The following is a 264,746-nucleotide window of genomic DNA, read 5'->3' as shown; positions in this document are numbered from 1 at the left end:
AACAGCAAGTACATCACTTCACAGGGTCACAGCAAAGGAACAGGGGAACAGCCGATGCGTTTCGCACTGGACTAGTGATTAATCATGGCTAATCAGCCATGATTAAGCACAAGTCCAGTGCGAAACGCGTCGGCTGTTCCCCTGTTCCTTTGCTGTGACCCTGTGAAGTGATGTACTTGCTGTTCGTTTGAATAAAAGACAACCTTTTTGGTCATTGGAGTGCGGCTATCCATTTCCTTTCTTCGTATCCAGTATTGCCTATTAGTGACGCCAATCTGTGCCCATCAGTGATGCCAGTCAGTATTGCCTTTCAGTGCAGCCCATCAGTGCCTAACCGTGCCACCTATGATTGTCCATAAGTGCTGCCTGTCATTGTCACCTATCAGTGCAATATATTAGTGCCTCCTCATCAGTGCCGTCTTATCAGTGCCCAAATTTGCCACCTCATCAATGCCCATCAGTGAAGCCTATCAATGCAGCCTCATCAGGACACATCAGTAAAGGAGAAAAATTACTTATTTCCCAAATTTTCTGACAGAAGCTTAGAAAAACGTTATTTTTTTATTTTTTTAGCAAAAAATAAAAACCCCAGCATTGATTAAATACCACCAAAAGAAAGCTCTATTTCTGTGAAAAAAAAAATATAAAAATTTCATTTGGCACAGCATTATTGCGTGATCGGACAATTGTCATTCAGTGTGAAAGCGCTGAAAATTGGCCTGGGCAGCAAGGGGATGAAAGTGCCCGGTATTGTAGCAGTTTAAGTAAAACTATTGGCAAAACTTTTTTTATTATTATCATTTTTGATAGAGAAAAGAAATTATTAATATTAATATACAGGATTTATATAGCGCCAGCAGTTTGCTTTACAGCATGAGGTCAGACAGTACAGCACAGGTGTCAAACACAAGGCCCGCAGGGTGAATCCGGCTCTCCAGGCCATTTCATGTGACCGTCGCACTTCTCCTGCAGCTGCAGGAGAGCTCCAGCCCTCCTCTGGTTTTCCTCCAGACCCTTACTTTCTGCTTTCAAGCAATGCATCCAGCTTCTTCCCAGCAGCAGCATAAGCCACCCCACTAACTTCTGATGGTGGGGCGGCTCTTGACATCTAATGTAAGGGGAGGGGAATGCGCTGGACATCTAATCTTACAGATACAACCGGCTCTTTTGAGAACAATCATAATGCTGATGCGGCCCACAATGAAAATGAATTTGACACCCCTGCAGTACAGTTACAACAAAAAATTGAGGGCCAGATTCAGGTAGAATTCCGGCGGCGTAACGTATTGCATTTACGTTACACCGCCGCAAGTTTTACGTGCAAGTGCTTGATTCACAAAGCACTTGCCTGTAAACTTGCGGCGTCGTAGCGTAAATCTGTCCGGCGCAAGCCCGCCTAATTCAAATGGGGCGTGTATTATTTAAATTAGGCGCGTTCCCGCGCCGAACGTACTGCGCATGCTCCGTTTTGAAATTTCCCTATGTGCTTTGCGCGAAATGACGTTGCACCGACGTAATTTTTTGAACGGCAACGTGCGTTACGTCCTTTCCTATTCACGGACGACTTACGCAAAAAAAAAAATTAAAATTCGACGCGGGAACGACGGCCATACTTTAACATGGCAAGTCTAACTTTAAGCCAAGAAATAGCAGCTGTAACTTTACGCCGGGAAAAGCAGACTAGCAACGACGTAAGAGAATGCGACGACCGCGCGTAACTTCGTGGATCGCCGTAAACAGCTAATTAGCATACCCGATGCGGAAAACGACGCAAACTCCACCCAGCGGGCGCCGAAGTATTACACCTACGATCCGAAGGCGTATAAAGCCGTACGCCTGTCGGATCGAAGCCAGAAGCCGTCGTATCTTGGTTTGAGAATTCAAACTAAAGATACGACGCGGCAAATTTGAAAGTACGCCGGAGTATCAGCAGATACTCCGGCGTACTTCTTCTGAGAATCTGGCCCTGAATACTTACCTTTCCGTAATTTTCCTTTCCTGGTGCCTGACCATGGCAGCATACATATGGTTGGTTACTCCGCCCCCAACCAACCCACAGGCCAATTATAACTCTTTAAAAGAGTGTCCGCTACCCCCCCCCATACACCATTCTTGAAACTAGACTCAAACATTTAAGGATTATGGCAAGGGAGGGCGTATGCTGACATGGTCAGGCACCAGGAAAGGAAAATTACGGAAAGGTAAGTATTAAATTTTCCACTTTCCTGGTGCTTTCCATGGCAGCATACATATGGTTAATGTGACGAGATCCTTTGCTCGCCCGGTTCTGCTCTCCCGACACTCCCCTGCTTCTATTGGATCAGCTTGCAGATTGCAACATCTGATGGTCCAGTCATCCAAGGTTCCGGGATCCGAATTACAGCTATGTGCCATTCGGACCCATTAAGAACAAACACCAGGCAGGCTGTATGTAAGTTCAAACAGGACTCTTTATTTTCAAGTACACAGCACACTTTTATACAGAATTTGGAACATCCCACTCCCAACAACCGCTTTTCTATTGGTCAATTGTAAAGTATATGCAGTCTTCACTCAGGTCCTCCTTGACCATGCAAATGAGGACTTGAAATAGTCAACAGGGATTGGTCCAATAGCTTGGATAGAAAGACTTGTGTATTGAGACAGAAGCCCCAGGGGGTAATCAATGTACACAATAACCCGGTCTACTTAATTACTACCTCTGAGAGGTTACATTCCTTTTAGACAATAGAATGCTAATTCAATACAGCTGACAGGCTTCTGACCTTTAGAACAATACAAAGTCCCTTAGCGTAAACACATACATCTTCAAACATACATAATAGATTCAATTAACCTTCAATCCCCAATTCTAGCCAGACGGACTGTCTCCGACACCCGCTCTTAACCTGCAGAACACAATAAAAGGTATTTCACAAGCTGGTTCCACTTAGCATTTCAAAAGCCGGTGTCCTTGCATTGAATGTCCCTCTCCTGTGTAACAGATGTCAAGTAGAAACACTTTAATATCTCAAGATCCATGACATTACTTCCCCTGGGAAACAGTCCAACAGCTGCAGTGGGACCCAAACGGGTCAACTCGAGGATGTTGGAAAAGTAGTCTTAAGGTTCCAGGACTGTCTGCTGGGATGACCCATCTGCCTTCCTGTTTTGAGGCCCTGGCCCATGATCGGACGGCAAGAGGCTCGCATTCAGTCCTCTCCAAAAGCCCCTGTCCCGGCTAGGCCTGTCACACATCTCCCCCTTTGGCAGGAGACTAACACTGGGAGAAACCCCAATTCCGGGACCCACCCAGTACCCCAGATAACTTGTCCCAAACAGAGCATTACTCACCCAGCCAATCTCTGCCTCTCTCAGAGAACACGCCTGCCGCTGGGGAGAGGCCTGGACTGGCCCTTCTCCCTGGAGTCCTTTCAGCCGCTGGAGAGAAGACAGGGTGGCTGGGCTCAGTTCATCATGCCGTTGGGAATCTGGGCCAACTGGCCACCATTCCTGGGGTATACCAGTGGAGACTGCAGTCCCATCCACTGATGCTAGGTAAAAATCCCCCGGTGCTTGCAAAGAAAAGCCGACATCCTCCTGTCTCAGTGCCGCACCATTTTCTGGGGTTGTGTCTGTGGAGATCGGAGTCCCATCCACTACCACAGGAACCCCCTCTTCTGTTAGTTGAGAGCAGAGGCCCGGGGCACTCTGCTCTGTTGCCAGCTCTTCCGCTGGGTTGCTGTGAGTGGGGACCACAGTCCCATCCACCGATATACGCTCAAGCTGTAGTTGTGTGCAGCAGCCAGTAGCATCCTGTCCTGCTGCCAGTGATTCAGCTGGGAGTACGAGCTTTACCACCTCAGCTTGTTGCTGGGGAGGGAGGCCAACCGCCCCGGCTCCCTGGAACTCCACAGTTGGTCCCGGTGCTGGGCAGAGATTGCTAGTACTCTGCCCTGTTGCCAGCATTTCTGATGGGGGTGCATAATCCATAACATCCTCTGAACAGTCCATACATTCTGTAATCTGTGGTTGGGGAGTGATCACCATCTTCTCACCCTGAGCCTCCGGAACTGCCACAGGGGTGGGGCAGAGGTCTTGATCCCTCTGTCCGGTGACCAGCGCTTCAGCTGGGGAAGATTCTTGTAACTCCACAAATACTGCCCTTGGTGCTGGGCAGAGCACAATGAAGTTTGGCCCTGATACCAGCTCTTCTGCTGGAGGCTCCCCAGGTTGTTCTTCCTCAGCAGAAAAGTCTATCAAATCCCCTGTCTCTACAACTGGTGCCTGGGGATAGAGGTTCACCATCTCCTGTCCATGAAACCCAGAAGATGCTATAGGTACTGAGCAGAGGTTAGCAGAGCTCAGCCCTGCAGTCAGCACTTCAGCTTTGGGAATGACAAGCTCCCGATTTTCCACTGCTGATTCATCAGCCAGGATTTCATCACTGTCAGCTGATATTTCCTCATAGTCCCAGGTAAAGGGAGCCCCACCCTGCTGCTGAGCGGAGTCTAGCAGCTGTTTGTAGGCGATTTCCAGCTCATGTTGCCGCTCTCGTTCTCTCTGTTGCCGCTCTCGTGCTCTCTGTTGCCACTCTCGTTCTCTCTGTTCCTGCAGCTGGAGGTCTCTAATGGTATTCTGTATGGCCGTCTCTGATGGGTTAGCACCATATAATGCCAACCGTTGTTGAACTCGCTGCTGGAACAAGTCTTCAACTGACCGGGGTCCTGCATCACCATCCCTCTGATCCATCTCGGCTAGCGCAATGATCAGGGTGGCCTTGTTCTTCCCACCGGTCCCTCCACGCCTCTCAAGCAAGTCTTTTAGCATGGTTCTCCTCCAGGCTGCATAGCTGGTCATTCATGGTGGTGGTTTGGAGTTGTCCCAGTAACTGGAGAGCAAATCCCACTGCTGCCAACCAATGTGACGAGATCCTTTGCTCGCCTGGTTCTGCTCTCCCGACACTCCCCTGCTTCTATTGGATCAGCTTGCAGATTGCAACGTCTGATGGTCCAGTCATCCAAGGTTCCGGGATCCGAATTACAGCTATGTGCCATTCGGACCCATTAAGAACAAACACCAGGCAGGCTGTATGTAAGTTCAAACAGGACTCTTTATTTTCAAGTACACAGCACACTTTTATACAGAATTTGGAACATCCCACTCCCAACAACCGCTTTCCTATTGGTCAATTGTAAAGTATATGCAGTCTTCACTCAGGTCCTCCTTGACCATGCAAATGAGGACTTGAAATAGTCAACAGGGATTGGTCCAATAGCTTGGATAGAAAGACTTGTGTATTGAGACAGAAGCCCCAGGGGGTAATCAATGTACACAATAACCCAGTCTACTTAATTACTACCTCTGAGAGGTTACATTCCTTTTAGACAATAGAATGCTAATTCAATACAGCTGACAGGCTTCTGACCTTTAGAACAATACAAAGTCCCTTAGCGTAAACACATACATCTTCAAACATACATAATAGATTCAATTAACCTTCAATCCCCAATTCTAGCCAGACGGACTGTCTCCGACACCCGCTCTTAACCTGCAGAACACAATAAAAGGTATTTCACAAGCTGGTTCCACTTAGCATTTCAAAAGCCGGTGTCCTTGCATTGAATGTCCCTCTCCTGTGTAACAGATGTCAAGTAGAAACACTTTAATATCTCAAGATCCATGACAGTTAATAACTCGCTTACAGGGAGGGTAGCTGCCCAAAATATTTTACTTTCGATTATAGATCAGACAGCTATGAAGCCCCTCTGCTTCCTTTTTTTTTTTTTTTTTATATATCTTGGGGAGCAATTTAACCGGCACTAAACCATAATAGGATATGAATGAGGTAAAAGACGACCATCTTGCCGCCTGACAGAGTTTCTGGGAAAAAAATCACGATACGGCTGCCCAGGAAAAAGCCATTCTCTCCGTAGAGTGAACGCTCATTGATTTTGGAACCGGAGGACCACTAGCTTGATATATCCACCAAATGAGATGAATGAACGAACTTGCCAAAGTTGTCCTTTGCGCTTATATTTTTTATATCGTTAGGAATCCAAGAGGAAGCCTGCTGATCTTACGAGAAGTGTTGTGTCAGACTACTGCAAGGTCTGAGTGACCATGCCATGTCCAGCTTCGGGGTTTGTCGAAACTTTCCCTAAAAGCTGGAAGCATCCATTTCTGGCCAAGGTATCTGTAGAGGGAATTCTTAGACACGAACTGGTGAAAATGATCAGAGGAGCCCCTTGCTTGGAAGAATGTAATACCGGAGACCTTCTCCTTTAGGGTCTGGGTTTCCGAGACTCTTCAGCCAGCGGTAACGGTGACTTAAAAAAAAGGAATGGTGTATGGGGAGGGCGGACACTCTTTTAAAGAGTTATAATTGGTCCTGTGGGTTGGTTGGGGGCGGAGTAACCAACCATATGTATGCTGCCATGGAAGGCACCAGGAAAATACAATTCAATACAGGAGAAATCAGAGGCCCGGATTCAGATAGAATTGTCTATCTATGGGCGGGCGTAACGTATCGCAGATACTGTACGCCGCCGTAAATTTGGGCGCAAGTTCCGTATTCAGAAACAACTTGCGCCCTTAGTTACGGCGGCGTAACGTATGTGTGTCGGTGTAAGCCCGCCTAATTCAAATGTGGATGACGTGGGCGTGTTTTATGTATATTAACTGTGACCCCACGTTTTTTTACGTGAAAAAATCCCAGTGCGCATGCTCTAAATTACGCCGCAAATCGTCAATGCTTTAGACGTGAACGTAACTTAGGTACAGCCCTATTCGCGAACGACTTACGCAAACAACGTCAAATTTTAAAAACTCAACGCGGGAACGACGTCCATACTTAAAGGGGTGGTTCCCCCTAAAAACGACTTTTTTTTATTACACTGCCCCCCCACATTACAATCCGATTAAGGCTATTATTATTTTTTTGATGCTGTACATGCCTTTGTACAGCATATTCACCCGTGCATCCGGGTTGCGAGTCCCGCGGGAGTGGGCGTTCCTAACAGGTCTGTGATTGACGTTTTGCCCCAAAACGAGCTCCCCCCCGTCACCTAAGCCGCGTCACGGTTGGCGAAAGGAGCCAAACGGCGAGTCGGCGCTATACTGCGCATGCGCATCGCCGTTCGGCTCCTTTCGCCAATCGTGACGCGGCTTACGCACCGGGGGGAGCTCGTTTTTGGGCAAAACGTCAATCACAGACCTGTTAGGAACGCCCACTCCCGCGGGACTCGCAACCCGGATGCACGGGTGAATATGCTGTACAAAGGTATGTACAGCATCAAAAAAATAATAATAGCCTTAATCGGATTGTAATGTGGGGGGGCAGTGTAATAAAAAAAAGTAGTTTTTAGGGGGAACCACCCCTTTAACATTAGCTACGCCTCATATAGCAGGGGTAACTTTACGCCGGAAAAAGCCTAACGTAAACAACGTAAAAAAATGCGCCGGCCGGACGTACGTTTCTGAATCGGCGTATCTAGCTCATTTGCATATTCCTCGCGTAAATATACGGAAGCGCCACCTAGCGGCCAGCGTAAATATGCAGCCTAAGATATGACGGTGTAAGACACTTACGCCAGTCGGATCTTAGGGAAATCTATGCGTAACTGATTCTCTGAATCAGTCGCATAGTTACGACCACGCACACTCAGAGATACGACGTTGTATCTGAAGATACGCCGTCGTATCTCCTTTCTGAATCCGGGCCAGAGTGTCCTGCTTACCAGAGCTTACAATCTAAGAGGGAGGGTAATAACCCCTGTCAATTTAAATTTTTTACACCTGTGTCCCCATTGGGGAGATTTCCCTTCACTTCCTGCCCCATAACCAAAACAGGAAGCAAGAAAAAATCCCTCCAAAGTGACTGAATCCCAGGATCACCAGAATTAGTACCCATTGGATAATTTCCCCTTTATTACTGTTTTGGGGGCAACCCAACATTTGGGATTTTCCTTTCACTTTTTATGATACTGGTAAACAGGATAAACTAAGTGAGTAAATCACCCTTACTAGTTTAGCTTGACAAAGGAGCATGCACTGTACACATCTCTACAGTGCACATGCTGCGAAATGCGAGCACGTCTGTGACGCCACCCCGCCCTGTGCTGCGTTCCTGCCCTCTCCTGTGGTCCCGAGCTGGGCTCCAACCCTTGGTGTGGATCACGCCCGAGCGCCAAAGATCCTTGCTGGTCAGGACACTGGCTCTACCTGGGCTAGTGAGACATGTTTGCTGCAGACAGCCTGGACGGTGATAGTGCGGTTCATTGGACCCCAGGGCCGGACTGGGAATAAAAACCAGCCCTGGAAAAAATGTCATACCAGCCCCATAGCATTATTATACCAGCCCAACATCATAACGTCATTATTTTTTGTTCATAGAAGGGAAAACCATGCATTTTAAAGCACATTTGAAGAACGTATTATATATAGATAAGACAGATATTAAAGCACATAGGGCTATATATATACCTTGCAGGGATCGGTCTGTTAGCTCCAGCTCGGTGGCTCTGGTTTTCCTATCGTCTCCTCTCCACAGTCCACACGTCTGACTTTTCCCATGACCCCCATCCCAGCGGTGCTCCCACTGTTGACTCCTCTCCAGACTCCCTCAGAGACTGCAGACATGATATAAGACCAGAGATGGTCAGAGGCTGCGGGCATAGTACAGGAGATGGTCAGAGGTTGCAGGCATGGTACAGGAGATGTCTGAGGCTACGGGCATGGTACAGCAGATGGTTAGAGACTGAGGACATACTAAAGCTAGTAAGATATGTAGACATGATACAAGAGATGGTCAGAGACTGCAGACATGGTACAAGAGATCAATGCAGCCTCACCAGTGCCTATCAAATGCAGTCTCACTGCCCATCAATGCAGCCTCACTGTGCCCAACATTGCAGACTCACTGTGCCCACCATTACAGCCTCACTGTACCCATCAATGCAGCCTCAAAGTGCCCACCATTACAGCCTCACTGTACCCATCAATGCAGCCTCAAAGTGCCCATTATTGCAGCCTTACCGTGCCCATCATTGCAGCTTTACTGAGCCCATCATTGCAGCCTGACGTGCTCATCATTGCAGCCTCACTGTGTCCATTATTGCAGCCTCACCATGCCCATCATTGCAGCCTCACCGTGCCCATCATTGCAGATTCACTGTGCCCATCATTGCAGCCTCACCGTGCCATCATTGTAGCCTTATCGTGCCCTCATTGCAGCCTTGCCCATAATTGCAGCCTTGCCATGCCCATAATTGCAGCCTTATCGTGCCAATAATTGCAGCCTTACAATGCCCATAATTGCAGCCTGACCATGCCCTCATGGCAGGCTGACCTTGCCCTCATTGCAGCCTGACCATACCCTCATTGCAGCCTGACCATACCCTTATTGCAGCCTGACCGTGCCCTCATTGCAGCCCGACCATGCCCATAATTGCAGCCTTGCCATGCCCATAATTGCAGCCTTATCCTGCCCAAAATTGCAGCCTTATCCTGCCCATAATTGCAGCCTGGTCGTGCCCTCATTGCAGCCTTATCGTGCCCATAATTGCAGCCTGACCGTGCCCATAATTGCAGCCTGACCGTGCCCTCATTGCAGCCTGACTGTGCCCAAAATTGCAGCCTGAACGTGCCCTCATTGCAGCCTGACCGTGCCCTCATTGCAGCCTGACCATGCCCATAATTTCAGCCTTGCCATGCCGATAATTGCAGCCTTATCGTGTCCATAATTGCAGCCTGACCGTTCCCTCATTGCAGCCTGACCATTCCCGCGTTGCAGCCTGACCGTGCCCTCATTGCAGCCTGACCATGCCCATGATTTCAGCCTGGCCATGCCCTCATTGCAGCCTTAGCTTGCCCTCATTGCAGCCTGACCATGCCCTCATTGCAGCCTGACCATGCCCTGCAGCCTTATCGTGTCCATAATTGCAGCCTTACAGTCAGTCCCTTCATCCTCCACATATCACACACACCGTGCCCTCATTGCAGCCTAACCATGCCCTGCAGCCTTATCCTGCCCATAATTGCAGCCTGGCCGTTCCCTCATTGCAGCCTGACCATGCCCATAATTGCAGCCTTATCATGCCCATAATTGCAGCCTGATCATGCCCTCATTGCAGCCTGACCGTGCCCTCATTGCAGCCTGACCGTGCCCTCATTGCAGCCTGACCATGCCCATAATTGCAGCCTGGCTATGCCCATAATTGCAGCCTGACCATGCCCTCATTGCAGCCTGACCATGCCCTGCAGCCTTATTGTGTCCATAATTGCAGCCTTACAATCAGTGCCTCCCTCCTCCACATATCACACACAGAGAGTGTGAAAAGTTTGGCCGTGCTCACGCTGTTACAAAAATCCTGCCCTCCTCCAAGATCAGCTTGTGTGATAGACAGAACACTGCATCTATCACACAAGCTGATCTAGTAGGAGGGCGGGACTTTTCTCACAGCGTGAGCTTGGCCAAACTTTTCACACTAAGCTGCTCCGAGACACAGCGAGAGATACTCGCTGTGTGTAATATGTGGAGGGAGGCTGGCTCTGCAGCCACAGCTTAGCCCAAAGCGGCCCCAGGGCAGGCAGCCTACCGGGAAATGTCCCGGTATCTCGGTAGGCCAGTCTGGCCCTGTTGGACCCTAATGTCCCTATATACGTGTAGCGCCTGTGTACTTTCAGTCCAGGTGCTATCTTAAATCTAGAGGGCGGTGAGAGAGTTACTTGGCTCTCATCCGGTTAATTTGTTTAAATTGGGCCTCTGCTATAGCTGGGCCGTACTGTCAGTTCATTCTGTGTTCCAAAGGTGCCTTTCCACCTTGGGGCGACAGGTGGCGGCAGTGGAGTTCAGTCAGGAGCGCCTCTTGCCAGCAGCCAATCAAGAGGGGTTTTCCCTCGCGGGGCATGCTGGGGGAGGGTACTTCTGAGGCGGACACTTTCGTCCGGGAGTTGTGTTCCGGGTGCGGCACCCACCTTTAGGGTGTGCGCACATCACGGGCCCCGGCAATATGGCCTACCAGGCCGGGGTGCACGTGCTATGCGGTGTCTTGTGTTCCGGGACCATGTTGGCTCGGAGCAACTGAAGCTGTGGCAGGACCCCAGTGATCTACTGGGTTCCCTGAACTTTGAAGAAGATCCCAAGCAAGTTGTGCTGTTCGGTGGGGAGTCAGTCTGAGGAGAGCCCAGAGGCAGGCAATCCAATAGGGCCTAGACAATCGACTGGGGATCAAGGTGACCGGACATTGGGAGTTTGTCTGTTGGCAACCTGTCAGTCGGTGACCAGTTGAGTAAAACTACCTGAGGGAGATTCAGGCATCAAGATTCACTGGGGAAGATTCATTCTATAATCCTACGTTTGGGAGGAGGGCCTGTGGCAGAAGGCCTTCTCTAACATTTATTTGCACCAGGTCTGTGGCAGAGACTTGTTCTTCTTCCCAGTGCTCCGAGTGATACCCTGGCTGCCAGGTCGGTGTGAGAGACCTGTCCAGGTACACTACACCCCCTCGGCTGAGGGGCAACGAAAGCAGAGTGTTATTTGAAGCAGGATTGCTTCTTTATTGTTCAAGCCTGAATCTGCAATTCTTCTCCTCACCCATCTTTTACTATCTACCTCAAGTTACTGTTTGCCGTGTTGGGCAGTAATAAAAGCTACCAGAAAAAACACCTGCTGATTGGACATTCCGTCATTGCTCTCATCATCATTACCCCTAGACGCTCACAAAGAGGTAATACACCATCCCTATTCTATCCAGCGGCTCCTGCGGGGGTAGCGCTACACGTGGGGGCTCGTCCGGGATCGGCTGTTGCCTCTACCAACGGAACTGTGAGTTTATTTCTGCCATTTGAGAGAAAGAAATTGTTGTGGTGTTGGACTGTGTAGCGAGGAAGGAGTTAACCTCAGGTAGCGAAAGTTCTTTAAGTGAGAGGAGTTACCCACCCCTGCATGTAACTTAGGGAGAAGTTTGGCGCCAAACCAGCAGAGTGATTGCCCGCCCACGAGAGAGAGACACGTGCAACATGTCTGTTCCCCCGTTGCCGTTCGAGAGATTGAGGCCTCCGATGTCCACCATTGGAGCCCAACCAAAGCCTGCTGCCGCCGGAGTACCCCTCACTGATATTGGGATCCGGATGCAGAACAAGGGGAAATTCGTCCTATTCTCGAGTGGAGGCGTGGAGGCCTTTGGACTGTCCTGCCCCCGCTGCTCGGAGCTGGCTGTTCGGGTCTTGCCCTTTGTCCAGTGCAAGAGATGTCGGGCCTACCTCTTCCAGATTGTGCCACCGACCGAGGCCCCTCGGGGGTATAAGGTGGACTGGGTTGCTGGAACTGTAACCGCTGAGGAAGAGGCCCCATGGCCGGAAGAACCCTCCTCACCTGTTGTGGTCGCCGATGCGGAGGTCATGACCATTTTGTCGGCGCTTACCCCGCTATCAGCCGTTTCTTCTACTATTTAGGCGGAGGCAAGCGAGGACTCGGAGGAGACGGAATGTGTGACCGATGTGACCAATGTGGCTAGTGTTCAAACGGATGCTGCACCGGAGGCTACTTCTATCAACGTGGTCTCCGTGTGGCTTACCTATGCAAAAAATGGCACCAGATGCTGTTGTATTGCCTTGACTCGGAGACCCCCACGTCCTGCCTAGGCTGGCCCATCTGCAGCGTGTCGTCATGCGGAGGGTGGCTGCTGATAATGGTTGGGAGTACCCTTATGTGCCTCCAGCCCTTCTTCTTCAAATTGACCAGGGGAGAGAGAAGTGGTACAGAGATGCTGTGTGGGAATACCTAAATGTCGCAGTCAAGGATCGTGAGACTGAGTATGCATTTCTGTGCGTCGGGGACCGTCTCGAAGGCTGTTTGAGAGAATGGAGCCCTGGTCGATATATATAGAGCGACCGTGTGGTTCTCAAGTGTCCTAGGAAAACGGATCAGGTGTTTTCAGTGACAAATTCTCAAGGAGACATAATTTCCTTGCCAGATCCACGCTTTTACAGATAGGCCCCATGCCTATATTTTCATGCCTGCTGCTGCTTTTAAAGAAGACACGGACAAGAACTATTACCCCTATCCAAGTTATGTTTTTGTCCCACCGGATCCACATTTTGGTGCTTGTGCAGAACTTCGGGTTGGGTTTTGACCAGTTAGTTAGGATAGGGTCTTCCCGGTTTCTTTACAGCACCAGGAAAAAGTTCAGAAGAGAAGATGCCATTTTTTACATCTCCCTTGTTCTGCTATGCGTTCTGAGATGAACGTGGGACTGCCTTGTAGTACCAGCGCGCTGTCCACCAGGAGTAGTGTTCTGCAAGTTTTTATTTTTACTACCGCAGAGACTGATTGTGTATATATTTGTTTTTTTTCTAGGTTTTACAACTTAGGAAAATGCCTAGTACTTACTGATGTCTCTTTGGGAGGAAGTAAAATTTCGCCCTCCGGCTGGAGGGTGCAGTTTCGATTCCAATCTCAGGGATTGTATATAAAAATAGTTAATATATGAGAATATGTTTTTTCCTTGTGTGTGTTTTTTCCATTTTGTCTTGCAGGTTGTTGACCTACTATCAACGCTGTCGGAGACTGGGGCAGATTAGATAGATAGGAATGTGTAATGCCATAATTCTTACTGTAATATTTGTACAAAATATTGTTTTTATATCTCAAAGTTTTTCTATATTTTCTATCTTTCTTTCTTTACTGTCATGCAGGTTCAGGCCAGGCATTCAGGCTTGAATGCCTTTGTTAGGACACTGGGGACAGTGTCTCTTTAAGTGGGGGGAGTGTGTAGCGCCTGTGTGCTTTCAGTCCAAGTGCTATCTTAAATCTAGAGGGGGATGAGAGAGTTACTTGGCTCTCATCCGGTTAATTTGTTTAAATTGGGCCTCTGCTATAGCTGGGCCGTACTGTCAGTTCATTCTGTGTTCCAAAGGTGCCTTTCCACCTCGGGGCGACAGGTGGCGGCAGTGGAGTTCAGTCAGGAGTGCCTCTTGCCAGCAGCCAATCAGGAGGGGTTTTCCCTCGCGGGGCATGCTGGGGGAAGGTACTTCTGAGGCGGACGCTTTCGGGCGGGAGTTGTGTTCCGGGTGCGGCACCCACCTTCAGGGTGTGCGCACATCACGGGCCCCGGCGATATGGCCTACCAGGCCGGGGCGCACATGCTACGCGGTGTCTTGGGTTCCGGGACCATGTTGGCCCGGAGCAACTAAAGCTGTGACGGGACGCCAGTGATCTACTGGGTTTCTTCGAACTTTGAAGAAGATCCCAAGCGAGTTGTGCTGTTCGGTGGGGAGTCAGTCTGAGGAGAGCCCAGAGGCAGGCAATCCAATAGGGCCTAGACAATCCACTGGGGATCAAGGTGACTGGACATTGGGAGTTTGTCTGTTGGCAACCTGTCAGTCGGTGACCAGTTGAGGAAAACTACCTGAGGGAGATTCAGGCATCAAGATTCACTGGGGAAGATTCATTCTATAATCCTACGTTCGGGAGGAGGGCCTGTGGCAGAGACTTGTTCTTCTTCCCAGTGCTCCGAGTGATACCCTGGCTGCCAGGTCGGTGTGAGAGACCTGTCCAGGTACACTACACCCCCTCGGCTGAGGGGCGACGAAAGCAGAGTGTTATTTGAAGCAGGATTGCTTCTTTATTGTTCAAGCCTGAATCTGCAATTCTTCTCCTCACCCATCTTTTACTATCTACCTCAAGTTACTGTTTGCCGTGTTGGGCAGTAATAAAAGCAATAATAAAACCTGCTGATTGGGCATTCCGTCATTGCTCCCATCATCATTACCCCTAGACGCTCACAAAGAGGTAACACGCCATCCCTATTCTATCCAGCGGCTTCTGCGGGGGTAGCGATACATACAGATACCTCAAATGTGAGTTTTAAAATGCACCTTTCCCATTAAATGCTACAGACCTTACTCAGAGGCACCTGTGTCTTTATGGCTCTTTTACATGTTTGGAGTTTTGCTTCAACTTCCCCTGGAAGGCTTGCCCTGACACAGTGAAAAATTTCTCACTATAGAGCTGGTTAGCTCAAAGACCTTCCTATGGACTTGTATTACATTTAAATATATCTCAGCGTGCGCCACCACCCCATGTATACTGATAGATAGCACAGACTGATGGGCACGGACTGATAACTGGCACTGATAGGTGGCACTGACAGGTGGCTGGCACTTATAGGCGAAAATTATGGGCATTGGGCACTGATAGGTGGCATTTATGCTCACTGATATGCAGGCACCTAAATGCAGCCAGTAAAAATGACATGAGAGGAAAGGCTGCCTACGGTAGATGTCAGCATAAAAGCAGCAGCGGACATCTTGTTACACCCAGCCCAAACTATATGGGCTGGATGTAACAAGATGTCCGCTTCTGGCTTACTGTGGCCGCTTGCAGGGTGTACCAAGATGGGCCTCAGGAAGGCACAGAGCGTCACTTGTGCGAGCATTTGTGCGAGTAAAAGTGCTTGCGCAAATGCTCAGTATCGGCCCCGATACCGATACTAGTATCGGTATCGGGACAAGCCTAGTTGTAACACATGTCAGGTTTATTTTTCCCATCTGTGTCCCATTAGGAAGATTTCCCTTCACTTTCTGTCCCATGGCCAAAACCGGAAGTGAAAGGAAATCTCTCCAAAGTGAGAGAATCCTGGTGTGTCACCAGAACTAGTGTCTCCTGGAAGATGTTCCTTCTATTTCTGTTCTGGTGACAACCCAAACATTTTCATTTTATTTTACGTTAACTTTCAATAAATAGGACAAAGCAATGAAAACCTAACAGGGACTCTAATCCTTCTCCACTTTATCAAAAACTATATGTTATATTTTCAAAGCTGCTGGCCCCTCCTGAACTCCTAGTCTGCACAGGAAATAGTTAAAGCAGACCCCCCCCCCATTCCCTAAATTTGACATCAGCATGCATCTCTGTATGCTGATCTGAAATTGCCTAACACTTTTTAAAGGAAAAGTTCACCCTTTGCAACATGTTACAGCCATATTAAGCACTGGCCCATAAGAGCATGAATGGCCACACAAATGCCCCCTGTGAAGACAACATCAGCATTACTGTTTTGGAATACCCACACCTAACCTGTTAAGCCCCATACACACTATCAGTTTTCCTGATGGTTTTCTCTTCAGGTTTACCAAAACCATCTAATATGAGGTCAAACCTCAAGCGTTTCAATTTGAATGCAATCAGGCCGGTCCTTGTACTACATGGTTTTGGTAAACCTGAAGAGAAAACCATCAGGAAAACTGATAGTGTGTATGGGGCTTTAGATTTCACAGCGTTATTTCCCTGCGTGAGATGAAGAGTATGACATAATGTGCCTCATTTCGTGAATGAGCTGTATGAAATTACATTATTTGTTAGTGACAAAACAAATAATGATCGCAAGATCTTTGGGAAGGATTTTGTTTCCCCCAACAGGTGCCTGTACAATGGTGTTGTATAGCGCACGTGCAAGATGAAGCTTGTGGCAGAATGTGTTTCAACTCGTGAATGCGCAATGTCACTGACATTTTTAAAATGGTGGCATAGAAACAGAGACCAAAGCAGCACACAGAGAAGACAAAAAAAAATCCATAAATATGAAGACAGGTCACAAGGATATACAGTGCCTTGAAAAAGTATTCATACCTCTTGAAATTTTCCACAATGTAAATGTATTTTATTTGGATTTTATGTGATAGACCAACACAAAGTGGCACATAATTGTGAAGTGGAAGGAAAATTATAAATGTTTTTCAATAAGTTTTTCAAATAAATATCTGAAAAGTGTGGGGTGCATTTGTATTCAGCCCCCCTGAGTCAATACTTTGTAGAGCCACCTTTTGCTGCTAGTCTTTTTGGGAATGTATCTACCAGCTTTGCACATCTAAAGAATTACATTTTTGCCCATTCTTCTTTGCAAAATAACTCAAGCTCTGTCAGATTGGATGGAGAGTGTCTGTGAACAGCAATTTTGGGGGCAGGGAGTGGTTAGTGTAGCAGTGGGTGTGACCACCTGTGCTTTAGTTCTTGGGCACCTCCCCTGCTTCCAGGGAGAATGTTCTGGAAGAGGGGCAGGGCCGGGAGCTGGAGTGGCAGGGAGTGCATGTGAGGAGCCCTGACCAATCCCCAACTGGAATTGGCAGGGGGCAGGCCTCCTTTATAAGCTCAGGTCCAGTCCACTGGAGGGGAGTTGTCGGCTGGGACCCAAACTTTTCAGTACAAAAATGTCTCTAAAACACTAAGGGAAAGGGCTAGAGGGCTGCAAATGGCAGGTAAGAGCATGGCAAGTACTCTGAAAAAAAATGTGGATAGGGAAATAACTTAAAATAACATAAAAAAAAAAAAAAAAATCTTGACCTAGGAGGACAAGGTCCATATGGAGTAGGAGGTTGAGGTGGCGGTGGATGTGGTGGTGTAGGTGGAAGCGGCGGTGGAGGAGGACGAGGTAGCCAACACAGCAGGCTTTGGTTTTTAATTGATTTATTTTTTAAATTAGGGTACACCCCAAAAGAGTGAGAACGATCTAGGGTTGCCACATCATCCCTTTAAACCTGAACACAGAGTAATTACACAGGTTCTGGGGCTAATTTAATGTCGATAAGGCACCAAGTGAGTTTAATTAGCAGCACCTTAATCAGCCAGAGAACCTGTGTAATTACAGTTTTTCTCCATTGTTTTGGCTCATTTCTTGAAACAGAAATGACATTCTCAAAACAACATGGACAAATCTCCAAACCACTTCGCAATTGTTCACAACTGAATGGCATTTCTCATTCATTTCATCAAATTGCAAATGTCTCAGTACATGTCTCACTGTCTCAGTACATTTTTCAAATGATTTAGTACAAGTAGCCTACATTTAGCACAATTTCCAATTGAATAGATCTTGTTGATCTAAACTGATTGTCATTTCTTCAGTCTTATGGTCGTTCTCTCCAAAACGTGTCAGCGTCATTTCATTGTTTAAGTCATCACATGCACAATAGTCTGTTCAATTGTCAAAATTATTCAGGAACATAATAACATGAATACCATATATGAATCTCTTGGAACATTTGATAAAATGATTACAGCAATTGACAGTCAGGTGCAACTAGAACTTGACTAACGAAGGAGGAGTTGGAGTTGGTCTCAGATGACCAATCAAACAGTATGTTTAGTTATTGTACCTGACAGGTGCTGTCCATAACTGTGAATGCTGCCAAACATGTATATATAGAGCTTGACCATGCAGGACCAGTACAATTTCTGAACATGGAGTCACCTGGCCAAGTAAATGAACAATGGCATATGGCAACTGTCTGCTCGAGGAAAAAGAAGAGGAGGAGGAGTAAGGGTGTGTGGTGGTGGAATAGGGGGAAGAGGGCGAGGAGCACGAAGACACCATGCTGTCCCTGATGAAATTTGGGCCACAATTATAGACCATGTCATGAAACCATGGCCTCACAATCAATGATGGAATCATATAATGTATAGGACAGGACACAAATATGTTTATTCATTTACATATTCATTTAGTGTGTGTGAAAGGCCTACAGTATAACAGTATCTTACCTCAGTGGGATGTTACGTATGATACTAACAATGACAAGAAAAATATTGTAGATGTAGCGCCTGTGTACTTCCAAGTACCGGTGCTATTACTGTAAAAGTTAAGGGATAATCAAAGTGCAGTTGACTCTGATTCTGATTGCAATTTTACAAAGGGTCTCTGTTTCAGCTGGGCTGTGCTGCGGGTCCATTCTGTGGTTGCTGGGGTGTCATACCACCCCGGGGCGACAGTGGAGTCCAGGCTGGGGTGCCTCTTGCCAGCAGCCAATCGGGAGGGAGTTTCTCTCGCGGGGCATGCTGGGGGAGGGTACTTCTGGAGCAGACGCCATTGAGGCGGGGTTCTTTTTCTGAGGTGGCACCCACCTTTAGGGTGACCACACATCACGGCCCCCGGGCGAGATGGCCTACCAGACAGGGGTGCGCGTGCCACGCAGTGTTCCTGGTTACGGGACCATGTTGGCCCTGAAAATTTAAAGCTGTGGTGGGGGCCCCAGTATTCGACTGGGTCCCCAATTCTTAGAAGAACATGTACCCCAGGTTTGGAACCACTGGAATACTGGCCAGTAGTATATTGAACTTGTGGAACATAGAACATTCCTATGTAGCTGTCTGTAACTCTAGTGTATGACTCTTCTGTATGACTGATTTGATGTTTTCTTTTACTCTATTGTAGAGAATAATGGCACTGGAAGGAAATGAGACCTCTCACATACCCGTGTATGTGGATGAGGCTGGCTTCAACCTGGCCAAGGGCCAAAGACGTGGCCATAATTTTATTGGCCACCGGGCCACGGTGGATGTCCCAGGACAGCGAGGGGGCAATATAACTATGTGTGCTGCCATTTCTGAGAATGGTGTGGCCACTCACATCCCCAGTCTTGGCCCATACAATACACAGAAGCTCCTCATCTTCTTGGACCACCTTCATTTGGATTTGATCCCTGAAAATGAGAGAGGTCTCATAGGGCCTCACCTACCACAAAATATAATTGTATGGGGCAATGTGAATTTTCACCATGGCCCGCTTATCAGGGCCTGGTTCACTGCTCATCCAAGGATGGATATGGTGTTCCTACCACCTTACTATCATTTCCTCAATACTATTGAGGAGTTTTTCTCCGCTTGGAGGTGGAGAGTGTATGAGCATTGGGCTCAAGATCAGAGGTCCCCACTCCATACAATGGACGCTGCCTGTGAGGATATTACAGAGATCAGTGTAGGGGATGGTTGCAACATGCACGCTGTTTCTTCCCTCGTTGCATCGCAAGGGAGAATATACGCTGTGATGTTGACGAAAATCTGTGGCCAGACAGACAGCAGCGTGTGGATGGGCAGGAGGGTGAGGATGGTGGACAGGAGAGGGAGGGTGAGGACAGTGCCCAGGAGAGGGAGGGTGAGGACGGTGCCCAGGAGAGGGAGGGTGAGGACGGTGGACAGGAGAGGGAGGGTGAGGACAGCGACCAGTGAAGAGATGTTACAGTAGTTGTAAAACTCCAGCTTTATTTACAGCATTGTAGGCTACATGTAATTTTCCTTGTTTCATGTTTGTGCATTTATATTTCCGTATATATTATGCTGTATACATTTTCTTTTTAATCTGAAGTATGGAAGTTACCGTATTTATCGCGGTAAAACGCGCTCCCGCGTATACCGCGCACCCCTAAAGTTGCCCCGAATCCTTTTTTTTACTTACAGTTTTGGTGTCTTGCGCGGCAGCCTCGTCGGGTCCGGCGTCCGTCTGTGGCTTCGGGTGTCCTCTTCGTCAGGTCCGGTGTCCTTCTGCGGCTTCGGGTGTCCTTTTCGTCGGGTCCGGCGTCCTTCTGCGGCGTCCTCGCGTCCTCCCCGCTCGTTTCCCACGCCAAGTTTGAATACTGCGCCGACATATACCGAGCGCAGTACACTCGTGTATCGTCGGGCAGGCTCGGCAACTCTCGCGCTGACGTCCTGTACACTCAGAACGTCAGCGCGAGAGGCGCCGAGACTGCCCAAAGATACACGAGTGTACTGCGCTCGGTATATGCCGGCGCAGTATTCAAACTCGTGGCGGGAAAGCGGGTATCGGCGTATACCGTGCACCCACGATTTTGCCCTGATTTTTAGGGCAAAATAGTGCGCGGTATACGCCGATAAATACGGTACTTTGTGTGTGAATGATAATGGTTACAATACTGTAAAGTAATTTTTCGTTGGCAGTATGAGTGCAATGTGTGATGTCAAACCTTGGAGGCGACCCTTACCCCAATTTTTTTTTTTTTTCAGTTTTATACACAATTGTATTCAGTTAGATATTTCAATGGTCCTCTGCCATAGAGACAAAACATCTAAACATTTTGACTTGCAGTGCTTACACAATGCCAAAGGGATGAAGCATTTTGGGGGCACTGACTATTTGAATGAGAAAGAAATTTAGTTTTGACACATGAGTGAACTGTTTTGGGAAAGATATGAACTTTTGAAGGTGAACCATGGTGTTGTGCCGAACCATCCAGGTTATTTTGGAAAAAGTACCAAGAGAGCTGAGAACGTCCGGTCTGTATCAAGAAATGAGCCAAAGCAATTGAGAAAAATATTTGCCATTTTGAGGGCACTGACTCTTTATATGGGAAAGGAATATGGTTTTGAAGCAAGAGTGAACAGTTTTGGGAGAGATATGAGCTTTTGCACCTGAGTTATAGTGTTGTGCTGAACTGTAAGACTGTTTTGCCAAATGATCTTAGAGTTTTGAGAATGTCATTTCTGTTTCAAGAAATGAGCCAAACCAATAGAGAAAAACTGTAATATGTTTTCGCTTTGAAAGGGATGAGGTGGCAACCCTAGAAAGATCAGAAAAAAAAAAATGGCTGGGTAAGGCCGGCCCGGTGTCAATTCTGCACAAGGTACGGACAAGTCCTGTGGGATCCTCATATTTCAAAAAATTTAGGATCTTGCCCTAAATGGGTGTTTTTTGAATAGAACAATAGAAGAACACTAGCTAAAGTGTTTATCTCACACCTACAGATATGCAGGAAACGCACTAAAAAAAAAAATTATTTGCCCAAAATATATTTTTTTTGAATAGCACAATAGAAAACAGTATGTAAAGTGTGTATCTCACACGTACAGATATGCAGGCAAGACTGCAAACACTGGAGGAAAAACTGTAAAATATATATTTTTGCCCAAAATGGGTGTTTTTTTAATAGAACAATAGAAGAACAGTAGCTAAAGTGTTTATCTCACACTTACAGATATGGAGGAAACACGGCAAACACTGGAGAAAACACTGCAAAATATGTTTTTTGCACCAAACTGGGTGTTTTTTGAATAGAACAATAGAAGAACAGTAGCTAAATAGCCGGATTCAGGTAGATTTAGGCGGACGTAGCGTATCTCAGATACACTACGCCGCCGTAAGTCAGAGCAGCAGGTCCCGTATTCACAAAGAAGTTGTGCTCTAACTTACGGCGGCGTAGTGTAACTGGGCCGGCGTAAGCCCGCCAAATTCAAATGTGTAAGATGTGGGCGTGTTGTATGTAAATTCATTGTGATCCCACGTAAATGACGTTTTTTACTAACGGCGCATGCGCCATCCATGGACGTATCCCAGTGCGCATGCTCCAAATTACGCCGCAAAGACTCATTGGTTTCGACGTGAACGTAACTTACGTCCAGCCCCATTCACGGACGACTTACGCAAACGACGTAAAACGTGAAAAATTTGACGCGGTCCCGACGTCCATACTTAACATTGGCTGCGCCATCTTTTTGGTGGTTTATCTTTACGCCTAAAAACGCCTTACGTAAAAGGCGTATCTTTACTGCGACGGCCGGGCGCACGTTCGTGAATAGGCGTATCTCGCTGATTTACATATTCTAGGCGAAAATCAGCGTACACGCCCCTAGCGGCCAGCGTAAATAGGCAGCTAAGATACAACGGCGTAGGAGGTCGTATCTTAACAACATTTAAGCGTATCTCAGTTTGAGCATACGCTTAATGTTACGACTGCGCGGACTTGAAGTTACGACGGCGTATCTACTGATACGCCGTCGTAACTGTACCTGAATCCGGCTAAAAGTGTTTATCTCACACTTACAGATATGGAGGAAACACGGCAAACACTGGAGGAAACACTGCAAAATATGTTTTTTGCACCAAACTGGATGTTTTTTGAATAGAACAACAGAAGAACAGTAGCTAAAGGGCCAGATTCAGAAAGATCAGCGGATCTTTCTGCTGGCGTAACGTATCTCATTTACGTTACGCCGGCGCAAGTTTTTCAGGCAAGTGCTTTATTCACAAAGCACTTGCCTGTAAAGTTGAGCCGGCGTAGCGTAAATCCCCCGGCGGAATTCAAATTCCGCGGGTAGGGGGCGTGTAACATTTAAATCAAGCGCGTCCCTGCGCCGAACGAACTGCGCATGCGCCGGCCGCGACTGAATCCCAGTGCGCATGCTCCAAATGACGTCGGCAAATCGTCATGCTTTCGACGTGAATGTAAATTACGTCCATCCATATTCGGGAACGACTTACGCAAACGACGTACAATTTCAAAACTCGGCGCGGGAACGAATGCCATACTTAACATTAGCTACGCCTCATATAGCAGGGGTAACTATACGCCTGAAAAAGCCGAACGCAAACGACGTAAAAAAAAAGCGCTGGGCGGTCATTCGTTTCTGAATCGGCGTAACTCCTCATTTGCATATTCCTTGCGTAAAACATACGGAAGCGCCACCTAGCGGCCAGCCTGGAATTGCAGCCTAAGATCCGACGGTGTAAGACACTTACACCTGGCGGATCTTAGAGAGATCTATGCGTAACTGATTCTATGAATCAGGCGCATAGATACGACGGCCGGACTCAGAGATACGACGGCGTATCAGGAGATACACCGTCGTATCTCTTTTCTGAATCCGGCCCAAAGTGTTTTCTCTCACACTTACAGATATGGAGGAAACACAGCAAACACTGGAGGAAACACTGCAAAATTTATTTGTTTGCCCTAAATGGATGTTTTTTGAATAGCACAATAGAAGAAAAGTATATACAGGGTGTATCTCACAGGAACATATGCAGTGCTGGTGCAATTTGCAGAGTATCTCACAGGAACAGATGCAGTGCAGCTGCAATTTGATTTGTGAACCAGGACTGACTCCTATATAATTCTTTCCCTATAAGACTGACTCCTATATAATATAAAGTGATTCCCTGGGTTCTAGCTGTTTGGGACCAAAACTGTGGTTGTTGTAGTAACACAACTTGGGGTCATGTATGACATCTGCTGCTGCTTCTGATTTCTGTGATTTAGAGGGACTCCTGATGTAGTTGATTTTGGTGTTGATCATGGTGGAATTTGCCTTTGATGTCCAAAGTCGTCATATATCTGCTTGATTGGGCAATTGTTGCCTTTCATGTTGTTTTTTTTTTTTTGTTATCCAAAATAAATAGAGATTTAATTTAAGTTTAATACTTGTCTATTGCGTTTTTATGGTGAATAGCCATCAAACATTTCCGAAATACAATGTGTAATTAACAAAGGACACAACCTCATTGAGGGGGGGTGAAACAAAAACATTGTTCTGATAACTTGAGAAAAACAAAAAAAATGTAATTTCTCCCCAAAAAATAATAAAAAAAATACATTGGTGTGATAACTTGACACAAAATAAAAAAGATTTTCTGAAAAAAAAAAAAAAATATGTGGAGTCCAAACAATTATTTAGGAGATCTGGCTTTGTCAAAAAACATAAATAAAAATGAGATCACAAGCAAAAAAGACAAGGGGGCAGATTCACGTAGATCTGCGGCGGCGTAACGTATTGCATTTACGTTACGCCGCCGCGAGTTTTACGGGCAAGTGCTTGATTCACAAAGCACTTGCCTGTAAAGTTGCGGCGGCGTAACGTAAATCCTCCGGCGCATCCCGCCTAATTCAAATGATCCGGGTAGGGGGCGTGGATCATTTAAATTAGGCGCGTTCCCGCGCCGAACGTGCTGCGCATGCGTCGTTCCTAAATTTTCCCGACGTGCATTGCGCTAAATGACGTCACAAGGACGTCATTGGTTTCGACGTGAACGTAAATGCGTCCAGCCCCATTCACGGACGAAATAAAATAGAAAAAGTGCAGCGCAAAACTCAAATATATAAATGATACTGGTATACTCAAACACCAATACCATAAGTGTGAATATGAATATGCAGAAAAAATGGAAAAAATATAAAAAAAATAAAATAAAAAAAAATATAAAAAATTAAATACAATTCAAACAAACAGTCCAAAAGTCCATAAGTGTCAGAAGATGAGTGAATTAAACGAAAATAAATCTCCACCACGTGACAATCCACCAAAATTTTGAAGTGATCCCTCCACCGTTGTAGATGGCTACTCTCACCTTCATATATGGACCACTGAGTTAACAGATGGTCAATAAAGCAAATCAAATAGGCAGGTCATGAACAGGAACCAGGCTGATGTATTAGATCCTCATAAGACAACCAAACCGCAAAGGACAGGTGCATGTAAAGAGATAATCACAGACTAAGTGCTTACTGTTGCAATGTGTAGATTTATTCTTTAAAAGAAGCAAAAGTCAGGCTACTCACATTTGGCCAGACAAAAAACGGCATGAAGTAACAATCTTTAGGAATGAACAGCAGATGAGCGACGTGATGTTTCAGGCGTCCATTCACGGACGAGTTACGCAAACGACGTAAAATTATCAAATTTCGACGCGGGAACGACGGCCATACTTAACATTGGATACGCCACCTAGGGGGCAGCTTTATCTTTACACTGCGTATCTCTTACAGAAACGGCGTAAATTTACTGCGACGGGCAAGCGTACGTTCGTGAATCAGCGTAACGACTCATTTGCATATTCTACGCCGACCGCAATGGAAGCGCCACCTAGCGGCCAGCGTAAATATTGCACCCTAAGATACGACGGCACAGGCCGTCGTATCTTAGGCATGTTTAAGTGTATCTCAGTTTGAGAATACACTTAAACATACGACGGGCTTAGATTCGGAGTTACATCGGCGTATCTGCTGATACGCCGGCGTAACTCTTTGAGAATCTGGCCCATTAAGTCAGTATGGGATAACTCTATCTAAATAGCATCAGCAAAACAACGGGCCAGATTCACAAAGAGATACGACGGTGTATTTCCTGATACGCCGTCGTATCTCTGAGTTCTGCCGGTCGTATCTATGCGACTGATTCAGAGAATCAGTTATGCATAGATATTTCTAAGATCCGACAGGTGTAACTGTGTTACACCGTCGGATCTTAGGCTGCAATTCCAGGCCGGCCGCTAGGTGGCGTTTCGGGTTTTTTACGCAATGAATATGCAAATGAGGAGTTACACCGATTCAGTAACGAACGACCGCCCGGCGTTTTTTTTTTTACGTCGTTTGCGTTCGGCTTTTTCCGGCGTATAGTTACCCCTGGGTCTATGAGGCGCAGCCATTGTTAAGTATGGCCGTCGTTCCCGCGCCGAGTTTTGAAATTTTTACGTCATTTGCGTAAGTCGTTTTTGAATACGGATGGACGTAATTTACGTTCACGACGAAAGCAATGACGTCCTTGCGACATCATTAGGAGCAATGCATGCTGGGAAAATTTGCCGACGGCGCATGCGCTGTTGGATCGGCGTGGGGACATAGTTACATAGTTAGTCAGGTTGAAAAAAGACACAAGTCCATCCAGTTCAACCACAAAAAAATAAACAAACAAAATAAAAAAACACAATACAATCCCATACACCCAACTCCATACCCACAGTTGATCCAGAGGAAGGCAAAAAACCCCAGCAGAGCATGATCCAATTTGCTACAGCAGGGGAAAAAATTCCCTCCTGATCCCCCGAGAGGCAATCGGATTTACCCTGGATCAACTTTACCTACAAATCTTAGTACTCAGTTATTTTATGTACATTTAGGAAAGAATCCAGGCCTTTCTTAAAGCAATCTACTGAGCCTGATTTAAATAGTACACTCCCCCTAGCCGCGGAATTCGAATTCCGCCGGGGGATTTACGATACGCCGTGGCAAGTTTTGAGGTAAGTGCTTTCTAAATTTAGGCACTCGCCTCAAAAACTTGCGCTAACCTATCTGAATCTGGCCCAACGTGTTTATTCTAGCAATAGAACAAAGAAAAAAATGCTCTGCAATAAACGAGACACTAAATTTTAAAATGTAGAATGTGCCATCTCAAAAACAAACGCGATAACCGATGGTCGTGCGTACTAACGGTCGGTTTTGACCTATCGGTCAGGCGTCCATCGGTTCAATTTTAAAGCAAGTTCTATTTTTTTGGACTGAAGGATAACTGACCGATGGGGCCCACACACGATCGGTTTGGACCGATGAAACGGTCCTTCAGTCCGTTTTCATCGGTTTTGACCGACCGTGTGTACAAGGCCTAACAAACTAGAAAAAGTGAGACTACAGTGTAAAAAAAAAAACAATGAAAGAGATAAACTTATGTGTGCATGAAAAGTGCAATATACCTGGACTGTCCGTATAGATGACGAAAATAGAAAAATAGAAAAATCAGATGATAAAAAATTGAGACAAAAGCCCCCGTGGTAGAGAGATGTCATACAATTATTATACGAGTGACCGCGTCTGTTAAAAAGGCAAATAAATACGGAAATATATGAGGATAAAGAAATGATAAAGTATATTTGCAGTTGAAAACAGAGCTGCAAAGAACGGGGAAAAAGCCAAAGCTCTTGCTTACCCTCTAACAGCAGTTGTCTGTCCGACCAGCTTTATTCAGTCACCATGGGATTGAAGTCCATCCCCATGGGACTGGCTATTTATATAAGGGCCAGCCCTCTGGATTGGGGTGACGCTCTCCACCATTGGGCCCCACCCCACCTCCCACACCCACAGGGCAGGCCAGCTGGCCCAGAGACAGAACCCCCCCCCCACAAAAACCCCACCCCTTCCCGAATCGCCACACTCCCACCCCAAACCAACGCCCCCCACACACACACCCACAGGGCACCGAGACGCCAATGCCGACAAAATGGCCGGCGCTGTGTGGCCTCGCCGGCGTTCCGAAAGGGCCATGTAGGTCCCAGGCGACACGCCGTCATCTACACCGTCGGATTGACGGCGTTACATAACCCGCGCATTGTAACAGCCACACGCGCAGTCACGTGAGGCGTCGGCGCCATGACGTCATCATGCGGTGCGCATGCGGCATTGCGGGTATGGTCTGAGAGGACTACGGGATGCCGCCGGCAGACAGAGGGCTCCCTCCAGTGGCTGAAAGAGAAATAGCCACCAAGGAGTATATGCGCTTAAACAGGACTAGCCAGAGCGTGTGCATTACCCCTGCCTGCCGTGAGGCCCAAAAGGTGGAACCTCGGCAACAGTACCACTCCTCCTACGCCCCAGATCCCCAGGTGCTAAAAGCTGGAATCGGATGGTATGGTCACGGGAAAGATCCAAGCATTGAGACCGACAGTGTGTCTACAAGGAGGGAAACACACCAAAAAAAGTGACAAATATATACAAATAGAAATAAACATATATAAAAAATTCTGAAAAGTACATTATACATATGATACAAAAATAGGTGCACATAAACAATAGTCAATGAAGGATAATCACTAAGATACATGAAACAACCCGAACAGTAAATCGGGATGTGTAGATAGATCAATAATCAATGAATAGGACAAAAAATTAGATAAAGAAAATAGAAATATCCAACACATTTGATAAATACACAAATGGACAAACTGAAAAATAATGGAACAAAGCTCAAACGTCCAAGGATAGACAAATAATACAAACTATGAGGAAAATGATACATCGTCTCATAGGACAGTTACAATTCCCTTGCATCTTTGAGTCAGTCTGTTTTCCCAAATGCAAACCCCTTTAGGAAAGGAGCAAATGAAATGGATTCATTAAGGCCTGCATAAACCATGGCCTAAAGTCTAAAAATCCACTTTTGCTCACATTGGAGGAGGGCTTTGTTCCAATCGCCGCCCCTGATTGGTACATGTACTCGATCAATGGCGACAAAAGAAATTCTGGGCATTTTATAGTTGTGTTTGTAAACAACATATCTACCTAGGGGTAGGTATAGATTACCAATTTGCATGTTATATTGGTGTTTGGCTGCACAGCGCCAAAACTCTTGTTTGGTTTTTCCAATGTAGAATGCGTTGCAGTCACATGACATCAGATAAACTACCCCACGGGTTTGGCAGTTGGCAAAATGGTGTGGTCTGAAAACTACACCATTGGGTACAGGGCCGGATTTGCTCTTCCTGCCGCCCCAAGGCCAGGTTCCGCAATGTACCCCTTCCCCACCAACCGAACCCCCCCCCCCTAAATCAACAGAGAATGACAACCGGATGGCAGGGGTGGCACGGTTAGTTCAAATATTGTTTTATTTATTTGTAGCTTGTCTTACTTTTTTTTCTTTTTGTATAATTTTCTTATTATTTTTCTTATTCTTTACTTTTTAATTACTTATTTTATTTTATTAATTTAATTATAATTTCTTATTTTTTTATATATTTTTTATTTTTTTAATAAATGTTTTTTTTCACTTAAAGGAGTTCTCTAAGCTAAAACTTTTAACCCCCGCTGTGCCCGGGCTGTAAAACTATACAAAATAAACTTTCACTTACCTGCCTACGATCCCCCGTTGTTCTCGATATCGCCGTCCCGTTCTCCGGTCCCGGTCTGTTCCACTTCCTGCGGGTCGGTGACTCACAGTGCGCTCAGCCTATCAGCGGCCGCGACGGGACATTGCTGCGGCCGCTGATAGGCTGAGCGCACTGTGAGTCACCGACCCGCAGGAAGTGAAACAGACCGGGACCGGAGAACGGGACGGCGATATCGGAACAACGGGGGATCGTAGGCAGGTAAGTGAAAGTTTATTTTGTATAGTTTTACAGCCCGGGCAAGGCGGGGGTTAAAAGTTTTAGCTTAGAGAACTCCTTTAACTTTATTGCTATCACACAGGAGAAAACAATTCCCTGTGTGATAGCAATTGGAGGTGACAGATTCTCTTTATTGACCCTGTCACCTCCAAAACAGGAGTCCTAGCACTGTGCTAGAACTCCTGTCACAGCTGAGATGGGAAGAGCACAGCTCACCCCTCTCACTGTGTACATCGGCAGCAGGGACAGGAGACAGACTCGGCGGCCCGGGGGAGGACGGAGTCCTGAAGACAGAGCCAGCAGAAAGAGGTATGTGGGGGGGGGAGGGGAGGACGGACGGCAGCACACATGTTACAAGTGATTTGGCGACATCACCACAATCACTTGTTTCTAGTCCTGCTAGAAAGCAACTTACCGCCCTTAACTGTATGTTCCGGCCGTCGGGGGACTCCATGCCGCTGCCGCCCCTCGGTGCCCTGCCGCCCCGGTGGCCTTGTGGGAAATCCGGGCCTGATTGGGTAATGGGAGCAAGACTGTTTCCCTATTGCTACACCTGAATTTGCTATTCTCCTTTCTTCCTTCAACTTTACTTTCCTCACCACAAGTTGATTTGTTTTTACCCGGCTGGGTAATAAAGAGCACAGCAAAGAGCACCTGTTGCGGACATTCCTTTACTTCTGCTATATGCACCATTCACCCCTAGGAATTCAGAAGAGCCACGAGGTAAATGTGCCACCCAAAACAACCAGCAGCTCCTCCAGGGGTAGTGCTACACTGATAACTGACTGCTGTGGACTCGCTGGAAAAACACATTTACCACTTGAGCTAAACACCCCCATGTCACAGGTGGAATGGCACACAGGTCCCCATCCTTTACAGAGATAAGGAAGATCAAAAGTTACGTTAAGTGCACATGTGGAGACCATGCAGGGTGCGCGGCAGGGCCCACTCCGCTATTGGAAATTGTAGTGGAAAATGTTGGACAGGGGGATGTGGACAGGGTTCGATGTGTCCCTCCTAAATGCAAGGTACTGGGAAGGTGTACATTGACACAGGGACACAAGAGTCAACTGGACAACAGTTACAGTGCAAGTGTACATGGTGAGAGTAAAGGTCTGCCCTAGGGTCAAGTATTCCCACATGGCAGCCTCAGCTTTGTCTCAGGGCATTTATTGGAAATGGCACAAAGTAAAGCTACCCCCTATGTAGTAAAAGTGACCCTGTACAAGGTACCTAGCTTAGCCCAGAAGAGCCAACCCCAGAGTAGGCCTCCTATGTGACCCACACTTGGCACCCAACGAGGAGGGGAACATAGAGGAAGTACCACCAGTCTACCTGCTTACAGGCCCCCAGCCCAGGGACAGTACAAGGGGTGGGCGGGAGGGAGGAATGCCCTGGGCGTTACTAAATACTGTAGGAAGGGGGGCGCAGGTGAAGTGCTGGCTGTGTGCTTCTAAAATCTGTCTGAACACACCAGCCGCTAATAGCTACACGCACACGCAACTGTGTGTCAAGTGCACTCCTGCACCCGGCACAAGCCTAGAACAGACCAGCCCTTCACTTCTTCGCTCCCCTGTCAGTGGAGATTCTCCTCTGATGCCGCGTACACACCATCACTTTATGTGATGAAAAAAAACAACGTTTTGAAAAACGTCAATTAAAATGACCGTGTGGGGGGGGGAACGTAGTTTTATGTCTTGTGAAAAACGACAAAAAAATATTGAAGCATGCTTCAATTTTTTGTGTCGTTTTTCAAAACGTCGTTTTTTGTGTCAATTAAAATGATAGTGTGTGGGCAAAACGACATTTAAAACAACGTTTTTAAACCCACGCATGCTCAGAAGCAAGTTATAAAGCTAGCTTCAATGGAAAAGAGTGCTGAACATAACCGCGCTTTGCTAGAGCATTTTGAAAAAACGATGGTGTGTAGGCAACGTCGTTTTTGAAAATGAAGGGCCAGATCCACAAAAACCTGGCGTAACTTAAAAAATCCCATTTAAGTTACACTGCCTTAAAGTTTCTACCTAAGTGCCTGATCCACAAAGCACTTATCTAGAAATTTAAGGCTGTGTAACTAAAATTCCGCCGGCGCAAGGCATTCCTATTCAAATGGGGCGAGTCCCATTTAAATGAGGCGCGCTCCCGCGCCGGCCGTACTGCGCATGCGCGAAGTTACGTTACGCCGAGTTTTGAGGATCGCGACGGCTTAAAAAAGTTGCGTCGGGGAAAAAAATAAATAAATTACAGCGTCGCTCGGCATGCATTCCTGAGAGGGAGAACTCCATGCCAATTTTCAAAGAAAAAAACGGCATGGGTTCCCCCCCAGGAGCATACCAGGCCCTTAGGTCTGGTATGGGTTGTAAGGGGACCCCCCCTACGCCGAAAAATCGACGTAGGGGGTCCCCCTACGATCCATACCAGACCCGTATCCAAAGCACGCTACCCCGGCCGGTCAGGAATGGGAGTGGGGACGAGCGAGCGCCCCCCCCCTCCTGAGCCGTGCCAGGCCGCATGCCCTCAACATGGGGGGGTTGGGTGCTCTGGGGCAGGGGGGCGCACTACGGGCCCCCCCACCCCAGAGCACCCTGTCCCCATGTTGATGAGGACAGGACCTCTTCCCGACAACCCTTGCCATTGGTTGTCGGGGTCTGCGGGCGGAGGCTTATCGGAATCTGGGAGTCCCCTTTAATAAGGGGGCCCCCAGATACCGGCCCCCCACCCTAAGTGAATGGATATGGGGTACATCGTACCCCTATCCATTCACCTGTAGGCAAAAAGTAAAAGTTAATAAACACACAACACAAGGCTTTTTTAAATATTTTATTATTCTGCTCCGGATGCCCCCCCCTGTCTTCGTTATTAGCTCAATTAGCAGGGGGGGCTTCTTCTTCCGCTCTCCGGGGGTCTTCTCCGCTCTCCGGGGGTCTTCTCCGCTCTCCGGGGGGGCTTCTCCGGACTCCGGGGGGCTTCTTCCATCTTCTCCCCTCTTCCGCTCTTGACTCGGCGAACCCCGGTTCTTCTGCAGATGTCCGGTGCCTTCTTCTTCAGCGCTGGCTGCCTGCTATGTTTGTGTGTTAGCTCAATTTCTAACAGGCAGCCGGCGCGGTCTTCTGTGGCGTCAGGGTCTTCTCTTCCTTTCTTCCGATGTTGCCTCGTCGCCTCTTGTCACTGCAATGATGGAAGCGCGCCTTGCATCCCATTTATATAGGCATCACCGTCCCATCATGCTCCGGCAGGTACCCACGTGGTGGGTGCACGTGGGTAGGCACCCACCACGTGGGTACCTACCGGAGCATGATGGGACGGTGATGCCTATATATAGGGCAATGCAGAACTGGGGTTCGCCGAGTCAAGAGCGGAAGAGGGGAGAAGATGGAAGAAGCCCCCCGGAGTCCGGAGAAGCCCCCCCGGAGAGCGGAGAAGACCCCCGGAGAGCGGAGAAGACCCCCGGAGAGCGGAAGAAGAAGCCCCCCCTGCTAATTGAGCTAATAACGAAGACAGGGGGGGCATCCGGAGCAGAATAATAAAATATTTTAAAAAGCCTTGTGTTGTGTGTTTATCAACTTTTACTTTTTGCCTACAGGTGAATGGATAGGGGTACGATGTACCCCATATCCATTCACTTAGGGTGGGGGGCCGGTATCTGGGGGCCCCCTTATTAAAGGGGACTCCCAGATTCCCATAAGCCTCCGCCCGCAGACCCCGACAACCAATGGCAAGGGTTGTCGGGAAGAGGTCCTGTCCTCATCAACATGGGGACAGGGTGCTCTGGGGTGGGGGGGCCCGTAGTGCGCCCCCCTGCCCCAGAGCACCCAACCCCCCCATGTTGAGGGCATGCGGCCTGGCACGGCTCAGGAGGGGGGGGGGCGCTCGCTCGTCCCCACTCCCATTCCTGACCGGCCGGGTAGCGTGCTTTGGATACGGGTCTGGTATGGATTGTAGGGGGACCCCCTACGTCGATTTTTCGGCGTAGGGGGGGTCCCCTTACAACCCATACCAGACCTAAGGGCCTGGTATGCTCCTGGGGGGGAACACATGCCGGTTTTGTTTTTACAAATTGCCGTGGAGTTCTCCCTCGGGAAAGCATACCAAATGCCGTCGCTGGAATGGGCTTTTACAAGGTGTGACTAGTTTACACTTTGTAGAACCAGCCCTAATTTTACACTTGCAAAATAACACTTACGGCGCAAAAAGGAAGCTGGAAAGCTTTGTGGATCGCCTTAAGTGCTAATTTGCATACTAGAAACGGCATTTCGACTCGAAATGCCCCCAGCGGCGGATGCGGTACTGCATCCTAAGATTCGGCAGTGTAATTCAATTACACATGCCGGATCTTCTGCCTAACTTTGGAAAAAGCCTTTTGAGGATCGTTTCCAAAGTTACACACAGACTGAACAGCAGTTAAGTCGGAGTATCTCTTTTGTGGATCTGGCCCGAAGTTTCAAAAACGTCGTTTTATTTCATGATTTAAAACGTCGTTTTTTTTCATCACATAAAGTGATGGTGTGTACGCGGCATGAGTCCTGACAGGTGCTTCATTTTCCCCGCCCGGCATCACACACTAAGGGGCAGGCTGAAGGCGGGTTTGGAGGACTCAGAGGGAGAGGAGCATAGAGAGCTGTGACCTAGAGATCCATGTCGGAAGGAGGAGAAAGTTAGCTAACGGGCCAGTCGAGTGAAGGGGAGGAGCTCCCCCCTTTGTGAGCAGATGTGCAGACAGTGTCCCCATGTCAGGAGAAGTGTTACTGCAGACACTGTGAGTCCAGACTGAGAGCACTGAGCAAGGTGGGGGAATCGACTGACACTGAGAGAAGGTGAGTGCCAGTGTCACCATCTCATCCCCCATCCATCCCTCTGCTCCTGATTCCCCCTCCCACCACCACTACTACCACTGATCCCACCCCCAACCACCATCGCCACTAATCCCACCACCATCACTATTGCCACTGAACCCACCCCCCACCACCACCATTACTGCCACTGATCACACCTCCCTCCCACCACAACCACTAATCCCACCACCACCACTACTGCCATTAATCCCACCCCCCCACCACCACCACTACTGCCACTGATTCCACCCCCCACCACCATCCCTCTGCCCCTGATCCCCTCTTCCCCCATCATCATCCCTCTTCCACTGATCCCATGCCCCCAATCCCATCCTCCACTACCATCCCTCTGTTCCTGATCGCACCCCCCACCACCATCCCTCTGCCCCTGATCCCATCCCTTTCCCACCCCCCCCCCCACCACTATCCCCCTGCCCCTGATCCCATCTTTTCTCTTCACCACTACTGCCACTGATCTCAATGGGGCACTCTGGAGGATGTAAGGGGGCACTCTAAAAGCATTAGGGGGCACTCTGGGAGGTACTGTTTTAGTACCTCCCAGAGTGCCTCCTTTTATCTTCCAAAGTGCTCCCTTACATCCTCCAAAATGCGTACGTCACTGCCTGTTTCAGGGGTTCAGGTGCATGCTCCCCCCGAATTAAACCTAATTTCATTTGTATTGCTTTAAATATTTTCTTGTTTTGAAATGACACTGACTCTTTATTTACACCGGGGGGGGGGGCGCAGTTTGCTATCTTCGCCCTGGGCACCGGATGACTTTGTCCCATCACTGCCCCAGCCCATAACACCTACTGTGGCCTAGTGCCTAGAGCCGCACCCCAAAAACAGACCTCTTCCTAGGGAAAGCCCCAGGGTAGAGAGAGAGATAGAGTCTAATCAGCTCCTCACAAATATTAAACCTCTTCCCAGCCATACTTCTGAGCTAGCCTCTCGGGGTTGGCTGGATTGGATACTTATTCATAACTCCTAAGGGTTAACCCTTCCCTACTATGTGCTGGAACATTCTTCCACCAATCCTTAGATCGACAACCAGCGAACAGACAAGACTATGGAATACTTTAGTCGATCATCTGCTGATCAGTGTATTCTGACAGCTCCAGGTCCCGCTGTCAAAATACAATGTCCATCAGGGAGATTTCTCCATCCACCTTGTTTGTGTGGATGGAGTTATCTGTTTATTTTTGTTTAGCCCACCTGCTGAAGGAAAAAAAATCATCTATGACTAGCTTAAACCTTCAGTACATAACATTGTGAATGGACAGGTTTTTATTGCAGAAGAGACGTACTATGTCCCTTCTGCAATAAAACAAGCCCTCCTGTCTGTTCGCAATTCTCTATTAAATGCACACTGAACTGCGCATGTACAGTTTAGTATACATTCTAGGCACTGTGGCTGTGTGCTGAGATGAATGACTCCTGTACACATCCACTGGAGTCACGTCATCCCTGGCAGCCAATCAAGAGGCTGAAAACCCAGCACCTATAAGAAGTCAGGGAGTAGATGTCAGCAGCTGGCAATGGATCCATTGGTTGCATTGTTTGAAAGGTGAGTATTCTGTAGACTTTAGTTCCACTTTCACATTGCATAGAAGGGAACAGTCAGGTAAAAAGCAAGTAAAGCAAGCAAGCAAAATATGCCATTAAAGCAGAGTTACGGACAAAAAATATTATTTTTTTACTTGATCCTAGCATTATTACTAATTAAATACAAAAACGTGTATACAATCTTCACTATGAATTTAGCAAAAATTGAAATTTCTTACTCAATATTTTCTCCCTCCTGTTGTGGCCGTTGCCATCATGATTGTGGGCATTTGAACCCCAATCGATAATAGCCTGAAATGCCAACCTGTGGTTTCCAAAGCAAGTCCTTTCTTGTATAAAGAGAGGCATGGACTCCAGAGAGATATATATGTAGCGCTACCCCCTCAGGAGCCGCTGGTTAGATTTGGGATCGGCATAATTATGTTACCTCTGTGATGTGTCTAGGGATGATGATGATGGTGCAGAGCAATAACGGAATGTCCAGATAGCAGGGTGACATTTTCTATGCTTTATTACTGGTCCAACATGACCAACAGTCAAACCGAGGTAGATAGAAGTAGGTTGGTGAAAAGGAGAACTTGCAGATTCAAGCCTTGTGGATAAACAGAAGCAGTCCTGCTTCCAATAGCAATTCTTACTTCGTCACCACTTCAGCCGAAGTGGGTAAAGTACCCCTGGACAGGTCCCTCTCACAGGCCTGGCAGCCAGAGCGTCACTTAGAACTTCTGGGAATGAACAAGTCTCTGCCACCGACTTGGCTCTAATAAATTTAGGATTAGTAATGAGACCTCTGCCTCAGGCCTAGTACTCGAGAACATTGGTGATAGAGCGAATCCTCCCAGTCGATAATTTGCCTGAATCTTTCTCAGGTAGACTTTGTATCTTTGGGGTCACCGACTGACAGTTTGCAGCATACAACCTGTCAGTGTCCGGTCACCCAGATCCCCAATGGTTCGTCTAAGCCCTATTGGATCACCTGCCTCCGGGTTCACCTCAGACCGACTCCCCATCGAACAGCACAACTCGCTTTGGGATCTTCTTGATAAGAGATGGAGGACCGAGTAAGTCACTGGGGCCCCTCTGCAGCATCAATTGCTCCAGGCCATGATGGCCCAGAGTCAGGAACTCCGCGTAGCACGTGCGCCCCGGCCTGGTAGGCCATATAGCCGGGGCGCGTGATGTGCGCACGCCCTGAAGGTGGGTGCCGCACCTGGAACCAGGAACGGGAGAGGACGAAGACCCCACAAAATGGCGTCTGCCACAGAAGTACCCTCCCCCAGCATGCCTCGCAAGGGAAACAATCCTCTGATTGGCTGCTGGAGAAAAGCGGCTCCGCCTGGACCCCTCTGGTGCCACCTGCTATCCAAAGATGGAAGGTATCTTTGGAACACAGAATGAACCCACAGGACAGCCCAGCCTGGCAGCAGCCCAATTTAACAGATCAATATGAATGAGAGCATGTAACTCTCTCATTCCCCAACTAAACTTGACATAGCACCTGTACTGAAAAGTACACAGGCGCTACACACTCCCCCCACTTGAAATGACACTGTTCCCAGTGTCCTAAGGCATTCAAGCCTGAATGCCAGCCTAAATCTGCTAAACAGTGATAGAAAAAGTATGAAAGAGAGAGAATAAAAATTACATAACTTTGAAGTACAAATTTTAGCTTCCTTGAATATTACAGTAAGAACTATGAAATTACACAATATTACAATAAGAACAATAATATACACTCCCCTAACTATCTAATCTGTCCCAGTCTCCGACAGTGTTGATAGTAGGCCAACAACCTGCAAAGGAAAAAAAAAAAACATACACACAAAATATACATTCCAATATACTATGTACAATCTCCAAGGTCAGAATTGAAACTTTACCCTCGGGCCCGAGTATGAAATTTCCCTTCCTCCCAGGGAGATATCAATAAGTGCTAGATATTTCTTTCTGAATTGCAAGAAATAAACATAATAAAAAAATATATATTTCACAATTAGTATCTGCAGTAGCACAGGGAGCTCGCAGAACACTACCCCTACTGGTCAGTGCACTGGTACTACACGGCAGTCCAAAGTTCAGTTCAAGAAGTACAGCAGAAAAAAGGAGATATGAAACAGGACATTTCCAGTGCTGAAATTTCTTCTGGTGCTGCAAAGAAGTAAACAATACCCTATTCTAAATAACTGAGATAAACCCAACCCAAAGTTCTACACATGCACCAAGATGTGGATCCGGGAGGGGAATAAACAAACAAAAACTTGAATAGGGGAAAAGGTCCTTGTCCATATCTTCTTTAAAAGCAGCAGGTTAAGTAGCATAGGCATGAGGCCTATCGATAGAAACGTGGGTCAGGCAGGCAAACTTTGTCCCCATGGGAGTTAATGGTAGTAATAGAGAACGCTTGGTCTACCCTCCCGGGACACTTGAGATCCACATGATCAGGGAAAATGTACCTGCCGGGACTCCAACCTTTCAGACAGTCTTCCATCTGGTTTCCTATGCACAAAAGGGCATACGGTGTCTCCCGATCATTGACGGGAACATTCAGATGTTCCCAAATAGCATCCCTGTACCATCTCTCCCTTAAATTTTCAATCTCAGTAAAGAGAGATGGAGGTACATAAGAGTATTCATACCCATATTCAGCAGCTACTCTCCGCATAAAAACACGCTGCAACCGGGCCAGTCTGGGCATCATACGTGGGTCTCCGAACCCAGATCTCACTATGGCATCAGGCGCCCGTTTAAGTGTGGGCACAGTAGCAGGGATGGGAGTGGTGAGGGCAGGAGCAGGAACAGACTCATCAACTCCCCAGGTCAGCTGCGGGATGCTCGGGTTCGATGCATCGGGCCCTTGCGGTACGCTCCGGCCGGAGCGTTTCTTCCGTCTTGTGCGGGAAGGCCGAAATCCTCCGTAACCCTGTGACTCTGGGAACTTGGGCTCAAACCAATGGTTGTCCCCGGCGAAGAGTCCAGTTCAGAGGAGTTGTACTCCTCTGCGGGCAAGTATTGACACACCTTGGATGGGTCCCTTGGCCAGTCCGGTAAACAGCGGGCAGTTGGATCTCGACCGCGGCCGCGGGAGATCTGTGTGGGACCCTCACCAGCAACAGCACGCCATACCGAGACCACATTGGCTGTGGTGGTCTCCGGGTACAGCCTCGGCTTGCGTGCTTGCCACATTGGTGACACGGTAACTTTTGTCCGTCTCGTACATGGTGCTTACCTCCAGAGAGCGGGATGGCGAGGTAGCGGAAAGGAGAGTCATGGTGGACGAGACGGTGACAATCTCTGGATCAATAGCCTCCGGCTCAACAATCTCCACCGACGGGGAGGGTTCCGGCCATGGGGTTTCCTCCTCGGCGGTAACAGTCCCGGAGATCCAGTTCCCCTGATACTCCCGAGGAGCTTCGGCAGGTGACTCGACAGTGAAGAGAAAGGCCGGGCATCTATGGCACCGGGCGAACGGCAAGATTCGTACAGCCAGCTCCGTACACCGAAGGCAGGACAGTCCAAGGGCCTCGGACCCTCCGCTAGAATAAAGATCAAATTTGCCTTCCGTGCACATCCGGATCCCTGTATTGGTGAGAGGTACTCCGGCTGCTGCGGCAAACATGGTGGAGACCTCCGGACCAGACATTGGGGACCTCAATTGCTGAAGAGCTGCGGGCGGCAGCAAGGGAGCGGACATCTCTCACATGGCACTCTCTCTCGTAGGCGGGCAGCAATTGCGGGTTTGGCGCGAATCCTCGCCCTACGTCTCACGCAGGGGTGGGTGGCTCCTCCCACTTGAAGAAACTTTCTTCTTACACGTGGCAGACACACGCGGCTTCACTGCACGTACACCCAAGTCACCTGAGGTTAACTCCTTCTTCACCGCACAATTCCTTGCTCTCACAATAAAGTTGAACTCACGGTTCCGTTGCCAGAGGTAACAGCCGAATCCCGGACGAGCCCCCACGTGTAGCGCTACCCCCTCAGGAGCCGCTGGTTAGATTTGGGATCGGCATAATTATGTTACCTCTGTGATGTGTCTAGGGATGATGATGATGGTGCAGAGCAATAACGGAATGTCCAGATAGCAGGGTGACATTTTCTATGCTTTATTACTGGTCCAACATGACCAACAGTCAAACCGAGGTAGATAGAAGTAGGTTGGTGAAAAGGAGAACTTGCAGATTCAGGCCTTGTGGATAAACAGAAGCAGTCCTGCTTCCAATAGCAATTCTTACTTTGTCGCCACTTCGTCCGAAGTGGGTAAAGTACCCCTGGACAGGTCCCTCTCACAGGCCTGGTAGCCAGAGCGTCACTAAGAACTTCTGGGAAGGAACAAGTGTCTGCCACCGACTTGGCTCTAATAAATTTAGGATTAGTAATGAGACCTCTGCCACAGGCCTAGTACTCGAGAACATTGGTGATAGATCGAATCCTCCCAGTCGATAATTTGCCTGAATCTCCCTCAGGTAGACTTCGTATCTTTGGGGTCACCGACTGACAGTTTGCAGCATACAACCTGTCAGTGTCTGTCCGGTCACCCAGATCCCCAATGGTTCGTCTAAGCCTTATTGGATCACCTGCCTCCGGGTTCACCTCAGACCGACTCCCCATCGAACAGCACTACTCGCTTGGGATCTTCTTAATAAGAGATGGAGGACCCAGTAAGTCACTTACTCTGCAGCATCTGCAGCATCAATTGCTCCGGGCCATGAGGGCCCAGAGTCAGGAACTCCGCCCGCGTAGCACGTGCGCCCCGGCCTGGTAGGCCATATCGCCGGAGCCCGTGATGTGCGCACACCCTGAAGGTGGGTGCCGCACCTGGAACCAGGAACGGAAGAGGACGAAGACCCCGCAAAATGGCGTCTGCCACAGAAATACCCTCTCCCAGCATGCCCCGCGAGGGAAACACTCCTCTAAATTGGCTGCTGGAGAAAAGCGGCTCCGCCTGGACCCCTCTGGTGCCACCTGCTATCCAAAGATGGGAAGGTATCTTTGGAATACAGAATAAACCCACAGGACAGCCCAGCCTGGCAGCAGCCCAATTTAACAGATCAATATGAATGAGAGCATGTAACTCTGTCATTCCCCAACTAAATTTGACTGAAAAGTACACAGGCGCTACACATATTATTATGCCCCTGTACAAATCAAAAGCAAAACCTCATCTGGAATATGCATTCTATGCTTAAAGGTAAAACAACCTTCTGGGTGCAGCTCTCCTCCAACAGTCTCCTCTAAATACTTGTGCAAAAAGAATTAATAAATATATTAAATAAATTGCGCTCTCTGTAAAGTGTGTGCTATACACTACAAACCATAACATCAGTGTGTGCAATAACAATCAAAAACACTTGATGTCATCAGTGAGTAACAATTGATATAAATCATCCAATGCAAATGATGAAATAAAGTGCAAGTGCATTCATATATATTGGCAATATATTATTAACCACTTCAGCCCCGTGAAGAATTTACCCCCTTTCTGAGCAGAGCACTTTTTGCGATACGGCACTGCATTGCTTTGACTGACAATTACACGATCATGTGATGTTGCACCCAAACAAAATTGACGTCCTTTTTTTCCCACAAATTTCTTTTGGTGGTATTTGATCACCTCTGCGGTTTTTATTTTTTGCGCTATAAACAAAAAAAAAGAGCGACAATTTTGAAAAAAAAGCTATATTTTTTACTTTTTTCTATAATAAATATCCCCAAAAAATAATTAAATACATTTTTTTCTCAGTTTAGGCCGATTCTTCTACATATTTTTGGTAAAAAAAAATCACAATAAGCATATATTGATTGGTTTGCACAAAAGTTATAGCGTCTACATAATAGGGGATAGATTTATGGCATTTTTATTAATATATTTTTTTTTTTACTAGTAATGGCGGCGATCTGCAATTTTTATCATGACTACGACATTATGGCGGACACATCAGACACTTTTGATGCTATGTTGGGACCAATGTCATTTATACAGCGATCAGTGCTAAAAAAAATGCACTGATTACTGTGTAAATGACACTGGCAGGGAAGGGGTTAACCACTAGGGGGCGAGGAAGGGGTTAAGTGTGTCCTACGAGCCTAGGAGTGATTCTATCTGTGGGGGGGGGGTGGGATACCAGTGACATGACATTGATCACTGCTCCCAATGACAGGGAGCAGTAGATCAGTGTCATGTCACAAGGCAGAACAGGGAAATGCCTTGTTTACACAGGCATCTCCCTGTTCTGCAGCTCTGTGACACGATCGTGGGACCGTGCCTTCCTGCCGACGTATATTTCCAGGAGGCAGCCGGCAAGCAGTTAATAATATATTGGCAATAACAATATATACAGTACAGACCAAAAGTTTGGACACACCTTCTCATTCAAAGAGTTTTCTTTATTTTCATGACTATGAAAATTGTAGATTCACACTGAAGGCATCAAAACTATTAATTAACACATGTGGAATTATACATAACAAAAAAGTGTGAAACAACTGAAAATATATTTCATATTCTAGGTTCTTCAAAGTAGCCACCTTTTGCAGCAGACACATCTCTAGAACTGTTAGAGGAGACTGTGTAAATCAGGCCTTCATGGTAGAATATCTGCTAGGAAACCACTGCTAAAGAAAGGCAACAAGCAGAAGAGACTTGTTTGGGGTAAAGAACACAAGGAATGGACATTAGACCAGTGGAAATCTGTGCTTTGGTCTGATGAGTCCAAACTTGAGATCTTTGGTTCCAACCCCCGTGTCTTTGTGCGACGCAGAAAAGGTGAATGGATGGACTCTACATGCCTGGTTCCCACCGTGAAGCATGGAGGAGGAGGTGTGATGGTGCTTTGCTGGTGACACTGTTGGGGATTTATTCAAAATTGAAGGCATACTGAACCAGCATGGTTACCACAGCATCTTGCAGCGGCATGCTATTCCATCCATCAGGACAATGACCCCAAACACACCTCCAGGCTGTGTAAGGGCTATTTGACCAAGAAGGAGAGTGATGGGGTGCTGCGCCAGGTGACTACTTCTTGAAGCTCATCAAGAGAATGCCAAGAGTGTGCCAAGCAGTAATCAAAGCAAAAGGTGGCTACTTTGAAGAACCTAGAATATGAAATATATTTTTGATGCCTTCAGTGTGAGTCTACAATGTTCATAGTCATGAAAATAAAGAAAACTCTTTGAATAAGAAGGTGTGTCCAAACTTTTGGTCTGTAATGTATGTATGCACTTGCACTTTATTTAATCGTTTGCATTGGATGATTTATATAAATTGTTACTCACTGATGACACCAAGTGTTTTTGATTGTTATTGCACACATTGATGTTATGGTTTGTAGTGTATAGCACACACTTTACAGAGAGCCTGTTTTTTTTTGCACATTCACAAGCTAATTTGCCTATAACGAGCAGCTCTCAGACCAAATATAATAGATCAACCATCTGCGCTGGTAAGGGTAACTCCATTTACCCCCCTTTTTTATCCATTTAAATACTTACCTGAGTCTCATCTTGATCCAGCGATGTGCATGAGAGCAGCAGCTCTTCCAGGTATATATATATTAGTGCTGTCAAGCGATTAAAATTTCTAATCGCGATTAATCGCATTAATGTCATAGTTAACTCACGATTAATCGCGCGATTAAGGAGGTTCACCCTTTAAAACATTTTTTTTTTTGTTTTCTTATTTATTTATTTATTTTTTATAATATTAAATTGTGTTTTTTTATTTTTTTACATTTTGATCTCTTTTATTGCTGTCACAAGGAATGTAAACATCCCTTGTGACAGCAATAGGTGGTGACAGGTACTCTTTATGGAGGGATCGGGGTCTAAAAGACCTCCGAGCCCTCCTTTGCACTTCAAAGTATTCAGATCGCCGAAAACGGCGATTCTGAATACTGTGTACTTTTTTAAATCCGGCGCCATTGGCAGCCGAGAAACCCGGAAGTGACGTCATGACGCCGCTTCCGTGGTTTCAATGCGGAGACTGAATCAAAGCCGTTTACGGCTTAGTGTCAGTCTCCGCCTGGACACAGAACGCGGCGGATGGAGGATCGGGTCTCCCGGTGGGACAGGAGGCCCGGTCAGAACGGCGAAAGGCGGCGGGAGGGGGGGGGGATGTCCCCTCCCGCTCCTCCGGCATAACAACCGAGCGGCTTTTAGCCGCATCGGTTGTTATGTTTGGATAGCCGATCACCCGCTCTAAACAACGGTACCGGGATGATGCCTGTGGCTGCAGGCATCATCCCGGTATAACCCCCGAACGCCGCCTCGTTAATCGCGCGATAAAAAAATTTACGGCGTTAACATGGGTTTGTGTTAACGCCGTTAATAACGCGTTTAACTGACAGCACTAATATATATATATATATATATATGAGAGAGAGAGAGATGATAATGGTTGTGTAAATCACAATTAGGCTAGCAATACTCACACTTCTCTCATTCATCCACCAGGCTGAATCAAAGACTCCTCCATCGATGCTAAACATTGTGGATTGAGAAATTTTCCCTGACAGCTACTGTAGTCAGACAGCTGGCACCTGCGCAGTCTGAACACCCGAACGGTTACAGCATCGACCTGGATGTAGACACGGTTTGGCCAGCAACTTTTCAATAAAAGTTGGCCAAGCCAGGTGGTGCCAATAGGGATGCCCATGGCTCTAATTTCATCCCATTTAGCATGAATCTGCCCAACATTCAAGATTTAGTCAAGCAACTTAATAAATTGCAGATTTTTGGATCAATTTTGACCTGCCCAAGGTTAAACTTTATTTATCTTCTTTATTTTTTGTTCAGTCAGTACACACAGATGTTTCCAAGTGTGCTGGACAGTTGAATCAAACAGCTGAGCTAGAGCCAGGGAGGTATTTCTAGGGAGTAATATTTCCAGAGACACTAGATTGCCAAGACTAGAATGTGGACAGTGAAACAAAAGGTCAGGAAGACTTTAGTGATGTGGCCATCTAAATAGTACAAACCTTAGGCCAGTCTGAAAAAGGGTAGCTTTCTCAGTTTGTTATGGTCTGTCCATCACCATGACCAGTGCCACTTACTTGTGGAAGTGCATATGCCTAAATTTTGGTGGGGGCATACGCAAGGTATGGAATGTCACACAAGCAATACTGGAGCAGCAGTTTGTAGCGGCTACACATTCTCCCCCCCCCTTTTTCTTTTGCAGGAAAATAAATAGACTACAAAAGTAATGTCTGTGTTGTTGCGATTTGTAACTCCGTCACCAAGAATGATCTGCAGCATCTGAAGCTAGCTTCAGAATAATTAGCTGGCATAACTCATCTTGTTATCCAGTGATCACCAGGTGGCAGGGCAGCTGTTCCGCACTGGACCCAGAAGATATTGGTGATCACTTTAACAGTGGTGACTCACCTTTCACAAGGATATGGTATAATGAATACTTCTGGTCCAAGCTGGACCAATGTAACTATAGGTGAAACGCGAAGAATATCGTGCAAAAGTTCATTTATTTCACTAATGCAACATAAAAGGTGAAACATATAGAGATAGCCGTGATTTGTCATAATTGTGACGATTATGGGTTACAGCTCATGAAAACCCCAAATCCACAATCTCAGAAAATTTGAATATTACATGCAATCAATAAAACAAGGATTATACATAGAACAATATTGGACCTTTGAAAACTATAAGTATGCATATGTACTCAGTTTGGGCCCGTTTTGCAGCAATTACTGCTTCAATGCGGCGTGGCATGAAAGCTATCAGCCTGTGGCAATGCTGAGGTGTTATGGAAGACCTCTTCTGCATTGTTCGGTCTCATGTCTCTCATCTTTCTCTTGGCAATGCCCCATCAATTCTCTATGGGGTTCAGGTCAGGCGAGTTTGCTGGCCAATCAAGCACAGTAATCCCCCAGTCATTGAACCAGGTTTTGGTGTATTTGGCAGTGTGGGTAGGTGCCAGGTCCTGCTGGAAAATGAAGTCAACATCCCCATAGAGCTTGTCTGCAGAAGGAAGCATGAAGTGCTCCAAAATCTCTTGGAAGACGGCTGCATTGACCCCGGACATAATGAAGCACAGTGGACCAACACCAGCAGATAACATGGCTTTCAAAATCAACACAGACTGGGGAAACTTCACACTGGACTTCAAGCATCTTGCAGTGTGTGCCTCTCCATTCTTCCTCCATACTCTGGGTCCTTGGTTTTCAAATGAGATGCAAAATTTGCTCTCATCAGAAAAGAGGACTTTGTACCACTGAGCAACAGACCAGGTCTGATTTTCTTTAGCCCAGGTAAGACGCTGCTGACGTTGTTTGTTGTTCAGGAGTGGCTTGACAAGAGGAATACGACATATCATGTCCAGGATCCGTCTGTGTGTGGTGGCTTTTGATGCACTGACTCCAGCCTCAGTCCACTGAAAGTCCCCAAAACTTTTGAATGGCCTTTTCCTGACAATCCTCTCCAGGCTGCGGTCATCCCTGCTGCTTGTGCACCTTTTTCTTCCACACTTTTCCCTTCCACATAAAACTTTCTATTAATGTGCTTTGATACAGCACTTTGGGAACATCCAACTTATTTTGCAATTACCTTTTGAGGCTTTCCCTCCTTATGGAGGGTGTTAATGATGGTTTTCTGTACAACTGTCGGGTCAGCAGTCTTTCGTACGATTCCTGCTGAACCAGACTGAGAGACCATTTAAATGCTCAGGAACCCTTTGCAGGTGTTATGGCTTAATTAGCCGATTAGAGTGGGACAGTTTAGGCCAGATTCTCAGAAGAAGTACGCCGGAGTATCTACTAATACTCCGGCGCACTTTCAAATTTGCCGCGTCGTATGTTTAGTTTGAATACTCAAACCAAGATACGATGGCTTTTGGCTTCGATCCGACAGGCGGACGGCTTCGTACGCCTTCGGATCGTAGGTGTAATACTTCGGCGCCCGCTGGGTGGAGTTTGCGGCGTTTTCCTGTGTCGGGTATGCCAATTAGCTTTTTCCGGCGATTCACAAAGGTACGTGCGGCCGTCGCATTCTCTTACGTCGTCGCTAGTCGGCTTTTCCTGGCGTATAGTTAAAGCTGCTATTCTAAGGCGTATAGATAGACGTGCCATGTTAAAGTATGGCCCTCGTTCCCGCGGCGAATTAAAAACATTTTTTTTTGCGCAAGTCGTCGGAGAATAGGAAAGGACGCAACTCACATCGACGTTCAAAAAATCACGTCGGTACGATGTAATTTCACACAAAGCACGGCGGGAAATTTCAAAACAGAGCATGCGCAGTACGTTCGGCGCGGGAACGTGTCTAATTTAAATGATCCACGCCCCATTTGAATTAGGCGGGCTTGCGCCGGAGGGATTTACGCTACGCCGCCGCAACTTTACAGGCAAGTGCTTTGTGAATCAAGCACTTGCCCGCAAAACTTGCGGCGGTGTAACGTAAATGCGATGCGTTACGCTGCCACTTTTGTACCTGAATCTGGCCCTTTGAGCCTAGAATATTGCACCTTTTTACAATATTTACATTTTCTGAGAATGTGGATTTGGGGTTTTCATGAGCTGTAAGCCATAATCACCATTCTGACAAATAACGGATTTGAACTATTTTGCTTTGCAAGTAATGAGTCTATCTCGTATTAGTTTCACCTTTTAAATTGCATTAGTGAAATTAATGAACTTTTGCACGATATTCTAAATTTGAGTTTCACCTGTATGCAAAAAAATAAATTAAAGCGCTATACCTGGCATTCAGCTTTAATAAACTTAGAAAATTGCCTAATGGAGTCAAATTGACCCTTCTAATCAACTGGATGGCTGCTCAAATGTTTGCACATTTTACAGTGCCATGTTGTATTTTTTATAGCCTGTTATATTCAGAAAATAAATAAAATAAAAAAATGGAGGCTGCGTCAACTGCTTTTCATGGAGATCAACAAAACCTTTATAACACAATATGTCCAAACTTTTGCAGATGTATACTTGCCATATTGGATTTGAAATATCCTTAAAATGCATTCTTGGTTCATGAGCAGATGGTGTATAAAGCTGGCCATGAATTAATGGTGTGAATAAAGCCAGCACCACAAACGTTACAATCTAACCAAGTAATCTAAATTTAGATTGATGAATTACAATGCAAGAACCAACATTGCATAGTAAATCTAAAAGAAGATTGCAATTAAACTGTGCAGTCTTTGCGAGTGGTTATATTTTGTCATGTCCTAGCCCCAAGTATAACACAAATAGACTGAGCATGTATTAAGAATTTTTGCAGTCATGAAACAAATGTGCATACTTCTGGCAATAGTACTGCATTTGCTTGGTTCCCTTAGGCCTGTGCTTACTGAGGTACCCTTTTACAGTAGGTTAATATAGCTGCTGCCAAGTGCAGTAATATTTTTACTGGGCAGTAAGTGGCTTGTTCATCTCCCAGTCTGTGTTGACTGCAGGGGCTAGTCCCATATGTCTCCAGAATGTGACATGAGACAATTGACTGCGTCAATGCAAGTCCTGGCTAGACATGCAACAAGTCAACTTCATAAGTAACTGAACAGTGCAATCTCTCAAGTGGCAAATATATTCAGAGTATGCATTCCCAGGAACAGTCATTGCACAGCTCTAATGTTGACTGTACTATGGAAGTTTTATAACCCATTTTAGTGTGGTCAGTCTGCTGGATTGCATACGGGTTCATTTAGGTGCCCAATAAAATTTCTTAGGAACGTTACTGCAGTTATTTGAATATTTCAGTCCATTAAAGAGGAGCTCCAGTCTCCCCCCCCCCCCCCCAAAAAAAAAATTTAACAGTCGTCAGCTACAAATACTGTATCTGCTGACTTAATATAAAAAAAGGGGTAGTCCAGGGATGCAGAGTTGTTGGCACCAATGCAGATTCTTCGGCTTCGGGTGCAGGCACCAGCATCTTCAGTAATGGAAACTAGCAGTGAAGCCTTCCTGCTTCTCATTCTCAACCAGTTTCCTACTGAAAGTCACGACGCACTTTGTGAAGGTCTGTCTCCCCAAGAAGGTTGCAGGGGGGGGGGGGGGGGGGTTGTGCTGGGATTAGTGACCGAACATATTCGTAGATCGCAGCCACGATCTGCCCAGGTACCCGCTTCCTGCTCCCCCCCCCAACCCCCCAAAAGGATGCAAACAAGCAGAACCTCACTTTTGGGTGCAGTTCTGCTTTAAATGCATCGCTTTGAATGTGAAAGCATTAATGTTGACTTAAAACCAGAGCATTGTATCCAAAATGTGCCATATTTAATAAAGAATTTATATTTTCACAATAACCACTATAACATTGTTACAAATAACACTTTTCCCAGTTTTTGTTTTATTTGTTGGGATTCCCATACTTCTGTAATAGCTTTTCAACACTTTGTGGTCTTGTAACAGAATAACATAGGAGACAAAAAACACTGAAGACATTTGTGACTAATCTAGTAATGTACATGGGACCTTAGCATATAAAAAAAAGAAATATTAAAAAAGGCACGGCACAATGAGGTTTAAGCTCATGTTTGTGAATGGTTTCTTTTAAAAAATAAAATATTTGGTCGCATTCATTGCTGTTTTCCCCTGGAATGTTAAGAGATAATAAAGAAGAAGTGAGAATGAAAGACTTTAAGGAATGATGTGCAGGATTTTTTCTTCACTTCCGATTATAAATTGTTGAGTTCAAGTAGCGTTTGGTCCATAACTTGATGCATTCCCATATTTTCTTCTTTGGCATTAGCCAAGTTGTCTGAAACGAAGACATAACAATTAAAAGATCTGCCCTATCAAAGGATTTGAATTTTTTGGAAAGTTAGGAAGAAAGCTATACTTTACTAATACATCTTTGGTGACTTTAGTAAGTGCCCTGTCTGAACATGCAGAACATAAGTGCTATACATGTAATTAAGTTAGAAAGTGCCAAAATGATGAGCTACCCTTAACAAAAGCAATAAAACAAAATGGTGTCTTGAGCTATACATGGCCCATGAACCCATAGCAGTGTGTACTACATGTGGTTTGCTTCATTTATCAAAAATAAATATACCGCAACTAAAAACCTTCACCTTTTATAGCGTTTGCCCAGTCATACATGCATAACACACACACACGTAAAGAAAGAAAGAATTTAAAAGGTGCAGAGACTTTTATTTCTTAGAGAGATTGAGAGCAGTGAGATAATTCAAAGAAAATAGTAGCCGACAGAACAAAAAAGCCACATCGCATAAAACCAAAGAGGGTCTACAATGATGTCATATCATTGAGAGCATGGTCAAGCTCCTCGCTGATAGCTTTGTACTTGAGCTTCTGGGCATATAACTCATCTACCAGACAGAAGAAGTAGCAGGAATGATTCGGAAGGACAGGAGAAGAACCAAATATAGAAGAAGACAGCGAGACAGCATGAAAAAGAACAAAAAAAAAAAAAAACAAACATTACTACAGAATTCTTTTTTACACACATCTCATAGAAAATAAGTTTTTTTATTTTATTTTTATTTGAGGATACTAAAATGCTTTGGTGTTTATATTAGATTATAGTGCAAATCAACCAAGTGCAATAACTCATAGCAACCAAGTAGTAATCAGCCTTCAATAGTTTTAGGTAGGCAAACTAATGAATTATGATAATCAGTACTCTAGTGGTTTTTGTTAGTAAACACAAATTTCATCACTTAAGTCAGTAATGGTTATTTTTAAGTAAGATCAAGGTAAAATTAATACTTTACATATACAATATAGTTTAAAAGGCAAACTCGATTCACCACCATGTGAAGGTTTGGTGAAAGTCATTTTCTGCTTTAGGTGTTTAGATGTTTGTCCATGATGAAAATGTTGAAATCAAAGAATACAAAAGACACACCAGCCCTCAAAAAAATCCACTCGCATTTTGCGAGTGGATTCTGAGGTCTGGCGTGGAAGGGCTGCCTGGGAGTTGGGGTGGGCGAGCAGTCAGCCTGTGTCAATTGGGAGAGGGAGAGGGAGGGGAAGGGGGGGGGGGGGGGGAGAGAGAGAGAGAGAGAGAGAGAGAGAGAGAGAGAGAGAGAGAGAGAGAGAGAGAGATTAGGTGTTCAGAGCACGGCCGGGGGAACAGTGATAACAGCTTTCATTTCAATAGCCGTGTTCCCTGCCGCTCGCTGTTAGATACAGCCCCGCCCCCTGGTCTTCGATTGACAGATCACCCGTCACTGGGATTGGACCAGTGATCTGTCTATCAAAGTTCCCCGGCCAGGGGGCAGGGCTGTATATGACGCTGCGCAGCGGGAACACGGCTATTGAAATGAAAGCTGGTATAACTGTGTTCCCCTGCTGCACTCTGATCACCTGGACGGCTCTCCTGTTCCTCTCCTCGGCTGCACAGGTAGGCTGCAAGGTGGACACAAGGCTCCATGGTGGGAGCTGGGCACACGGCTGCAAGGTGGACACAAGATTGCATTGGTGGGCACACGGCTGCATTGGTGGACACGGATACAGTTGTTCATATTTATTTTAAGAACTTAATTCTGCATAATACATTTGAGTGTCATTTTATGAGAGCGTGTTCAGGGGCGGAACTAGGGGTGGGCTGAATGGGACAACTGGTGGCGAGTAACCCTTGAGGCCTGGCTAGTATTTTAGGACTTGAAATTTTGAGCCCTGGACACACTATTACAAAAAGGTGGCAATTTCATCTCAGTATGAAGGATAATTTTTTTTAAATGGTAAAAGTAAGAAAAAGGACACTGTGTGAGAGATCGATGCCAGAAACAGAAAGATGAAGGAAGGGGTGTAATAAAGGCGAAACTAGTCAGTTAAAGATGACCAGTATTTCGATACCACCACTTAAATCGGAAGTAAACTCATCGATTTAATTGTTAAAAAAAAAAAAAAAAAAAAAAAAAAAAGTGACATTTCTGGCACGTGACGGGAATATAACGGTCACATTGGCTGGTGTCATAACTGATCACATTTTCAGCATTCATGGCAGGGGAAAAATTAAACAGAGGCCAAGGTGGCAGCTTCTGTGGCTAAAAAGGATAGGAGGGTTTATTTCAACTTTAAAGCAGACCAATGTGCTGTTGTCACAAGCTGCGAGCAGGCAGGCATTTTATTGCAGAAGAGACATGCACTGTGTATCCTCTACAATAAAAAGCCTTGCTTGCATGTAAACTGAGCTGTGCGTGTACATCACCAACACGGTCTCTGTGTGCTGGGATGACCAACTCCTAGCTTTGTGTGTCTAGGGTGCCAGGGGAAGAGAGGAAGGTTGTTGTAATTTTAAAATTTGCAATCATACATCTCAATTAATGCTCATAACCCAACTGAATTCCTCCACTAAATTCTGCTCGGGGTAAATAGACTTAAATTCCCAAATGGTTTCTTTGGGGCTTTCCACTAACGGATATTCAAAGTGAAATATATGGAATGAAATGGTTTAAATTTGGTCTTAATCTGACAATTTAAGTTACGCATACAACAAAATAGTTAGCCGCGTTTCATTCAGTGTGTTAAAATCACTAAATCATTTCAGAAAGTTCTACATGTCATTTTAAATAATGTTCAAACTTCCCCATCTCTAAGCTTCCGTACGGTTTCTTAAAGCGGAGTTCCGGCCACAATTTCACTTTTTAAATATAAATACCCCTGTAATACACAAGCTTAATGTATTCTAGTAAAGTTGGCCTGTAAACTAAGGTCCGTTTTGTTAGGTTGTTACAGCTTTTAGAGACTTTATTAAATAGAAATTGACTGGGGCCATCTTAAGTGTGGGCATCACGAAGCCAGACTGTATGACTTCCTGGATTTCAGCCTTGCAGATCACGCACATGCTCAGTGCTGCACAAGCAGTGTCAGATCAGGTTTCAGCACCTGTGCTGTCCAAGTCACATGATTCTTCGAGACTGGGGAGTGCACAGACTCCTGGAAAGTTACACCCACTACATTCCCAGGAGTCTGTGCGGTGTAGGTTAGGAAGCATTAAGCACCTAGGTGCAGGAAGTGGGAAGATTAACTATTCTGCCTAGCAACAACACTTTGAAGGCATCTAAAAAAAAAAAAAAATTTCGTAAAGGACTAATGACATTTTTTTTAAACTACTGATGTAATGTTATATTTATGGGTGGAACTCCACTTTAAAGAAGACAATCATTCTATTTGATAGGGGAAGCACAAAGAGCAACAGGGGAAGGGTCAACTTTTGTTTTATAGGAAAAGTTAAGATTTGCATACAACTCCAGCTGCTTAAAGTGGAAATTCACTCTCCCATACATCATTGAATATTTTTAATCCTTACGCTGCTAGCTTTAGCAAACAGACAAGAAAGTAACCATATTTACATTTGTAAGCTTTTTTTTTTCTCTTCGGTTACTTCCTTGTTTCTTGCCTAGGAAAAATGATACACATCCCAGGGGTCTTAAGGTGGTGGGGATAGGAGAAGGGGCCAAGCACACCCTCCTGCATGCATGTGTGAGCTAAGGGCAGATAGATTCCATGAAGTGCTACATTAAATAATTTGCCCTTACTCAAGATGGCCACAGCCAGAAGTGCTAGGGGGTGTATAAAGTGATTTCTAAACAAAATAAAAGCATGCAGACATGGATGGATTGGGGAGTTTGCTTTATACAATCAAAATTAAATAGGGTTTTTGGTTCTTCGATGTAGTGAAGATCTGCTTTAATGTAATTTCTTACACAGGCAGAAAATACACTATACAAAATGTGTATACACATGACACCATGATAGAGATCATTTTACAAATGATGCGGCACAAAGGACAATTAAAAAACAACACCGAGTATAGTAAAAATGGTTTACCTTCAAGATCATCAATAGTCTTTTCTAGTTTGGCAACTGTTCTTTCTGCAAACTCAGCCCGGGTTTCAGCCTGTGAAGGAGAAAGGATTAAAGTAAATTGAGTGCACAAGTACTCAGTGGTCTTATATTCTACAGAAGCCAAGTTATCCCTTCACTCCCCCACACTGTCAGAACAGCTCTCTGTAAATGTTGGCAACACCCTTTTTCCCCCGTCAGAAGTTCGGTCAAGCTTAGTACTGTTCTTTCACTCCCGGCACTGAAAATACACTTCTAATCGGAGACTGTGTAACAAGATTACTATGTACTGCATAAACAATCCATTCTTCCACTTCTTACCTCTTTTAGTTTGTCTGTTAAGATCTTTATTTCCTCTTCATATTTGTCTTCTTTTTCAGAATACTAGAAAGACAAAATACAAAAAAAAACACACGCCATTATAAGTCTATGCATGGGTTCATACTTCCTGGCAATGAAGCGATTGTACTTGAATGGGGAGAATGCAGAATGTATTTACTCATCAACACTTGTTCTTCACTCAGTATTTAAAAAGCAACTCTTTCTTGTGAGACTAGCTAGGAAAAAATAAATAAAAAAGGCGCTCAGGTCTAATTTTAGACAATTGCGCCCTTTCAACCTTGTAGCAAGTTTGGTAATGGCCCCTTTGTATTTCAGCATGCTTATGGCCATGTACACAGTCAAGTCTAAAAAGACATTCTTTGAGGAGTTTGGTGTCAAGAAACTGAAGTAGACGGCACAGAGCCCTAAACTTTACAATGAACTTGAATGCCACCGCTTTAGGAATGAGATGTCCAATAACCTTATACAAGCGTGATGGTCAGGCGTGCACAAACTTTTGGCCATACAGTATACTCTACCATGCAGTCTCATGAGCCACCTTCCTGAAACTCATACTGGAAATTGCAAACAAGAGTTTATTTCTTCTGATGAAAGTACATTAGTGGAATCCAAGTCAGGAGGAAAGATAACAGATTCTCGCCTCTGCAGAGGGATTCAGAAATATGTGTACATTGTAGTGTACAGTGTCTGCACTTATTCCAGTAACTGGAATAATAATTTTGCAAAGAGTAATAGAAAAATAAAAAAAAAAAAAAAAGTTTCTCTTTGCAGATACCCAGTTGATGGGGAAAAAAAAAAAATTGTTCACATCAAAAACGAAACATATTTAAAAATTATGCTTGCCAATCATTTGTAGTACAGGCAAGAAAAGATTTTTCTGGGTATTGGACAAATTATCTGCCATGCAATATCAGCATTACTCACCTTTTCAGATTGAGCTTCCAAAGATTTTAAGTTGTTCGTTACATTTTTCAGTTCTTCTTCTAGATCACCACACTTACTGAAATGAAAACATACAAATATGACGACTTTTATAAGTTAATATAGATAAGAAAATAGATTGATAGATACAATTAGATAGATAAGATGGAAGCACCACCAGCAGAGCTGAAACTGATTGCCAAAGATAAAAAAATGACAGCACTGGAATTAACTGAAATATACTTTCCACATCCAACAGGCACATGTACTTAAATAGAATTTATTAATAGTGTGTGTGTGGTGTGTGTGTAGGGGGGGGGTTTATACATTTATATTCTCTATATGATCTACAGTGTAAGTAAACCCCAACAAATGGGGCCCATTTCAATCCACTTTTCTCAGCAGGGGATACGTCCACCAATCACATGCAGAGCAGGGCGGGTGACAGGTTGGAGTCTCGTCTTGTCAGTTTATGCAGAGCAGACACAGCCTGCTCTGCTCTATAGGCAGTTGGGTGTAAACAAAGTGTCCTCTGATCTACCTAGACAGATGGGGATAGATTCCCTTTTTTTTTTTTAAGCAGGCCGGAACGGATTGGAGGTAGGTGGTGGGTGTACATGTACACAAGTCCATTTACATCCACCAATTCCTGGGAATACATGTACCACCCGATTGGGTCTGCCTGGAAAACGGACAGGCAGACCTGATCGGAACCGCCTGTGCGAAAGGAGCCTTAGTCTCCTACTATCTTACTACCACCACCATGTTTTATGGTGGGGATGGTTCAGGGTAATGTGCAGTGTTAGTTTTCGGCCACACACAGCATTTTGCCTTTAGGCCAAAATGTTAAACTTTGCTCTCATCTGACCAGAGCACCTTCTTCCACATGTTTGCTGTGACCCCACATGGATTCTCGCAAACAGGACTTCTGGCTTTCTTGCCACTTCTCCATAAAAGGTCAGAATTGTGGAGTGCATGACTAATAATTGTGTTGTGGACAGATTCCCCCACCTGAGCTGTGGATCTTTGAAACTCCTCCTGAGTTACCATGGGCCTCTTGGCTGCTTCTCTAATTAATGCTCTCCTTGCCTGGCCTGTCAGTTTAGGTTTGACGACCATGTCTTGGGTAGGTTTGCAGTTGTGCCATACTCTTCGGAAGATGGATTTTATGTTTATAACCCAACCCTGCTTTAAACTTCTCCACAACTTTATCCTTGACCTGTTTGGTGTGTTCCGTGGCCTTCATGATGCCATTTATTCACTATGGATCTCCAACAAACCTCTGAGGGATTCACAGAACAGCTGTATTTATACTGAGATTAAATAACACACTGGTGTATTCCATTTAACGAATTTGGTGACTTCTGAAGGCAATTGGTTCCACTAGATTTTAGTTAGGGGTATCAGAGTAAGGGGGTCTGAATACAAATGCATGCCACACTTTTTACATATATTTGTAAAAAATGGAAAACCAAATTTTCCACTTCATAAATATGTGCCACTGTGTTGGTCCATCACATAAAATAACCTGACAAAATGTAGAAAATTTAAAAAGGGGGTGTGAATACTTTTTCAAGGCACTGTAAACTTGAGTTTAGAAACTTTGTGTTTTTTGCGTGTAGGCGAGGTTAAACCTCCATCTTCTGAACGTGAAAGAATCATGTTCAGTATAGGAACGTTTTGACCGCTGGCCGTAAGAACAAAAAATTGCGGTAACATTTTTTGGGGGAATATTGTTGCAAAGCAGCACAGATGGCAGTAGTATGCATCACAGCAAGTTCATCCAATATACCAACAATATCCAAAGATTAGTGCAAAAAAACAAAAAAACAAACTTACAGTTCAGACACTTCGGCGCGCTCCTCTGCCCTCTCCAGCTCACCCTCAAGAATGACCAATTTACGAGCCACCTGCACAGAAAATTATAAGAAGCAGGTAAATGTTTGAATAACTAATACATTGTGTAGGCTTGCTTCTTGCAGATCATACATCAATAATGAATAAGGCAATGAAGAACAGGGTTACAACAAGGCACATATGCTGCTAATATTTATTTCATGATTTTGTCACATGACTGTTGTAGAGCACTGAAAACATAAGAATTATTTATGCGTTTTACATTATGCTGCCACTAAAGAGCAAGCAACAGCTGAAAAATAAGCAGAAAAGTGCATTGAGAAGTTACATTTCTCTGGAATTTGACACTGTAGATCAGCCATTTTTAACCAGGGACCCATTTTTAATCAGGCACCCTGCGGTGCTTTGACAAGATTCCTAAAAATTGCCCAAAAATTGTATACAAGCTGGCATGTGGATAAAGCCTGCCTTTTGTTGCACAAAGCCACAGGTTTTCATTGTTCACCATTATGACCTTCTAGCTGCCGTCCTCCTAACGACCAATGGCATCATCAGTTGATAAAGCAGATGCTAGTCGCCTACATAGCATCCTTGTTTGGCCTTCCCCTCTCCATCATTGGGGTCACATTAGCTGAGTAATGGAGAAAAACTGAGGGAGAAAAGAAACATTGGAATACTAGTGAACACCGTTTTCAAGTGCATTTGCTTTGGAAGAACAAATCACTTCTGTTGGGTGTCCTACGTGTGGATGTTGCTGCATTATGTAAAATTATTAGAATACTTTTTAAATTTTAGCATGGGGTGCGGTCCGTTTACGGACTTACAATGGTTCCCTATGGGATCACGGCCGTTAGCGGATGGAGCATCCGCCAACGTCCGTAATCACCCGCCTACGTCAGGATTCGGTTTTTCAGACAGAAGAAAACCCTATTTTTCTTCCGTCTGACGGATCGGATGAATACGGACATACGGTCCGTATTCATCCGATTTCCCATAGGGGAGAGTGGAGGAGAGACAGGGCAGTCTCTGCACTGTGTGCGGGAACCGCCCTGTCTGCCGACAGCTCAGCGGGGATTAACGGAGGAGCTGTCGGCAGACAGGGCGGTTCCCGCACACAGTGCAGAGACCGCCCTGTCTCTCCTCCGCTCTCCCCTATGGGGAATCGGATGAATACGGACCGTCTGTCCGTATTCATCCGATCCGTCAGACGGAAGAAAAATAGGGTTTTCTTCTGTCTGGAAAACCGAATCCTGACGGAGGCGGGTGATTACAGACGTTAGCGGATGCTCCATCCGCTAACAGCCGTGATCCCATAGGGAACCATTGTAAGTCCGTAAACAGACCGCACCCCATGCTAAAAATGTAAACACGGATCCGCTCCGTGTGAAAGAGCCCTTACTATGAAGCTTTGACATACTGGGCTGTCCACCAATCTTTGCACAGACTGCTTAGCAAAGATGCGGACTAGACTCAAAACTTGTATTACCTCAACCAGTTAAAAGAGAATGTTTGAACTATAACCCCACGAGGTGACAAAATCTGAACTTTGTTTTTCTTTTCAATTCCGATCGAGAAGGAAAGGCTTACACAACTGGTGGGGTTTTTATTCTGTTTGCATTCTCATTTTTCTCGTCGACTTGTCACTGGGACGATTTAAAAAATTCAAGAATCTTTAAGACATGACTTTTCATACGCCATATCCATGACAGATAAGGCAAAACCGTTGGGTGGTTAGTTTATTTTTTGTTTTTGGCCTTGATGCCTTTATTTTTGGAAGGAGTTTGGTCACAGCATAATTGTATGTGCGGTTTACCTGAAAATTTAGGTGTGCTCCTATTGGTTCTATTAGAACGTGCGTTTACTGAAAGTGCATCAAAGATTCAGCATGCAGTACTCTGATGCAAATGCAGTCTAATATAAATCAACTGGAGCCACCTAAAACAGCATAAACTGACTGCAGCCAAACTGCGAGGCACTGGTGTAAACCTTCATTTCATTTGGGGTATTTGAGCAGGAAAATACCCCAGTTAGTCATTTGAGGTCAAGGTAACTTTATAAATTAGGCCCCTTTAAGGCGTTTTGGCGCCAAAACTAGTACCTTTCAAGCCACCCCAGTGTGAAAGCCTGAGTGCTTTCACACTGGGGCATGTGCTTTCAGAACGGGAAAGAAAGTCCTGCAAGCAGCATCTTTAGGGCGGTGTATAGACTACTCCTCCACCGCCCCTGCCCATTGAAATAAATGGGCAGCGCTGCCAAAGCGCCTGCAAAGAGGTTCGGCAACGCCGCAACTCGGACGCCATTAACCCTTTCTTCGGCTGCTATCGGGGGTTAAAAGCACCACCGCCATCCGCCAAAAAGCACTGCTTTACTGCCAACGCCCCAATGAGAAAGGGGTCTTGAGAAGTGAAAAGCTTTTCCTGAGGAAGATATTATTCCTCAATACTCATTTCAATATTTTGTAGATGAAGCCAAACATCTATAGTTGTAAAGTAATGACAGTAAAGTGTAAAGCTATGGGCCAGATCTTTCAGAACTCTACTCCAAAATAGGAAAAATGTCAGCAAGTTTTAAACACCCTCCATACATATGTACTCTTGTTAAAAAAAGTTATCTAAAAGTTTGACTACGCTCACTTCTAGTTTAATCAATAAGGCAGGAAGTGAAAGGAAAGCTCTTCAGTGGAACACCAATGGGAAAAAAAACATAGTTTTTCATACCAGTTAATAAAAGGCGGTAGAAACCAATATACATACTTCCCTTAATATCACCTTCATGGCTTTTTGGAGTCTTCACCTACAGGCAGCCAAAATACCACCTGCACAGTCACTCCACGTAGACTATATTGGTCCAGTGACAGCCACCTGCTGTAATCGAATGATAGGCTATAGAGGAGACTTGGCAGGCACAGCCGTCTTAAGATTTTGGATTCCAGGAGGTGAAGATTGCAAGTGAGATCAAAGTGAAGTATATTAACTGGGGCAGTTTACTTTTCACCATGGGACCAAGACAAAGAATTCTCCTTTGCATAGAACAGCCTAAATCAGGGGTGGGCAATTATTTTTTCGATGGGGCCACATGAGAAACTAAAAATATTTTGGAGGGCCGGGCCAAAAGGCTAAACTCAATACTGCATAAAATCAATTGTATTTCTTTATAAAAAGCAGTAAATATCATTGTTGGAAAACTGGTACGAGTACTTGTTATAGACATGGCACAGGAGGGGGACAGAGGCTGGGGACATGGCACAGGAGGGGGACAGAGGCTGGGGACATGGCACAGGAGGGGGACAGAGGCTGGGGACAGAGGCTGGGGACATGGCACAGGAGGGGGACAGAGGCTGGGGACAGAGGCTGGGGAGGGGGACAGAGGCTGGGGACATGGCACAGGAGGGGGACAGAGGCTGGGGACAGAGGCTGGGGAGGGGGACAGAGGCTGGGGACAGAGGCTGGGGACAGAGGCTGGGGAGGGGGACAGAGGCTGGGGACAGAGGCTGGGGACAGAGGCTGGGGACATGGCACAGGAGGGGGACAGAGGCTGGGGACAGAGGCTGGGGACATGACACAGGAGGGGGACAGAGGCTGGGGACATGACACAGGAGGGGGACAGAGGCTGGGGACATGACACAGGAGGGGGACAGAGGCTGGGGACATGACACAGGAGGGGGACAGAGGCTGGGGACATGACACAGGAGGGGGACAGAGGCTGGGGACATGACACAGGAGGGGGACAGAGGCTGGGGACATGACACAGGAGGGGGACAGAGGCTGGGGACATGACACAGGAGGGGGACAGAGGCTGGGGACATGACACAGGAGGGGGACAGAGGCTGGGGACATGACACAGGAGGGGGACAGAGGCTGGGGACATTACACAGGAGGGGGACAGAGGCTGGGGACATGACACAGGAGGGGGACAGAGGCTGGGGACAGGCAGCCACTGTTTAATCAATAACAATTGATTAAACAGTGGCTGCATGTGATGGCACAGTGGCTGCGTGTGATGGCACAGTGGTTGCGTTTGATGGGCACAGTGGCGACAATTGATGGCACAGTGGCTGCGTGTGATGGGCACAGTGGCAACAATTGATGGCACAGTGGCTGCGTGTGATTGGCACAGTGGCTGCGTGTGATTGGCACAGTGGCTGTGTTTGGGAACAGTGGCTGCGTGTGATTGGCACAGTGGCGACAATTTATGGTGGCACAGTGGCTGCGTGTGTTGGCACAAGTGGCTGCGTGTGTTGGCACAAGTGGCTGCGTGTGTTGGCACAAGTGGCTGCGTGTGACCCCTCCCGGCCCTGCCTACTGTTATCACCGCGGCGGGGAACATTAGACAGCGTTAGTTTGAACAGCTGTTTTCCCCGCTGCGCATAGACACTCCCCCTTGGACGGATCTGTCCAATCGCGAGCAAGGGGGAGTGTCTATGTGACTCCCCCTTGCTCGCGATTGGACAGATCCGTCCAAGGGGGAGTGTCTATGCGCGGCGGGGTAAACAGCTGTTCAAACGAACGCTGTCTAATGTTCCCCGCCGCGGTGATTAACGTGGCAGCGGCGGCGGTTTCGGCGGCGGGGGTGGGCCGGATTAAAAGGTCCGCCGGGCCGTAGTTTGCCCAGGTCTGGCCTAAATGATATCCAAGGCTGGCCATACATTATACAATTCTCTTGTACAACTTTCCTTTAGATGTACCAAAACCATGTAATATAATATGAGGGCAAACCTAAAACACTTTCAATTTGCATGCAATCAGGCAGGCCCTTTGCCTACATAGTTGAAGGTAAATCTAAAAGGAAATCGAATAAGAAAATGATATAATGTATGGCCAGCTTAATACCAAAAACTTTACCAGTTTTGGATATATTAACAGAATAACTGAATCATCTGTCCAGTTGATATCTGCGTACCCATTAAACTTCACTTTCTGTCCTGCAGGTACAATTGTAATGGCGAGGCTAAAGCCACTTAATTAAAATTAATATTCTGCATCCAATAGATTTCCAGGATGTCGGATGTCTGCTCCCCTGATCATTGTGGTTTGATCTACTTAACAACAACAACCAGTGGTGGCTGGTGCTTCATTTTTTTGGGGTGGGGGTTGTGGCAAACATACCATAAATTTGCTATTGTCACACAACTGTTGACTCTGGTGCAGTGCCTCAGGCTCTAATCGTGTGCTTCCAAAAAATTAATTGAAATCCAGGCATCCAGCATGTAGATTAGGGGCCAGGTGCATGGATTAGTGGGGAAGGCGCCTCTGTGGACCATATGGATGGGCCACCACTGATCGCTATGGTGTCTTATAGTGAAAAAGGGGCTTGTGGAAGGAACAGAGTGCAGAGGGAGCCAGGCATCTAAATTGTCCCCAAGTGTGATTCTTCAGTGGCTATAGCTCTTTAATAGAACAACGATTAGAGGCACCACCCACTGGAGAGGCATTGCTCTTTTTTTAGTGTAGGATGCGGTTTAAAATTTAAAAAAAGTATGGCAATAGGGTCACTGGAAGAAATGCTTTGACAAGGTTATAGTTATAAACAAGAACTCCTGGAAAGTCCATCTCAGGGATTAACTATCATCCCTTTCACTCTGCTCTAAACAATTCCTGGTAGTATTAAGAAAAAAAAAAAAAAAGTGATGTGGACACTTCCTATTGGATGACCAGTGACAGACTCCTCTCAAGATCCAGAAGAGGAGTGACATAATTGCAAAGAGACAGAAGGCTAGAGATGGACCGTCTGCACTGCTGGTTTAGCTGCCCTCTGCACCTGGTCCCAGGATAGATTATTATTTTGCTGCGTGTGGAATGTATACTTAAATACAAGCTTGTTTGAGGCTGGACAATTCATAGCAATAAACAGGATGAAAACAAACTGTGCCCTGCTGTGTTGTGACTGTTCTGCCGATTTGAACAAATCACATAAAATGCAATCATTTAGTTTTTGCAGACCGTTTCTAAAGTAATAATCTTGCGTTTCTGCTCTTTCCAACCATTAGACTGTCTCACCTCCTCATATTTGCGATCTGCTTCCTCTGCAATATGTTTGGCTTCTTTGAGTTGCATTTCCTGAATTTCCATTTTTTCCTCATCCTTCATTGCTCGGTTCTCTATTACCTTCATACCTCTGAAATGGAGAAAGAACAAAAAATATTTATAAAATAATTTATACTTAAAAAGATGATCACAGCCATCCTCAACACCTTTGTCTGGGGCTCCTCCTGGCACAAATTGTCCTGGCAGGTCCTGAAGTGCCCGGCCGACGCCGTACTTCCTGACCTGCTCCTCTACTACATGGTGTCCCAGCTCTCGCACCTCTTCCACTACAACCACTCTGACAGGGACCGATACTCCGCCCTGGTTTGCTCGAGTGCCCCGGGCCCTCTGTGCCACCCCTTCCAGCTCCTGTTCCCCGGACCCCGTGGCCCGCCCCGGGCCGATGGAGGGCACATGCTGTTTCACCACTGCAAGATCTGGCAGCTCGCTATGCACATCGGCAAGGCACCCTCTCCCCACTCCCACACCCCCCCTCTGGGTCAACCCTCTCCTACCTGAACTTGCCTCTATCCCCGACCACGGCTTGTGGATCGACAAGGGCATTATCTACCTGTCGCAGGTTGTGGCTCGCGGATCGGTCAGGCCATTCCAAACACTCAGACAACTTTTTACTACTCAACCACATGTTTTTCCGTTTCCTTCAACTCTGACACGCAGCTTGGTAACACGATCCCATCCCTCGAGGTCCCCCTGACTGTTGACATTGAGTCGAGAACAGACCACAAGAGACTTATTTCCCAACTCTATACGTACCTCCTGCAGCCCACAGCAACCACCATTGCCTACCAGCTGAAAACCCGTTGGGAGCCCGATTTGGGCGCTGTGACTGACGGGGACTGGGAGGAAGCCCTTGCTAACTGCAAAAACTGTTTCCCCCAAACTCTCTGACCGCCTTACCCATAAGTTTATCCTCCACAGATCATACCCGACACCCTACCGCATCTCTAAATTCAGACGAGACCATGACCCTAAGTGCCCCAGCTGCGGCCACCCCAACGCCTCCTTCATCCATGCTCTGGACCGGCCTGACCATACAAGGGTTCTGGACCCAGGTGGTCCGGTTCCTCCATGACCGCATGGGCTCCCCCGTGTCCCTCTGCCCTCGTCAATGTGTGCTGGGGCTCCTCACTCCTTGAAAGCGAAAAGTATTTAAATATATTTCTGCAAGAAACATTATTACTTGCTAGAATGCAAGTCGCCAGGTTGTGGATGAGGGGGGGGGGGGGGGTCCCCCCACTCTTCAGCAATGGATTAGAGCCGTCAACACTACTCCCCTCTACAAAAAAGTAATGTAAACCCGCAGGGGCTGCCCGAAGAAGTACAATAAGAACTGGGACAGGTGGCTGGAGGACTCCTCCACGTGTACTGCGGTGGACTAGATGTGGTTCTGCTCAGTGAACACGCGCTCCTCTCATGAACTTCCCCCCCCCCCCTCCCCTCCCTCTCTATCCCTCTGTCGCTTTGGTGCCCCGCAGCCCATACCACGTAAACACTATCCCTCCTTATTTTCCCCCATTCTCTTTTTGCATGTCCTTGTGTATGTCAAATGGATTGATTTGTACTTGCAGTGCATGTTGCACTTATCACCCGTCTGTTCATTAATTCTCTATGCTCAATAAAAGCCGTTTTGATTTAAAAAAAATATATATTATATATATATATATATATATATATATATAATATGATCACAGGTCTAAATCTAAAACACATTATAAAAAGCAGTACAGGCAAGGCCAAACGTCAAGCAAGCAAATACATTTGCAGTTCGAGTGCCTCAAGGCAAAATAAAAAAATAAAATAAAAAAAATAAACACACTTCTCCCTGCAAGGTAATGTCATAATGTGATAGTATGCATCACATACTAGCACAGTATGAAAGACTTGCCTTGAAATTAAGCCCTCCAGCTGCACGCCGTCACCATTGACTGGGCTCCCATCTTCACCCGGTCCTCCTTCCGGGTTCGCAGGCTCTGGTCGCTTCAATGACCGAGCCATGATGACGTCACTCCTACACGTGCGCAAGTGTCTTGGCTGCAGTATGGACATCTGAAGCTTTGGCACATGTATGCGGTTCCTTCAGAGCGCATGACATCACCGGCTTCAGAGACCCTGAGCATCTCCTAAACGGTGCACGTTTAGAAGACATTCCTTGTGCCTATAGGCAAGCTTTATTATAAGCATACATGTAGGTACAAGTGTCCAATGGGAGTTTACTACCACTTTAAATACTCTGCAAGGACAGAAAAATACCTGCTGATCTGCTAGAAATGCATTTAGCTTCTAAAGACCTGTAGTGGGCTGACAAAACAGTTGTGTGGTCAGCTCTGCCCTTTGTTACAGAGATCTGGGTTAAGTAGTTTAGCAAAACAGACATATGCAACAGTTTTTTTTTTTTTGTAAACCCCCCCCCCCCCCCCAAAAAAAAAAAGAGGGTGATAGAGGTCAATAAAAACAAACAATGAACAAACATGGAAACTGAAAGCCGTCAAGTTGTTCTAAACAATAGGCTTTAGAATCAAGGCCACAAAATCTTGAAAAACAATTCAAGCATCCAAGTTTTAGAACGTAATTGGTGCATCTCTCAATGAACTACTAAAGCAGGGTATACAAACTGATAAGATTCCTACATCCGTACAATGTATGATGCAGAGATCTCTCCTGCTGTGCTATTGTATTCTGGGGGCAGGGCGGGGCAGGGACTCACCACCCCCCTGATATAATGGTTAAATTAAGATATAAAAATCCTAGCTCAAAAAAAGGTCACATTTTGATTAGTGAAAGCCATTCACTTTTTGTCAATGAGCGGGATTGATTCCACTTCATTACAATTGATTTCCTAGCATATTAAAAGAGAAGACATATAATTATGTTGTAAAACGCTGCATAACCTGTCTGCGATATAAAAATCCTGCATAATAATAAAAGAGGGCATATTATTTTCTTTGAACTCATTTAGGACTCCCAAAATTCATGCTGCGTGATTACAACACTTGGGAAATGGAAACAATTGAACAATGTGCTGTTACCTGTACTGCATAAAAAATATCTGATTGAGCATTCCCAAAATATTAGTGTTTTGTTTACCCATGCAAAACAACCTTTGTAGGGCATCACATACCTTATGTATATATTTAAAGTGAATTAACTTTCTTTACTCAATCCTTCAGTGGGTGGTGTTATGTAAAGAGAGGTTTTGACCACCTCATCCCATTCTCCAGAGGTCAAAGAGGGAATGCCTCCTCTTTTTCCTAAAGTTACGTATTAAAAGTGGTTGTAAAGTCTCAAGGTTTTTTTTTAGCCCACTATCAACTGAATCAGGGTCACAGGATTGCAGAACTAAGTGCACTTCTGTGACCTACAGAGCTTTGGTCATACTTCTCCAGGCATTTTTTTTTCCTATCTGGGACTGATGTGTGAACTTTGTCACCAGCCACCAGAAGAGTTAAAGCTTAAAGTGGTAGTAAAGGCTTAAAAGAGAAAGTACACCCCCCCCCCCCCGAAAAACAGGGAAAAAACAAACCCTGCAAGAGAAAGGCATAATGAGCTAGTATGCATACTAGCTCATTATGTGACACTTAGCTGAAATGGAAGCCCCCGAAGTGCTCCTCGTTCGCCGCCATGTCCCCTCGCAGATTCTTCCTGGTATCGGCGCTGCGATGACGTCACTCCTGCGCATGCACTCCGGCACTCACTGGTCTCGAAAGGTGAATGCACGATGAAGGTTTTGTTTAGACAAGGCACAAGCTAGTCTTCCTTTGGACTGAGGAAGACAAGCTTGTGCCCTGGATTACATGTACTACAGTCTTTGCTGCGCAACCAGGCCCAATTTTTTTATCTTGGATGTGTTCAGCGGCAACCATTAGAATATACAGTTGTGTTCATAAGTTTACATACCCCGACAGAATTTATGATTTCTTGGCAATTTTTCAGAGAATATGAATAATAACACAAACACTTTTCATTCACACATGGTTAGTGTTTGGCTAAAGCCATTTATTATCAATCAACTGTTTACTCTTTTTAAATCATAATAACAGAAACTACCCAAATGACCGTGATCAAAAGTTTACATACCCTAGTGATTTTGGCCTGATAAGATTGACATAAAAGGGTTTGAATGGCTATTAAAAAAGGTAACCATCCTCACCTGTGATCCGTTTGCTTGTAATTAGTGATATATATATATATATATATATATATATATATATATATATATATATATATATATATATATATATATATATATATATATATATATATATATATATATATATATATATATATATATATGTGAGCCCCTTGCAACTTTCATGCACTGCACTGAAGAATCATGGGGAAAGCAAAAGAATTGTCATGAAATCTGTGGGGAAAAAGGTAGTTGAACTGTATAAACCAGAACGGGATATAAAAAGATATCCAAGAAATTGAGAATGACAATCAGCCGTGTTCAAACGCTAATCAAGAAGTGGAGAAAGAGGGGTTCTGTTGAAACCAAACCACGGTCAGGTAGACCAACTAAAATTTCAGCCACAACTGCCAGGAAAATTGTTTGGGATGCAAAGACAAATCCACAAATAACTTCAGGTGAATTACAGGACGCTCTGAAAACATGTAGTGTGGCCGTTTAAAGATGCACAAGAAGGAGGCACTCGAATAAACATGGACTGCATGGTCAAGTTGCCAGAAAAAAGCAGTTACTATGCAATTGCCACAAAGTATCTCACTTACAATACACCAAACAGCACAGAGACAAGCCTCAAACCTTCTGGCACAAGTCAAGTCATTTGGAGTGATGAGACCAAAATTTTGCTTTTTGGCCACAACCATAAACACTACATTTGGAGAGGAGTCAACAAGACCTATGATGAAAGGTACACCATTCCTACTGTGAAACAGAGGTGGATTGCTGATGTTTTGGGTGATGTGTGAGCTACAAAAAGGCACAGAAAATTTGGTCTAAATTGATGGCAAGATGAACGCAGTTATCAAAAAATACATTTGCATTCATCAGCAAGGAAGCTGCACATTGGACGTACTCGGTCATTACAACATGACAACGATCTAAAACAGAAGGCCAAGTCAACCTGTCATTGGCTACAGCAGAATAAAGTGAAGGTTCTGGAGTGGCTATCTCAGTCTCCTGACCTCAATATCATTGAGCCACTCTGGGGAGATCTGAAACGTGCAGTTCATTGCAAGACAGCCCAAGAATTTACAGGAACTGGAGGCTTTTTGCCAAGACGAATGGGCAGCTTTACCATCGGAGAAGATAAAAGAGCCAGTCAGTGCTCAGACCATACGCTGCACACTGCATCAAATTGATCTGCATGGAAGCCTCTTCTAAAGACGATACACAAGAAAGCCTGCAAACACTTTGCTGAAGACAAGCAGACTAAGGACATGGATTACTGGAACCATGTCCTGTGGTCTGATGTGACCTCTGCACCCTCCACTCTCCTTCCATCCTCCCATCCACCCTGGGGTGGGGTAGGATAGGAAGAGATGGGGTGGGGTAGAATGGGATTTGGTGTGTGGAAGTCTTGCAGATCTCACTCATGACCAATAGAGCACACAGCAAATATCCATGCCCCCAACCCTTGTCTGTTGTAACTTGCACAGACCTGCTGCTGCACGATGACTGGTTCTTCCACCGGCTCTCTACTGCTAGAGATCATAACCTCCCCCACCTCCTGTTCACTGCACTGCCTCTTTCTGAGCTGTGATGAACGAGGGGACACTTGTACCTGCAAGAGCCTATACGATGTCACCTGGGCTAATCCTGTGCCCCTCACCCGCTACACTGCTGTCTTCACTCTGCAGAAACGTATCCTCTGACAGTCACCTTGCATGGCGCTCGGAGATGGAAAGGACACTTCACCAGGGGTGAACACATACCTGCTAATATTCCATGCTCAGCAGCGTCCCCTCAATCCTGGAAATGAATACAGTGACAGAGATAATGAGAGTGGGGAGGTGAGGCGATAGGGGCAGGTTCTGTGCCGGCTGGTATAAACACTCTCCCGAAAGCCTGCATAGAGGAAGAGTTTCCGGGTTTTGAGCGTGCTGAAAACCAGACACATAACTCAAAAACCGGACAAGGTGGCAATGGACGGAGGATGTTTACTCTTGTTGCCTGGGAGACAAAAGAGGTGACGACCTGTCGGCCGTTGCGCGGGCCAAATGCGGCCCTTGCGTTTGCCACCCCTGCTCTAGAATATGCATCGGAGCGATATACAATCACTATTTCTAGCTCAGGATACACATCTACACTACCCGTCTAAAAAAAAAAAAACCAAGGCTTGTAAACACCGTTTTTAGAACGCTCTTCAGCCGGTCACATGACTCGCGGCCACTGTCTGCCTCCGATATATGGCTTCTATAGGAGGGGCCGAGATCTCCTTCTGACATCAGCTGTGGAGATCACATGGCTGCTCAGCCTCTCCTTCAGTAGCCCTGGAACCTGGCTGAGAGTCATGTGGCCGGCCTGAGGATCATGCTAAATCGGAAATTTACAAGCCTTGTTTTTTTATAAGACAGATACAGTGTACTATGCCTGCCTATACTAGAGGGGCTATAGATCTATATCTAGGTATATAGTGGTTAAACACATATCTAAACACACAAATGAAAATGTATTTTATTACAGCTTACAAATTGTGGCTGCATTTTTTAGTTTTCAGACCAACTGTAGAGTCCTTATAATTTTCTGTGAAATGAACTCTCAATATTATTTTCTTTATAAACCCATCTTCTGTAAACCAAAAGTCTCTCTGTGTAATAAAGATAATGAGGAGGCCATATTTGTAGTCCAAATCAGGACGACAACCATGACTCCTCCAATGATACATTAGAGAGTGCCCACAGCCAATCACTTTAGAGTGTGTTTTTTGCAGAATTACAATGTAAAAAACAAATCAAATAAAACAAATAACAAAAATACTTACCTTAAAAGGGATAAAGTTCGCCTTTTGGAACAAGTTATATGTTCCACCCATATCTTGGTTGAAACATGTTCCAGCTTCTGCTGCCTCTTTCCCCAAATATCCACCGACTGCAGCCTGCATCTTCTCCCCACACCCGCTCTCACATTTTGAAGACAGAGCAGCCATGCAGGGCTTTGCCACCATGGCCGTGTCATTCACTCACAGTGTGCGGTGAATGGATGAACTACAATTACCATCATCCACTGCAGTAGACAGATTATAGTTCTGAATGAATTGTGAGGATGCTGATGAGCACTCTTAGTTCATTCACAAGCCTTGTAGCTTTCAAAACAGACAGCCCGTATGGAGGTACAAGCTGAAAGCTGCAGTGCTCAACTTTGACCAATACACACATAATCCATTGATTACTGGTGCAATGCTTTCCAGGCTCCTTCAGGAAAAATAAATGGAATTTTTTTTTTTGTTTGCAAATATGTGCATTTACAATTTTTTTCTAAAAACGTGTACGTATCCTTTATTTCGGCAGTGTTATGATGTGCTAGGTCTCAAGTTCTCTCTTCCCTTTTTGAAGAGGGGTCTTTCTTTGCCCACATTGCTGTTGTCCGGCAGCGGGGTCTTTTCAGTATCCAGAAAGCTACAGTGGCATGACGACATCACAGCATGAGAACCAGTCAAAATAGAGATAAACTGCATTACTGAATTACAAGTCTCCACTACTAGAGGAGGTTTTGGCAAAGGACAAGGGACAAAGGACAAGGATTGTGGAAGGCAATTAAAAAAAAAAACAGCCTTTTTTTGGAGAGAGTTGATATTTGCCCAGACATGGTCTTTAAGCTGAACCGCTTACAACAAACATGCTAGAATACGATCCAATGACATGGAAAAAAAAAAAAAAAAAAGTCTCATCTGTTGATCTCGCCAACAGTAATCAGTCAACTGTTGGCTTTAAATGCAAGCCTAGATTAGCAGTCTGCCTGCAAACAGCAAGGCCCCTTTCACATTGAGGCGTTTTTCATGTGGTATAGCGCTGCTATACCGCATGAAAAAACCTGCCCTGTAGTCTTCAATGTGAAAGCCTGAAGGCTTTCACACTGAAGCGGTGCGCTAGCAGGAGCGCTCCACAAGTCCTGCTAGCCACATCTTTACCGCGGTATAAGAGCGGTGTGTTCACCGCTCCTATACCGCGCCTTCCCATTGAAATCAATGGGAAAGCGCGGTAATACCGCCCGCAATGGCTATACCGTCACCGCAGCTGCACGCCTCAATGTGAAAGCAGCCTTAAAGTCACTTGTTTCTGCATTAGTTTTTAGTGTGTAAAACTGTATTGCAGAAAATGAAAGGTCTACAAATTTGTTCAGCTGTTAGGTGATGTTGATTTTTGTCATTTACATAGCACCAAAGCTTCAATAAGTAAACGGCCTTTGAAAAGTAGTCCCTGCAAAAAGAACACTACTGTCCTTACCACAGTCATCACACTCAAATGCAGTAAGGTGGAATTTTATAAACTTCCTAGAAAGTTTTGAACTACAGAAGATAATAATCAGAAAGAACTTGCAAGCTGCGCGCACAACAGTGTTTCATGGAGGATCTGGTCCCTGGACTTCAGCTCTACAAGGTCACAGTGCTTAATTTTCCTGGCTACCATTTAATTGCGATGATAGCATTTTATAAGCACTTTGGCATTGCTTGCTAGAAACAAGAATAGTATCTCTCACACACATGCACGCCCAGACTAGAAACATGTATTAAAATCAAATATTTTATAACTACCTCTCGCTCTCATCAGCTGCCTTTTCTGCTTCTTCCAGTTTCTGTAAAGCTGTAGCTAGACGTTCCTGAGCTCTGTCCAATTCTTCTTCTACAAGCTGGATTCGACGATTCAAGGCAGCTACTTCTCCTTCAGCCTGAAATACAGAAAAAAAGCATGAATATATACTTTCTACATTTTAATCACATACCTAAAATATATTATTCAATGTAGAAAATGAAAAAAAAAAAAAAAAGAAGGTTAAAATGCACCTTCATTAAGGGAAGGAAGGGGTGGTTCGTTGATCAATTTATTGTGACCATACGCCAAACTTCCAAGGGCAATTTCTGCAAATATAAGTTTATACAGAGAAAGTACAGAAGTAAAAGTTTGACACCCACAAGGAAAGCTGTGGGAGCATCCAAGACTGGAGAAGATTTTTTTACTCAGCATACATAGTACAAAAAAAAAAAAAAAATATCAGTAGCTGAGTGGGATGAGGCAGTTCCTCTTCATGCACACCTAGCAGCACCAAAAATGTTGCAATCCAGAGTTAATCACAGAAGATACTCAACCAAGACACTTGTCTGTGGGGGGCACACCCAGAACATGTGAATGAATGACACAGTTTCTATTTTACATGTACGACACAAGGGGTGTATTTGGGGGTAGTTTCCATGTAGCCTCTGTGTGGCAAAGTATACCCTGTGCAGGAACTTTGTTTGCATCAGCTTATAGATTATACTACATGTCTGGAGCATCTCCCCAGACAGCCCTCTTGATCCTCATTAATCTAGAACAGGCATGTCTGTCAACCAAGATCAGAAGCAAATTAGTTTGGGGGAGTCAAAGCAAAGTAGATTGAAGTAAAAAAAGAATAGAGGTGTTCTACGAGGCCACCAATTATCAACACCTGCCCCACTGGGTTTGCCTGGAGGGTATTTAGTTGGGGAGATTTAGACTGCTGGATGATGCAGTTGAAGGCACTGAAACCTCAACAAGCTGGGTGAATCCTATTTAAGTTTAGGGTCCTGAAAGGTTGGAATGGCCTCATTGTGTATAAGGTGCGCCAATGTTTTTACACCACATCATGCCCACCATTGAGGGTCAGGTATTGTTCAAAAGCACGGCAGGTTAGGACTGCCCCTTAATGATTTAAGGGGAGACCATTGATTAGGTTTGAGACGTTTGTGGTTTTCCATGCTCTAAGGGCAATTTTTGTAAGTGAAGGTATGGTGGAATTTCTCTCGATGCCTCTAAAGACAAAATTGCTAGTTTTTGGGATAGAACCCAAAAGAGTGGCATCCAACTGAACAGTCGTAATATTTCCCGGTTGCACAAACCGAGGAATACCCACCCCTATATTACCCACCTCTATATTACCATCACTGGAACTGAAGAGCAAGACCACATGTCTACATGGGCAGGTGTAAGGTTAACAGTGCTATTCTGGGTGGGCTCCCAGCCCAAAGTTGGAGATGCAATACAATAATCTTATAAAAGATCTTTTTATGGATCCACACCTGCCGTGGTATAAAGACATAAAAGATGGAGAAGCAAATACAATTTTGTCAAACAAATCCATTCCATAAATGCACGGGAGTCCGATCCATGACAAGCACACGGTTTTTAGCCGCTTCATGAATGGAGCAAGATTTAAAGCTAAAAAGTACATCACTATTCACATTTACTACTGGATAATTAAAATGCATGCCCCCCAGATGACATATAGCCTGAGTTCAAAGGAAACCGGATGAATATAGACTGGTTAACCACAATACATGGGAAGATCCAACAGTATTAACTATATCTAAGGTGGCTTAAGTGATGTTCCTGCATTCTTTAAATAGAAAAAGGAGTCATAAGCATGAAGTGACAATCGTTCCTCCAGCCAAAGTTGCTCTATAGTGTGAAGGGGTGCATGAGAACCACCAGGGTTTACCATGTATATAAGCTAGGAGAGGGGGCACCCTTGCCACAAACCTCTCTGTAATATAAAAGAGTAACAAAGAATGCCATAAGTACAAATTCCTAGTGTACAAAATATTGCAGCCAATTTATAAACTTTAGTTCAAATACAAATTTATATGAGGTGATGTACACAACATCCTTGCACTGCCCACAGGTGGGTCACACTCCAATTAGTTAAATGCCTTTTTAGCATCAAGGGAGCCAACATCCCTAGTCCCTGTGTTGGTGTGAAAGGTAGAGCAGCAGACAAGGTTTGAGCTTGATCCGTGTAAATTAGATGGTCAAGGTTTGACTAAAGTTGTTAGGCAAGAATTTTATTGCTAGTAACTTCGCCTCTATGTTTAGTAGTTAAATTGGTCAATATAAACCACAATTGTCTACTTCTTTACCCAGCTTGGGCACCAGCACAGTCACTGCCTCAGACAGACCCAGGGGGGGGGGGGGGGGGAAATTGTGAATCGAATAGCTGGAGCATAGATGTGCAGATCTACATGTTGGAAATACAATTCGGAAGGCAGGTTGTCTACACCTGGGATCTTATCCACCTGCCCAGCCAATATATACCCTTGAACCTCCTCCAGGTTTACATTAGCAATTAGTGGAGTCTGCTGTTGTGTAAGGAAGGACAGTTGTTGTGTAAGCGGACCTTCAAGTAGGTAGACAGGGTAATCTCTGTATAACAGTAATGCCCAGTAGACACCGCTATTTTTTTGGGGGTTCAACCCATTTGGTTGACACAATCCAATGTTAGTACAGCAATCTCCCCTGCTGTTCTATTGTGTTCCGACATTGGCTGAAAGCACCCTCGGGAGCTGGTCGACAGACCTTTTTCAGTCATGCCCCCTCAGACTAGGGTTGCCAACTCATCCCTTTAAAACAGAACACATATTACACAGGTTCTGTGGCTGATTAAGGAGGTAATTAAACTCACTTGGTGCCTTATTTGCATTAAATTAGCCTCAGAACCTGTGTAATTCATATGTGTTCTGTTTTAAAGGGATGAGGTGGCAACTCTACCTCAGACATGACAACATGATGCATGTTAATGCATTAAGATTCGTCTGATGGAAGAAAGAGGGCACAGGTCCTGAATTTTCACTTTTCACGGATGAAAGCAGGACCAGACATAAAACATAAAAGCAGGAATTGACGTTGTATTGTTGAAGTTAATTTAATTTCTGCTCCTCTGCTGTATTAAAAACAAAGAGCTGTGTTCCTGAGGTGTAATGAAGATTACACACAGTGTAGAAGATAAGTGTCAAAACATTTTAATGTATGAAACGAGAATGAAATAAGTGTGAGAAACTGGCTAAGTAGACGAGTCCAGCTGACGAAAAGATAAGTGCGATACGTCATGGGAACTCCACCTTTTTCCTTTATACATTGTGGTCTCAGTGTGTGAGGGATTTTCCTTATAAGGTAAAAGGCAGTATGGGAAGGCCGGGAACAGGAAAATGCCTGGCATGCCTGCAGAGACTAGTCCTAGAGCTAGTCTGCTCTATGCGATCCGTGCTAATAGCATGAAATGCTCATCTCTGGAAAGCATTACAGATTTTGTCTGGCTTCTAACTGATGATAGAACATTTCATTTCCAGCGGTCTTTAGAAGTTCACACTTTGACAACAAAGTACGTGAGAAGTAGCTCTCTAGAGAGGTAGCAGTTAACATGTCTCGGGGGGGGGGGATACTCCTGGAGCCAACATATGTGTTGTCTATATGAAAAAAAAAAAGGAACACATCTTCATTGGCTGTTAAATTTTACAAATGCTCAAAGACAAAAAGTATTCAAAATGCTTACCTCAATATATTTTATAGAATTACCTATGAAAACGCATTTAACCACTTGCTTACTGGGCACTTAAACCCCCTTCTTGCCCAGGCCAATTATTAGCTTTTATCAACTATAGATATTTAAATGACAATTGCGCGGTCAAGCTACACTGTACTCATAAAATGTTTCTTCCCCCCCCGACACAAATGGAGCTTTCTTTTTGTGGTATTTAAATTACCACTGGGGTTTTTTTTTTTTTGCTAAAAACAAGAAAAAAAAAAATAGAAAACAGGGTTTTCATAGTTGTTATAAAATCTTGCAAAACAGGTAGGTAATTTTTTCAACTTTGTTTATGTGCACTGATAGGCGGGATATGCACTAGTATGTGGCACTGGTGGGCATTGCTTAGCAGCAGTGGGTCTGGAGTGTGCGGGACCAATGTTCTGTTTACTCCAGATGGTAATCCGCTTTTTTTTTCTCTCCTCATGCAGTTAACGCAGTGTTTCTCAATTCCAGTCCCCCTTGGGGGGCAACAGGTCAGGTTTTCAGGATTTCCATTATTTTGCACAGGTGATTTGATCAGTTTCACTGCCTTAGTAATCACCACAGCCTTTTCATCTGAGGGAAATCCTGAAAACCTGACCTGTTGGGGGGGCCTGAGGACTGGAATTGAGAAACACTGAGTTAACGTGAGAAAAAAAAAAAAAAAAAAAAAAAAAAAAAAAAAAAAAAGGTAAAAAGCCAATTACCTGCTAGGTGTACATCACATGATCAGCCCCTTACTCCAATCTGTGATCAGCAGAGTCTAAATTGACTCGCTGATCACAGAGTGAGCTATGCACGCCCCCTGCAGGGGGCGCACAGGCAGCTTGTGCACGGTAGACGCCCTCCCAGCAATTTAGACCCAGTGCTGTAGCCATCTTTCAACTATAGTGCGGGCGGAAAGAGGTGAAAACTCTTTGGACATTGCATGATCTCTTCTAGCCATTTTATGATAGAAGCAGAACAGAGCCTTTGTTAGCGCATTTAAGGCAATAGTTCAATATTGCAAATTAAATTAATGGATTTTAGTCTCTAAAGGCGGCCATACATGGTTCAAACATCTTCCAGTTACCAGGAACCAGCCAAGATTCAAACCATTAATGGGCAGGCTGAATGTATCAAGTTGATCGATCAACTTGGGTACAACCAGCTTGCCGGATATAGCCGCTAGCAATAATTCAGTCCTCTCCCAGCGGGGACAGCTTCCCCGCCCGCACCAGAAGAAGACAATTGATAAGCATTGGGGATTCCTGTCAGCACTGTCTGTATTAGACCCCTTTTACACTGGGGCGGTGGGTCCGTTAGCGGTAAAGGTCATTTTTGGGCAGTTTGCCAAGGCCCCCCTGAAGAAACCTCAAGGCACCCCAGGGTGTCTGGCCACCCCAGTTTAAAAATGCTGGCTTAGATAACGTTGCATATGATAGGAGGATGTTTACATTAGGCATCATCCTACAGACAGCAGCTGGAGGAAGAGGGTGGTGGACCCAAGTGCACTATCAGGGGCCAGCTGCAAGAACCCAGAGGAGATAGCAGGCTCCTAACAGAAAGGAAGATGGCGGGAGATCATACTAGATTCCATGGGCACACAAGTATGTAATTTGAGCATAAGCAAGGGAAAAAGATTTAGAGGGGCTTAAAAGCAACCCCCCCCCCCCAAGGGGTTAAGATATTCTTTAAGGACTGGTGATAATTAGGTACAGTGTATATAGTATGGCTCCTAAGGATAAGACTTTAAAAATGTTATTTACCTTACATGTACTGGTAATATACAACATCCTGAAATACGGCCAATTAAATACATTTTCAGTAATGTTCCTTCAAAATGTTCTTGTCACGGTGGTAAAAAGCAAATTTTGAGTTGACCCTCACTAATGGATTACAAAACTGAATGAAAGTTTTTTTTTTTTTTTTTTTTTTTTTTTTTAAAGAATATATTCAAACCATATTTGGTTAAAAAAAATTCTCTTTTGAAGGTCATCGTTGGGTATATGTTCTTCCAGAACCAAAACACTCAGTATGTAACTTATGAGATTTGATATGGAAACCGTAATTTACTACCTGTATTTAGTGCAATAAATTTTAGGTTTTCAAGGTTGTACATTGACCTTTAAATAAATAAAATAAATCGAAGTGACAGGAGCCATTAAGGAAAGAAGGAATGGAAGTGCACATAAAGAGTGGGATCTGCCTCTGGACCAGTACTTTGCACTACAATTTCTCAATTGTTTATGGGGATATATAGGTATGAGGTCATTTAGTGACACTGTGACAAAGCGTGCATCAGCGCATTTGTCAATCCAGTAAAAGAGCTCAACAGCCAGCAAGACAATCTGTGGGAAGATCTGTACAGCTGACCTACAGCACATTTACAACAGGAAAAGGAGTGCCTGCAGGATACTATGGTTATATCCTAAGCCTTCAAATCAAAGCCTGTTGCTCATTTCCAGTCAAAGTGATTGTTCACAAAGAAGGCAGGGGTGGCATCAATACATGAGCAATACTCCCCTACAAACCACCCATGACAGTAAAGCAAATCATTTCCAATGGATAACTTGGTAGCACTACTCCAATGCAGCCTTCCACTTAACAAAAAAAAACTCTTAACCCCTTCCTATCAGTGTAACACACACACACACACACACACACACACACACACACACACACATCAGTGGGAAAACCTTAAAGTGGAACTAAACCCTCCTATCCTTTTCAGCCATGGAAGCTGCCATCTTAGCTTTTGCATGATCAGCGACTGCCATGGTGCTGCACATGTGATCAGTTAGGATTCCAGTTATTTGATGGCTTGACAGTTTGGTTGGGAGTACAAGCAAAATGTGTCAGTTAGTATTCCTGGCATGCCGGGAGCGTAATTTTTTTTTTTTAAAAACCTTTGAATTGATGGGTTTAGTTCCGCTTGAACACCAGCTATATACATATATGTTCCACTTTTCTGTGCTAGGAGTGGGCTCTCCGTTATGGCACCCAGTTTACAATTGAAATCTTATGGGATGCGACCACTAAGTCAAACACAGTGACCTCACTCCCATCGTTCAGAATCCTATAAAAGACAAACATCAACCAGTACCAATGGGTTATATGCAACAAAATTTTTTTTTTTTTTTTTAAAGCTTGGATAGAGATTGGGGAAAGTTTAGACCCAATCATCCAAGAGCTCGGGGACCATTGTCATGGAGACCAAAAGTGATGGGAAAGCCAAACATTTAGTTTTCATGAGAGACAAAATGAAGGGGAAATCATCAAATGATAGGAAGAATGGTTCCAGTTACAGTCGTTTAAGATAGGAATAACCTTCACTATGGGGAGATTTCCTCTCACGTAAAGCAGAGCTTCACCCTTAAAGGGAAGTATCATTTTTCTGTCTGCTCTCCCTCCCCCATTTTGGGCTCTTTTTTTTGGGAAGGAGGGGCGAGTGGCTTCTTTTGACAGGCACTTATTCCCACTTCTGCCTGGATTGTTTAGGTTAAATGAGTGGAAGTTTGGCCCCCCAACACTCTGCCCACAGCCTCTTGAGACACGTCACAGGTCCCAAGAGCCTGTGGGACCATTCAAAAGGCACCACACAAATCCAACATGTGCAACGGGGAGCCAGCTGTAAGGCCGCAAGGAGCCACAGCTGGCTTCCCACAGTTACTATAGTGGCGCTGGGGACCCGAAGACTGGTAAAGACTAGGCTCCAGTGAGAACAAAGTTGGATCCCCTGGACAGGCAAGTGTACTTGTATTAAAGATCAACAGCTACAATATGTGTAGCTGTTGAAATTTCATTTTTATGGGGGGGGACTGAAGAACCTCTTTAATGTTAATCTGCAAGATGGGGAGCAAAAAGGAGGGTCTTTCCAAACATAATACAAAGAGAGGAAACAAAATAGTCCGATAGGGGTTTTTAACACTTCCGTACTTCATCCAAAAGCTAAAAAATGGCTTCACATACACTTTAATAATGACTGTCTAGCTTGATGAACATAGCAATGCTACATTTAAATTATAACAGGAGGGGAAAACCCAACACAATAGGACGTATGTAAAAATAAAAGGATTAACACCTTTGAAGCCTTCCCGATACAAAAGGATGGGATTATGCATCTAGAACAGAGGGGTTATTCCTCATCCTGCATGTCTATGGTAATCGGATCGAGGTGCCCGGGGGTTCCTGTATGGATAAGGTTGGGCTATCTTCCTGACAATCATTAGGACTGGAGAAATCACTTAAACATCTTCAACATTACAGAACAAGTCCAGTTGAATGCAACGAACTACTACTAGACAGACATATAGGGGCTCATTTACTAAAACTGCATGGTAAAACTCTGCATACAAACCAATCAGCTTCCAGGTTTTGTTAAAGCTTAAATTTAGGACACTGATTGGCTACCATGCACAACTGCACCGGATTCTAAGTGCACCCGTTTTAGTAAATCTCCCTCAGAGTTTATTTACAATGCTGTAGAAATGTAGGCATAATGGATATTGGGGTCACAGCAAGGCCTCAATATGCTCCTAGTTATAGTGTGGCTGGACTATTACAACGTCTAAATCAGAGCTATACGAAAATGTGCCATCGCAGCTTTTCTGCAACTTAAATACCATCCAAGAAAAACCTCACTCATCAAATGAGCTAAACGCTGGCAAATGAACAATACCAGAAGCTTGGTTATAGCAGAGCCCACGCCCTGCATCCTTTCAGATAAAAAGCCAACTCATCAGCTAGAGAGGCCTGTACTGGACTGAAGTATATATAGTGTTAGGGAAATGCTCCTTCCTGCTTTCCAATTGAGCTTTTGTGGTTTAATATAGGATAGGATTTCTTTCAGATGGTTTTAAGAACTACAAACCAAGTTATTAGCACCGTCATTAAAGTAGGCAGCCTAATAAAGCAAAAAAAATTCCCCCCAAAATTCGCACAACTAATAACCACAAAAAAAAACTCATCTTTCTACCATCCCGAGTCACATAAAGCAGATGAACTCTTGGGAGAGTTATGTAATGTGATCCAATCAAACCTCATCATGGCATAGAGCCCAAAACTTGCAAAATTTCCAAGGAAATTAGTTCTCGGGAAGTTCAGGTGGAGAAAAGCACAGTCATAAATGTAATTATGCCTTTAGGTAGGTGACAGGATATCACAAAGCTGAAATTCTGAGGAGCGAGGTCATCATTCTCATTGTGAACCACAAATATTGTTCATTAGAATCAAATATCTTGTCAGATAAAACAATTCACAAAGCAGTATTTTAGCTGTATTTGGTGGTTTGGCCAGTCTGGCTTAAGATTTACAGTTAGGCTTCTGCAAGTATTAAAGAACCCTATTTGAAAAGTGAACTGTGGTGGAACACTTCAGTTGACAGGGGGCTGGGAGGTGAGGTCACCACCTCACTGCCTATTTAAACCCCAAAAATCCTGCATCACCTCACCACAAACAGTGTTTAGCGCACACACAGCTGCAGCGTGGCCCTATTTACGTGAATGGGGCCAAATGCGACAGTGGGTATAATTTTCTCTTTGTCTCTTGGCCATAGCATGAGTACAGCTCTAAACAGCTGCATATACTTTTAGGTGGGCAGTCAGGCAGCAGTAAAACTGGTCAACCACCTCTTTTTACTGACCTTCCCAGACACCTATGTTTACAAGGCCTTAATGAAAAAAAATAAGCCATACTAAGCTGGGTCTACTTTAAAAGTATGGATGCACCAATATAAAATCGGTCGACAAAAACTATTTGTCAAACAATAGGGTCGATGTTTTGCCGATAGGGAAAAAAAAAAAAAAATAAAAAAAAAAAAAATAAATTATATATTTATTTATTATGTTTTTATATAGAATTGTATTCAACTTTTTAATTATAAACACACACACACTAATATATATATATATATATATATATATATATATATATATATATATATATATATATATATATATATATATATATATATATATATTTATTACACACACATACAGAGTTTTACATGTACACCATAAAAAGGCAAAAAACAAAAAATTGAGGTTTATAATAAAATATGACATCTAAAACAGATCTGTAACTGCAGACAAAAATACTAGCAGTTAAACACCACACTTAGCTGATAAAAATGCAAACATAATAAAACATAAATACCGTAATTGCCGGTGTCTTGTCGAGCTGGTTCCTCCATCGATATGGTTCCTGCCTCGACTGCGCAGGCGTAGTAGGAGGCCACGGAAATCTCAGAGCCTCAACAGCTGATTGTCAGCTGAGACAAGCTCGCTCCCGCTGCCTGAAGCCTGCTTATACACTAGTACACACCGCTCTACACAGCAAGAGGTGGATGTGACATTGAGCAGTGCTTTTTTGATTGGTTATCCACGCCACTCTATACAGCAAGGGGCTGTATCACATCCACCCCTTGCTGTAAAGAGTGGCGAGGATACCCAATCAAAAAAAAACACTGGTCAATACCACATGCGCCCCTTGCTGTGTAGAGCGGCGTGTATAAATCGGCCATCGGGAGCGAGCGCGTCTACAGCTGATGAACAGCTGTTCACGCTCAGACGTTTCCATCGGGTCGGGAACCATATCGATGTTAGGAACCAGCTCGCCAGAACACTGGCGTATAATACGACTGTGCGTATAAGGCTGCATTCACACCTGAGCGTTTAAAAATACATTATTCCCTATGGAGATGGTTCACATCTCCACTGCAAAACGCCGAACGCCTGAAGCTCAAGTTCCGGACCCTTTTTTTGCGCGAATCGGGCGGTTTTGAGCGTTTCTATTTCCCATTGAAAGTAATGGAAACGCTCGATTCAAGCGACTAGCGCGACAACGAGCGTTTGCTACGGGCGTTTTGTCGCTTTGAATCAATAGAACATTTCACCCAGGCAGAAGATAAAAAAAAAAAAAAAAAAAAAAAAAAAAAATCTACCAACATAGCAACAAGTGATGAAAAGATGATCATTTTTCCTATTGGCTAAAATAAAAAACATTGAAGTACAAAAACGTCGGACGACGCTGTATGCAAACGCGCAAATGAGCATGAATATGCCGGAAAAAACGACCGAACGACCTACGCTCAGGTGTGAATGCAGTCTCAGACGACGCCCTACTAGTCTGTTTGGAAGCGGAGGGGTAGCCAGAACAACCGCTGACAGAAACAGGCTAAATACAGCCTGTGCTTTTTGTGCTTTTGGAACACACCATCTTCCCCAAAAGCACAAGTGATCACTAGCGATAGGTGGTCAGAGTTTAGGGGTGAGTGTACATCCATTTGGGGCACCTCTGAACACAGAGAATTAGAGCACCGATTATCTACGCACAAGCACTTTTCACAAAGTGGGACATTTATAATGATTGTTAGGTTTGATTCACCTATTTTTGTTTATGATGTTTGAATTTGCATCAGCCAAGCGTGGTGTTTAAAGGGGAGTTCCAGCCATTTTTATGTTTATTAAAAGTCAGCAGCAACAAAAAGTGTAGCTGCTGGCTTTTAATAAACAGGCACTTACCTGCTCCAGCGCTCCAGCGACGCGCCGGCCGGGGCTCCGCTCCTCTCCCCCCCTCCCCGGCCGGCGTCTTCATCTTCAGTGTGGGCACCCGGCCGTGACAGCTTTCGGCTTCACGGCCGGGCACCCACTGCGCATGCGCGAGCGGCGCGGCACTGCGCATGCGGCGCCGCGCCGTGTAATTGGCCAGGAGATCGCCTAGGACCTGTGACGTGTCCTAGGGGATCGCCTACAGCAGCCACTTCCTGAAGGCGATTAAGCTTAGTCGCCTACAGGAAGGAGGAAGTGGGACAGGAAGTCCCACTCGTGCTGAAGCCCCCACTCCCCCCCCAAAAAAAATTACATGCCAAATGTGGCATGTAAGGGGGAGAGGAGTGGGTTAAGAGGAAGTTCCAAATTTGGGTGGAACTCCTCTTTAACCACTTCATTTCACAGCGACGCTAGTCACCTCACATTCACACTGCTGCTGGCAATGGTTTGTTCGAGTCGTTTATTTTCTTTGGCAAAAAGTTTTTTTTTTGCTCAGCCAAAAATACTAGTCTATGTTATTTGTCAGGTTTGATGAATGGACAGCACAATGCCCTCAAGGAAGGAGGATCCTTCCTTTATGTCAGACAGGAAAATGGAAGGAAATAAATCATCGCAAGACTTCAAAACACAAGGGTATGGCCTTTTTACGTCACCCTCTGAATAGATGGTAAATGGGGGGGGGGGGGGGGGGGGGAGATGAGAAAGAGAAGCAATGTAGTTATTTATAACTTTCCGTAAGGGAACCTCTGAGAAATTTCATCTAGATATGACATGAGCCAGCATATTGGTTACCAAGACAAACACTGTATATTGTTGCAAACGGGAGCATTAATTCTAATGGAGGATTATTTCTAATCCCATCAGATGCAGTCACTGTTTGGATATTTTTAGGCAGCTGCTTGAATACAATAGCCAGCAGTGCAGATTCCCTCATCTTGCTATCAACTAATGAACCGTGTATAGTAAGGTGACCAGATTTTTAAAAGTAAATCCGGGGACATATTTTTTTTTTTACTAGTAAAGGCGGCAATCATCGACTCTCCGCCCGCCACCGCCCCCCCCACAGCCTGTCAACTCTTACTCTTCGGGCCCCGGCTACTACTGGGTGGGGAGTGGCGGAAGATCACTCCGCCAGGGAAGGCAAGGAGATAAACAAGCAGGCGGCTGGCCGAGACTTGAGCCAAGGCAGAAGAACATGCGAGCGGAGATGAATAGGCATGCACCCAAAACTGAAGAAATATTCACTCCATTCTGACCAGCACATGATCATCAGAAAGGGGCACAGATAATGGAAAAAAAATACACCCCCTAAGCTACTAGGCGCGGCGGAGCGGGGTAATTCCATTTTTTTTTTATTCTGCACTGACTGTCTTTGAAATTGCCTGGACCCTGTTCAAATCCAATCCGGGGACAAACTTCGTCTGGGGACAGTGTCCTCAATCAGGGGACTGTCCCCTGAAACCGGGGATGTCTGGTCACCCTAGTGTATAGCCAATGCAAACTGGCACCAACCATGATTCTTATCCAAAGGCGATCGCAGTGTACATGGTCCACAGCTGAGGAAACTATTTGCTTGCCGATTTTCCGAGAAATTGTTACTGCCGTCCAGGGTACCAGAAATGTCATGATAAAAAAAAAAAAAAAAACACACCACATACATGTGTTCAGGCTTCCCAGCACTCTTACCCGAGCCCCAGGCTGCATGCTCTGCTGTTTTTTTCCCCTCTGGATCAACTGTGGTTATAGAATTGGGTATATGGGATTGTACGATATTTTTATTATGGTTGAACTAGATCAGGGATATGCAATTAGCGGACCTCCAGATGTTGCAAAACTACAAGTCCCATCATGCTTCTACCTCTGGGTGTCATGCTTGTGGCTGCCAGAGTCTTGCTATGCCGCATGGGACTTGTAGTTCTGCAACAGCTGGAGGTCCGCTAATTGCATATCCCTGAACTAGATGGACTTGTGTCTTTTCTACCTGACCAACTATGTAACTCCTGACCGTTTCTCTGGATAATGCCGATTGGCCATGTTCTGATCACATGTACACTCCCAATATAAAAAAAAAAAAAAAAAACTAGCACCAAACTGAGCATGTGCAGAGTGACTCCAAAGGCTTTGTCTTATCAGGAGATGGATGGGGACAGTGGAAGGAGGAGGATCAGACAACAGAATAAACAGCCTTTTTACACAACCCCTAATGCCGCGTACACACGATCAGGCTTTTTCCCCCCCCCAAAAGCACATCGGTATTCAATCGGTGCAAAATAGAACATGTTCTATATTTAAACTCTGATGGAATTCATCGGAATTTCCAACGGAATTTCTCCGATGGGGCATACACACGGTCTGAATTTTCGATGGAAAAAAAGTCAGTCGGACTTTTTCCATTGGAAATTCTGATCGTGTACGGGGCTTTAGGTTCCACAGCGAGTATAACAAGCATGCTTTACTGCATATACAGACTGATTTTACTGTAGTGGATTTAGTAACATTTTAAAGCAGAAGAAAAACGCATTCCAATTTTCCAAAAACAGTTACATTCAAGGCATGCCGTGAATGAGAGCGATCACAGTTGCTTGTTCTCTCAACTGAACCATCAAGCCTTCAATGACTAGTGTCATAACTGATCACATGCGACTACCATGGCCACTACATAATCAAACAGACCAAGATGGCAGCTTCCATGGCTGGAAATTTAGGATGGTTTAGCTCGCTTCAGATGTGGGAAATGTGCTGGAGGGGGATCATGGATTGCATACCAACATAAATGTCATACCAAAACAGATGTTAAAGACGACCACAGGAGGACAGCTCTGCCCTATAAAACAAACTATACAATTTATGTCTGATGTCTACAATGACAGGCTTGGGCTGTGTGTACCACATTCTCTCATTCTGAATGAGCTCATGTGACGATTCAGTATTAGGAATGTACTGCTAAAACAGGTATAGTCTTTTGTTGTCTGCCAGGACGACACTGAAGTGTTAGGACATGTCAGCTTGTCACCGTAATTGCTTGGATGCTGTGTAAGCACTGGCGTCCTATTAATACAGGGATACCACCACAAGTGCTCAGAGACTAAACGATTTGTACTGCAACCAGTTTAACATGTCAAATCCAATGCTGGGTTATTATATAGGGCTCTCATTTCTTCTGTGTTCACCAGTACAGAAACTAAGGGAGATCTCTGCCAAAACAAAAAATATTAAAACGGGGTAGGCAAACTTCTGCCCTCTGGCTTTTGTGGAACTACAAGACCCATGAAGCACTGCAAGACTGACAGCCACAAGCACGACTTCAGCTGTGCAGAACTACAAGTCCCATCATGCATCTGGGAGTGCCAAAGATCGCCTACCCGTAACCCTTCCAATCCAGTTTGGCTGCTGTTCCACTAATGCACCCACATGTTACATAATAAATAAAATGTTGTGAAGGAAGATAGTAAGACCCCTTTCACACGGAGAAGTTTTTCAGGTGGTACAGCGCTAAAAATAGCACCTTAAAAACTCCTGCCCAGCCTTCTCAAAGTGCAGAGGCTCATTGCAAGGCGGTATTAACTCTTTATCGGCCGCTAGCGGGGGTTAATACCGCACCGCTAGCGGCCGAATCCCACGGCAATTCCAACGGTATAGTGGCGCTATACCGCCACCGCGCCTCCCGCTCCAGTGTGAAAGGGGCCTAAGTGGCAGTTGTAGTTTTTGTGTCAAAGCCTATGGATCTCATCTGGTGCCGCGATACTTGTGGACACTTCCGACACCTGTTTGCACTTACAGGAAGCTTGAGCAGGATCCAGGAGCCCTCAGGTCTTATATGGAGTTCACAAAGATCATGCAATGGAATGTACAAGTCCTATTAAGCCTCACCACTTTACATTGTGGGAGGTGGTATAGCCTCTCAAAAGGAGTTCAACGGGCTTCCAGATTTTGCCGGAGGCTCTTTGAAGCTTGCTGTGAATACATAGACACTGGAGGGCGTCTACCATCATGTCATCAGAATGTTAGACACATATGGAACTTTGTTGAATTCCTGCTGAAATTTGAGACACAGGTGGTATTGTCGGCATCATATGGGCACAACAAAATGTAATAAAAAAAATTTACTGAGCCGAGTGGAAATTAGCAGCTGAACAGTGACTGCAGCAACCGATTGGATTCAGCCACTGTTTGGGTATGCAGACAGCCATGGTCCAGCAGGGACAAGCCAAATGGGCATCAGTGTGGGGCTTATCCCACTTGGGAGAAATTGGTTATTTAAATTGACTTCTGTCGAGAGGACATGTTGGAAAATGTTCTGAAGATTGGCTGCTGCAGCCAATCAGTGTAGTCTGACAGCGGCAGTCGCCAATGTACATGAGGGAGGGGGAAGGCACATTTTGACACCACCAAGTTGACCAACATTTGGGCATAACAGTGGTCACTTGGAGGCTCCTGCAGGTATGCTCAGACACCTTCTCACCCCCAATAAATTAACCATTTTATTACTTGCTGTTCCCTTTAAAAACACCTATTATGGCAAAAAAAACAAAACGCACTCTTTTTTAAAATTGTGCCTCTTCGAAAAAACACATGGTACCATAAGTTTTGATAGGCGCAAACGCATTTTGCTAAATGCATAGGGGTACCATTAGGTTACTTTGACACTGGGTCGGGGGGCATTAGCAGTAAAGCGCCACCAATTTTAGAGGCGCTTTACCACTGTTATAGCAGCATTTTCGGCCACAAGCAGGATGCCTTTGACCCCCGCTAGTAGCCGGATAAAGGGTTAAAAGCACCACTGCTGAAGTGCTTTGCAGGCGCTTTTGGCAGCGGTGCCCAGCGATTTCAATGGCAGGGGCGGTGGAGGAGCAGTGTAAACACCAATCACGCACCGCCCAACAGATGCTGCTTGCAGGACTTTTTCAAATGTCCTGTAAGCGCACCACCCCAGTGTGAAAGCACTCGGGCTTTCACACCGAGGCTGCAGGGGAGGCGTTTTTCTGGCGCCATTTTTCGCCCTTGAAAAATGCCTCAGTGTGAAAGTAGCCTTAATGCTACCAACACATGTATGCAAAAAGCAGTGCGTTTGTGTGCAGTGTGAAAAAAAAAAAAGGTAATTTTTTACATTGACTGACAGAACAGGTCAGCCCGTTCACTTGAATGAGCTGCACGACACGCCTGCCTGCACCTTTTTTCGGACAGCGAGACTTGCGTTTTCATGCAAGAATGGTACCTGCATTTGTGGTGCCATTAAGAATCAATGGCACTGCAATGTCGCTGGTTTTTTTTTGCTCATTGCAGGAACACGAAGGGTGATATGGGGCCTAAAAGGTTGCATCTTCTGTTATTTAAGCAGATATCTCAGCCTTGAGAATTACTTGCAGCCTACACACAGACCCCTAAGCCAACGTGTAGGCTTTGTAAGAGACTCTAGGGTTTATATTCAGCAATTTTCTAGAGGAGACATGTCTCACCTTCCTTCAAGTATCACTTATGATTATCCATCCTGCATGGATTCTAGAACTAGGATGTACCGGTACATGGTTCTTGATTTCTGCCAAAGATTAGATTAGGCCGCACCTACCCTAACTTGCGCATGGATGCAAATCGCTGAATGCGACGTGTGCACTCAGGGACTTGCACCCATGTGCGAGTTTACCCAAGTACGGCGTATAGCTGTTTATTACTATGGGCAGCTGTGTCTTCCAGGCACGGAAATATGCCCACAATTTACACTGTAAAGGCCTTGCGCACATGGGCGCATGAGGCCTAAAGAAACCATTTCAAAGAAGAATTTAGTAGTGTGCAATTGGCGACCTTCATCGGAGGTCTGGCTTAAATTTTGATGGTTTTGGAATGGGAATCGAATATACAGTGAATTCGGATGCATTTGTTGAATGCATGTTCTGGGTTTGTGATGTGTTCAAGCCAAGCAGGTAAACATTTTGAAACAGAGCTCCTCCATGGCAACCCGTACATTTATGTTGGCTGAGGTTCTTCATTTTGACAGTAAAACAATGGGTGAGGGGTTAGCAGCAGAAGCCAGACAGAATTGATTTGAGGGCTGATAATAGTACTTGTAGGGACAGCAAGCTACCAGTTTCTCCAGCACCATTGTTCCCTCAGAAATGTTTTAGGCCAGGTCAGGAGTGATTGATCAGACATGTGCTCCACTTGCCTCAAGGATGGGCAGATCTGTTTGCTCATTGTTCCCAGAGACTAGAAGAGTAGATAAGGCAAGAGTACATAGTTTTCTAGCATAATCTGCTGCATTAAAGTGGCTCTAAAGCCTCAGGCTGGGTTCACACCTATATGCGAATTGGATGTGGTGTTTTACCACATCCGATTCGAATGACAGGAGATTGTGACCGGCTCTCTATGGAGCCGGTGTCTTGTCGAGCTGGTTCCTCCATCGGATAGGTTCCTGCCTCGACTGCGCAGGCGCGGCCAGGAGAGGGGCATGCGCAGTAGGAGGCCACGGAAATCTCCGAGCCTCAACAGCCGATTGTCAGCTTAGACGAACTCGCTCCCGATGCCTGCTTATACATGCCGCTCTACACAGCAAGGGGCGGATTTGATATTGAGCAGTGCTTTTACGATTGGTTATCCACGGCGCTCCATACAGCAAGGGGCGGATGTGAGACATCTATTTTATTCTGAAAACCATCATCCAAAAAAGGACAGCTCAATATCACATCCGCCCCTTGCTGTAAAGAGCAGCATGGATAACCAATCAAAAAAGCACTGCTCAACATCACATCCGCCCCTTGCTGTGTAGAGCGGTGTGTACTATACAGTGTATAATCAGGCATCGGGAGCGAGCGCGTCTGTAGCTGATGAACAGCTGCTCCCGCTCGGAGTTTTCCGTCAGCTCGGACTGCACCTGCGCACTCCGGAGGGAACCATATCGATAGGAGGAACCAGCTCGGCAGAACACCGGTTCACATATGTCCATTGCGGAGCGGCTTGCACAGGAACGCTGTGAGTCTTGGCTCCGTTTCAGGCAAAAATTCAGGGGTTTTTACCTTAAAGCCATACACAGAGCAAATTTCTTTCCTGCAACCATGGCCTGGAGCGCTGACGGGTGGACCCCAGAAAAGGAGAATCGGGGCTGCTCTGAGCAAAACCATTTCACAGAGTAGGGAAGTATATGCTTGTTAGACTAACAAAAAATACACTCGGCCCATACTCTCAAAAATAAAAAAATATAATCAAATACAGGCATACCCCGCGTTACGTACACTCGCGAGTACGGACAGACCTGCGAGTGCACTAATCCCACGCCATGCACCCGCACTAGACGGAACTGAAGCTCCGAGCATGTAGCCTGCCTGTTCCAGTGTGCTCTTCCTGTATCCTGGCCGCCTCCCCACCTCCAGTGACATCACATCCACTCCAATCCGGCTTTTTTTCCCCCTCCCTGCAATCTGTAGAGAGCTCTATGTTGTTTATCTACAGAGGGTTCTCCTCTGTCATTTACTCAGCCGATTGGTGGGTTCCACCCATAACTCATTGGCCGGGCCCTTCTGATTGGCTTGTGCTGTAACAAAATGACAGCACAGCTGGGAAATCCCAAATGACGTTCATGTACGCGATTTTGGGCAGTGCGGCCACCCTGCCGCAGTATAAGTGCAGTCCTGAAACGGTTATGGCTGTCCATACATTATACAATGTTCCTTTGAATTTACCAAACCCATATAATGAGGAAACACCAAACAGTTGTATGCAGTTAGACAGGCCCTTGCACTACATACAGTAGTTGAAGGTAAATCTAAAGGAAATTGAATAAGAAAATTGTATAACGTATGGGTAACAATCTTTCAATAGATGGAGGTCCGGTTTTGACCGGATCAGATGAAATTTTCAGAGTGTATGGCCATTTTAAAGCAGGGTTACGGGCATAATTTTTTTTTGCAAGCTAAAATTAATCACATTAAATAGTCCCTAAAACATTAATAGTTTCCCAATCGTTCCAGAGATCATTGCAAACACTTGCCTTATATCCTCCAGCTCATGTTGTGGCCGCAGCCATCATATGTGTGGGCATGTGAAGCCCAGTTCGTTTTCTTCCTGGTTTTCAGGGAGAGGTGCATGCTGGGATTTTTAGGCACAGTAATGCCCAGAGACTCCTGGGAAATGAGCGTCATCATTTCCCAGGAGGCAATGGGGTCTTAGGACAGGAAGTTGAACCACCTAGAGCCAGGAACTAGGCAGATTACAAAACATGCCTAGTAGCAGCCAGATAGAAGCGAGAAAAATAAAAAATTATGTTTTTTACATTAAAGGCAAGCTGTTCATTTTTAGGGGGGGAACTCTGCTTTAAAGGGGAGGTTCACCCTAAAAACGACTTTCTAGTATTACATTGGCCCCCCACATTACAATACAATTATGCCTATTATGTCTTTTTTTATGCTGTACATACCTTGGTACAGCCAATTCACCTGTGGCTTCCGGGTTGCGAGTCCCGCGGGAGCGGGCGTTCCTAACTTGCTGGTGATTGAAGTGATGACAAAAAACGAGCTCCCCCCGTCGCGTAAGCTGCGTCACGATTGGCGAAAGGAGCCGAACGGCGGGTCGGCGCTATACTGCGCACCGCCGTTCGGCTCCTTTCGGCAATCGTGATGCAGCTTACGCGACGGGGGGAGCTCGTTTTTGGTCATCACGTCAATCACCAGCATGTTAGGAACGCATACTCCCGCGGGACTCGCAACCCGGAAGCCACAGGTGAATTAGCTGTACCAAGGTATGTACAGCATAAAAAAAACATAATAGGCATAATTGTATTGTAATGTGGGGGGCCAGTGTAATACTAGAAAGTCGTTTTTAGGGTGAACCTCCGCATTAAATCTTCCATGGAGATACATGGCAAAACTGGGAAAGAGAAAGTGAATGTTTTCCTTTATTACTCTAGTATATAAAAAGAACAAAATGTCAAGTAAAGGAGGACAGTTGTTTCTTCCAGACGGTTGTGGACGCAGTTTGCTGGAAGCTCACAGGAGGGGGAGTGGTATTCTCACAATGTGGAAATGGTTTGGGAACACATTTCATACATCCTGTTTCCAAGTTAATAAGCAACTCATTGGGAGCGCTCAGTGCAAAGTTTGGTAGGAAATGAGTGGACATATACAATGTCATTTGTAACAAAGTATACAGCCATTAAGAGACCCTGTGTAGTAACAAGCATCAAAGGGTACTTAGACATAACCGTGATTAGCACACCCAGGAGTCATTTTACGTTAATGCAAAATACACCATTCATACAGGAATAGATCCCAAGTATTATTCTGCAATAGGTACGAGGTGTACACAACACTAAACACAGTGACCAGAGGGGGCTGTACACATTCTATAGCCGCCAGGATTTGCTTTGTGGCCAAAATGATTCCTCCGATGCGTTGCAAGCAGCGCGGTGATGGAAGGCTCCAGTCACACTTGTGCGACTCCAAAGTCGTGCAATTTCCATTGCAACTTTGGATGGGTGCGACTTTGACTGATGCACAACTATTGCATTAATAACATTAAGGTGCGACTTTTGCAGTCTTCGGCACTCAAGTCGCATCAAGGTAGTGCTGGAACCTTTTTTAAGTCGCTGTGTCTCCAAGTTGCATACATTTGAAATACATGGGCTGCGACTGTATGCAAAGTCACATGACGTGTCGTGTAAATAGGGCCTTACAGGAGGTAAAACAAACGGTGATCTCACCTATCAGCCGCCAGTGAAAAAATAAAAGATCAACTGCGGTCCTCTCTTCAGAGGAAAATGCAAATGTAAAATGAGTCCTACGAGCAAAGCGCAGTAACCCAAGGCAACTGACCAACCTTCAGTTTAATGGACACTGCGCTTTATTGGATACGCCAGTATATGGGGTTGTTAGGCCAGTCATAGACAGAGCAATTTTATTTCCTGCATCACAGGTTGCAGGAAAAATAAAAGATTTCCTTCGACTTTGGATTGGGGCCCAGAGGAGAGGTAGAGCCGGTTCACACTGGGGCGACTTGCATTGACTTCTATACAGAAGTCATTTTGCAAGTCGCCTCTGAAGTTGTCTTCAGGACGCCTGGCTGAGTCGCCCCCAAAGTCGTGCCGCCCCAGTGTGAACCGGCTCGTAGATTTAGACGTACATCTAACTTTACATTAAGGGGTAGATTCACGTAGAATGGCTTATTTTTATGCGGGCGTAGCGGAGATACGCCGCCGTAACTTAGTAAAGCAGGTTCTGTATTCGCCAAGAACCTGCGCCCTAAGTTACGGCAGCGTAGCGTAAATCTGCCGGCGTAAGCGTGCCTAATTCAAATTGTGAAGAGGTGGGCGTGTTTTATGTAAATAAAACATGACCCCATGTAAATGAAGTTTTTGACATGCGCCGTCCGTGAAAGTAACCCAGTGCGCATGCTCCAAATTAACCCACAAAAAGCCAATGCTTTTGACGTGAACGTAAATTACACACAGCCCCATTCACGGACGACTTACGCAAACGACGTAAAAATTTCAAAATGCGACGCGGGAACGACGTCCATACTTAACATAGGATACGCCTCATATAGCAGGGGTAACCTTACGCCGGAAAAAGCCCAACGTAAACAACTTAAAAAAATGCGCCGGGTGGAAGTACGTTTCTGAATCGGCGTATCTACCTAATTTGCATATTCCTCGCGTAAATCGACGGAAGCGCCACCTAGAGGCCAGCGTAAATATGCAGCCTAAGATACGACGGCGTAAGAGACCTACGCCGTTCGGATCTTAGTCAAATCTATGCGTAACTGATTCTAAGAATCAGGCGCATAGATACGACGCCGCACACTCAGAGATACGCCCTAAATCTGGCCCTAAAAGTGTTTAGTTGTGTAGATATTTGTGAGGACCAATCAGATTTTATGCTCGTATCCTCATTAGGATGGTCATGCACACTTTGATAAATGAGCAATTTCTTTTCCCCATCGCTCTCTCCCGATACGAATACTCAACAACCCATTCAATCAATATGGCACACGGGGAGGTGAACTTCGATCAATGGTTGGAAGACACAATGGCAGCTGTTTCCACCATGCAATCCCATAATCTGATCAATTAATAATACGATTGAATTCATGAACAAAGATCCTCAGTGCTGCCGATAGAAGCAATATGAGCAAGAATTCCTTCGTCCAGGACAATGGACACAATGTGTTGGAATCCAAAACTAAGTGGATCAGATGGGAAGTTATGCCCATTTCATAGTCTACCATTTTGATCAAATCACATGTCAATCAGATAGATTGGGCTGTGTATGACCACCATTCTGGAGATAACCCATCTAATTGTTCTGGAGACCAACCTCATCAGAATTGGAAGGGAGGGGGAAAAAAAAAAACAATAACAGCTTTGTCACTGGAACAGGAACAGAGGACCAATCTTCAGATGGGGACACTTCCAAGTGAGGCGCGTTTTCCCCTCTCACTTCCTGTTAAGATCTGCAGGTCAGGAAGTAAAAGGAAATCTCCCCAGCGGGACACAGATAGATTTCTTGCTAACAGGGCTTTCTACCTATTCTGCTTTTCAAAATAAAAAGGTTTTAGCTGCATAAGTAAAAGGCATTTAATACAATTTCAATGGAGTGAAGAGGGGTTAGAACCATTGTGAAGTTTATTTTTTATTGCTGTACGTGTCCTGATCACCAGTAATAAAAGTGACAGGAAATTCAAAATGAAAATCACTACCTGAACAAGACAAGGGGAATATTTAATTTTTCAACAAAAAAATTGGGAACCTCTGTTCTCATGAAAACTATAAAAAAGGACCAGTCACAGCTGAGCGCCTGAAGCTTCCAAAAAAAAAAAAGAAGAACTTCTTTGCAGCTCCATAAATGGGGCCAAAACCGGACAATTCTGTGCCTATACTACAAGTCACACGTATAAATGCCTTTACATTGCCTTGCTATGCTTATATCAAGTGTCAATGGAGGCCAATAGGGGAAAGGTAGCACTTCCTGTTGAGTCTACAAGACAGGAAGTGAAGGGAGATTTGCCTAATGAGACACAGATGGGAACAAAGAAAGATCTGACAGCAGTTGCCGTTTTTAAAAAATAGTTTTACATTCTACTTTGTACAGCCCCCTTTTCCCCCTGAACATTTTTATTATGAAAAGTGGAAATGGAGTTTAGAATACAGAAGAAAACAAACATTCAGTAAATAACAGAGAATAATCTGGTACTCCAATGATACTGTGACAGTCAGGGTCGCCATACATGTTACAATCTGACTACACAATCACATTTACCAAAACTATGTAATATGACAATCTACCTAAACTGTCCAACCAGATAGACCCTTATGTTACCGTTGTTGGTAGATCTAAGGCTTACCATCTGACTGTAGATTTACCAAAACGATGTAATATGGGGCCTACCTAAACTATCCAATCAGACAGGCCCTTTTACTACAGAGTTGTTGGTAGATCGAAAGGTCACCATACACATACAATCTTTGCACAATCTACTTTGTATTTACCAAAACGATGTAATATAAAGGACCTACCTTTACCATACAATCATCGGACAGGCCCCTGTACTACATAGTTGTTGGTAGAGCCAAGACCCACCATATACATTATAATCTTTGTACAATCATCCCCAAGACTCATTTCACACTGCAGCGCTTTTCAGGCATTTTAGCACTAAAAATAGCGCCTCTCATGCCACCTCAGTGTGAAATCCCGAGTGCCTTCATATTGGGGCGGAGTGCTTGTGGGATGGGAAATAGTCCTGCAAGCAGCATCTTTGGGGCGGTTTATACTCCGCCCCTGCCCATCTAAATGAATGGGCAGCGCCGCCACATGGGCGCTTTTAACCCTTTCTTCAGTCGATAGCGGGGGTTTAAAAGCACAGCTAAAGCGCCGCTTTACCGCTAGGCGCTTTCAGTGTGAAAGTCGCCTAATTCTATTAAATCTCTGTACTATAGGAGCCTACCCAAACTTTCCACTCACTCAATCTATACCCAATCAGGCCAGCCCTTGTACTACAGTTTTCGGTAGATCCAAAGCCCAGCATATACATTATAATCTCCTTACAAGCGACCTCACACCTGGGCATTTGCGGGCACAATTGCTGCGATTCAGCCCACAGTCTCAAAACGATGTGCAAAAAAAATGACAAATCGCACACTTGTTCAGGTACTATTGATTTTCAATGGCATATGAATCCGGGTGTGATTCTGCCATGATAAATTCTGCTAAGTGTTGTGCAATTTGTCTTTTTTCCACAGCGTTTTTGGGGTGCGGGCAGAATCGCAACGTGAATGGGAGACTTAGACCTACCAAAACTATGTAATATAATAAAAAAGGACCTACCCAACCTATCTGGATCCAATCAGGCCCCTGTACTACATAAATTGTTAGTAGACCCCTAATATATATATATATATATATATATATATATATATATATATATATATATATATATATATATATATATATATATATAAAAATCTTATTTTTTATACATATAATCAACCTTTAGAGCTACCAAATGTATGTAATATAAGGGCCTACCCAATCAGGCAGTCCCTTGTACTACATAACTGTTGGTAGATCTAAAAATGAATGGCACATGAATATAAGTTGTGCAATTTGTCATTTTTTCAGGATCGCAGGCAGAATGCGATATAAAAACGTACCCAATCAATCAGTATCCAATCAGGCAGGCCCTTCTACTACATAGCTGTTAGTAGACCTAAGGCTCATCCTATACAGGAGAATCTCTATAAACAATCAAAGTTTCGATCTACCAAAATGTATGTAATATAAGGACCTATCCAATCAGGCAGGTCCTTCTACTACATAGTTGTTGGTAGATGTAAGGCTCATACATGATATAATCTCTATGTATGGAATAGAAGGAGCTACTGTAAGCATGCAATGTGTAGCCAGGTCATTGTAGTACATGTAAAGGAGGAGATTGATAAAAAGGAGCTAACCCAGGCAGACAGTGTCCAGGATGAGATTGGAGAGAGGAGTGAGGCTGAGTACAGAGAGGAGAGGAGTGGAGGGAGGAGAAGCAGCGCTCGCTAGTAGTAGTAGTAATACGGTAGTAGTAATAGGACAGAATGGAGAGGAGACAAAGGCCGTATAGTGTGGAGTAGCTGCGCCTCACTTTCCCCCGCATGTCCCGTTCTGTGTCCAGATCCCTCTGGCAAGTCTGCGCTCTGTCTTCAGCATCGTCGGCCTGTTGCTGCAGAGCCTGGATCTTCCTCTTCACCGCTTCCAGGGAGTTGAGTCCTGCCATTGTGGAGAGTGGAGCGCGCGCTGGTCGGGATTAGGATGGTGTAACGGATGGATGGGTGGAGCAGGCAGGCAGTGAGGGAGAGAGCTGTGAGGAGCGGCGTGCAGGACCAGGCAATGTTACATGAATGGAGGCTCCTTCCTGCACTACAAGTCTACTCAATGACTTCTACGATGGAATGCTTGGGTGAAGTCATGGCACGAGTGGGCGTGTCTTGGGCGGGACCGGGCGGTGACGTAGGGCGCGCAAGGGGCGGCTCCCCCGGTAAAAATCTGCAGGATTTTTCGACTTATTTGGGAAGAAATTGAGTTTTCCTGCCCCTTCTCAGTGACTAAGCAGTACGCGGGCCTCTCCTGGAACGGTCACACTGCTCCCTGGGCTGGTCTCTCTTCCGGTGACACAACAGACCTGAGGAGGATGCAAGGCTAGGGATACTTCAACGTGATGGTAGCCAATCACATTCTAGCTTCAGCTTGTTCAATTAAGCGTTCACAATAAAACCTGGAAGCTGATTGGTTACTATGCAGAGCTGCAGCAGATTTTACACTTTCCAGTTTTAGTAAATAACCCTCTTTGTGTCTGCTCTAATACTGGGGAATCGTCTCATCCTAAATACACAATTCCTGTGCCTTCTCACATGTGAAAAAATGGATCCCCCGCAACAATAGATCCCCCACAACAATAGACACACCAGCAACAATAGATACGCCAGCAACAATAGATCCCCCACAACAATAGATACGCCAGCAACAATAGATCCCCCACAACAATAGACACGCCAACAACAATAGATACGCCAGCAACAATAGATCCCCCACAACAATAGACACGCCAGCAACAATAGATCCCCCACAACAATAGACACGCCAGCAACAATAGATCCCCCACAACAATAGATACGCCAGCAACAATAGATCCCCCAGAACAATAGACACACCAGCAACAATAGATACGGCAGCAACAATAGATCCCCCACAACAATAGACACGCCAACAACAATAGATACGGCAGCAACAATAGATCCCCCCACAACAATAGATACGCCAGCAACAATAGATCCCCCAGAACAATAGACACACCAGCAACAATAGATCCCCCACAACAATAGATACGCCAGCAACAATAGATCCCCCACAACAATAGATACGGCAGCAACAATAGATCCCCCACAACAATAGACACGCCAACAACAATAGATACGGCAGCAACAATAGATCCCCCCACAACAATAGATACGCCAGCAACAATAGATCCCCCACAACAATAGACACGCCAGCAACAATAGATCCCCCACAACAATAGATACGCCAGCAACAATAGATCCCCCCACAACAATAGATACGCCAGGAACAATAGATTCCCCCCAGAACAATAGACACGCCAGCAACAATAGATACCCTGCAAAACAATAGATCCCCTGCGACAATAGTTCCCACCACAACAATAGACACGCCAGGAACAAAAGTTACGACAGCAACAATAGATCCCCCACAACAATAGATCCCCCCACAACAATAGATCCCACCACAACAATAGATCCCACCACAACAATAGATCCCCCCACAACAATAGATCCCCCACAACAATAGATCCTCCCACAACAATAGATCCCACCACAACAATAGATCCCACCACAACAATAGATCCCCCACAACAATAGATCCTCCACAACAATAGACACACCAGCAACAATAGATCCCACCACAACAATAGACACACCAGCAACAATAGATCCCACCACAACAATAGACACACCAGCAACAATAGATCCCCTGCAACAATAGACACACCAGCGACAATATATCCCCCACTAACAACAGTGGACCCATCAAGAACAAAATACCTCCCTCCATGTAACAATATACCCCACAAGTAAAAAATAAAATCTCCCACCAGTAACAATAGACCCCCAAGAACAAAATACCCCCTTAAAGTGGAGGTTCCCCCTAAAAAAAATCTCTAACAATACATTAAGAAGACTGATTACACTGCGGTATGCTGTTTTTTTTTTTTTTTCGTACATACCTCGTTATCGCCGTTTCATCCCTCGGCTTTCGGGTATGATTCTTGCGGGTCTGGGCGTTCCTAGTTGATTGACGTGCTCCGACCGGCGCATACTGCGCGTCACGACTTTCCGAAAGAAGCCGAACGTCGCTGCGCAGGCGCCGTATAGAGTCGGCGATAACGAGGTATGTACAAAAAAAAAACAGCATACCCGCAGTGTAATCAGTCTTCTCAATGTATTGTTAGAATTTTTCTTTAGGGTGAACCTCCACTTTAAGTAACAATATACCCACATGTAAACGAAAATCCCCCTCCAGTGACAATAGACCCCCAAGAACAAAATACCCCCCAAGAAACAATAGTCCCTACAAGTAAAATAAAATCCCCCACCAGTGACAATAGACCCCCAAGAACAAAATAACTCCCAAGCAACAGTGGATCTCCTTCCAGCAACAATACAATCACCTCAGCAACAACAGACTGCCACAGAAACAATAGATTCCCCCTACCAGAAACAACAGACCCCCTCCGGCAACAATAGACCCTACAAGAAAAAAATACCTCCCCAGCAACAATATACCCCCTAAGAAAAAAATAAGCTCCCCTAGCAACTATAGATCCCCCCCCCACAACATTATACCCCCCAAGAAATTCCCCACCAGTAACAATAGAGCCCCCCCCCCCCCCCAAACAAAATATCCCCAGCAACAATCAATCCACCCCAGTAGACAGCAAAACCAGATCCCTACAACAGTAGATCCCCCCAGCAACATAGGAAATAGAGGCCCAGACCGAGCCCTATGACCAAAGATAACAGCACCATAGGTGCACCAGGAGTGCTGCAATGAGAAGAGGGAGAAAAATGGGGACAAGCTGATGGTGTGCTGACAGCTTAGCAACCCCAGAGCAGGGGCGGACTGACAACTCATGGGGCCCCCGGGCAATAGAAGAGTATGGGGCCCCTCTGGCTTACAGATGGCCACCACGCCAGGAGGTAGTGCAGAGGCGGGCAGCTAAAATCTTGGGATATTCACATTAAAAGCATGTCATTTTCGGACATATCAGGGACAGATCTAAAAAAAACACAGATTTTTACATACTGTCCCTGGTTTTACTGAGCCTGGCAACCCGGATGGGGCCCCCTAGTGGCATGGGGCCCTCGGGCAGTGCCCGAGTGACTCAATGGTCAGTCCGCCCCTGCCCCAGAGATTAGCGCAGCACATGTAACCGCACTGCTGTGCAGTGATATGAAGAAATAATAATGCGAATGTCATAATCATTTCAAATAAAGTTAGAAAATGTAAAAAAAAAAAAACCACAGCATTTTACTGTGAACATAGCCTGTCTACAGTGACCTGGGTTTTTCTGCAGTGGATAGACGCAGATCACTACTAGGATAATTGCTTTCTTGTGGCCCTGTTCATACCATAGCATTGCTGCCATGTGCAGGGTTTTGTAGCGCGCAAAACTGCAGCATTACACTGGATGACACCACATATTAACCACTTGCCAACCAGCGCACGCACTTTTATGGCAAGGACAGGCAAATGGGCGTACAGGTACATCCCTTTAAATTTGCCGACCTGTGGACGCGCGCTCGCCCCTGGCGCGAGCTCCGCGACTGTCCCCGTCGGACCCATGGACTCGATGTTCTCCGGTGTCTCGCGATCGTGTTACGGAGCAGCAGAACGGGGGGATGCCTATGTAAACAAGGCATCTCCCTGTTCTGCCTAGTGACAGGACATCTGCTCCCTCTCATCGGGAGCAGCGATCACTGTCATGTCACAGTAAGCCCCGCGCCGACACAGTTAGAATCACTCCCTAGGACACACTTAACCTTCCTCGCCCCCTAGTGGTTAACCCCTTCCCTGACAGTCACATGTATACAGTAATCTGTGCATTTGTATAGCACTGATCACTGTATAAATGTGAATGGTCCCAAAATAGCATCAAAAGTGTTCGATGTGTCCATCATAATGTCGCAGTCGCGATAAAAATCGCTGATCGCCGCCATTGCTAGTAAAAAATATATATAAATTAATAAAAATGCCATAAAACTATCCCATATTTTGTAGGCGCTATAACTTTTGCGCAAACCAATCAATAAACGCTTATTGCGATTTTTTTACCAAAAATATGCAGAAGAATACGTATCGGCCTAAACTGAGGGGGGGAAAAAATGTTTTTTTATATATATTTTTGGGGGATATTTATTATAACAAAAAGTAAAAAATATTGCATTTTTTTTCAAAATTGTCGCTCTATTTTTGTTTATAGCGCAAAAAATAAAAACCGCAGAAGTGATCAAATACCACCAAAAGAAAGCTCTATTTGTGGGAAAAAAGGACGTCAATTAGTCACGTCGCACGACCGCGCAATTGTCAGTTAAAGCGACGCAGTGCCGAATCGCAAAAAGTGGCCCGGTCATTTGGCAGCCAAATCCTCCGGGGCTGAAGTGGTTAATGCAGAGAAGTGCAACATACCACACTTCTGTGCAGTAACATGAATGAAGTGTCACTAGGTGACACACAAATAGAGTAAAGAAAAAAAAGAGAAGTAAGCAGTACAAGGTGCTAAAACGCACATCACACTGCTCCCTACTGTAGCTGACTACATTGTATCGTGCAGGCTAGTGTGCACCTACCCTTAGCCTGCTGAGCTGAGTTTTTTGCAGGCAATTTGGAAGCGTTTTTTTTTTGCGCACATTTCTGGCGTGTTTTGCAAGCTTTTATGTATGTGTATGCAACTCAAGCATAGGGTTACCAGCTGTCCGAGATTCACCCGGACAATCCGGGTTTTGAGTCATGTGTCCGGGTTTCAGTCCACCTAAAACCCGGACATATTATTCAGACAGGAATGTGGCTCCAAACAGGGCTTGACAGGAGGGTGAGTGGGCACTATGTGCACCACATTACTATTCTCTTTGTAGTGCCCGAAGGTGTCCCAGGTCTGTTATAATCAGGGCTGTCTTTATGGCAGGGCAAAAAGGGAAGCTGCCCTGGGCTCTGTCATTGTTGTGGGGCCCAAAGCAGCTGCCTCATACTTGCCATCTATACCAATTTAAATTCCCTTGTCCCTTGAAGTTTTAGTCCTTTGCTGTGTCCTGATATCTCAGTGTGAAGTGCTGCTACTAAAGCTGCCCAGCTCTGCCTTTTTTTTTAGTTTACAGATCACTCACGCTGTGTTTACATGTAAAAAACTGCCATTCCCATGTAAATAACGGGAGCATTCATATGTAAATAGCTGAGGCCGGCGGCATTCATATGTAAATAAAGGCGGCATTCATATCTATATCATTCCCCTTTGTAGTGAAGAGGTGATGTGCTATAACCTCTAGCAACCGATCAGTGAGCAGTATTCCTATACAGTATTCTCTAGAAGAGAAGAAATCGTGTGCTGTAACCTCTAGCAACAAATCAGTGAGCTGTAATGTGTGCTGTAACCTCTAGCAACAAATCAGTGAGCTGAAATGTGTGCTGTAACCTCTAGCAACAAATCAGTGAGCTGAAATGTGTGCTGTAACCTCTAGCAACAAATCAGTGAGCTCAAATGTGTGCTGTAACCTCTAGCAACAAATCAGTGAGCTGTAATGTGTGCTGTAACCTATAGCAACCAGTCAGTAAGACCCCTTTCACACTGGGGCGGTTTGCAGGCGTTATTGTGCTAAAAATAGCGCCTGCAAACTGACCCTAAACAGCGGATGCTGTTTCTCCAGTGTGAAAGCCCGTGGGAGCGGGTGCGCTAGCAGGCCGCTATAAAAGTCCTGCTAGCCGCATCCTTGGAGCGGTGAGAGGAGCGGTGTGTTTACCGCTCCTCCACCGCTCCTTCCCATTGAAAGCAATGGGAAACCGCGGCTATACCGCCGGCAATGCACCTCTGCAGAGGCACATTGGCGGCGGTATTAACCTTTTTTCGGCCACTAGCGCTGGTTAAAACTGCACCACTATCGGCCGAATACCGCCGCAATTCCGATGGTATAGCGCCGCTGAAAGGGGCCTAAGTGTTAATGATATGCTGTAACCTCTGGCAACCAATCGCAATCGCTGCCTGTTCTGATACAGTAAACCTGATTTTAAGTCTAGCTGATATTTATTGTATGTCTCAGAGGAGGTGGAGAACAAAATTGCATGGGGGGTCCCAAGAACATTTTTGCCCAGGGTCCAATCAACATTAAAGACGGCCCTGGTTACAATCCTATAGTGTGTATCAAGAAAAAGTGGCAACCCTACGTCAAGCGTTTGGATCTGATTGGATGTAGTCACTGTTCAGCCAACGATTTTCCACCCAGCTTCTTCATTTTTTTTTTTTTCTCCTTCAAATATGTGTCAGTAACAAAAAGATGTGCACAGGATACATTGTTATAACGTGTGATGAGAAGCAAGCAATACAATATTTTACTGGCGTGTTTTTCGATAATCCCTAGATAGCAAGCTCAAAGCCTCAGCGTAAATCCTACAAGACAGACCACATAGCTCTAGAGACACAGCGAGCAGAACAATGGTGTGTGTTTAACACATCTCTCACTGTCATTTCAGCATTCCAACACACTTTTGTAAATGCCTATAGTCTATGAGAGTTCTTTGTTACACGCGAGCAGGCGCTGTCAGCTTTTTGTAGCATGTAATTGGTAACAATGGATTTGCAGATGGGGGTCGGCTTTTTAAGCAAAAAAAAAAAAACAGTCTCTATTTTTCTATACTAACTTTGAATAAGCTGTTAAAGTGACACAAAACGATATCCCCATTCGCCAGTGTGGCGAGCGTTTTTCTTAAAAGCGGAGGTCCGGTTAGAAAAAAAAAAATATTAAAAGTCAGCAGCTACTAACACTGTAGCTGCTGACTTTTAATAAGGAGATACCCTATCCAGGGTTCCCTCGATGACGGCAGCCGAAGCCGAGCAATCGCTCGGGTCTCGGCTGTCCCGCCGCCATCCTCGGTGAGGGAATCAGGAAGCGAAGCCTTGCGGGTTCACCGAGCGATTCCCTACTGCGCATGCGCGAGCGGCACGTCACAACGTGAATGGATGATGTCTCCTGGCACACACACAAGGTCCCAGAAGACACCGCTCCACCATTCCACAGGAGGCAGCCGAGGAACAGAAGAAAGAAGATGGACCGCGGATCAGGAAGTGGCAGATTAGGACGATCTGCCTAGCAACAGGCACTTCAGGTATGTATAACAAACTTTTTTTATTTTTTTTGCAGCATTTAGAAAAAAATATATTTCTTGGTGAAGCTCCGCTTTAAAGCGGAGTTCCACCCAAAAGTGGAACTTCAGCTTAATCCACTCCTCGCCCCCTTACATGCCACATTTGGCATGTAATTTTTTTTGGGGGGGAGTGGGGGCTTCAGGAGGATTGGGACATCCTGTCCCACTTCCTCCTTCCACCGAGGGGTGCTAAGGCTATACGTCATATCGCCTTTTGGCAGCCCCTTCCTGTAGGCGATCGCCTGGGACACGTGACAGGTCCCAGGCGATCACCTGCCCAATCAGATGGCGCAGCGCCGCTCGCACATGCGCAGTGGGTGCCCGGCCGTGAAGCCGAAAGGAGAGGGGGGGAGAGGAGCGGAGCCCTGGCCGGCGCGTCGCTGGAACGTGGAGCAGGTGAGTGCATGTTTATTTAAAGCCAGCAGCTACACTTTTTGTAGCTGCTGACTTTTAATAAACATTAAAAATGCCTGGAACTCCCCTTTAAGTTGAGTCAGTTGCGGTTTGAGCGCACGGCAGCCCACTTTTATTAAAAGAAAAAGAAAGTCGTAACACAAAGTCGCCCACACAGGGGTTTCAGTTTCACACAGCAGAACTAGTAACAGAATATACCGAGCCACCTGGCTCTCCCTTCAGCAGTACCCCTGCTCTTTACACTGGTCACCCAGACTATGGGTTCCTCAGGCTCATTTAGCCTTTACTCACAGCACCTCGCTCTACCTGGCCTCTGGATAAGGTCTCCCAGGACCCCAGGCTTTCCCACTGGAGACTTACAGATCCCCCCTCCTGGACTCGTTCTACAAAATCTAAACTAGTCGACTCCGTTCTCTAGGTCCTCTACAACATGGAGTTGTGTCTTCCTAGTACAGTGATGGCGAACCTTGGCACCCCCAATGTTTTGGAACTACATTTCCCATGATGCTCATGCACTCTGCAGTGTAGTTGAGCATCATGGGAAATGTAGTTCTAAAACATCTGTGGTGCCAAGGTTCGCCATCACAGCCCTAGTAGGTCACTCCTGGCCGGCCCACACCTCTATCCTTATGCACTGGCTGTGTTTCTGAACGGTACCAACTGCCCTGAGTTCTCACCAGACCTGGTTTATAACAAGTGTGTGCAACTAGATGCACAACAAAAACCTGTAGAACTCCAGGAAAACCTGGACACAGGATTGAAGGCTCTCTCCCATCCAAGACTCTTTGGAACCTTCAATCTCCAAGCCCCGATCCAGAATGAAAGAGTACCAAATAACACCCGTGCTTAGGGCAAAAAACAACAAAGCAGCTAGCACAATTTGCACGCAAACAATTAATAACAATTCAGGTAAATAAGTGCAGCACTAAGCATAACATATAATCAAAATATATAAATAAATAAATTTTTTTTATACCAAAGTGAATCTAAAATGTGCAAACATTCAAGAGATCTCATACGAGTCCATTAACAATCCTCTTAGGGAGGGCGTGGCCGGGATGTAGAGAGGAACGGACGTGCTAAGCTTGTGCTCCTGCCATCCGTGCACAGTATCCGTCCCCATCCTCGCTTCCAAGAGCCATCCTGCTCAGCAAAATTCTCCCTCCTGTCTGGGGGGCTCCCCCGGTCCTCCCGATGCCCGGCAAGCGCAACTCGGCTAAGAAGGTGACGAGTTATTCGTCCCGTTTTCCGCCGCTGACCACACGCGCGGCGGCCATCTTGGAGCCTTCCTCATCTTCTCCGGCCTCGGTAGCGGTGCAGACAGAGTCCTGGATGGCGGATCTTGAGGCCCTGGACCTGGAGGAGTCACAGATGGAGGTGAGGAGTCCCCCGGGGCAGCTGGAAGGCCGATCCACCGCCGCGATCCTGGCGGCCATCGCAGACAGCAAATCCTCTGTAGAGGGTAAGATAGACACGCTGGCTATAGAGTGTGGGCTCATAAGGCAGGACATGGATAAATTCAGGGGCCGCCTGTCTGAGGCAGAGCAACGATTGTCAGTAATGGAGGACACAGTGGCTTCCACCTCTCATTCTGTTGGGGAACTGCAACAGCAGGTCAGAGTCTTGATGGCCCGTTCTGAAGATGCCGAGAACCGCCTGCGCCGCAATAATGTGCGGGTGGTTGGGCTCCCTGAGGGCGCAGAGGGCGCCAACCCGGTGGAGTTTGCAGAATCCTTCTTTAAAGACCTTCTGGACCTGCGGAACCTGTCACCTGTATATGTGGTGGAACGCGCCCACAGGGTACCTGCCGGTAGGAGGCCTGCGGGCGCATGGCCGCGTGCCTTCCTTGTCCGCCTGCTTAACTTCAGGGACCGGGACACGATCCTGGCCGAAGCCCGTAAACACCCTGACCTGAAACATGAAAATGCTGTGATTCACCTGTATCCTGACTTCTCACAAGAGCTGCAGAAGAAGCGGCGCTCCTTCACAGACGTCCGTCGTCGCTTGAGAGAGAAGGGCCTGGTATACAGCATGCTCTACCCTAGCCGTCTGAAGGTGATTCACAGGGGCTCAGCAAAATTTTTTGATTCTCCGATGGAAGCGGTGGATTGGCTGGATTCACTGGCCTGAGGAGGTATTGAGGTGGCGATGTGATCGACCAGGGAGGAGAAGTCACTTACCTGTCTACGATGTCCTTGCTGGGAGCAGTGGTTCCATGTTGCAGTGTTTGAATGATATGCTCCGGTTACACTTTGTTGTGGAACTCCATAGCTGAAAGCTGGTTGAAATGCTACGAGCGGTCAATCATCCGTTCCGGACAGGAGCAGCAGGTACGGTTAAGCACGGATTGAAAATCCCGCGTGATTCCCTGAAACCCCCCACAACTTTTTTTTTTTTCTCTCTTTTTTGAAGTGGATGGACTTTTGAGACGTTCCACGGCTGTTCTATACGTTTTGGGTACAAAGTTTCTCCGGCGGTAAAACCGTTTTTTAGTTTGGTTCGCCTGGAGCAAACAGGGCGTTGGGGCTTGTGTGATGTTTTTTTCACTGTATTTTTGCCAGATGTTTTTAATTTTTCTTACTGGCATGTTTTGTTTCCCCCCCCCTCTTTTTTTTACCTCTCCCCCCCCCCCCTTCCTTTTTTTACCCTTGGGACATTGACTTTTTGCCTTCACCTTTCCTCTGCTTTGGGGCTTCGCCCCATGTGCGTGTTACAGTGTGTGATACCCTTCATGACATGTATATTGAACCATTGAAATATGTTACCCTGTGGCTCTCTGTGTCCAGACTCCCCCCCCCTGACTGGCTGGATTCGTGTGCCCCTCCTGTCCTTCAAATATTTTTCTTTTCCAGACCCAATGAATGATATCAAACTAGTATCGTGGAATGTCCGCGGTTTAAACTCTAAATTCAAACGCTCTTTAGTCTTACAGTACCTCAAATCCCTGAACCCCCATATTGTCCTCCTGCAGGAAACCCACCTGGTGGGTAGTAAAACCCTTTCCCTGAACAGGAGCTGGATACAGAGGGCAGTGCACTCCACCTACTCCTCATACGCCAGAGGTGTGGTCATCTTGCTGCATAAGAAATTGCAATGTAATATAGAGCATGTGGTGACGGACCCTCAAGGGAGGTATGCTATTGTAGTCCTCACAGTAGACTCTCAGCTGTTGGCTATAGCAAATGTTTACATCCCCCCCCCCTTTCACAAGGAGGTGTTGTACCTGATTTTAGAGAAGATTGCCACCTTTGGTCCACTAAAATTGCTAGTGGCTGGGGATTTTAATAATGTGATCGATTATGAGCTGGACACTTCTAACCCGAACCGGGTGCGGAATCTGGATCTCGGGCACTGGGCAGATGTGGCGGCTTTGGAGGAGGTGTGGCGGTGGAAACATCCTGGTGAGAGAGGTTACTCCTATCTTTCCCACGTCAGCTCATCCTCCTCCCGTATTGATCTGGCCTTTGCGAATCCGACCCTCCTGCCGCTGGTGACCGATGTTGGTTACCTGGCCGGGGGTCTCTCGGATCACACCCCCTTGCAGGTGACGCTGTGCCGCCCTGGGGGGGGTAGCCGGAGGATCTGGAGACTACACCCGGGGTGGGTTGATGAACCATCGGTTGAGCCGCTGGTTGCCGGCCATATTGCTGAGTACTGGGAGGTCAATGACGGCTCTACGGGTGGGCACATGGTATGGGATGCATTTAAAGCGTCCACCCGGGGTGTGTACATTGCTGCTATCAAGGCTGCTAGGACTGAGAAGAATTCAGAGTCGAAGGCGCTCCAGGTCCATGAGGTTCGGTGTGCGAAGGCTCATGCTGAGGCGCCCTCTGCCTCCACACTTGCGGAGTTGCAGATGGCCAGAAGGGCCTTCTTGGTTCATCAGCAATCTCTTACGCAATGCATGTTTAAATGTAAGGCGGAAGACTTATTTGAGAAGGGGGACAAGAACGGAAAATTGCTGGCATACTTAGCGGCAGATGCTAGGCCTCATGTGGCAATTCCTTGCATACACACGGCAGGAGGAGCCTTGGTGGGGGACAGGGAGGGGATAATGCAGGCTTTTGTGTCCTACTACTCTGACCTCTATGCGGCTATCCCACAGTATGACAATCAGGTTCTGACGGACCTGCTGGACTCCTTTCCGATCCCGGTGTTGCCTGGGGAGGCGGTGGAGCTCCTGGAGGCTCCTTTTTCTCCTAAGGAGCTGACTGTGGCTATTGCTTCCTTCCCAAATGGAAAGGCACCGGGTCCTGATGGGATTCCGGCGGAGTGGTACAAGACTTACTCTGATGTGGTCTCGCACAGGTTGCTGACCCTCTACAGGGAATGTTTGGAGGTGGGAAGTTTGCCCCCCTCGTGGTACGAGGCCCAGGTGGTTGTGCTTCCCAAACCAGGGAAGGACCCCCTCCATTGTTCCTCATATAGGCCAATTGCTCTACTGAATATGGACCTAAAAATTTTGACCAAGATGTTAGCTAATAGGTTGATGCCCTGCTTAGAACACTTAATTTCACCTGACCAGACAGGGTTCATGCCCAAGAAGGCTACAGATATTAACTTACGCAGAGTGTACGCCCACACACAGATTGACGGGGACATATCTCACGGGGGGGCCATGGTGTTTTTCGATCTTGAGAAGGCGTTTGACTCCATTGATTGGGGCTACATGACCCAGGTACTGGAGCGTATGGGCTTCGGCCCTGTGTTCCTTAAATGGATATCATTGCTATATAGTAGTCCGGTGGCGGCAATTCGTTTAAATGGTGAGGTGTCGTGCACCTTCCCGGTATTCAGAGGCACCAGACAGGGGTGTCCCTTGTCACCGGGCTTATTTGCCCTGGTGATGGAACCCCTGGCAATTGCACTACGATCCTCGCCTCAAATTGAGGGAATCAAGGTGGGCACCTTGACTGAGTCACTAGCGCTTTACGCAGATGACCTGGTTTTGTTTCTGGGGGATACCGGTCCTTCCTTACATGCCGCACTTTCATTGATGAGCAGGTTCTCTGTGGTCTCGGGCCTCAAGGTCAACTGGACCAAGTCAAAAATCCTCCCACTCCGGTCCCATGTGTCGTCTAGACAAGCTGATCCTTCTAATCCCCTACAGTGGGTAACTCAGATTAGGTACCTGGGGTTACAAATTACGAACTCTGTGTCAGACTTTGTTAACCTCAATGTGTCCCCATTATTGAGCACTGTCTCCAGGAAGTTGAACTCCTGGAAGAATCTCCCCCTGTCCCTCATTGGTAGGGTCAATCTTATTAAAATGAAGATTCTCCCTCTCCTGCTTTATACACTTAGGAACACTCCAGTGTGGATCCCAAAGTCCATTTTTAGGGCCATAGATGGTATGATCTCCTCCTTCTTGTGGCAGGGTAATCTCCCTCGTCTCAAGTTGGCCATCCTGAAACAACCCTGGGGGGAGGGGGGTTTGGCGGTACCCGACTTCCATAGGTACTTCCTGGCAGGCCAGCTGACGGTTGCACACCGTTGGCTGACTTCTGCTCCGGACGATGCTGCGGTGTCATTGGAGGCGGCTTGTGTGGGTTCCTATGAGGCGCTCTCCTACTTAGTTTATAGAGGCCCGAGGGCCCCTTACCCCTTGACGCACTCCATGAGGTCAGTGATCAGAGCATGGTCTGTGGCACAAGAACTGAGGCCTTCTGATCGCCTCACCCTCTCCCCCAAAACGCCTCTATGGAGAAACCCTAATTTGTCACACTTTCTGGACTACCCGGACCCGGTGGTGTGGGCGGCCTATGGGATAAAGACCTTAAGTCACATTGTGGGGAACGGTATACTTCTGACGTTTGATGAACTAAAGGCGCGCTATGACCTTCCCAATACCCATTTCTTTAGGTTCCTGCAGTTGCGCCATGCATTCCTGGCTCAATTTGGTGGGGTCCCTTTGACTTTAGAGATCGGGGATTTGGAATCGCTGGCCCGTAGCGAATCACTTCCTAAGACGGTATCTAGCATCTATCAGGAGCTCTTTCAGGACACTACCAAGCTGCTGTCGCCCTGCAGGAGTGCTTGGGTGTCTGTGGCCCCGGGACTGGACAGGGACGACTGGGACGATGTCTGGGGGGCGGCATTTCAGGCCCTGGTCTCCACTAGGGACAGGCTTATACACTACAAGTTCTTGCATAGGATATACCTGACCCCGGCCAGACTGGCTAGAATGTTCGGAGGTCAGGGCTCTGCCTGCTGGCGGTGCTCCATGCCCTCTGCCGGTTTTATGCATGTCTTCTGGGATTGCCCCCAGATCAGGGCATACTGGCAGGAGGTGGTAGATTGCATTAGGTCGGTCACCTCTATCTCGATCCCCATGACTGTGGAGGTGTGTTTGCTGCAACTAGTTGAACCCCTGGCCACGACCAGGGCTATAAGGACTCTTCTCATTCTGCTGCTTTTTTATGCCAAAAAAAGAATCATCCTTTCATGGAAGAGCTCCTCAGCCCCAACGGTGACAGCCTGGAAGGTGTTAGTCAACAAAGCCATCCCATTCTATAAGGCAACTTACTTGAATAGAGGGGCTTTGACCAAGTTTGATAAGGTATGGGGGGGCTGGATGGCCTCTGTGGATACAGTGTCAGATTAAGCTGGATGGGTAGGAGGCATGCGGGGTCTGACGGCTGAGGGGGTCAGGGAAATTGTGAGTAGGGGCGCAGGATATGTCTCATGATGACTGTTCACTTTGAAGAGGGTACTTGTTACTATGCTATTATGGAGAGGTTCGGTCCTCCATGATGGAGTGCGAGCATCCGTCTCTTAGCTCGGTACTGGGGTCAAGGGTCGGCAAGAAGGCGTTATTTATACTGTGTAAGGGGGAACGGTCAAGCTTGGACTTCATTGCATTATAATCCATCTCATTACATTTGACCGGTGTTGAATATGTCTAATGCAAGCATTTGTCCCCCCCCCCTTTTTTTTTTTTTTTTATTATTCTTTCTTCCCTCTTCTTCCCCCCCCCCCCCCCCCCCCCCCCCCCTTTTCTTTTGGTTGGGTTTTGGTTTGTACACCGGTCTATGTGTCATGACCGGTAACTGTTGGTCGCGTTTGTGGCCTGTTATTGTGTATGTGTCTTGAAAAATTCAATAAAAATAATTTTACAAAAAACAATCCTCTTAGGCTGCATTCACACCTCCGCGACAAGCAACGCCGCGTACGCGGCGTATTTTGCCGCGAATAGTGTATCTTTTTTTTTTTTCAAATCCTTTCCATTGCTGTCAATGGCCGAACGCCGGATTTTTTTTTCAGGCGACAGGCGTACGGCGTCTATGAGATGTGAACCATCTCCATAGACAGCAATGGGAATTCTCCCCTCTAGCGGCACAAGCGTCCGGCGTCGGGCGTTTTGTCGCCTAGATGTGAATGGGCTCTTAGGGTGGCGAATGGGTGACAAACCATAATCAGCCTGAAGGGGTGCTCCAAGAGTATAGCCCCATACACACTATCAGTTTTCCTGACGGTTTTCTCTTCAGGTTTACCAAAACCATCTAATATAAGGTCAAACCTCAAGAGTTTCAATTTGTATGCAATCAGGCAGGCCCTTGCACTACATGGTTTTGGTAAACCTGAAGAGAAAACTGACAGGAAAACTCATAGTGTGTATGGGGCTTTAGACGTAAACCAGAGAGGTCCTCCACCAACAGTTATCAGACACAGTCTCTTACCAAATAGCTTTGACACCCAAAAAAACAGCCAGATGCCTAATGGTAATGGCTGGTCTTTCAGGGGATCCACCAGTGCACATCATTTGCATCAATCTACCAACCACCAGGATCATTTCACCCAAATGGTAAAAAACCCTCTCATTGGTTGCCCGAACTGGCTGTGTCACTCCAACCTCTACAGACAACACGGCTGGTGCAAGGATTTTTGACACCCTGGGCAAAACCAAATTTTGCCGCCCCGATGGCTCCACCCCTGAATCCACCCCCTTTGCCCTGCCCATGGGACAGCAGGCGGCACTATAGAGAAAGCATCGGCTCTGTTTCCTCTAGCTCTGGCTCCAATGCTGTGCTGTGCCTCTAATTACACTACCGGTCGGACGGAGCAGCTGCCTGAGACTGAGCTAGTTACATGCTGCAGCCAGAGCATGGGAAACCAGCGGCCGAGCGCCCCTGGGCAGCAGTGCGCCCTAGGCGGCTGCCTAGTTTGCCTAGTGGTAGCACCGGCCCTGACAGACCCACTGGTTTCTGCCATGTGTAGTGAATAAAAAGCATATCTAAACCACTGTGGGACTCTTGTCTGAGGCGCAAACTCACAAACTACCTGAGCAGCAGGTATAATGTGGCAAGATCCATGCTCCCTGGAAGGTAAGAGTGGAGGAAGCTGTAGCATTCCAGCTAGCGGGACTACTAAACCCAGACAAAACTTAGAACTTTCTCTGCTCACAAAACACATGCTGGAGCTTCTCAGATTGCAAATCTGAGAATCTGTGTAATTTTTCCAACTATTACCTAAACTCACTGTCACAACATCGACTACATAATAGTCTGATAATCTATTTCTCATCAAATGGTTTCCTATTGTGTGTTTCTGCCTCCTGGTAACTTCCTCTGTGGTTTCATGAACTTCTCATTTCCCCCCCTTACTTCCAATCGTTTGGAATGAGTAGTGCATGCTAGTTGCAGTCATGTGCACTGATCTATGCACAATACTCATCCCATAATCCATCTTGGGAGTGAGCAATAGAGGGTGGTTAGGTTCCTACATACAGTGGGAGAATGGAGAACAAATGTAGCCACCCTCTATAGCTGGCCAAACACATATTTTTTTTTTTATTAGCCAGGCTTTGAAAAAAACTAACAACGAAGATTTGAGGTGGATGGGTGAACTCTCCTCCGCTATCAGAATATACTGACCAGAGCTGCAGCCGATTGACTGCTGTGCTGATCGAAGCAAAAAGCCTGTGTGAGAGCAATCGGTTCTTAGATCGACTGCTCTCAAACAGAAATGGCCATAGATCAGTAGTGTATTTAGGTTTTGTGCTGCCCTAGGCCTGACTAAACTTCTGCACCTCCTAATTTAAATATGACCCACCCCTTCCTGTCAAGCCACACCCTGTTTTTTTTAAAGACCCACCCTGAAATTTTCGGGGGGGGGGGGGGGACACTTGTTCTGAGGGCCCTGGGGGTGGGCAATGGATTCCCTCAATTTGCATAGTTTTTCTCTCACTTCCTGTTTGGCTATGGGGCAGGAAGTGAAGGGAAATCTCCGCAATTGGGCAGGGATGGTAAAAAATAAACTGACAGGGCCTATAACCCTCCCTTACTCTATTCAAAAATGAAAAAAACAAGTGTTGATTATAGTTCTACTTTCAGCACAAATTTCTGATAATTTTATTGAGAGGACTAAGAAAGTATAACCATGCCAATGGTGCAACAGAAACATAGCACAATGAGGAAGGTTTGTGATCCAGGATGATAGGACAGTCAAAATTAGACGTGCCCCCCACACACACACAGTTGCGGAATGCCGGGCGGAAGCAGACCTGCCGCTTTATGGGGGCGCTAGACTAATTTGCCTAACAGTGTAGTCACTGTAGTGCAAGCCCGGAAGGGACACTTTTTGTGCTGCCCCCCTCCAAAGTGCTGCCCTAGGCCTTGTTGGCCTAGGCCAGGATACAGTGTTGCCATATATGGAATGAAATTCGGCTGGCCCCTGCTGAACCAGACTAATTTCGATCCATCTGTGGCCAGTCTAAAGCAGAACTTTACTCCAATAACGCCTTCTGAATGCCTGGCAGCTGCTGCTCTAATGCCCTCTGAAAGCGATCTGCCACGGTTAGAGGGATGGGAGAGACTGCAGCCAGTGTAAACAAGCCCTTAAAACCTAGGAAAGATAGAATGTATCACAGTGATGTGAGGAGCTGATGATAGGAAGTAGTGGAAGTGACAGCATAGTGAAGAGCAGTTGGAGGCTACAGGCTAGTAAGACATAAGAGAAATACATTGTATCAAGCCTCGTACACACGACCGAGGAACTCGACGGGCGAAACACATCGTTTTCCTCGTCGAGTTACTTGTTAGGCTGTCGAGGAACTCAACAAGGCAAGTTTCTCCATTCCTGTTGAGGAAAAAGAAGACATGCTCTCTTTTTGGCTCGACGGGATCCTTGACAGTTTCCTTGTCGAAAAATGTACACTCGACCGGTTTCCTCAGCAAAAAAAAAAAAACAGCAAGTTTCTTGCTGGTTTTTGCCGAGAAACTTGGTTGTGTGTACAGTAATTTATACCTTACAATTTAGATAGTGCGAAGGCCTCACAGTGATGTATGGGACAAAAGAATTAATGTTGTGCAAGGCTGTGAAAGTGACATAAGAATTCCATTGGGCAGAGGACCAGAAAAGGTGTGCAGGGTTGAGTAACTTGTAGTGATGACTGGGACAAGTGGTGGGAAATTGACTTTGAAGAATGATGTGGATCACTGTAATGGGGCTGAGAGAGTCGAGCAGTATGGGACAAGGAGAGAGGATAGAATGATCAGAGGAGGGGGCAGTGGGACTGGAAAGATTGTGCAATGTTTAGTAAATCACATACCAGGGCTGAGGAGATGAAATGTTGTGTAATAGGAGAGAGAGAGTGAATAAGGCTGAGTGTGACTATGTGGGTGAGGAGGCACAGGGTTGTGGAGATGCAGTTACAATGGCAGAACCAGAGGCTGAGCCTGGTGACTTGGCAGGTAAACTCTAAAGCCAGAGTCTCCAGGGCAGACCCGAAAACGTCCCAGCTATGCCAGTATGCCTTTTACTGCTAGAATGTGGACCTTCATTCTCACTTCATTTCATTCTCATGTAGAAAATTATAGAAGGATCTAATCTATATTATCAGTTTGTCCCCCAACAATGCTCATTCAGGGTTGTTGTGTCTTGCTCCATAGACATTGGATCATTGCTAGATTTCACACAAAAAATCCTGGAGTGTGACATTGTCATTTCATGTCTATGAGCAATTTCTTCATCAAGGCAGACCATCGATTGCCAGATATCGTTTTAAAAACAATGGGCAGTGAGTTACCGGCCTGTCTTTGTTTGCTTTGGCAATATGCAGAAGCTAGTTAGATAAGATCTTCTCGTAGAGTTGGCCAAGCATACAATAAGACACAGCAAAAAGAAAACAAGCACCATATCGTATAGATGTTTTTTCATCATGAAAGGACTTAATTACCTTTTGTTGAATCTAATTTAAAAACCCACATTTTTCATATTGGTTTAATGCAGCTTTCCTCTGTTCGGAGGAGCCGAAGGAGATGACGTCACAAACCGAGGAGAAGAAGGCCGATTTCGTGGGACCACATAGCAACATCTATTTCCAGGTGAGTAAAAAAAAAATATCCAAATGTTTTTTTTTACAGCATTATATGCACATTTAAGCCCTATATTTGCAGTGTTGACCCTTCTTTTTCAAGACCTCTGCAATTCGTCCTGGCATGCTGTCAATCAACTTCTGGGCCACATCCTGACTGATGGTAGCCCATTCTTCCATAATCAACGCTTGGAATTTGGCAAAATTTGTGGGGGATTTTTTGTTCACCCGCCTCTTGAGGATTGACCACAAGTTCTCAATGGAATTAGGTCTGGCGAGTTTCCTGGCCCATCCAGTTCAACTAACAGGAAAAAAAACACACAGACACAAATAGAAAACCTTCATATACACTATCCTATACCGTATTTATCGGCGTATACCGCACACTATTTTGCCCTGAAAATGCGCCGATACCCGCTTTCCCGCCATGTCCTGAGCGTACAGGACGTCAGCGCGACAGTTGCCGAGCCTGCCCGACGTTACACGAGTTACTCGGTATATGCCGGCGCAGTATTCAAAACTCGTGGCGGGAAACGAGCGGGGAGGACGCGAGGACGCCGAAGAGGACACCCGACCCGCCAAAGAGGACACCCGACCCGCCGAAGACGGACGCCCGACCCGCCGAAGAGGACACCCGAAGCCGCAGAAGGACGCCAGACCCGACGAGGCCGCCGATGAACACCGGGCAAGACACCAAAACTGTAAGTACAAAAAACAAAAAAGAACATTTTCCACAGGAATTCGGGCCACTTTGGGGGTGCGCGGTATACGCGGGAGCGCGTTATACCGCGATAAATACGGTACCCACAGTTGATGGTCCAATTTGCTTCAGTGGGGAAAAAAAATCCTTCCTGATCCCCCAGGAGGCAATCAGATATTCCCTGGATCAACTTTACCTATAAATACATCAATGTATTTGGTTTTTTTTCGTTTGCGTAAGGTGTTTTCAGGCCTAAAGATATTCCACCAAAAAGATGGCGCAGCCAATGTTAAGTATGGACGTTGGAACCGCGTCAAATTTTTAAATTTTTACATAGTTTGCGTAAGTCGTCCGTGAATGGGGCTGGGCGTAATTTACGTTCACGTCGAAACCAATAAGTCTTTGCGGCGTAATTTGGAGCATGCGCACTGGGATATGTCCATGGACGGCGCATGCGCCGTTCGTTCAAAACGTCTATCACGGCGGGTCACGATTCATTAGCATAAAACACGCCCACCTCTTCACAATTTGAATTAGGCGCGCTTAGGCTGGCACATTTACGCTACGCCGCCGTAACTTAGGACGCAAGTGCTTTGTGAATACAGCACTTGCCTCTCTAACTTACGGCGGCGTAGCGTATATGAGATACGCTACGCCTGCCTAACGTTAGGCACATGTATCTGAATCCAGCTAATAGTCACTGGCCCAGATTCAAGAAGCACTTGCGCCCGCGCAACCATAAGTTGCGCGGCGCAAGTGCTTACTTGCTCCGGTGTAACGAGTGCTCCTGATTCAGGAACGTCGTTACACCGAATGCAGCCTAGGATGTGACAAACATAAGCCTCCTTATGCCTTCACATCCCAGGCTGCATTCTTGCGTTGGCCGCTAGGGGGCGCGGTCTTTGTGATCGGCGTGTAGTATGCAAATTGCATACTACCACCGATTCACAAAAGTTGCGCGGGCCCTTCTCACGCAAGGTACGGAGTTTCCGTACGGCGCCTTTAGCATAAGGTTGCTCCTGCTATAGCAGGCGCAGCCAATGCTAAAATATAGCTGCGCCTCCCGCTCGCGACGTTCAAATTTAACGTCGTTTACGTAAGTGAACCGTGAATGGCGCTGGACGCCATTCCTGTTCACTTACAAGCAAATGACGTCCTTGCGACGTCATTTGCCGCAATGCACGTCGGGAAAGTTTCCCGACGGAGCATGCGCTGTTCGCTCGGCGCGGGAGCGCGCCTAATTTAAATGATTCCCGCCCCCGGCGGGATCATTTACATTAGGCAGCCTTGCGCCCGGCTGCTTAGCATATTGCCCGCGCAATTTACGGAGCAACTGCTCCGTGAATCGCGGGCAAAGCGCAATATTTGCGTGGGCGCAGAGAAAAAAATTTGCTCTTTGCCCATGCAAATATTGCGCGATTCTACTTGAATCTGGGCCACTGGGTTAAGAAGTGAGGGGAAATCTCCCCTTACACACAACCAGTTTTCCCAGCAGGAAAACTGCCATGACATCTTTTGGCTGAGAAAACAGGCCATATGTATGCTCCATGGCAGTTTTCCAGACAGGAAAACCCTTAGGAATAGTGGCAGGAAAAATTAGAACATGCTCTCTTTTTTCCTGCCGCTATTCCCGGCGGTCTTTTTCCTGGCAGTTTCCCTATGGGAAACACTGCGGTGGAGCATACACATGGCCGGGATTCCGGACCAAAGCTCTCACTGCAGTTTTCCCGACGGGAAACCCGGTCGTGTGTACGGGGCATGACAGTGACCTAGACAGCAATAAAAATCAAGTAAAGCTCCCGTTCTTTCCCACTCTTCCCAAAACTAAATGAAGGTGTTGGCAAGTTACACTTTGCTATAGTTGCAACCCATATTTGATAGAGCCACTGCCTGGTCCACAATGAGGATTGCATCCTTAGTGTAGAGATGATTGATGCAGCAAATCTGAGACATAGATTGCATCTTGAATATATTCTTACTGCACAGCATCTGACATCTCAGGAGACATCAGGCACAGAGACATCTGTACAACAAAGCCTGAGGAGGAATGAGGGAGATTGCTGACATCAAATGATGTCAAGCTGTGTAAGTACTGGTGTCAGTCTCTTGCAACCCCCAGTGGTGCAGATCTCAGACTGGGAGAGGGAGAAGCAGTTCACAGAGCTAATCAGTTGTGCCGCAGTGCTTATGTTCTAATAAAGGGGCATGCCAATAGAAGGAGAGAGCAGAGTAACAGTAACATGTGCTCATCAGTTTGCTGCCTCTCTTTTCACTGTTAAATTACAGGTTGGGGGAGGGATAAGACCTGTATATGCTACTTAACTGTAGATGAAATAAATCTATTCTCCTGCTATGCCATACAGCATGCGCTATAGCCAGAACGGTGTTAAGCAGCCCATAGATGACTTGGTTTTTGTTCCGTCCACAACGGGTGGAAATAAAGAAAACTGCTTGATCAACAGTCGGTGTTGATTGGGGAAGCCCCCCCAGCTGAGCTATTATGCTCTGCCAGGGGATGGGGGTTGGCATGAGGAGGCTTACCAGGCTGGCAGAACACAATGATTACTGCTAATGACTAGAACTGCCGGCAGTAATCAAATGTAAAAAATCTGACAGGCTGGTTGTGCCCAGGTAAATTGATGGATCGACTTGGGTACAATCATCCTACCCATGCAAGAATGAATCTCAGCCGGTTCTTGTTGAACGAGCTGAATTTCGATCCATATATGACTGGCTTTAATCTCAGGATTGGATGGGCAGCAGATAAAACAAGTCCCATATACAGTATGTATTTCATCCATATATTTAGCTATCTGAAGATAGTTGTATATGTTTGTTTTGCTTGTCTTGTACAGCAGACGCCAAGTTAGACATGAGCGTACCCTCCCTGACCTTTAAGGCTCCATACACACTGCGCTTAAAAAAACGTCTGTTCTCTTTGGAGTAAAAAACTTTCATTATTTGTACAAAGTTTAGACGAGTGTAGGAGAGTTTTACGTTTTTTCTGCCAGTACGCTCCAATCAGAAACGCAAATGAGAAGGATTTTTTTTCCTGCCTCTAAATGCTAAGCTCAAAATATGCCTGTAAATGTCATAATGTATAGGATAACATTGAGTTGCTTCTACAGGCAGAACATGGAGCCTAAATGGTATTAATTAAAATTCATTTTTATTAAAGGCTTATCAATGACAAGCATGTTCCGTACATTGGTAAGTGAAACACTTTTGGAATTTGATCATGTAATTCATGCCTGCTGTTGTTACTCACAGAGCCTTCTACAGGATGTTGCAGAATACTCATATCTCATATCTGACAAGTTACTTTTCTTGATTAACAAGCAATATACATATGTATGTGGGTAACAGTATCTACCAATAATTAACAATCCATGATTAATCATCAAATTAGGGAGGGAGACTATTAAGTGAAGAAAGAATTTGACAAGAATGTTGTTGAGAGATACAAAAACACCCAAATGGGTACAAATGACAGGAAATGGGAAACAGTGGACTACTGGTCGCATTAAGGATAACACCTAACTTTCGGAAATTATATAGGGGGACACCTTTCAACACACATGTCTCTGCCACTGCTCTAGTTACAGACGATAAAGATCTAATATGCAAATAAAAAAAAGTTTTTTTTTTTTTTTTTAACTGTATATACTCGAGTATAAGCCGACCCAAGTATAAGCCGAGGACCTAATTATACCACAATAAAACTGGAAAAATGTATTGGCTCGAGTATAAGCCGAGGGTGAGAATGCAGCAGCTACTGTAAGCGGAAAAGAGGGTCAACAATGCCCATTTGCAGCTTCACTGTGCCCATTTGCACCCTGACCTCACTGTGCCCATTTGCAGCCTGACCTCACTGTGCTCATTTGCAGCCTGACCTCACTGTGCCAATTTGCAGCCTGACCTCACTGTGCCCATTTGCAGCCTGACCTCACTGTACCCATTTGCAGCCTAACCTCACTGTGCCCATTTGCAGCCTGACCTCACTGTGCCCATTGCAGCTCTTCAACTCGACCATCCTCTCACCTACATTCTCTCTACTGTAACAGGCAGGTCCCGTTACCTTTGCAGCCTGACCTCACCTTGCCCATTAAAGAATCCGATCTGTGTACCCGAGTCTGTGACATAGACAGCGGCTGCGCAGTTTTAAAAACTCGCGCCCCTCCTTGTGCTGTCACTCGGTTTCCCAGCAAACACTGTGTTCAGTGTTCCGCCTATCACGATCGCCCTCTCGTCCTCTCGTCTATCACGAACGAGAGGGCGATCGTGATAGGCGGAACACTGAATGCAGGCGGCACACTTGGTTTCCCAGCAAACACTGCGTTCAGTGTTCCGCCTATCACGATCGCCCTCTCGTTCGTGATAGACGAGAGGGCGATCGTGATAGGTGGAACACTGAACACAGTGTTTGCTGGGAAACCGAGTTTTCCGCCTATCACGGAACAGCACAAGGAGGAGCGTGAGTTTTTAAAACTGCACGGCCGCCGTCTGAATATGTCACGGACTCAGGTAAACAGATCCGATTCTGCAATGAGCACGGTGAGGTCAGGCGGCAAAGGACTTAGGTACTGACTCGAGTATAAGCTGAGGCGGTAATTTTCAGCCCAAAAAAAGGGGCTGAAAAACTCGGCTTATACTCGAGTATATACAGTAAGTCTTTTTTTCCTCTATATTGACTTACAAAATAACAAATGCAGTAATATGGAGGTTGGATAAAAAGTTTACAGCAGCTTAACACTTTGGCCGTAAAATAGTACATTTTGTATAGAAGTGTTCACATCAGACCAAAAAGAGGGACAACAGAGGCTGTACGAGGGACGGAGGAATTTGATCTCAAAAGATGGAAAGTCCCTCCAAATGAGTGACAGTTGGAAGCTATATATCTAAGGGTTTTCTCAACTTCTCATGTGAACAAACTTGATGATAAACTTTTTGGGGTATAGAATTGGGTATATGGGATTGTATGATATTTTTTATTTTACTTTTCAATATTTTTATTGAAAATAAGCAATGTTGTACAAGGCACAAATGACAGAGTAAAGTAACAACCGAGCTCTTGTCAGATTATAGTATTCATACAAATAAACATGAATATAAAGCCTATAGATAAAAAAAGGGGACTCAACACAAAATGCAATTAGCGGAAAAGTTTTTTAACATAACCATATGACATAAGAATAGTCAAGGAAAAAAAAAACACAATGTCCCCTTTTTACCGTATCCTTTCCCTCTTCAGATTTTAACGTATTCATTGAATGGCAAAAGAAACTTGAAATAAAAAATAAAATAAGATATTTTTTATTTTATTTATTTTTATGGTTGAACTAGATAGTCTTTTTTCAACTTGACCAACTATGAAGCTATGTAAATATGACAAGAGCATAGTGGAAATCAACAGAAGAACAGGAACAGAAATCTGACCACAATACAGACACGTGGGAGAGCAGGTACAGAGCCATTAGAATATTACACTGTTGCTGATATAAAAAGGCTGTAGGATCTAGAGATGATGAAGGAAGACCTCTGCGTAGGACTAACCCAAGTATGTGACCTATTGGACTGCCAAGCTGGAAATCATAGACAGAGAGAGTGTCAGGATGCCGCAGATGGACAGAAGTAACCAGAAACAACAGGATGCACAGGCTAAGAGCCGTGAACAGAGGTCACACCCAATACAGTACAACAAACAGGATCAGAAGTTAAAACCAATAGTTGAGATCAAAAGTCAACAGAATGAAACAAACACAGAGGCAGACAAAGGTTGAAGTAGAAGAGCTAGCAAAAAATGAATTCAGACAGATACACCAGCACTGGCTTGTGAGGATGTAACCCCAATATAGCTACAAAAAGTGAATAAGCCGAAAGCTGTCACTGCCGGGTGCCCACACTAAGAATGAAGACGCCTTTAAAGTGTAAGTAAACCCTCCTATGGTTTTCAGCCAAGGAAGCTGCCATCTTTGCCTCTGTTTAATCTACAACTGCCATGACGCTGCACATGTGATCAGTTATGACACCAGCTATTGGATGGTTTGACAGTTTGGTTGAGAGCACAACCAATGGGAGTGTTACATTTCCAGGCACGTGCCGGAAATGAAACTTTTTTGAAACTGGTAAATGGATGGGTTTACTTCCGCTTTAATCCTTGTAGCACTTGGGTTTCAACCCACACTCCAAATACATGCTAGTAGGTTAAATGGCTCAACTGAGTGGTGCCCAAGATGGCACTTTGAGTTCCCGAGGAAAAAAGCACTGTAAAAATCCAAAAAGAAAAAAAAGATGAAGGAACATTTTTCTAACTAGCATTTGCAGAACAAAGTTTAGGAATGACAGCTTCCACATTCTCCTAGAATATAATACTACAAGGTTGAACTAGAGTGGAGATTTTCCCCATTTGCCTGGCTAAAAATACGCTATGATCAATCACTGAATCATACATATAAGACAATGGATATCATCCAAAAATGTGAATTGGATGTATAAATGTAATAACAGTTTTTGCCTTTTTTAGGGATTATTAGCTATTAAAAAAGGCCTGGAGCAAATAACAAAACCAGGTGACATTCTTGTGAAATGTGTCGTCTGCAGTGCTGGAGTCTGAAAAAAAAATCTTTTGCTCCTGGCAGTTCACTTACATCACAACTTCCTGCCTCTGACTGCATGCTTTTGTAGTTACTAACAATTTTTCCCTATCTCCACAAGAACAGTTAGTGAAGTGCTGTCTCACGCTCTGGCCAACGCTTCCTGTTTACACATTCTGTAATTTATTACAAAAAATATAGATTTAGATTTAAAATTTCTAATATACGTGATCCAGCTGTTGAATTAAATAGATCTCAACATAGCTCATATGGAAACTCACAAATATTACCAATTTCGATTCTGCTTTGTTGTAGGGCTACAGCTACTGGCAGCACTTGAGTCAAAAAATTTCATTTGGAAAACTCTAAAGCCTCGTACACGAGGATATTTGATGAAGCTGACTTTCATCAGTCTTGCCTACACACCATCAGTCAAAAATCCGACCATGCCAAAACGCGGTGGCGTACACCACTACGACGTGCTGAGAAAAATGAAGTTCAGTGCTTCCGAGCATTTGTCGACTTGATTCTGAGCATGCGTGGATTTTTGACCGATGGACTTCCACACAGACGATCGTTTTTTTCTATCGGTTTTTTATCCATAGGAAAAATTTAAAACATCTTTTTGTTTTTTTTACAACACCTATGGGGCCCACACACGATCGGTTTGTCCGATATAAACAGTCCATCGGTCTGTTTTCATCAGACAAACCGATCGTGTGTACAGGGCTTTACAATTTTATTCAGACCTGCTGTTTCAATAGAATCCTAGAAGTGTTAAACAGGTTTCATTACAATGGGGTCGATTCAGGTAGGGCTGCGCACTCTTACGGAGGCGCAGCGTACCGTTTTAACGCTACGCCTCCGTAAATTACTTGCGCTACGCTTCATTCACGAAGCAGTAGCTCCGTAATTTGCGCGTGCGCTCCGTAAAACTGGCCGGCGTAAGCGCGCGTAATTTAAATGATCCCGTAGGAGGCGTGGATCATTTAAATTAGGCGCGTTCCCGCGCCGAACGTAGTGCGCATGCTCCGTCGGGAAACTTTCCCGACGTGCATTGCGGTAAATGACGTCGCAAGGACGTCATTTGCTTCAACGTGAACGTAAATGGCGTCCAGTGCCATTCACGATTCACTTACGCAAACGACGTAATTTTCAAAAATCGCGACGCGGGAACGACGGGTATACTTAGCATTGGCTGCTCCTGCTAATAGCATGAGCAGCCTTACGCAGAACCCGACGAACGCAAACGACGTAAAATGCGAACGCCGGGTGCGCGTACGGTTGTGAATCGGCGTGAGTATGCAATTTGCATACTCTACGCTGACCACTACGGGAACGCCACCTAGCGGCCAGCGTAAGAATGCAGCCTACGATACGACGGCATAAGAGCCTTATGCCAGTCATATCTTAGGCTACAGTCGGCGTATCGAGCTTTCTGAATACAGAAAAGTCGATACGCCGGCGCAAATTAGCAATTACACTACGTATCTATGGATACGCAGGCGTAATTGCTACCGGAATCTACCCCAATATGTACAATTTTTCCCGAACGGAAATAACATTCACAGTTAGCATTTTGTTCCTTCAAGAACATTTTTTCATCCTGCTCCTTAAATTTTCTCTCACTATAGTTAAAAACAAATTTGTTGGTTTTCGATTTGACCCCTCTACCATTAGAAAATGTTTCAGTTAAGGAAAATTTTTGACTGAAATTCTACTGGTGTACGGCTACAGCTTTAGAACAAATCAGAAAAACTGCATTGAAATCAGTGTTTGTTTTCTGTTTAGCCAACACATACTGTGACCTAGGGCAACAGGGTAGCAAGGGATAGCACAAAGCCACCCGCACATGTCATTGTTAAGGTTGTGCATTCATATGAATATCCAAAGGTGCAAATCTCCTGCCCTGCCTGCTAGTCAGAGACATAACTAGAACCTTCAGGGCCCCATTGCAAAAAAACATGAAGGCCCACCTGACCCCCAGCTGGGGCCCTTCCCTCTGAGACTGGGGTCATTCCCACTGATTTTAGGGCACTTTACTCCTGTCACAAGGCCCTTTATTATGGTCTGACAGTGGGACCCTTTCACATGTTTTGGCGCAGGCCCCCTTCCTGCCATCTTGGGTCACCCAAGGCCCCTCTAGGAATGCCAAGGTGACTTTGCGACTCAGGAAGTTCCGCCACTGGTGCCAGTAGGACTGTTAATGGTGGCAGTCAGGCATTCTATGCATTAAGGTAAAAAATCTGAGTGCAGCTCCTCCCTTCATTCTTCCCTTCACTTACCCCTGCCCCTTCTTGATCCAGCGATGTGCATGAGAGCAGCGGTTATCCCAGGTCTCTCTCTCCACACCGGCTCACACGGCAGCAGGAGCCATTGGATTCTGCTGCTGTCAAGCATAGCCAGTGAGCCAATGAGGAGAGAGCAGGGGTGGGGCTGAGAGACAATGTCTATTTGCAGGAGTGCAGCTCGAGAGCTATCCTGCTTGAGTGCCCCTATAGCAAGGCTTGCTATTGGCGGCACTCGGCAGGGGGTAGGAGCCAGGAGCCCCAGCAAGGGACCCAAAAAGAAGAGGATTGGGGCTGCTATGTGCAAAACCATTGCACAGAGCATGTATGTATAACATGCTTGTTATAATTTTTTTATTTTATTATTACAACCTTTAGAATCACTATAAAGCCCTGTACACTTATAATGAAAATCAGCCAGTTTAGCAGGAACCGGCCATTGTTCAGCATTTGTGTGTACCCAGGGGTCAAGTCCTGGTGAAAAAAGTGTGGGAATTCCCACCCAAGATCCACTCCCCCATCAAAAAAATATAAAAAATGATATGCTCATATGCATAATTACTAAACCGCATGTTCTTTCTAAATCCCTCAATAACTCGTGGCAGACCTCCGCAATGTCTCCTGGGAACAATGACAAAAGCTCCCAGGAGACATTGCGGTATAGAAAAAGTGACGGAATACCCGCACACTACCTGATGAATCCATATACAGGAAGCGGCCAGTCACATAAAGGATTACTAAGGTGCGCCTGCCCCTGACAGTGACTCGAGCTGGGCTTCACCGCTTAGTGAAGGATTGGCTCGGGTGGCTCGGCTGCTCTTGGCTGCTCTAGTCCTGCAAAGGGAACTGAGTTCCTGCTGTGAAAAAAGTGCAGGAACTCCGTTCCCACGCGTTCCCGCAGGACTTGAGCCCTGTGTGTACCACTGTCTGTTCAACAGAAGCTGGTCTAAGGACCAGCTTCTGTCGAGCAGTAATGCTGGAAAACCAGCATTTGGCCAGTGCTTGCAGCCAATGTCTGCAAGTGCTGATCAGTGTATTCTGCCCCCCCCCCCCTTTCATAACACAAAAGCTTGTGTGTTGATGCAGGGACCTGTCAGTGTTTTTTCCTTCTGGTTGAACGAACAAAAACTCCCCATGTATACCTAGCCTTAAGCCCCATACACGGGCAGAATGTTGGGAGACATTTGCCAGGTAAAAAATGAATGCCCGACATTCTGCCCGTATGTATGTCGATCTGGTGGACGTGCATGCTGGAAAACCCAGCATTGGATCGAATACCAACCAGCCCTCTCAGCCAATGGGAGAGAGCGCTGATTGGAGTTTTCTGGCGGGGAGGCCTGTGGGGTTGAACAAAAAATGTGAATAACGTGTACCCAGCTTTAGGCTAGCTAGTTTACTGGAGTGGGAGGAGGGCAGTACAAGATAGTTTTCCCTGGGGGGCAAGAATTATCAGTCTGGCCCTGATCAAAAGAACTACTAAACTTATGCTGAGATAACCAAGTACAGTTCATGAGACAGAGTGAGTCACACTCCCACACCTTCCCATGTCTGTCTGTTTCTTACCTCTTTCAGCAATCCAATGAAAAGGGCCAGTGAGGTAGAACAGGGGCTGCTTCATTGAAAATCTTTGTCAATCAGCTGTTTCCTTAAAAATCAGCTTTGTGAATGATGGAGTGCTCAAAAACATATATTCACATAAAGCAAGTTTCCAAGACTAGGGCTGTGTCTAAAAAGAGCAGTTTGAACTTAATACTTTGGCAACATCAAAGCTGACTTGACTGATGCAGAGAACAGCTCATCATTTCTAACTGGCCTACAAGTAGAGGGTTTTCTCAAGTTAATCCTGGAATAACATTGGATTTGTTGAACTCTGTATTTTTTTTATTGATATAGATTTCTTTTGCTTAGCCTGCAGGCTGAATATAAAAAAAATCTATAGGTGTATAGCCAGCTTAAAAGTGACAGCCCCCTGAATTCTTCATGCCTAAGGGCATTTGCAACTACATAGTACATAGTTAGTCAGGTTGAAAAAAGACACAAGTCCATCCAGTTTAACCACAAAAAATAAACAAACAAAATAAAAAACACAGTACAATCCCATACACCCAACTCCATACCCACAGTTGATCCAGAGGAAGGCAAAAAACCGCAGCAGAGCATGATCCAATTTGCTACAGCAGGGGAAAAAATTCCTTCCTGATCCCCCGAGAGGCAATCGGATTTACCCTGGATCAACTTTACCTACAAAACTTAGTACTCAGTTATTTTATGTACATTTAGGAAAGTATCCAGGCCTTTCTTAAAGCAATCTACTGAGCTGGCCAGAACCACCTCTGGAGGGAGTCTGTTCCACATTTTCACAGCTCTTACTGTGAAAAAACCTTTCTGTATTTGGAGGTGAAATCTCTTTTCCTCTAGACGTAAAAAGTGCCCCCTTGTCCTCAGTGTTGACCGTAAAGTGAATAACTCAACACCAAGTTCACTGTATGGACCTCTTATATATTTGTACATGTTGATCATATCCCCCCTAATTCTCCTCTTCTCAAGAGTGAATAAATTCAGTTCTTCTAATCTTTCCTCATAGCTGAGCTCCTCCATGCCTCTTATCAGTTTGGTTGCCCTTCTCTGCACTTTCTACACCAAATCTTGTTCCAATACCTATGAACGTGGCCTTTGCAAGCTGATCTTTTTCTGTCTCCTCAGAAGGAAATGTTAAGCCCCGTACACACGATCGGAATTTCCGATGGAAAAAGTCAGATGGACTCTTTCCATCGGAAATTCTGACCGTGTGTGTGCCCCATCAGAGTAATTCCCTCGAAAATTCCGATGAATTCCATTGGAGTTTAGATAGAGAACATGTTCTATTTTACTCCGATGGAATTCCGTCGGAGTTCCGATTTGAGTTTGGCCGGGCAAAAGCCTGATCGTGTGTACGGGGCATAAGGCTTCTACCTCTTTTTTGTTTGCACACATTTAAATCTCCTCTTGCTCAGGTAAGATAGGCTACCAGTTCCCGGATTTGGTTCTGGGGTACTTTTAGAGTTTATTAACGGTTTTAAATTTTTTCTTGTGGGGAATTTTTAACAGGATTACCATTCCTAGGTTGAATTAGTATGACTAGAAACATGCTCGATTTGATGCATATAGCTCTAACTACTGTTATTTTGAAGTTCGGAGTCTTAAGTTGCCCATGGACATTAGATGACTCTTCCCCGATTTGACTTCTTTACCATTTTCTTTTTAGCCCAGGCAAGTGTGCTTAGCTTAAGCATATGCCCTCACCATTTGCCGGGAGTAAATTGGAAATTCAGCAGCACATCACTGGCATTATCCAGTGCTAAATTATAAATTGGCTTAGTACGTACACTCAGTGGCTTAGTAAATGTGTCTGTTCCCACTTGTAAGCACGTTGGGACACTTTCCTGTAATTATCCTGTTCTGCTTCTCCAGTTACAACTTACAATGACCTCTGCTATCCCCTGTTCATTTCCTTTTCCTTATGACTTGGTTAGTCCTTTGGTATCTGCTCTGCTCTGCTGGTAATGGTTGTGGTTTGGCTTGGATCCTAGTTCCTAATCGTTGTCTGCTACTTGTCCTGACCTTCTACCTGGTTCCTGTCAAACAAGGGTAGGAAATTTCAGCTTTCCAGCTGTGGTATAATTACAAATCCAATCATCACCCTGGGAGTGATGCCTTTGGCTTTGTAATGCCTTGTGGGTCTTGTAGTTTCACAACAGCTGTAGTGCCGAGGTTGCCTATCCTTACTTAAAAAATAAACAACAGGAAAAGCCCAATACTTTTTACTTGAAATAAAAGAAAAAAACTGGCAGTATTTTCTTCACATCAGCAAATGCAAACTAGATACATCAGATTTCGAATGGGGAACGATTTAAATTGGCAAATTTTAATTTGCTTATTTTTTGATACTTTCTTTCTCAAATAAGTTTTTATTGTAATGTGAAAACCTCTAGGGTTGGGATTATGTGGGCAACGAAAAAATATATATTCAAAAAATTATAAAAAATATATTTTAATACATATGCGTAGAAAAAGTACAAAAATTACATGAAATACCAAATTGTATGAAAATATGAGAATGGATACACAGTCATAGGCACTATGAAGTGAGTTTTATTGCATTTGTATGAACATGTACAATATTGGATATAATTTCATTGTATATTTTTCAATTAATGTTTTCCTTATTCAGACATTAAAGACACTTTACATCCCTGATGTAGATCAAACTTTGAAAGTTTTTTCGGAAACGCGTCGGATCAGTCCATCTTTCATAATTCACCTTTTTGGGGTGAATCTCATGTTGTAACATGGCATAGTGTCAATCTGTTAATTTTATATGTCCTTAATGTAAAATGTTTTGTTTTTTCATACAATTTTGTATTTCATGTAATTTTTGTACTTTTTCTACGCATATGTATTAAAATATATTTTTTATAATTTTTTTGAATATATATTTTTTTCGTTGCCCACATAATCCCAACCCCAGAGGTTTTCACATTACAAATTTCTAAGGGATGATGGCAACCACATGGTCAATTGTATAGGCTGGTTTATTCAGAAGTTTTTATTGTAACACAAACAAAGAAAAACATTACAGTTTACAAAAATAAAATAAAGTAATATACACAAGCAATCACCTTCATATAATACAGAGAAAATTGAGTACTGTCTGTGATACTTTTTTTAATTGCACTAACATACAATTTTTCAGGACAAGCTTTCGGGGTATGTCCTCTTCTTCAAGGTCCAAGCAGTATCTTGAAGACCTTGAAGAAGGGGACATACCCCGAAAGCTTGTCCTGAAAAATTGTATCACGGACAGTACTCAATTTTCTCTGACACAATTGCACTAATACGGCTACAATCACGTCATATAATACACAAAGACATAGCAACAGCTGTCATAAGTTCCGAAACCCATAATGTACAGTGGCTCAATCAGCACAAACCTCACTCAGTGTGTCATGGTATGGGATACCAGATACCGTCAGCCCCCAGCATCTTACACAAACATTGCACACAGGAGGTCTGCCCCCTACACCAAAGTAAATGCAGCATTTGCCCCCCCCCCTCCCACCCCCACCCCCATCTCACCAGCAGCCTGTCCAACACCAGGTCTATAGGAAAGAGACTATTTTTTGATACAGTTACTTTTCTGTTTTCACGGGAAAGCCTCTAATATAAAATACAATGTTTTAATTTTGTCATGTTAAATTGATGGCTAAATACAGTAAAAGTCACTGGAGATTACGGATAACAGTGAATAGCACAGACACTGCAAACTTTTGTACGGAACTTCTTCATTTAAAGAGTATTCACTCTCTGCTATTTAGAAGCTGGACAATGCAGATTCCACCAAGTCAAGCCCTTACTGTGTTTTCCTGCCTACTTATGATGTTCCCTGTGAGCTAACAAATCCCCCCCCCCCCTCCATTTCCCTTTGGAACAAATACACAAATCCTACAGTCCATAGTTCCTAGTCATCTTGGGAAAGAGCAAGAGATCGGGACTATGTTCCCACGGACCATTCTAAAATGTGGAGGAGGCTCAAAGCAAAGAAGGGTACTTTTTATGAGTTAACTACATACTCCAAAATAATTATTTTTTTTAAAGCCAGAGTTTAGTGTCACAATCTCAAATGGTTGAAAAATTATGCAAAAGATCATCTATATATTAATGTGCATGCCTAAGATACCAAGAGGGTAAAAATAGCCATAGCAATTGCAACTGCAATGGGTCCCAGAAGCCCAGGGGCCTGGAATTGTCTAACTATATAGAGATTTATGTAGTTAGCAGTACCATTTTACAAATACGTTTGTATGAAATGAATGTATGTACAGTATAGTTTGGGAAACACTATATGGCATGCCGGGATTGCTAACTGTCCCATTGGTTGTGCTCTCAACCAAACAGTCAAACCATCCAATGGCTGGTGTCATAACTGATCACATGTGCAGCACCATGGCAGTTGAAGATTAAATATAGGCCAAGATGGCAGCTTCCTTGGCTGAAAATGATAGGTGGGTTTACTTACACTTTAATTTACTCTAAACCTTCTGTAAACAGCTCGCCCTAATACATACCTGGGCCAGATCTCGATCCAGCGATATGCATGAGAGCAGAGGCTCTCTCAGCTCTCTATCTCCTCACTGGCTCAGACACAGCAGCAGGAGTCATTGGTTCTCTCTGTTGTTAATCACAGCCAGTGAGGAGAGAGTGGGGGCGGAGCCAAGCTGTGCTGTGTATCTGATGGACACACAGCAGCAGCTCTGGACCCAGCCTGCATGAGTGCCCCCAAAGCAAAGAGCTATTTGAGGGCACTCGGTAGGAGGGGAGCCAGGAGTGCCAGCAGGGGAACCAAGAAGAGGAGAATTGGAGCTGCTCTGTGCAAAACCACTACACAGAGCTTTATTGGTTTTCCTAAAGCCCCCGATGACATATACAACCCTGAACAAAATGTGTGATTTTTGTAAATGATACATGCAAAAGATTTGGACTTGTAATAAGCTATTACTTGGATTAAAGTATCAGTCCACCTATAATTTAGTTTAAAGTGTCCTTATTGTAAAAAAAAAAAAAAACAGCATCACATAGGCACACTTGAATATACAGTAAATTTGTTTAGAAAATCCATGTTTTCAATCTCTTAAATTAGGTACAGGATATTTTTTCCCTAGCAGCACTTCTGTTTTTGCAGTGGCTCCCATTAATAGCGCTGTCTTAATGGAGCCACTACTGCATGCACGCTTTCCCCCTCAATAACTATACAGATGCGTCCTGCAGCTTGACATGCGCAGGCGACACAAAGAGGGTGGAGATGAATGAGACCTGTGATCCACCCACCTCCCTGCCAGCCTGCCAAGACTGACAGTATAGAAAAGTGATTGATATATATATCAGAAGAAGAAATGTAAATATGGCCAATAAAGTTTTTATAAATAAAACGTTGTCAAGCTTTATTTTGTTTTTTATTCGATAGTAAAGCCTGCCTGGTGATTTTTAGCTACAGGTAAGCCTATAATAAGACTTACCTGTAGGTAAAATGAATTTCTCCTAAACATGAACCGTTTAGGAGATTTTCACCCTGGATGTAGCCGGTTACGTCACCGGCACATGCGCTACCTTGCCAGACCTTCAGAGCTTTGTGCCGGAACCAAGGGCTCCTGCGCGCATGCGCGTGAGTGACGTCATCACAGCTCCGGCCAATCACATAGCCGGAGCGCACAAACCTGGAAGAAAGACAGAGGGAAGATGTCAGTCCTGTCAGCGGTGACAGCTTGTGGCTGGAAGGCTTTGTTCCAAGGTACCGTATTTATCGGGGTATCGGCGTATAGCGCGCACCCCTAATGTTGACCCTAAATTCTTGTAAAAAAAAAAAATATTTCATTTTACTACTTACAGTTTTGGTGTCTTGCCCAGCGTCCATCGGCGGCCTCGTCTGGTCCGGCATCCATCTGCGGCCTCGGTAGTGTCCTCCCGGCTTCTCCCGCGCTGTCTCCGTGTCGAATCCCCGCTCCCCGCGCTCAGTTTGAACGCCTCCGCCGACATATACCGAGCGCAGTACACTCGGGTATATTCGGCCACGCTCGGCTTCTCACGCATAAACGTCACATAGCGTGACTACGAGCGAACCCTAGCTTTGCCAAATGTACCCGAGTGTACTGCGCTCCGTATATGTCGGCACAGGCATTCAAACTAAGCGCGGGAAGCGGGTATCGGGCACCCACGATTTTCCCTTATTTTAAGGGGAAAAAAGTGCACGTATACGCCGATAAATACAGTAAGTATTTCATCACGTGGATGGATCATCCATCATCGTCTCTTACCACCAACATTCCCAGCTGCATCACAGAACCTCAGTCACCCAGTCAAGCTTCTATCCCATATACTGATAAATGGTGATAAATCTAAAAAATTCTTCCATCCACGCTAAACCATGCAAATATATGAATCTCTTAATTCGGCTATTGTATTCTGACAGCTGTCGTCTCTGGATTTCAAATACCTGAACAGCGCCTGCATCTAATCGGATGCAGGTTCTGTTTGGCCAACAATATTCCGCCCAGCTCCTTTAATTTTTTATTTTAAAGGATGTCAGGAGGACATTTGTTTATTTTTATGAGCTTACAATAACAATATAATAGAATGATTAGTGTGATAACGTGCATTATTTATTATGTCAACCTCATGTTGCATATTTTCACACGCAGTTCACCCATTGGAAGTATTACACATTATAGAAACTTATTTTTGCTAATTCCAGCTTCAGCTGGAGTCATTAACTGCTACTGAGAAAGGTCTCTTCCTAATAGTTTCAAGATTGCCAGACTTCTTGTTTCCACACTGAAAGACAAAACTGCTTGTTTGCATAACTGGCATTCTTTACATTCTCCGGCTTCTACAGGGATGCAGCAGTTCACATACACCCTGCCGCGCACACTGCTGCTGATATTTAAGCTGGGATGCCATATGCAAGCAATCAGGAACAGTAAGCTCTGCCTCTGGCCATACAAAATGGTTCAGAAAACATTAGCATGGGACCATTACTGTACACGAAAGCCCTGATATTTAACAGTTCACGTTTCCTCCCAACGTTGATCATGTAGGTGGCCCAGGATCAAGACATGTTTGTATGTTTTTCTTCTGGAAAATTACCTTACTGGTGAATAAAGTTAGAATCACCACCCAGGAACTAGGACTTTTTGCTTTGTTGTATGCTGTGGTATAAGTTATGGTGCAGGGCTATGGTGCTGTTCTCCCTTGCCTCCATCGATGCAGTTCTGCAATGCCCTTAAAGGGGTTGTAAACCTTCGTGTTTTTTCACCTTAATGCATCCTATGCATTAACCGGTTGCCGACCGCCGCATGTACATGTACGTCCACAGAATGGCATGTACAGGCATTTCCGCGGGTCCGATCGGGACCCCCCCCCCCGGTACACGCGGCAGTCGGTAACCCGCAGGGAGCGATCCGGGACGAGGGCGCGGCTATTCGTTTCTAGCCGCTCCTCGTGATCGCTCCCTGGAGCTGAAGAACGGGGAGAGCCGTATGTAAACACGGCTTCCCCGTGCTTCACTGTGGCGGCTGCATCGATCGAGTGATCCCTTTTATAGGGAGACTCGATCGATGACGTCAGTCCTACAGCCACACCCCCCTACAGTTGTAAACACACACTAGGTGAACCCTAACTCCTTCAGCGCCCCCTGTGGTTAACTCCCAAACTGCAACTGTCATTTTCACAAAAAAAAACAATGCAATTTAAATGCATTTTTTGCTGTGAAAATGACAATGGTCCCAAACATGTGTCAAAATTGTCCGAAGTGTCCGCCATAATGTCGCAGTCACGAAAAAAATCGCTGATCGCCGCCATTAGTAGTAAAACATTTTTTTTTATAAAAATGCAATAAAACTATCCCCTATTTTGTAAATGCTATAAATTTTGGGCAAACCAATCGATAAACGCTTATTGCGATTTTTTTTACCAAAAATAGGTAGAAGAATATGTCTCGGCCTAAACTGAGGGAAAAAAATATTTTTATATATGTTTTTGGGGGATATTTATTATAGCAAAAAGTAAAAAATATTGAATTTTTTTCAAAATTGTCGCTCTATTTTTGTTTATAGCGCAAAAAATAAAAACCGCAGAGGTGATCAAATACCACCAAAAGAAAGCTCTATTTGTGGGAAAAAAGGACGCCAATTTTGTTTGGGAGCCACGTCGCACGACCGTGCAATTGTCTGTTAAAGCGACGCAGTGCCGAATCGCAAAACCTGGCCTGGGCATTTAGCTGCAAAATGGTCCGGGGCTTAAGTGGTTAAGGTGAACAAACACCTTGCAGTGTCCGGCCCCCAGCCCCCCGTTTTACTTACCTGAGCCCCGAATTTCCGTGGGCGTGATCTCGCCGTCGCTCTCTCCACGGGTTCTCGGCTCTTCATTGGATAGATTGATGGCAGTGCAGCCATTAGCTCCCGCTGCTGTCAATCAAATCCAATGATGTGGGCACCGGGAGGGTCGGCACGCCGAATGCTGGACATGGGAGCGCGCCTGCAAGGTAACCCCCTTGGTAGAGCGCTTGCCAGAGGGGGTTATCTGATGTGGGGAAGAGCCGAGAGAGCCACTGTGGGACAGAAGAGGATGTTCAGGGCCACTCTGTGCAAAACGAGCTGCACAGTTGAGGCAAGTATGACATGTTTTGTTTTTGTGATTTTTATCGAACCTATAGTATCACTTTAATCTAAGGTCTCTTCAGTGACAGCTTTCAACTCTTATATTTATTGGTTATGCATAGAAAGTTTAAAAATGAATTGTTATTTTTATATTTAGGACTCATTCACATGGGCTCAGAGGCCTGTACAACATGAATGAGGCATTTGTTTGTAGGCAGGTGTAGTCTACTTTCTCCATTGACAGTGACGCTCTTCGGCAGCAGCACTGTTGGAGAGCAAGTCAAGAGGAACAGAGTTTCTCTATGGCTTCCTGGGTCACTGGGGAAGCATCCAATTGGATGTTGCCACCCCATGTGACTCTGGCAGCCATCTTGGGTTAGTCAGAGCTTTATTAAGGTTCTGTATCCCAGGTTTGGTCTGCATTTTGGTAAAATAGGGACAGGTAACCTGTCTGTTAGGGATAATACTAGCGGTAAAGGAAAGGTTCCTTTCAAGGTGGAAAAGCATAGGGACGCATCTTCTTTGGACTTCATCCTATTTGGGCAAAAGACAGCAAGGTCGCATTCTGCTCTCCTAACAGACGCTTTCAGTCCAGCTGATACCTGCTTGCTTCACATTACTGGAAACCATGGGAAGCCTTCCCACTAGGTTTGTTGTGAACTGTTGCTGTACTATTTTAATACAAGTTCTTCATTGCACATGACGGTGTAAATTATTATTGCCTCATCACTATGCACCCCAACGCTGTATCCTGGCCTAGGCCAACAAAGCCCAGGCCTAGGGCAGCACTTTGCAGGGGGGCAGCACAGAAAGAGTCTGCGCCGGCTTGTGCTACACTGTTGGTGTAACGCAAGCTGCTTCTAATTTTGACTGTCCTATCAGTCTGGACCACAAACCATCCTCACTGTGCTGTATGTTTTCTGTTGCACCATTGGCATGGTTATATCTTCCTAGTCCTCTCCATAAAATTATCAGAAATTTGTGCTTAACGTAGAACTATAGGCAACACTTTTTTTCTTCATTTTGGATAGAGTAAGGGAGGGTTATAGCCCCAGTCAGTTTATTTTTTAACATCCCTGTCCCATTGCAGAGATTTTCCTACACTTCTTGCCCCATAGCCAAAAAGGAAGTGAGAGGAAATCTATACAAATTTCAGGGTGGGTCTTAAACAGAAAGGGGTATGTCCTTGAAAGGAAGGGGTGGGTCATATTTAAATTAGGGTGTACACAAGGTTAGTCGGGCCTAGGGCAGCACAAAACCTAAATACACTACTGATGCACCCCACCTACAGGTTTATGCATGTAAGACAGCCTGGAACTGCATGCAGGCAGCCAGTGTTAATAAATAGACATGCATCGGCTGTATGGAATCCATCGCACAGATGATTTTGACAGGTATGCAGGGGCCAATGAACAGCCCCAAGGGCACAATGTATGCAGTCAGGGCTACGCACCCGTCCTTGCACACCTGTCTAAATTGGTTGAGCGCTGGAGACGCTCCATATCCATCTATACAGCCGCTGCATATCCAATCATTAACACAGACTGCCTGCAGGCAGCTTCAAGAGGCTCCACACACATGCACATATACCTTATTTATGCTGTATGGGCCTCTGTTGCATGTGTAAACATGGCCTACCCTAAAAATTGGGTAAAATGTTTTCCTACAAGAAACCCATCATTATACTTGAGCAACTATAATATAATTGACTTGCTCGGTTCATTCACCTATTTTGCATACTACAATGTTTTCACGAATCTAAACCCGAGAACAAAAATGTTATATATTGTAGCTTACCAGTCCATAGATGCAGTGGCTGTTAAAGTTTGTTTATTTCAAGCTTAATCTCATTTATTGTTACTGAGTAATTCCACCAGTAACACACCTCCTGTCTTATTGTTACAGGGCCTACTTATCATACTGTATCTAAGAAGGAGCAGGGTTTTCAAGCTAGGCCAGAACAACAGAGCACCTAGCCCTTTCTTCTTCTTCAGAACATAGGGTGGGGTAATTAATAGTCTACAGAGATAGTTGGACACATTTTGGGATAATGGACAGCCATGCACATCATAATTTTTAACAGAGCTTTTTACTCAGAAATTAGGTGGGGGAACTCAACCACAACCTCTCAACCCTACATTTTAAGACCCCTTTCACACGGACAGATAGAATGGTGCTTTTAGCTGGAAGCACACAATGCTTTCCTATGACACCCTTCACACACTACGGTTACCTGCGGTTTTGTGCGAATAGAAAAAATAGAATTGAATCGGCACATAACCGCACATAACCGCAGTGCACTGTGTCAGCTGCGTTTGGTATGAATCTTGAGGGGGGACTCCACGGCAAATTTCAAATAAAAAACCGGCATGGGTTTGCCCTCCTAGAGCATACCAGGCCCTTGGGTCTGCTATGGATTTTAAGGGGAACCCCCTACGCCGAAAAAACGGCGCGGGGGTCCCCCCAAAATCCATACCAGACCCGTATCCGAGCACGCAGCCCGGCCGGTCAGGAAAGGGGGTGGGGACGAGCGAGCGCCCCCCCCACCCCAAAGCACCCTGTCCCCATGTTGATGAGGGCAGGGCCTATTCCCGACAACCCTGGCCGTTGGTTGTCGAGCGGGGGGCCCTGGGCTTCTGCCGCCTTCTGCCTTCCTTTTCTCTTCTTCGATGTTGATGGTGGTGGTGACGATATAAGGGGGCGGATATCACCCGGTGACCCACCCCCTTATATCGTCACCACCCGGAGCATGATGGGACTGTGACGTCATAAGAAGCCTATATAAATCGGTGCGCACACGGCATTACAGCGGGAGGAAGCGACGTGTCAACATCGAAGAAGAGAAGAGAAGGCAGAAGGCAACAGAAGCCCGGGGCCCCCCGCTCGTAAAAGAGCTAAAGAACAGAGCGTGGGCCCCCGGCGGAAGAGAACCAGACGGTGGTGAAGATGTACCCCATACTCATTCACCTCGGGAGGTTCCGGGATCTGGGGGCCCCCTTATTAAAGGGGGCTCCCGGATTCCGATAAGCTCCCCGCCCGCAGACCCCGACAACAAACGGCCAGGGTTGTCGGGAAGAGGCCCTGTCCTCATCAACATGGGGACAGGGTGCTTTGGGGTGGGGGGGCCGCAGGGTGCCCCCCTGCCCCAAAGCACCTACCTCCTCATGTTGAGGGCATGTGGCCTGGTACAGTTAAGGAGGGGGCGCTTGCTTGTCCCCACCCCCTTTCCTGACCGGCTGGGCTGCGTGCTCGGATACGGGTCTGGTATGGATTTTGGAGGGACCCACACACCGTTTTTTCAGGGGTTCCCCTTAAAATCCATAGCAGACCCATGGGCCTGGTATGCTCTTGGAGGGGGAACCCATGCCGTTTTTTTATTTGAAAAAAGTCGGAAAAAATAGAGCATGTTCGAAATTTTTAATGGACATTTTTTAGATTGTGAAAAATGTTCTGGAGCCCACACACGATCGTTTTTAATGACATAAAAAAAAACGTCATTTTTTTAGAACCCGAAAAACGGTCGTGTGTACGCGGCATAAGAAGTTTACATTGACCCAGAAAACTTTGTAATTGCAGAAACTGCTTTAGGTAAGTACTGAATTTAGAATGTGCCTGTTGAATTCTTTAATTTGTGGTCAAGTAAAGAAAGAAAACAAAAACATACAATCAGTTTCTGCCCTTCAAGTAACTCATGTGTAAATCAAGAAAGTAACATTTAACACCCAAATTACAAAAATTAAGATTTTTCTTCCTAGAACTGCATGTCATTCTCATGATAGATTTTCCAAGATACTTCTGTTTGTTACAGGCAGGAAACCACCACATCTTTGGCCAAAGGAAATCAATATATTACTATCAACATCAAAGAAGGTTCCATGATAAATCTGGCTGCCTGCCAAAATGTTTTTACATTCTTGTCAGTTTTTTTCAGCTAAGGAGGAAAAATGTCCATTTTGACAGGCTAAAGTTTTTCCAAGATCGCCATAAATTGTTGGCGATGTCTGTACTTCACTGCATTTCAAAAAGTGTGTATTACAAATAAGCATCAGCAAAGAACATATTCATTTAAAAAAAGTGTGAATTACATTAATTACCGGTACATCTTGAAATAAACAGTAATGAGTTTAATGGACAAGCGCTGGCTGTCAGAATACCCAAACAGTGCCTGCAGTTGATGAGCTACAGGCGCTCTTTGGCCAACAATTTTTCCTCCGGCTCCTTCAACAAAGGTCAATTGAGCATTCGACTTTTGTGCAGCCAGTAGGGCCACACACTATTAGAATTGTGCCTAAATCCTCTGAATTGGCAGACATTTTAATTGTGTATGGCCAGCTTTAGTCTATCATTAAAGCAGCTGTCAGACTCCTCCACCTTACCGACTGCTCATTGTCTATTACAGTGGAACCTTGGATTACGAGCATAATCCGTTCCAGGAGAATGCTTGTAATCCAAAGCACTTGCATATCAAAGCGAGTTTCCCCATAGAAGTCAATGGAAACGATAATAATTTGTTCCGCATTGACTTCTATCGCATGCAATACCGCATGTGGCCAGAGGTGGGGGGCGCCGGAGAGACTCGGAAATACTCAGATACAGCTCAGCTGAACTCCGAAACCCTTGAAAAGGCTTGAAAAAACTCAGGAACTGAGTATTTCTGGAGTATTTCCAAGTGTGTCTGAACGGATCTAAACCGCCGCCCCCGCACCTCTGTCCAAATGCGGTACTGCACACCGCAGAGGCTTGAATTTTGCTCGTTTTGCGAGACAACACTCACAAACCGAGTCAGGATTTAAAAAAAAAAGTTGCTCGTCTTTCAAAACGCCTGTTAACTGCATTACTCGTAAACCAAGGTTCCACTGTACTCCCCTCTGCCATTCCCTCTGCTCTCCTCCACTGACTTCCATTCACTAATGCAATTCAAAATGCTAACAACAACATAAAAAGCCACGCACATCTCTGCCCCGAACTATATAACCAACCTCATCTTGAAAAAAAAATCTTAAGACCCCCTCTTCTTTAACTCCCTTGTCACCTCCTCCTATGCTCAACTCTGGGACTTCTCCAGAGCCTCTCCCATCTTGTAAAACTCCGTACCCCAATCTGTCTGGCTACCTCCTTCCCTGTCCTCCTTTAGGTGATCCCTAAAAACTCAACTCTTCAGGGAATCCTATCCCACTTATACCTAATAAACAATTTAACTTTCTCCATCAGCTCATGCTTTGCAGTTATCACCTTTTTAATATTTGCCCCTCACTTTTTAGATCGTAAACTCACACAAGTAGGATCCTCTGAACCCTTTTTTATTGAATTGTAATGTATCTTCCAGATTGTAAACTCTAACGAGCAGGGCCCTCTGATCCCTCCTGTATTGAATTGTATTGTAACTGTGCTGTCTGCCCCCATGTTGTAAAGCGCTGCCCAAACTGTTGGAGCTATATAAATCCTGAATAATAATAATAATAACTTTACTGACTGCCTTTATTTTTTAATAATTCCTGAGCAAAGTGTGGTAACCTATATAAATTCTGTATATCAACTGTAGATTTTTTTAGCAAACGTTGTCCAGCGGTGAACATCAAATATATAAACTGTCCTAAATATTTTCTGTTATGGGTTCTTCTGGTTTCTTGCGTGGCTAAGGTGCCTTTTCATATTACCCAAATAATAAAAGCAATTATTTCTGTTGTGAAAACTTAGCTTGGCAGGCAGTGTATGTTAAAGTTAACTTTTTTGTCTATCTCACTATTGTCATATGATTTTCGTTTAAAGAGATATTGTTACCTGCCCATTATGCACAAGATGACTGTATCTGCTGGTAGCTTACCCTCTAAGCAAGGCGTATACTCATCCATCCATGCTCCTTTGCCTCCTTCCATTTTGTTGGAGCCCTTGCACAATTGCTGTAACAGACGAAACTCTGGGTGACCTCCTCCATGTGACAGTCCCCATGCCATAGGCCCCGTACACACGAGGAGACAAGTCCGATGAAATCTGTCCGCGGACCGTTTTCATCGGACATGTCCCCTGGGATATTTTGGTCTGATGTGTGTACACACCATCAGACCAAAATCCCCGCGGACAGAGAACGCGGTGATGTGGCAGTGACGGTGACGCAGCGACGTGCGCAAACCAGGAAGTTCAATGCTTCCACGCATGCGTCAAATCAATTCGACGTATGCGCGGGATTTCGGTCCGCTGGTTAGACGTAATAACCAGCGGACATGTCCGATTAGACGTACTAATAACCGACGGACATGCTTAGAAACTTTTGTCCGCTGGAAACCTGTCCACTAGGCCGTACACACGGTCGGACATGTCCGCGGAAACTGGTCTGCGGACCAGTTTCAGCGGACATGTCTCCTCGTGTGTACGGGGCCTTAATGGCCCATTTCCAGGCCTTAACACTGTAATGTGTGTTTGTGGGGGGGGGGGGGGGGGCAAGGACAAGGCACAGGCATCGCATCTGGGGAATGAGCCCGCATTAGTGCACCCATAGGAAGTGGCTTCCCATGGGGGCACTTGCCAGAGAGGAGGAGCCAGAAGTGCTGGTGATGGACCTGAAAATTCCATTGCACAGAGCAGGTAAGTATAAACCTGTTTATTTTTATTTTTTTAATCCTTTACTATCTCTATAAACTTCTTCCTAAACCAGAGCTTACTCAGCCTGGATAGGTGAGTATCCCTTGCTCAGCTTTCATCAGATATGCTCACTCTGCCCTAGTAGTACACAGGCGCTAGCCTTGGCATTGACAAATACTGTCAGGTTCTGGTTATTTTAAGCCCTTTCCATGTGTTTTTACTGTTTGTAAAGGACAGGATTTCCTGAAGATGCTCAAAGACTAATGCATTGGTGGAGTAGGCCTAGTGTAACTGGATAAAAAAGTTACAGTGCTCTTGCTGTATATACATAAATAACATGACGTCATCCCCAAGCTTTGCTTAGACTTAAAAAGTACCTTCCATTGCTCTCATCCTCATCAAAACCTCCAAAAAATGTTTTTATACTGCTGTGATCTGCCCTGTTAGAAAGGTGGCCATGCCCTTTCTCTATGGTCCCGCTATATGTAGGAATGTAGCCACTGTCTCTTGCTTATTCTAGGGACTATAGACTATGGGGTAGATCCACATACAAATACATCGGCGCAGCGTATGTGAGATACGCTACGCCGCTGTAACTTACTTTTTGCTGGTTCGAATCCCCAAAGAATTTACGCGGTAAGTTACGGCGGCGTAGTGTATCTCAAGCGGCGTAATGGCGCGGAATTCAAATCGGCGATTAGGGGGCATGTTTCATTTAAATGAAGCGCGTCCCCGCGCCGAATGAACTGCGCATGCTCCATTTCTAAATTTCCCGCCGTGCATTGCGCGAAATGGCGTCGCAAGGACGTCATTTTTTAAACTTAGACGTGACTTACGTCCATCCCGATTCACGGACGACTTACGCAAAAAAAAAAGAAAAAATTCAAATTTCGGCACGGGAACGACTGCCATACTTAACATGGCAAATCTAACTATACGCCGCAAAAAAGCAGCTTTAACTATACGCTGGAAAAAGCCGACTAGAGACGACGTAAGAGAATGCGACGGCCGCGCGTATGTTCGTGGATCGTCGGAAATAGCTCATTTGCATACCCGACGCGGAAAACTACGTGAACGCCACCCAGCGGACGCCGAAGTATTGCATCTTAGATCCGAAGGCGTACGAAGATGTACACCTGTCGGATCTAACCCAGAAGCCGTCGTATCTTGTTTTGAGGATTCAAAACAACGATACGACGCGGGAAATTTGAAAGTACGCCGGCGTATCAGTAGATACACCGGCGTACTCGCTCTGTGGATCTACCCCTATGGGATTTGTAGAGTACATAGAGCAGTGTATATGACAATTAACACGTACCGCTGGTTCCAACCAAATTAGGGTTTTAGGAGCTCATAGAGGAAAAAACTCCTGCCCTGCAGTCTCAGTGTGAATGCCCGAGTGCTTTCATACTGAGGCAATGCGCTGGCGGGACCGCTCCAAAAGTCCTGCTAGCAGCATCTTTGGAGCGGAGAGAGGAGCAGTGTTTTTACCGTTCCTCCACCATTCCTTCCCATTGAAAACAATAGGACACCGCGGCTATACCGCCAGCAATGCGCCTCTGCAGAGGCGCATTGCGGGGGTATTAACCCTTTTTTTCGGCCGCTATCAGGGGTTAAAAGCGCACAGCTAGCGGCCAAATACCACAGCAATTCCACGGCAATTACGACGGTCTAGCGCCGCTAGACTGCCACCGCACCTCCCACCCCAGTGGGAAAGGGCTAGGCTAAGTTCACACTGGCATTAAAAGCACATGTTTGAGAGAAGTTAAAAATGCCCCTCAAACACCTATGATCCAATGGACAGCACATAGTGCTATCCACATTATCAAAACATGAAGCGTTAGCGTCGCTTCAAAATTGAAGCCTCATGCAGCGTCAGCCAGCGTTTGAAGCCTTTCAACGCCTCCCATTCAAGTATATGGTAATGCTCCACAAATGCTCTGGCAGGCAGTTGCTGTGTGGTTGCGGGGCGTTAAGATTTTTTTTATTTCCTGTAATGGAATAGGCATTTGTGGAGCGGTTTTAACACGCCTTAACGCTCATCAAACGCTTCAAAACTGCCAATGGGGTGTTTAAGGAGCATTTTTAACTCGCTGTTATTGCTTATAAAACACCAGTCTAACACTACCTTAACGGGAGCGTCTAACGCCCATACTAACGCTATAAGAGCGTTTGTTAAGCGTTAGAAATTTAGTCAAGTGCGAACACGCCCTAATGTCACTTTGAGGCGATGAAGCGCATGCAATCTGTGTTAGGCCTTTTTTTAGATCAGGCTAGGTTCACTTTGTTGACTTTTATATTAGCATATCAACAAACTATTTGCGAAAGTGATGTATCCAGCTTCCAGAAGATTTACGGCTAGACTAATAATGATTCATATGCAAAGCTGTGTTAGTAGACTGAGATGACATGATAAGTAGTTGGCAAAGAGATTGCTGTGAAGTTATGATTTTACCTGGTGTGAGCACACTGCTGCCCCCTCCCCCCCTCCTCCTGAACATTCCATTCCTCTGACATGAGCCAGTACATACATCATGTCTGCCTGTGCTATTGTTCCCCTAGTCCACATAGAAGAAACTTAAAAGACCATGTACAATCTTCACGATACAGAGATTTTTGTAAAGCATAAGCCATTTTAATACATGACATACCTGACTACTTCATAAAAGCAGCTCAGAAAGGGGGTGAGACAGCAGATTGGCTGATTGTCCAACCCAGTCTGGTCTTTTTTTCTTATCACAAGTACAACTTTGTAAAAAAATAAAAAAATAAGCACACTAATTTTCCAGTTTCTTTTGCATTTGGCTGAAATCATTGAAGAGTTCAAAAAATAATTACATGTAAATTATATATTGACAGGTCAAAAAGAATGCAATAAAGTGCTTTCTCACGAGTCTAGCCCTGTGGAACTATTGGGTACATCTATCTGTACCCAATAGGAAATTCTGACCTATGGACTCTTGCTCGACTTCACATGCTGGTTTCTGTGATATTCCTGTAAGCTCTACTTGTCAGACCTCCTTCCATAATCAAAAGTGGAATTTCTCAAAGTTTATATCGATAGCACCCTTCAACTAGAGAGGGTGATCTTTTGTGCGTGCAAGCTATCTGCAGAACACTCCATAGACAAAACACTCCACTACAGCATACTTCAGCAGGAACTGTCTGGAGTGGCCAGATCTGGTGGCTGTCATCTGATGTCTGTAAATATCTTAAGAACCATGTTTGTGTCTTTGCCCTGACATTCAAACTGAAGTATAAATTTAAAAGTAAACATAACTTAGCTCCTCTTTCTATATTTAATTTGTCAAAAGATAAAAACTGCATACATTAATGTTTCCACCTGAAAACCACCTTACTTGACGTGTTTGTAAGGGAGGTTGACTGATGGTCCATCATGTCCCCCCATATTTCCCTCTCTCGTTGGGCGCCAAGCAAGAGTCACAAGAAAGGTTCCCTCTTGGGGTGCGTTCTTGGACTATGCTAGGTATTGAATGGGGCCACTAACCCTTGCGTAGGGTAATACTGCACCCAAGGGTGTGCTCACCGAAGCCTGGGGAAGTCAAACATGAAGGCGGTCAGATAACTCCATCATGAGCCACATGTGTGCAGTACCCGAGACATTGAGTTCCTCCCTAGCTTCCTCCTTCAATGGCCTACACACTTGCTCTGATGTACTGTATATGTTGCCGCTGTCCACTCCTCCAGTCAGTGTACCTCTGTTACCTCATTCCCAGTAACAGAATGGGATCTTGCGACGCACATAGTGCAGACCTCGTGTTTGCCCTCACTTAACTCTTATCCTTCCATACCAAGTGACCAGGCATAGATCTCCAGAACACTAGTCCACCAATGGAGAGGGATAGCTATGGATGGAGCCCAAGTACCAGCACCCTTTGCTACCAGAGAACCTGTCACCTATCATGTACCACGCCAATGACTGTTTGCTGTTTCTCCTCGTAGTTACTCATGAACCTTTTAAGGGGTGTTGTTGCATACATCCCAAATTATGGCCAAAGGCCCAAGTTCCTTAGTAGTATGCATAGATCTCACATGCACCCCTTTGGAATAATTTCAGACCAGGCTCAGAGCAAATTAATTAATGTTTACTGTAAATTTGGCGACATGTATAGCATGTAACAACATTCTGTTCCTAAATAAACCTAACTGTGGCTGCCCCAGGTCACCTGCACAGGTAAAGTCTCTTAGAGGAAAGTTCAGTCTTGACGGTGCTCTAACAGAAGTCAGTTTTACAAGGTTCTCCTGGCAGTTTGGCCTTCCAGGCAAACCATTGGTCCCAGAAAGTTTTTAGTGTGGATTCCCCATGTGCTTCCCCAGTGTTTACAAAGCTCCTAAGAAACCCCCGGGAATCTCTGGGATCTGGACCCGTTCCTTTTTATAGAACATGTGAGGGAGGCTCGACCCCAGCGAAAAAGCCTGCAAATGTACTGGGGAAAGCGGCAAAAACATTAACCTCTTCCTCCTGACCTGGGCAGCCAGGTACTAACTAGTACTAACCTATGAGCCAGCCAGCAACAGTGAAACGCATCAAGAAGACATTAATGTATGCAGTATGCAGAGTGCGGCTTATATTTACTTTTGACTGAGAATAGAGATGGGCTGTGATAGCCAGCACCTAGGTTGTCCGTGTGAATTGAAAGGAGCAAGTCTGGAGCGAGTAAGTTCCTGTAGTATAAATTTGTTAGATTGTTTGGTAGAAAGTGTGGGTAATGCCTTGTACACACAGTCGGACTTTTGACCTTGTGGAAATAAAAATGTGCGCTGGTCTGAAAAATATGAAACAAAAAGCCGCTGCATAAAATGTGGCTAAAATTCTAAGGTGTACGTTTAATAAACCGTGATAAGCGGAGATCATGATGATCACGGCTGATCACTGCTTATCACAGAGCATTGCCGGTTTAATAAACTGTGATAAGGAGCAGAGAACACATTCTCCACTTCACATCACATCACATGGATGTTTTGTCACAAACGGCCAGTTTAATAAACCGTGATATGAAGATTTCACAGCTCTTCACCTGAAATATCTCCCTTCCAGTTTCACCAGCTCAGAGGTGGAGAATCTGGGAGAGAAGCTGGTGTGATAAGAGGAAGAAGGCTTATTTCTTCCTAATTTCAACACCAGTGGGTTAAAAATGAATATTAACAACAATATACACGTGTGTGTGTGTGTGTGTGTGTATATATATATATATATATATATATATATATATATATACACATACAGTATCTATATAACACGTGTGTGTGTATATGTATATATATATATATATATACACACACACATATATATACCGTATTTATCGGCGTATACCGCACACTTTTTTGCCCTTAAAATCAGGGCAAAATCGTGGGTGCGCGATATACGCCGATACTTGCTTCCCGCACTGTGTTTGAACTTTGCCGCCGATCCCTGCTTCCCGCGCTGTGTTTGAACGCCACCGTGGACATATACCGAGCGCAGTACACTCAGGTACAGTCGGCCAGGCTCGGCTCCCTTCTAGGTTATGCAAGAGGAGCCGAGCGTGCTCGAGTGTACTGCGCTCGGTATATGTCGGTGGCGGCGGCGTTCAAACACAGCGCGGGAAGCAGGGATCGGCTCAGAGACAGCGCAGGAGCAGCGGGGAGGACACCACGAAGGCCGCAGACGGACGCCGGACCGGACAAGGCCGCCGATGGATGCCAGGCAAGACACCAAAACTGTAAGTAATAAAAAATAAATAAAATTCAGGAATTTCACGTCCAGAGTAGGGGTGCGCGCTATACGCGGGTGCGCACAATAGGCTGATAAATACGGTATATATGTATGTATATATGTGTATATGTATGTATGTATACAGGTATATATATATATATATATATATATATATATATATATATATATATATATATATATATATATATATATACACACATACATACAGTATTTATATATATATATATATATATATATATATTATATATATATATATATATATATATATATATATATATATTTATATATATTATATATATATATATGTTATCACATGTCTGAAAACATTAATTACATGTTCTTTTAAACTTTAGTTTCACTTTTTGAATTCGGCTGCACCATAATCTCACAATATCTCACGAGATTACAGGCAGTCCACCCACTTTTACACAGATCTCGGGTGTTTTCAGAGAAAAAAAGGCACCTCTGTTCACCATCTGAGAACTGAAGAGGAGATAATTCTCCTCATGAGAACTGCCGTGAACTGCTGTGAACTGAACGGAGAAAAAACTTCACAGTTTATTAAACGGACACCTAAATGTGACTGTGATAAAGATGTAGAGCTACGTGTTCTAATGAATGGTGAAGCTTCCAAAGTAATCAATCCACCAGGACCCTATGGGGCTCGGTACACCACTCCACTTATTGCCCTCTCATTTTATTTGTTCATATTGTGATCACTTTTATGCCCAGTTATTCAAATAAAACCTGCAACTGATCTGCACTATCGGAGCCCCCTCTTTTGCTTTCTTCCTTTTCTCCATGTCCTGGTGGATCGATTACTTTGGAAGCTTCGCCTCACTGTGCTATCTACAGTCCTGAAGGGGACTGATAGATTGGAAGTCTCTCTTTAGTTGTTGAGGATTGCATCGACATCCAGCATATCCCAAGTTCTTCTCCAGTTTGGGATATCTCCTACACGGGTCGTCTACGGCTACACCTTGGGTCCATGGTCTTCATCCATGGTTTCCAGCAGTGAGAGTCTTCAGACAAGATGTTGAGATTTGCCATTTGGATTTCCAACGCTCTAATGATCTGCTGTCGCTGACAGGTAGATCCATCAGCTCTGGTAAGAGTATTCCACCTCTCTGTATTTCTTTGCAAGAAGGGTTATGTGATGGTCTACTTGGTTCCACGTCCAGCTTCACCATTTATTTTTAGTGCTTTCTGAATGGACATTCACTAGCCTATATCACTTTTTTATGAACTTTAATTTTATTATCATTGTTTGTTCATTTGTTTGGGACTCATTTCATTTTTGTAGGGTTCCTCTGAACACTTATGCCTCGTACACACGGGCAAACATGTACGATGAAAACGGTCCGCCGGACCATTTTCAGCGGACATGCCCGCCCGGAGATTTCTGTATGATGGCTGTACACACCATCATACAGAAATCCGCGCGTACACGATACGCGGTGACGAGGCTGCGCCCATTCGACGCATGCGAGGGATGGCGGCCGCTCGGACATGTACGGTAAGTCTGTACAGACGACCGAACATGTCCGACGGACAGGATTCCAGCGAGCTGTTTCTAAGCAAGTTTAGAAACATTTGCCCGCTCGAAAACGGTCTGGCGGGCAAATGTACGCTGGAATCCTGTCCGATCGGCCGTACACACGACCGAACATGTCTGCTGAAACTGGTCCGCGGACCAGTTTCAGCAGACATGTTCGGTCGTGTGTACGGGGCCTTAGCGCTACATCTTTATCAGAAGACTTTTGACCTTGCAAAAGTCCGCCTTGAGTCCGTCGGAAAGAAAGAGAACAGGTTCTCTATCTTAGGTCCGTTGAACATCCAACAAAAAAAGTGCAATGGAGGCTACACACGGCCGGACTTTCCGAGAAAAAAAAGCCCGTCTGACTTTTTTTCTCGGAAACTAGTATACTTCTGCTATTGTGCTGTCAAGTGAGGGTCTGCTCAATTTAAAGTGACCCTGTTACTAAAATAAAAAGATAAAAAAAAAAAAAAAAAACTGTAGCTCAATATTTACCTCTCCTGCTGCGTGTGCTACCAATTGCCCCTGTATTATAGAGAAAATGTCCCTTAAAGAACATTTTGAATCTGAGGCCTCGTACACACGGCCGAGGAACTCGACGTGCCAAACACATCGAGTTCCTCTGCGAGTTCAGCCCTGAAGCCGCCGAGGAGCTCGGCGGGCCGAGAGCCCCCATAGAACAACGAGAAAATAGAGAACATGTTCTCTATTTTCTCGACGAGTTCCTCGGCGGCTCCATCGGGCCGAAAGTGTACACACGACAGAGTTTCTCGGCAGAATCCGGCTCTGACCGAGTTTCTCGCCAAATTCTGCCGAGAAACTCTGTCGTGTGTACGAGGCCTGACACTTCTGGGAGTAGTGGACTCCTGGTTCCTTCTGCCAGCCAGTGGGATCTACCACAGTGCATGGTGGGGAAACAGGAGTGCGGTGCTCCCAAAAGTGTCAGATTCAGAAGATTCTTCCATCAGTGGCTCTTATACAAAATGAGAGTGATTGGCAGTTGTATAACACACCTTCAGATTAATATTAAACATCTGCTTTGCAGAGGCTGCTTTTTTAAACCCTTCACGACCCACCAACATCATCCTTCATGCAGAAGGCCATCAAATTCTGTCAATTTCAGGTACAGCAGGCTTCAGAGATTGCTTTGATCTTTCGCAGACCAATGCATAGTTCAGCTTAAGACGCTGTCTGATTGATCTGTGATCACTCTACATGGTGACAGATCATGTGATCACCATAAATAACGAATTATGGTGATCAAAGGAAAATTTGTACCTGGCAAAAAAACTTTTCAACTGCTACATTTTAGCAGCTTGTCTTTGCTCACAGCAGTTTCAGCTGTGGGGAGAGAGGAAGAGCTCTGTGACAGGTGTAAAAAAAAAGTGTGTAAAGTGTGAAAAAAAGTTTTCATTTTGTATAATAAAGCATCTGTAAATGCAACTCTTGAATTCAGCGCACAGTAATCGAAAATGCCTTAAATCTTGAATAATAAAATACCTTGAACACACTTGCTTGTTAACCATACAATGTTGACCTACACATAATTAGTCACTGTTTTTAATACAAATGTGAGAAAATAATTCAGTGAATACATTTAGAATAATATTACATTTACAAAAAAATGACACATGCATTTTGTCCATTTCTCTGGGTATTTTAAATATATATTATTAGCCGGATTCAGGTAGAGCGGCGTATATTTGAGCGGGCGTAGCGCATCTCATATGCGCTACGCCGACGTAAAATAGAGAGGCAAGAACAGTATTCACAAAGCACTTGCTCCCTAAGTTACGGCGGCGTAGCGTAAATGGGCCGGCGTAAGCCCGCCTAATTCAAAGTAGGCAGGTAGTGGGCGTGATGTATTGAAATGAAGCGTGACCCCATGTAAATGAAGGGCCGAACGAACGGCGCATGTGCGCGCATGCTCAGAATCACGTCGCATATACTCCCTAAGATACGACGGCTCAATGCCTTCGACGTGAACGTAACCTATGCCAAGCCCCATCCATGTACGACTTACGTAAACGACGTAAAATCCGACGGCTGTTCTGACGTCTATACCCTAACATGACCTACACCTGCTTTAGGTGGAATAACTTTACGCCGGACGTACGCCTTACGTAAACGGCGTAGATTACAGCGACGGGCGCAAGTACGTTCGTGAATCGCCGTATCTCGGTCATTTGCATATTCGACGCGTAAATCAATGGAAGCGCCCCTTGCGGCCAGCGTAGATATGCGCCCAAGATACGACGGCGTAGGAGACTTACGTCGGTCGTATGAAGCCCAAATTCAGGCGTATCTGGTTTGCTGAATAAGGCGCATAGATACGACGGCGCATCCGTGGACTTACGCGGCGTATCAGAAGATACGTCGGCATAAGTCCTTTCTGAATCCGGGCCATTGTATTGTTTTGCGGAAGGTTTGGGGGCGCTACCCCATTGATTTCAATGGGCAGGGGTGCTATAAGAGTGGAATTTTTACCACTCCTACTGCGCCTCAAAGAACGCTCCAGTGTGAAAGACCCTTAGGCTTTCACACTGGATAGAAAGGAGTGGCTCTTTTAGGGCGCATTGCAGGCGCTATTTTTAGTGCAATATCGCCTGCAAAGCACCTCAGTGTGAAGCCGCCGAGGATCTCGGCGAGCCAAGTTTCCCCATTGACTAACGAGGAAATAGAGAACATGTTCTCTATTTGGCTCCACGAGTTCCTCGTCGGTTTCCTCGGCCAAAAGTGTACACACGACCGGTTTCCTCGGCAGAATACGGCTCCCATTGAGTTTCTGGCTGAATTCTGCCCAGAAACTCGGTCATGTGTACAGGGCCTTAGTCTAAACGAGCCCTAGGACAGGCATGTGACACTGGTGTTTTTTTGGTCTGCATGCGGCCATCTCACTCCATCTTCGCAGTTCTCAGCCTATTTAATTATTTATACTGAATGAGGTGGCAGCTGTTCTCCAGTTGATAAAGGCTCCACTTCCTTGCATAACTTTGCAGCTTTGTCTTTCAGGCAATGTTTTCTGAGCGGTTTCTCTGACATAAAATGATGTACACTGCAATAGTTACTGTAAAGCCTCATACACACCACTATTTTTTTTTTCGTTCAACCCAGTGTGTTGAACGAAAAAACAAACGAATGGCTTAGGTCGGAGCCGCTGTACTAACAATATGATGTTAGTACAACTATCTCATCTGTTAAGCTATTTTGTTATGAACCCCCCCCCCCCCCTGTCAGAACACTCTGATCAGCAGACCTTTTTCGGTCATAAGCCTTTGACAGAAGCGTGCTGGCTTCTGTCAGACCGGCTGCCATACACAAGGGCCGAATGTCGGACGGTTTCTATTGAACTGCCCGATGCCGGCCGACTATATCCCGTCTGTACTAGGCTTAAGTTTACTTAACAAAGTCCTACAAACAATTTTCTGGAAGTATGTAGGTATAGACCTCAGTAGCCCTCTTGAAGTATTATTCCATACCAGTTAGCCAACTGCATTGTTAGCTTTTGATATACTTTGTCTAAAAAACTGCTAAACCTTCAAACATGCAGCATGCAATGTTTCTCTGCTTGGAGATCAGTTGATCAGTAGCCTCCATAGCGGCCTTTCTCAACTTCTTTTTTAATACAGAGGAATAATTTACATTTCTCAAGGAACCTCTATTAAGAGATTATTACATCTCTAGTTCATTGCAAATTTTCATGGTCAGCAAGTTGTAAATATAATAATACATACAGTAATAAAGAATGTGGTGTATCTAGCATATTTTGACACTGCCCTGCTCTATAAGGAAAAATAGTTTCAGTGACAATTATGAAATGAAATAATTAAAGTGGTTGCAAACCCCTCCTTACAACTTGCACCTACAGGTAAACCTAAATTAAGGCTTACCTGTAGGTGCAAAAAATATCTCCTTAACCTACAAGGAGATATTTGCAGAAAACACTGCATCAATGTCTAGGGCGCATGCGCGTCGTAGACAATGGCACAGGTGCACTGAGCGTGCCGCTTTTCTGAATGGAATAATGCCGGGACCGCGCGCATGCGTGGGGATCTGCCGGTCCTGCGCGTATTGCGTGGGAGTGACGTCATTGCCACTCCGGCCAGTCACAGCGCCGGAGCGGCGATACACGGAAGACGATCGGAGGGGACATGGGGGCGGCGGCGGTGGGGAACGAGGAGCACTTCGATCTCAGGTAAGTGCCACATAATGAGCTAGTATGCTAGTATGCTATGGCCTTTTTATTATTATTATTGGGCCAAATCCTCAAAAGGGATACGCAGGCGGAACTGCTGTTCAGCCTGCGTATCCCTGTGCCTTTCTTTGGAACTGATCCTCAGAAGCAGTTTTCCAAAGATAGGCAGAAGATCCGACATCTGTAAGAGACTTACACTGTCGGATCTTAGGATGCAGTACCGCATCCGCCGCTGGGGGCATTTCGTGTCGAAATGCCGCTTTGCGTATGCAAATGAGGACTTACGGAGATCCACAAAGCTTTTCAGCTTTGTGTTTTCTGCGTAAGTTTACGTTTGCATACGTAAAATTAGTTCTGCTTTTACAAAGTGTAAACTAGTAACACCTTGTAAAAACAGACCTTTTTTTCGATCGCCGCGATTTTTTTTAAATTTTGTTTTTTTTTTTCCGGCGCGTAACTTTTTTTTTACCCGACGCAACTTTATTGTCCCGTCGCAATCCACAAAGCCCGGCGTAACGTAATTTCGCACGCTGCCCGTCGGGAAAATGACGTCACGAGCATGCGCAGTACGGCCGGCGCGGGAGCGCGCCTCATTTAAATTGTCATCGCCCCCTGCAGAAGAGGACTGCCTTGCGCCGGAGACATTTAAGTTACACGGCCTGAAATTTCTAGGTAAGTGCTTTGTGGATCGGGCACTTAGGTAGAAATTTTAAGTCAGTGTAACTTAAATGGGAAAAATTAAGTTAGGCAGGATTTTTGAGGATTTGGCCCATTGTTTTTTACTAGTAATGTCGGTGATCAGGGATTTTTATCGGCACTGCGACATTATGGCAGACATATCGGACACTTTTGACAATTTTTTTCACATTTTTGTGACCATCTGCCTTTATACAGCGATCAGTGCTATAAAAATGCACTGATAACTGTGTAAATGTCACAGTTAACCTAGGGGGCGATCAAGGGATTAACTGTGTTCCGTAATGTGTGTTCTAACTGTATGGGGAGTGGCCTCACTATAGGAGATGGCAGATCGTGGTTCCTAGCTTGTAGGAACTCACGATCTGCATCTCCTCTCATCTCAGAACAGGGATGTGTGTTTACACACACACATCCCTGTTCTGCCTCCCGTGCCCGCAATCGCTCGTGGCTGCCGGTTACGAGCATCGGCACCCCCGCTGTGCAGCAGACGTGTGTGTCTAAAGACAGGTATTTGCACCCACTTCCGGCCCGGCATTCACGGGCAAAAGACGGGCATTCCGTCACATCCCGTCACCCCCCCCCCCCCCGTTGTGTGCTGGGAACACTTGGCTCCCAGCACACAGCGGGAGCCAATCGGCGTGCGCGGGAACCGGGCAGTGAAGCCGCAGTGCTTCACTTCCTGGTTCCCTCAGCGTGGATGGCGGGGGGAGCAGCAGAGAGACGAGCGATCGCTCATCCTCTGCTGCGATCGGCGCTGGACTCCAGGACAGGTAAGTGTCCTAATATTAAAAGTCAGCAGCTGCAGTATTTGTAACTGCTGGCTTTTAATGTTTTTTTCCCAATGCACATCCGCTTTAACATCTATATTATAATATGTTTTTTACAGTAATTATGTGTACTGTGGGCCAGATTCTCGTACATCCGCGTAAAATTGTGCGGGCGTAACGTATCTGATTTACGTTACGCCTCTGCAACTTACACGGGCAAGTGCTGTATTCTCAAAGCACTTGCTCCGTAAGTTGCGGCGGCGTAGCGTAAATCGGCCGGCGTAAGCCCGCCTAATTCAAATTTGGATCAGGGGGGCGTGTTTTATGTAAATTTACTGTGACCCGACGTGATTGACGTTTTTCCCGAACGGCGCATGCGCCGTCCGTGGAATTTTCCAGTGTGCATTGCTCCAAAGTACGCCGCAAGGACGTCATTGGTTTCGACGTGAACGTAAATGATGTCCAGCCCCATTCACGGACGACTTACGCAAACGACGTAACTTTTTCAAATTTTGACGCGGGAACGACGGCCATACTTAACATTGTTACGCCACACTTACGCCACCATATAGCAGGGGCAACTATACGCCGGGAAAAGCCTAACGTAAACGGCGTAACTTTACTGCGTCGGCCGGGCGTACGTTCGGGAATTTGCGTATTTACCTAATTTGCATACTCGACGCGGAATTCGACGGAAGCGCCACCTAGCGGCCAGCGTAAATATGCATTTACGATACGACGGTGTAACACAGTTACGCCTGTCGGATCCAAGCAAAATCTAGGTGTAACTGATTCTAAGAATCAGGCGCAACTTAGAGATACGACGGCGTATCTGGAGATACGCCGTCGTATCTCGTTTAAGAATCTGGCCCTGTGTCTTTCAAACAACTGGGAGATGAAACTCCAATGAAAAAGAGATGAATATAAAAACACAGCAAATGGAAGCCTGGAATGCCGTGAGCTAACTTTTAATACAAGATAAGAATATGTAATATTACATTCGCAAACTCCATATGTCACATTGCCAATATAAATATAAATTTATAGTTGCAAGTATATGCAATTTCTTATATTGTTCTTAAATTGTTCCCATATGTCTGAGGTCACATCACAGAGACGAACAGATGAATGTACACTACTTTATTTCTTGCGTATTAAAATACTTGTACACGGGATAGTAAAACATTTTTGTAAGAAAGAAAACGAAAAAAAGCTTGTATTAGCTGCTTTGAATGTAACAGTTTTAAGGCATTAGGCACACTTTTACTACTTTGTCCTATAACTATGCAGTTCATGCCCTCTAGTGGACATTTGGAGAACTTCAGCTCTGGATGGCAGTATGAATGGGCAGAACAGGAATCGTTTTTCAAGAAACCAGTACAAAATAGCATAATGGCAATCATTTTATCTTTTTTTACTGCATAACAGCTAAGACTTTTTTTGTGTTTGTGCCTTCAGATCATTTTGGATGAAATCTGTATACCAACAATCACATTATCGCACAAACGCTTCAAAAGCGATATTTTTTGTATGATTTTCTGTTTGTGTGTATGGGTCTTAAGCCTGGAAGAGACTACAGTGGAATTTCTGATTGCGAGTAACGCGGTTAACGAGCATTTCACAATTCGAGCAATATTTTTTTTTAAATCCTGACTCGGTATGCGAGTGTTGTCTCACAAAACAAGCAGGATTCAAGCCTCTGCGGTGAGCAGTACCGCATTTGGCCAGAGATGCGGGGGCGCCGGAGCCGAATACTCGGAAATACTCCGCTCCAGAGTGTTTCCGAGGGCAGCCGAACGATCTCTGAGTCTCTCTGGTGCCCGCCCCACCTCTGGCCATATGAGGTATTGCACGCCATAGAAGTCAATGTGGAACGAATTATTTTCGTTTCCATTGACTTCCATGGGGAAACTCGCTTTGATATGCGAGTGCTTTGGATTACAAGCATTCTTCTGGAACGGATTATGCTCGTAATCCAAGGTTCCACTGTACAGAATACTCTGAGTGTGACTGGGAACGTAACAAGTTGGTCTTTTACTATGTATAACAGCCACTTATCAGTTTGCTTGCAATACATTTTTGTACAGAGTAAGTCAATATTTTTCTTTCCATCTCACTTATTGGTTTTCTTTGAGGCTTTAGTCATTTTTATAGTGTTTTTTTTTGTAGATAATATTAAGAGTTCAATTATATATAGAATATTGTGTTTCTTTTTTTTATAGATTTCTTTTTATTAAAAAGCCATACCAAATTTTATGAAAGGGATGTATTTTTTAAAGCAAGATGTCCATGTTTTTGCTCCCTGAAATTGCCCCAAGGACTTGTGGTCTTTACACCTTCCAGCAGGGGGCACTACATGTTCTCTTATGTGTTCTCTATCTATGAGAGTGTATACACACCTAACCTAAGAAGAGGTGACATCTTTCTGGTAACACAAAATTGTTACTATTATGATTTGCACTTACATCAGTGGCCTTTTTCTCGGCTTGTTCCAATTTCTCCTGGGCATCTTTCAGTGCTTCAGAGTATTTATCCAGTTCATCTTCTGTTCCCTTGAGCTTCTTCTGCAGTGCCACCAGCTCATCCTCCACCTGGCATCAATAGCAACAGTTACAGTATTAGAAAGCTTGCCACAAGGTGTTCCCAATATAATTGTACTTTTTATTTAATAATATGAATCCTGTACATCAGTGCTTCTCAACCCTGTCCTCAAATACCCCCAACAGGCCATGTTTTCAGGTTTTCCTTTGTCTTAGACAGGTGCTTTAAATCAGAGTCAATGGTTTGGTATGTTGGACAGCTATTTTATCTAAGGGCTCTTTCACACGGAGCGGACCGTTTCTGGGTCCGCTCCGTGTGTCTCCGTCGGCTCAGCGGGGATCCCCGCTGAGCTGTCGGCGGATAGGGCGGTCCCCACACACAGTGCAGGGACCGCCCTGTCTCAGCTCCGCTCTGCCCTATGGGGAACCGGATGCAGACGGACCGTCTGTCCGTCTGCATCCATTCCGTTCCGCCGGACGGAAGAAAAATAGAATTTTCTTCCGTCCGAAAACCGGATCCCGACGGACGCGTGCGCTAGCGGATGCTCCATCCGCTAACGGACGCGATCCCATAGTGATGTATTACAAGTCCGTTAACGTACTTGTAATAACGGACAGGCGGAGCGGACGTCTGAAAGGGGCCTAAGAGAAATTTCCAAAACATGGCCTGTTGGGGGTTGAGAACCAATGCTGTACATATCCAGTGTATTGTCACTCAACCAACACCGAGGCAATGGTGATGAAGTTTCTACTGGGGGATCCAGGGGTAGTTTCCTGGTGCTGGACCCCCCATGATTATCTGCAAATGTAGAAACCATGGGGCAGATTCACAGAGCAAGTACGCCGGCGTATCTACTGATACGCAGGCGTACTTTCAAATTACCCGCGTTGTATCTTTAGTTTGAATCCTCAAACCAAGATACGACGGCATCTGTGTTCGATCCGACAGGCGTACGGCTTCATACGCCTTCGGATCGCAGATGCAATACTTCGGCGTCCGCTGGGTGGAGTTCGCGTCGTTTTCTGCGTCGGGTATGCAAATGAGCTTTTTCCGACAATCCACAAACTTACGCGCGGTCGTCGCATTCTCTTACGTCGTCTCTAGTCGGCTTTTTCCGGCGTATAGTTAAAGCTGCTATTTTGTGGCGTATAGATAGACTTGCCATGTTAAAGTATGGCCGTCGTTTCCGCGTCGAAATTTGAATTATAATTTTTTTGCATAAGTCGTCCGTGAATAGGGATGGAGGTAAGTCACGTCTAAGTTTAAAAAAATGACGTCGTTGCGACGTCATTTAGCGCAATGCACGGCGGGAAATTTAGGAACGACGCATGCGCATTTCATTCGGCGCGGGGACACGCTTCATTTAAATGAAACCCGCCCCCAACCCGCCCAATTTCAAATACGCCACCAGAAATACACTATGTCGCCGTAACTTATGGCGCAAATTCTTCCTGTATTCGAATTTAAGGCAGGTAAGATACGGCGGCGTAGCGTATCTCTGATATGCTGCGCCTGTCCAATTGTATGTGAATCTGCCCCCATGTGACCAATGCCTCACCATGTGACAAGATGGACCGACCTTATTAAAAACATTCACCTTTTTAAAAACTTTAATTACAGCATTTGGGGGTGAATAAATGTTATTTGTGGCTATACACTGATTTTTGGAAAACGCTGCAGTTAATGTCTTTTATATTGTTGAAATCCCAAATATAGTTTATATATAATTTTACTGTACGCTTAATTTGGTACGCAATGCTCAATACCTGTACTTACACGATATTACCAAAAGTATTGGGAAACCTGCCTTTACATGCACATGAGCTTTAATGGTTTAATATTGAGTTGGCCCACTCTTTACAGCTATAACAGATTCAACTCTTCTGGGAAGGCTGTCCACAAGGTTTAGGAGTGTGTCTATGGGAATGTCTGACCAGTCTTCCAGAAGCGCATTTGTGAGGTCAGGCACTGATGTTGGAAAAAAAAGCCTGGCTCTCAGTCTCAGCTCTAAGGTGTTCTGTTGTGTTGATGTCAGGACTCTGTGCAGGCCAGTTAAGTTCCTCCACCCCAAACTCGCTCATCCATCTCTTTATGGACCTTGCTTTGTGCACTGGTCCAAATCATTTGGTCAAGGGGGGATTAGGGTTTGGGGATGTTTTTCAGAGGTTGGGCTTGGCCCCTTAGTTCCAGTGAAGGGAACTCTTAAGGCGACAGAATACCAAGACATTTTGGACAATTTCATGCTCCCAACTTTGTGGGAACAGTTTGTGGGTGCCCCCCTTCCTGTTCCAACATGACTGTGCACCAGTGCACAAAGCAAGGTCCATAAAGACATGGATGAACGAGTTTGGGGTGGAGGAACTTGACTGGCCCGCACAGAGTGCTGACCTTAACCCAATAGAACACCATTGGAATGAATTCATGCGGAGACTGTGAGCCAGGCCTTCTCGTCCACAACCTCACAAATGCGTTTCTGGAAGAATGGTCAAACATTCCCATAGACACACTCCTAAACCTTGTGAACAGCCTTCCCAGAAGAGTTGAAGCTGTTATATCTGCAAAGGGTGGGCCAACTCAGTATTGGACCCTACGGACTAAGACTGGGAGGCCATTAAAGTTCATGTGGGTGTAAAGGCAGGAGACCCAATACTCGAAAGCCTCGTACACACGATCGGATTTCCATCGGACAAAGCGTAGGACATTTGTCGGAAGGGTGTTGGCCATGAACTTGTCTTGCATACAAACGGCAAAGAATTGTCAGCCAACAAACACAAAACTATGTGTTTTTTTCAGCTCTTTAGCGCCACCCTTTGGGCAACTTCTGCTAATGTTGTGTTATGGTGAGCATTGCTTCTGAGCATGCTTGTTTGCACTTTGGATTTTTTTTTACGATCGTGTGTATGAGGCTTTATAACGGCAAATCGTGTTTTTTAACACACGCAAACATCAAACCTTTTAATTTAACTGAATCAATTTGAACGTGGTGGATGCAGACCAGTGATGACAATCCTCATTGCGGTGTGAATGTCAAGCTGGCTGGCCATACATCATACAATTTTCTTATACAGCTTTCATTTAGATTTACCAAAACCATATAATATGGGGGTCAAACCTAAACACTTTCAAATTGTATGCAGTCAGGCAGGCCCTACATAGTTGACGGTAAATCTAAAGGAAATTGAACAATACAAATTGTATAATGTGTACCCAGCTTTACAAATGTTTCTGCTTCTGCTGACTTGTAAAAAATTAGCTGGATGTCATTTTCCGGTCTTCCAAATAAAGCTTTTTGTAAACAATTAAAAAAAAAATTAGCTGGATGTCATTTTCCTGTCTTCCAAATAAAGCTTTTTGTAAACAATAAAAAAAAAATTAGCTGGATGTCATTTTCCTGTCTTCCAAATAAAGCTTTTTGTAAACAAACAAACAAAAAAATAGCTGGATGACTTAACATCTAACATGACCTCTACACTAAACACTATACATTAGTAAAATAAAATAATAATAATAATAATAATAATAATAATAATATAACTGTTCATTTGTTTGACATCTGTAGTGCCTCATTGTTTGTCATATAAATAGCAGCTCCAAAGATGTGGGGCTTAAATCCATAATATAGGGTACAAGAGATCATTCTTTCGCTATATTCAGTCCCGTAATGTATAGTCTAAACATATTTCTACACTTAAATGGAATTACTCTTTAGACTGAACAACTGCTAAATCCAGTTCACCCCAATGCATACACAATTACTAATCCATTATATATTAAAAGCGGGAGTGATCTCACTTTTTAATGTCACTAAATCTATCTAAGGCTCGGGCACAATGCTATTCCGATTCTGCTTTGTGCTCAGTTAATTCCTTCTATTGTTCTCATGATTATGTGAGGTAAAAATTAGCTGGATGACTTAACTTGCTGGACGCTCTTGCACATAGAGAGTTAGCTAACCATTCAGCACAGCTGTAGTGTGATCCCCAGCAATGAGGGAGATTCTTTACTGGGGAGAACTATGCCTGCTATCCATACTTCAACATCAACATGTGTCACTGAATTAAAAACCTGGCTCCTTTGAAATATAATTATTTATGACCCTAGGGCAGTCTTAGTATGGCCATACATGTTCAATTTTCCTGTACAATTTCCCTTAAGATCAGTGTTTCTCAACTCCAGTCCTCAAGGCGCCCCAAAAGGTCATGTTTTCAGGATTTCCCTCAGATGAAACAGCTGTAGTAATTACAAGGCAGTGAAACTGATCAAATCACCTGTGCAAAATAATGGTAAACCTGAAAACATGACCTGTTGGGGCGCCTTGAGGACTGGAGTTGAGAAACCCTGCTTTAGATTTACCTTAAATTATGTAGTGCAAGAACCTGCCTAACTGGATACAATTAAAAGTTGTTTAGGTTTGACCTCATATTATATGGTTTTTGGTAAATCTGAGGCCTCGTACACACGACCAGACATGTCCAATGAAAACGGTCCGCGGACCGTTTTCATCGGACATGTCTGCTGGGGGATTTTGGTCTGATGTGTGTACACACCATCAGACCAAATTCCCCGCGGACAGAATACGCGGTGACGTGGCGGGGACGATGATGCGGCGACGTGCGCGACCCAGGAAGTTCAATGCTTCCACGCATGCGTCGAATCACTTCGACGCATGCAAGGGTTTTGGGCCCAGCGGACATGTCCGATGAGTCGTACTAACCATCGGACATGTCCGACGGACAGGCTTCCAGCGGACATGTTTCTTAGCATGCTAAGAAACATTTGTCCGCTGGAAACCTGTCCGCTAGCCCAGGAATCCGGTCCGCTAGGCCGTACACACGGTCGGACATGTCCGCGGAAACTGGTCCGCGGACCAGTTTCAGCAGACATGTTCGGTCGTGTGTACGAGGCCTAAGACCCCTTTCACATTGTGGCCACATTGGCGCTAAAGCACTGCTTGTTTTAGTAGCGCTTTAGCGCTGTTTAAAGTGGTTGTAAACCCCTTTTTTACAACTTGATGCTACAGGTAAGGCTTAACTGTAGCTACCCAGGATATCTCCTAAACCTGCACGGTTTAGGAGATATCCCCGTCCCCTGCATGTGCCAAAGTCATTGGTACATGCGCACTGGGGCAAACTGAAGAAACGGCACCTATGTGCCGTTGCTTCAGTCTGCGTGCCATTACCGGCGTCTCCCACGCGCATGCGCCGGAGCCGCGATACCCGGAAGTAACTTCGGGATGACATGTCGGCGGCTGGAGGGGGAGATGTGGACGCTGCGAGGGCTTCAATCTGAGGTAAGTTATACATAATGAGCTAGTATGCTATGCTCATTATGCCTTTGTCTTGCAAGTTTTTTGTTTTTGTTTTACAAAGGTTTACTTCCTCTTTAAGCATCACTTTTAAGCCGCTAGCGGGGCACTTTTAACCCCAAAGAAGGGGTAAAAAACTCCCGCGTTGCAGCACTTCCGGAGCGCTGGCCATTCATTCCAATTGGCAGGGCGTTTTGGGAGTGCTAAATACAGCGCTTCCAACCCACCCCAAAGATGCTGCTTGCAGGACGTTTCAGAAACGTCCCGCAAGCACACCGCCCCAGTGTGGAAAGTCACACTTGAATGAATCGAAGGTGGTTTTTAGGAGCTTAGCAGAGGCTATTTACAGTGCTAAAGGGCCTGGAAACCGCCCCAGTATGAAAGGGGTCTAAGGGAAGTTTGTACATGAGAATTAAACATGTATGGCCAGCCTTATTGGTTTATTTGTGACAGTTGTTTAAAAAAAATTGACTACACGGTATTCATGTGAAACTAGTCTGTGTGATCTTAATTGCCGGGGCAGGGAGCTATTCATAGGAAGAAACTTTTCTTACCCCAAATAATTCTGTAATGCTGCCACGAGTCTTGCAGATTCATGTTTAGTGTCGATTTTAATGCTAGTTCTACTTTAGGGAGAACTTGTGGGGCAAACAGTACTTGGTGGTACTACTTACACTAGGCATATGCAATTGCTTGTTCTCATACTTAGATAAGCTCTACCTGCCAGAAGCTCCATGGCTTTCTAAATGACTCTCCTGACAAGCCTCGTACAACTTTCTGTGCTACTAAACCCAAAAACAAAAATGTAATTTTTTGCAGCATAGCAATTCTTAGAAGAGGTGTCTGCATCAGTTTTCTTTTTTAGGCTTTTTACTTTAGTTTCACTTATTGATCCTGTCAGTAATGCCCCGTACACACGACCAAATTTTCCATCGGAAAAACCTTGGATGGTTTTTCCAACAGAATTCCGCTCAAGCTTGGCTTGAATACACACGGTCACAAAAAAGTTCTCTGAACTTTCGTCCGTCAATTACGCGGTGACGTACTACGACGAGCAGAGAAAATGAAGTTCAATGCTTTCGAGCATGCGTCGAATAGTTTCCGAGCATGTGTCGGAATTGCTACAGACGATCGGATTTTCTGATAGGATTTTTTTTCCGTCGGAAAATTGGAGAACCAGCTCTCAATCTTTTGCTGGTGGAAATTCCGACAGCACAAGTCCGATGGAGCATACACACGGTCGGAATTTCCGTTCAAAAGCTTACATCGGACTTTTGCTGGCAGAATTTCTGATCGTGTGTAAGGGGCATAAGTCTCTTATTTTTGAACTTCCTTTAACAGACCAGGCTCTCCAACAACAGTTGTTGTTAGAGGGTTGAGAGAAACTATTTAACAGTGAAGGGGGCCTTTATCCTCCCCAGATTGATAATGCTGCTGACCAAGGGTGTCTTGGTTGCTCCTCTATCCAGATTGTAGCTACCTTAAGACCCACTTTCACACTAGTGGCGCTTTAGCACTGTTTAAGCGGCGCTTTTCGCCCGCTAGCGGGGCGCTTTTAACCCCTGCTAGCAGCCAGAGAAGGGGTTAAAGGCACCTGTGTTGCAGCGCTTCCAGTGCTTTTCAGACGCTTCGGAAGCACTGCCCATTCATTGGGTTTTGGGAGTGCTCCCAAACAGTCCCAAAGATGCTGCTTGCAGGACTTTTTCTAATGTCCCGCAAGCGCACTGCCCCAGTGGGAAAGCACTCAGGCTTTCACATTCGGACGGAATGGGAGGCAGTTTTCGGGTGCTTTACATGTGCAATTTCTAGCGCTAAAACTCCTGCCTCAGAGTGAAAGGGGTCTAATGCCGCATACACACGATCATTTTTCAGCATGAAAAAAAACGTCGTTTTTAAAAAACGTCATTTAAAATGATCGTGTGTGGGCTGCACATCGTTTTTCAGTTTCTGAAAAACTAAAAAAATTTTTTTCGAACATGCTGCATTTTTTAACGTCGTTTTAAAAAATGTCGTTTTTCGGGTTGTAAGAAATGATCGTGTGTGGGCTAAAACAACGTAAAAAAAAACCTGCGCATGCTCAGAAGCAAGATATGAGACGGGAGCGCTCGTTCTGGTAAAACTACCATTCGTAATGGAGTAAGCACATTCATCACGCTGTAACAGACAAAAAAGCGTAAATCGTCTTTAACTAACACGGAATCAGTTAAAGCAGCCCAAAGGCGAATGGAAATTCCCCTTTAAAGTGCCGTCGTACATGTTGTATGTCACCGCGCTTTGATAGATCATTTTTTTAAAACGATGGTGTGTAGGCAACGTCATTTTAATGATGAAGTTGGGAAAACGTCGTTTTTTAGACATGCTGAAAAACGACGTTTTCTTTCATGCTGAAAAATTATCGTGTGTACGCGGCATCAGAACCTGTGATAATGGCAGGATAACCCTGGGTTTGAAGATTCCAGAAAAAAGTAAATCAAAAGAGATAAGCAATCACTTAAGCTGGCCATAGATGGATTGAAATTCACCTCATTCATCAGGGACAAGACACATTTTGATCCACCTATGGCCTTTCCTGTTCATGAGAACTCAATCTAACGATTGATATCTTATCAATGGGCTTGTTGGAAAATTCTGCTTCAATCAGCACATCCAGTCAATGGGCTGCAGTGCTGATCAGTGTATTCTGACCGAGGGGGAATCCCACGACCAGAATAAAATAACACAGAATGTTTCTGCATTCACCTCGAATGTGTGGATGGGGGAATTGGTTAAAAAACTGACCCATGTATGGCCAGCTTTAGAAACGTCTACTTATAGAATAGGAACTAATTTAGAAGGTACAACCCCCTCATCACTTCCCTTTAATAAGTCAATTAAGTATTGTAAGGGTCCTTTCACATTCCGATCAGGTCCACCTGTTGGTTTCTCAGGCAGACTTAAACAGAAGCTCCATGCAGCCCTATAGACAGGAGAATGTACAGTAAATGGACTTGTGTCTGTTTACACCCGCCTGCCTCCAAGTCTGTCCAGGTCCAGAAACAAAAAATTGAAAAAAGGATTGCATCCTTTTTCACTTTTGTGGACCTATGTGACGGATCGGCGGTAGCCTGATGTAAATGGACAGCGGAGTCCGTTTACATCCAGCTGCCCATAGAGCTGTCTCAGGTTCCCCATGTCAGCCTGAGATAGATTGAATGGGCACTGATAAAAATTTACTGGGCATACGTTCTGTTCAGGTCCAATTCAGCATGGGATCTGCTCACAGATGCGAATGGAGCCCAAACTTGTGTTGAATAAATTGTTAAGCATTGAGAAAATTACAATGTTTTGTAATTTCTGTAGTAACACAAAGCACTAAAAAGAAAATATAATCAGGGCTAGAACAGAAAAGAATGCATTATATTTCCCCTTTTTCTGATTTAGTTTTATTACAAAAGATTAATAACTCTGTTTTCAATCTAAATAAAGGTTTTTAAAGCCTAAGCCTGGCACAGACATTTTGGGCCAGATTCACATAGAGATACGACGGTGTATCTCCTGATACACCGTCGTATCTCTGACTTAGGCCGGTCGTATCTATGCGACTGATTCATAGAATCAGTTACGCATAGATATGCCTAATGCCGCGTACACACCATCACTTTATGTGATGAAAAAAAACAACATTTTTAAAAACATCAATTTAAATGACTGTGTGTGGGGGAAAACGTTGCTTTATGTCTTGTGAAAAACGACAAAAAAAAATTGAAGCATGCTTCAATTTTTTGTGTCGTTTTTCAAAACGTCATTTTTTGTTTCACAGAAATTGACCGTGTGTAGCAAAAAACGACGTTTAAAACGACGGTTTTTAACCCGCGCATGCCCAGAAGCTAGTTATGAAGCGAGCTTCAATGGAAAAAAGTGGTGAACGTAACCTCGCTTTGCTAGAGCATTGTGAAAAAACGATGGTGTGTAGGCAACTTCGTTTTTGAAAATTGAAGTTTCAAAAACGTCGTTTTTTACTTCACAGAAAATGTCGTTTTTTTTCATCACATAAAGTTGGTGTGTACACGGCATAAGATCCGACAGGTGTAACTGTGTTACACCGTCGGATCTTAACTGCAATTTTAAAATGGCCGCTGGGGGCGTTCTCGCTGATTTACGCTGAGAAATATGTAAATCAGCGAGATACGCCAATTCACGAACGTACGCGGGCCTAACGCAGTGTTGTTACGACGTTTACGTAATCGTTTTCCCGGCATATACTTACCCCTGCTTCTATGAGGCGCAGCCAATGTTAAGTATGGCCGTCGTTCCCGCGTCGACTTTTGTTTTTTTACGTCGTTTGCGTACGCCGATTCTCAAACGCGCTGGACGCAAGTTACGCTCACGCCGAAACCAATGACGTCCTAGCGACGTCATTGAGAGCAATGCACGCCGGGAAAAATTCGCGGACGGCGCATGCGCATTTAAATCGTCGCGGGGACGCGCCTGATTTAAATAGTACACTCCCCCTAGCCGTGGAATTTGAATTCCGCCGGGGGATTTACAGTCCGCCGCCGCAAGTTTGGAGGTAAGTGTTTTGTGAATTACCCACTTGCCTCTCAAACTTGCGGCGGCGGATCTTAAATCACATAGGTCACACGGATCTAAAGATTCGCTGATCTATGTGAATCTAGCCCATAGTGGCTAAAAGATATCATGGGTTGTCTATCATCCTCATATTCAGAAACGGGCACATCTGTGCAGCAGTAAAATCAATCCACCACATCCCTTGTTTTATTATGGAATTCCTTCAGTTGGTTGGATCACATTGCAAAGATTTGAGCACTTGGCCTAGAATCAACATTTAGCTCTTGCCTGAGCTTTCATACCAAATAAGGAAGGGAATTTGCTATTTCACTGTCAAATAGGCATAAACTAAATAATGTAATCTACAATCAGACAAAAAAAAAGTAAGCAGGATCACTTGCTATGCATGGGTAGACCCAGGAAATTTCGGAAAAATAACTAATGGGCAGAAAAGGGTTAAAATGAAATTCCAACGCGCTGCTACTTTACTTTTTATGTGCAGCAAAGTCCAGACATTCATTCGGCATGAAGAAGTGTCTTGTTACACACTTTCTAAGCAGCATATATGTATATATAAAATCTACATATGTAGGATCTTTTCTTTAAAGTCCAAAGAAAAAGGTTGCCTTTCTGTAATATTACTGTCACGGCACACTTTCTTCCCAGCAGCACTTGAGGGGAGCGCTAATAATCCTCTAATTCAGGATGGAATGTCAGGAATATTACAGGAAAAATGCTAAAGGTATTTGTAATGTTTTCTTTAAAAAAAAAAATCGACCTCCAAAGCATAGACAAAGTGCCTCTAAAAGTGTTTTGTTGTAAAGCCTTTACGTGAATTCCGCATATGTTATTTGCTGTATAATGACTATATTTATTAGGCATGATTTTATAATCACTGGTCACCTAATTATTGATAATATGATAAAAACCTATTTCTCTTTCATTTACGGCGCCCATGTTATCGGCTGTTTTCTCAAACCTTCGTGAAATGGGTTACCTGGTAAAATCTTTGCACCTTGCATTCTCTGCATACACTACAACCCTCAACAAGAGCCATTTCAGAAGGTACAATAGGTTTTGCTGGGCATTTGGACATTTTACAATGCACCTAGTCCCAGACCATGAACTTGATATCAGGAGATTGTAATAAGAAAAAGTTGGACAATTAGAAGCAATTAGGTCATTTTACAGGGTGAGAATGTAATATTTTTTTTTTTTAAAGTTGTTACTATACAGAATCAGTATTAAAAAAAAAAAAACGTAAAATAAGGTACAAATGCTTATAATACCTTATAATAAGGTACAAATGCTTATAATACCTTATAATAAGGTACAAATGCTTATAATACCTTATAATAAGGTACAAATGCTTATAATACCTTATAATAAGGTACACATGCTTATAATACCTTATAATAAGGTACACATGCTTATAATACCTTATAATAAGGTACACATGCTTATAATAAGGTACACATGCTTATAATACCTTATAATAAGGTACAAATGCTTATAATACCTTATAATAAGGTACAAATGCTTATAATACCTTATAATAAGGTACACATGCTTATAATACCTTATAATAAGGTACACATGCTTATAATACCTTATAATAAGGTACACATGCTTATAATAAGGTACACATGCTTATAATACCTTATAATAAGGTACAAATGCTTATAATACCTTATAATAGGGGTGCAACGGATCAAAAAACTCACGGATCGGATCGATCCTCGGATCAGGAGTCACGGATCGGATCATTTTCGGATCAGCAAAAAAAAAAAAAAGGGTCCGTTTTTTCATTGGTCCAAAAAAAAAAATATATTATTTTATTATATATATATATATATATATATATATATATATAAATATATATATATATAATAAAATAATATATTTTTTTTTTTGGACCAATTAAAAAAAGGAACCTTTTTTTTTTTTTTTTTTTGCTGATCCGAAAAAAAGAGCACAATAGCAATTCACAGGGGTGGATTAAAGAGGAAGCAGGTGAGGCTGTTTGGGACTTAAAGTACAATCTTGATGTTTTTACAGCTATATATATATATATATATATATATATATATATATATATATATATATATATATATATATATATATATATATATATTTTTTTTTTTGCTGTAAAAACATCAAGATTGTACTTTAAGTCCCAAACAGCCTCACCTGCTTCCTCTTTAATCCACCCCTGTGAATTGCTATTGTGCTCTTTTTTTCCCCCTTCCCCCCCCCTCCTCTCACACCAGTGCTTCACTGCTAACATTCCCATTCAGCTTGCTAGAGCCCAGTGCACAGCGTGACACGCCTCCCCGGGGAGGCGTGTCACGCTGGGCTCTGGCAAGCAGACTGGCCGCCGCTCCGGAGCTAGGCCGAAGCCGGGGACTTTCCTAGGCCTAGGCTCCGGAGCGCTCCGCGGATCGCGGGGTGTGCCGATCCGAACGGGGTGGCCCGTTCGGATCACGGATCGGTGACGATCCGTTACACCCCTACCTTATAATAAGGTACAAATGCTTATAATACCTTATAATAAGGTACACATGCTTATAATACCTTATAATAAGGTACACATGCTTATAATACCTTATAATAAGGTACAAATGCTTATAATACCTTATAATAAGGTACAAATGCTTATAATACCTTATAATAAGGTAACATTCTAATAAAAAATGTCTTTCCACATTTATACTAAACACCTTGCTTGGTGGTTGACTATGGTCAGCTTTTTTTCAGCGCCATACTTTAGATATGTGATCAGGTCAGATCAATTAATAGAGTTTGGTAAGCTGGTAGAGAACAACAAAATGTTCAGGTCTGTGGCATTAAGGGGGTGAAGAAAAAAAAACAAAACATAAACATGAGCCCCCATGTAAGCCCTGCTCAATTCTCTACACCTGACTCCGCTCAACATGCAAAATCTCATTCTAATTGTCCATGTTAACATTGGTAAGCTCAGTGACCCTAAGGCTTCATTTCCATGGACGTTTTTGGACGTTTGGACTTTTCTGAGCGTTTTTTCAGCTTAAAAACAGCTCTCCATTTTAGTCTATGGCCTCATGCCCACCATGACGTTTTTGAGCTGTAGATGGCTGAGCCGTTTTTAAGCTGCAAAAAAAAAAACAGGACCAGTGCGTTCTGAAGCTCCAGTGTTAGAGCTGTAAAAACGCTCAAAAACGCACAAAAACGTGCACAAACGCTACCGCTAAGCCTTAAACTTTATAATCTTATACAAACAAGTCAATTGATGATTGACTTGTACATTTTGATAGGCTTACAAGATTTTTAAAGTATTACAACAGCTGTTGATAAACATATCTGCTGTCAGTGGTTATCTATTACCTGTTTGCACTTGTCCTCAGCTGCCTTTTTATCTGCTTCAGCTTGCTCTGCTCTGTCTATGGCATTCTCCTTATCCAGCTTCAGCATCTGCATCTTCTTCTTAATTGCTTCCATCCTGGTTGGCTAGTTAGCAAGGCTGGCCTCAGTACTGAAACAAGGAGGACCTGATGCAGGAGAAGGTTCTCTCAACTGAGCAGAGCACAACTGAAGGAGAATACTCGACAGGCAGCTTTAAACTTACAAAGAATATCATTGGATGCTTTAGTCCCCTGAGACAGCACAAGACTTTCACTTGCATCCTTTCCAAGCAGAGACTTGGACTTGGTTCAACTACCAAATCCACAGCCCTAACCCAATCACCTTATTTGGGATTGATTTTGCTATAAAGGAGAGAAGAAAAGATTTGGTTTCCATTTTTAACTTTCTGACAACACCGACAACGCTGACAAATGAACACATGCCACAGATAAGACTTTTATTTGTACAGTGTAATCAGCTGCCCTTTTTAAAGAGAAGTGATGCCATGCCACCAAGTGGCATGAACAAAAGCTAATTGTACAAACTATACTGTTGTGTTTAATGTTTAACTTTTTTTCACATTTTATAGGAATTCTTCAGGTGGGTACATACACGTATTTATGTCTAGATTTTTTTACATTATACTTATTTTTTTAATCTTTAGCACAAATTTTGGAAAGTAACACTTTTTCAATACTATAAGACAAAATAGGTATTTTCAAGAAAATAGAAGACAGGTTATTATAATGTACAATTTATTAAAACACATTTCTATTTTAATCGTTTTTATTGCATTTTCCAAAACAGAATAAAATGAGCACCAATTTTGGTAAAACACATTTCAAACCTACCTTAAAATAAACACATACAGAAGAGATAAAAGGCATCTGAATAATCATACTTTATAACATATTTATGTACTTTAGGGATGTGATAAAATGATCTAAGTACTGCTTTTCAAAATATTGTTTCGAAATCTTTTCCTGTACACTATGGTGACCAGATTTTTAAAATGAAATCCGGGGACATATTTTTTCTTTACTAGTAATGGCAACAATCAGCGACTCTCTGCCCATCGCCACCCGCCTCACAGCCTCTCAAGTCTTAGGTCTCGTACACACGACGGGACATGTCCGATGAAAACGGTCAGCAAACCGTTTTCATCGGACATGTCCGCTCGGAGATTTTGGTCTGATGGTTGTACACACCATCAAACCAAAATCCGCGCGGACAGAATACGCGGTGACGTGACGACGACGTGAAGGCGACGTGACAGCGACGATGACGCGGCGACGTGCGCGAACCCGGAAGTTAAATGCTTCCACGCATGCGTCGAATCACTTCGACGTCATGCGTGGGTTCTCGGGCCAGCGGACATGTCTGATCGGTCATACTGACCATCGGACATGTCCGGCGGACATCGTTCCAGCGGACAAGTTTCTTAGCATGCTAAGAAATTTTTGTCCGCCGGAAAACGGTCGGCTAGACAAATGTCCGCTGGAAACATGTGAGCGGAAACTGGTCCGCGGACCAGTTTCAGCGAACATGTTCGGTCGTGTGTACGAGGCCTTACTCTCTGGGCCCCGGCTACTACTGGATGGGGAGCGGAGGAAAATCACTCCGCCAGGGAAGGCAAGGAGTTAGGCAGGCGGCTGACTAGGATTTGAGCCAAGGCAGAAGAACATGCAAGCGAAGCTGAATGCTCATGCAGCTGAAAACTGAAGAAATATTCCCTCCGCTCTGACCAGCACATTATCATCAGAAAGGGGCACAGATAATGGGAAAAATACAACCCACCTATGCTAGTAGGCACGGCGGAGCGGGGGTGTGTAATTCTAATTTTTTTATTTTAATTCTGCACTAATTGTCTTTGAAATTGCCCCTGCCCCCTATTAAATCCAATCTGGGGACAAAATCACGGACAGACTTGATCCGGGGACTGTGCCCTTAACCTCTTGACCACTGGGCACTTAAACCCCCTTCCTAACCAGACCAATTTTCAGCTTTCGGTGCTCTCACAATTTGAATGACAATAACTCAGTCATGCAACATTGTACCCATTTGAATTTTTTGTCCTTTTTTTCACACAAATAGAGCTTTCTTTTGGTGGTATTTGATCACCTATGGGTTTTTTATTTTTTGCGCTATAAAAGAAAAACGACAGAAAATTCTGTAAAAAAAAAAAAAAAAAACTTGTTTCTGTCATATTCGCAGGTTATTTCTCACACACAGCATATGCTTACCACGAATTACACCCCAAAACACATTCTGCTATTCCTCCCGAGTATGGCGATACCCCATGTGTGCGACTTTTACACGGCGTGGCCACATAGAGAGGCCCAACATGCAGGGAGCGCCATCAGGCGTTCTGGAACACCCAGACCAATTCTTACAATTACATAGAACCCCAAAACATTATATATGCGGAGTATTGGGGTATTGCGGAGTATTGGGGTATTGCGGAGTATCGCGCAGGGTATTGGGGTATTGCGGAGTATTGGGGTATTGCGGAGTATTGGGGTATTGCGGAGTATCGCGCAGGGTATTGGGGTATTGCAGAGTATTGGGGTATTGGAGAGTATTGCGGAGTATTGGGGTATTGCTGAGTATTGGGGTATTGCGGAGTATTGGGGTATTGCGGAGTATTGGGGTATTGCGGAGTATCGCGCAGGGTATTGGGGTATTGCAGAGTATTGGGGTATTGCAGAGTATTGCGCAGGGTATTGGGGTATTGCAGAGTATCGAGGTATTGCCAGAGTATGGGGTAGTATTGCCAGAGTATGGGGTAGTGTTGCCAGAGTATGGGGTAGTGTTGCCAGAGTATGGGGTAGTATTGCCAGAGTATGGGGTAGTATTGCCAGAGTATGGGGTAGTATTGCCAGAGTATGGGGTAGTGTTGCCAGAGTATGGGGTAGTGTTGCCAGAGTATGGGGTAGTGTTGCCAGAGTATGGGGTAGTGTTGCCAGAGTATGGGGTAGTATTGCCAGAGTATGGGGTAGTATTGCCAGAGTATGGGGTAGTATTGCCAGAGTATGGGGTATTTGCAGAGTATTGCGCAGGGATAGCTGAGCTGGGATGGATCTGTGACTGCAGTTGTCCAGCCACAGCACTGCTGACACCCCGCGCTCCCCCCCCCTCTCCTCTCGCACTGTACCGAACGGTACAGAGAGGGGAGGGAGGAACCGGCGTCATCAAATGACGCCGGTTTGTTTACAAGTGATCGCTCCGTCATTTGACGGAGCGATCACGTGGTAAACGGCCGCTATCAGCGGCAATTTACCGTGATCCGTGATGCGCCGGGTCTTCTAGACCCGGCGAGCACGGACACTTCCGCGAGCGCGCCCCAGGGGACGCGCAAACGCGGAAGTGCACGAGGACGTCCCAGGGACGTCCTGTCACAGTAACTCGACCGCGCTGTAGCAGTATTTTTGCTATAGCGCGGTCGGCAAGAGGTTAATCAGGGGACTGTCCCCTGAAACTGGGGATGTCTGGTCTCCCTACTGTACACTCATAAGCAGTAGAGTATAGCCCTGTACACACGGCCGGGATTCTCGTCAGGAAAAAAACATTGTTTTTCCTGACAAGATTCCTGGCAAGATTTTCTTGCCGGCCGAGTGTACAGACGTACGATTCAAAAGAACCGCCGTTCTTTTGAATGACACAAACGCGGTGACGACATCAACCAAGACGAGCATGCGCTCGTCACATTCGATGCCATCGCCGCCATCTTGCTTCACCTTACCTATGCCTTGGGAGCTACCGCGCATGCGTCAAAGTCATTTCGAGCATGTGCGAGTTTCCACGGTGGCAGGTAAGTATACAGACGCTCGGGTTTCTCAGCAGGAAAACACTGCCGAGAATCACGATGAGAAAATAGAGAGCAGGTTCTCTATTTTTCTCGTCTAGATTCTGGGCAGTTTTCTCAAAGAGAAATCTCAAAGCCTCGTACACACACACGGTTTACTTGGCAAGAAAGCTCTGCCAGCAGTTTTCTTGCCGAAAAAAAACGTGCGTGTGTACGAGGCTTCAGTCACAAAACCTATGCTCAAGCTTATTCAGAATAATAGAAAAACAATAGTCTCACCATAACATAACATAACATAATTACACTGCAAAAGAAAAAAAACTAACATAACCAGACTGTCAGCAGTTACACGTATAACTGCAGACAGGTAAATATGCAGAACATTTTTTTTTTTTACTTTATAGACAATTATTTTAGGCATGAATAAGAGCTATACTTTTTGTTTAGGCCATTTCCAGACAGTTATGTCACTGACCTTCTACCTAGTTCTATATTCTGAGGCATTTTACACAAAACATAAAACTAACAAGCAATACAGAGATATACAAAATAAAACTGTAATAACTGTTTTAAAGGGCACCCTTGATCTTTAAGAAAATACCATTGTGGGATGTGGGGACTGATTGTTTAGTTGAATCTACCCCTAGAAGATACAATCCCCATTATACATAACTATAAGTTACAACTATACAAAACCATGAAATTGCGTGGGACTTTGAATGTACGTTCTAGGGTACCGTATATTAAACACCAACTCATAAAGTATAAAAAATATTTAAAGTTTTATTACATATCAAAATAGTTAACACATATATGTTAAAAACATATTCACACATGCAATGGCCATATAGGTCTGTTTTAAGGTTTTAGGATGTAAGTAATAAAACTTTAAGAATTTTTTTATACTTTATGAGTTGGTGTTTAACCTCCCTGGCGGTATGATTCTTTCAGAAAAAACATGCTGAAAGCGGTACCATTATTTGCAAGGAAATTTGGCGTTTTATATTGTAGGTCTGTCATTTTTAGAAATAACTCACTTAAATCTGACCAAACAAGATTCTAATAGGCATCCTGGGTATGACATTTTTTTAAAAACAAAATTATAAATTATAATATAATAAATAATTATAAATAATTATAACAAATAATAATATAATTATAATAAAAATTATTCAATAATGTAATCAAATCAAAATCACTGAAATTTGCTCAGTTGCAGAATTGTTGCTGTCATTATTTTTTTTTTTTTATGACGAATTTCCCCACAAATCGCTATCGCACAATTCTGCAAGTGATTATAATTTATTATCGCTGTTTTTTAGCTGATCTAAAACTATTTTTGACATAAAGGGACACTTTTGGTTGCTATGGACAATCTACAGTTTGCAGGGAGAAAGAAACGTTTTTATTATATAAAATGACATGCAGGACACAGGACAGACCACTAGGGACAAGGGGGGTGTGTTTTTTTTACATACAGTACTGTAATCTGTAAGATTACAGTATACTGTATGTATAGTGTTTGTTTACTTTTTTGAATTTGGCGCCGTTCTCCGTCCCCGTGCGTCGTAACGTCGCAGGGAACGGAGATCGGCGTCACACGGAGGCACTGTGTAAATCGAGCGAGGTCCTGCTCGCTCACACAGCGCGGTGGCATCGCTGGATCCAGGGACAAGGTAAGTAAAACTCCCTGTACATCCAGCGAGGCGAGCCCGAGTCTGACTCGGGGTTACCGATCCTAGCCCAAAAATCTCACCCCGAGTCAGACTCGGGAACACCGCCCAGGAGGTTAATATACCCTAGAACGTACATTGAAAGCCCCACGCAATTTTATGTTTTTTGTACAGTTGTACAGTTTAAGTAGATGTATTAAGTATTTATATTTCACCTTTTTTTCTTTTCTAACCCTTCATTCACACTTGAATGTTTTTCTCCTCATTGCCCTACATCTGACTCTATTGCTGCGTACACGCGATCGGACATTCCGACAACAAAACCGTGGATTCTTTTCCGACGGAATGTTGGCTTAAAGTGGATGTAAACCCCAAAATTTTTACAGGTTATTTACATATCTAGCTTGGACATGTTTATCATATGTTATGTTATGTTTATCATAATATGAGGTGATCCACAGTATAAAAAGTGAGAAATCCACCCCTCCCCCATATAACACATCCTGGTAATATACAATGAACTGTGGATCACCTCATATTATGATAAACATAACATATGATAAACATGTCCAAGCTAGATATGTAAATAACGTGTCATTCAAAGCAAGGAGAGAGGAAAAGACTTTGGCCCAGATTCTCATACATTAGCGCTGCTCCTGGGCAGCGTAATGTATGAGCTCTACGTTTCACCACCGCAGGTCTACAGGTTTAAATCCTGATTCTCAGAACACTTACCTGTAAACTTGCGGCGGTGTATCGTTAGATTGCTCGGCGCAAGCCCGCCCAATTCAAATGGGGCGGGCACCATTTAAATTAGGCGCGCTCCCGCGCCGAGCGTACTGCGCATGCTCCGTCGGGTAAATTACACGACGTGCATTGCGCTAAATGACGTCGCCCCGACGTCATTTGCCTAGATGTATACGTAAATGGCATCCAGCGCCATTCACGGACGTCTTACGCAAACGACGTAATTTTGATTCAATTCGACGCGGGAACGACTGCCATAGTTAACATTGGTTGCCCCTGCTAATTAGCAGGGGCAACCTTACGCGTCGGGTACGCTACGCAAACGACGTTAATTCACTGCGTCGACCTCGCGTCTGTTCGGGAATCGCCATACTTACCTCATTTTCATAGACGACGGGGAAAAGCGACGATGCGACACCTAGCGGCGGGAAAAAAAATTACTTTTAAGATCTGACAGTGTAACAGCCTTACGCTTGTCAGATCTAATGGGTACCTATGCGCAACTGATTCTAAGAATCAGTCGCATAGATACCCGGGGCCAGATGAGGAGTTACGACAGCGCTAATGGTGTTGCGCCGTCGTAACGCCTTCGAGAATCTGGGCCTTTGTATTTAGGAAGTCTGTTAATTTTCACTGAACAATAAGAGAGGATTGCTCAGAGCTGGATTAACTCTGTGTGGCAAGACTGGGCACAGATGATAGGAAATCTTATGCCGTGTACACACCATCACTTTATGTGATGAAAAAAAACGACGTTTTGAAAAACGTCAATTAAAATGACCGTGTGTGGGGGAAAACTTTGTTTTATGTCTTGTGAAAAATTACAAAAAAAATTGAAGCATGCTTAAATTTTTGGTGTCGTTTTTCAAAACGTCGTTTTTTGTGTCAATTAAAATGATAGTGTGTGGGCAGAACGACGTTTAAAACAAGGTTTTTAAACCTGCGCATGCTCAGAAGCAAGTTATGAAGCTAGCTTCAATGGAAAAGAGTGCTGAACGTAACCGCGCTTTGCTAGAGCATTTTGAAAAAACGATGGTGTTTAGGCAACGTAGTTTTTGAAAATGAAGTTTCAAAAACGTCGTTTTATTTCATGAATTAAAACGTTGTTTTTTTTCATCACATAAAGTGATGGTGTGTACGCGGCATTCTACTCTACATTGTGACATCCACTTTAAACTTTTCTTGTATACAAACGGTCACACAAATGTTGTTGAAAATTCCGAACGTCAAAAACGCAGTGACCTACATCCCTACGACAAGCCGAGAAAAATGAAGTTCAATGATTCCGAGCATGCGTCGGGTTGATTCCGACAGAAAATGTCCAAAGGAGCATACACACGGTCGGATTTTTCGTCAACAAGCTCACATCGAACATTTGTTGTGGGAAATAAGGCTATGCTCAACAGGCAAAATCCCATTCTTTCTAATTGTTCCTGTTCACACTTGTGCGTTCAGTCACCCTATGCCCGAAGCTCAAAAAACTACATGAGCTTTTTCTGAACTTATCCAGGCATTTTTGGCCTTATAGACTTCAATTGGGAAACCTAAAAAAATCTATATCATGCCTGTAAAATGCCTGGAAAAAAAATCTTAAAATCACCAGGAATACGTTCTGCCAAGGTTTGAATGCAGGCTAAAGGCCTAGGCATTCATCAATCTACTGTAATGAAATTTACTTTAAACTCACTAACTTAAAAAATGCAAGTTAAAAAAAACGTAAAAAAGTATTTTTAATTCTTACTTGCAGTGTCCCCCCCCCCCCCAAACCATTGTTTTATTTGGTTGCAATGTGCCTTTGAACTTACTAGTAAATTTGACTTCTTCAGAAAAAGTTAGTCTATTAACACAACCCCTCCCTCTTGCTATGTCATAGCCCTATTCTCTTCTGAGTGTCTCATTTCTGTCTGTGCTGATCCAGTTCCTGCACCCCTCTGATCACCTCCCTATATAACAGTGGTTCTCAACCTGGGGGGCGGGACCCCCTCAGGGGTCAAATGATGATTTGCCAGGGGTCACCAAATCCTGGGCTGTCCCTGAAGCCCGCACCTTTTTTGCAGCCACCCAGCAGGGCTGTTCCTGGAGCCCACAGCCGCCCACTCAGCCTCTTTGCAGCCACCCATTCAGTTCACAACATGGCTGGGGGGGGCAGAGACTTTAGGTCAGCAGACTGGTGAGGAATGTGAAGTGCGAGACATAGTGAGTAACACTACCTGTGATTATAGTTCCCATTAAAAGTCCCCACTACAGTTCTCAGATCAGCAGATGACCTTGATCAAGAGCACCTATGTTGGCTGATCAGAACTCTCCCACCAGCACTGCCACTCATCCCAACTCTCCCACCAGCACTGCCACTCATCCCAACTCTCCCACCCCCACTGCCACTCATTCCAACTCTCCACCCCCAAGGAGTAAGGGAAGGAATAACAATAGAGATTACGTGGAAAGGAAAGGAAAAGAGGGGGAACAACAAATAAAAAGGGAGAGAAAGATTAAGAGAAAGAGCAAGAAAGACGGCTAGATTGAGGGATGGGGAAGAAAAAAGAAGAAGAAATTAGGATAGAGAGATAAAAGGGGAAAGAAAGGAGAACAAAGAGTGGTACATACTAAAATGTACCATAATGGGTTTTAATACTTCACAAATGTAAGGGTTAGGGGCGCAAATTACTTGTTTTGCCTTGGGTGCTGACAACCCATGCTACGAAAATGTTTACTGTTAGGGGTCCCCACAACTTGGGAAATTTTATCAAGGGGTCACGGCACTAGAAGGATTGAGAACCACTGCTATATAACCTTTTATGTAACTGCCTGGAGAGGAACGAAGGCAAATACCAGAGAATGTTGATGGACAATTCTGAGTCTGTCGAGGCTGTTGACATCTCATACGCCCAGCTTCAGTCTCAGGTTTTTATAATCTCTACATGAGGCACGCTTTTGCAGGTAAATAACATGCATAGAATACAGTAGATACATACTGTATATAATAATTTTTAAATTAATGGCCTGGTGACAGGGTCTCTTTAAGACGGTAAGAAACATTATCAAATTTAATAAAATGCTTCTAGGACAAGGTTATGTGAAGACACGAAGAACTGTGAAATTGAGAACTTTGGTAGAAACACGTAAGTCTATGTTTGGAAGGAAAAAAGGCGTGGACACCAACACTATCCCAAATATAAAGCATGGTAGATGGGACATCAACGTTTGGGGCTACCTTGCTGCTTGCTATCAAATATGGAATAATGAATTTAAAATTATATCAAGAAATTAGTGGTCAACTTTGGTTTATGTCTCCTTTGCATCTGCAAAATATCCATAGATATAAAGGACACAATTTGGAAGCAAACATTACTAAATGTCATGACCTTAATGCAAACTGTTGGGGAAATTTCACCTCACTTCCTGTCCATATAAAAGCAATACAAACAATGAGGGGAACAGTTGTCACTGGCACAGGATAGGGGTTCTAACCCTTCTATATTTCAGTCTGTGTCCCCCTAGCAATTCCCATAACTTAAAGTTCTGAAGTCTAAGGCCCGGATTCTCAAATGAGTTACGCCGGCGTATCTCCAGATACGCCGGCGTAACTCTGAGTCCGAGCCGTCATATCTATGCGCCTGATTCTTAGAATCAGTTATGCATAGATTTGTATTAGATCCGACCGGCGTAAGTCTCTTACGCCGTCGTATCTTAACTGCATATTTACGCTGGCCACCAGGGGCGTGTACGCTGATTTACGCCTAGAAATATGTAAATCAGCTAGATACGCAAATTCACGAACGTACGCCCGGCCGACGCAGTACAGATACGCTGTTTACGTTAGGCTTTTCCCGGCGTAAAGTTACCCCTGCTATATGAGGCGTACCAATGTTAAGTATGGACGTCGTTCCCGCTTCGAATTTAGAAAATTTTACGTTGTTTGCGTAAGTCGTTAGCGAATAGGGCTGTGTGTCATTTACGTTCATGTCGAAAGCATTGGTTTCTTGCGGGTTAATTTGGAGCATGCACACTGGGATACTTTCACGGACGGCGCATGCGCCGTTCGTAAAAAGCGTCATTTACGTGGGGTCACAAAAAATTTACATAACACACGCCCACATCTACCACATTTGAATTAGGCGGGCTTACGCCGGCCTATTTACGCTACGCCGCCGCAACTTTCGTTTAAGAATACGGCACTTGCCTGTAAAAGTTGTGGAGGCGTAACGTAAATAAGATACGTTACGCCCACACAAAGATACACGATTCTACGTGAATCCGGGCCTAAATATTTTTACCATAATGCATTCTCTGCGTTAAGGTAAAAAACACCCCACCACATGTTCTACCCCTCCATCTCTAAACACTTACCTGGCTCCATATCACTGCTATGTGGAAACTCCTATGTGGAAGGAGCAGAAGTGTGTCTTACCGGTACTGTGCGTGTCTTTTGAATTGCACAGCCTGACTTGGGACCCAACAGGAGCACCCAGCTTGCTACAGGAGGCACCCAAAAGAGGGAAGAGCTGACAGTGCCGGCAGGGACTGTCCAAAGAGAAGGTAAGGAACTTTTCTGTGCAATATCTTTGCACAATGCAGGTGAACATAACCTCTTTTTAATTAAAAAATATTTTGGCTGGAGCTGGGCTTTAAATTTGGCGCACATTACATGTGTGTATGCAAATGGAATCGTTGTGCAATTAAAGGGTTTCCTGGTGCCATCCTCATTTAGCACACAGGCCCTCTTGCTTCTTCATTAAATCAGGTCCCTCCGAGACCCAATTATAGACAGGGGTAGGTGGGAAAGGCTATCTCACTGCCTGGTATTGAGTGCTTGGCATTCTTTACCAACACCCAATCCCCTGGTCACAGTGGCAATTCTTCCAAGATGGGTTCAGAAGCCATGCCTTTGTGCTTGTCCAACACCAAATGCTTGGCTTTCTCCAGTCACTTCCAGTGTTCCTGTACCCATGAACTAGGCGTTCTGGGTGTGAGGTGATCCAGTATTCCCAACAGGAGGTCCACATGCATCTGGCCGTGCCACACGAATATTAGGAAGAAGGTTGTGGGAACTTGTAGACCTTGTTGTTGTAGGGCCATACTACGGCCCCACGTGTTGGTGCCACCAATGTTCTAGGGTTCCCAACATTTCCAGCAGGGTGTGACTAAATCGTTCACAGGCAACATTATCTTGAGGGTGGTAAGGGGTAGTTTGAGATTTACGGATGTTTCTCAGAAGACAGAGTTCAGTCATGATTACAGACTCAAATTCTGACTTCGGACAGCCATATGGTTGGACAATGTGCTCCCAGAAAAGTCTGCCAGTGGTGACAGCTGTTTGGTCCTTGGTAGGTACCACCACCACAAATTTGGTAAAGTGATTGATGAAGACCAACACATATTGATAGCCAGAGGGCACACTGGATATAATCAAGAGGTCATGTTTTCCATTTAAAAAGACTCAGAGGTGATATTTGTCATGGGAGTGGTCTTTTCAGAGGGAGCTTTACACTCTTTACAAGCCTTGTGCAGGCAGTCGGACAGAAAAGGGCAGAAGAAGTACTTCCGTACCAGTGCTTTAGTCTGATTAGCCCTGAAATTAAAAATCCCATCCAAACAACCCCAGCAACTTCTACATCTTCCCGATTAGAATCCAATGTCCTCCCCTGGGTGTGCCACCAGGAACATTGGTGTTGAGCTTCCCTGGCTGATAGTGGACTTTCAGTTTGAACTGGGCTAGGTGTGGGGGGGGCCTACTTCTGTTCCAAGGCCCCCAATATAGCGGTTTACAAGTATGCAAGGAGGATATTGTCTGTGAAAACTTCAGTGTGGGCCCCTGTGAGATACTCTGTGAACTTCTTGGTGATGGCCCAGACTAAGATGAGTAACTCGCGCTTGGACAAGTTGTAGTTGTGAGGATTATTTTAGGAGGGTCGTAGGCTCTGTCTGGCGTAGGCGATCACTCTTTCAAAGTCGCCGGTAAAGTTCCCGGTAAAGTTGCCGGCAAAGTTCCCGGTAAAGTTCCCAGTAAAGTTTTGTAGTCTGCGTAGGCCAGCAGGGGAGCTGAGGTCAGTCTCTGCTTTACTGTCTCGAAGCCGATTGCTGGAATTCGTGCCATTGGGCCTGTATAAAAGGTGATGATCCACTTTTTGTGTCCAAACAACAGCTGGGTAAGGGGGCCAACTATCTAGGCAAATTGCTGGATGTAACACTGGTAGTACCCCTCAGACCTAAAAAGGAGTGCAGCTCTGTAACAGTTCTTGGAGGGTGCCAGTCCAGGACAGCTTGCACCTTGGCTGGGTCCGGCGAGACACCTCTGGCCTCGACAATGTGCCCCAAGTACTGTATCTTTTATCTCATCATGTGGCCCTTGCTGGGTTTAAGTTTTAGTCCCTATTGTGCCAACCGAGAGAACACCCGGTCCAGATGTTTCACATGTTCTTTGAATGTCTTGGAAAAGATGATGATGTAATCGAGATAAACGAATACAATCTCAAAATTAAAGTCCCCAAGACATCTTATCATTAAGGATTGCTCCCGACTTGATCATGCACTAGGACTTGCCAGTAACCACTGGCCAGGTCTAGGGTGGAGAAGAACTTGGCTTGTCCAGTCTCCATCAGAGATTCCTCGACCTGAGGAAGTGGGTAGGTGTCCTGGTGGTGCGTGCATTCAGCTTATGGTAGTCCACTCAAAACTATAATTATCCATCCTTTTTTCGCACCAGGACAACCAGAGCGGCCCATGGACTGCGGCAATCCTTGATCATCCCACTCTAAAGCATATTGCGGTGTAACGCCTTAACCTCTTGGCACAATGCTGGGGGAATGTGACTGTACCACTCCCGGGTGGGTGGTTCATCCCCTGTGAGTATGGGGTTGTCGATGACATTGGTGAACCAGTAATCCTTTGGACTGATGGCAAACACCAGCACATTTTTTTTCCAGCAGCTTATGAAGCAGTCTCTGTTGGGGTAGCAAAAAGTCTTTGAAGGGAATGTCCAGCTGCTCTAGTAGAGATCTGTGCTGAGTTTTGTCCCAGGAGGCCATAGCTGTCTACAGAGGGTCCCAGATAGCTTTTACCTCTGGTTGGGCCTCAGAGATAGTGATCAGGCACCGCAGTAGAGATCAGCCAGGATGGGGTGTCTGGGCAGCAGTATTGGCGTTGTTCTCAGGTTGACAATATGCACCAGTACTCTTCCTCATTGGACCTTGGATAGGGTTCGGCCTACCAGCCACTCTCCTCTCGTCACTGGATCCTTGCAGCGTTCGACCATAATTATGGCTCCCTGTAATTTTATGTGGACACCAACAGGGAGCAACCAGACCACTTGTAAGGGTGCCAGAAGTCACTTTAAGTGATTGAATAGTACTGACTGACATATTCAAGGCTTCGGATATCTTTTTATATGCTTTTTCATCTTTTTAAAGTTTCATTACCTTTGGACTGTTCTTTTCTACCTCCTCATGGCTCAGTGTCTAGCCTGCTTAGTGCATCCATGTGAGAGCTAACAAACTCATTGACTATTTATAGACAGACACTAATTGTGATTTAAAAAAACGCAAATGTGGGAAATTAACCTTTAATTGCCATTTTAACCTGTATGTGCCACCTTCTGTGTTTGTACTAAGGCCAAACATTCCAGGGTATGTAAACTTTTTATCAGGGCCATTTGGGTGATTTCTGTTATCATTATGATTTCAAAAAAATCCAAAAAACTATGTGAAAATAAATGGCTTCATGTGATTGCTATCCTTAAATAAAAGACAGTTTTTTGGCATGATCGGTCATATTTTCAATATTAATGCCAAAATTTTTAAATTTCACAACTGTATTTGGGTTTGGGCAATAAGCGAAGTAAGTCCAGGTCCTTCAAGTCATTTATGCCCAGCACAACAGGCACTGCTGGGTTGATTGGGCCATGGGTCCTCACTACCCCTACCCGCTCCACCACCTGATTTTCGATTTGAATCTTCGCCCAGGTGATGCTTTTGACCAAAATGGGCAGATTATTGGCCGCTCTGAGGGATAGCCAGCAGGGGTTTAACTGTTCTCGTGCACCAAATTTCTGTACGTAGTTGAAGTCATACATCATAATCGTGACCCAGTGTCAATCAGGCATGGGAATTTTGCCCATTAGCTAAGGCAGCTATAACAGGGCTCGATGCAATCATGTCTGTTGCTGGGACTTGGGGTTGTTGGTCCTGGGGGTTTTCCCTCTGACCCGGGAGTCAGTAGTTCAAAGATGGCCATGAGGGGTTTTGGAATCCTGATTGTCCACAGTTCTTAGATATGTGTTCATAGCGGCCTCACCGCCAGCATTTTGGTTTCTCTTCTGGATTCCTGTGCAGTGGGTTATCAGCCCAATGTAGTTGGAGTGAGTCCTTTTCTGAGGTGGCTACCTCCTGTTTAAAAACGGCCACTACCTGAGCTAGCTTTGTCAGCGTGGTTTGCATGGCTAACAAGGGTGAAGGTGCCAGGGCTTCCTCTTTAACCACTTAAGACCCGGACCTTTAGGCAGCTAAAGGACCCGGCCAGTTTTTGCGATTCGGCACTGCGTCGCTTTAACTGACAATTGCGCGATCGTGCGATGTGGCTCCCAAACAAACAAAATTGGCATCCTTTTTTTCCCACAAATAGAGCTTTCTTTTGGTGGTATTTGTTCACCTCTGCGGTTTTTATTTTTTGCGCTATAAACAAAAATAGAGCGACAATTTTGAAAAAAATGCAATATTTTTTTACTTTTTGCTATAATAAATATCCCCCAAAAATATATAAAAAAAATGTTTTTCTCAGGTTAGGCCGATAAGTATTCTTCTACCCATTTGTGGTAAAAAAAATCACAATAAGCGTTTATCGGTTGCTTTGCGCAAAATTTATAGCATTTACAAAATAGGGGATAGTTTTATTGCATTTTTATTAATTTTTTTTTTTTTTACTACAAATTTTTTTCATGACTGCGACATTATGGCGGACACTTCGGACAATTTTGACACATTTTTGGGACCATTGTCATTTTCACAGCAAAAAATGCATTAAAAATGCATTGTTTACTGTGAAAATGACAATTGCAGTTGGGGAGTTAACCACAAGGGGGCGCTGAAGGGGTTATGTGTGACCTCATGTCTGTTTCTAACTGTAGGGGGGTGTGGCTGTAGGTGTGACGTCATCGATTGTGTTTCCCTATAAAAGGGATCACACGATCGATCACGGCGCACAGTGAAGAACGGGGAAGCTGTATTTACACACAGCTCTTCCCGTTCTTCAGCTCCGGGGACCGATCGCGGGACTCCAGCGGCGATCGGGTCCGCGGGTCCCTCGGTCACGGTCACGGAGCTTCGGACCGGGTCGCGGGCGCGCGCCCGCAACCCACGGCTGGGCACTTTAATCTCTTTTAAAATGAAAACCGGTTCCATGTCCCATCTTTGAACGTCTGGAGGAAAAGGTGTCTATTTAACTATCTGTGACGCACGATATGTATGCAGGCATTATTCTGCATAAGTGAATTTGACCATCTTTTTCAGTAAAGAGGTCCACCATTTCTGGTAAGCGCATTACCACTAATGAGCACGTTTGGGTGTCAATCGTTGTTATGGTGAAGGAGCACTCAGAGGCACTTATTGAATGAGAAGATTTATTTTTTTGGAATCATCTTGAAACACACACAGTGGCATCCAATTAGTATTGATAATACACCCACTCCTTTGTTGTGTCACCCACGGCTAAGAGTCATCACTATTCTTTTGGACTTTTTACTGTATGTAGTTTCAGTTTCTGCCTGCATAGCGACTGTGCACTTGTAAACTATCTACATTATCAATTGTATTTATTTTTCATCAAATTGTATTTTATTATAATTATTTCCACTGGTATTAACCCAATCATGAATTGTTTATATTCACCTGTTTGAGAAGAACCATTTTATGTTATACCCACCACTTACACTGTTCAGTGACATATTTTCTCCATAGCGCCCCCTATCACTCTATCATTCACTTAAAGAGGATGGGCTTGTGCCCAGTCGTGCCATTCTACCGACGTAAATGTGCAGGAGGCGGTCCTTAAGTGGTTAAAATATGCAGGTTGTAATTACTTGGGGACTGCTACCATTGCATCTTTTTCCTCCTGTTTCCGAGCAGCCACGTCCACCACTACATTGTGGAAGGAGATGGCGGTTTGCACCTTAACTATGCTTTGCAACTCCCTCTCTCTCCCTCAGGCTTGTTATTAACCACTTGACCACTGGGCACGTAAACCCACTTAATAACCAGACCAATTTTCAGCTTTCGGTGTTCTCACAATTTGAATGACAATTACTCAGTCATACAACATTGTACCCAAATTAAATTTTCGTCCTTTTTTTCACACAAATAGAGCTTTCTTTTGGTGGTATTTAATCACCGTTGGGTTTTTTATTTTTTGCGCTATAAGAGAAAAAAGTCTGAAAATTCTGTAAAAAAAAAGAATTTTTCTTTGTTTCTGTTATAAAATTTAGTAAATTTTGTATTTTTTCTTCATTCTTTTGCATAAATGTGGAAGATGAAGTTACGCCGAGTAAATAGATACCCAACATGTCACCCTTCAAAATTGCACACGCTCGTGGAATGGCGCCAAACTTCGCTACCTAAGAATCCCCATAGGCAACGTTGCAGGGTATTGTGGGGTATTGCGGAGTATTGTGGGGTATTGCGGAGTATTGTGGGGTATTGCGGGGTATTGTGGGGTATTTTGGGGTATTGCAGCAGAGTATTTTGGGGTGTTGCAGCAGAGTATTTTGGGGTATTGCAGAGTATTGCTGGGGCATTGCAGAGTATTGCTGGGGCATTGCAGAGCATTGCTGGGGCATTGCAGAGTATTGCTGGGGCATTGCAGAGTATTGACGGGGCATTGCAGAGTATTGCCGGGGCATTGCAGTGTATTGCCGAGTATTGCTGGGGCATTGCAGAGTATTGCTGGGGCATTGCAGAGTATTGCTTGGGCATTGCAGAGTATTGCTTGGGCATTGCAGAGTATTGCTTGGGCATTGCAGAGTATTGCTGGGGCATTGCAGAGTATTGCTTGGGCATTGCAGAGTATTGCTGGGGCATTGCAGAGTATTGCTGGGGCATTGCAGAGTATTGCTGGGGCATTGCAGAGTATTGCACAGGGAGGGATGGATGGCTGGCTGGATCTGTGACTGCATGTGTCACAGATCCAGCCCGCAGCAGCTGCTGCTGCATGCGCTCTCTCCCCTCTCCTCTCTCACACTGTACCGTTCGGTACAGAGAGGAGAGGGAGGAACCGGCGTCATCACATGACGCCGGTTTGTTTACTAGTGATCGCTCCGTCATTGGACGGAGCGATCACGTGGTAAACCGCTGCTATCAGCGCCGATTTACCGTGATCCGTGATCAGCCGGGTCCGGAGGACCCGGCGGTCACGGAGATTCACGTGTGCGCGCCCCACAGGGGGCGCGCGGGAGCGCGATTCTGGGAGGACGTACATTGACGCCCTCCCAGAGTTAAGCAACCGCCTTGTAGACGTATTTCGTCTATAGGGTGGTTGCTAACTGGTTAACTGATCTCTTAATATGTGCTCTGCATCAGTGATGTCAGCACAGCCACGAACGTCCCTCTTCTCCCCAAACAGACCCTTCCTGTGTGATCTGATCTGTTCCAGGGAGCTCGCTTGCCCCCTGGCAGCACCATCACTGCATGGCGTGCATCATCCTCTAGGGCATTATTAGCCAGCTTTGCTTTCACTTTACCAAAGGAATGTTAGAGCCATTGAACTTTTGTATTAGAGCTAAAGACAATTCTAGTGAAGCCATGCTGGAGTCGATCCTCCATCCACACCCGCTGAAAGAGACATATCCTGCCAACTGCTGAGAAGTGTAGGTAGGGTGCAGAGCAGTGCAGCGAAATAATACACATTCAGTCCTGGTGCAATGCAAGAACTTGTATTGAAAGAATGCAGAGACAGCTTACAAATAATCCAGTGGCCAAAAAGCTGCCCAACTGGAACACTGAGGCCTCGTACACATGACCAGTTTCCTTGGCAGAATCCATCAAGAAACTTGGTGCGAGAGTTTTTTTGCAGAGGAAACTGGTCGTGTGTACATTTTTCATCGAGGAAACTGTCGAGGAACTCGATGAGCAAAAAAGAGAGAGTTCTCTTTTTCCTCGACGGGAGTCAAATTGGCTCGTCGAGTTCCTCGTCGGACTGGTTTCCGACGAGAAACTCGAGCGTGTGTATGCTAAGGAACCCGCGCTTGCTCATAATAAAGTATGAGGCGTGAGTAAAAGTAATGTAATGGAGAGAACACATTTTTAAAGCTGTAACAGACTGAAAAGTGCAAATAGTCTCTTACCAAACTTTTACTTAACACACAAACACATGAAATTAGCAAAAGCAGCCCCAAGAGTTGTGCAAGTGGAATCGAACTTCCCCTGCCGTTTTATTTGTTGTAGTCACCGTGTTTGAGAACGAGGAGATTTTGTCTTGACCATGTGTACGCAAAGCAAGCTTGTCGAGTTCCTCGACAAGCCTAACAAGGAACTCGATGAGGAAAATTATGTGTTTCGCCCGACGAGTTCCTCGATCGTGTGTACGAGGCCTCACAGTTACAACAACGTGCAGATAGCACAGTGTCGCCAACTGTCAGTATCTGTAGAGGAGAAGAATGTGGCCTGGTTGTGCCCAACAAGGAGATGTCCAGTGAAGTTTTCTCTACTCGTCAGAAACCTTTCCATGCCACTAGTGCTGTCCCTAACAGGCTGGGTACCTATCCCTACTCTACCAACTCTCAAATGAGCACCAGGCCTGGAAGCCAGGGACCTAAATAGGCTCTGCCTGAACCAAGATGGCTGACGTGGGGTCGCAGAATCCAATTGGATGCTTCCCCAGTGACCCAGGAAAACATAGAAGAGCTATGTTCCTCTTGACCTCCTCTCCAACTGCACTGCTGCTGCGGAGAGCATCACCTGCAGTGGAGAAAGTAGACTACACCTGCCTACATGCAGTGCATTCCTGTGTGATTCACATGTGATCCAGGTGCAGTGCAATTTCAGCCCCAAAAGTAGTCCATGCGCTACTTTAAAAAAACAAACAAAAAACAGATTGTATAAAACTTGTGTGCAATGCGGGCAGGCAAACACACCCTGCCTGAAATCTGCATTTGTGGTATCATTAAGTTAACATTGACACCCAATGCACATCACATCCGTAGTACATTTTGAATTTGGGGTGGGAAACACATGGAATGCCGGTGTCTCACACTGCTTTCTCGTGTGAACTGCCCTTAATGTCTCAATCAAGTTCGCGTACACACGATCATTTTTCGGCATGAAAAAAAAACGTTGTTTTTCAGCATGTCCAAAAAACGAAGTTTTTCCAACTTCATCATTAAAAACGACGTTGCCCACACACCATCGTTTAAAAAAAATGATGAACAAAGCGCGGTGACGTACAACACGTACGACGGCAATCTAAAGGGGAAGTTCTATTCGCCTTTGGGCTGCTTTAGCTGATTCCGTGTTAGTAAAAGACGATTCGCGCTTTTCTGTTTGTTACAGCGTGATGAATGTGCTTACTCCATTACAAATGCTAGTTTTACCAGAACGAGCGCTCCCGTCTCATAACTTGCTTCTGAGCATGCGCGGGTTTAAAACGTCATTTTTTCCCACACACGATCATTTTTTACAACCCGAAAAACGACATTTTTAAAAACGACGTTAAAAAATGCAGCATGTTCAAATTTTTTTTTGTTGTTTTTCAGAAGCCGAAAAACAATGTGAAGCCCACACACGATAATTTTAAATGACGTTTTTAAAAACGTCGTTTTTTTTCATGCCGAAAAATGATTGTGTGTACGCGGCATTAACACTACCCTTTTCCCAGACCAACAAAACTGCTGTCCAAAGGTGTCCTTTGCTTTTTCTGTTGCTCCTCCATCCCAAGTAAGGACAGGGTGGGTGTTACTGGCCAGATGACCAGGTGAAAATAAAGTAAAAAAAAAAGATAAAACAAATGCAAACACCTCAATTAAAGATTGGCAAACTACAATATATACATTTTTGTTTTCTTTAATACCACTTTAAGGACTCCAGTAAGATTAGCAAGGATGTTACAGTGCTTAAGCAGATGCCTTCTCAGTAGCTAGGCATGCAGCCTTTTGATGGCTTCACCATATGTGTTGGTGTCCCCTTACATGAACACAGGATTCAAAAAATTTAAGGATTAAGCTGTTGTGACTGAAGACTTAAAATCAGACTCAGACTTCAGGCCGACTTTCATTTATATAATCATTTTAATTCAATGTATAATGCCCCGTACACACCATCACTTTATGTGATGAAAAAAAACGACACTTTCTGTGAAGTAAAAAATGACGTTTTTGAAACTTCAATTTTCAAAGACGAAGTTGCCTACACACCATCGTTTTTCTCACAATGTTCTTGCAAAGTGAGGTTACGTTCCACCACGTTTTACCATTGAAGTAAGCTTCTGGGCATGCGTGGATGAAAAAACGTCTTACAAAACGACGTTTTTTGCTACACACGGTCAATTTCTGTGAAGTAAAAAGTGCACTTTTGAAAAACGACACATAAAATTGAAGCTTGCTTCAATTTTTTTTGGTCGTTTTTTACAAGACATAAAACGACGTTTTCCCCCACACACAGTCAATTAAAGTGACGTTTTTAAAAACGTCATTTTTTTTCATCACATAAAGTGATGGTGTGTACGCGGCATAAGACTTTTACTGCTGCTGGCTCATTTCTACTTATTAGACCGCTTCCATTTGATAGACTGATTTGTGGACTCCAATAGAATACTGTATCTCTCTGTTTTTACTTTGAGATGTTCAGTGTGATTTCCTAAAGTAGAGGGTGAAGTTTTAGGTAACCCAATCACCAAAATATCATATATTGGAAGACTTTTTATTTTTAAATCTGCAGCCTTAGCTAAAATAATACAATCCTCCTGCCATCAAATTCCTTTATGCCCAACTTAAAGGGGCAAAGGGGCCCTTATTCACATAAGTTGTATGGAGGGCGGCATCTAAATCAACTTTTTTTATTTTTTGCATTTAAAGCTGAACTCTGGCTGTCATCTTAATTGATAGTTGAATTGGTGCAGCTTGACGCTACTACATACTACAGCGATTACCATCATCTTCTTGTCCTGTGCAAACCAGGTGTTCCACTAGATACTGGCCAAACGTGGTCACTCACTCAGCACCACCCCTATTCACAGAATGCCTTGGATTCATTTTTTTCAATGAATACGGCAAACTTTGATTGGAAAAAATGATAATCGGGACACTAATGCCTAATTTCTCCACCTTGTCCAATCAGAGAGCACCTTGTATTCATTGAAATATACAAGGCATACCTTGAATGCAAGCAGTGTTGGATGAGCACCACCCTGGGGTTAATATGCAGTATGGCAGACACAAGACCCAGAAAATCGCAGCAATCAGTGTAGTAGTTCCGACTACTACAGTGATTGTCAGCTTCCACAGCAGTCTATCATTTATGAAATATACATACTTACATTGGTCCAAGCTGGACCAATGTAACCATGCAATTAAGATCATACCTGTATACTGCTGCTGTATCCTGCTCTCACCTCAGGCGATAATGAAAAAATAGACATGGCCATGCAATTCTTTCTGGCAAGTGGCATTCAGTTCTGAGCAAAGACAGCATAAATGAACTTACATTTTTTGGTGTTGGGAATAATAACCCTCAGCATTGATATTGGTATTAATAATAATAACCTGGTCCCTCTTTCACTGGTATCAGTGACAGCAATTTTAGACTCCCCTTCGTCATTAGTGTCAGTGATAGTGACAGCAATATTAAACCTCTCATTCCTTGGTGTTAGTGGCAGCAATAATAAAGTCCTCCTTTGGTGTTAGTGTCAGTGACAGCAATAATAAACCTCTTCTTAACTAATGGCAGTGTTAGTAAAAATACCTCCCCTTTATTGGTGTTAATGACAGTGGCAGCAGTAATAAACCACCCCTCCACTGATGTCAGTGGAAGCAATAACAACCCTCTTCACTGGTGACTGTGGATTACATTTTACCCCCTACACAGCGGCAGCTGGTGGGTCAGCCGATCAGCGGGCACAGCGGGGACACAGTGCAGAGCGGGACACCTCCTCTCCAGAAAGTGCAGAGTGCCATTCTGAAATAGCTCCGCTCAGATTGAGCGTTCCATGGAGCTGCTGACATCACTTTCGGTTTATCACTGGCACAAGGAAACCGGAAGTGACGTTGTAACTACGAGAACATGGCGTAGTGATACAATGGGCGGAAGTTGTCTGGCGCAATGGATTGCACCACAAGGCAGATCAAAACCCTGCAAATGAAGCATCTTTGTCTGCAATCTTGTGATTGCATAGACGTGGCGCTTCCAATATTACACTGTACCAGGCACCCGAACACAGTGCACTTAAAGTAAATTTTTTTCATTTTTCTTTTTTAAACTGCTTTTTTTAATCCAAAAAAACAGCGTGGGGGTGGGGATGAGCGAGCGCCCCTCACCCTCCTGAACTGTACCTGTCATGAAGATCCTGCCAGAAACAGGCACCTCAGACTCTCCAGTTCCCATTCGCGGCTGCAACCACGAGTGCGTGTGCGCGCACGCACCTCTGTTGGCGTCAGGCGGGCTATTTGAGCCGGCCTGTCACATACAGTCCCCGCTGTCTGCTCTACAGCGTTTGTGTACCTGAAACCTGATCTGTGACTTAAACCTGTGAAAGACCCCGGCTTACTTGTGACTATTCCAGCCCCCCACCTGCACCTGATCCTTGGCCTGGTCCGACTATTCTTCTGCCTGCACCTCTGTACCTTGCCGACCACCTGATAACTGACCCGACCTGTCTGACCATCCTGTCTGTTCCTGGTTCCAGTCCAGTCTGCTCCAGTCTGCTGAACGGTTCCTGTCTGTTCTTGGTTCCAGTCCAGCCTGCTTCAGTCTGCTCCAGTCTGCTGAACGATTCCTGTCTGTCCTGGTTCCAGTCCAAGCTGTTCCAGTCTGCTGAACTGAGCTTGTTTGTTCCTGGTTCCGGTCCAGTGATCCAGTTCCTGTCTGCCTAACCTGTCAGCTGCTTCACCTCCTGTTTCCCAGTTCCTGAGGAGTTCCTGAACGTCCGGATTACCTCTACCTCTGTTGATCCTGCCAGGCACTCGTACCACTCCTCACTCCTGCGCCTCCTGTTCCTTTACCAGGGGCCGAGAGTAGGAGCCGTAAGGGAGGCCTCCCTCTGCTATATCATGCTCACCACTGTCAGGTATGTGACAGTACCAGGCCGCATGCCCTCAATATGGGGGAGTGGATGGGTGCTTTGGGGTAGAGGGGCACTGGGCCCCCACCCCAAAGCACCTTGTCCCATGTCGATGAGGACAAGGGCCCTTTTCCCGACAACCCTGGCCGTTGGTTGTCGGGGTTTGCAGACAGGGGGCTTATCGGAATCTGGGAGCCCCTTTATTAAGGGGGCCCCCAGATCAAGGGCCCCCCACCCTATGTGAATGAGTAGCGGTACATAGTACCCCTACCCATTCACCTGGAATAAAAAGTAACAAAAATAAAACACACTACACAGGGTTTTAAAGTAATTTATTTGGCAGCTCCGGGGGTTTCTTCTAACTTCGGGGGTCTCTTCCACCTTCTTCTCCGCGCTCTCCAGTTCTCCTCCCGCTGTCGGGGCGTCTTCTGACAGGTTCTTCTGCTCTTTTGCCCGCTCTTTTGCTAGCTCTTGCCCGGTCTTCTCCGTTGTCTTCTTCCCTCTGCTCTTCTTCCGATGTTGACACAATGCTCTCTCCTGCTGTAATGCCGTGTGCGCTGTGCGCCGTGCACCCTGTTATTGATCCATCTAAGCCATCTGATCCAAGTTCAAAGGCCATGATGTCCATCATTGTTGAATGGTCACTACGTTGGTAAAAATGTACATTAGTTCACTGGGTTCATTAACTGCAAACGAGTTGGGTTAATCTTAATCCCATGTTTGACCCAAACCTGAATCTCATCCCTAATCATTACTTCCATACAGTGTACGATGTTCTGTAACTCTTATCAGATAACCAGAACATACTGTGGTCCAGATTCTCGTAGATTGTATCACAGACAGTAGTACTTAATTGTTTCAGGTGCTTTATAAATGAATATAATAAATACCATACATAGCATATACAGCACCACTAACAATAATAGTTATGCCTGTACAACATTCAAGTAACCATTCTATGCTGTTAATTCCAAACAGTTAATCTAACTTTTCAGCACCTGTTTCTATCAGCAGTACTGCTTGACATTTGTTGCGTGCATGTTCAGCATATCCTTTCATCAGATAATCACAAGGAAATCCACATATACCAATCACACTATAGTACTGCAGAATAGCATGCAATAATCTGCTATTTAGATCTTACATTTTATGTCAATTATAAGTGTGTTAATAATAATTTACTGTTCTTGCCAAGCCTTGCCACAATCCTCTCAAAAGTGGGGTTTCCGATCAAAACTGATTTTCTTAGGGAATTGATAAGGAATTTGTTTGTGTCTGAGTTCCCAGCTCTAGCTCACATTTTATATAAAATGTATTTTAAATTGTTGAGAATATAGAAAGAATAGTCTTACTTCATTTGCTGGAGCGTGAACATTGAGATTCCATGGTGGTAGGGTACAGAGCAAGGAACTGTCCCAAGGACTTATCAGACATTTTTATATCTTACTTCTGTGGTCCAAGAGAGACATATAAAGATGTGAAGTGTTCCACCTGGCATAGTCCTGCTCTTGGTGAGAAACCATTTTGAGAAGACTTTCCACTGTGAATTGTACTTTATTAAAGGTAATAATCTTATGCCGCGTACACACAATCGGAATTTCCGATGGAAAAAGTCTGACTGACTTTTTCCATCGGATATTCCGATCGTGTGTAGCCCCATCAGAGTTTTTTCATCGGAAATTCCGATGAATTCCATTGGAGTTTAGATATAGAACATGTTCTATTTTTCTCTGATGGAAATCCATCGGAATTCCGATGTGATTTGGCCGGGCAAAAGCCTGATCGTGTGTATGCGGCATTACGAATACTATTGTTACTCATTTTCGTAGCATCAAACATTCTAAAATATAATAATAATATGCCCGATTGTATCATCAATCATTCTTTTGTGTTCTTTGTAGAATACAGTGGTTTCTTAATGTAGTAAATGGTAGTTCAGGGAAAATGGAATACAATACAGTGTTTATAAGTAATTATGTGAACTGTACTTTCCAAATGTTTCAGAGTTCATATTTCAGTGAGTTGGAGGGAGCAGATTACAGTTAGCTAGATTTTCTTTTTTTAATACAGGCATATGTAAATGTACCCAGTACAACTGCCCCCAGGGGACATTTTGCCACCCAACAATGATCCATTCTGTCATAGTAACAGCTCTTAATATAGCTTGTCTAATATCTGCCAGCTCAGAACACTTGAATCCACTTATGCAAAGAATCCTGATGATGGCTACAATTGGTGCACCGGACAGACTTTAAAACAGAAGGGTAGGACTGTAATGGATGTAACAATGACCCCATACATGTGCATGGCCACATTGTTTGCATCTGAATCATTCACACACACTGGAGAGTTCTTAGATCATGTGAGGCTTTTTCTTTTCTTTTATTTCTTTTTATTGTTGTGAAGGAGACAACGTACACTGGTCATTATTCTACCATATCCTCTATCCCAGCCATTCGATATCTGAGAATATAAAAATTGGCTGGAGACAAGGCAGTTGTCTACAGCTCATAATTAAAATACCTAATCTCCATGCTTCACATGCTTTACCATTTACTGTGTATTTACTGTACATATACTTTAATTCTGAGGTGCAAATGCTAATAACAAATTTTCCCTATTTGGTCACTTTGGGTATGTTAAGGCCTACGTTTTGTAAAAAAAATAATAATAATCAGGTGATGTTAGTATTAGTGTGATGTGTCGTTTGTGCTGCTGTCTCCTGGTTTAGTGGAAATCTTCCTTCTCTAACGCCCCCCACCCCTGCCATGTTTCTCCAGTGCACTCTATGATTGGAGTAGGTAGGCTTTTCAATCATCCACCTGTCCTCCATTCATAGATCGTGTTTCATTCAAAGAAGCTATAGTACAACTTCTATAAATAGAGAAGGTGTCGGAAAAAGGCGGGGCATAGTTGGACACACTTGATGAGTGTTTATCACAGCTCTCTCAACTCTATTAATTGGAGGATGAGCACAAGGACACATCATGTTGATAGTAAGTTATGTCCTTTGTGCTGATTTTTTTTTTTTTTTTTACTAAACGTAACTTTATACAGTGCCTTGAATAAGTATTCGTACCCCTTGAAATTTTCCACATTTTGTCATGTTACAACAAAAAATGTCGATGTATTTTATTGTGATTTTATGTTATAGACGAACACAAAGTGACACAAAATTGTGAAGTGGAAGGAAAATTATAAATGGTTTTCATTTTTTTTACAAATAAATATATAAAAAGAGTGGCATGCATTTGTATTTAGCCCTCTTTACTCTGATACCCCTAACTAAAATCTATTGGAACCAATTGCCTTCAGAAGTCTCCTAATTAGTAATTGTGAGTAATTTCATCTCAGTATAAATACAGCTGTTCTGTGACACCCTCAAAGTTTTTTTTAGGAGAACCTTAGTGAACAAATAGCATTATGAAGGCCAATGAACACACCAGACAGATCAGGGAAAAAGTTTAAAGCAGGGTTAGGTTAAAAAAAAATATCCCATACTTGTAACATCTCACGGAGCAACGTTCAATCCATCATCCGAAAAGGGAAAGAGTATGGCACAACTGCAAACCTACCAAGACATGGCGGTCCACCCAAACAGGCTGGGCAAGGAGAGCATTATTCAGAGAAGCAACCAAAAGGCCCATGGTAACTCTGGAGGAGCTGCAGAGATCCACAGCTCAGGTGGGAGAATCTGAGGACAATTATTAGTCATGCACTCCACAAATCCGGCCTTTATGGAAGAGAGGAAAGAAGAAAGCCATTGTTGAAGCAAAGCCATAAGAAGTCCCATTTGCAGTTTGTGAGAAGAAATGTGGGGGACACCGCAAACATGTGGAAGAAGGTGCTCTTGTCAGATGAGACAAAAAATGTACTTTTTGGCCTAAAAGCAAAACGCTTTGTGTGGCGGAAAATAACACTACACATCACCCTGAACACACCATCCTCACTGTGTAACATGGTGGTGGCAGCATCATTTTGTGTAGATGCTTTTCTTTAGCAGGGACAGGGAAGCTGGTAAGAGTTGAATGAATGAATGACTTGTATAGCGCAACGCATGCGAACTGAATCGCCTCTGGGCGCTTTTTCCAGCCAGTATCTGCTTGGCTGGTGCGGTCAGTTGATGGGAAGGAGCCAAATACAGGGCAATCTTAGAAGAAAACCTGTTAAGCCTCGTACCCACGCACGGTTTTCTCTGCAAAAAACAGCAAGAAAACTGCTGGCAGAGCTTTCTTGCTGAGTAAACCGAGCGTGTGTACGAGGCTTTCAGGTTTCTCGTCAAGAAAACTGCCTAAAATCTCGACGAGAAAAATAGAGAACCTGCTCTCTATTTTCTCGTCGTGATTCTCGGCAGGAGAAGCCGAGAAACCCGAGCGTGTGTATACTTACCTAAACCCGCGCATGCTCGAAATGACTTTGACGCATGCGCGGTAGCTTCCTAGGCATAGGTAGGGTGTAGCAAGATGGCGGCGACGGCATCGAATGTGACGAGCGCATTGCTCGTCATAGTCGATGACGTCACCGCGTTCGTTCCATTTAAAAGAACGGCGGTTCTTTTGAATGGAGTGTCTGTACCCTCGGCCGGCAAGAGATTCTTGCCAAGAATCTCGTCAGGAAAAATGACGTTTTTTTCCATGACGAGATTCTGGGCCGTGTGTACAGGGCTTAAGAGTCTGCAAAAGAGACGGGGTGGAGGTTCACCTTCAGCAGGACAACGACCCTAAACATACAGCCAGAGCTATAATGGAATGGTTTAGATCAAAGCATATTTGTGTTAGAATGGCCCTTAATCCTATTAAGAATCTATGGCAAGACTTGAAAATTTCTGTTCACAGGTGCTTTCTGTTCCAGTCTGACAGAGCTTGAGCTATTTTGCAAAGAAGAATAGGCAAACATGTCATGTGCAAAGCTGGTAGAGACATACCCAAAAAGACTTCCAGCTGTAATTGCAGCAAAAGGTGGTTCTACAAAGTACTGACTGGGGGGGCTGAATACAAATACACACAACACTTTTCAGATATTTATTTGTAAAAAAAAATTAAAAACATTTATAATTTGTTTCCCTTTTTACAATTATGTGCCACTTTGTGTTGGTCTATCACATAAAATCCCAATAAAATACATTTACCTTTTTGGTTTTAACATGACAAAATGTGGAAAATTTCAAAGGGTATTAATACCTTTTCGAAGGCACTGTATATACAATTTAAAATGTTTTGATACATTTGTTTCAAAGTGCAACAAAACTAAAGCTTGAAACCTTGTGGCCATTTCAATGGAAAGGCACATTAATCATTTATGCTAGCAAATGTACAATAATACAATACAAACCCCTTATATTATTTTAGCCAGTTTGGTCTTTGCTCTTAATTTGTTTCACAAATACACTAATGCCGCGTACACACGATCGGTTAGTCTGATGGACCGTTTTCATCAGACTAACCGATCGTGTGTAGGCCCCATTGGTTTTTTAACCCTCGGTTAAAAAAATAGGAACTTGTTTTAAAATTATCTGATGGTTAACTAACCGATAGGAAAAAAAACGATCGTCTGTGGGCACGTCCATCGGTTAAAAATCCACGCATGCTTAGACTAAATTAGGGGACGGGAGCGCTCGTTCTGGTAAAACTGGCGTTCGTTATGGAGATAGCACATTCATCACACTGTAACAGACAGAAAAGCGCGAATCGTCTTTTACTAACACAAAATCAGCTAAAGCAGCCCCAAGGGTGGCGCCATTGGATTTGAACTTCCCCTTTATAGTGCCGTCGTACGTGGTTTACATGACCGCGTTCTGACACGATCCGTTTTTTAAACAATGGTGTGTAGGCACGACTGATCATCAGTCAGCTTCATCGGATATCTGATGGAAAAATCCATCAGACCGTTTTCATCGGATGGACCGATCGTGTGTACAGGGCATAAGGCTATTTGTTTACAAGTAAAGCATAGTTATCAATACACCTTAAACGAAGATGAGGAAAAGTTACATTTTTTGTTAAACATTCTGGCTATTGCAGTCACAATGCTTAGTGTTACAACAGGAGAAATTTCAATTTTATTTTAAACCTTGATTAACCCCGCATTCTATTGCTGGTATATTCTAAATTTTTCCAAATAACAGTATTACCCCAGTAGTTTAATCGTAATTGATTTTCTCCTCCCAATTTCACATTCATGACTGGGAAAAAATAAATATCAATTACCCACGGTTTTGTTATATTTAGTAAGGGCGAACATTTTTTGCACCCTAAGGCCCCGTACACACAATAGAATCCATCCGCTGAAAAATCCCAGCAAATGGGTTTCAGCAGATAGATCCTATGGTGTGTACACTCCAGCGGATCTGTTTCCGCGGATAAATCTCCCCTGGGATGGATTCCAGCAGATCGGATATTTGCTGACATGCAGAACAAATCCATCTGCTGGAATCCATCCCAACGAATGGATCCGCTGGTCTGTACAGACTCACCAAATCCATCCGTCCGAAGGGATCCCCCGCATGCGTCGTAATGATTCGACGCATGCGTGGAATTCCTTATATGACAGCGTCGCGCACGTCGCCGCATCATAATCGCGGCGACGGCGCGACACGTCATCGCCAGAGGATTTCGGCGCGGATTTCAATGCGATGGTGAGTACACTCCATCGCATTAAAATCTGCTGAAATCCTCGAGAGGATTTATCCGCGGAAACGGTCCGCTGGACCGTATCCGCGGATAAATCCTCCCGTGTGTATGGGGCCTCAGGGGTGCACATATCTCATTCAGTAAGCGGCTCTCCAGTGCACAGAAAAAACATATGCCTTGTGGCCATTTTAATGGAAAGGCACATTCATCATTTATGTTAGCAAATGTACAATAATCAGTGTATTAATTATCAGTGCAGACCCACCAGGGATGCCCACCTGTGCCCACCAGGGATGCCCACCTGTGCCCACCAGGGATGGCAACCCATGCCCAACAGGTATGTCAACCCGTGCCCATTAGAGATGCCAATAAGTGCCCGTCAGTAATGCCTAACAGTACCTCCTCATCAGTTCTGCCTAAAAGTGCCATCTATCAATGCCCATCAGTGTTGCCTATCAGTGCCACCTATGAGTGCCGATCAGTGCTGTCTATCAATGCCCATTAGTGCTGCAAATCAGTGCCCATTAGTATCGCCTATCAGTGCCTCATCATCAATGCTCATCAGTGCTGCCTAATCAGTGCCCATTAGTGCTGCCTTATCAGTGCAGCCTCATCAGTGCCCATCATTGAATGAGAAAACGTACTTATTTACAACATTTTATAACAGAAACAAAGAAAAGCTATTTTTTTTCAAAATGTTTGGTCTTTTGTTATTTGTTTAGCAAAAAATAAAAAACCCAGTGGTAATACCATTGCCCTGCCTTTCTACCATTTCTATCTATGATAGAAGAGGAGACCTGTAGCACACCCTCACTAATAATTTCCCATTTGTTTTTTATCCTTGAAGCTCCAGCCACCAGGATTCCACCTCCTCCCTTGCCCCGTTAGTAATGTCATCCCTCATATTCACTATCAAATCACTCTTGACATACATATTTAAGTGTAGAAAGTAGATATTTACTTTGGCCCAGATTCAAGAAGCAATTGCGCCTGTGTAACCATAGGTTACACGGCACAATTGCTTACTTGCTCCGGCGTAGCGAATGCTCCTGATTCAGGAACATCGCTACGCCGACTGCAGCCTAAAATCTGCGTGGCATAAGGCTCTTATGCCACTCAGATTTTAGGCTGCATTCTAACGATGACCGCTAGGGGGCGCTCCCATTGTGATCTGTGTATAGTATGCAAATTGCATACTAACACCGATTCACAACGTTGCGCGAGCCCTGCGTACGCAAATTACGTAGTTTGCGTATGTCGGGTTTCGCGCAACGTTACACATCCTAATAGCAGGCGCAGCCAATGCTATAGGATACCCACGTTCCCGCGTCGCGAGATTTAAAATCTACGTCGTTTGCGTAAGTGATTCGTGAATGGCGCTGGACGCCATTCACGTTCACTCTGAAGCAAATTACGTCCTTGCGACGTCATTTGTCGCAATGCACGTCGGGAAAGTTTCCCGACGGAGCATTCGCTCTACGCTCGGCACGGGAGCGCGCCTAATTTAAATGATTCCCGCCCCCGGCGGGATCATTTACATTGCGCGCGCTTACGCCGGGCAATTTTTTTCCTTTGTTTTCTTTGTCTGAATTTCTCACTTGCTGTTCCTCCTCAGTAAGCTGTTCGTTAAGCTGTTCTAAATGAATTTCCACCGCTCGGATGATGGTGGAAAGCTTACTGAGGAGAAACAGGAAGTGAGAAATTCAAACAAAGAAAAAAAACATTTAGAAGGGAAATCAAAGGAAAAGTTAAGTGAACCAGCAATGCACTAGCTTAAAGGAACCAATTTGGAAAATAAAAGATGAACCTTTACAACCCCTTTAAGTCTCCTTTCACACTTGTGCGACTTGTCCTGCGACTTGGGACTGCAAAAGACATGACAAGTTGTACCCCATGATTTCCAATGAGTACCATTAATATCTGTGCGACTTCAAGTCGCAGCGACCTTAACCAGTTGCCAAGCAGGCCATAGCCGAATGATGGCTACATCGCGGTCAGATAACTCTGGGAGGGCATACAATGATGTCCTCCCAGAATCAGCATGTCACTGAACAGGGTAAAGGGCCAATGACAGTGGTCCTTTACCACATGATCGCCCTGTCCAATGATGGAGCGATCAGTTGTCAACAGACCAGAGCTTGTCTAGTTCAGCTCCTCCCCTCTACTTGCGCCGATCAGTACAGTGTGCGAGGAGAAAAAGGAGTCGGGGGCAGCAGCGCTGTTCTCTGCCCTCATCCTTGCTCCATCAATTTCCAGCCATGCTCATAGCATAGTAGTAGTAGGTGAGGTTGAAAAAAGACACAAGTCCATCAACTCCAACCTATGTGTGTGATCATAGGTCAAGTATTACATTGTACTATATATCCCTGCATGTTGTGGTAGTTCAAGTGCTTATCTAATAGTTTTTTTAAACTATCGATGCCCCCCACTGAAACCACTGCCTGTGTAAGGGCATTCCACATCCTTGCAGCTCTTACAGTAAAGAACCCTCTACACAGTTTAAGGTTAAACCTCTTTTCTTCTAATTTTAGTTAGTGGCCACGTGTCTTATCAAACTCCCTTCAGCAAAAAAGTTTTATCCCTATTGTGGGGTCACCAGTAGGGATGAGCCGAACACCCCCCCGTTCGGTTCGCACCAGAACCTTCGAACGGACCGAACGTTTAGAACCCCATTGACGTCTATGGGACTCGAACGTTCGAATTCAAAAGTGCTAATTTTAAAGCCTAATATGCACCTGCTGGGTGTCTATAGTAATCCTGTGAAAACGTCTTTGAGAAACCGGGTCTTTCCCCAGGGAACATGTATCAATGGAAAAAAAGTTTAAAAAACTGTTGTTTTTTTTTCTGGACGTTTTCACAGGCATACTATAGACACCCAGCAGGTACAATATTTAAAGGAATTTTTCATTTTTTTATTTTTTTATTTAAGCATCATTAAAATCACTGCTCCAGGAGCAGTGATTTTAAAGATGCTTAAATTAAAAAAAAATATAGCTGGGTGTCTATAGTATTCCTGTGATAACGTCTTTAAATAGCACAATCACCTGCCTGCCAGAAAATTAGTAAGAACTGATCTAGCTAAACTATACAGTGTATAAATATATGTACAACACCTGGGATGTATATATATATCCTCTACACACTGTAACATTAACTGACTAGCCTGCCTGCCTGCTCTATCTACCTGCAAAAAATGACACTCTCTCTGTCTCTCTCTGTTCTCTCTTAACTGCCGCAACACACTACACAAGTCCGCCCTGCAGGCGGCCTTTTATAGTGTGGGGCATGTACTAAACCCCCTAAACCATAATTGGCCAAAGCCACCATGGCTTTGGCCAATTATGGCTCTCCGTTTTTTGCGCGCTGTGATTGGCCAAGCATGCGGGTCATAGTGCCTGCTTGGCCAATCATCAGCCAGCGATGCCGCAGTGAATTAAAACATAACTCGAATTTGGCGCAAACGACCCGTTTTGTTCGTATTTCGACGAACGATCGAACATACGATGTTCGAGTCGAACATGAGTTCGACTCGAATACGAAGCTCATCCCTAGTCACCAGTATTTGTAAATTTAAATAAGGGGAAACGAATGCGCAAACCAAGTGTTAACGTAAATATATAAAAGCAGCTGCCACAACCATAAAAGTGTTTACACACCAGGAATAAATAAAGATGACGGGTGTTGAGGCGCTTGCTAAAATTAAGTGCACATATGCGCCGTCGTATCTATGCGCCTGACTATGAAAGCAAGATACACCTGAAAATAGTCTTTATCCAGCCGACGTAAGTGTTCTACGCCGTCGTATCGTGGGCGCATATTTACACTGGCCGCAAGGGGCGCTCCCATTGATTTACGAATTCGAATATGTAAATAAGTGAGATACGCCGATTCACGAACGTACTTGCGCCCGGCGCATCAATATACGCGGTTTACGTAAGTCGTGCGTCCGGCATAAAGTTAAGCCTCATAAAGCAGGTGTAAGTCAGCAGCATCAATGCAAATGGCTGCACCAGGGAACACAGCTGTCGTTTTTTACGTTGTTTACGTAGTACGTGAATAGGTCTAGTCGTAGGCAGTGATTCAACGTAACTTAGGCATTTGTTTCGAAGTGATTCTGACATGCGCACTGGGAAGCGACCATGGGACGGCGTCGTTCATTATTTGTATCTTGATGGCGCTTGGCCCATCATTTACATGGGGTCACGCCTCATTAGCATGGCTCACGCCCACTGCCACTTACGAAGAGTTACGCCGAGGGAACCCAGCGTAGATTAGGGAGCAAGTGCTTTGTGAATACTGTGCTCGCCGCTCTGCGCTACGTCGGCATAGCGTATATTCGATACGCTACGCCGGCATAACTATGCGCCAAGGTATGTGAATCTGGGCCAAAGTACTTTCTTCATGTAAAACAAAAGTGTAAAAGAAAAGTGCATACAAATACACACAATCTTAATGGTGATAGGTCAGCTGACCAAAAAGTTAATAAATGGTGAATAACTGGTGAAAAATAATTCCAATATAAAAATTCATATATTAAAAATGTGCATGCAAAATATTAGTGCAATGTGAGTCTCTGTGCACAATCAACAAAGAAAAGTCCAATAAATGTGTAAAACGAATCAAACATCCACGATAATGATGAAATATCAAGTGCTTCAATCCACAATCCACAGCAATTTCCCAAGTGCAGAGTACTCCAGGTGCCCCGGTTTCCCCAGCCTATCACCTCAGCTGGCTTATATTAAAAGCCTCATAAGATCTCCAATGGCAATAGCTCCTAATGGCACTTTAATCTTTATTATGGATGAGCGGCTCCTAGCTGACTTCCAAGCTTGCCTCTCTAGCTCCACATCAGCAGCAAAACGGCTTAAACCATGGGTGAATGGCTCTAAAATTGAAACAGAGGGGACTCCATAGTGTATTACTGTCAATAAATGTAATAAAGTAAAATAAATACACTTACATAAAAACAGCAGTAACAAGCGTGTGTACAAAGATGACGTCACCAATGGCTCTCCTCCCTTACGTGTTACATGGCCGTGCATGCCACTTAGTCATAGGGTCTACCCTGGGGGCCCCACTTCCCACCCCTGACCATTCAGAGTATTCCCCATTTATCACCACCCTCTGAACTCACCCTATGGTCCATGCCAATGGACCTCATTTTGTACAGTAAACGTATATGGGGAACTGTGTCAAATGCTTTTGCAAAGTCCAGATACACCACGTCTACAAACCTTTCTTATCTAGATGGCAGCTCACCTCTGCATAGAAGGCTAATAGATTGGTTTGACAAGAACGATTCTTCATTAGGGATGAGCTTTGAGTTTGAGTCGAACTCGTGTTCGACTCGAACATTGCCTGTTCACCTGTTCGGCGAACAGCGAACAATTTGGGGTGTTTGCAGCAAATTCGAAAAGCCGCGGAACACCCTGTTAAAGTCTATGGGAGAAATCTAAAGTGCTAATTTTAAAGGCTAATATGCATGTTATTGTCCTAAAAAGTGTCTGGAAACCTGGGCCCTGCCCCAGGGGACATGTATCAATGCAAAAAAAAGTTTTCCAAACGTCCGTTTTTTTGGGAGCAGTGATTTTAATAATGCTTAAAGTGAAACAATAAAAGTGAAATATTCATTTAAATTCTGTACCTTGGGGGGGGGGGGGGGTGTATAGTATGCCTGTGAAGCAGCGCATGTTTCCCGTGCTTAGAACTGTCTCTGCACAAAAAGTTATTTCTGAAGGAACAAAAGTTATTTAAAATCACTCACGGCTATAATAAATTGTCCGCTCCCGGCAATTCAGAGAAAAGTCATTCATAAAAAAAAAAAAAAAAAGCGTGGGGGTCCCCCCAAATTCAATTACCAGGCCCTTCAGGTCTGGTATGGATTTTAAGGGGAACTCCACCCCAAATTTAAAAAAAAATGGTGTGGAATTCCCCCAAAAATCCACATCAGACCCCTTATCCGAGCACATAACCTGGCCGGCTGCAGGAAAAAAGGGGGGTACGAGAGAGTGCCCCCCTTCTCCTGAACCGTACCAGGACACATGCCCTCAACATTGAGAGGATGCTTTGGGGGTCTGTGTGGAAAGGAAAATTACGGTAAGTATTTGGTAATACATTTTCCATTTTCCTGACAGACTCCATGGCAGACTACGTGTGGGAAATAACTAGCCAATCTACACGGGAGGTTATGCTGAACAAAAAATGTTTTAATCTCTCCGGTCAACTGACAGGATTCTTAGGCCAAAATTAACAGAAGAAAGGGAAGCAGGCTCTATGCAATAATGAGACATGAAAGTGTTGATCGAAGACCACGAGGCTGCCTTGCATATCACATCAGGAGCCACATGTCGAGCCGCTGCCCATGAGGTCGCCATGCCTCTGGTGGAATGAGCCGTCACCGCCTCTGGAGGAGCCAAGCCCTTTGCCCTGTAAGCTTGTTGAATAGCTTGAACAATCCAGGCTGCTATTGTTCTTGAAGAAGCACGTTTTCCTCTGTTGCTGCCAGAGTGTAATAAGAACGGATGATTGGAACATCTGAAAGATGAAGTGACTCTTAAGTATTCTCTCAGAGTTTCACCCACATCCAAAGGATGTACTTCTGTGGATTCTGGAGACTTGAAAGTAGGAAGCACTATCTCCTGGTTTTCGTGAAACACGGAAGTAACTTTTGGCTTGGACCCAAGCATGGGAATAAGGACCACCCGGTCCGGAAAGAAAGTCAGAAAAGGTTCCTGACATCCCAAAAAGCTCAACTCCGATACCCTTTTAGCTGAGGTGATGGCCACCAAAAAGCCCAGTTTTAGTGATAAGTCCTTCAATGAAAGATCTTTGTTATTTAGAATTGACAATGCATTAAGGACGAGTGGAAGATCCCATTTGGGGAATCTAGGTTTCCTCTGAGGCTTGATTATCGATGCTCCACGGAAGAATTGTCGTATCAGTGGGTGAGTTGCCCATGCTGTTCCTGAAAAGGCTGACAGAGCCGATACTTGCACTCTAAGGGAACTAACCGATAGAGGAAGCTCCAGGCCAGACTTGAGAAAACTGAGGATGTCTTGGACTCCAGGGTTTCTGCAAGATCTTCCTGTTGACGTAGAAAAGTTAAAAAACTTGGCCCATATTCTACTGTAAACTCTGTTGGTACTAGGCTTTCTGGAACTCATGAGAGTAGAAATAACTGTCGAAGCACAACCGAGAGACTCTAGCCTCTCCCTCTCAAGAACCAGACCATCAGTCTCAGTATCGCTGGACAGGGGTGCATGGTCGCCCCCTGAGAAAGAAGATCCGGTCTGAGAGGGAGAGGCAACGTGTCCCGGAAGCTCATCTGGATCAGGAGGGGAAACCACGGCCTGCTCGGCCAGTAGGGTGCTATTGTCACCACTTCGATTTTCTCCAATTGAAGCCTCTGAAGGAATTTTAGAATGATTGGAGGTGGAGGGAAGGCATACGCCCTGTTGAAGTTCCACTGACTCGTTAAAGCATCTACTCCGAAGGCTTGACTGCAACGGACTCGAGTGTAGTATTTGTTGAGTTTGTGGTTGAAGGGAGATGCAAACAGATCCACCTTGAGATCGATTCCCAACGATAGGATCCACTTGAAGGTCTGTGCATGCAGTGACCATTCGTTGTTGTCTAGATTGTTGCGAGACAAGAAATCCGCTTGAGTGTTCTGCTGTCCTGGAATGAAGACTGCTGACAGATTGAGCAGGTTCCTTTGAGCCCAGGTCAAGATGGGCTCGACCTCTTGGAGAAGAGCGGAACTCCGAGTGCCCCCTTGTCTCTTCACATATGCCACAGCCGTGGTGTTGTCCATCTTGAGTAAAACTGATTTCCCTTTCAGGAGATGAGAAAAAGATTGAAGGGCACACCATGCCGCACGAAGCTCCAGAACATTTGACCCTGGAATGTGGAGCCGAGCATCCCATTTGCCTTGTGCCAGTTCTTGACCACAATGGGCCCCCCAGCCCGCATTGCTGGCATCGGAAGTAACAGGCACCCATTGGATGGGAACAAGAGAGTGGCATGTCAACAGGTTTTTGCGTTGGAGCCACCAAAGGAGACTGTTCTTCATCAACTGAGTGATCCGAATCCACTGACTCATGTCTTCCGACCTTCATTGCTGAAGGAAGCCCGCTTGGAAGGGACGAAGCCTCCACATTGCCCATTTTACCATAGGGGCTGTGGCCACCATTGTGCCGATTATCTTTAGGCACTGCAAAGCTCTCAGGTGTGGAGAATCTAGGGCTAGGGAGATCTTTTCCCGAATGACCGGGATCTTTTCCTCTGGAAGAGAGATTGGGGCTGATTTACCAAGCCTTTACTCCATGACTCATGGAGTAAAAGCAGGAGTAGCAGCCGTTTGGCCATTTACTAAAGAAATACGCTGCTAGTGCAGTGTATTTCCCTAGTTACTAATGTGCTCCGTGCGCCCAGGAGAGGGTGCATTGTGCACCAGTACAGACCTGGCGCACGGCACATTGAACTGTAAATTGCGGGGGTTTGGGCGGGAGTTTATTAGGGGGGGAGGTGGGGGGATGCAGGGGAAGTGAAGTGACATGTGTTTTGAAGTGTTTGGCGGGCCGAATTGAAAGGGAAAGTGTTTTTTGAAAATCCCCGTACGCTTGCACAGTGCGCCTGAACCTCGGGAGGTTCATTTGCATACTGGGCATGCGCAGAGAGAAAAGTCAGGGATTCCCGTGCGCCTTGTCAGTACGCCGTGAAAATCTTGGTAAATACCAAGCGGCGTACCCGTGAATGCGCTGCGTGACGCGGCGCACGGGAATCTCCGAGCTGTTTTCAGCCCTGAAGGGGAACTCCGCGCCAAATTTCAAACTTGAAATCGGCGCGGGTCCCCCTTCAGGGCTACATTAGGCTCTTAGGCTTGGTCCGGAACGTGAGGGGTTAAACCCGCGCCGATTCGGCGCGGGGGTCCCCCCAGATCCAAACCAAGCCCTCATCCCAAGCATGCAGTCTGGCCCGGACAGGAATGGGGGCGGGGACGAGCGAGCGCCCCCCCCCCCCCTCCTGAGCCGTACCAGACCGCATGCCCTCAACATGGGGGAGTGTGTGCTGTGGGGGAGGGGGGCACTGCCCCCCCACCCCACAGCACTCTTGCCCCCATGTCGATAGGGACAAGAGCCTCTTCCCGACAACCCTTGCCATTGGTTGTCGGGGTATGCGGGCGGGGCTAATCGGAATCTGCGAGCTCCCTTTAATAAGGGGGCCCCCAGATGCCGGCCCCCCACCCTATGTGAATGAGTATGGGGTACATCGTACCTCTACCCATTCACCTGGGGGAAAATGTAAAGTAAAAAAAACACACCACACAGAATAAAATATTTTATTAATCTGCTCCGGAGCCCCCCCTTTCTTCTTTAGCTCTCTTACAAGGGGGGGTTTCTTCTCTCCCGATCTTCCGCCGGGACCCTGGGCTTCGGTGATTTCTGCCGGGGGAGGGCGCCATCCCTCGGTCCTCTCCGGAGCCTTCCGCCGGATGCCCCCACCCCATTTAAGCTCTTTTTCATTAGGGAGGGGCATCCGGACTTCGGGGTCTTCTGCCGGGGGATGGCGCCTATCCCCCGGTCTTTCCGGTGCCTTCCGCCAGGGTTCCGGTCTTCCTGGTCTTCTGCCGGGGGTGCGCCAACTCCCCGGTCTTTTCTCTTCTGTCTTCTCTGCTCCCTCTTCTGCCTGGCTCCCCCGCGGAGCCAGGGCTTTCTTCCGTCTTCTTTCTTCTCTCTTCCTTCTTCTGCCTGTCTCCTCCGGGAGCACAGGGCTTGTCTCCGCTGTCTTCTTCCTTCTCTTCCATTGGATGTTGACACGACGAGGTTCCGCGCTGACATGCCGTGTCAGCGGCGGGCATGGACTTATATAGGGTAATGCCACCATGTGACCTCAACCCATGTGACATCACATTCCCTGGGCATGATGGGAATGTGATGTCACATGGGTTGAGGTCACATGGTGGCATTGCCCTATATAAGTCCATGCCCACTGCTCAGACGGCATTCCAGCGCCGGACCTCGTCGTGTCAACATCGAATGGAAGAGAAGGGAGAAGACAGCGGAGACAAGCCCTGTGCTCCGCGGAGGAGACAGGCAGAAGCGGAAGGCATCGCAGAAGCCCGCGGGTGTCGCCCCCCGGCGGAAGACACCGTACAAGCCCGGGACCCTCCCCCAAAGGCAGGAGCCTCACTGGTGAAGGGGGTCCCGGTGAATTACGTCGCTGAAGACGGGGGTGGGGTGCCAGTGCACCCCCCCCCCGCAGAAACCGTTGTGGAAGCCCGGGGACCCTCCCCCAAAGGCAGGAGCCTCACTGGTGAAGGGGGTCCCGGTGAATTACGTAGCTGAAGACGGGGGTGGGGTGCCAGTGCACCCCCCCCGCAGAAACCGTGGTGGAAGCCCGGGACCCTCCCCCAAAGGCAGGAGCCTCACTGGTGAAGGGGGTCCCGGTGAATTACGTCGCTGAAGACGGGGGTGGGGTGCCAGTGCACCCCCCCCCGCAGAAACCGTCGTGGAAGCCCGGGACCCTCCCCCAAAGGCAGGAGCCTCACTGGTGAAGGGGGTCCCGGTGAATTACGTCGCTGAAGACGGGGGTGGGGTGCCAGTGCACCCCCCCCCCGCAGAAACCGTCGTGGAAGCCCGGGACCCTCCCCCAAAGGCAGGAGCCTCACTGGTGAAGGGGGTCCCGGTGAATTACGTCGCTGAAGACGGGGGTGGGGTGCCAGTGCACCCCCCCCCCCCGCAGAAACCGTCGTGGAAGCCCGGGACCCTCCCCCAAAGGCAGGAGCCTCACTGGTGAAGGGGGTCCCGGTGAATTACGTCGCTGAAGACGGGGGTGGGGTGCCAGTGCACCCCCCCCCGCAGAAACCGTCGTGGAAGCCCGGGACCCTCCCCCAAAGGCAGGAGCCTCACTGGTGAAGGGGGTTCCGGCAGAAGATGGCGAAGCCCGGGGCCTAATGGGGTGGTGGTGGGGGGCCCCGGCAGAAGACCCCCGGCTGACTAATAAATTAATTTTTAAATGTGTGTGGTGTATTATTTTTTTCCATTTTTTTCCCCAGGTGAATGGGTAGGGGTACAATGTACCCCATACTCATTCACATAGGGTGGGGGGCCGGAATCTGGGGACCCCTTTATTAAAGGGGTCTCTCAGATTCTGATAAGCCCTCCGCCCGCATACCCCGACAACCAACGGCCAGGGTTGTCGGGAAGAGGCTCTTGTCCCTATCGACATGGGGACAAGAGTGCTTTGGGGTGGGGGGGCAGTGCCCCCTCCCCCACAGCACACACTCCCCCATGTTGAGGGCATGTGGTCTGGTATGGCTCAGGAGGGAGGGGGGCGCTCGCTCGTCCCCACCCCCATTCCTGTCTGACCAGACTGCGTGCCTGGGATAAGGGCTTGATTTGGATCTTGGGGGGGACCCCACGCTATTTTTTTTTGCGCGGGTTTAACCCCTCATGTTCCAGACCAAGCCTAAGAGCCTGGTATGCACCTGGAGGGAACCCACCTTATTTTTTTTTTGGGGGTCTGGAGTTCCCCTTCATGAACAGCGATCTGTCATTTACACATGTCAGTCCCACCCCCCCTACAGTTAGAACACACCCAGGGAACATATTTAACCCCTCCCTCGCACCTAGTGTTAACCCCTTCCCTGCCAGTGGCATTTTTAGAGTAAGCAATGCATTTTTACAGCACTGATCGCTAGAAAAATTCCAATGGTTCCAAAAAAGTGTTCGATGTGTCGCCATAATGTCGCAGTACCGATAAAAATCGCTGATCGCCGCAATAACTAGTTAAAACAAAAAAAATATATATTTTGTAAACGCTATAACTTTTGCCAAAACCAAACACTAAACGCTATTTGCGATTTTTTGGAACCAAAAAGATGTAGAATACGTATCAGCCTAAACTGAGGTTTTTTTTATTTTTTAGAATATATATTTTTGGGGATATTTATTATAGCAAAAAGTAAAAATAATTTTTACATATGTGGGCGGGACTTACGCAAGTCCCGCCCACATATATAAACATCGTTCAAACCACACATGTGAGGTATTGACGCGTGCGTTAGAGCGAGAGCAATACTTTTACCACTAGACCTTCTTTGTAACTATAAACTGGTAACCTGGAAAAAAAAGAAAAAGGTCGCCTATGGGGATATTCACGGAATTCATTTTGGCCCCATTGCAGGAGTGTTTCCAATAGTAAAGCGTGACATGTAAGGTATCTATTTACTCAGTGTAACATCATCTTTCACATTATCCCCAAAAATTGGGCTCACTTTTGTGTTTTGTTAATTTTTAACCACTTGAGCCCGGACCATATTTCTGGTCAATGACCGGGCAAGTTTTTGTGATTCGGCACGGCGTCGCTTTAACTGACAATTGCGCAGTCGTGCGACGTGGCTCCCAAACAAAATTGGCAACCTTTTTTTTCCCACAAATAGATTATTAAATGTGCGTGTTTACTTCTGTCTTTAACACCTCCCCTTCAGGCTGGAAAGCATCAGATCAGGGGAAACAAAAAAAAAAAAAGCTCTCATTCCATTGCAGCTTGGTTCCTACATGTGTGATGAACTGAGCATGCTCAAACACTTAGAAAAAAAATATCCTTTCTTTTTAAAAGGTGAAAAACACTCCTTGGATGCTCATAGAGCGTGGTTTGGGTTAATTGCAGGTGTGCCTAATTACAAGCTCACCCAAACTAGAGACTGCAATTTGTTCATGTGATTTCAATTGCTTCATTACTAGCACTGTTATAAAAAGCTTGGATCGATCAGTCCTGAGCTGCCCTCAGAAGGGGCAGGCTGGCAGAAATGCTGTTGCTAAACACAAATGTGGTTTGTTGCATGGGTTTTGTTTTATTTTGCCAATGGTTTTGGTTTATTTTTAAATGATGTTCACTTTGATGTATTTGTCTATGTGGCCTTATTTTATGAAAAATGTGTGAAGCTATGGTTATTTTGAATTTTGAAATGTATTTTTGCTTGTTTGTTTGTCTTTTTTTGCTTTCCTTGTTTTGTTGACCAATAAAAATTACTTTAAAATTGTTAGGTTTGTCTTTTGTTACTTTTTCATGCTACATATGTTGACAGCTGCAGCTGAAATCGGTTTGGGCCTAACAAATTATGTGTGATTTTTGTCTAAGCTTCTTTCCTGGTGTGTAATCATGAAATGTTTGCCATGTTTATTCTCCATGACTTTAAAGACAAAACTGGTAAGTATTTTCTTTTTTCTGCAGTGGTCCTCAGCCCTCAAGTACCCCCGACAGGACATGTTTTGTGGATTTCTCTTATCAAGAATTGCTGTCCAGACTGTATTTTAAAGCACATGTGCAAGATGAAGGAAAACCTGCAAACATGGCCTGTGTGTGTGTGGGGGGGGGGGGGGGGGTTTGCTATTGGTGGACAGGCTTGACGTGCTGATTTACAGCACTGTGCTTAAATCTAGTGCAAGGCAATCCTATTCAAATTGTGGGTGTTTGAGGGAAGACAAGTGAGTGTTAGAACCCCTGCTTTGTGTTTTTTTATTTTTGTGTTGAGCTTTGTGTCCCTTTTCTTAAAATTGGCTTCACTTCCTGTCACACAGCTGAACAGGAAGTGAAGTTAAAACCCTACCAGTGTCATTTTTTGGGGACACAGGTCAATCTAACTAGTGTCCCCATTAAGCAAATTGCACTCCAGCACTGCTGTGTACACCCCAAATCATGGGTCTTCAAACTACGGCCCTCCAGTTGTTCAGGAACTACAATTCCCATCATGCCTAGTCATGTCTGTGAATGTCAGTGCATTACAAGGCCTCATGGGATGTGTAGTTCTACAACAGCTGGAGGGCCGTAGTTTGAGGATCCCTGCCCCAAATGATTATTTAGTTTGGGGTTTAGTAAAGGCAAAGCCACTCTGCAGTACAAGCATAGTTGCTGAAAATCAGAGAGGAAGCACTGATGGTTTTAACATCCAATCCTGTAGAAGCAAAGTTGTTTTTTTTTTTTTTTTCCTTGCTTTGCACTTGTAGTGCAAAGTGGATTTGCCTTTAGTAAATGGACCCCAAAGTCCAAGATCCCTAATAATTTGGGGTGTACACAGCAAAATGCTAGAGTGCAATTTACATAATGGGAAACTATTTAGATTGATCTCTGTGTCCCCAAGAAAAGATATTAGTAAGGTTTTACCCTCACTTCCTGTTTGGCTATGTGACAGGAAGTGAATGAATTAGAAAGGGTGAAGACACCTCACAAATGTTGTCACTATCAGGGGTGCAGACATCCCCAAAAAAATGAGCAGATAATACTTATTTGCAAATTAATAATTTTTTAGTTAACATTGGGTGGGGTGCTCTAACACACACATTCCTACATATTAGCAACGCTGTATCCTGGCCTATTGGCATGGTTATATTTTCTTAGGGCTCTCAATAAAACTCTATGAAATTTGTGCTTAAACTAGAACCAGGGGCGGACTGACAACTCATGGGGCCCCTGGGCAATAGAAGATTATGGGGCCCCTCTGGCTTACAGATGACCACCACGCCAGGAGGTAGTGCAGAGGCGGGCAGCTAAAATCTTGGGATATTCACATTAAAAGCATGTCATTTTCAGACATATCAGGGACAGATCTAAAAAAAACACAGATTTTTACATACTGTCCCTGGTTTTACTGAGCCTGGCAACCTGGATGGGGCCCCCTAGTGGCATGGGGCCCTCGGGCAGTGCCCGAGTGACTCAATGGTCAGTCCGCCCCTGACAAGAACTATAATCAACAAGTTTTATTTTCTTTAATTTTGGATAGAGTGAGGGAGGGTTATAGGCCCTGTCAGTTTATTTTGTATTATCTGTGTCCAATTGGGGAGATTTGCCTTCACTTCCTGCCCCATAGCCAAACAGGAAGTGAGAGAAAAACTATGCAAATTAACCACTTCCCGCCCAGCCTATGGCCGATTTACGTCCGGGAAGTGGTTACACAATCCTGACAGGACGTCCTGCAGGATTTCATGCCGCGCGCGCCTGTGGGGGCACGCAGCGCGGCGATCGGTGATGCGGGGTGTCAGTCTGACACCCTGCATCTCCGATCTCGGTAAAGAGTCTCTCACGGAGACGGAGACTCTTTACCACGTGATCAGCCGTGTCCAATCACGGCTGATCACGATGTAAACAGGAAGAGCCATCGATGGCTCTTCCTCACTCGCGTCTGACAGACGCGAGTATAGGAGAGCCGATCGGCGGCTCTCCTGACAGGGGGCGTTTGCGCTGATTGTTTATCAGCGCAGCCCCCCCTCGGATCACCACACTGGACCACCAGGGATGCCCACCCTGGACCACCAGGGTGTGCAAAAAAAAAAAAAATATAGAAAAAAAAAACAAAAAGCATAAGAAAAAAGATGCCAATCAGTGCCCACAAATGGGCACTGACTGGCAACCTGGGAAAATCAGTGCCACCCCACAGTGTCCATCAGTGCCACCCCACAGTGTCCATCAGTGCCACCCCACAGTGCCCATCCATGCACAGTGCCCACCTATCAGTGCCCACCTGTGCCACCCATAAGTATCCATCAGTGCCACCCATAAGTGCCGCCCATAAGTATCCATCAGTGCCACCCATAAGTGCCGCCCATGAGTGCCCATCTGTGCCGCCCATGAGTGCCCATCAGTGCCGCCTATGAGTGCCCATCAGTGCCGCATAGCAGCGCCGCCAATCAATGCCACCTCATCTGTGCCCGTCAGTACTACCTCATCGATGTCCATCAGTGCCATCTCATCGGTGCCCATCAGTGCCGCCATATCAGTGCCCGTAATTGAAAGAGAAAAACTTATTTACAAAAAAATTAACCTAAAAAAATAAAAACGTTTTTTTGTTTCAAAATTTGCAGTCTTTTTTTAGTTGTTGCGCAAAAAAAAAAATCGCAGATGTGATCAAATAACAACAAAAGAAAGCTCTATTTGTGGGGGAAAAAGGACGCCAATTTTGTTTGGGTACAGTGTTGTATGACCGCGCAATTGCCATTCAAAGTGCGACAGTGTTGAAAGCTGAAAATTGGCTTGGGCGGGAAGGTGCGTAAGTGCCTGGTATGGAAGTGGTTAAGGGAATCCAGTGCCCCCCCAGAACTAGTGTGTGGGTCCCCTGAAAATTCCTGGGCAGGTCATACAAAAACAGGGTGTGGCTTTGACAGGAAGGGGTGGGTCATTTTTCTATTAGGAGGTGCAGATATGTAGTCAGGCCTAGGGCAGAACAAAACCTAAATATACTACTGCATATTAGGGCTTATTTAGACCCGATCCGATTTACAGCGTGTTTTTATATTGTGGGAGGAAACCCACGCAGGCACAGGGAGAACATGCAAACTCTATGCAGATGCTGTCACGGGTGGGATTCGAACCAACGACTCTTTTGCTGCTAGGTCAAAGTGCTATACACTACACCACTGTGCTGAACGAACATGATTGCAGCTGAAAGCATGAGAACTTTTTTTTTTTTTCAATACCATGCTTTTCAGCCTTATTGACCCCGCCTCTCTCCATAAAGAGGACCTGTCACACACTAGTCCTATTACAAGGGATGTTTGCATTCCTTGTAATAGGAAGAAAAGTGATCCAAAATCAAAAAAAGTGTCAAAAAAGTGCAAGAATAAAAATATGAGGTAAAAAAAAAAAACAAATAAATAAAATAACGCCCCTGTCCCTAGAAGCTCGCACTCAGAAGCAAATATGCATGTAAGTCCCGCCCACATATGTAAACACCATTCAAACCACACATGTGAGGTATTGACGCGTGCGTTAGAGCGAGAGCAATAATTCTAGCCCTAGACCTCCTCTGTAACTCTGAACTGGTCACCTGTAAAAAAAAAAACAAGCATCGCCTATGGATATTTTTATGTCCCGAAGTTTGGCGCCATTCCATGAGTGTGTACAATATTAAAGCGTGACAAGTTAGGTATCTATTTACTCGGTGTAACATCATCTTTAACATTATCCATAAAAATTGGGCTAACTTTACTGTTTTTTTTTTTTTTAAATTCATGAACCGTGTTTTTTTTTGGGCCCAAAAAAAGGCGTTTGAAAAATTATTGCGCAAATACCGTTGGAAATCAAATAAAAAATGACCGCTAACTTTATTCCCTAGGGTGTCTGCTAAAAAATTATATATAATGTTTGGGGGTCCTGATTAATTTCCCAGGAACAAAATATAATTTTTACATGAGGGAGAGAAGTGCCAGAATAGGCGCGGTATGGAAGTGGTTAAAGTGAAATAATAAAAGTGAAATATTCCTTTAAATTTCATACAGGGGGGGAGGGGGGGTACACGCATGTTTCCCGTGCTTAGAACTGTCCCTGTACAAGATGTCATTTCTGAAGTGAAACAAAAAAAAGGAAGTTTAAAGTACTCATGGCTATAAAGAATACAGTCATTGCTCATTAAAAAAAAAAAAAAGGGGGTCCCTCCAAATTAAATTACCAGGCCCTTCAGGTCTGGAATGGATATTAAGGGGAACCCCGCCGTAAAAACCCCCCCAAAAAATGGCGTGGGGTCCCCCCAAATATCCATACCAGACCCTTCAGGTCTGGTGTGGATTTTAAGGGGAACTCCACCCCAAATTGAAAAAAAATTGGCGTGGAGTCCCCCTAAAAATCCACACCAGACCCTTATCCGAGCACGTTGACCTGGCCGGCCGCAGAAAAGAGGGGGGGACAGAGTGCGGCCCCCCCTCTCCTGAAGCGCACCAGGCCACATGCCCTCAACATGGGGAGGATGTCCCCATGTTGATGGGGACAAGGGCCTCATCCCCACAACCCTTGCCCGGTGGTTGTGGGGGTCTGCGGGCGGGAGGCTTATCAGAATCTGGAAGACCCCTTTAACAAAGGGGACCCCCAGATCCTGGCCCCCCCCCTATGTGAAATGGTAATGGGGTACATTGTACCTCTACCATTTCACCCCAAAAAAAATGTCAAAGTGTTAAAAATGACAGTAGCCGGTTTTTGACAAATCTTTTAATAAAATCTTCTTTTCTTCTTTCCTTCGGGTTTCTTCCGCTGCTTCTTTCTTGGGTCTTCTCGTCCACATCTTGCCCGACGTGTTCTTCTATCTTCTCCGTCCGTCCTTCAGCCTTCTGGTCCCGCATCTTGCCCGACGTCTTCTTCTCCGTCCGTCCGCCAGCCTCCTCGTCCGCATCTTGTGTCTTCTCCGGTCTTCTTCTCGGTCCGCCAGCCTTCTCGTCCCCATCTTTTTCTTCCCCGGACTTAGCGTTTGAATTTGATTTGGCAGCCGTGTTCCTGCTCCTGGGACCCGCCCCCCTCTGACGCCACAAGTAAACTCATATGAAAGTCCGCGTGTGGCATATGTGCGTCAGAGGGGGGTGGGGTCACATGAGTGTGACACGGCGGGAACTTCAATTGGAAGCTGCGGCATCTTCTTCTCCGGGCGGCGCGATTGAAATTGAATTCCCCCGCTGTGTGACGCTCATGTGACCCCGCCCCCCTCTGACGCACATGACCTTCTAAGGAGTTTACTTGTGGTGTCAGAGGGGGGCGGGTCCCAGGAGCGGGAACACGGCGGCCAAATCAAATTCAAACGCTGAGTCCGGGGAAGAAAAAGATGGGGACGAGAAGGCTGGCGGACCGAGAAGAAGACCGGAGAAGACACAAGATGCGGACGAGGAGGCTGGCGGACGGACGGAGAAGAAAACAGGAGAAGACACCGGGCAAGATGCGGGACCAGAAGGCTGAAGGACGGACGGAGAAGATAGAAGAACACGTCGGGCAAGATGTGGACGAGAAGACCCAAGAAAGAAGCAGCGGAAGAAACCCGAAGGAAAGAAGAAAAGAAGATTTTATTAAAAGATTTGTCAAAAACCGGCTACTGTCATTTTTAACACTTTGACATTTTTTTTGGGGTGAAATGGTAGAGGTACAATGTACCCCATTACCATTTCACATAGGGGGGGGGCCAGGATCTGGGGGTCCCCTTTGTTAAAGGGGTCTTCCAGATTCTGATAAGCCCCCCGCCCGCAGACCCCCACAACCACCAGGCAAGGGTTGTGGGGATGAGGCCCTTGTCCCCATCAACATGGGGACATCCTCCCCATGTTGAGGGCATGTGGCCTGGTGCGGTTCAGGAGAGGGGGGGGCCGCACTCTGTCCCCCCCTCTTTTCTGCGGCCGGCCAGGTCAACGTGCTCGGATAAGGGTCTGGTGTGGATTTTTAGGGGGACTCCACGCCATTTTTTTTTCAATTTGGGGTGGAGTTCCCCTTAAAATCCACACCAGACCTGAAGGGCCTGGAATGGATATTTTCCGGGAACCGCACGTCTTTTTTTTTTTGGTTTTTACGGCGGGGTAATCCTGTGCCTGAAGGGCCTGGCACTCCTGTGCCTGAAGGGCCTGGTAATTTAATTTGGGGGAACCCCTACACATTTTTTTGTTTGTTTTATGAATGAATCCCTTTAGAATTGTCAGAGCCGACAATTCATTATAGCCGCGTGTGAATTTTTAAATTACTTTTTTCCTTCTGAATGTCATTTTGTGCAGGGGCAGTCCTAAGTGCGGGAAAAATGCGCTATTTCACATGCTGACATTACACCCCCCCTAGGTACGAAATTTAAAGGAATATTTCACTTTTATTGTTTCACTTTAAGAATTATTAATTTCACTGCTCCCGAAAAAATGGCCGTTTTAAAAAATAAAAAAAACATTGATACATGTTCCCTGGGGCAGTACTGAGGTCCCCAAACACTTTTTAGGACAAAACTAGCAGATTAGCCTTTAAAATGAACACTTTTGATTTCTCCCATAGACTTCTATAGGGAGTTCGGCGCGGCTTTACATATTACTTTCAATGCGCCGGCTGCTACGCTGGTTCATGCGCCCAATTAAGCCTCCACCCGGAGTACTAATTAACGCATGAACCAGCGCAGCGCACAGAGCATAGTAAATCAGGCCCATAGTGTTCTCTATGGTTTATCCGAGATAAATTAGGCACTGGGTCGGTTCTAGTTGGCTTTTCTCTCGGTTTAGGAGCCATGCGAATTCCAAAAGTGTGGAAATTACTTGTTCCTTGTGGACTAGAAGTAGTTGCCTGTCTTGAGATAGAACTAACAGGTCGTCCAGGTAGTGGTACAGTCGTACCCCTTTTGTTCTGATAAGGGACACTACTGCCAACATAACTTTGGAAAAAACTCTTGGAGAGGTTGTTAGTCCGAACGGAAGACATACAAACTGTAGGTGCTCTTGACCGACCTGGAAAATAAGGTATTTGTGGAAAACTTCCGCCACTGCAACATGGAAGTTGCGTCCTTTAAATCTATGGAGATTAACCAGTCGCCTGGTTGGACTATTTTCTGGATGGTCGAGAGTGACTCCATTTTGAATTTCTCGTGCCTTATAAACTTGTTGAGGAACGTAAGTTCTATCACCGGGCGCCAAGAGCCGTTCTTTTTTGCACCAGAAAAAGAGGGGAGTATACTCCCTGGAATTCCTCTTCCTTCGGAACGGGCACCACTGCTCCTTGATTTCTCAGAGTATTTACGTAAGACAGTAGAACTTGTCGTTTCTCTTCCGATCGTGATAGTGTCGTAGACATTGGTCTGTGGGGAGGAACTTTGATGAAGGACCAAGTGTGGCCTGTGGAGACCGTTTTGATGGTCCAATAGTCCGAGATTGAGGCCACCCAGACGTGCGGGAAATGATGTAAGTGAGCCCCTACCCGACCCGCCTGGGCGGGCCCAATCTCAAAAAGATTTTATTGGCTCACGTCCACCAGATGTTTGTTTCTTGGCGGACTTCTGAAAGGAAGACTGTCCTCGATTCCAGTTCCAGCTTCTCCTGAAATCCCGGCCGGGTTTATAGGAGCGTGCTTCCCTCGAGTGCTCTGTACTGCGCCTACGCTGAGGTCTTCTCTGGTTAAACGGACGCCTGTCCTGGGGGAGGAACCCCGAATTCCCGCCTGTGGCCTTAGAAATGGCATTATCCAATTTGTTACCGAACAAAGATGACCCCTCAAAGGGAATTTTACACCATGCCTGCTTAGAGGCTGGGTCAGCAAGCCAGGGACGCAACCACAAAGCCTGTTTGGCCGTGACTGAAGACAACATCGATCTGGCCATCAGGCGAATAAGGTCAATCGTTTTCAACCCAGGCCTCCATAGCTTTGGATGTGACTGCCAGTGCCAAGGCTGGTTTTCAGGCCATTCCGGCCAAGTTATAGATCCTTTTAAGATCTTGATCTATTTTACGCTCCAGGCCATCCTTAAAAGATACTGTATCTTCTAGCGGAAGGGTGACATGTTTCACTAGGCGCATTACTGCTGCATCCACAAGGGGAGCATTTTCCAGGTGTTTTACATCCTCAGCTTTAAAAGGATAAAGTTTTGAAGTTTTGTTCAACATTGAAACTTTTTTATCCCCTTTGCTCCATTCTTCCTCAAAAACATCTTTCAGTTCGGAGGGAAGTGGAAAATTAGAACGTACTTTGCCTAGTTGTTTGAACAGCTTCCTCTGTTTCTCTGGGGGAGCAGCAGTATCCTCCAGTTTTAGGGTCTCCTGGATCGCCTTGATTAATGGGGAGACTAAAGCGTAGTCAAAACCCACAGAATAATCATCTCCCTCCATCTCGCTATGCAAGGAATCATGGGAGCAGGGGCGTAACTAGAAATCACAGGGCCCCATAGCGAAATGTTGTATGGGGCCCCCCAGAGCCGCCCTAGTGTCAATGCAGCGTGACCTGTGCCCCATACAGCGTGACCTGTGCCCCATACAGCGTGACCTGTGCCCCATGCAGCGTGACCTGTGCCCCATGCAGCGTGACCTGTGCCCCATGCAGCATTGCCTGTGCCCAATACAGCCTGGCCTGCCTGTGCCCAATACAGCCTGGCCTGCCTGTGCCCAATACAGCATTGCCTGTGCCCAATACAGCATTGCCTGTGCCCAATGCGGCATGATCTGTGCCCAATACAGCGTGGCCTGTGCCCAATACAGCGTGGCCTGTGCCCAATACAGCCTGAACTGCCTGTGGCCCATACAGCATGACCTGTGCCCAATACAGCATTGCCTGTGACCAATACAGCCTTGCCTGCCTGTGCCCAATACAGCCTCACCTGTACAGAGGAAGAAGCAAGCCGGCCGGATCAGCAGAGAGCGGGATTGCCCGCTGTAATAGCTTTCATTTGAATTTCCAGTCTTCCCGGGGCTCATCGTCACATAGCCCCACCTCTTAGCCCAACGCCTTTGATGATGTCACATGTCCCACACTGGACCGGTGTTCTGTCGATCAAAGGTGCCGGGCCAAGAGGTGGAGCTATGTGACATGAGCCCCGGGAACACTGGAAGTCCAAATGAAAGCTATTACAGCGGGCAATTCCGCTCTCTGCTGATATGGACAGCTCGCCTCTTCCTCTCCTCTCTCTTCCCCTGGCTGGGAGACCATGCCGGTGATGCTCTAATCCAGTGCCGGCCCAAGACATTGTGCTGCCTGGTACCAAGAATGAAATGCTGCCCCCCCCCCCAGAAAATAAAAAATAAATCACGCCCACCAAAATGCCCCCACATTCATTATTTTATATCAGGATAACTAAAGTGGACCTGTCATGGCTCTATACATGTATATAGGAGTATAAAGAGGACCTGTGATGGCCACACAGAGGCCCCCCTTACATCAGAGCCTGCACAGAGGCCCCCCTTACATCAGAGTATGCACAGAGGCCCCCCTTACATCAGAGCCTGCACAGAGGCCCCCCTTACATCAGAGCCTGCACAGAGGCCCCCCTTACATCAGAGTCTGCACAGAGGCCCCCCTTACATCAGAGCCTGCACAGAGCCCCCCCTTACATCAGAGCCTGCAGAGAGGCCCCTCCTATTACATCAGAGGTTGCACGGAGGCCCCCCATTACATCAGAGATTGCACAGAGGCCCCCCCCCATTACATCAGAGGTTGCACAGAGGCCCCCACATTACATCAGAGGTTGCACAGAGGCCCCCCCATTACATCAGAGGTTGCACAGATTCCCCCACATTACATCAGAGGTTGCACAGAGGCCCCCACATTACATCAGAGTCTGCAGAGAGGCCCCCACATTACATCAGAGGTTGCACGGAGGCCCCCCATTACATCAGAGGTTGCACAGAGGCCCCCCATTACATCAGAGGTTGCACATAGGCCCCCCCCCCCCATTACATCAGAGGTTGCACAGAGGCTCCCCCATTACATCAGAGGTTGCACAGAGGCTCCCCCATTACATCAGAGGTTGCACAGAGGCCCCCCCATTACATCAGAGGTTGCACAGAGGCCCCCCATTACATCAGAGGTTGCACGGAGGCCCCCACATTACATCAGAGGTTGCACAGAGGCCCCCCCATTACATCAGAGGTTGCACAGATTCCCCCACATTAAATCAGAGGTTGCACAGAGGCCCCCACATTACATCAGAGTCTGCAGAGAGGCCCCCACATTACATCAGAGGTTGCACAGAGGCCCCCACATTACATCAGAGTCTGCAGAGAGGCCCCCACATTACATCAGAGGTTGCACGGAGGCCCCCCATTACATCAGAGGTTGCACAGAGGCCCCCCCATTACATCAGAGGTTGCACAGAGGCCCCCCCATTACATCAGAGGTTGCACAGAGGCCCCCCCATTACATCAGAGGTTGCACAGCGGCCCCCCCATTACATCAGAATCTGCAGAGAGGCCCCCCTATTACATCAGAGGTTGCACGGAGGCCCCCCATTACATCAGAGATTGCACAGAGGCCCCCCCATTACATCAGAGATTGCACAGAGGCCCCCCCCATTACATCAGAGGTTGCACAGAGGCCCCCACATTACATCAGAGGTTGCACAGAGGCCCCCACATTACATCAGAGGTTGCACAGAGGCCCCCCCCCATTACATCAGAGGTTGCACAGAGGCCCCCACATTACATCAGAGGTTGCACAGAGGCCCCCACATTACATCAGAGGTTGCACAGAGGCCCCCCCCATTACATCAGAGGTTACACGGAGGCCCCCCCCCATTACATCAGAGGTTGCACATAGGCCCCCCCCATTACATCAGAGGTTGCACAGAGCCCTCCCCCCCACTTACATCAGAGGTTGCACAGAGCCCCCCCCCCCCCATTACACCAGAGGTTGCACAGAGCCCCCCCCCCCAATTACATCAGAGGTTGCACAGAGCCCCCCCCCCATTACATCAGATGCTTGAGCAGACACATCTCTCTCCTCTCCCTCACCTCCTCTGCACCGCGCAGTGAGAAGCGAGTGGGGGGGAAGCTTGGTCAAGTGCTAGCAGTTCCAGCTACATAAGCAGACAGTGACACAGCTCTTCCTCCCCTCCTCTGCCCCGCGGAATGAGAAGCGGGGGGGGGGGGGATGGCAAATGAAGCTTGGTGCTAGTGATGTGATGTCCAGAAGCACCAAGCTTCATTAGCCCCTCCCCCCTCCTTCTCATTCCGCGGGGCAGAGGAGGGGAGGGAGAGCTGTGTCACTGTCTGCATGGGCAGACTCATCTCTCCTCTCCCCTCCTCTGCCCCGCAGATTGAGAAGGGGGAGGGGGTGCTAGCAAGGACTCGAGACATGACTTGCCCTTACGGATTGAGATGCGGAGGGGGGGGGGGTTCTAGCAGCGACTCGAGACATCTCATTTCACCGCTCCCTCCACTCTCTGCAGCGGGGAAGAAGGGGGGGGCCGGAGAGTGCCGCGTTGCTGCCATTCTCACTGGCAATTAGCCTCACAGTGGAGCAGCGGGCCCCCCTGATCCTCACTCGGCTGCGGGCCCCATGGCGCCCGCGTGGGTCGCTATGGCGGTAGTTCCGCCACTGCATGGGAGGCATCATGAGGCTGGAATTGGCCGGGATCCTCCTGGGCCTCGTCAGCCAGGGAGCCAGAAAAGGTGGTGGACTGGCTCCTCGTGTGGGGGGTGTCTAATTCTTTCATAGATTGTTGCACCACACGTTTAACAAGAGACGCAAGATTTTGTTTTTCCGTCTCTTTCTCACCGACTGCTCGGGCAAAAAATGGGTCGCATAGCGATTTGCCTTCCGGGATTTTGATCTTACATCCCCAGCATGCTCTATGGTCAGAGCAACTATCGCGGTGGTGATAGCGGTGACTAGAGGAACGTCCCCTCTGGTGATGGGTCCCCGACGTAGTGTCGCGTTTGGACCGAGAAGAAGAACGATGATGTTGTGGCCTGGCAAGGTCCCTGTCCCGAGATCGATGGTCTGATCTAGCAGGGCTGCAAAATAAAGACAATACAGGGAAAGGGAGAGAAAAGGGCACTCCAGAGTTAACGAATGCCACAAGACACATGTGATAAAACACATATCCCTCTGCACATACCTTGTGCGAGAGGGCTGGCCACTTGGCGGCGAAGATGTGTCCATGACGCAAATACCAGGATAGCGGATCCCAAGAAAACCAAGCACTGTCAAGGGCTAGGGACAAGTAAAAAATATTATAGCCAACTCAAGGGAAAGGAGGAGAGAAAAAAGTTTTTTTCTTTTTATATATTTATTTTAAAATATATATTATTTTTTATTTAAAATAGTTTTTTTTTATTTTTTTTTAATATTTACTATTTATTAAATTATTTTAGGTTACCACATAGCCAGAAGGAGTCCTACCTTGTCCCGAGTGCTGCAATGCTCTGGGATGCTGCCGTTTGTCCCCCACAGGTATCCCACCTGTTTGGGGCTTTCTGGGCTTTAAATATGCCGCTCTGGATGACGTCATCGGCTTCTCCGTGACGCGCATGCGCCGTGAAGCCTAGACACACCGCGCCAGCGCAGCCTCGGACCCCTCTGCCTAACCGCGCCAATGCGCGAAACCAAGCCTCGGTGCGCAGATCAATGGCCTACGAGGGACCCAGAAGGGAAACAAAGTTATGGGTAGGGGGTCCTATAGCAGTAGAGAGGAGGCGGGGTTAACCCACACGTAGTCTGCCATGGAGTCTGTCAGGAAAATGACAATTTCAAAAAACTCACCATGCCTTTTTCTAAAATGCCTTGGAATGTCTTCTTTCCAAAAAGGGGTAATTTTTTTTTTTTTTTACTTTTCTGGCATGTTAAGGTCTCAAGAAATGAGATAGGCCGTCAGTACTTCAGGTGTGATACATTTTCAGATATTGGCACCATAGCTTGTGGACTCTATAACTTTCACAAAGACCAAATAATATACACCAATTTGTACTTATTTTTACCAAAGATATGTAGCAGTATAAAATTTGGCCAAAATGTATGAAAAAAATTACAAATTTCATAATTTTTTTTAACAGAAACGAGAAAAAATATATTTTTTTACAGCATTTTCAGTCTTTTTTTCTTTTATAGCACAACAAATAAAAAACCCAATAGTGATTAAATACCACCAAAAGAAAGCTCTATTTGTGTGAAAAAAAGGACAAAAATGTCATATGGGTACAGTGTTGTATGACTGAGTAATTGTCATTCAAAATGTGAGAGCACCGAAAGCTGGAAATTTCTCTGGTTAGGAAGGGGGTTTAAGTGCCCAGTGGTCAAGTGGTTAAGTCTGACCACAGATTTTCTATTGGATTGAGGTCTGGGCTTTGACTAGGCTTTGACTAGGCCATTCCAACACATTTACATGTTTCCCCTTAAACCACCCAAGTCAGACATAGCCTTTTCTTTGATGGCCAAAAAGTTCAATTTTTGTCTCATTAGACCAGAGCACCTTCCTCCATACATTTTGGGAGTCTCCCACAGTCCTTTTTACCAACTCAAAACATGTCATTTCGTTTTTTGCTGAAAGTAATGGCTTTTTTTCTGGCCACTCTGCCATAAAGCCCAACTCTATGGAGCGTATGGCTTATTGTCGCCCTATGTACAGATACTCCAGTCTCTGCTGTGGAACTCTGCAGCTCCTCCACGGTTACCTTAGGTCTCTGTGCTGCCTCGCTGATTAATTCCCTCCTTGTCCGGTCCGTGAGTTTTCGTGTGCGGCCGTCTCTTGGCAGGTTTGCTGTTGTGCCATGTTCTTTCCATTTGGTTATGATAGATTTGATGGTGCTTCTAGGGATTATCAAAGATTTGGATATGTTTTTATAACCTAACCCTGACTTCTCAACCGCATTGTCCCTTACTTGGAGAGTTCCTTGATCTTCATGGCAGTGTTTGGTTAGTGGTGCCTCTTGCTTAGGTGTTGCAGCCTTTGGGGCCTTTCAAAAAGGTGTGTATATGTAATATCAGATCATGTGACACTTAGATTGCACACAGGTGGACATAATTTCACTAATTATTTGACTTCTGAAGGTAATTGGTTGCACCAGAGATTTTTACGGGCTTCATAACAAAGGGAGTGAATACATAAGCACATGCCAGTTATCATTTTTTTTATTTCTGAAAAATAGTTTTATGTATATATTTTTTCAATTTTACTTCACCAACTTAGACTATTGTGTTCTGATCCATCACATATAATTAAGATTAAAAAAACATTGAACTGAAGGCTGTAATGTAACAAAATAGGTAAAAAGCCAAGGGGGGTGAATACTTTTGCAAGGCACTGTATACTTAAAGAATTTCTTGGGATTTTTTTTGCTCTCCTATGTGTCTTTTGCGTTCTATTTTCACTGCCCTAATTGCACCCTTACATATCTTGGTGAGCCTTAGGTGAATGTGTGGTTCCCTCCGCCCAGTCTATGTCTGGATAATTAAAATCCCCCATTATGATAACACTTCCCATCCTTGCTGCTAATCCAAATTGTGATAGGCGGTCCATCTCCCCTCCTCCCTCAGATTATGGGTCTTATAGCATACTCCCAGTATTATTTTCCCCTTAGCTTCATCCCTTTGGCGCTCTACCCATAAGGATTCCACCTCCTCTCTAGCTCCCTTATTGATGTCATCTCTCACATTCACTTGTACATTAATATTGGTACTGTATATAGGCATACCCCTCCCCCTTTTTTACCCTCTCTATCCCTGCGATAAAGGGAATACCCCAGATGAAGTTCTTTTGTAACGAAACATGTCGGGAAGGACTGCTGTCGTCATTGCTACCCTGATTTTATGAGCTTGTTTTTATCACTGCAAATGTGAGTTCTTTCTTTTAAATAAATGTTGTGATATTTATACGGAATTATGCTATGTGCACTCCTATTTCTTCTTTTCCATACCTATCGTTTGGATATTTGATATGCTTCCTTTGGGATTTGCTGTATACCAATACTTGGCGTGAACCCCTGGATTTTTCTGTCTGAGGTCTTATCAAGAGTACCTGATTTGGAGACATCTGTGGTGTACCTGTAACGGAATGACCCATTACACCCAGAGACTTTTGAAGGATGAGGGGTACTCCTGTGCCAGCGTCACTAATAACTCTTGGGTCTAGGGTCACCCTGTGCCCCTTTTGGGCATAGGGTGACTGAGAAATATTAATTATAAATTACAGGAGATGTGACCGATAACTGATAATTCATATTGCAGGATATCTTGAGATATTACAAATGGTTATTCTGACCCACACCAGGTCAGTGGAGTGTTTTCATTCAATGTGAGGAAACACGCTTTTGAGGTGTTAATTGGGTCTGCTCCAAGACCTTTCATTATGTATGCTAATAACACTGTTTGTGTGAAGATGCTATTGATGATAGATATGTGTTGTGAGTTAGCAGTCTAAGGCCTCGTACACACCATCGGATGGATCTGTCCACCATCAGACAGAAATCCGCGCGGACACGATATGCGGTGACATGCCGCGCCGTTGCCGCGACGATGACGCGGCGACGTGCGCGGCCCTGGAAGGTCAATGCTTCCACGCATGCGTCGAATCACTTTGACGCATGCGAGGGCTTTCGGCCGTTCGGACATGTCCGGTGAGTCTGTACAGACGACCGAACATGTCCGACGGACAGGCTTCCAGCGGACATGTTTCTTAGCATGCTAAGAAACATTTGTCCGCTGGAAACTGTCCGATCCGCCGGACAATTGTCCGGTTGGCCGTACACACGACCGAACATGTCTGCTGAAACTGGTCCATCGGACCAGTTTCAGCAGACATGTTCGGTTGTGTGTACGGGGCCTTAGGGTCAGATGTCTCCTTTCAGGGGTAGGGAATTAGCATGTCAATTATGTTTAGTAAAGGAATGTGACTTCTCAGCTGTAGTAATTAGGTCATGTTAAATCGGTGCCAAAACGTCTGACATAGAAATGTGTATTATGCAGGTGAATCACTTAGTTTCAGAGTCCGGACGTCTGGGGAATAATTAACTTCTCTGAATGTCATTCTCTAAAAGAATGTGATTGAAGCCCCCCCATTGTGTGATGTGTGGGTGGAGAGTTAATTTGTTCCTTTGATTACTGTAACATGTTGTACTGTATATAAGCAAGCTAAGATACCATTAAAAGAGTTCATACATTTTGACTCACAGAGCGTATGTCTCCTCTCTCTGAGGGAATTCTTATGGATCATGTCTGTTAGATGGTTGGAGTGTCAGATAAGCTGTCGTGGGTGATGGAATGGGAATATCGTAAATGGTGGTGACCGTTACAGTACCCCTTAGAGTGTACCGATCTACACAAGTTTGATTGGCCTAGCGGGAATATGCCCTTCTGGGTCCAATCTATCCGGTAAGCTCCTTGTCATAAGTGGTGGTGGATCTCCTATTTAAGAAATCACCATTGGACTCTGTTCACTCACCCATTCACTGGACTTCTTTTTTATTAATTTATTTCTGGTGTTGATCAGATCTTATTACCATTATTACTCACATATTGGAGGATATATGGACTATATTTAGCATACTTTGTCACTACCATTTTCACATGTGGTGTTGTATATTAAGTTTTATAGATTTTTTCACTAGAATTTCATTCATTTTTAGCGCTACACTTTTTCCACTCTGAAATTCCTACAAAATCAAAATCCTCCTTATTCAACAGTATCTCTAGTTCAGCCATTTTGTCTGCCAGGTGTGGTGGGGGTGGGAGGTACTGCAGATCTGCACAGAGCGTGAGAGACTTTTCAAGTTAACAAGCAGGTGATAACCCAGTTGTTAACAGTCTGGCAGCTCCCACCCTCTGTCCAGATCTGCAGCACCTCCCGCCCACTCTAAGAATGACACCGGTCCTGGGTGGGAGATCTGGGAGAAGACAGTCAAGCTGATACTTGCCTCTGCCCTCATAAGATGGTGCAGGGGAGGCTGAAAATGTTAGGGGCACTATGAGGTGAATTGGACTACAGTGTAATTAGGTGTTATGATGTGTAAAGGTGTACTGTGATAAGGGGCACTGTAATGTGATAAAGGGCACTGTGCTGTGTAAAGGAGCACTGTGATACGGGAACTCTACTAAGGGGCTCTGTGATGTGTAAATGGGGCACTGCCCTTTTTAAAGAAATCTACTTAGCTGGCCAAAACCAACTCTTGAGGGAGTCTATTCCACATTTTCACAGCTCTTACTGCGAAGAAACCTTTCCGTATTTGGAGAATAAATCTCTTTTCTTTTTTTTTTAAATCGGAAAAGTGTTTATTTATTTTTTCTTTTAAAAAAGGAACACAGTAGCAGTACAGAATACCAGGAATGTACAGCATTAATTGGCGACAAAAAGGAAACAAAGCCATTCAGGGTACAGAATTGGTAAAACATATAACCAAGAAGCAGTACATATTCACAATGGCAATACTAAAGCAATTCCTACATACTTCTGGCACACTGCTATTAAGCACATTGAGCACAAAAGAAATATAAGGCGGTGAATGATAATAAAAATAAAACCAAAAGAACAGGGAAAAAATAAAGAAAAATAAAAACTAAAACAATAAGGGGTGGGGGAACCACCCCAGCCTGTTGCCAAAGGTATCACATATATTAGGCCATACATCCCGTGAACTCCTCGACCATTAGTATAGAGAGATGATCCCATCTCTCCATTGCGCACAACCCGGTCCTCAACCAAGTAATAATCTGTCAAGTACCAGTTGTGGGGGGGCCACTTCCGGGGAACTCAGCCACCCCTGCCATATATTGTCAAATTTTTGTGGCGCTTTTCTGTGCAAGTACGTGTTCTTCTCCCTTATAAGGATCCTATTGACCTCCTGTATCCACTGCCGGCTCGACGGAACTCGGGCCGACAACCAATATCTCGCTATAAGCTTTCGTGCCAAATACAGTAGTCTAAGCAAGGCAGTGTACACAGGAGGCAGGAATAGGTCCTCGTCTACGCCACCCAGCAAGCACACCAGTGGGCCTACCGGCAGCTGGACCTGATAGACAGAATTAATGACCTTAACCACAGCGTTCCAGTATCTCACCAACTTGGGGCACCTCCACAGCATGTGGATGAGGTCTCCCGGGTGTGCCTGACATTTGGGACATATGGGTGTATCGCGCCTACCCCATCGGTGCAATTGTACTGGAGTCCGATATACCCTGTGAAGAATAAATAAATGCGACAATCTTTGGGCTGCTGAAACTGAAACCAAGGGCCCTGTGCTCAGTATTTGCTCCCATTGCTCCCCATCTATCGGACCTATATCACTCTCCCATTTCCCTCTACAGGGAAGGACATCAGGGGCTTGTAAGGGTGCTAGTAGTTGTAGGTACGTCCTGGAAATGAACCCCTTTTTCTCAGTTTCCTCGAAGACTGAGCTTAGGAAGCGAGATTCCTCCTGTCGCAATGTGGAACAGTGACCCTGAGATCTAATCGCGTGAGCTAGCCTAAGATATTGATATTGTGACCCGACCAGTAAAGGGAATTCCTCCTTCAGCCGTTCAAACGATTTCAGGACCGCCCCATCGAAAATTTGACTTAGGAATTGAATGCCCGCTGTCTCCCACCTGGAACAATCCTGAATTTTAACTAACTCGGTATAAAATCTATTCCGCCAGATTGGCGTACTAGGCAAGAAACCTATGATCCCCATCCTCCTCCTAACCGCATTCCACAGTTTTTTCAAGAGGCAAATCGTGGGGCTAGTGTCCGGAACCCCAGGGAAACCCATCTCCATATGAGACATTGCAGAGTACGAGGTGGTGGGGTCAATGAGCAGGGCCCTAGAAGGGTCCGTCACTGTCAGCTGGTTCCAACCAGCAAAGTGCTGTAATTGGGCTGCGTAGAAATACGCCTGAGCATGGGGAACAGCCATTCCCCCCTGATCCTTGGGGTAGTGTAAAGTGGAGAGTTTTATTCTGGCCACCCGATTATTCCAAATAAGAGACCGGAATTGGGAGTCTATGCGTTGAAACCAGCATTTCGGGATCCACACCGGGGCATTGTGCAGGATGTACAGCAACTGAGGGGCCCAGACCATTTTAATCAGGTTTATTCTCCCCGTTACTGTCAGAGGCAGTTTACACCAGGCAGAACATTTAGTTTTAAATTTACTTAGTAGAGGCTTAAGATTTAGGGACACATAATCTGTAGGATCTTTAGTAACTACAATTCCCAGATATTTAAATGATTCCACCATTTGTATTCTGGACGCTATCCCAGGCAATTCCGATGGAGGATCATCGAGTGGAAGGAGAACTGACTTATGCCAGTTAATGGCAAAGCCAGACAGCTCTCCAAATCTCTCAATGAGTTGCATCACAGCTAACAGGGACCCCTCCGTGTCCCCCAAATACAGCAGTGCGTCGTCCGCATACAGGGACAGTCTGGTCTCTCCCTGCCTGCGTCAAAACCCCACTATGTCAGGGGACGTGCGTATTACTTCGGCCAAGGGTTCCAATGCTAGGGCAAAAAGCAGGGGCGACAAAGGGCACCCCTGCCTGGTGCCCCGAAACAAAGGAAAGACCTCCGACATCTCGTCATTAATCCTGATTCTCGCTGACGGGGCTGCGTACAGAAGTTTTACCCACTTAATAAAGTTCTCCCCCAGGCCAAACATCGCTAACACTGACCATAGATACCTCCACTCAACGCTGTCAAAAGCTTTGGCAGCGTCAAGCGAGAGAATCGCTCTATGTCCCGGATTCTCCACCGGCAGCTGCAGATTCAGGAAGAGCCTCCTGATGTTCAGTGCCGTGGAGCGGGCGGGGATAAAGCCAGACTGGTCCACATGGACCAGCCTGGCTATAACCGTGGAAAGTCTTGTTGCCAGAACTCGTGCCAGGATTTTAACATCTGAATTTAGTAACGATATAGGCCTGTAAGAGTCAGGCTGCAATGGGTCCTTACCTGGCTTAGGAAGTACCACCACCACAGCTTCACCCATAGAAGTTGGTAGTCTACTCTTCTCAAAGGAGTCATTAAGTACCTCCAACAACCCTGGCAAAAGTGTTCCTCCATACTTTTTATATGTCTCTATGGGCAACCCATCTGCACCTGGTGCTTTACTGTTTGCCATTTGCGACACAGCCAGCGATAATTCCTCTAGTTTAAGTGGAGCGTTCAGCATCAATACCTCCTGGGCCGTAGCCTTAGGTAAGGCACATTGGCCCAGAAAGCTGGAGATCGCTTCCTCGGTGGGATCCACCTTGGATGTATACACCTCTTTGAAGAATTCCGTAAATACCGAAGCAACTTGGGCCTGATCACCGACTGTGTCACCAAGCGGCGTTTGAATGGCTGCTATATGTGTCTTACCCTGCTGTGCTCTCGCAATCACTGCCAGGAGGTGCTCCGTATTTTCTCCTTCATTAAAATAAGTTTGTTGAATAAAAAAACGTTTATTTTCAGCTGCATTTAACGTGACTTGCTGATATAGCGTTTGAGCCTCCAACCACTTCCTTTCTGTAACATCTGTGGGGTCCTGAATGTATTGTATTTCTGCCTCCCCAGCCATACTCATAACTGTATTTTCCCACTCTTTAGTTTTAGTTTTAATGTTGGATATCTGTTTAATGATGAGTCCCCTCAGGTGGGCCTTCAGGGCGTCCCATACCACCGCCAAGCTGGCGGTACCTTTGTTGACTGAAAGGAAATTGGTGATTGCCTCAGAAATTGGATCAGGAACGGGGAATAATTCATACCAAAACGGGTTTACTTTCCATAGTCTAGTTTGTGTTTGTTGAGCAAACCTGACACCCAACACCAGGGGAGAATGGTCCGATATATTCCTAGGAACATACTGAACCGAGTCTGTCCTATCTTGTGCCCCTACATTCCCCAAGCAAAGGTCAATACGTGACAGGCAATGGTGAGTGGCCGAATAACATGAGTATTCCCGTACCTCCGGATTCCTCTCCCTCCAGATGTCCCGTAGGCCCAACTCATTAATCAATTTGGCAAAAGGAGTCATACCCCCCACATCAGCCCTGCTCACCGATCGGGGTGAAAACCTGTCCAAACATCTGTTTAACACATTGTTGAAGTCGCCCAGCACCCATAATGGCGCATTAGAATGCAGGGCCATAAATTGTGAGAGCTTAACTAAGCATTCAGGTGTGTATGGCGGGGGAATATAGATATTAGCTATGATACAGCAAACCCCCATTACCCTACAGAGCAAGAACACATATCTTCCTTGGTCATCTATAACCGACTGTAGCAACTCAAAGGGTATAGTATTGGCTATTAAGATACTAACACCTCTGGAGTATGCGGTATGAGTGGAGTGGAACTGAGTTTGGTATGAGCCTCTCTTTAGAGTAGCTAGGGTGTCCGGCTGCAGGTGAGTTTCCTGCAGGCAAACAACCGCCGCTGCATGCCTCTTCAGAGCAGTAAATAAGGCCACCCTCTTCACCCCGTCACTCAGCCCCCGCACATTCCAAGAGACAAAATTTAAAACAGACGCCATAGTCTAAATGAGTAGCAACAATAGACACAGGGCACTTCATATACATGCAATGTAACATTGTAGTACAGGGCCTAAAGCGCCAGAGCCATTCCCCTGAGTGCCATGAATTCTCATAACCAGTCCAGCAACCAATTTGCACTCCAGCACAGATAAGCAAGTACATACCACCCACAGTTCTCGTACGTAGAAGTCCAAAAAGATGACAGGTAGCGGGCACACCGTGTCGTGATTTCACAAGAAAGTACTGGCAACAGGCTGAAAAAAAAACAAAGTCAAAAAGGGACAAAAAAACAAAAAACTTATAAAAAATAGGGGAAACAAAAAAAAGCAGCAAAAACAGAACACAGCTTAGCTGCAAAAACTGATCCTCGCAGGACAAGTGGGGAACTGGGGGGGCCCCAACGTCTCGATACAACATAACGATCGAAGGAGCTTGCATTCTTGCCCTTCACATCAGGACGCAATCAAACAGCTTCTTCCAAAGTTCCATCTATCTGCCTATACAGGAACATAAAACAAAAAAGGTTTCTGTAGATGTAAAACCCCCCTTATCTTGACCCTACTCAGGGAAAACTCTAGACATCCGTGGCGGTGTAGGTGAAGTTCAGTGAACAGGAGGGGGTGCCCCTCTCAACGAATGTTCCATTCTGTCCAACCAGGCGGATGCTGCGGCGGAATTCTTAAAAAAGTGGGTTTCGTTGTTAGCAACGACTCGCAATTTAGCAGGGTAGAGCATAGCGTATACCACCTCATATTTTCTGAGGCGCCTCTTTACATCAGTAAACTGGGCCCGTCGACGTTGCACCTCTGCGGAAAAATCTGGATAGAAGGAAATTCTTGTATTATCAATTTTCATAAGGTCACCCTTGGTTCTAGCACACTGTAGGATAGCATCACGATCCTTGAAATTTAGGAGTTTAAAGAGGAACGGGCGCGGGGGTGCCCTTTCCATGGCGAACATTCATGAGAAGGCCTGGTCCCCAAAAGTGCTAGTCAGCCAATTTTCTATAAAGGCCACTGGGTTCTTTCCTTCTGCCTTTTCTGGGATCCCCACTGCCCTTATATTATTCCTTCTTAGTCTATTTTCCATGTCCTCTAAACGGGCAGTGTGACCAGAGGAGTGGGACTGTAAGTGGTGTACTTCCCTCAATAATGGCGCCACATCATCCTCCACGTTGCTCATCCTCCCCTCTAAATCAGCGGTGTGGTCACAGAGTTTTTGCATGTCATGTCTGAGTAAATTGACCTCCAGTTTCACCCCCTTAATTTCGGTGGTCAAAGCAGTGATAGCCACCTTGCAGGACGTGACTGCTGACAACACGTCTCTCAGAGTGGGTTCTGCCGTAGGCCCCGAAGGACCCGGCTCCTCAGCGGTTGCAGGGAGGGGGGCCTGTGTACTTACTGCGTCCCATGTGGCAGTATCCGCGTCGTCGTCGGACCAGACCAGCCCCGAGGCCTCCATCTCCTCACGCTCCAATCGGTCTGCGGATGGATGTTCAGACCGGGGAGGGATATCCTTAGCCCCCGGCTTGGTGAATAGCCGTATTGCTGCCTCCTTAGCCGAGCGCGTGGAGCGGGCGCCATCTTGTGCCGCATGGTACGCCGCGGCTGAGAAATCTTTCCCCCTCCGGGACATATTTGCGTGCCGTCACCGGTCCACAACAGGATAGCGAGCCTGTCCGGGTCACACGGAGCCAAATAGCGAGGTTTGCGGGGGTATAGGATAGGTATATCAGGATCGAGTACAGGATTCCCGGCGGAGCTAGAGCTCAGTGCGTCCTACTCCATCGGCTGCAAGCCACGCCCCCCAAATCTCTTTTCTTACAGACATAAAGTGCCTCCTTCTCCTCCATAAACTTTAATTCAAGACCGCTGCCCTAGACTGAGCCTGAATTTTCGGTGTGCAAGGAACTATGCATGTGACTGTCAGCCTCTGTACATTGTGGGAGACCTAGGCATACTCTCAGCGGCCCCCTCAGTGGCTACACTACATGCATACAACCACTTAAAATTATTTTTGAGGTTCCAATAGAAACAAACATTTGAAGCAGCCTGTTTTGGTTGGTAAAGAGCCCCAAGAGCCTGAATAAAACATATCACATATGCAAAGAACATCACACTTTTGTAAAGCGATATAGATGCACAAAGATATGGATCTTTGACTGAAAGCACATTTGTTATACACCCAAGTTCCAATAATAGTGAACAAATGAGATTACATATGTCACAGAAAAACAAAATATTCATTTATATCTGGGGAAGTGTCATACTAGGCAAACTTGATAAATATTTTTTTGCAGCTCTGTTATTCAATGCACCACAGTAGCTCAAAATCGAGCAGACCAACTGTAAATCGGAGTTCAGTTACTTATTTATTTTTCAGATTTTTACATCTAAACATTCCGACAACAAAACCGTGGATTTTTTTCCGACGGATGTTGGCTCAAACTTGTCTTGCATACACATGGTCGCACAAATATTGTCGGAAATTCCAATTGCCAAGAACGCGGTAACGTACAACACGTACAACCGCACTATTAAAGGGAAGTTCAATACCAGTCGTGTTAGTAGAAGTTTGGTGAGAGACGATTTGCGCTTTTCAGTCCGTTACAGCATGACGAATGTGCTATCTCGATTACGAACGCTAGTTTTACCAGACTCCATCTCATACTTGATTCAGAGAATGCATGGAATTTTGTGCGTCAGCATTGTCTACACACGATCGGAATTTACGAGAACGGATTTTGTGGTTGGAAAATTTGAGAACCAGCTCTCAAATTTTTGTTGTCGGAAATTCCGACAGAAAATGTCCAATGGGGCCTACACACGGTCTGAATTTCCGACCAAAAGCTCACATCGAACATTTCTTGTCAGAAATTCCGAGCGCATTACAGTTTCTTTCCAAAGTAACCACAGCTTTAGTAGAAGCTTGCAGTGCAGCTATCCAACCTGCCCCCTAATGAGTCAAACCTATAGCTCTGCACAGAGGCCTAACTATAGGGGTGCAATTGCGACCAAAGCCCCATGACAGGGGGCCTGTGAGACTATCCTATCATATTTGGTTCAACATCGAGATTGGAAGGGAGGCGGGGTGGGGGGCATGTAGAGGAACCGTTGCCTTCCATTTTGACCTTTCCATTGATTCCTCTATATACCCCCTTCTATCCTAGTTACTTGTCTTCTGCTGCCCCCCGGGACCCTGTGTGCTATCCTGGTCCCCTCCTCTCACTGCAGCGCTGCCAGTTTTCTCCCTAACCTCTTCCACCGGCTGCTGTTGGGGATGTGTCAGGATGGAGGACAGGGAGGGGCCAGAAAATACTGTATGTAATTTACTGACTCCTTCCTTTTCTAAATGGACACAGTGAGTGATCAGTACTAATCACTACCGAGACTAATTATAACTCAAGCATAGTAAACGTCTCAAAGGTAAAATATCGGAGGTCTGTTTAGACCTCTGATATTTTACCAAAACCTTCCAAACGGGTCTTCTAAGATTTTTTTAAAAATAATACAAAAATGTTATTAGAAAGAATAACAAGAAAATGAAATAACAAAAAATAAAATAAAAAAACTACTACACCAGGATATCAAAGGTCGCACTTGTGACTGGGTTCTGGCATTCGGCCACCTTGTGGGGAGGTCCAAAATGACAGAAAGGGGGTCCACTACACAACATGTGAAAGGGCCCTAGGATCAATTGGAAGAGCCTTGAGCTCAGAGGGATGAGCCCCAGCCGAGTGACAGGGGCCTTTCATGGTTTCCTGTACCGGAGCCCTGAAGGTTCTAGTTACACCTCTGCTCTCAGCTGCTGCCTGACATTTTGCTGCCTACATTTCAACCCCTTTTTCAGCTGCCTCTCCCTTGGGTGCAACATGTCACTCGAAAAAATGAAGGTACAACATGGGGTACAAAAAAGTATCAGTTGCAGACAGTACTGTGCTGCCATACTAACACTGAACTAGAGGTTGCATTCTTCAGCACATCAGGTTCTGTACGTGTACTTTCTCCGTCTGGATTCTACTAGAACTAATTTTACTTCAGACAGACAGAACCTCTTGTGCTTCAGGTCCCCCGGTGTCTGTCGTGTTTGGATATCTGCCAAATATATATCAAGAATCGTGTTTTCGTTTGTTTTGCCATGTTTCAATCAGCCATGCTTGGCACATATTTATCAGATTATCTTTGCTCATTCATTGTCTTTTACTCTGCTAGACCAGACATGATTCCAAATTAAAATATAGGATAGAAAAACATAAGACGGTGGAGGGAACTGTTGCCATGTGTCTATAAGAATAAATATGTACCAGCTTATCTCTTAGGAGCTGCTTCCACGAAGATTACAGGGTTAGTACAGTGTTAGTCAGTTTAACATTGCAGAACTATTATACTATGCTTCCAACAGTATGTGAAACTGCACTCTCAGCCTCATTCTGCACATAGATATTTCCAGCTCAAGGGACAACAATCTAAGTGCTACCAAACTGAGAGTGATTGTCACTGGTCATGGGCGTCCGCAGAACTTTTTTCAGGGGGGGTCATAATTTTAAGGTTACCCATGCTCCACCCCTTTTCGACAATGTCATCACATACTACATTCTACAGGAGACTGGTCAGGGACTGCCGACAAAGTACATATACACTCAGGGCCGGATTTCCCACAAGGCCAACAAGGTCAGGCCTCGGGGCGGTACTGTGTGCAGGGGCGGCGCCACGCGACGGAGGAGACAAGTAATTTTTCAGCGGTGCGGCCTCGGCGGAGAGAGATTCTCTCGTTGCCCGCACTGCTGTTACAACTTCCGCCCTTACTTACAGGCTGCATGACACAGAAGAGAGAGAATGACGTCATCTCTCACCGCCCGCCCGCCCTCACTCTCATCTCATGTGCCTCAGTTTTACGATTCACCTGCAGCTAGTTTCCCTGCGCGGAATAGGAGAGGCTGACAGCGTTGTACCTGGCTGCAAGTACTCTGCAATGCTGGTGGGGGGGGCTTGATTTTACATGCAATTAGTGACAAACTGGTACTTTTTGGGTGGCAGCCAGGTAACTGTGGCAATCCCCATTCTGCTAGCAGGCAGTGTGGCAAGTGACATTCCCATCTGGTGGCAGGCAGCGTGGCAAGTGACATCCCCATCTGGTGACAGGCAGCGTGGCAAGTGACATCCCCATCTGGTGGCAGGCAGCGTGGCAAGTGACATCCCCATCTGGTGACAGCCAGCGTGGCAAGTGACATCCCCATCTGATGGCAGGCAGCGTGGCAAGTGACATTCCCATCTGGTGACAAGCGATGGTGGCAAGTGACATGGCTCAGGGCTCCCACTTATTCTGCTTTATGGTGAGTTGACCTATTTCATTTTATATTACAATGTAATGATAGAAATAATGCATTTCAATCATCCTGGCACCATAACAACCATGGTGCCGGAATGATTGAAGCACTAACACCAGTCATTTTCTGCGAAAAATTGCTTACCCCCTTGCGTCGCCCCCCATGTGATGATGGGGGGCGGCATTGAAGGACCCGGCCTTGGGGCAGCAAAGGGAGTAAATCCGGGCCTGTATACACTCCCATACACACAGATGCATTACACCCCCATACACACATATTACACCCAGATACATTACTCCAGTGCAATTTACTTGAATTAAAGCGGAGTTCCACTGAAAAATATATAAATAAAAGTCAGCAGCTACAAAAAGCTGTGAATGGCCGGGCAATCTTCTGGGACCTGTGACGTGTCACAGAATATTGCAGGGAGGGAGGGACTGGATGCCTCTAGGGCTGCAGAGCCCTGGGAGGAAGTGGGAGCTGGATGCCTCTAAAAAGAAGGTATCCTCCCCCCCCAAAAAATGACATGCTCTATGTGGCATGTCAGTGGGTCACCATCAGCAGAGGTGAGCAGGTTGGCAGGGGCTGTAGAGGCCAACACTGCTGCTGTGCGTGAGGAGGGGAGACAAACCCGGCGGCACCAGCATCACAATACAACCCGCCAGCTTAGGATGCTGGCACAGACCAACTCCGTGCTCACCCGCCTTGCCAACGCTATGGAAGGCAGGCAGGCACCACCTGCCAGGATTGACCAAGCAGGGGATGATGCTACTCCCCCCCCACCCAAGGCTCCCTCCCGCCAACTGAGGAGCCAGAGCTGTGGCACCCGTGGCACTAGCCTGGGCAAACGGAAGAGCAGATGAATGCTCAATTTTTGGGGAACTTCTGCTCCGTTATATTTTTTCTTTTCTTTTGTATTATGCTCTAAGTTTGAGCTTCTTTTTTTATTTTGTATTATGCTCTAAGTTTGAGCTTTTTATTTTATTTTGTATTATGCTCAAAGTCTGAGTTTTCTTGTTTAAGTTGTAGTCCCTACACACGGTGAGGAGTGTAAACTACAGTGTGACTGGTGTGTGAATGGGGGGGGTGTCACTCCTGCCGGCAAAGGGGTGTCACCCTCTGCCGTGTGAATGGTGTATGAATGTACAGTGACATAATTGGAGCCTTGGTGTGGCGTTGCTGCTCCCAAGTCCTGTGCGGTGAACTTGGGCTAATCCAATTTGATGAGGATGTGGGTTGTGTGTGCTAGGGACCACAGTGGTGTGCATGCGTGCATTCTCCTTGTGCCATGATTAATGTGTGTGTTTAAGGTGCAAAGATACGTTCCACGAGGCAACTCCTGACTGCTCTTCCCTCAGTAGACCGGGTTGCGTTGGTTAGGGGGGGGATTGTGTGGTTGGGGGGTCAGGTCATCACGTAGGTCAATCTCCAGGCCCTTTCTCATGGCGTAGTTGTGTAGAATGCAACATGCACCAATGATCTGGCACACAAAGTTTGGGGAATACAACAGGATACCCCCAGACTTATCCAGGCATCGGAAACGGGACTTCAGGAGGCCAAATGTGCGTTCCACCACTCCACGGGTACGTGTTTGTGCATCATTGTATCTTTGCTCTCCTGGGGTTCGGGGATTCCGGTATGGAGTCATGAGATGGGGTCCAAGTGCATATGCCGCGTCACCTGGAAGGGAAAAGACAGGAGGATGTTAGTCGTGCATGTGCCCCTCGTGATGTTTGCATCATGGGGGGGGGACAGTCATGCCTGACACCCATGTCACTCACCAACCAGCCAGCTGTCCCCATACACGTTCTCTTCAAATTCTGTGGAGATGTGGCTTTGACGGTATATGTAGCTGTCGTGGCTGGACCCTGGGTGTTTGGCACGGACGTGCCATATGAGGCATTGGGCATCGGCTATCACCTGTACGCTGATGGAATGCCAATGCTTCCGATTGCAGTATATGTGCTCCATGTCACGGGGGGGGGGGGCGTAGTGCCACATGTGTGCAATCAATGGCCCCCACGGTGCGTGGGAATCCTGCAATTTGATAGAAATCCGCCATTGCCTTCACCCGCAGATGATCATGGGTGGGTTTGATAATGTGGTGGGACATGCGTCTGAGGATTGCGGGAACAACCTGGTGCACACATCTGCTCATGGTGGATTGTGACATCCCAGCCACGACTCCACTTGTACGCTGAAAAGATCCACTGGCCAGGAAATGCAGTGTTGCCAGTACCTTGACCAGTGGCTGCACTGCATGTGAGCGTTTTGTCTTGCTGGTGATGTCATCATGCAGGGTTCTGGCTAATTCCAGGATGGCTTCAGGGCTGAATCTGAAAATGCGATACACCTCTGAATCACCCATGCCAAATATGTTCATGCGTGTGCGGTATATCCTCTCTCGTGCCCTCCTACGAGTCGGTTCACACAGTAGTATTGCTAGGACCATGGCTGCCCCTGGCATGTTGGCACACAGATGTGTTGTCCAGCAAATGTGGGTGCTCAGCTTGCTCAGCTCGTCCGTAACGCTGCTGCTGTAGCTGCTCTCCAGCTGACCTGTGGACGTCTGTTGCTAAGTTGCCCCTGCTTTTATGAGGAGCAAGTTGCGCTGGCCGTACAACTTGCGCGCCCTGCGCGCAGACTGCGCCTGACACGTGCATGTTTGTGAATTGGCGTATCTCCCTCATTTGCATATTTGCATAGGAAAACAATGGGAGCGCAAGATGCGCCCAGCGTAAAAATGCTCATAAAATACGCCGGCGGAGAAAAGTTACGTCGGTCGGAAGAAACCTAATTTCAGGCGTATCTATTTTTGTGGGTACGGCGCATAGTTACGACGGCGCAGATTTTGAGTTACACGGCGCATATCGAGATACGTCGGCGTAAGTCCTACCTGAATCTAGCCCAGTGGCTCATAAACTGAAGCATCGTAACACACAGCCTACTCTGCTCAGTTATTACAGGACATAGAGAGCGTTTGGTAGCGATCACTCTCTATGTCCAATTCAGAAAAGAAAGGAGCCGGTAAATGACTTATTTTCTGGCCCCTTCCTCCGCTCTCCATCTTGACACATGAACGAGGGAGGGTGGAGAAGAAGGACAGCAGACCAGAGAACACATGGCTGGAGGAGGACACAGCAGTAGGAGGAGGAGGACAGGGGTCCGGAGAACATGGGGCTGGAGGAGGAAACAGCGGTCGGAGGAGGAGGACAGGGTTCTAGAGAATACGGTGCTGGAGGAGGAGGAGGACACATAACTCGGAAGAGGAGGACAGGGGGCCAGAGATCACAGGGCTGGAGGAGTAGGAGGACACAGTGGTCGGAGGAGGAAGACAGGGGTTCCCGAGAACACAGGGTTTGGAGGAGAAGGACACGGCAAACATTGGGGGGATGATTGGTGTGGCAGAGGTACAGTTGCGAGCACCAATCTCCCTGTATGGCATGTCAGCTGGCAGCCACGGGAGGGCGAGGAGGAGAAGCAGCTGTCTGAAAAGACATGCAGGGAGATCGGTGCTCACAACTGTCCCCCTGCCGCACCGATCATCGTCGCAATCAAGGAACATGTGTGCAGTGTGGGTCACAGTGGGTCCCCCTCTGGGGGGCCCATGTGCAGTGAACAGCCTGCACACATGTTCGCTGACAACCGCTGCGATCCTGCCTGCAAAATACAGATGGATGGTGGTCCTATTTTTCATCCATCTGGCGGATCGGATAGGATCGAATGAAAGTGGACAGGCGGTCCATTTCCATCCAATTTCCTCACAGAGGACCTGTCATCTGCCTGCTCAACGGCCATTCTGGACTAAGTGAGCCTTCAGAAACAGGGTCACACCTCTTAGGAGTCAGACACTAGAAACGGACTGATGCATAATGGTTATGGGCAAGGTTATATGGGAGCTGGTCTTCAACATTTTTTTTCTGTTGTCCATTGTCTAAACCTCTTCTAGTCAGCATTATATATCTGATCATTTCAGAACTCCTTAATACCTGTGTCCTTCAAGACACTATAAAGAAGTTTGGATTTTCTACTAACATACGCTCACATTACAATACACATTACAAACTTTAGATCTGCCAACAAATATGTATGTCAAGGGCCTGCCTATTTAATAGTTTAGGAAGGTCACCCTATTACATTGTTTTGGTAAATCTAAAGTTAAATGTACTGAGATTGTATGGTCAGATTGTAATGTGTATGATGAGCTATAGATCATGTGGATTGACAGGAGCTATGGGCCAGATCCACAGCCAGCGCCGCAAATTAAGTTACTCAAAACTTATGTCATTTAAGTTACGGCGCCCTAAGTTGGTGTCGTAAATGCCGTATCCACAGCGCATTTGCGCACAAAATTGCGTTTGCGTAACTTAAATCCCGAGGCGTAAGGTGGGGTTATTGCAAGTGGGAAGGAAGTGGGCGTGCTTCATTGTAATGAGCCGTGACCCCATGCAAATGAAGAACCGGCCGTACTGCACATGCGCGCACAAATCTGCTTCTCACTGGGCATGTGCAGAACTTTGCTCGGCGCAATCAGTGAGATAGGTAAAAGGCCAAGCGTACTTAGTTTGAGGATCGCCCTGTGTATAAATAGCCCCAGTCAAACACACTTCCCTTGCAAAAGTATTTCCCTGTGTTACCCTTCCTAGAGCAAGTTGCTTCTGCTCTGAATGTTTGTCGGTGTTTGTTGGTCAGTTGTGTGTGATAGAGAAGTTTTGGAGGAGTATTAGATAGTAGTTGGTGTTTGTTTCTGCTAAGTGTATTTTCTGTTTTTTTTTTCTGAGTGTATTTTTTATTTTTATTTTTTATTGTATTTTGTGTTTGTTTTTTGCGTGTTTGTTTTTGAATTTGTAGTAGCTGTCTGCTTGTGTGTTTTGCTTTTTGAGTGTTTCTTGTGTGAGTTTTTTTGTTTGTTTGTTGTGTGTGTATTTTTGTTTGTTTGTCCTGTGAGTTTCTTCTTGTTGCTGAGTGGTGTCTGTGATGGCACCCAAGCGCAGGAAGCTCAATTTTTCTCAGGTTGAGAAGCAAATCCTTGCTAGGTCCATCGTCCTATATGGGCGCTATTTACATGGGCCTGAGAGCCGGAACACCTCCCCGGCCCAAAGGAAGAAGATTCTAAAAAAGATAACGGATCAGATCAATGCGGCGCGGGGGGGGGGGAGACGAGGACCCCCGCTGGCATCCAAAAAAAGATAAACGATCTTAGGAGCCTGGTCCGAAATAAGGTGGCAAAGATTAATGCCCATACCACGGGCACTGGAGGAGGCCCAGCCTGCCCCATCCGTCTGAGTGAGGAGGAATGGGCAGTGGCCCAGTGTTTCCAGCCAGAGCAGGTGGTGGGACTGCGTGGATATCAGACAGATGTTCATGTGGGGCCAGGTAAGTTTTTGGTTTTTCTATCTGGTGATTAGCATGTGTGGGTGGGGGAAGGGAAGATGTGCCAAGTGTGTGGATCCTCAAACCTGTGATTGTTTTGTGTCCTCCACAGATGACCAGGAGATTGCAGGCCTATCAGGCCAGGAGGTTGCTGGCCCATCAGGCCAGGCTGCTGCACCACCCCAAGGACAAGAGGCTGCTGAGGAGTCCCCAGGGGAGGGGAGTGGCCAAACCTCCCCTCATGAGGAGGTTGAGGGGGAGGAGGATGAGGGGGTGGAGGAAGAAGATCTTCAAATTGTCCGGGAAGTCCTTTTGGCCTCTGATATGATGACCTTTGAGGATACCCTTGATGCTACCCTTGATGCTACCTTTGAGGCTACCCCAGAGCCTACCCCAGAGCCAACCCCAGAGCCTACCCCAGAGGCAGGCAGCAGTCAGGCCACCATCAGGGGTAGCCCCTCCCACTCCACCCCCAACAGGCCGCAACCCACAAGGGTCACTCTCCCCCCTCCTCCCAGGCCACAAGCCTCAGGGGCAGGCAGGATGGCAACCCAGGAGACCAGGGGGGTGGCCGAGCGTCTGCCGGCCAGTCTGCAGAGGGACAATGCCCGGCAGACCCGCACTCTGGGTCAGATAAAAGACACTCTGACCCAGATGGAGCACAGCCTGGGTGTAATAAAGGAGTCACTCGGTGATGTGCCCACCAACTCATTGGCGGTCATCACATGTTTGTGTGAGCTGCAGACCGCCACAACAGGCGTGGCCCAGGAGGTGACTGCCCTGACCCAGGCTGTGCAGGACAATACCCGGGCTGTCCAGGACAATACCCGGGCTGGCCAGGCCAATGCGGCTGCCCTCACAAACTGTCTGACAAGGATAGCAGTGGCCTTGGAGGGCAGGCCAGCAGGAGGACAGACACCAGGGGAGGCTCCTCCTTCCCCTGCTCACCCACCCCCCCATGAAGATACTCCCTCCCCTGCTAACACCCCCCCCATGAAGATCCTCCAGTTGGCCGTGGCCATGCCCGTGTCCGTGCCTGTGGGCAGCCCAGACGGAGCAATCGCCGCCGAAATTAATTTGCAGGGGTACTTTTTATTTTTATGATTTTTTTTATATTTTTATGATTTTGTTTATTATACTGTACTTATGATTTGGTTTATGTGTGTGAATAATGTGTGAATGTGGGGGGGGGTGGCATTCCTGATTAAATAAGGGTGTCACCCTCAGTTTTGGTGGAGAAGGGATCCCCAGGACCAGGGAGAAGTGATCCCAGGTTCCTGAATGGTGTATGAATGCACAGTAACAGAATTGGAGCCGTGGCGTGGCGTTACTGCTCCCAAGTACCAATAGGGGGGGGGGGGGTACTTGGATCTAATCCAATTAGATGTGCATGTGATATGTCTGTGCTAGGGACCACAGTGGGTGTGCATGCATGCATTCTCATTGTGACATAATTAATGTGTGTGTTTACTGTGCAAAGATGCTTTCACGTACCTGGTTATGGAGCCCAACGTGCAGGGAGTGGCCTCTCGTAAGCCTCTGACTCAGGAGCCCCTGGTAGAGCAGACAGAGGGTCAAGAGTCCAGAGGGGCACAAGCGCCTGGTGGTAAGCTGGCAGCAGATCTGAAGAGGACGTAGACTGGTGGTGATGGGATCCAGGAATGGAGCCAAGGCACACCGGAACAATGGGGAGCGCTTGTTGATGGTGGGTCAAGTAACAGGTACACTCTGAATCAGGTAGCGGATCAGGAGCACGGATCAGATCCAAAAGGGTTAATCAAAGTCCAGGCCGGGTCGGTTTATCAGGCGGGCATGTAACAGAGCCAGGGGTCAAGCAGAGACGGAGGTCAGATCAAGACAGGGTCAAGGGCAGGCGGCAGGCAGAGATTAGTCACAGGAAGCCGGGTCAAGTAACGGTAGTCAAACAGGATAACAGGTGCAGGTTCAATCAGGAAACGCTGTAGACTGGTCAGCAAGATGGTGAGGGACTGACCAGTTTAAATAGCGTTTCTTTGGCGCCACAACGCCGTCAGCAGGCGCGCGCGCTCCCACAGCGCGCACCCCGTGCACACGGCCGCGCGCATGCGCGCGCAAACGCGCGCCAATGCGCACGCGCTGGGGCTGAATTCTCCTGGCGTTGCCTCTGTTGGCAGGATTGCAGGATCTTCTTTCATGACATTGCCCCCCTCTACGGGCAGCCTCCGGATGCCCAACTGGGCCAATCTCCTTGGGTGTGCCCTTTTAAAGGCTTGAATCAGTCTCTGGGCATTAATGTTGGCCTCTGGTTCCCAGGAGTTTTCTTCCGGACCATAACCCTTCCACTTCACTAAGTATTGTACTTGGTTACGTCTCTTCCGACAATCCAGGATGGCTTCCACCTCGAATTCCTCCTCGCCGTCGATAAGTACCGGCTTCGGAGGGCCGACATTCCGGTTGGTGAAGGGATCCGGGACCGTAGGCTTGAGTAGTGCCACATGAAAAACTGGGTGGATCCGGAAAGAAGCAGGTAGTTTTAACTCATAGGCCACTTCATTAATCCTCCTGAGAATCTGGAAGGGACCCACAAACTTGGGACCAAGTTTCTTGGACGGGCAGGCTAATTTTAGATTCAAAGTTGACAACCAAACTTGGTCTCCTGGCGCTAGATCAAGTTCTCCCCTCCTCCTCCTGTCGAACACCTCTTTGTTATGTTCTTGGGTTTTCGCCATTGTCTCTTGGAGTAATTTGTTATTAGTGGCGAAAAAGTCCAAGGTTTCTTGGGCAGCTGGTACTGAGCACTCCGGGACAGTGTTGGATAAGAATAGAGGGTGAAAGCCATAATTGGCGAAAAATGGAGACTGGTTAGTGGCCGAATGGACCGAGTTGTTGTAGGCGAACTCTGCAAGAGGCAACAGGGAGGCCCAATCGTCCTGAGAAAAACTGGAGAAACACCGCAGATATTGCTCGAGCGTCTGGTTGGTGCGCTCCGTTTGCCCGTTGGTCTGCGGGTGGTACGCAGAGGAAAAGGAAAGATCAATCTTCAGTGCCCCGCACAGAGCCTTCCAGAACCTTGAGGTGAATTGCACCCCACGGTCAGATACGATATTAGCAGGTATGCCATGAAGTCTCACTATCTCCTTTATGAACATTTTTGCTGTTTCAGCAGCAGAAGGTGTTCCCACCATAGGTAGAAAGTGCGCCATCTTTAAGAGCCTATCCACCACCACAAAGATAGTGGTATATTCTTCCGAAGGGGGTAGCTCAACAATGAAGTGCATTGAAATCCTTCTCCACGGTTTCTCTGGAACAGGCAGTGGTTTAAGTAGACCCCAAGCTTTGGTTCTGCTACCCTTGTGTTGAATACAGGTAGTGCAGGACTCTACATAATTTTTACAGTCCTGAAGTAATTGGGGCCACCAGAAGGTGCGCTGGAGGAGCTCAGCTGTCTTGTGTATCCCGAAATGGCCAGCTAGCTCATGGTCATGACAGGACTTAAGAGCTGCGACTCGTAGTTGTTGAGGCACAAAGATCTTGTCCTTGTTCCAGAGCAAGTCGTCTCTTAACTGTAGAGTAGGAACTGGAGCTAAGGCAATTCCTGAAGAGGCCTGCCTGATTTGAGAGAGGAGATCTCCTTGTAACATGAGAAAATTTCCGGGGGTAAGGATAGTATCTGGAGATGAAGGGGCTTCAGGACCACTGAACATCCGGGAGAGGGCGTCAGGCTTGGTGTTTTTTGATCCAGGCCTGTAGGTTATATGAAAAGAAAATCGGGTGAAAAACAATGCCCACCTGGCCTGGCGTGGCTTCAGTCTCTTGGCAACCTTTAAATACTCTAAGTTCTTGTGATCCGTATAGATCAGAATAGGGTGTGCTGCACCCTCCAGGAGGTAGCGCCATTCTTCGAGGGCTGCTTTGATTGCCAAAAGTTCCCTGTCCCCGACGTCATAGTTCCTCTCGGCTTCTGACAATTTGCGGGAGAAAAAAGCTACTGGATGTAGGAGAGATTTGGACCCCTGTCTCTGAGAGAGCACTGCCCCAACCGCCACTTCAGAGGCGTCTACTTCCAAGATATAAGGTAAGACCGGGTCAGGGTGCTTCAGGATAGAAGCCGAGATAAACAGATCCTTCAAAGTGACAAAAGCAGCTTGAGCCTCGGAGGACCACTGAAAACGGGTGCCCTGTTTGGTTAGACTTGTGATAGGAGCGATTATTGAAGAGAAGCCCTTAATGAATTTTCGATAAAAATTCGCAAATCCCATGAAGCGTTGGACTGCTTTTTTATCGGTGGGAGCAGGCCAATCTGTGATAGCGGTGACTTTTTGAGGGTCCAACTTGACGCCTTCTATTGAAATTATAGGACCCAGTAACTGGATACTTTCTCGCTCAAACTCACATTTCTCGGCTTTAGTGTATAGGCTATGTTGACGGAGCCGGGCTAGAACCCTTTGGACATGCTTCCGATGATCTGACAGGGAGGAAGAAAAGATCAGGATGTCGTCCAGATAGATAATGACGAATAGATCGAGGTAGTCTCTGAATATATCATTTACAAAATGTTGGAAAGTGGCAGGGGCGTTGCACAGACCGAAGGGCATAACTAAATATTCGAAATGCCCAAATCTGGTGCGAAACGCTGTCTTCCACTCGTCGCCATCTCTAATACGGACAAGGTTGTAGGCCCCGCGGAGGTCGAGTTTGGTGAAGATGACGGCTGCTCCTAGTCTCTGGAATAATTCGGGGACAAGAGGAAGGGGGTACCTGTTCTTAATTGTGATTTTGTTCAAATCCCGATAGTCTACGCAGGGGCGTAGAGAATGGTCCTTCTTCTCCACAAAGAATATACCAGCTCCCGCGGGGGATGTGGAAGGGCGTATGAAACCCTTTTCAAGATTCTCGTCGATATAAGATTTCAACGTGCCCAACTCTAGTTCAGTCAAGGGGAATATCCTACCGAACGGGATTTCTGCACCAGGTAAAAGTTCAATTGGGCAGTCGTAGGACCTGTGTGGAGGTAAGGTCTCTGCCCCTTTTTTACTAAATACATCCAGGAAACTGTGATAGGCCTCCGGGACCAGTTGACAGTTCTCTACTTCAGATTCTAAACACATCAAGGGAGACGAGGTAACTGCAGATTCCTGGAGGCAATGTTGGCGGCAGTAAGCGGAGGAAAAATTAATCTTCCCAGATTCCCAGTCAATCTGAGGATTATGGGCATTCCCAAGATGACGGGAAAGATAGGGGACACAATTATGTCAAGGCAAAGAACCTCCCAGTGGTTGTTGGCAATGAGTGTGTACAAGGGGGCCGTCACCTGTGTGACAGGACCGGATCTGATGGTCGATCCGTCGGCTAAATGAACGGTGAGTTCCTGGCACCTAGGTCGAAGAGGAACTCCATGTCGGGCGGCGAAGGAAGCATCCATAAAGCCGCTGCAAGCGCCAGAGTCAATAATCGCGGGTACTTGGACGTTCCTTCCTGGGAGCTGCAAAGAGATTGAAATAGCCAGGTGAGTATCATTGTTACACAGAGCAGATGAAAGGGTAGAAGGCAGAACAGAACACTTATGGAACTTGACGGGGCAAGTGTTTACATAATGCCCGGATCCTCCGCAATACAGACAGAGAATATTGCGTCGGCGCCGTTGGCGCTCTTCCAGGGTTAGAGAGGGCCGAAGTAGGCCTAGTTGCATTGGCTCTGGGACATCGGCAGAGGTCGGCACAGAATTCGGAGGAAGCAGGTGCGGGGAGCTCGGTACACATGGCATCATCCATGTAGGTTGTGCGGAGCCGGACGTACGTTCAGCACGCCGCTCCCTTAATCGTCTGTCGATTTGCACAGAGAGGAGGATGAGGGCTTCAAGCGTTGCAGGAATGCCCACTCGGGCAAGTTCGTCCTTTAATGAATCCGAGAGACCCATACGGAATTGGTGACGCAGGGCAGCATCGTTCCAGTTGGTGTCGGAACTCCACTGTCTAAACTCAGCTACATAGTCCTCTACTGCCCTGCGCCCCTGTTGTAGCGCATATAGCGCTGCTTCAGCGGTTGCTGCTAACTGAGTATCCTCATAGATGAGGTCCATGGTTTGAAAAAAGGTAGCGAGGTGGTTAAGGCATTCCTCTTTGCGCTCCAGAAGACGATGTGCCCAAGTTTGGGGTTCGCCGGATAACAGCGAGATGACGAAGCCTACCTTTGTAGCCTCAAGTGAAAAAGTTCTGGGTTGTAACGCAAAGAAAAGTTCGCAGGCGTTACGGAAGGCTCTGTATTTGCTGCGGTCACCAGAAAATCTTTCTGGCGTGGGCACTCGGGGTTCCGGTGGCAGCATCACTACAGAGGGGGCGGCTAAAGTTCCAGATGCCGCAGGAGCTGTAGTAGCTAACGTTTGGACGCGCTCCTCCAGACGGGTATACCCCTCTTGTAAGTTCCTTACAGCCGTAGTGAGACCATCCAAATGGCGGCATAAGTCCTCCATAGGAGACGCTCCCTGCGTAGGCTCGGACATGGCTGACCAGTACTGTCACGTACCTGGTTATGGAGCCCAACGTGCAGGGAGCGGCCTCTCGTAAGCCTCTGACTCAGGAGCCCCTGGTAGAGCAGACAGAGGGTCAAGAGTCCAGAGGGGCACAAGCGCCTGGTGGTAAGCTGGCAGCAGATCCGAAGAGGACGTAGACTGGTGGTGATGGGATCCAGGAATGGAGCCAAGGCACACCGGAACAATGGGGAGCGCTTGTTGATGGTGGGTCAAGTAACAGGTACACTCTGAATCAGGTAGCGGATCAGGAGCACGGATCAGATCCAAAAGGGTTAATCAAAGTCCAGGCCGGGTCGGTTTATCAGGCGGGCATGTAACAGAGCCAGGGGTCAAGCAGAGACGGAGGTCAGATCAAGCCAGGGTCAAGGGCAGGCGGCAGGCAGAGATTAGTCACAGGAAGCCGGGTCAAGTAACGGTAGTCAAACAGGATAACAGGTGCAGGTTCAATCAGGAAACGCTGTAGACTGGTCAGCAAGATGGTGAGGGACTGACCAGTTTAAATAGCGTTTCTTTGGCGCCACAACGCCGTCAGCAGGCGTGTGCGCTCCCGCGGCGCGCGGCGCGCACCCCGCGCACACGGACGTGCGCATGCGCACGCACGCGCGCCAATGCGCACGCGCTGGGGCTGAATTCTCCTGCCGTTGCCTCTGTTGGCAGGATTGCAGGATCTTCTTTCATGACAGATGCATTCTGTGAGGCTTCTCCTGACTGCTGTTCCCTCAAAAGAGGGGGTACCCTCGGTCACTGAAGTCACTAGTCTAGCTATGCGCATGGATGCCCCTGGCATGTTGGCATACAGATTGTAGTCCAGCAAGTGTGTGTGCTCAGCTCTTCCTTAATGGTGTTGCTTTAGTTTAGCTGACCTTTACACGGCGGGGCATATCCTCAGCCAGCGGCGCAAATTTAGTTCGTCCTAACTTATGTCATTTAAGTTACGGCGCCCTAAGTTGGTGTCGTAAGTGCCGTATCCACAGCGCATTTGCGCCTAAATTTGCGCCAGCGTAACTTAAATTCCGAGGCGTAAGGCGGGCTTATTGCAAGTGGGAAGGAAGTGGGCGTGCTTCATTGTAATGAGCCGTGACCCCATGCAAATGAGGCGCCGGCCGTACTGCGCATGCGCGCACGAATCTGGACCTCACTGGGCATGTGCAGAACTGGTCTCGGCGCAATCAGTGAGATAGGTAAAAGGCCAAGCGTACTTAGTTTGAGGATCGCCCTGTGTATAAAAAGCCCCACACAAACACACTTCCTTTGCAAAAGTATATCCCATTGTTTCCCTTCCATGAGCAATTTGCTTCTGCTCTGTTTGTTGGTGTGTTGTTAAGTTGTGTTTGTGAGAAAACTGTTTGAGGAGTTGGAGAGTCTAGTTGGTGTTTGTTTTTGAGAAGTGTATTTAGTTAATTTGTTTGTTAGTGTTTTTGCTGATTGTTTTTTTGTGCTTGTTTTTTTTTTTTTTTTGTGCGTGTTTGTTTTAGAATTTATATTAGCTGTGTCCTTGTGTGTTTAGATTTTTGTCAGTTTTTTGGGGTGTATATTTTTGTCTGGTTTTTGGGTGTGTATTCTTGATTGTTTGTCGGGTGTGTTTCTTGTTGCTGGGTGGTGTATGTGATGGCCCCCAAACGCAGGAAGCTTAATTTCACCCTGGGAGAGAAGCAAATTCTTGCTCGGGGCATTGTGAAATATGGGCGATTTCTGCATGGCCCTGAGAGCCTGAACACCACCCCGGCCAGGAGGAGGCAGCTTATTCAAAGGATCACGGACCAGATCAATGCGGCGGGGGGGGGGGGGGGGAGACCAGGACCCCCGCTGGCATACAGAAAAAAATTTATGATCTGAGGAGCGTCGTCCGGAATAAGATGGCAAGGATCAACGCCCATACCAGGGGCACTGGAGGAGGGGGACCCTGCCCAGTCAGACTGACGGAGGAGGAATGGGCAGTGGCCCAGTGTTTCCACCCACAGCAGGTGGTGGGCCTGCCTGGCTATACGTCAGATGTTCCTAGGAGGACAGGTACGTTGTTTTTTTTACTCTCTGTTGATTAGCATATGTGGGTGGGGGAAGGGAAGATGTGCCAAGTGTGTGGATCCTCAAACCTGTGATTGTTTTGTGTCCTCCACAGATGGCCAGGAAGTTGCAGGCCAGGAGGTTGCAGGCCAGGAGGTTGCAGGCCCATCGGGCCAGGCTGCTGCACCACCCCCAAGACAGGCTGATGATGAGTCCCAAGAAGGGCAGGATTCCCCAGGGGAGGGGATTGGCCAAACCTCCCCTCATGAGGAGGTTGAGGGGGAGGAGGATGAGGGGGAGGAGGATGAGGGGGAGGAGGATTAGGGGGAGGAGGAAGAAAATATGCAGATTGGCCGGGAAGTCCTCCTGGCCTCTGATATGATGACCTTTGAGTCTTCCCCTGAGGTTACCCCTGAGGCTGGCACCAGTCAGGCCACCATCAGGGGTAGCCCCTCCCACTTCTCCCCCAACAGGCCTCCAGTCACAAGGGTCACTCTCTCCCCTCCTCCAGGCCCGCAAGACTCAGCGGCAGCCAGGAGGCCGACCCAGGAGACCGTGGCTGTGGGCGAGCGTCTGTCGGCCAGTGTGGTGAAGGACAATGCCCGGCAGACCCGCACTCTAGGGAAAATGCTACAAAAACGTACCCAGATGGAGCACAGCCAGGGTGAAATGATGGAGGCACTCGGTGATGTGGCCACCAACTCAACGGCGGTCATTACATGCTTGAACGACCTACAGACCGCCACAACACGCGTGGCCCAGGAGCTGAGTGCCCTGACCCAGGCTGTGCAGGACAATACTAGGTCTGGCCAGGCCAATGCGGCTGCCCTCACTGCCTGTCTCACTAGAATTGCAGGGGCCATGGAGGGCAGGCCAGCAGGGGCGGCTCCTCCTTCCCCTCCTCACCCCCCCAGGAGGCTCCTCCTTCCCCAGCTTACCCCCCCAGGAGGCTCCTCCTTCCCCAGCTCACCCCCCCAGGAGGCTCCTCCTTCCCCAGCTCACCCCCCCCAATGGACATCCTCCGCGACGGCGTGGCCGTGCCCCTGCCCGTGCCCCTTCCCCTGCCCGTGCCCCTGCCCAGCCAAGGCGTAGCAATCGCCGCCGCTAATTAATTAGCAGGGATACTTTTGTTTTTTTTATGATTTTTTTTTATTTTTATTATTTAATTTGGTCTTCTGTACTTATGATTTGATTTATGTGTGTGAATGATGTGTGAATGTGGGGGGGTGTCATTCCTGATAAAATAAGGGTGTCACCCTCAGTTTTGGTGGAGAAGGGATCCCCAGGACCAGGGAGAAGTGCAATCCCAGGTTCCTGAATGGTGTATGAATGCACAGTGACATAATTGGAGCCGTGGCGTGGCGTTACTGCTCCCAAGTACCAAAGGGGGGGGGTGGACTTGGATCTAATCCAATTCGATGTGCATGTGATATGTCTGTGCTAGGGACCACAGTGGTGTGCATTTATGCATTCTCATTGTGACTTTATTCATGTGCATTTACAGGGAAAAAATACATTCTTATTGTGACATTATTCATGTACATTTACTGGGGAAAAATGCCTTCTGCGAGGCGTCTCCTGGCTGCTGTGCCCTCAGCAGACCGGGTAGAGTTGGTTAGGGGGGGATTGCCTGGGTCGGGGGTCAGGTCAGCACGAGAGTCAATCTCCAGGCCCCTTCTCATGGCAAAGTTGTGGAGTATACAACATGCCCCGATTATCTGGCACACAAAGTCTGGGGAATACAGCAGTGTACCCCCAGACTTATCCAGGCATCTGAAGCGGGACTTCAGAAGCCCAAATGTGCGTTCAACCACTCCCCGGGTACGTATGTGCGCCTGGTTGTAGCGTTGCTCTTCTGGGGTTTGGGGGTTCCTGAATGGGGTCATCAGGTGGGGTCCCAGGGCATATCCAGAGTCACCTGTAAGGGAAAAGACAGGAGGATATTAGTCATGCATGTGCCCCTTGTGATGTCAGCATCATGGGGGGGACATACCTGACACACATGTCACTCACCCATCAGCCAGCTGTCTCCATACATGTTCAGTTCCAAATCTCTGGAGATTTGGGTCTGCCGGAAAATATAACTGTCATGGCAGGATCCCGGAAATTTAGCACAGACGTGCCAGATGAGGCCATGGGCATCTACGATCACCTGCACATTTATGGAATGCCAGCCTTTACGATTCCGGAACATGTGCTCAGTATCATGGGGGGGTTGTAGTGCCACATGGGTACAATCAATGGCCCCGATGGTGCGTGGGAATCTGGCAATGTGATAGAAGTCTGTCATGGTCTTCAATCGCTGGTCCTCCTGGGTGGGTTTTTGAAATTGATTGCCCATGCGCCGCAGGATTGCAGGGACTACTTGGTGCACACACCTGCTCATGGAGGATTGTGCCATCCCAGCCACACCTCCACATGTGCGTTGGAAAGAGCCAGTAGCAAGGAAATGGAGTGTTGCCAGTACTTTGATGAGTGGCTGCAGTGCATGGGAGCGTTGTGTTGGGCTGGTGAGATCATCCTGAAGGATTGTGGTTAATTCCAGGATGGCTTCACGGTTGAAACGGAAGTTGCGGAATACCTCAGAAGCAGTCATGCCAAACACATCTTGGCCGTGGGCGGTATACCCTCTCCTGTGCCCTCCTCCTCCTCCTCCGTTCCCTCCACCTTCTTTGCGCCTCTAAAGACACTAATGCAGCTAGGATCATGGATGGCCCTGGCATGTTGGCAGACAGACTGTAGTCCAGCAAGTGTGTGTGTGCTGAGCTCTTCCTCAATGGTGTTGCTTCAGCAGACATTTACACGGCAGGTGTAAAATTAGGGCTGCTTTTATAAAGTGTAACTTCCCGCCGGGAAACTAACAGGTGCGCACAGGGCGTAATCTACGGCGCACACACTTAATTCTGTGGATCGCCCTATCTCCCTCATTTGCATCTTTGCCTATCAAAAAAAGCGGCGTGCCTAGCGTAATTTGCGCCCGAGGATGCGCCGGTGTAATTATTTTAGGTAGGACGGAAAAGCCGGAATTTCATGCGCATCTCGTTTTGAGGATCAGGCGCAAAGATACGCGCCGTGTAAATTTAGAAATCTCGAGTTAAGTCGGCGTATCTCTTTTGAGGATATGCCCCGGCATGTGTAAAATTAGGGCACCTTTTATAATGTGTAAATTTACACATTGAAACTAACAGAAGCGCACAGGGCGTAATCTACGGCGCACACACTTAATTTTGTGGATCGCCCTAACTCCCTCATTTGCATCTTTGCCTATCAAAACAGCGGCGTTTCTAGCATAATTTGCCCACGAAAAAGCGCCGGTGTAATTATTTTAGGTAGGACGGAAAAAACGTATTTTAAGGCGTATCTCGTTTTGAGGATCAGGCGCAAATATATGCGCCGTGTAAATTTCAATTACGCCGCGTATCTCGAGTTAAGTCGGCGCATCTGCTTTGTGGATCTGGCCCTATGTATTTTTACTGCCAGCCTTTCAGCTACTCACTGAACATGTTATTACTGTTGAGTTTTATATCTGTATTTTTCTGTAGGTTCTTTCCTGAAAATTAAACAAATAAGTGTGCAACCAAAAAATGTAATTAATGAATGCAAATGTCCTTGCTCCTGAAAAGGAAAAAGACCAACCAAACGAATGATATTTTGCATGAACAGTACAGTATAGGTATACAGTCGTTAAAACATCACACAGATGTGAAAATTGACAAAGAGGATCCAACTTCCATCCACTAACAGGGATAACGCAGGTGTCTTCAATTACAATCCCACCATCAAAGGTAAGTAAATGGCCGCTTACCGGATCAGTAGGACCCCCGCAGGGATCAAACAGGCTCTGCACAAAAGGATATCCTCGGCTTGTTACAGACACTCAGTCCTGGTCCACTCCTCCACAGATGATTCGGGGGACACTGCTGTCTCAGACAAATCTCTCCGGAGATGGTATCCACGTCAGAAAATAATGCAGGAACGTGTGCATGAAGAGGAAAAACAAGGCTTCATAGTGCAGTATTGGTAAAACAAGGGGGTCACTTTATTCCACTCAATGGAAACAGAGTACTGACATCTAAAAAGCTTCTAATGGACAAGGTTAAGGGATCTAAGCACAAAAAGTTCAGCCAGCTTCGGCTCGGGCCGATCAGCTGGGAGCGTGGTGACGTCAGCTGCTGAGGCCATTTACTTACCTTTGATGGTTGGATTGTAATTAAAGACACCTGCGTTATCCCTGTTAGTGGATGGAGGTTGGATATTCTTTGTCAATTTTCACATCTGTGTGATGTTTTAAGGACTGTATCCCTATACTGTTCATGCAAAATATCATTCGTTTGGTTGGTCTTTTTCCTTTTCAGGAGCAAGGACATTTGCATTCATTAATTAATTTTTTTGGTTGCGCACTTATTTGTCTAATTTTCATGTGTTTTTAAGCCTAATATTCAGGTTTTTTGTATTTAGGTGCTGCACTTTTATTCACTTATTTATTCACTTCACTTACTAAATATATTGGGCCATATTCTCAAACATTTCAGGCGGCGGAACGTATGTACTTTACGTTACGCCGCCGCAAGTTTAAGTGGCAAGTGCCGGATTCCCAAACCACTTACCTGTGAACTTGCGGCGGCATCGCGTAAAGTCCACCCGTGTAAGCCATCCTAATTCAAATGATCCAGGCAGGGGGCGTGGATCATTTAAATTAGGCGCGCTCCCGCGCCGATCGTAATGCGCATGCTCCGTCGGGTAAATTACCCGACTTGCATTGCGCTAAATGACGTCTCACGGACGTCATTTGTTTTGACTGTAACGTAAATGGCGTCCAGCGCCATTCACGGACGACTTACGTAAACGACGTTCAATTTTGAAATTTCGACGCGGGATCGACGGCCATACTTAACATTGAGTATGCCACCTAGGGGGCATCTTTATCTTTACGCCGCGTATCGCTTACGGAAACGACGTTAAAACACTACGGCGGGCAAGCGTACGTTCGAGAATCGGCGTGACTAGTCATTTGCATATTCTACGCTGACCGCCACCTAGCGGTCAGCATAAATATTGCAGCCTAAGATACAACGGCGCAGGCTGTTGTATCTTAGGCATGTTTAAGTGTATCTCAGTTTGAGAATACACTTAAACATAGGAAACGGACTTACGTAGGCGTATCTGTTGATACGCCTACGTAACTTGTTTGAGAATATGGCCCATTGTTTTCACCATTATTTGGTGTCTTTGCACATATTTTTTGCACTTTGTTTGTTTTTACGGGTTAGCGCGGATTGCTCTTGCTATACATCTCTCAGTTTTGAATATTCTTTCCTGAAACCAGCAAACACTAAACAGTTCATAGGGCCTTTAATGACATCATTAGATATTTTCTGTGTAGTCTCTGTAGGCTGGTATACTTTTATGGCTTAGATCTAATTCATTCTAGTGCGGTGACCGGTGTTTTACCACACTTTAAAATGCCAGTCACTGCAAGGACACACAGAAAACAATTGTTTTCTGTGTGTCTTATTCGCGTAACTCAGCCCACAGCTGCCCTGTTGTGATCTGCGATCAGAGGGGGCTCTCTAATTAGGAAAATTAGGTGGTCACCTAAGGCCTTGCACTCCCAGTGGCCCGTGGCCGCCTAATTTCATGTCCTTCAATCGGTGTCCCCAGGGCAGTCTCTCTGCCTGCTACTACTTTTTCCCTGCCAGGGGCGGACTGTTCCTTTGAGCACTTCCCGAGGTCCCAGGGTCAGTGGGTGGCTCCATGCACTCCCCTCCCCCGAATCCTCCCCTTCTGCCAAGCTCTGCGGATCTCCCGCCATGTGTAGAGCCTGGATAATGCCAGCAGCCGCCGAGCAGCTTTCACTTTGATCCACTTTCCAGGATAGATGTTCTGTAATAGAGGACCTGCCACTGTCAGAGCAGGCGCCTGCCGATCATCAGGGAGCCTGTCTGCCGGAGCTTCAAGGTACAGAATGACGATCCTGCCCGACACTGACACATCCTGTGATGTCACCTCCTGATCAAGGGCGCCCCGATAATTACTGATGTCAGCCGCCCCACACACATAGCCCTGATGATATGTATACCATCCGGCATATGATGCCACCTACTGACCCCCTTTCATTGCCATTATCCTCCTATTCATCTCCCTGTGCCTGGCAACCCACCACTCCACCCCTGTTATCTTCACCCCTCTGCCAGCTTCCCACCACCCCACCCCTGTCATCTTCACCCCCCCTGCACCCATCTGCCAGCTTCCTTCCACCCCACCCCTGTCATCTTCACCCCCCTATACCCCTCTGGCAGCTTCCTACCACCCCACCCCCTGTCATTATCATCCCTATCATCCTCCTGTACCCCACCTTTGGCATCCTACCACCATGCCTCCTGTCATTATCATCTTCAACCCTCCTGAATCCTACCTCTGGCATCCTATTAGCCTACCCCCCATCATTATAGGGGAGATATGATCTTAGCCTCTCACCCCAATGCTGCTACCATCACCCCAAACTGCATCCTGCCATCCAACCAACTGTACCCCAAAAGTTGCATCACACACCACAATACTGCCCTGCCACCCAGTGAGAGTTAATGATGTGCAATAACCTTTAGCAACCAATCATTGAGGGGTAATATTGTGCAGTAACCTCTAGCAACCAATAATTGAGGGGTAATATTGTGCAGTGACCTCTAGAAACCAATCAGTGAGCGGTTATGATGTTCAGTAACCTCTAGCAACCAATCACTGAGTGGTAATAATTTTGCAGTAACCTCTAGCAACCAATCCATTAGCGGTTTTGGGGCCTGATTCCCAAAAGAGATACGCAGACTTAACTGCTGTTCAGTCTGTGCCTAACTTTGGAAACGATTCTCAAAAGGCTTTTTCCAAAGTTAGGCAGAAAATCTGACATGTGTAAGACACTTACACGGTCAGATCTTAGGATGCAGTACCGCATCCGCCACTGGGGGCATTTCTCATTGAAATGCAGCTTTGCGTATGCAAATGAGGACTTAAGCAGATTCTCAAAGCATTTCATCATTGTGATTTCTGCGTAAGTTCCGAATTTGCCTGCGCAAAACTAGGGCTGGTTTTACAATGTGGAAAGTTAGTCACACCTTGTAAAGGCCCATTCAAGCGACGGCATTTGGTATGCATTCCTGAGGGAGAACTCCACGGCAATTTTTAAATTCAAAACCGGCATGGGTTCCCCCCCCAGGAGCATACCAGGCCCTTAGGTCTGGTATGGGTTGTAAGGAGACCCCCCCTACGCCGAAAAATCGACGTAGGGGGTCCCCCTACAATCCATACCAGACCCGTATCCAAAGCACGCTACCCGGCCGGTCAGGAAGGGAGTGGGGACGAGCGAGCGCCCCCCCCCCCTCCTGAGCCGTGCCAGGCCGCATGCCCTCAACATGGGGGGGTTGGGTGCTCTGGGGCAGGGGGGCGCACTGCGGGCCCCCCCACCCCAGAGCACCCTGTCCCCATGTTGATGAGGACAGTACCTCTTCCCGACAACCCTTGCCGTTGGTTGTCGGGGTCTGCGGGCGGGGGCTTATCGGAATCTGGGAGTCCCCTCAAATAAGGGGGCCCCCAGATACCGGCCCCCCCACCCTAAGTGAATGGATATGGGGTACATCGTACCCCTATCCATTCACCTGGAGGCAAAAAGTAAAAGTTAGTAAACACACAACACAAGGGTTTTTAAAATAATTTATTATTCTGCTCCGGAGGCCCCCCTGTCTTCTTTATTAGCTCTATTACCAGGGGGGCTTCTTCCACTCTCCGGGGGTCTTCTTCCACTCTCCGGGGGTCTTCTTCCACTCTCCGGGGGGGGTTTCTTCTTCCGCTCTCCGGGGGGGGGGCTTCTCCGCTCTCCGGGGGTCTTCATCTCTCTTCGCCGCTCTCCGCTGTTGACTCGGCGAACCCCGGTTCTTCTGCAGATGTTCGGTGCCTTCTTCTTCAGCGCTGGCTGCCTGCTATCTTTGTGTGTTAGCTCAATTAGTAACAGGCAGCCAGCGCGGTCTTCAGTGACGTCAGGTTCTTCTCTTCCCTTCTTCCGATGTTGCCTCGTCGCCTCTTGTCGCTGTAATGATGGAAGCGCGCCTTGCATCCCATTTATATAGGCATCACCGTCCCATCATGCTCCGGCAGGTACCCACGTGGTGGGTGCCTACCCACGTGCACCCACCACGTGGGTCCCCACTCCCTTCCCGACCGGTAGCGTGCTTTGGATACGGGTCTGGTATGGATTGTAGGGGGACCCCCTACGTCGATTTTTCGGCGTGGGGGGGTCTCCTTACAACCCATACCAGACCTAAGGGCCTGGTATGCTCCTGGGGGGGGGAACCCATGCCGGTTTTTTCTTTGAAAATTGGCATGGAGTTCTCCCTCTCAGGAATGCATGCTGAGCGACGCTGTCATTTTTTTTTTATAATTATTTGTTTTCCCGGCGCGTCTTTTTTTTTTCACCCGTCGCAACTTTAGTGTCCCGTCGAAATTCTCAAAGCCGCCCGGCGTTAATTACGTTCGCGCGCTGCACGTCGGGAAAATGACGTCACACGCATGCGCAGTACGGCCGGCGCGGGAGCGCGGCTCATTTAAATTTTAAACGCCCCCAGGAGAGGAGGACTGCCTTGCGACGGCAGCACTTAAGTTACACGGCCTGAAATTTCTAGGTAAGTGCTTTGAAGATCGGGCACTTAGGTAGAGATTTTAAGTCAGTGTAACTTAACTGCTGAAAGTTAAGTTAGGCAGCTTTTTTGAGAATTTGGCCCTTGATGTGCAGTAACCTACTAACCAATAGTGTTGCTCACGAATATTCGCATTGCGAATATTCGACTCGAATATAGCATATTCGAGAAATCGCGCTATATTTCGAAATTCGCGGTGAATATTCGCAATTCCGAATATTCGATTTTTTACAATTTTTTTTTTTAATCAGATCACATCCTAGATATCTCCATCGACGTCTAAAAGCATTGCTGGTATCATTAGAGACCCTGGGCCGAGTAGCTGAAGCGTTCATTGAATTTTCCAGAAAGATCGCAATGCGATTATTCGGCAAACGCAATATTGCGCGATTATTTTCCTCGCCCCGATCTTCCGCATCAGAGCGATTTTTACAGTTTCATTTTTAAAACAGATCACATCCTAGTGATCTCCATAGACGTCTGAAAGCATTGCTGGTATGATTAGAGCCATTGGGCCGAGTAGCTGAAGCGATCATTTTATATTGCCGAATATTCGCAATGCGAATATTCGGCAATAGGAATATTGCGCGATTATTTGCTCCGCCCTTTTGCATCAGAGCCAATCAGAGTTCTCCTTCCACACTCGTCACAGGTTAGCAACCAATAGGAACCTGCCTGCATGGACATTATATAAGCTCACTCCCAGCACCATTTCATTGCAGATTCAGAAGCTGGCTATAGAGTGTGGAGGCTGTTTCTGTGTTCCTGGTTTCCTGTGTCTTTGTTCTTGATTGATTTAGATCATCACCAGCATTGCTATTTAGTGATTCCAGTGGATCTTTTCCAGTATATCAACTGCTTTTTTCAAAGCAATAGACCCAAGAGCTTTTTTCAAAGCTACGTTTTGTGCTGTTTTGTGCTGTTTTTTTCATTTGTGTTACTGTTTGATCCTGCAATCCTCCCTGTTCAGTTATATTTGCAAGAGATTTCAGAACACATTTTGCTGAGCTTTATAAAAGAGCTTTTCTAAAAGCTAAGTTTTGTTCATCTTGTGTTACTGTTAGATCTTGCAGGTTCGCTGTTCAGTGATATTT

At 45.8% G+C, this 264,746-nt stretch overlaps 1 protein-coding gene across 4 annotated transcripts; it reads right to left on the bottom strand.

Moving 5' to 3' along the window:
* Positions 1 to 49,013: 49,013 nt before the first annotated feature.
* Positions 49,014 to 171,180, bottom strand: TPM4 (tropomyosin 4). 4 transcript variants are annotated; one of them, XM_040323037.1, is made up of 9 exons: positions 170,962 to 171,179; positions 157,670 to 157,795; positions 71,456 to 71,589; positions 62,694 to 62,811; positions 56,680 to 56,750; positions 54,844 to 54,919; positions 53,899 to 53,961; positions 53,563 to 53,632; positions 49,014 to 49,519 (listed from the first exon to the last, which is right to left on the bottom strand). In XM_040323037.1, exons 1-9 carry the CDS (start codon positions 171,073 to 171,075, stop codon positions 49,437 to 49,439), a joined length of 855 nt encoding a protein of 284 aa, XP_040178971.1. In that variant the 5' UTR covers positions 171,076 to 171,179; the 3' UTR covers positions 49,014 to 49,436. The 4 variants fall into 4 exon arrangements, with proteins under 4 accessions (XP_040178971.1, XP_040178989.1, XP_040178981.1 ...); XM_040323047.1 differs by lacking the exon at positions 49,014 to 49,519 and adding an exon at positions 49,897 to 50,093 and having other exon boundaries at positions 170,962 to 171,180; XM_040323055.1 differs by lacking the exons at positions 157,670 to 157,795; positions 170,962 to 171,179 and adding an exon at positions 96,855 to 97,173.
* Positions 171,181 to 264,746: the final 93,566 nt, after the last annotated feature.

This window comes from Rana temporaria, chromosome 1 (genome assembly GCF_905171775.1).
Source record: "Rana temporaria chromosome 1, aRanTem1.1, whole genome shotgun sequence".
NCBI lineage: Eukaryota > Metazoa > Chordata > Amphibia > Anura > Ranidae > Rana > Rana temporaria.
The sequence above is the reverse complement of the archived record's forward strand: the minus strand, read 5'-3'. Positions and strand labels throughout refer to the sequence as shown.

What these genes read in the sequence shown, in the direction of transcription:
- TPM4 (XM_040323047.1), bottom strand. Translation starts at nt 171,075, where the DNA reads ATGGAAGCAATTAAGAAGAAGATGCAGATGCTGAAGCTGGATAAGGAG. An exon ending in CTGAGGACAAGTGCAAACAG is followed by an intron (nt 157,796 to 170,961) that starts GTAATAGATAAC and finishes TATTGATGCCAG; the next exon opens with GTGGAGGATGAGCTGGTGGC. An exon ending in TAACAGACAAACTAAAAGAG is followed by an intron (nt 53,633 to 53,898) that starts GTAAGAAGTGGA and finishes TCTCCTTCACAG; the next exon opens with GCTGAAACCCGGGCTGAGTT.